The sequence below is a fragment of the Mustela erminea genome, chromosome 4 (genome assembly GCF_009829155.1).
Source record: "Mustela erminea isolate mMusErm1 chromosome 4, mMusErm1.Pri, whole genome shotgun sequence".
NCBI lineage: Eukaryota > Metazoa > Chordata > Mammalia > Carnivora > Mustelidae > Mustela > Mustela erminea.
This window is the reverse complement of record NC_045617.1, coordinates 127,016,081-127,259,132: the sequence shown is the minus strand read 5'-3', so window position 1 is coordinate 127,259,132 and position 243,052 is coordinate 127,016,081. Positions and strand designations below refer to the sequence as shown.

The 243,052-nt window shown below is 41.5% G+C and overlaps 6 protein-coding genes and 3 long non-coding RNA genes across 18 annotated transcripts; 6 read left to right on the top strand and 3 right to left on the bottom strand.

The window, feature by feature from the left end:
- Positions 1-25,756: 25,756 nt before the first annotated feature.
- LOC116589071 (atherin-like) lies at positions 25,757-30,170 on the bottom strand. Of its 2 annotated transcripts, XR_004285171.1 has the most exons (3): positions 28,872-30,170; positions 26,415-26,932; positions 25,757-26,335 (listed from the first exon to the last, which is right to left on the bottom strand). XR_004285171.1 is itself a non-coding variant. In XM_032340962.1 (2 exons), exons 1-2 carry the CDS (start codon positions 29,704-29,706, stop codon positions 26,907-26,909), a joined length of 861 nt encoding a protein of 286 aa, XP_032196853.1. In that variant the 5' UTR covers positions 29,707-30,170; the 3' UTR covers positions 25,757-26,906. The 2 variants fall into 2 exon arrangements, 1 of the variants encoding a protein (XP_032196853.1); XM_032340962.1 differs by having other exon boundaries at positions 25,757-26,932.
- SERPINB9 (serpin family B member 9) lies at positions 29,045-38,856 on the top strand. Of its 4 annotated transcripts, none has more exons than XM_032340959.1 (7): positions 29,045-29,131; positions 31,520-31,697; positions 31,922-32,059; positions 32,420-32,537; positions 34,531-34,673; positions 36,474-36,629; positions 38,070-38,856. In XM_032340959.1, the coding sequence occupies exons 2-7, from the start codon at positions 31,530-31,532 to the stop codon at positions 38,472-38,474; spliced, it is 1,128 nt and encodes a 375-aa protein (XP_032196850.1). In that variant the 5' UTR covers positions 29,045-29,131; positions 31,520-31,529; the 3' UTR covers positions 38,475-38,856. The 4 variants fall into 4 exon arrangements, with proteins under 4 accessions (XP_032196850.1, XP_032196849.1, XP_032196848.1 ...); XM_032340958.1 differs by having other exon boundaries at positions 29,088-29,191; XM_032340957.1 differs by lacking the exon at positions 29,045-29,131 and adding an exon at positions 29,262-29,351.
- Positions 38,857-43,469: 4,613 nt separating this feature from the next.
- LOC116589069 lies at positions 43,470-57,471 on the top strand. Of its 3 annotated transcripts, none has more exons than XR_004285170.1 (4): positions 43,470-44,511; positions 44,800-44,866; positions 52,543-52,702; positions 55,708-57,471. It is a non-coding gene; the product is annotated as an uncharacterized LOC116589069 (long non-coding RNA). The 3 variants fall into 3 exon arrangements; XR_004285168.1 differs by having other exon boundaries at positions 44,745-44,866; XR_004285169.1 differs by lacking the exon at positions 44,800-44,866 and having other exon boundaries at positions 43,470-43,614.
- Positions 57,472-79,638: 22,167 nt separating this feature from the next.
- Positions 79,639-88,623, top strand: SERPINB1 (serpin family B member 1). The gene is made up of 7 exons (XM_032340955.1): positions 79,639-79,803; positions 81,003-81,178; positions 84,049-84,186; positions 84,927-85,044; positions 86,100-86,242; positions 86,341-86,508; positions 86,898-88,623. Exons 2-7 carry the CDS (start codon positions 81,011-81,013, stop codon positions 87,297-87,299), a joined length of 1,137 nt encoding a protein of 378 aa, XP_032196846.1. The 5' UTR covers positions 79,639-79,803; positions 81,003-81,010; the 3' UTR covers positions 87,300-88,623.
- Positions 88,624-115,151: 26,528 nt separating this feature from the next.
- On the bottom strand, positions 115,152-142,801 carry WRNIP1 (WRN helicase interacting protein 1). 2 transcript variants are annotated; one of them, XM_032340953.1, is made up of 7 exons: positions 141,632-142,786; positions 139,277-139,468; positions 137,802-138,043; positions 124,399-124,628; positions 120,252-120,407; positions 119,451-119,530; positions 115,152-118,870 (listed from the first exon to the last, which is right to left on the bottom strand). In XM_032340953.1, the coding sequence occupies exons 1-7, from the start codon at positions 142,451-142,453 to the stop codon at positions 118,595-118,597; spliced, it is 1,998 nt and encodes a 665-aa protein (XP_032196844.1). In that variant the 5' UTR covers positions 142,454-142,786; the 3' UTR covers positions 115,152-118,594. The 2 variants fall into 2 exon arrangements, with proteins under 2 accessions (XP_032196844.1, XP_032196845.1); XM_032340954.1 differs by lacking the exon at positions 119,451-119,530 and having other exon boundaries at positions 118,704-118,870; positions 141,632-142,801.
- Positions 117,190-120,090, top strand: LOC116589067. The gene is made up of 3 exons (XR_004285167.1): positions 117,190-117,267; positions 119,000-119,043; positions 119,922-120,090. It is a non-coding gene; the product is annotated as an uncharacterized LOC116589067 (long non-coding RNA).
- Positions 142,802-162,701: 19,900 nt separating the features above from the next.
- MYLK4 (myosin light chain kinase family member 4) lies at positions 162,702-241,503 on the top strand. 2 transcript variants are annotated; one of them, XM_032340949.1, is made up of 13 exons: positions 162,702-162,918; positions 164,243-164,513; positions 216,991-217,069; positions 220,666-220,771; positions 222,995-223,088; positions 223,165-223,274; positions 224,409-224,550; positions 227,326-227,396; positions 228,197-228,325; positions 229,095-229,247; positions 232,495-232,573; positions 236,565-236,634; positions 239,311-241,503. In XM_032340949.1, exons 1-12 carry the CDS (start codon positions 162,902-162,904, stop codon positions 236,607-236,609), a joined length of 1,296 nt encoding a protein of 431 aa, XP_032196840.1. In that variant the 5' UTR covers positions 162,702-162,901; the 3' UTR covers positions 236,610-236,634; positions 239,311-241,503. The 2 variants fall into 2 exon arrangements, with proteins under 2 accessions (XP_032196840.1, XP_032196841.1); XM_032340950.1 differs by lacking the exons at positions 162,702-162,918; positions 164,243-164,513 and adding exons at positions 217,414-217,862; positions 219,222-219,520 and having other exon boundaries at positions 216,986-217,069.
- LOC116589065 lies at positions 164,443-167,998 on the bottom strand. 2 transcript variants are annotated; one of them, XR_004285165.1, is made up of 3 exons: positions 167,849-167,998; positions 166,201-166,617; positions 164,443-164,499 (listed from the first exon to the last, which is right to left on the bottom strand). It is a non-coding gene; the product is annotated as an uncharacterized LOC116589065 (long non-coding RNA). The 2 variants fall into 2 exon arrangements; XR_004285166.1 differs by having other exon boundaries at positions 166,201-166,352; positions 167,849-167,913.
- Positions 203,864-204,192, top strand: LOC116589064 (60S ribosomal protein L37a-like). The gene has a single exon (XM_032340952.1). The coding sequence runs from the start codon at positions 203,887-203,889 to the stop codon at positions 204,163-204,165; it is 279 nt and encodes a 92-aa protein (XP_032196843.1). The 5' UTR covers positions 203,864-203,886; the 3' UTR covers positions 204,166-204,192.
- Positions 241,504-243,052: the final 1,549 nt, after the last annotated feature.

Here is a 243,052-nt window from a genome sequence, read left to right as displayed (position 1 = left end):
TCCTGCAGGAACAGGAGGACTCATGGTGCCTCTCTCTTCTCTGGTCTGTGGCACATTAGTGAGAGGCCAGGGTGACACAGTTTATGGGGTGCTGGGGGAGCAGGTCTTGGAGACCCCTGCAGAGAGCTCTAGCCCCCCACATGTGGCAAGCACTCCAGAAGCCAGCACAGAGCTGGGAGAGCGTTAGCTCAGACCAGTGACAAACAGGTCCCATTGCCCAGCCCTGTGGCTTTTTCTAGCGCAGCCCACAGTCATAGGGATCTGTGGTCACACATGCATTTAGATGGACAACATCCAGTTTCTCTGAACTCCTTAAGTGGTGACCAGGGGCCAGAGATGATTAGAGAGGTTCTCTTCATGGTGGTGTCATCTAAAACAACTTCGTGAGCTGTAAATACTGATTTTTTTTGTTCTACTGCAAGTATTAGAGAAAAGGTGGCTAAGGTTTCTGTGGCCACTTGTGTTACTTGCTAGAAACGTGATCACTGTGCTCAGCGACTCTCGAGTCTACTGATGTGTGAGGTTCAGTGGGGAGACCTGTGCTGTGTTTTGGGGACAGCTGCAAGGACTTCATCCATGAACTGTGTGGATGCGATCAGAACCTAACTGATGGGATTCGTATTTCCTTTCCATTGCTGATCCACTTTCCCCATCGTGCCCAAGCGGCGGGGAGAGGCTGGGACTGAAGAATTGATACGATGAGTGGCTTGAGAAGAGGAAAGAGGGCTCGAAGGGGTTGCTGGTCGGCGGACTGCTGGTTAGGTGGCTGACATCCCCCTCCCTGTCGCCAGCATTGTCCACTCTGCTGCATGTCAAGTAGCGTAATAGTCGCCAAGCGTCCAGGTTTCAAGGTGTCTGTCTGCCCTTTCTCTGGAGAACTGTCAGATAACATCAATAGTAAATCATAACAAAGAACACCAGTGCTCTTATCTGTTGGAGACCTGTCACACAGAACTTAACCGTGTCAGAAGTCATAGGGCATGTAGAAGACACACACTTGCTGCTCTCAGAGCTCTCCCAGAATGCCTTCACTTAGCTGTCAAGTTGCCTTTGAAGGGTCACTCAACATACAATTTTAGTAAAAGGCACAGTCGCCTGAATAATGCTTCCATGTCTCTTATGAGATTTGTACCAGAAGACATTTCTCTTCTGTCATGCGGTGCTTCTTGTAAGGATCTACAACCTAAAATACCCCAGGGTTTAATTCTAGGAAAGTGTTGGTCTCACCCACTCGTAAATGTTTACTGAACACCTGCTTTGCACTGCGGTGTTTTACCCAGGTGGTTTTACTTGATCCTCAGCAGTGAATAAACCAGGAGGGATCTGAGGCCCCAAAGGTTAAATAACTTGAACAAGTTCTTGCAACCAGCCAAGGAAAGAACCCAGGTCTGAGGTCAGTATTAATACCTCCAAACCTCGCCTTCTGTGGTGCTGCATGGAAACCAGGGTTCCCAACAGGACAGCGATCAGCAAAGCAGCCCAGGAGGGCAGGAACTGTCCCAGCCTCTCACAGGAAGTCTCATTTCTCTGCTTCTATTTTCTCATCTGCAAAAGTGGGGCTGGGACAGTTCCATCCCCGAGAACACATGAAACTGGACCCTGAACCAGGGCCATGGGTGTGGAGCTAGGGCCGGGTGCCACAGCAGGCTCTAGGAATCCCCTGGGATGGCAGCACTCCAGGAGGGGCAGAGGGACACTGGGGAGCCCACGCCTCCCACCCCTCGATTCTGCTGCGGTCCTCAGAGGGGCCTTGAGGCTACGGCATTACTGAGGGTGGAGGCGGCAGACGCCGGAGACAGGCCCCTGAATCCTACCGACCGTATCATCCTGAGCCATAATCCACCTTCCACTGGGTCCTGGTGAGTAGAAGAGCTCCAAGTGATCTACACTCTAACATGTTGAAAATAGGCTCTAGCATTGTAGGTGGGTTTTACTTATTATTTGGAGATATATCTAGTAATTTAAAATTTTTCTACAATGAATGTGTTTTCTTATATAATCAGGAAAATATTATATGGTGGAATTGTGTTTGTATGGTACGTGGGGTCTGTTCTTTCCTTTTTAAAAAGTATAGTCATCATGCTGCAATTATACCCCCCAAAATTAAATTTTTTGAAAAATTCTTAAGATTTAAAAAAATTTATTAGGGAGAGAGAGGTGGGCGGGGAAGGGGCCGAGAGAGAATCCTGAAGCCGGTTCTGCACTGATCATATAGCTGACTAGTGGCTCAATCCCAGGACGTGGAGATCATGACCCGAGTAAACCAAGAATCTGGGGTTCAACTGACTGAGCCACCCAGGTACCCCAAGATTTATTTCTTATACCTGGAAGTTTGACTGTCTTTATGCATTTCAATCACCCCTGCTCCATCCGCCACCTCTGGCAACCACTAATCTCTTTTTTGTATCTATGAATTTGGGGTTTCCCCCGTTTTGTTTTAGATTCTCTACATAAGTGAGATCATAGAATATTTGTCTTTCTCTGTCTGACTTACTTCATTAGCATAGTGCCCTCAAGGTCCTTCCATGTTGTCACAAATGGCTGGATTTCCTTCTTTTTCATGGCTGAATAATATTCCTGTGTGTGTGTGTGTGTGTGACATTTGCTTTATCCATTTAGCCATCAGAGGGTACTTAGGTTGTTTCCATGTCTTGGCTATTGTAAATAACACTGCAATGAGCACAGTGGTGCAGATATCTTTTTGAGAGACTGATTTCATTTACCTTGGATATGTGTCCAGAAGTGGAATTACTGGATGATATGGTTTCACCAATTTACAATCCCTCTGAGTGCACAGGGATTCCCTTTTCTTTACCTTCTTGCCAACACTTGGGATTTCTTATTTTTTTTGAAAGAAGCCATTCTAACAGTTATGAGTTGACATCTCCTTGTGGTTTTGATCTGCATTTCCCTGATGAATAGTGAGGCTGAGCATCTTTTCATGTACCTGTTGGACATCTAGATGTCTTCTTTGGAGATATGTCTGCTTAGTTCCTCTGCCCATTTTTTAAATTGGATTGTTTGCTATTTAGTTGTATGAGCTCTTTATATTTATATAAATCTGTATCAGATGTATAATATGCACATATTTTCCCCCATTTAATAGATTACCCTCTCATACCTTTTCATACTATTCCATAGGAAACCCATTTTTGGTGATGATTTCCTTTACCATCATGGTATGAAAATCTTTTAGTTTGAAGTAGTCCCACTTGTTTGTTCTTGTTTTTGTTGCCCTTGCTTTTGGTGTCAAATCCCAAAAAAAGTCATTGTCAAGACAAGTGTCAAGGAATTCATGCTGTATATTTTCTCCTAGGAGTTTTATGGTTTCATACCTTACATTGCAGCTAATTTAAAAATATTCTTTTTTAGAGGCACTTGGTGGCTCACTCAGTTAAGTGTACAGACGTTGGTTTCAGCTCAGGTGATGATCTCAGGGTCCTGGAATCCAGCCCTGAGTTGGGCTCTACACTCAGGCGATAGTAGGCTTGAAGATTCTCTCCCTCCCTCTTCTTCTGCCCCCCCCCCGTTTCCTCAAGCACTCTCTCTCTCTTTCTCTAAATAAATAAATATTTCTTTTAAAAATCTTTTTTAGAAGTAACATTTCCTTTTCCTCCCCCATTCTTACAGGAAACAGATCAACATGCAGCTGGAATCAGAGTAGAGAACAATTAACACATTTTTTCTGGAAATATAGAATTATTTTTTCAGTACATAAAGCATTTGTAACACTGATACACATCTCTATAACATGAAATATCAAAGTGTATGCTTTATATACTTGCTAGGTATGTGGTGTATCCAAACTGCGACACCTGAAAAGGAAAGAGGTCATGAAAAGAATTGATTATTTTTAGAAATTGATTTACTGACTGCCAACTTGGCTTTTATTAAAGTGGACATAAAAATAATTCTTGTCAAAATGGTCTCTAAAAATATATTTTTTCAAAAGATTAAATATAACATATAAATTAAGGCAAAATTTAAAAAATATATTATCTAAATGTTTATTTTTTTTACTTATTTTTTTAAGAGACTTCATTTTTAAGTAATCTCTATACCTAACCTGGGCTCAAACTCATAACCCCAAGATCAAGAGTCACACACTCCACCAACCATGCCAGCCAGGCATCCCTGATTATTTAAATGTTTTTTAAAAAACCAGACGGGGCACCTGAGTGGCTCCGTGCATTGAAGCCTCTGTCTTCGGCTTGGGTCATGATCCCAGGGTCCTGTCTGGTCGGGTCTCTGCTCAGTGAGGAGCCTGCTTCCTCCTCTCTCTCTCTGCCTGCCTCTCTGCCTACTTGTGACCTCTGTCTGTCAAATAAATAAATAAATAAATAAATAAATAAATATTTTTAAAAATTAAAAAAAAACCAGAATAATTATTCTTGCTACCTATTAATACATTTTTAATTTTCTTCTTTGCTGAATCTGCTGAAATATCACTGGTATTTATCTCTAAAATTTTTTTTCAATATGATCTTATTAAAATGTTTAATGATTTTTCATTCGTTGTATTATTCACAAATTTGAAATTATAGTCATCACCACTTGGCTCCTGACTGTTGACCAGCTCTCGTGGCTTCTTAGGGCCGTGGCCTCTGCAGCCATCCAGAGTCCCTCTCAGAAGAGCTCACAGTTAGTTTAATGCTCTCTTATTATTGTCTTGAACCTCAAAGTTTTGACCAAAATGTCCTTCGTTTTCATTTTGCACCGGATCCTTCAAATTATGTAGCCAGAGCTGCTGTAGACTATGGCTTTTTATTTTTTTAATTGAGCAAACTCTGATTTTTTGAGATGCTGAGGGACCTAGGTAAGCTCAGAACAAATTCTGAAAAATAAAGATCTTCTCAGTTTTATTTTTTTCATATTAAAATTGATAAAGGAAGTTTTCAACCTTTCATACTTGTGGGCCCCGCTCTGGGCTCCCAGGGAAACTATACGTTAACTTTCGCCAGGATCAGAATGACTTAGCACACTTCAAAGCATGGGCTCCATTTCGGCTCATAGCACACAATGTCCATCTGCTTTGTCAGCAAATAACCTAGAAGAAACATTTCAAACTAAAGGTAAGAGTGAAAATCTCCCAAAGTTCCCACACCTCAAAGCATGCAAACTTGCCCATACTAAAACTGTAAGATAAAGTTTGTTATTTTCTGGAATGTCTTATGTCCTGATGATTTGTAACTCTTGATATAACAGCAACAAAAAACCCATGTATAATTCTGGATTACACAATCCTTCAGAGGAGCACTTTCTTCTTTGTGAAGACTGATAACCCTGGGCAGCTGTCCTCACTTGAGTGCGAATAAAACTTTCTTCTTTCTCTTGTTTAAGAAATTTTAAAAGATTTGCTCATTTTTGCATCAACAAAATGTATAAATATTTCAGTGAGAATATTTCCATAACTACTGTCTTTTTGCCTCCACACATAATGTGTTTCTTTTCCAATTACTTGTATAGGACAAAACTTATCAAATGATTTATCTACGTAACCCTTTTTTTTTTTGAGGTTTTCTCCAAATTTATATGCTGCAAATTTTTTGACCTCTGTTTCATCAGATTCTGATATGGAGTATAAATTTATCCAGTTAAAAATAGGAACTGTATCTAAAGATTCTTCCCACCAGCCAAGATATTCCAAAATTTAATTGTAGAATTTCAGAATGAAATCCTGCGTGCTATCGAGCTCATATTATATGCTCCCATGTTTTTGTAGGTACAACTTTGAGATATCTCCCTGTTTGCAAATTATGGGGTCGACCATCAAAATTTAAATTTAAATACTCCACTCTTTGAATATTTTGACCAAACATTTCTTTTTTTTTTTTTTTTTAAGATTTTATTTATTTATTTGACAGAGAGAGATCACAAGTAGGCAGAGAGGCAGGCAGAGAGAGAGGAGGAAGGAGGCTCCCTGCTGAGCAGAGAGCCCGATGTGGGACTCGATCTCAGGACCCTGAGATCATGACCTGAGCCGAAGGCAGCGGCTTAACCCACTGAGCCACCCAGGCGCCCTGACCAAACATTTCTAATTGATTTTGAACGAAGTGCCCTGGCATTTAGAGGACTCGGTTCAAAGTTCAATGACACCATCACTGGACATTTAGGTTAATTTAAAATCATTCTTCGAAAGAGCATATATAACTGTATTCCATGTGCTGATTGGCACAGAGAGGAAAAGCGTGCGCTGCCCAGTAGACATCTGGTTTTGTATTCAACAGTGGCTTCGTCACAAACAGTTTGTTGTTGTGATTATATAAAAAGTATTTGTAAATTTACGCAACTACTTATCATATCTTGCTTGCAAGAATGTTGCAACTTGTTAATGCGGTCCCAATTGTGTGTGTCTCATAACCAACTCCAGGTCATTTCTTCTCCAAAGGTTTTTAATTTAGTAAGAATGTCGTTTTTACACAGTGGTGTGTTCCATCCAAACCTGACTCATATTGTCACTACAGAAATCTTCATGGAGTCACATTTGAACTAAGTTTGTAAAAACATCTGTTCAGAGTACTATTCATTTCTCCTCTGGGAGACACAACTCCCACAAGCTGAAACTTGATTCTAGCCAGGAATTAAAGGAAAACCTTTTTCTCTTTTAAAGAGGTTAAGGGTTTTTTAGGGTTTTTTTTTTTTTTTTTGTTGTTGTTTTTAAAGATTTTATTTTTATTTATTTGACACAGAGAGAGAGATCACAAGTAGGCAGAGAGGCAGGCAGAGAGAAAGGGAAGCAGACTCCCCACTGAGCAGAGAGCCCAATGTGGGACTCAATCCCAGGCCCCTGAGATCATGACCTGAGCCGAAGGCAGAGGCCTAACGCACTGAGCCACCCAGGCGCCCCATTAAACGAAAACCTTAAATAGCTTTTTTATTTGAAGCCTTGATGAAACTGGCTTTGGCAATATGTAATTTTTCTTCTGCTAATGGAGCCAACACATTCAAATATGGCTTTGTTTTTTGGAAATGACAGAAGCTCATTTAGAATGACAATCAGTTGATCAAATGAAAAGTCAGTTGATGAAGTCACGTATGTATGTACCCCCTGCAGCAGGACTCATTAGATCTCGTAGATCTGTGGGAGGAATCTTCCTAAAATAACTACTACCTCCTAGGGGCACCTGGGTAACTCAGTTGGTTAAGTGTTTGACTCTTGATTTTGGCTCAGGTCATGGTCTCAGGGTTGTGAGATTGAACCCTGCATCAGGCTCCATGCTCAGCAGGGAGTCTGCTTGAGATTCTCTCTCTCCTTCCCCCTCCCCCCTTCTCACTTTCTATTTCTCTCTCTCCCAAATAAATAAATGAATCTTTTAAAAAAATTAACTTCTACCCTTCGAAGGAAATGCTGGTATTTTCTTATAGATAACATCTTTGGGTCTTCACATGATTAGAGATCACACTACAATACCCACTATAGTAGAGGGTAAACACAATTTTGTGCACATGACACACACTATTTCTTGAGATGGGAAAACTCAATACTTAATTTTCGATCCCACTGCTTGCCGAAACAATTTACTGCAAAATAAAGAAGTGTCACCACACAATAAGCAAATGTCTGTAGATTTTCATTCCATAATGAATGTTAAAATCACTGTTTCCCGAGAGTTTAGAACTTTTTTCCCCCTATGATCTCTATAGTTGAATTTTTTTATAATACAGCATAACCGGACTGGTCAGCCTCTATTTTCCTGGACATATTGTACATATGTCTGAACTATAAGTTTCCATATTTTCAATTGCCCTTGCCAGATGGTGGCTTCTCATATGCCTTGCAGGAACCACGGCACAACCGAGTGGCAGTTGAAGTACGAAATACTTCTCCCACCCACACTAGGGACCAGAAGAACTTAACTGTCCCTAGCTGCTGTGACTGTGCACACCACCTTGCCAACAGATATACTGTGGCTCTATCAGTAAGTTAGTTCCTCATACAGGCACATCTTGGAGATACTGAGGTTTTGGTTCCAGACTACCATAATAACGTAAACATTGCAATAAAGCAAATCAAATGAATTTTTAAATTTCCCTGTGCATATAAAAGTTATGCGTACACTGTACTGTAGTCTATGAAGTATGCAGTAACAGCATTGTATCTAAAAAATATATACATACCTTAATTTAAACATTCTTTATTCCTAAGGCTGCTAACCATGATCTGAGCTTTGAGTGAATAATCTTTTTGCTGGTGGAGGGTCTTGCCTTCTTCTTGATGGCAGTTGACGGGTCAGGGTGGTGGGTGCTGGGGACCGGGATGCCTGCAGCTGTAGTACCTTAAGATAACAATGAAATTGGCTGCATTGGTTGACTTCCTTTCATGAGCACGTTCTCTGTAGCACCCGATGCCGTTTGATAGCATTTTACCCAAGGAGGATGTCTTTCAAAATTGGAGTTCATCCTCTCAAACCCTGTCACTGCCTTATCAACTAAGGCATGTCACATTCTAAGCCCTCTGTTGTCATCTCATCAGTCTTCACTGGCATCTTCATCTCAAGAAACCATGGTCTTTGCTCCTCTGTAAGAAGCAGCTCTTCATTTAAGTTTGATCCCGAGATGGCCCCAGTGCAGCCGCATCTTCAGGCTCCCCTTCTGATTCTACTTCTCTTGCTGTTTCCCCACATCCGCAGTTTCCTTCCTCCACCAGAGTTCTGAGATCCTCAATGTCATCCATGAGGGTGGGAATCGGTTTCTTTCAAACTTCTGTTCTTGTTGATACTTTGATCTCTTCCCTTGAATCAGGAATGTTCTGAAGGATGTGTAGAATGGTGAATCCATTCCAGAAGGTTTTGTCCAGATCCATCAGAGGAATACTGTCTCTGGCAGCTCTAGGCTTATGAAATCTATTTCTTTCTTGACCTGAAAGTTGAAATGACTTCTTGATCTATAGGCTTCAGAACGGATGTTATGTTAGCAGGTGTGAAAACAACATTCATCAATTTGTACCTCTCCAGCAGAGCTCTTGCGTGGCCAGGCGCATTGTCGATAAGCAGGAATATTTTGAAAGGAGTCATTTATTTTGGAGCACTAAGTCTCAAGAGTGAGCTTTAAATATTCAGTAAACCATGTTCTCAACAGATAGGCTGTCATCCCGGCTTTGTAGTTCCATTTACAGAGCACAGGCAGAGCATAATTCTTAAAGGCCCTGGGACTTCTGGAATGGCAAATGGGCACTGGCTTCAACTTCAAGCCACCAGCTGCCTTAGCCCCTAACAAGAGAGTCAGCCAATCCTTTGAAGCCTTGAAGGCTGGCATCGACTTCTCCTCTCTGGCTGTGAAAGTCCTGGATGGCCTCTTCTTCCAGTAGGAGCCTAGCTGCTTCCCCTACATTGAAAATATGCTGTTTAGGGCCACCACCTTCGTCAGCGACCCTAGCCAGATCTTCTGGATGGTTTGCTGCAGCTTCTCCATCGGCACTGGCTGCTTCACCTTGCTCTCTGAGTGATGAGATGGCTTCTTGCCCGAAAGCTCACGAACCAACCTCCGCGGTTTCAGACCTTCCTCTGCAGCTTCCTCACCTCCCTCAGCCTTCCCAGCATTGAAGAGAGCGAGGGCCTTGGTCGGGCACAGGCTTTGGTTGAAGGGGATGTTGTGGCTGGTTTCATCTTCTTCCAGGCCACTCAGACTTCTCCACACCAGCAGTCGGGCTCTTTCACTTTCTTGTCATTCATGCACTCACTGCAGTAGCTTGTTAAATTTCCTTCAGAATATCTCCTTTGCTTTCACAACTCAGCTGTTCGCCACAAGAGGCCCATCTTGGCTTTCCGCATGTTCTCCTCAGTTAAGCTTAATCATGTCTAGCTTTCGGTTTAAAGTGAGAGATGTGTAACTCTTTTTTTCACTTGAATGGTGATTCCTCGGCCTATCTTGACTACTGTTGTGTCTTGGGGAATAGGAACGTGTGAGAAGAGGGAGAGAGATGGAGTGAAGCCAGACACACACAATTATTAAGTTCTCCTCTCACTCGGGCATGGTTTGTGGTGTCCCCAGACAACATCAAGGATCACTAGGCCTAGATCATCGTCACACATATGACAAAATTTGAAATATTATGAGAATTACCAAAATGTGACGCAGAGACACGAAGTGAGCAAATTCTGTTGGAGACTTACTTGAGGCCGGGCTGCCACAGAACTTCATTCTGTAAGAAAAACAAAAACAAAACCAAAAAAGCCCAAAGATCAAAAACCACAGAATCTGCAAAGCTCAGTAAAGCAAAGTTGCTAAAATAAAACACCATAAAATGAGGTCTTCCTGAGTGATGTGCGTGGAAAGGGAGGGCCTGGAAAGGGTCGGGAAAACAGGAACAGACTCACCAGTTGCCTTTCAGATTTCATCCCATTTTACAGTGAGCGGTGAGAGCTCTATGCATGGCTATGTCAGTTATCAATTTACTGTCTCTGGGCTCTAACTCCAACCTTCACTGACACCCTAAAACCCCAGCTGGTGCAATGTTGGGATTCGTCAGCAGGGGGCTCTAGAGAGACATTCGAGGAGTTGCCTGTAAGAGGGCACTGACTTCCCTGCCAGAAGTCACAGGTCCTCCTGTGGTTCTCAGCTGCAGGGTTGAGAGCAGTCCACCCCGTCCATCTCCATCTGCACTCCCCTGCTTTCCCTCGGGGCAGTGGCCCTTCTGTGGTCACAAAGGCTGCAGCTTCAGCCAACTGTACCCTTACTGGCGGTTTTGCTTCTACAGACCAGCTCTACCCACCAGCAGGAGCAGCTGGCTTCTCTGGGCCAGCTCTGACCCAGGCTGGCTTCATGTGTTCGTGGCAGTCACCCCCCTTCAAGGAGGTCTGAATCTCAGTAGTTCCCCCAGGTCCTTGGTCCTTTCATTGTCTTTCATTGTCCCCTCTCCTCAGCCCTGAGGTAGCAGCTGGCCCTTTGCACCTGCTGCTTCTACTCCCCTGGGAGTCCCATTTCACTCCTTTGCTTATTGAACAATTCTGTAGACTGCCTCTCCCATTCAAAGAACTAAGGTGGTTTTGTCTCTTAAGTGGGCCTTGAATGATGTAACTATGAGTGTCACATAGTGTTGGAAAGACCAAGGCAGAATCTTGATGTACTAAGTGAAGGTCTATCAAACCTCTCCTGGTTTCATGTAGCTATTAGCAAAGATACTTCATTAAAAATGAAAAAGTTGTGACAACTGCCGAACTAAGTGGGACACCAGGAGAGCAGCTATTATTAGGACTATTCCTGACAAATCAGAGTGTGTTAATTATACTACACTATGTTCCATATACTATACTACACCATACTATATGAGGTTTATGTTTCTATTTAATGTCCCACCTGCAAAAGCCCCTCAAAGAGAATGGGCATATTTAGAAGACAAACAGACTGCTCTGATTAATTGTCATGCAACTGAACAACACGGGTTTGAACTGCACGGGTCTATTTCCATGCAATTTTTTCCAATAACTACAGTGCAGTGCTCTACATGTATTTTCCTTATGATTTTCTTAAAACCATTTTCTTTAGCCTGGTTTATTATGAGAATATAGTATACGATACATGTAACAGTCAAAAGATGTGTTAATTGAGTACGTTATCAGGGAGGCTTCTGGTCAACAGGAGGCTATCAGTAGTTAAGTTTGGGGGGAGTCATAAGTTATACACAGATTTTTGGTTGTGCAGGAGGGTGTGTGCCCTGAACCCCATGTTGTTCAGGGGCTGACTCTAACGTGTTCTAAAGAACACCCTTAAAATTAAGAGAAAGAAGAACGGGGCGGTAATAAGCCACTGCTGACGATTACCACGTGGTATCATGTCAGAAACACTTCTGTTTCTCTCACAAGTCCCTTGAAATCTGAAACTTGGCAAAAGTCCTGTGATGTTTTTGAAATTGAGGTCCGCTGGGTTATTCACACATTCCCAGAGCATGAGATGTGCTCCACAACCTTTATTTTTACTGGCATGCTTTCACTTGGGTAGTAATTGACACATTTTAATATGAGCATGTTTTGCATTATCTGCATGACCAGGTGATAACTGAGTACTTTGAATTTAGGATCGTGTTGATACGACCCTGTACCAGCTGCATGGTGGCAGGGGAGTGAAACAGGACAGAAGCAGGTCTTCTGTAAATCATTATTTAACTCTGTCGACTCGCCAAATAACACCCAAGAAGGTTTTATATCAGTGTGAATGGACGGAAGTGGCGGGAAAACTGGAGAGAAGAGAACACACGCGTTAGTGTGGAGGGGCGCACTGAACTCAGCCGGAGTGGCAAAAAAACCGCGGAGGATCATTTTCTAGTTGAAATGTCAGTTTCATTCCAGCGAAGCAGCATCACAGATTACGAACAAGAAGGCTGCGTCTCCACGTCTCTATGTGGTCTGGCTGCTCTCAGGAAGTGAAAACCCCATTCTGTAAGTATTCACACAACCACACCTTAACACTTTGCTACACGCATTCACCATCATTCACCTCCTTCCTCACGGGATGTGTGGGACCCTCTTTGATACTGTCCTGTGACAAGACCACCACTACAGAGTATGGCAGAAAGAGCCAAGAGAAGGAGGTCTATGGACCACAGTGTGGTTTCTTCCACAAACTGTCCGTGGGACCCACAGTGAACCAAAAACCGTCGCCTCGTTCCCTCTCTTCCCCAGGAAAACACGAGGAGCAGTCTGTGTTCTAGGGGTTTTCTAGCTCTGATGGGTCATGCTGCTAGCTTGGCTCTCCTGGGATGAATCAACAGAGGACCGTGCAGCCTTTCCCCCACACCTTCTCGAAACCATGAAAACCTTCAGAGCATATCATGGCCAGAGTGGGAGATGAGGTTGGGGAATTACGAGAGGAGTCCAGCCTGAGAGGGAGTTGGGCGTGTGTCCTTCCTGGGGTCTCTGAAGTCCGGAGCCAAGGCAGTCAGAAAAACCACGCCAAGGAGTGGGGGACTTGGGAAACCACGGAGACTGCAGCTACCAGTTGAAGAGGTGTGAGAAATGAGGTTGGGGTGAAGAAGGCAGAAGGTGAGACTGAGAATAGTGTCTGAGACTCTGAATCATGGACTGGAAACTTCTCTTCAGGCAACAGCACCTCACTGGTGAGTGTGACCTCGTAGTCCCCTGTCTCCACCACATGACGCTCTTCCTCATCTCTCACCTTGGCTGGGTTTGCCTAACCTCATGTCTCACTGCTCGTGGTAGCAGCCTCCCACAATATAGTCGTGATAAGGTACCAGAGGTGTTTTTCTGAAATACAGAAATGGCTGTGCTTTTTGTCACTCCAGAACTTTTGGTGATTTCCCACAATTCATGAGACAAAGGGGAAACTCAGTCTGATGGGTAAGCTAACGTGTCACCTATGACTGGGCCACAGTACCAAGATATTTGGTCAAACACCAGTCTAAATACTGCTGTGAAGATATTTTTAAATATGAGATTAACATTTAAATCAGCAGACTTTGATTACATGCCATATTGGTGGGCCTCATCTCATCAGTTTCCCTTAAGAGAGGGTAACTGAGGTGCCCTGAGAAAGAGGGAATTCTGCCTCCAGATGGCTGCAGCATCGGCTCCTCCCTGGTCTCCAGCCTGCCCACCTGCCCTGCAGATTTTGGACCTGACATCCTCCATAATCACATGCAAAGGACTGAGAATCAGATAACTCTCCCGCAGTGGTCCGTGGTACTCAACCATTGCCCCACTCTGGAATCCATCCCACTGCTTGGGTTCCCACTCAAGCAATTCTCACTTAATTGGTCTGGGGTTCAAAATGGCCATGGGACTTTTTGGAAACAGAAGAGGGCGACAACTTGGAGAGATCTGGGAAAGCTTCCTGGTGGAGGCACTGTTTGAGCTGTATTTTGATAGAGAAGCTAGGGTGCCAGGCGCCCCAGGGGTACATGTAGAGGGATACACATGCAGGATATGCAGGGATTACGAACAGTTTACCACAGCTCAAAAGGAATAACTAAAACTTTAAAAGTCTCACACTCTTTGACAGTTTGGACTTGATCTTTAGGATAAGAGGATGTTATGAAGGATTTTCAACTCAGCTGCAACGTGATCAGATTTGGAATGATTATTAGGGCTTCAGTGTGGCGATCAGGTTGGCATGGGTCCGATGAAGGAGAGAAGAAGTGTGGTTACTTGGCTCTTAACATGGGGGCGACTGGGCATATGTATGAGATGTGAATAACATGACTCCCACAGCGTACAAGGGAGTAAAGCTAGAGGAGAGACGGCAGTGGAACCACTAGGTCCTGGGGAAGAAGGAGGGGCTCTGATTTCCTGGAAACAGAAGGGGCAGAGAGGTGGGAGGTCAAGTAAGGAGAGTTGAGCTGGCCACACTTCCACGTGCCCGAATAAAAAGGCACCCGTGTTTCCAACAAGACCTTCCAGGTGTGGGAGCTGAAACGTTCCCCCAGAGCTCCAGGTAAGCTGGGGGAAAGGAAGGGAGGGAGCGCCCAGGCAGGGCACCTGCAGACAGGGAGGGAGGGAAAGAGGAGAGCCTCGCAGGGGCAGGGGCAGGGTCCGCCCGCGCGCCCCGCAGCGTCATGGGGGTGGGGGGTGTCATGTGAGGGCCCCTCCCCACCCCCACTCTGGCCTGGAGCTGGAGTTGTGGCCTCCAAGGCCCAGGGTCAGGACCCCGAGGCCTGTGCATCTTTCCTCGGTCACGTGGCCCCCGGGCAGGGCTGGGTGGTAGTGACACTGCACAGGATTTGTGGCCTTGAGAGTGGGGCCTGGAGCCACCCTGACCTACCTTTGGCAAATCCGGTCGGCATATCCTCCATATCTGCCAGCCGCTTACTGGTGACCTTGTGTTCTTGCTTTTACCCTGATTACACAAAACAAAACAAAACACTTTAACCTTATCTCCTTCATCAGTCACTTCTTCCCAGCTTGAAAAAAACGCTTCTCCACCAGGCTGCCCTTCTTGTCACATGGCAGGAACTCCGTTAACTCACTCATCCCCGGGGGTGAAGGCCTCCCACGAGGAAGCAGCCACCCTCGGGGCCTCTCCCGTTCTCCTCCCATTTCCCATGCTGGAGTCACAGGCTCCCAGGCACTCCTCCTCCTCCTCTTACTACCTCCAAATACTGGAAAGTCCCCAGACCTCATTGAATTTCTTTCCCTTGTGTCTCCACTGCACCTTCTCAGAAATTTCATCCACTCACACGGAACCTCCTGCAATAGAGAAGCTAAGGGATCCTAACTCTAGAATCACTGCTAGCTCTGAGTCTCCTACCTGTACGCGCAGCAGCCCTAGACTGGCCTTGGAGATCGGTTCAGATGGGAGGTCCCACAGACCTCCCGAGGAATGTTATCAGCTTCCCTGTTCTGAACTGGCTTCCTCAAGCTGCTGTCCCTGGGGTCCTTTGTTCACCCTAAGTGTGCTACAAACTCAGACTAATCCTTGACTTCTCCTGCTCCCTAAGCCTAAGGGACCAGTCACGTGGCCCAGCAATTCTATCTCCTGCATGTCCGACAAAGACGTTTCCTCTGCATCCCAGCGGCTGGTTAGTCTGCGGCTGTGGCCCCTGCCATAGGCTTTCCACTGGCTCTCGCCAGCCCATGGTGGGCCACGTTGTTTTTCTAAGACTCCAAAGTGCTCACACTCCACATTTGTTTAAAACCATGCCTGACTTTCCCAACCAAGTTCAGACCCGTCAGCCTGCTGTGAGGGAGCTGTGGTCACCGAGCTCATGGGCCACAGGCCAGCTGTGCAGTCAGATAGCTCTTCTCCCCTGGGGACTGGGCTTCAGGTGAGGAGCACAGCTTGCATTTTCATCCCCAGAACATGTAAGGAAAGTTCTCCGTAAATGCTCTCTGAATAAACTCACTTATGGCAGTGTGGCTCCCTGGGTTGCAAGGCTCCCGGGAGGCTCCTACATACTGGGAAGCAGAAGACTTGCTTTTGAGATTCTGTCCCTCTTTCTGCCACATCTGAGGACAGTAATTTAATTGCCCCAGGACTTATGTGCTCACCTGTAAAGGGACACGTGGTTTGATGCTAATTAATTGCAATGACTGGAAATCAGACCCCCCGCCCCATGCAGGATACATGACCCTGGGGTACATGGCCCTGGTGCCCACTGTGTTGTTTGTGTGATATTGAAATGAAAGCATTTTTAGATTTTTGCTGGGAGGTCCATATCCATGTTGTTTATTTATCTGAGAGAGAGTGAGCGCCCATGGAGGGGTGCAGAGGGATAGGGAGAGAGAGACTCCCACAGGGCTCGATCCCAGACCCCTGAGATCATGACCTGAGCTGAAACCAAAAGCTGGCCGCTTAATTGACTGAGTCCCCCAGACGCCCCAGAGATCCATGTTGTTTAAGGTTCCAACCTTCTCAGAAGCTTTACTGTTCCAGGGGACCAAGGCACGAAGGAGTGGAAGAACGAGTCATTCTGTTACCTCCGTCCCGCCCTGCTGACATTGGTGTGAGCCGAGACTCGCTGTGGAGGCACACTGCGTGAGTGTGCATGCACACCTGTGTGTCCTGGCTCTGGAGTGGATGATGATGGGAAAGACGGTGCTATTGACCAGCACTTCCTGTGCCTCCATTCCAGCACAGGAAAGGAGGCAAGGGCATGAGATGAAAGAAGAAAAAAGGAGAAACCGGAAGCAGGCCATAACAAGGCAGTCAAAGTGGTTAAAAGCCAAGATTGAGACTGATGGGATATTCAAGTTCATTCTTTGATCTATGCAGACAGGACGATTAGGCACACACACACACACACACACACACACACATTCACCAGCCAAGGTTTATGCCTGCCTCATCTAGATGGCAAAACTAGATGGTCAAGTAGGGTCAAACTCAAATTTTATTTGTGTCTCTGTGCTCTACCTACCTCTCTCCCTCTTTGGGTCTCTTTACTTGGTGGACCCAAGTGCTTCGGAGTTTGAGTAGCTCTTTCTGGCTCTCAGCCATTTCATCCTGAAATGTGTTAAGTGAGGTTATGTGGTCCGGCAGCGGCTGGGAGGAGGAAGCTGGGCACTGCTCTGCAGGGAGCTTGTCCATGGCCAACACACCAGCCTTCCAGAACCTGTAGCCTTCGAGGACAAGCTGTGTAGCTGAAGGCTCCTGGGAGGCATTGTGTTTTGAGGACAGTCAAGGAACTTTAGCATTTAACATGACTTATTATGTGGAGAGTTTGCTGAGCAAACTATACCACTATTGTACTTTCTTGTTGACGTTGTTTGAGACTTAATTAGTACTGGTTTGGGCGGATCTATATTTAGAGTGGCCCTCACAATTTTTTTTTTTTTCAAATGTGAGACGCTCCCTCTTAAACAACTAGTTTCAGAGGAAGCGTCACATAAAACATCTAACCCAGGAGACGCTCATATTAAAATGGTGATTCCCCAACTCCTTAGTCTCCCTCAGCCAGCTCTTCTCTCCCCCAGTCGTGGCCCTATGAAACTCACAAGACTTTGCCTAAGGCTTAATGGAGCACATTTTCAAAAATGCAGAGGAAGCACTTTGCAGGCCCCTAGGAAAGAGGAAGGCAAGAGATCAGATGATAACCCAGCTGCTTGTGAAAATCAGTCTGTGACACTATGAAAGTTCCTCAAAAAATTAAACACAGAGGTACCATATGGCCCAGCAGTTTCACTTCTCGATATTTACCCAAAAGAAATAAAGGCAGGGACTCAGATATTTGTACAACCATGTTCGTAGCAGCACTATTCATAATAGCCAAAGGCAGAAGCAACCCAAGGATTCATAGATGCATGAATGGATGCACTAAATATGATGTCTACAAACTGTGGGATATTAGCCTGAAAAAGGAAGGAACTTCTGACGCATGCCAAAATCTGAATGAGCCTTGAGGATGTCACGCTCAGTGAAATAAGCCAGTTACAAAAGGACAAATGTATGATTCTGCTTTTCTGAGATAACCTAGAATACTCTGATTCAGAGATAGGAGGTAGAAGGGTGGCTTCCAGGGGTTGGGGCGATGGGAGAGGAATCAGGGGTTACTGTTTGATGGGTACAGAGTTCTAGTTTTGCCTAAAGCTTAATGGAGCACATTTTGCGAAATGAAAAGAGCTCTGTGGGCGGACGGTGGTGAGGGTAGTGCAACGGTGTGGGTGTACTCAAGGTCACAGTGCCTCAAATTGCATACTTAACTGTAGGCAAGATGGTAAGCTTCGTTAAGTGTGTTTTACTACAACTGAAAAAAAAATTTTAAACCTCAAATCTATGGACCACGATCCTTGTCTCTAGGTAGAGTTCTCAATAAGTTTGTTGGGCTTATTTTCCATTTTCCAAAACTGGAAACTATAGTTCTTATATGGTTTTAAAAGTTTTGAGCTAGGGACACCTGGGTGGCTCAGTGGGTTAAAGCCGCTGCCTACAGCTCAGGTCATGATCCCAGGGTCTGCTCAGTGGGGAGACTGCTTCCTCCTCTCTCTCTCTGCCTGCCTCTCTGCCTACTTGTAATCTCTGCCTGTCAAATAAATAAATAAAATCTTAAAAAAAAAAAGTTTTGAGCTAAAAATATACATACATGTAAAAAAAAAAAAAGAAAACAGATTACAGGGCTATGGGATTATGGATGACTTGTCCCTTTGTTTTCCAAAATGTTTTCAATTATGACAACAAAGCAGCTGACGGAAACAGGTGCATGGATGAACTTCAATATTGTATTGAGTAGTAGACCACCAAAAACATCTCCTCTTATTAAATAAGGTTTATTGAAACCTTATAATGATTTGTTAAACCTGTAGTAAGGAACGATAACCGGCACTAGCTTTTGGTTCAGCGGTAAAGCTTCTCTTTGAAGGCATGTTTTCCTTCTTTCTAGGCGCGTGGGAATGAACCCGGCTGCCCCTTTCCTGGGTGCGTGAGCAATACAGTTGCAGGAGATAAAGCCCCGGGACCCACAGGAATGTCTCTCGTGCAAAATGCCCGCTGAGTGGGGCTGGGTTTGTTATTGCTGTCCGTGCCATGAGCCCACTGGGCCCCTCCTTGGCCCCGTGTCAGCCACTGTATTGGAAAATGGCATATCTCTTTGGAGCACCCCTGTTTCCAAGTAAAATTAGTCTTTTCTACATTTCTCACGGTTCAGATCAGACTTTTCTCAAGCCAGCTCTCCAGGTCTGGTGAATTCTGCCCAGGTGTTTTCACATGGCACAGTGACCAAACTTTTGTTTGTATTTACATCATTCACCTTATTTATTCACAGAGCATCTTTTACAAATTAGAGACACGCCAGACAGAGGAGCAACGGTGGCGGGAGGCGGGTGGCAGGGGTGGGGTTTGGTTCTGTGATGATTCAGGCTCTGGAATCAAGCTGCCTTCATCCGTCATGACTGCCACTGGCCTCTGGCAGGAGCCCTGACAACACTGACCTCAGCAAGGTACGCGTTCCAGACGATGTGTGTCAAGTGTTCCAGCAGGGCCCGCAGGCAGAAGTTGGCCATTATGGGAAAGGGCACAGGAAGCAGGTCCTGGAGGCTGTCTGCGACCCAGTGGCAGTCCCTTTGCTGATGCTTAGCCATCATGGGCCCAGGCAGCCAGAATTGGCTGCTTTGTGAACAAATCAGTGTCTTTTTTTTTTTTTTTTAAATCACCATATAGTGTATTATTTGTCCCAGGGGTACAGGTCTGTAAATCATCAGGCTTACACATTTCACAGCACTCACCATAGCACATACCCTCCCCAATGTTCATAACCCAGCCACCCTATCCCTACCCCCACCCCTAAAACCACCTACATTCTTTGGCTGATGACCCTGCATCAGTCTGGTCCTTACGTCTGTCCTCCTTTTTCTGATTCTGACCTTTCTGCTTCTCTCTCGTGATTCCATTGAGCCCACCCAGATAATTCAGGAGAATCTCCCATCTCAAGGTCCTGAACTTGATCACATTTGTCAAGTCCCTTTTACCATATAAGGTGACACAGTCACAGGGTTTGAGGATGAGGGCGTGGACGCCTTTGGGGGCCATTATTCTGCTGAACACACCCGGTGTCCACTGGCAGAGGTACAAATGACAAGGTGACTAAAAATGGACTGGATGTGCTTCTGGATTATGCTTTCAATTTCGACTTTCCCCGATGATTCTTTAGGTCATAGACTTGCTTGTGTTGCAAGTGGTACTTTTGCCATTAGCTCATTAAGAATGTGGGGAAAGTCTGGAATTGTGATGTCACCAGCTTTGGTTTTCTTTTCAACATTTCTTTGGCCATTTGGGGGCTTTTCTCAAAAAACAAAAAGATGGCCCACAGAATGGGAGAAGATATTTGCAAATGTCTTATCAGATAAAGGGCTAGGATCTAAGATCTATAAAGAACTTACTAAACTCAACACCCAAACAACAAATAATCCCATCAAGAAATGGGTAGAAGACATCAATAGACATTTCTCCAAAGAAGTCATGGCCAACATGGCCAATAGACACATGAAAAAATGCTCAACCTCGCTCGGCATCAGAGAAATATAAGTCAAAACCACAATGAGATGCCACTTCACACTAGATAGAATGGCTAAAATTAACAAGTCAAGAAAAAAGAGACCTTGGCAAGGATGCAGAGAAAGGGGAACCCTCCTACACTGTTGGTGGGAACGTAAGCTGGTACAGTCACTCTGGGAAACAGTATGGAGGTTCCTCAAAAAGTTGAAAACAGAGCTACCCTATGACCCAGAAATTGCACTATCAGGTATTTATCTAAGAATACAAAAGTGCTGATTCAAAGGAGCACCTTCATCCCAATGTTTATAGCAGCAATATCCACAATAACCAAACTATGGAAAGAGCCCAGATGTCCATCAACAGATGAATGGATAAAAAAGATATATATATATATATGAATATTATTCATCCATCAAAAAATGAAGCCTTGTTAATTGCAATGATGTGGCTGGAACTAGAAGGTATTATGCTAAGCAAAATAACTCAAGCAGAGAAAGACAATTACCATATGATCTCACTCATATGTGGAATTTAAGAAACAAAACAGAGAATCATAAGGGAAGGAAGGAAAAAAGAAAATAAGACAAAATCAGAGAGGGAGACAAATCATAAGAGACCCTTAAATCTAGGAAACAAACTGAGGGTCGCTGGAGGGGAGGTGGGTGGGGGGATGGGGTAACTGGGTGATGGGCATTAAGGAGGACACTTGATGGAATGAGCACTATTGTTATATGCAACCGATGAATCACTGAACTCAGCCTCTGAAACTAATAATACACTATTAATTAATTGAATTTAAATAAAAAGAAATTAAAAAAAAAAGAATGTGGGAGAAAAAGGAGAACTCAGGACATGTGTTTTTCTGGGCCCTGAGCATCTCTTTTGCCCTGGCTACAGTCTTCATAGCAGCAAAAGGAAACACTGCTGCCCAGATGTCCCAGGGGTGCATGCTTGTTACAAAGGAAGAGCAAGGTCATACTTTTTTCCCTGTGATTCCAAACAGCTGATCTTTTCACATCTTCATACCAGCTGATGAAAACCAGTATGGCTCATTGATAGCAGGAGGGGCACCATGGTGATGGAGAAAGGGCAGACATGGGTAGAAAGGTCAGTTGTGTAGGATAGAGAATCTCTGACAGTGTTCATGGGGGGAAATCAAGTGATTAAGTTATTTTATCCAGACAAAAGTATCAGTATATTATAGCAAAATTACATCTTTGATAAATAAGATAAAACTATAACTCTTTATTTAGCTCACAAAAAGGCAAAGGGTTTCATTTTGTTTTATTTTATTTTAAACTTTTGTTAAAAACATATATTCGCAAATGACAATACAGACAAAGGGCTGATATCCAGGATCTATAAAGAACTCCTCAAACTCAACACACACAAAACAAAAAATAATGTCAAAAAATGGGCAGAAGACATGAACAGACACTTCTCCAATGAAGACATACAAATGGCTATTAGACACATGAAAAAATGTTCATCATCACTAGTCATCAGGGAGATTCAAATCAAAACCACATTGAGATACCACCTTACACTAGTTAGAATGGCCAAAATTAACAAGACAGGAAACAACAGGTGTGGGAGAGGATGGAGAAAAGGGAACCCTTTTATGCTGTTGGTGGGAATGCAAGTTGGTGCAGCCACTTTGGAAAACAGTGTGGAGATTCCTTAAGAAATTAAAAATAGAGCTTCCCTATGATCCTGCAATTGCACTACTGGGTATATACCCCAAAGATAGAGATGGAGTGAAAAGAAGGGCCATCTGTACCCCAATGTTCATAGCAGCAATGGCCATAGTCGCCGAACTGTGGAAAGAACCAAGATGCCCTTCAACGGACGAATGATGAGGAAGATGTGGTCCATATACACTATGGTGTATTATGCCTCCATCAGAAGGGATGAATACCCAACTTTTGTATCAACATGGACAGGACTGGAAGAGATTATGCTGAGTGATATAAGTCAAGCAGAGAGAGTCAAGTATCATATGGTTTCGCTTATTTGTGGAGCATAAGAAATAACACAGAGAACATGGGGAGGAGAAGGGAGTAGGGGGAAGTTGGAGGGGAAGATGAACCATGAGAGATCATGGACTCTGAAAAACAATCTGAGGGTTTTAGAGGGGCGGGGGGTGGGAGATTGGGTGAGCCTGGTGGTGGGTATTATGGAGGGCACATACTGCATGGAGCACTGGGGGTGGTGCATAAACAATGAATTCTGGAACACTGAAAAGAAATTTTAAAAATAAAAATAAAAAAACATTTAAAATGGAAAGGGAGTTATCTACATGAATTTTTGTAAATGGATCGTTTTTAGATTGTGGTTATGTATGGTGACAAATACAACACAAGTGAGAGAATTTATGTCTTCTGGAGTTGTTTAGAGGGAACACATAATCTTCCCCAAATACATAATCTAGTGGGTTATGTGTGACCTTCTGTACAAGTGCAGTAGTGGGTAATGCTTTTGGGAAGTAGCCCTTAGCCTCTTTGTGCTTTGGGTTTCTATGACGATCTGGCGAAAGTGTCCCAGAGCATTGTGATATGCAGACATTTTGCATGTAATATCGGGGTTGTATGAACACTCCCCACAGTGCAGCAGTGAACCTCAGTGGGGTCACCCTAAGTTTCCTTCTTCCCATTTACTGGAGATGGAAGACTTTTGGTTGGGGAGGGAGATACAGGAACAACCTTAGTTTCCATTCTGACTTGACATTTAATCACAATCTGGTCTGGAGAACTTCTGTAAAATTGCTAGTGAGACATTTTCGTTTTTATGTCTGCTCTTTCTCATGTTCCCTGAGGCCATGTTAGATTCAATCCCAAAGACCTATCTTTTTCTTTTCTTTCTGCTCCCTGTTATCATACTTTTCTGATAGGAATACATTTGCTACACAAGTTTTCAGCTGGGGGCAATGGTGTCCCCTCGGAAGACCCATGGCAACATCTGGAGTCACTTGGATTGTCATAATGGGGGAAATGCTCCTGGTACCTAGTGGGTAGAGGCCATGAATGCTGCCAGACATCCTAAAATGCACAGAGAGCCCCCACAACCAGGATCACACTACTGACAAAATAGTCTTTCTAAACAAAAATCTTATTGTCAAACTGAGACTTTACTCTGGGTAGCCTCTCCCAAATTCCTAAATCCAGAAAAAGCCTTCCTTAATGCAGTAATTGAAACAAAACCAACTACCATGCAATATATAGGGTGATGTTATGGTAAGAGTCATGAACTGATGGAATGATTCTGACCATCCCATCGGTTAGCTGTGCCAAGCATTCTTCTGTAAGTCAAAAATACATGGTGCCACCCCAAGGAGGTGGCCTGCTCCGAGCTTCAGTCTCCTTGGGGATGATCATGGGTCCTTCTGCTGGCTGGGTCTTCATGGATAAGTCCTGGTCATTCTAGAAAACATCTGATTTTTTATAAATAAATAAAATTAAAAAAAAATAAAAAGGGAGACTTCCCTGCTTCTCCCTCTCTCTCTGCCTGCCTCTCTGCCTGCTTGTGGTCTCTCTATGTCAAATAAATAACTAGTATTAAAAAAAAAATCTCAGGGTCTCAGAATGAGCCCCATGTCATGCTCTGCGCTCAGTGAAGGTCCTGCCAGAGGATTCCCTCTTGCCCTCTCCCCTCCCCCTGCTCTCTCTCAAATAAATAAATAAATAAATCTTTAAAACAAAACAAAACAAAACACTTCTCAATTCTTAATCTATGCTGGGTGGATTTCATGTCCTCTCTGTATCTTTTACTGGGAGGAAGGGAGAAAAAGCCCAAAATGATTTTTGTAGCGAGAGTTCTGTTTTCTCATCCTTGGTCAAACCCAGCTGCTGTCCTTGGTGATAGGATATGGATTGGAGATAAACTGCCTCTGAGTCCTGGAGCCCAGTGACAGCCAGCATGAGTGTGTCGTGCTATCATGCTCTACATTCACTCAGACACTTTGCAATGTGGGTGACAAGGATGCCTGTTGTGTTAAGATTCAAGGCTCTACAATTCTGAGCTCAGAAAACAGTGTTACTGGGTGTTAGGGCTAACTTGAGATACTTTCCTACACTCCCTTTTGAATGGGATGATGGATGGGAGCTATAGGTTGAATTCAACCTTCATGCATATCACTCAAGGATAGAAAAGTTTAAAGTATATTTGAATATATTTTTAAGCCTTAGAGTTACATTTATTTGACAAAATTGGGCAACTCTTCAGGATGAAAGGATCACTCCCTTTGGCCAACAGTATCTTTTCTAGCCAGAACCTTCTCCCCAGAGGACTGAATGTTATTTAACGATCCTCTTAACTTGGAGGAATATTTTTGAATTAGGAGATCCATGGGGGTATTTCTTTATGCAGATTCCCAAAAGAGGAACAAAACCACAACTCCTTCCAAAACTAATACAGAAAGTTTAGGTCTCTCTGTATTTGCTGATCTATTCTTGCTCACCTTGTAGTATTTGATCTGTGGGAACACAAGCACTCTGTACTCAACACCAAGATGTACCAAGGAATATTTAAATGTACCAGCATAAAGATCCATACAGAAGTAAAAACTCTCTTGTCTGTCTCCAAGGGGTTCTTCAAGCTGGATATATTATTTAGGGGGTAAGCTGTGTTCATGTTTCAGTAATCTAATTTTGACTTCTTGTTTTTATGAGGAGACAGAGATAGTATATATGATATTTAAGCAAGCTAAATTTATTTATTTATTTATTAAAGATTTTATTTATTTATTTGACAGAGAGAGAGATCACAAGTAGGCAGAGAGGCAGGCAGAGAGAGAGAGGAGGAAGCAGGCTCCGTGCTGAGCAGAGAGCCCGATATGGGACTCGATCCCAGGATCCTGAGATCATGACCCGAGCCGAAGGCAGCGGCTTAACCCACTGAGCCACCCAGGCGCCCAAGCAAGCTAAATTTAAAACAGGGTATGTAGAGAGGTGCAAACCCAGGACTTGGGACTGCCCTGTGCACAGCCAGGACCTAATGTCATTCTGCTTCGTGAGGACAATACTCATCCGGCATGGTAAGCCCACGGCAATGAGTCTGAGTGTTCGTGGGTTCCAGCCTGAGCTCATTTCTTTCAATCCATCCACTAGACAGCATTCCAGGAGTTTCCGACTTTGGATTATCACAAGTAGTGCTGGATGAAGACCACTGCACGTCTTTTGGTGAACATGTGTATTTCTTTCTTTTTTAAAGCCATCTCTATACCCAAATTGGGTCCCCAACTCAGGATCCCAAGATCAAGAATGAGATGCTCTACTGAGCCAGCCAGGCAGCCCCTTGCGTACGCATTTCTACTGCGTATTCAAAATTGGAACTGCTGGTATGGACGGGTTGATGAAGCTAAGAAGAGACTATGCCAAAAATGTAAGGACATTATTTTTTATTCTGAAGGGAAGGGTTTGTTGAAGGCCCAGTAATTATTGAACAAGAGTCTTGAAAGACAGGGTAGGGATTGATCCAGACAGTGTTTCTCAAACATTAATATGGATACAAATTGTTATAGGCTGAGTTGTTTTCCCCAAAATTCATATATTGAAGTCCTTACCCCCTGTGCTCAGAATGTGACTGTACTTAGAGACAGGGTCTTTAAAGAAGTGATAAAAGTAAAAAAGGAGATCATTAGGGTGGGCCTTCACCTGACATGACTGAGGTCCTTTTAAGAGGAGGACACTTGGACACAGATAGATACAGAGGAAGAGCCATGTGAAGATGCAGAAAGGAGATAGGCATCCACAAGCCAAGGAGAGAGGCCTCAGAAGAAACCAAATCTGTTGACACCTTGATCTTGGATTTCCAGCTTCCAGAATCGCGAGTAAATAGATTTCTGTTGTTTAAGCCACTGGATCTAGGCTCCGTTGTTATGGCTGCCTTAGTAATCTTGCTTAGATACTGTCTCTGTTCAGTAGGTCTGGGTGTCGCCTTCCTGTTTTTATTTCTAACAAGACTGCACATAGTACAGATGCTATTAGTCGGTGGACCACACTTTGAGTAGCAAGAATCTTAAGTACAGGTGAGGAACTTACATCTTTTTCTCTGCCAGGAAGAAAGGGAATCCAGGAGGGCGAAGTAAACTCGTAGGCAGGAGATACAGGATCAATGTGCTAGCAGACTGGCTAGGCACACCCAGAGGCGGTGTGCATGTGTTGGGGTGAGGGAAGGAGGAAGCCCTGAATAATAGTGTTTGCTGGTTCCTGTGGAGTAAACACTCTCACCACGGCTGACTTCTATTACCAAGACTTTGACAACTGACTTGCAAAGTTCTTGGAAGTTTAAGAATGGCCTCTTGCCACAGGTAGGAGCTGCTTCCAGCTCCCCCCTGCCCGGGATGCTGAGGGGGCCTGCCTGATTTCCCGCCTTCTCTCCTGGGACCAGAATGTGCTTCCTTTGTGGGGCCACGGATGAGACCTGTCATGGCTACTTGGAGAAAATGAGGAGAGACTGGGACTAGAGCTGGTGTTCCATGAGTTGTCACTGAAGAGAAGCCCTCACAGGGGAGGAGCAGATGCAAATGGAGGTCACCTCTCTGTTCTTCCTTCCTTCCCTGTGGACACACAGAATGAGTGACAGCTCTTGGGGGACCAGATGCTAACTCCAGGGCAGGTATGTGAGGGCAAACAGGAATTTTGCTGCTGGGGGTCCCTAGGTGGTTCGGTTGATGAAGTGTCTAACTCTTTTGGTTCAGGTCATGATCTCAGGGTCAAGAGATCGAGCCCCATGTCCAGTGGGGGAGTCTGCTTGAGATTCTCTCCTCCTTGCCACCCCTGCTTGTGCTCTTTTGCTTCCCTCCCCCCACAAATAAATAAATAAATCTTTAAAAAGAAGAAGAAGGGTGGGGGAGGAGAAGAAGAAGAAGAAGAAAACCTCTGCTGGTCTCAGTTATTTTCTAGCTGTTTTACTATTGTGTCCCTTGGATAGGGAAAACATGCCAATTTCGGAAGAGTCTTGGTGTGTTTATAAGAAGAAAAGTGTCTGTGCATTGTCTTGGACCAGAACCTACCACCTAGTTGAACAGGGGCTGTGGAGCTGGGAGACAGGAGGGGGATAATAAGTGTGTACATGGGCCCATGATGTTGTCATGTGGATTTTATGATTTAACTCTGCTTTTCCACATGGAAAAAGCACTGACATCTGAGAAGTTCAGATGCCTACTTGTCTGTCAAATAAATAAATTAAATCTTTAAAAAGAGAAAAAAGAAAATGAGCAAAGTACTTGAATTGATTTTTCTCTCACAAAGAGCCAGTAAACACATGACAAAAAAGCAATGCTCAACATCATTAGACATCAGGGAAATATATAACTACAAGCCATAATGAGATAGCACTTCACACCCACTCTGACGGCTAAAATTAAAAAAGAAACTGAAACCCACATACAATGATGATGGTAAAATTGTGCCCCTGCTTTGAAAAATATTTTGACATTTCCTCCAACGGTTAAATATAGACTTATTATATGATTTAACAATTCCACTCCAGGTACAGACTCAAGAGAAACGAAAATATATGTCTACACAAAACTTATATGTGAATGTTCATAGTAGCATTATTCATAACAGACAAGAGGGCAACAACCCAAATGTCTACCAACTGATGAATGAACAATCAAAATGGATATATACGTGTATGCACTCAATATTATTACATTATCAGTCACAAGAAGAAATCAAAGACAGGTAGCTGTTACCTTGAACCACCAAAGATCAACGTTGAGAACACCATGCTAAGTGAAAGAAGGGAGTCACAAAAGACTGTGTCATATATGAATCTACCTACCTGAAATGCCCACAATAGGCAAAACTAGGCAGAATGGATAAATGGTTGCCACGGGCTGGAGGAGGAGGGAATAGATAATAATCGCTAATGGGCACGGAGTTTCTTTTTTAGGTGATACAATGTTCTGAAGTTAGGTGGTGGGGATAGTTGTACAACTATCTAGTATTAGTGTACAACTAATTAACTGTATACTTTTTCTTTTAAAACAAGCGTATTTTAAGGTGTTTTTGTTTTTGTTTTTCAGAGAGAGAGCAGACCTAGACAGAGAGCATTAGCGTGGGTGAGGAGCAGAAGGAGAGCCTGACTGGGGGCTGGATCCCAAGACCCTGAGATCAAGACCTGAGCGCAAGGAAGGCAGACACTTAACCGACTGAGCCACCCAGATGTCCCTGAAATGTATACTTTTAAAGGGTGAATATTATGGTGCATTAAGTGTACTTCAACAAAGCTGCTAAAATGTTTTCTTTTAAAGGGAGGCAGGGTCAGGTGAGTACAGGGGTTAGCCCGTTAAGAGTATGTGCCTCGGTAATTACGGTTAGTTGCCTGGCTTGCCTCCCCCTAATTTAGACTCACAGCCCTTCCCACTCTAACACGGGAGACTGAGAGTAGAAAAGCCAGGACTTCTGCGTTCTTCGCGTCCTGCCCTTGCCCCCATGCCCGGTTTTTGCCTCCACTGATCGCCAGCGCAGCGGCCATAGCCGGATCACCTGCAGTTTGAACGCCTTTGCTTTCTGAATCGGTTTCGGAGGCCTCTGGCGGACCGCGGGCGCCTCCAGCCCTTTTGGTTGCAGGGTCCCCCTCGCGCGGCCCGGCCAGGGAGCGCCTGGGGGTTTGCCGAGCGCCGCCCCCCCGCCCCCGCGCCGCCCCCGCAGAGGCGGAAGCCGAGAGGTGGTCTCGGGCCCTGGGGGCGGGCAGAGGCCTGCGGGTACCAGTCACCGGAGCGGGGACGTGCGGCGCGGCTGTAGAGGTCGGCTTGGGATCCGGCCGGGAGGGCGGCGGCGGGAGGAGCGGCGCGGTGCCGAAGGCGGCAAGTGGGGCGTTCTGGGGCCGGGCGGGGACGGCGGACCGGGAGCACCCCCGCGCTCCGGCAGGGAGACTGGACGCCAGGCCGGGAGCGAAACCGAGCCGACCCGGCCCTCTCCCTGCTGACGCAGACGGAGACCGGCGCTCGGTGGCGCAGCTGCTCGGTGGGTCCGGTGGCGCAGTTGCACGGTGGCGCAGCTGCTCGGTGGCGCCGGCGCGGCTGCGCCGCTCTCCCCGCCGGTGCCTCCCGATCCCCGCTAGCCCCAGCCGCTGGCCCTCCGCGTAGGTCTTCTGTCCGCTCTTCCCACGCCTCTTCCCCGTCGCCCCGCCGCCCTGCAGCCGCATTCCCACCCGCCCTTCTTCCCCACCCCTTCTCTCTCCTCGGGATCCGCGCAATGACATCTCCCTACCTCTCCTCTTTCCTGCTAAAATCCCCAGTGTGCAGCGGCAAATCCAAGCACTTCTCAGCCACCCTAATCCTTTCAGGCATTCCACACTAATTCGTAGAGAACTTCCCATTTCCCGAGCTCTCTTGCTGGCCCTCGCCCCGCAAAGCTTCCAGTCCAGGGGGACCACAGTGGGCCAAGCAGCAATTCGCTGGGGGAGGAAGGGGGTCGGCGGTCGGGCGAAGGGATCCCTGTCTAGGGCGGGCCTTCAGAAGTCTCTGGACGCCAGGATGTTCCAGTGCAGAGGAGGTCTGAGTGCCATTCATCAGCGTAGGAGCACTGAGTTGGATAAACAGTGTTTTCAAAGGCCCAGGGATGATTTGGAGGGAATGAAAGGCGGTCAGGGTGGGTAGAGGCGGAGGCTGGAGCCAGAGGCGGGCAGGTGAAGCGTCAGCCATGTAAACGAAGTGAGCTTAGCTTATTGTAAGGGCCCCGAGGTTTAAGAGGAGGGCTGAAAGGCTCTGCTTTTCTGTCGGAATGGAGTATGTGGGGCGGGGGAAGAGGAGGAGGGTGGCTCTGTTCTGAGGCGGCATTGGGGAAAGGGAGCAGGTGGTCTACACTCGGTGCAGGCTCAAGAGAAATAGAGGGGTGCAAGAGCCATGTAGACAGCAGAAGGCAAGCCTTGGTGATGGGTGTGAGGGGATGAGGGCGGGAGAGAAGTCTGGGAGATCTCCCAGGGTGTGAGACCAGACGTTGCGTGGGTGAGGGTCTCATTTCCACACTCAGTTAATTCCCTGGAGAAGAGTGGCCTGGGGGGTGGGAGCGGTGTTTGGTCACAGACCTGCCTAGTCACATTTATGCTTCTGACCTCTGTAGCTACTCAGATTACTGGCCCATTCTCAGTGGTTTTGCTCTTTCTTGGGCCCTTCTCTGTTCCTCCTGACCTCTCCATTCTGGCGTTCCCCGGGTCTGGGCTTCGCCCTCTCGTGCACAGTTCACTCTAGCAGCTTTTTCTGAGACTAAGGAGTAAAACTCCCAAATCCGTGTTTCTGAGTTAGCTCAAGAATTGTGGAACAAAAACATGCAGTGTCTTCATGTTTAGTTCCGAGGTCCGAGGGTCCTGTGATGCCTAGCCACTGGCTAGCAATGGTGGGGCAGTCTGAGTTGGGTTATGAGATATCCAGAGTTAACTGGCTATGGGGGTGCTGGTGTGGGCGGCCCAACAGGAGAGCACATTGGCTGTCCCCTGGCCCCACCGCGCCAGGGGGACCCTCACAGCCAATTTCATACCCAGCTGTAGCCTCTCTCTCTTCACTTACCAGCATCTCAAACATTTCTCAAGAATCACCTAATGAGAGACTGTGATCTGTTGTGTAACTGAAACTCTCAGGAGTTCTCTCCATAAATGTATGGAAGAAGAGAGTATTATGGAGAAGACTGGGTTTCCCTGGTCTCTGGAGGCTGAGTGCTGTATGTCTGTGCCCGGGAACCATTGCTCTTCATTTCCCCCAAGGCTCTCAAGCCGGTTTGATCTTCTGCCAGTGCGACAGTTAGCTAATTATCTTAAAATTTGGACTTACTTTTTGGAGAGAGCAACAGGAAATGTGTTTTCTTCAACTTAGAATATTTATGAGCTTTTGGGGCACCTGGGTGGCTCAGTGGGTTAAACCCTCTGCCTTCAGCTCAGGTAAAGATCCCCGGGTCCTGGGATCGAGCCCCACATCAGACTCTCTGCTCAGCAGGGAGCCTGCTTCCTCCTCTCTCTCTCTCTCTGCCTGCCTCTCTTGTGATTTCTGTCTGTCAAATAAATAAAATCTTTAAAAAAAGATATTTACGAGCTTTATTATGTAAAAAAAAAGTACAATTCCAAAATTGCCACGTGTGAGGTCAGTAATGTGTGGAGGGTGTGTGTTGAGGCAGCCTTTCTCTTTATTCTCTGGCTTCAGACCCCACATAATGGATGCTCTTTCTGAAGCAAATGGCACCTTTGCCATCCAGCTTTTCAAGATCCTATGTCAAGACAACCCTTCACACAACGTGTTTTATTCTCCTGTGAGCATCTCCTCTGCCCTCGCCATGGTCTTCCTGGGGGCAAAAGGAAACACTGCTGCCCAGATGGCCCAGGTAAGCCTGCTTCTCACCCCGCAGTTGGGACTGCCTTTTCGGTTGTTAGGGTCCATCACCCAGCTTCGTACCTCAGGTTCCAGAACGGCCATAAAGCCTGATGGGAGGGGAGCCGAGTGTGTACACACACCTGTGCTTATTTCTGTCCAGTGGGGCTGCCCGGGGACCAAGACACAAAGGAGAATGCTGGGAGTCTCCTTCACTGAGATTATTTTTCTCAACAGGCGCTCTCATTAAGCACAGAGAAAGACATTCACCAGAATTTCCAGTCACTTCTTGCTGAAGTGAACAAATGTGGCACCCAGTACTTGCTCAGAATAGCCAACAGGCTCTTTGGAGAAAAGACTTGCGAATTCCTCTCGGTAAGTTGAGTCAGCAGAAGGTTTAAAGTTGTAGTCAAAGTATGGAGTTAGAAAGCAAGATCTGGGAGAGCTGAAAATGATGGCAAACATTTTTTAAAAGAAATCATCATTCCATCACTGTGCCTTGAGTTATTTAAAATTGAATTACTTCTCAAATTCATTTAGCCATTTCTTGTTATTCATGGCTTGGTACTTACCTATTTATAAACTCTGATATTTTAGTATTTAGTAGACTAAGATATGACCATTTTTAAGAGATGTATACTCATTTTAATAAAATGTATGTAAGATTCGAATTTTCTTGGAAGTTAAAACTTCTGTTTAGGAAGATAGCCATACTGAATGCTTTTCTCTCCAAAGACCTTTAAGGAATCCTGTCTTCGGTTCTACCATGCCGAGCTGGAGCAGCTTCCCTTTGCCAGTGCTGCAGAACAGTCCAGGGAACACATCAACACTTGGGTCTCCAAAAAGACTGAAGGTCAGAATCACATGTTATTACCTCCGCCTTCGTCCTTCTCCCGCCGCCTTCCCCTCTTTCCCCTGGTTCTCCTTCCCTCCCTCTTCTTCTCCTTGCTTTCCTTGCTGCTCTGATCACACTAGTGTGTGTCAGATGGTCAGAGTCTGCTCACGGGCTGGGCCTCTTGGCATATTTCGACCTTGATGGACTCACAGTGGTTCCGATCAGATGCTCAGGGTTTTCAACCACAGAGACTTAGTTTTGTCCATTCTCCTGGGACCAGAAAGACTGATACAAATGTCCAAAGAAACTCATAAGCCAGGTTTCCAGTTCAATAACTTACCCTGAAATATACTTTCACTTAGCCTGTAATGTTCCCATGTGAACTCATCACCCCCATGGGAAAGAGGCTATTGGTTAAATCTTCTCTGAGACATACACTTAGGCTTCGAAATTCTCTGTGGACCTTCCTTACCACCACCTTTACCCTGACCATTAAGCTTACTTATTCTTAATTCTGTTGCAGCTTTCATGTCTTCTACGTACACTCCCTTACTTAGGTTTGATGAACCTAGATTTGGTAGGCCAATGGCTCTCTCAGGACTTATCAGTTCTACAGACTGAAATCATCCTTTGTTTGGCGTTGAGCCTTATTCATTTCTGTTTTACAGAGTGACACATTCTGATCTTGGTCTGCACGTTCAGTGACGTTTGAACCATTGGGCGCCCTCTGCACCAACTCCACTTAGTACCACTAGAAACACTCCTATTTCTATCAATACATAAGACAACAAAGAACAACAGGTTGCCTTTCCTTACAGAGTTAGCAGTTATTGCTACTATTTCTTCTTGGAATATTCGCCACTTATGGCATCTGGAGGCAGCAAATGAGCAGGGATGCTCTTAGTTCATTGAAAAGGCATCTAGGGGGTGCCTGGGTGGCTCAGTGGGTTAAGCCGCTGCCTTCGGCTCAGGTCATGATCTCAGGGTCGTGGGATCGAGTCTCGCATCGGGCTCTCTGCTCAGCGGGGAGCCTGCTTCCTCCTCTCTCTCTCTCTGCCTACTTGTGATCTCTCTCTGTCAAATAAATAAATAAAATCTTAAAAAAAAAAAAAGAAAAAAAAAGAAAAGGCATCTAGGGAAGAAGGGAGTATCTTTCACTTAAGCACCTTATCTTTTCCAGGAGTGTCTGGTGTTTTGTTTCGAGGATCAAATAGTGAAATCTCTTCCACATGCTTCCAGAAGCTCCTCAAGGCACCCATGCTGCCCGTTTTCAGCTCTTTCCCCTTTGGCTGCCTCTGACATGTGGGCGTAGTTGTGGGCTGTTAACACCAGTTGTACCTTTGATGCATTAAACCGAACACTCCATTTTAGCACTTGAAAGAACCCCAGTCCCTCCCAGCCCATCCCTGCTTGCCTTGTTGTCCTACCTCATGCTGTATTTTACTTTGAGTGATTTAGAAACGTTTCACCATCATCGACCTTGTGGGTGTTCCCACAGCACTGGTGACCTGACCATGAAAACCACTTGTATGTGTTGTTTATTTCTGTACATATGAGTCAAAACTCAGCAAACTTGGAAATGAAAAGACTGTTGTGTTCTTGATTAATAACCAAAGATCTGCCAATAAGCCTTATCACAATTTTTTTCTGTGAAAACCACTTGTATGTGTTTTTCTGTGAAAACCACTTGTATATGTTGTTTATTTCTGTACATATGAGTCAAAACTCAGCAAACTTGGAAATGAAAAGACTGTTGTGTTCTTGATTAATAACCAAAGATCTGCCAATAAGCCTTATCACAATTTTTTCTGTGAAAACCACTTGTATGTGTTTTTCTGTGAAAACCACTTGTATATGTTGTTTATTTCTGTACATATGAGTCAAAACTCAGCAAACTTGGAAATGAAAAGACTGTTGTGTTCTTGATTAATAACCAAAGATCTGCCAATAAGCCTTATCACAATTTTTTCTGTGAAAACCAACTGAATATATTCTCTGCTTTTCCTGGAAGGTAAAATTCGAGAGGTGCTGCCAGGTAACTCAGTCAGTGCAGACACCAGGCTGGTTCTTGTCAGCGCCATCTACTTCAAAGGAAGGTGGGATGAACAGTTCAACAAAAGCTACACAAGGGAAATGCCTTTTAAAATAAACCAGGTGAGAGAAGCTTTCAAAAATTGTGCTAGTTTCATGAAGAAATTGATTGGAAAAAGTTAACTTTGTAAAGACATAAATGATTGGTTAGAAATAATTTTGAAAGCACATTTCTGAATGAAATTTTAAGCTCAGGAGGAGAGCACTGAGAAATAAAAATTATTTGCTGCCTCTGAGTTTTTGCATTTTACTACTGCTCCTAATGCCTCTAATTTTGGCGGCATTCATTACTGCCACCTAGTTTTGGAAACTTCAGATTTCCTCTAAGCCCAAGTTGCTTAACAGAAAAGCAAAAAAAGAAGTGTTAAGGAAGTGTGATATGTGTATGTGTTAGGGGAGTGGAGAGAAGGAGTGAATTTTCTTCAATCAGATAGCTGAAAATTTTAAATAAATATAGACTTGAATTATTTTAATAATTTTTTTTTTTTTTTTTTTTTTTTTTTTTTTTATGGACGCCTGGGTGGCTCAGTTGGTTGAGCAGCTGCCTTCGGCTCAGGTCATGATCCCGGCGTCCTGGGATCGAGTCCCGCGTCGGGCTCCTTGCTCGGCGGGGAGCCTGCTTCTCCCTCTGCCTCTGCCTTCCACTCTGTCTGCCTGTGCTCGCTCTCGCTCGCTCTCTTTCTGACAAATAAATAAATAAATAAATAAAAAATCTTTAGACTTGAATTATTTTAAATTAATCATTGTTAATCATTTATAATCATAAGTTTTTAATATGTTAAAACTAACTGAAAAATATGTTAGTCTTAAGATATAACTTCAGTTCAGGCAGGCATTAAAATAGCTTGCCAAATCTCCAAGCCCCTAAAAAAAAATTGCATTTTAATGCAATTAGGAAACTTGTCCTGTACAGGTAAAACCTTTTTTGGAGGGGGCTATAAGGTGTACTTTCCATAATCAGCCCTCTAGTTACAAAAGGGGGAGGGGAAGAAATTTTTTAGCAATGATTTTAGAAACTGTTTTAATTTTTCTAATAGTTGATCCACATCAACTTTTAAACCTTTAATGAGTATAGTACGGCAGTTAAATTCTGCATGCATATACCTCCTATGTATTTTTAAAAAATCGTTTCCTTGGATTAGAGTATCAAAGCTGGGGCAACTGGATTTAAATACAGGAGGAGACATAGAAATCTTTCTACTTGCTGGCAGACTGCTTCCTGATGGGCTCTCTCCGTAAACCACCAGTCATACTGCTGTGAAACTCTTCAATCTCTTCCTCTTTACCATAAACACTTTTTTTCCAGTTTAAGAGAAATGATTTTCTATTTCATTGTATTTGATTCTATTTGTTTCCTTAGATACATTTGCCAGGCATATTTTTTAAAAAATGTATTTATTTTTTTGATAGAGAGAGAGACAGCTTGAGAGGGAATATGAGCAGGGGGAGCAGGAGAGGAAGAAGCAGGATCCCCGATGAGCAGGGAGCCCAGTGTGGGGCTTGATCCTATGACCCTGGGATCATGACCTGAGCCAAAGGCAGATGCTTAACAACTGAGCCACCCAGGTGCCCCTTTGCTGGGTGTATTTTACAGGAAGAAAATCTGATTTCCTCCTGTGGAGAATGCAGGGTGTCACATTTATTTTGTTGAATAAAACATCTTTTTGCTGAGGCTAGAGCTGTATCTGTTTACCAGACAGAGATGCTCAGAATGATGATGGGAAAGAGTCAGACTTAGCACATGGACGTTGTGTCCATCATGGGTGCTGAAAACACTCCTGGAGTCGATTATAGCTCTTTTGGAAAATTCTGTTGCCTCTTCCAAGAACCTTAATTCCGTGCTCCTCTGTTCCTTCCCAACAGAAGGAACAAAGGCCAGTGCTGATGATGTTTCAGGAGGCTATGTTTAAGCTCGCCTATATTAAAGAGGTGCAGACCCAGATCCTGGAGCTTCCCTACGTGGGTAAGGAGCTGAGCATGATCGTTCTGCTCCCGGACGAGAACGTGGATCTAAGCTCGGTGAGAATCCGGGGGTGTGCCCTTTGTGCCCTTCCTGCTAGAACCCACTCTCCACTTTCAACGTTTATGTTTACCTCTGAAGGCAGTGATGTGGGCCACCAGGCCACAGAGCACGGTATCTGGGCACTCGAGCTCTGGAACCAAACTGTCGTGCAGGACCCCCTGCTCCCCTTATTATCTATGTGATCTTGCCAAATTCCTTACCTCTGTTTTCGCACCTCAAAAACGGGAATGGTGGTAACATCTGTCTGGGAGTTATTATGAGGATAAAGTGGGGGTGGTCCGAGTAGCAAGCTTAGCACATTGTCTGGTACCTAATAAGCCCTGAATGAATGTGATCCATTATTATTATCATAGTCATTGTTGTTAGCATTATTTTATTTATTTTTTAAAGATTTGATTTGAGAGAGAGAGAGAATACAAGCACACAAGAGCAGTTGGGTGGGGCAGAGGCGGAGGGAGAGGGAGAAGTAGACTCCCCACTGAGCAGGGAGCACGATGTGGGGCTCGAGCCCAGGACCCTGGGCTCCTGACTTAAGGCAAAGGCAGACGCTTAACTGACTGAGCCACCCAGGTGCCCCTGTGTTATATATATATATATATATATTTTAAGATTTTATTTATTTATTTCACAGATCACAAGTAGGCAGAGAGGCAGGCAGAGAGAGAGAGGAAGAAGCAGGCTCCCTGCTGAGCAGAGAGCCTGATGCGGGGCTCGATCCCAGGACCCTGGGATCATGACCTGAGCTGAAGGCAGAGGCTTCAACCCACTGAGCCACCCAGGCTCCCTGCCCTGTTTTATATTTTAAATACCTGAAACTCAGGAGAGTAGAGCCAGAAACAGTCCCAAACAGCACTCCCAACTCACTCTGCTTCCTTTCAGCGTGGATCCTCAGTGTGAGTCAGCCATGGCCCAGCAGGTTCTAGGTCCAGGCGCTGAGGGGCACACACAGTGCGCCCATTGTCCTCAGGGTCCTCTGGGAGCAGAGCTGCAGGCATGGGCTTCTCTTTGTCCTTCCCACCTGAGTGCTCTTCAGAATGTACACAGGATTGTGCCTCTTGCAAAAAGCTCCGGCAAGAGCGCTTTGTTTTCCAGTCGTTTTTCTTACCAGCAATGCCTCATCTTCAAAAATAAGCACAGTTAAAAGAAAAGAAAAAAAGACAGTGAAAGTCAGCAGGGCATTGAGCGTTGTCAGGATGGATGTCTCACAGAGAGTGTTGGGTGAGAAGAGGCGCAGCCCTGTCTCTGTGCCTCTGCGCGGCCTCACGTGCTGGGCAGGGGAGCCGTGGCTGGAATAGCACAAGTCCGAGGTCTCACAAATATCTTGGCGCAGAAAGGTGCCCGTGGTCCTGTGTGACCGTCACCACCCATGCCGAAGAGGACGTGTGTGTCCATATGTACAGAGGTATGAGTTTGAATGTCTAATTCTGATCTTTCAGGTGGAAAAAAGTCTCACTTTGGAGAAATTCAGAGCGTGGACCCAGCCAGATCGGATGCAGAGCACAGAGGTGGAAGTTTCCCTTCCGAGATTTCAGCTGGAAGAGGATTATGACATGGCATCCATGCTCCGGGGACTGGGAATGGTTGATGCCTTTCAGGAGGGCGCGGCTGACTTCTCGGCCATGTCAGGAGAGAAAGATCTGTGTCTGTCCCAGTTCCTGCACAAGAGTTTTGTGGAGGTGAATGAGGAAGGCTCGGAGGCCGCAGCCGCGTCAGCCATCGTGGCTGTGGAATGTTGTATGGACCCTGGCCCCACGTTCTGCGCCGACCACCCCTTCCTTTTCTTCATTAGGCACAACGCAGCCAACACTATTCTTTTCTGTGGCAGGTTTTCCTCTCCATAAAGGTGAGCATTTCCCTCTTTCTGTGTCCTCCTGTCCTGCGCCACAGCCCCGGGAAGATGGGCCCGTGAAGCCCAGTGCAAAGGGGAGGGCAGATTCCTCCTGCATCTCTGTCCCGTGCTTGTCCACACCCAGCCGTCCCCATCCTGACCACTCGTCGGCCCCAAGATCATGGGACAAGAGACCTTAATGATTCCCTGTAGTATTTAAAGTACACTCCGAATCCCATAGGATCGAATGTCAGGTTTCCCTGGATGGCCCCAGACTTACTCCCCCCTCATTCCACGTGTAATTCATTCTAGTGACACTGTTCTGCCTTGTACCTCAAATCCTGTTGGCAGACTTGCCTTAGCCTGTTCAGTGGTAATAAATGCTGCTAGCTAGAGCTACTGTTTTATAGTCTGCCTGGTGCCTGGGCTTTTTAGAAAGCCGCTTTAATGCACATTTTTATTTTATCTTGGGTTGACATTCCACGCATCACCGAGCAGGTGGCAAAAAGGACCTCAGGCATTGGAGACAAAGGGGCGGAGTCATGGTGTCTTTGACACCTGGTCTTTCCTACCAGAGTAGCAGAGTAGTTTCTGTGACAGCTAGCTTGGACAAGGTAATGTCCTTACACTTATCTTGTGATCCCTTTGAAGGGATTCCCTTGAAGGGATCTCCTTGCCTGCTGTTCTTCTGTTTTCTCCACCTCCAGCCCTAACAAAAATCCTGCCCAGCTCTTAAAGTTCATTTCTCATGGCGTCTTCTCCAGGGATATTTTCCTTTTCTGCATAAGCGATGTGCATCTTTGAACTCTGAGTGCATACTGAGGGAGGGCAGTTCTCTTATGGAGGTTGCTTTATTTATTAATCATCTGTGTTCTCCAGCTAGACCTTAAATTCCTCAGGGGTGGGATGTATTTCACATGTCTATGTGCCATGTACAATGCAGCGATAAGTAATTTGATCAGAGATGAGCTCTGTAATTTTTAAAGAAGTATTTAGATATCAGTGAATTATTGGGGCCTTTTTTTTTTTAAGATTTTATTTATTCATTTGAAGAGAGAGAGCAGAGAGAGAGCATGAGCAGTGAGGAAGGCAGAGGAAGGGGGAGAAGCAGACTCCCCACTGCGCAAAGAGCCCAAAGTGGGGCTTGATCCCAGGACCCTGAGATCACGACCAAAGCCAAGGGTAGACACTTAACTGTCTGAACCACCCAGGTGGCCCTGTTGGGGTCTTCTTAAAGAATTTGTTATTGAGATGAAATTCACATAGTGTAAAATTAACCACTTTAAAGTGAACAAAGCAGTGGCCTTTAGTATATTAAAACTGTGCTACCACCACTTTTGTCTAGTTCCAAAAACTGTTCATCATCCCAAAGGAAAACCCTGTGCAGTTACTCCCCTTTCTCTCCCATCTAACTCCTGGGAACTGCCAATCTGCTTCCTACCTCTATAGATTTAACGACTCTGGATACTTCATAAAAGTGAGTTATATACTGTATGACCTTTTGTTTCTGGCGTTTCCTCGGGGTCCGATTTCTTCACATCCTTGCCAGCACTTGTTATTTTCCACTCCTATTTTAAAAATATTATGGCCGCTCTAGTGGGTGGGAAGCGAAATCTCATGTGATTTATTTGCATTTTCCTAATGACTAGTAGGGCTGAACATCTTTTCCTGTGTTTCCTGCCCATTTGAATATCTCCTTTGGAGATAAGTCTATTTAAGTCCTTTGTCCATTTTTTCATTGGGTTGTCTTGTATATTTTTTCCCATTATGTAAGTTATATTTTCCCTTTCTTGGTAGTGCCCTCTGATCCACAAAGGTTTTTAATTTCAGTGAACAAAGCAGTGGCCTTTAGTATATTAAAGTTTATCTATTTTAATAGTTTATCTATTTTTTTATCCATTTTTTAATCCAGTTTATCTATATTTTCTTTTGTTACTCAGACTTATGGTTTCATATGTAAGAGTCATTTGCCAAATCCAAAGTCAGGAAATTTTACAACTATTTTCTCCTAAGATGTTTATGATTTTAGCTCTTATATTTAGAATGTTAATCTGTTCTGATATATATGATGTGACATAGGGGTCCAACTTAATTTTTTTAACTGCTTTTGAATTGAAAAAGGATGTTGATAGTAGATAAAAAAGATAATATCTAAACAAGTGATAAGGTGAAAAATTATATAATTGGGGTATATATATATATATATATATATATATATACACACACACACCCCAAATCCATTCCATGAAGGACACCATGATCAGACTAAAAGAAGATATTATAAAAAATCAGTAAGGAATTAACACTAGAGTATACAAAGAAATCCTGCAAATCAAAGAGAATAAGACAGTCAATTAATAATCAGAAAAATACAAATGAAATACTATGAGCTACTGCTCTACATCCATCAGATTGGTGTCAGAAAGTTGAATACTGTGCAGTGTCATCCAGGAAGTAGGGAAATTTAGGAGCACTTGTGGGAACAGGAACATTTGGCCAAGTTAGGAAGCATTCTGGCAGTGAACTCTATTGGTGTCTTCTCTGGGCTCCAGCAGGCTTATTTCTGGGTGTGTGGCCCAGTGATGTCATGGCACAGGCCCACAGAGGCACGGTCAAAAGGGTGTTCACTGCAAGGGTGTTCATTTATGTTGACAATGAGTTGGAAGCTATCTGAGTGTCCCTCTCAGTGGGAATAGATAATGAATACGTGGGCATACTTTGTGATATTATGTAGGAGTTAGAAACTAAAGTGCACAGTAGGTGGACATTAAGTCTTATGGGCAGATGATGTTTAGTAAAAAAAATAAATATATACACACACACACATATACACAATATATATATATATATACACACACATAGTTTAACAACTTACAAGTTTTACTTATGTAAATTAAACATGTTTACAGTATATATTATATAAGAATATATACCTGTTGTATTTCTTTTACTGCTGAGAAACTTTTCATAAATTTTGTTATGATATTTTATTAGTGAACAGGGGTTTTTTATTCCTTTGGTCAAATCTAGGTTTTTCCTTAGTGATTTTGACACTGCTTTCAATTCTTAAAAATACTTTCCCATTGAAGCCAGTTCATCACCTATATTTTCTTCTAAACTGTTATGTTTTTGATAGATTTAACTGTGTAATCCATCTGACATTTGTTTTTGTGTTGTTGACATTCGAGAGAAAATATTATTGTATTTATTTACAAATGGCCAATTTCTCACTTGTAATAATAATTAAATAGTCTGTTTTTCCCAGCGTTCATGTGATTTTTCTCAACTTCATTCTTCAAGGTAAACATCAGAATACTTTTGCAATTCTCAAAATAATGTTTTTAACTTTGGTATTTTTTGGAGGGATTAGTGTGACATTAAACATAAATCCAGGGATAAATTAATCTATTTACAGAATTTAGTCTTGTTTGGGAAGATGTGAGGAGTCTCCATTTATTCAAATACTTTTTTATATATCTTTGTTTCTCTCTATATATATGTATATAGAGAGAGACTGAGTTTTGTTTTTCTTATGGTTATTTTTAATTTTTATTGTGATTGTAATAATTTTATTTTTAAAGATTTTATTTATTTGACAGATCACAAGTAGGCAGAGAGGCAGGCTGGGGGGCCGTGCGTGGGTGGGGGGAGCAGGCTCCCTGCCGAGCAGCCTGATGTGGGGCTCCATCCCAGGACCCTGGGATCATGACCTGAGCAGAAGGCAGAGGCTTAACCCGCTGAGCCACCTGGGCGCCCCTCGTAATAATTTTAAGTGAGGACATTTTTCCCTGGTTATGGGTGACATATAAGTTAACAATTAAAGTTTAATACATACTAAAGAGAAACACTATTTCTCCCTCCTGCTACTAAGTACCTCTGACACCAGTTGTGTAGGTTTTCCACACCAAGCAATTTCTCCACTTCTCAGGGACACCAATTGGGTGCCTTACAATTTTACTCTTTGAATTTTATTTTTTCTGCAACAGGAGAAGAATTTAATTCATTTATATTGTGCAATACTTTGCAGAACATTTCTTTAAATTGTGGAAGGTCTATGTGCAGTTCCTGAAAAGATCATGAAAATGAATTAAGCGAAAAATACAGCTTACAGTCCAATGTGCCTAGCATGATGCACACATTTATATGAATAGACCCTGTATGTCTACATGTAAATTAATGTTTGTGAGTCTCAGAGAAAAGGTTTAAAAGGCTAAGCCTTCACTGCTAACAGAGGTTATCTCTGGGAAAGTTTTGGAGGGGGAATGGGAGGAAAACTTATAGTTTTTACTCTCTCTGTCTCAATGTTATTTAATGCTTCCGCTAGGAAAATCTAATCCTGTGATCTGCACGTAATTCAAAGGAAGAACTCTAGGATATAACCCCATGTGTGATTCTGAGTGACATGGTTTTGAAACTGGAATAAAATCCACATGAATAGTTTTAAAATATTTTATTCTTGGCTTTTAGAAGAAATTTTAATAAGAATGTCAGTCAAATAAGTACCTTCCTCTTTTCATGAATAAGGTTCATTTCTGGCTTTTTAAAAACTGACTTCATATACTTTGCCCCTATATTTCTGAGGGTTATGTGGATGAGGATGGGCAGTTTCACACCGCCTTTAAGACAAAGATTAAACTCCCTCTTAGGGCCAACCAGTATGGAACTGGGTTGTGCTCCCGCCAAATGTACATGGCAATGCCCACACCAACCCACCAGTACCACAGAATGTGATTATGTTGAAACATCGAGCCTTTAAGGAAGTCATTAAACTTAAATGTGGTCAGAAGGGTGTGGTCCTAATCTGACATGATAAGTGTCCTTACAAAAAGAAGAGGGCAGCTGGGTGGCTCAGTCCGTTAAACATCTGCCTTCAGCTCTGGTCATGCTCTCAGTGTCCTGGGATAGAGTCCCACATCAGGCTCCCTGCTCAGCCGGGAGTTTCCTTCTCCCTCTGCCTGCTGCTCCCCCACTTGTGCTCTCTCTGACAGATAGTCTTTTAAAAAGAAGAAGAAGAGATACAAGGACAATCAAGCAGAGAAAAGGCCAGCCATCTGCAAGCCAAGAAGAGGCCTCAGGAGAAACCAGGCCTGCTGACCTCTTGATTTCTGCCTGACTTCCAGCCTCCAGAACTGTGAGAAAGGAATGTCTGCTGTGTAAGCGCCCACCCAGTCTGCCGTATTTTATTATGGCAGTCCCAGTGGGCTAATACAAGACGCTTCCTAATTTTACCCACTCTCCTGTCCATCCTTTGCCTTTCTCCAAGGATAATCCTCAACTCTAGCCTGACTAAATTATTTTTACTTTCCTGACGATTCCATGCTGTCTTTCCTCTTAGGTTTCATGCTTGCCCAGGCTACCTCTAAAGCCTTCCTCCCCACCCCTCCCCTCTCTGCACCTCCCTCAGCCCTAACTCCCCATCGGCAGTTAACACTCACTAATTCTTGTGGGTGAAATACTCTGCCTGTGTGTTTAATTCTCTGAAGCTGAGGCATTTGGTGCACTGAATATAAATGAACTCTTCACCAACCAGCTCCTGGAGGGCAGGCGTGTCCCACAGCTGGACTCCCAGCACTCAGCACCTAGCTACACAATTTACACGAGGCCTAGAGCAAAGGTCTCTTGTTTGAGTTTCAGGACAGGACAACAGAGCATGGATCAGGGACAGGGCCTTTGGGAGTGCAGGGTCTTTTGCCAATGTACAGGTCGAATGCTGCTGAAGCTGGTGCTTCCCGGACAGCCCCAGGCACACCAGGCCGGTAACCTGGAAACGTTGTTCTGCCAGTGATGTGTCCTTGTTTTCTTTAAACATTAAGGAGGGTCTCTCGCCGAAAGTTTCAGGCGAATAGAGCTGGAAGGCGAGGGTAGCTAGGATCTGAAACTCCATGTCTCCAAGGAAGGATGGTTTATTGATGCCCAGACCCCGCGCCACCACCCTGGGACCCCCAGCGTGGGTGGACAGGATGAACTGGTATTACGTATGGGAAATGCCTGGAGTGAGGAGCTGGGATCGGATGCGGTAGAGGGGAGAGCTGCTCCGCGGTGTGGACCAGGTATCCGGGTGTCCAGCCAAGCCCCGGTTCCGCCCTCCTCCCGCCCCGCCCCGCGCCCACCCCGCGCCCACCCCGCGCCCACCCCGCCGCCCCGCCCCCGCCCTAGCCCCGCCCCTCTCAGGCCCCAGCCCCGCCCCTCCCGGCCTCGCCCTGTCCCCCGCACCCCTCCCCCTGTCCACGGCCCACCCCTCCCGGCCCCTCCGAGTTTGATGGGTTCTGTCCCCGCCCTCCAGGCCCGAGCCTCTCCTTCCCTGACTCCCCACTGCCCTCCTCCCCTGCTCCCCTCAGTCACCCGGCGGAGGCCCCATCGCTGGAACCGGAAGAGGAGGGGCAAGAGCGGCAGGACGCTTTAGAGGTGGGGGAGGGGGATCTGTGGGATTGATAGCGCTCTCAGTGGTCGGCTGACTCTTGCGGGTGTCCTTGGAGAGCCCTGGGGTGCTGGGAGAGTCATTCTGGCTTTAGGAGAAGACAGGAAAGGACCACCAGGATCCAGGCATCTCGTGGATTAGAAAACAAGGCTGTTTTGTATAGTAACTAAACAGTTGCACCAGCAGGGACAAGACCTCAGTGTCCATTTTCTTAAGGCCAAGGCTTCTGATTCCAATTCAGAGAGAACTGCAGAGTAGATGCTGAGAAGGATCAGGAGGGCAGGCTCTGAGAGCCAGGATGTTATGTCCTTCTATGAGCACTGATTTTAGATATTGACTGTATAGGACGTGGAATTACTCATTAACTTGGGGAGAAGCCCAATGAGGCTAATCTTTAACAAGCATGCGGCAGTATGGTCTCATTGGTTGTGTTTGGCCAGCATTTATTCTGATTGTCCACTGCCGAGGATATTCTCACTGTAAAGACCTATTTTAGCCAGAACACTCCCATCCAGGTTAAACAGTTTAACCCTTAAACTGTCCCTGCCCCCCCTCCCCGAGGGAACTTACTCAAAACAAGTCCCAGAAACCAGCCCCAGGTAACAAAGCCCAAATACAAGGGTGGGTCAGGCCAGGTGGAGACATCCGATCAGTGGGGGGATGCATACTGTCTCCCTAGTTACCAAGGAGTATGGGTCCCGCCCTCTGGACACCTTTTGGGTGCCAATTCTGACCAAGGTGATAGGCTAATTCAAATATCTACTAGGGTAAATTGTAATTCAATTGGTCAATGTGCAGCTTTCTCTGTGTGTTACAATTTCATTGGCCACCTATGTGTGGCCAGGCCCAACCGCATAGCCTTTGCCCTTAAAAGCTAGTCTATGAAACAGAGAGAGGTTGCCCTCTCTGTAAAAGATGTGGCCCTGGCAGGTTAGTTTGATTCTTGATGCTTGGCACGGAATAAAGCTGTGCTTGACCTTCACTTCATACAATCTCGCTCCTTTAATCACGGACCCATTATTGGGGGACCTAACACTCATCACCACCCTGGGGCCTGCCCTCTGGCAGATGAGCTCTATGACTCCCTCCACCCCAAGGAAGAACCCTCTTTTTGGTCAGTGGGCCCTTCTAGAGGTAAGCCGAAGATGGCAGCCAGGTTTGGGTTCCAAAGAGAGAGCTCTGTGCTCCTTTCAGGCCAGAGCTTGGAGAAGCAGAGCTCCCAGGCAGGCTTCTAGGTCAACAAAGCCGAAATGGAGGCAAGGGCTGGGAGGGACTCAAGACCAGCAAGAATAAGAATTGGGACAGGGTTCTGGACTTACCTAGGGCAAGGAGAGGAGGGCCTTGGCATGACAGGAGGGTCCTCTGGTGTCCACCAAAAGGCCCTTGTCTGGGAGACCTCTGGCTGGGGGCCAAGCAAAACTCTGCCCCTGAGTTGCCTGAAATTTCCTAAGTCAAGATCTGCAGGGCAACGTTTGACCAGGCAAATGTATTAGCAGAGTGCAAAGGCAGCACAGTGGTGAGGCGCCCGAGTTCTGCACCTGGACAGCCGGGCTGTGACCCTTATTGTGCCACTTGCTGACTAGACTCCCTTAAGTGACTGCAGTTCTCCAGCCTGACTGCCTCATCTGCAAGGATGCCTGTCTCAAAGGATTCAGGTGGTATACTTGGGACAATAGGGAACTGACAGTAAGGGCTTGATGAATGTTAGCCTCTGTGCCTGTTTCAAGTTAATCAGGTTGTTCTCTTCCTGAGGAAGGGGGCCATTCGTGGGGGCCCTGCCGTAGGGGACCATCTTCGGACAACCAGAGGCAGCAAAAGGGAGGGTCCTGAGTGGTGGGCTGGCAGGGGAGAAGCGTGATTGGGAGTGAAGGGGCTAAAAGGAAGTGATGATTTAGGTCTGACAGGCGTTCTTCCCTCCTCCCTGTCAGATGGCCTCTGGGAGCTGCCACTGGCATTGCTCCCTCTCTTGGCAAGCTTAACCCCCTGCTTCACTGCTGCCCAGCTTTGCCTGGCCATCACCCTGCTTTGCAGAGTCCTCTGTGTGAGAGGAGAAAAGAGAAGAGGCAGCTTCTCTAGCACCCCCTTGTCCTCCACATCCCTGGGCTGTACAGCAGCCAAGCTTCTCCTCCCCTCCAACTCCTGAACACTCTGCGGGCTCTACTGAGAAGCCACCTGTCTTTGAGGCCAGCAAACTGTTGAACACACAAAATACATTTCTCTCTGTGTTCTGGTTCCAGATCCCCCCACTGCTGTTGCCCTCTCAAGCAAATGGCACCGTTGCTATCCAGATTTTAAAGAAGCTGTGTGTGTGTGTGTGTGTGTGTGTGTGTGTTTTCCTCTCCTGAATGTCTCTTCTGCTTTGGTCATGCTTTTCCTGGGGGCAAGGGGAAACACTGCTGTCCAGATGCCCAGAGGTCTCCACTGCAGATGGAGGAGGAATTGTGTTGTAGTCATTAGAATTATTTGCCAAAAGTTTCTGGGCTTTCTCCCTTTTTGCACTTGGCAGGATTGTTTTCTCTGGCTCCCTTGTGGGGCCGTATGACCCATTCTGGCTACTGGGTTATGTGTAGAAGGGACACACATGGGAATATTAACTGACAGTTTGAGGTCCGCTAGAATTCCTTTTGTTGTTCCAGCATGGCATCAGCAACATTTCAGATGATGGCTCCTCCACTGACTGGGAGCTGCACTGCCCCTGCCCATCTGTAATGGACATACAGCCTGAACATTGAGTGACTCTTGGTTATTCCAAGCCATGGAGATTTGAGGGATTATTTGTTATCACAGTGTAACCAAGCCTATCCTGACTGATACAATCAAACATTGTTTTTTTCCCCACACCTTCATAGAGCTGCACATGAGGACCTCTGCCAGTGCTGTTGGAATGAAAAAGAAAGTGAAAAGTGTAGTAGGACCATGAAGATCTGTGGTTACTTCTTCCTTGGCTCACTTTCCACATAAACCCAGAGATGTTGTTTTGTGGGAAGATCTGGGGCTTGGAGAGAGTCGATCAGCTTTAAAGTCCAGGCTATGCCTCTGATCCATTAAGGAAGCTTTCCTAAGTCATATAACTTTTCTGAACCTTATAAAAGATAATATCAGCTTGGCTTATAGTCACAAAACACAGAACATTTGTAAAGTAATGAAATATGTATGTGAAAGTGCTTTATAAACTGCTAAATAATGTGTATCTAAGCTATAAAAATATTGACTCTGTAATACCCAAAGATTTTTCTAATTCAAAAAACTTCTGTAACTGCATAAGAGTTTATTCAAGAGAACAAATCCAACTTTTACACTGGAAACTCATATTGTACGTGGAGAAAGTGTTGCTTGGACTGAAAAATAGTTCTGAATATGGGCAGAATTATACCCAGACATACAGCTTTATGAGTGTGAGGGCCTCCTGCCTAATTGAAATTGGTGCAGTTTTGAGAGTCCTCTCTCAGGTGTCATCTCTGCTAAGGTGCTCATGTGTCCCAGCTTTTGGATTTGGGAATTCTACTTGGCAAGACTTCCTTGTCCTGCCATTTTGTTTTCCCTCCCCCAGGTGAATAATGTCCTTGTCCCTCCATTACTTTGCAAGTTCCTCTCTGTATATCATGGATTTCTAGAAAGTTAGCACTGGAATGGCCATAGAAACATCTAGCTTAGGGGTTCTTCACACTGGCCACATAGGAAAATCTCCTGGGGAACTATCATCCTATCTAGGCCAGGATATTTTAGTTTTCTTCAGTGTATTCCTTTGCAGTGTTTGAATTTTTATCATAAATGTAGTTTTAACAACCAATATAATTAAATCAATGAAAAGAAAATAATGACATGCACCTTGAAGTTTGCACATAAAATTAGTTCTCCTTGGCCTCCTGGACAAGTGAGGTTGGATGGAACAGTTGTAAAGATAGGTCTATTAAAACAAACATCCCAAGCCTAGCTTCCACTGGGAATTTTTGTTTAGTTATTTTAGGTTGATGCTTCAACATTGGTATTTTTAAAAACCTTTATGTGCTATCAGAGTTGAAACATATAGATCTAATCCAGTGGTTCTCCAGAGTGTGGTCTTGTATAAGCTGCTGGGGTCCAGCCTCAGCAAGTCCAGGGGTCCCCAAAGGATTGACAGTGTTGGCAAGAGGAATGAGAGATCCACTCAACAGGTTGTCTTCAGCAATTGGGCATCTCTAGTTTATTTGATCGGTACACTTCTTATATAGGCACTGTCTATGGTTACTTCAGTACAGAAGGTTTTTTTACAGTAAGTAATGGGAAAAAAAGGAACAAACACAGATTAGTAATAAGTAGCTATATAGAGAGGAAGGGTAATCATTGTTCTTAACCTTTAGTAGTACAACAGGAAAAGATTATATTTAAGGCACACTACATTCCGATGTGGCCATAAAATAGTCAAGGACTTAGTGGTCTGATTACAAGATACAAGTAGGTCCTTGGGGTCCTGTGAAGGCAGAAACATGGTGGTTTTCTTTTTTGTTTGTCTGTTTTTTTTTTTTTTTAAGTTATCTAGTCTTTGTTGCCTGGAGTCTGGAGATAACTGATGATTTTTCTAGGCTTGTTCATGTGGAGCCATGGCTCTGAAGTTTTTATGCTCCCAAGTCTCTAGCCCAGGAGAGTTGGTCATGGGTATCTAGTCTAAGGGAGAGATATCAGGTCAGCAGAGATGGCAGGAGCCGTGCAAACCAGGCCTTAACCCTGAGAGGCTTGACCATCTATCAGGGCCTCAGCGGCCCCCAACAGATCTAGTCCAGTGGTTCTCCAGAGTGTGGTCTTGTATAAGCAACACTGCAATCACCTGGGAATTTGTTAGAAATGTACGTTCTCTTTTAAAAATTTTATTTATTTATTTATTTGAGAGAGAGAGGCAGAACACACATGAACAGGGGTGGGAGCAGAGGGAGAGGGATAAACAGACTCCACACTGAGCGTGGAGCCCAATGCAGGCCTTGATCCCACAACCCTGAGATCATGACCTGAGCCAAAATCAAGAGTCAGACTTTACTGACTGAGCCATCCAGGTGTCCCAAAATGTAAATTCTTGCATACTCCATGCCAGACCTTAGCAATTTTGAGAATGAGGTCCCTCCAAGTGGTGGTAATGTTTGAGAACCACTGATCTAGCCCAACACCTCATGCCACGGGTATTGATGAACCGGAAGTTCAGAGATTAATAAGCAAGTTGATGTCACTTCTAGTTCTAGGCAAGGTGCAGTAACAAGTATTGGACTTGTCCTCCCATTGTAGTTAACCATAAAACTGGACAATATATATGAACTAGCTGCTTTCAGGAATTGAGTGGACAGTGCAAGGCTGTGATCTTTGAAAGATGGGCAACATGTGAGATGGGGTCTATATCTACCTGAGTGCACTTCCTAAACTGTAGCACAAGGAAGAAGAGCCCAAACAGAAAGGAGTAGTCTCACTGGGTAGAATGAACAAGATCAGAGTCTAAGGTTGCTGGAGCAGTTGCAATTGGAGGACATCGTGCCACAGAAAAGGGAGAAACACAGAAAAGTAGCCCCAAGACATGCAGAGGAATTTCCTTGAGTCTAACTAAATAGTGAGCTGCAAGATGAGATGAGATTCTGGGAGATTTGGCAGGGAACAGACAGGGTCCTGAGGGCTGAGCAAAGATTCCAGATTGCATGGTCCTGCAATGCAGTTAGACTGCATGTTAGACTTCTGAACTTTCAGAGTTAAGAAACCCTGCTGAACAACTTGGGCATCTGATTGAGAGTCCAGGAAGCCCAGGCCTTAGGACTAGGGTTAATAAATCCCAAGAATAAGGGCTAGTCTAGGACCTTGCTAATAAAGCTTAATTAACCTCAGCAGCATCAAACTGAGCCACCAAGTAAGAATGAAACTCAACTGTATTTGAAGGAAAGCAACATAACCCACAATGTCCAGCACGGAGTGAAAAATTACTAAGTATATGAAAGTGTAAGTAAATATGACCCATAGCCAGTGGGAAAAAGCAGCAAAAAGAAACACACAAAAATCATGCAAATGTTGAAATTAACAGCCAAAGATGGCAATATAACTGTTATAAAAATGTTAAAAGATTTAAGGAATACATGGCATAATGAATGAACAGATATAAAAACCCAACAGAGAAAACACACACACACACACACACACACACACACACGAGAAAGAAAGTCTAGAATTGAAAAGCCTTAATGGGGATCAGACTTTGCCTTAAAAAAAAACCCAAAAATCAATGAATACATTATGACTTTTACTGCTAAATACTTCAGTATGCATTTATTTTTTTAAAAATACATTTTCCAGGCACCTGGGTGGCTCAGTTGGTTAAGGGTCTGCCTTGGTCCCAGGTCATGATCTCAGGGTCCTGGGATCAAGTCCCATGTCAAGCTCCGTGATCAGCGGGAATCCTGCTTCTCCCTCTCCCTCTGCCCCTCCATCCTGCCTGTGCTCTTTCTCATGCTGTCTCTTTCTCTTTCAAATAAATAAAATCTTAAAGAAAAAGACATTTTCCTTCATAATTAAACACTATATTCATACTTACCAAATGAACAATTATTCACTCATATCTAATCCACATTCAAATTTCCCTATGGTCCTGGAAATATATTCTCTTAAAAAAAGATGTATGCATGTATGTATTTATTTATTTATTCATTTATTTAAGAGAGAGAGAGAGAGATAGTGTGAGAGCAGGAAGAAGGGCAGAGGGAGAGAGAGAATCCTCAAGCAGTCTCCTCGGGGAGTGCAGAGCCCAAAGACATGGTGCTCGGTCCCAGGATCCTGAGATCATAACTGGAGCTGAAATCAAGAGTTGGTCACTCAACCAATTGAGTCACCCAGGCATCCCTGGAAATGTCTTTTATAGCTCTTTTCTTCTCCTGAGAATCCATTCAAGGGTTTGTTATCAAATTTCATTATTATATCTCTTAAAACTCTTTTCATCCAGGACAGCTTCTCTGAACACCTCATCTCCTTCATTTTCCCAAATATTGAGAAAGAAGACATCATTCTTGTGTCATGTCCTGCAAACAAGATTGCTATTGATACTCATCTTAGTTGATTTCAGCTTAAATGGGATTTGGAAAAAAAAAAAGATACACAAAAGAAACATTTTCTGGAACTTTATAACTTTAGCCCCTAAAGCAGCTAGCAATGTCCTACCTACAACATTTCATTTAATCAAATATCACATAGGCTTTGTTCAATGTCCATAAATACAGTTTTATAGTCAATCTTTCCACCTTTTCTTTATATCTTCTCCTTCTCTTATACTGTCATGCATAGAGAGTCTTCTTGGCCCTAAAATTATATAAATATTCACCTATATTTTTCTTAAATATAAGTTTTAATAGTTTTATTTTTTATATTAATAAAGTTTTAATAGTTTTATTTTTTATATTAATCTATTTTGGAATTTATTTTAGACTAAAATATGAGGAACCAAATTTTTAAGCTAATAGGTTTTGTGTTTATTAAATATAGTGACGATATTAGTTAATTTGGTTTTATTGGACAAAGACATGGTAGGAGTCCTCCAAAACACCTCCATCTGTAACTCTGTCTTGAGGAACAAGTCAATGTGCATGGCTAGAGTGTTGAATAAGACCTTTGCCTTCTCCATTGGTCCAATGGTCATGATTGCCTAGTTACACCTGTTTTATTTTAGAATGAGAACAGATGGGGCCCAGGACACATCAGCAGATGGGGTTCTCAGACCCTGTGTAAATGAGTTGCAGACCCAGGTCCTGGAGCTGCCCCATGTCCCTGCGGGGCTGAGCATGGCCATTCTGCTCCCTCCTGTCAGCATCAACGGGGATCTAAATGCTGTGAGTCATTGCTCATTGTGCTCTCTACATCCACTTCTAAAATATACCCTTCCCAGCACCAGTTTAAAAATGGTTTAAAAATTCAGTGTAACAAGTTGTGACAGAGCAAGGACAACTCGTTTTCTGAGATGTTAGGATCCCCTCCTGCTTGGGAGTGGGGGGGGGGAGGGGAAGGGCCTCATTAGTTTGCAAAACTCCAGAGCAAGCCATCCGTACTGAGTGTGACAGGTATGTCGTCCCTGGAGCTGGGCAACCCTGTGGCCTGGCCCTCTGGTGGAGGCTGAAGCATTGTTGAAATGGAACTGTGAGGAACATAGAATTCTGACATGGTCCTGTTGTGCGGGGTTGGAGGGGGTGGTTAACCACATATGAAAGAAAAAGCAAGTCTACACGTAATACAATGTATTACAATGTAATAAATGTAATACATTACTACAATGTAGCACACGATAACTGAATAGGTATAGAGTACTTTAGCAATCTAGAAACCACTTTTGATCCATTTGTGTATTTGATTTTTATAATAGCTCTAGGCCACAGGCAAAACCATTTCATTTTTTGTAAGGTTTTAATTATTTTTTTGACAGAGAGAGAGAGAGACAATGAGATTAGGAACACAAGCAGGGGGAATGGGAGAGGGAGAAGCAGGATTCCCACTGAGCAGGGAGCCCGACATGGGGCTTAATCCCGGGACCCTGGGATCATGACCTGAGCCGAAGGCAGATGCTTAACGACTGAGCCACCTGGACTCCCCACAGTTATCCTCATTTTACAAATGAAGAACTTAGGACAAAAAGGTTTAGGAACTTTTCTTGAGATCGCAGAGTTGGTTGGTGGCAGAGCTGGGACTCAAACTTAACAAGAGAGGAAGATGGAGCTTATTTAAAGAAAACCACAGGCCCCAACGTCATCACTTCGCCTGAGTCCCCAAATCCGGGCTTAATACCTAACTTAGTTATGGTTTCAACCCTCACCAGAAATACTGTCTAATCAGACCAGTCAGAAAATTTTCCATCCAAGGTGAGTCTGGCAAAGGGGTTCTCCCTTCCCAGAGCAGGATGAGCTCGCGTGCTTGATAAGACTCCTTGCTTTTCTCTTGAAGGGGAAGAGATCTTGCCCAGAACCATCTTTATCTTTTGCTAGCACTTTCTTGCCCCACCTTCTTTCTACAAAAACCTTCCATTTTGCAGAACTTCTTAGCGCACCCCTCTACATGCTACATGGGGTGTTACTGATTGATGAATCATTATAGAAGGCCAATTAGAACTTCAAATTTTCTTGTTTGAGTTTTTGTCTTTTGACAATGTTAAACTCAGACTCAAGGAAAAGGCTGGTGGGCTGAACAGAGAGGGCATTCTAAGCCTCATGATGGGCAGGGGCAAAGGTGAGGAGAGAGAATGCTCATCAAATGGTCACAGAAGGGACAGACAGAGAGGAGACAGGGAACAGAGCAGTGAGGGCTGGAGCCATCTTTAATCTGGGCTTAATTCCAGGCCTTTGTTTTCCATCAGTACAATAACATAATTTTGAAGGCTGGAGCACTGTTCAGTTCTGTTTTCCCAGAACCTAAGCTGATTCCTGGCAATTTCATCGAAACTGTGCTATAAATGTTTGTGGTAAAAACAGCGGAAGGCCTGGGTCAAAGAATGATCTGGCAGGCAGCAGCTAGTTGGGTGTTGGGGGAGAGGCAGGGAGGCCTGAACCAGAGGTGGGCATGAAAAAGGGGGACTCCTGACCGGGAGCTTGGCTGGGCTCTGTTTGCTCAAGACGGTGTATTGTATTTTGAGCAGAAAGCTGCCTGCAATCAGCTGGAGTAAATGAAATGAAACCAGACTATTTTTTGCCTACTTGAGTGAGAACTCTCTTTTTCTAACTGAATGGTAAAAGAGAGGGAGGGAGAGTATACAGTTTGGTGTCATTGAATACATCCACCCTGTTGGGTAACCATCACCACCATCCATCCGCAGAACTTTCCCATTTTCCCAAACTGAAACTCATTAAACACTGTGCCCATTGAACACTAACATCCCCTCCCCCCTTCCCCCAGTCCCCAGCAGCCCCCCAATTCCACTTTCATTTCTTCATTCTACTGTTCATATGAATTCAACTACTCCAGGTCCCTCATATAAGTGGAATCATACAGTCTTTGTCCTTTTGTGACTGGCTTTGTTGGCTGAGCATAATGTCCTCAAGGTCGAATCCATGTTGTAGCATCTGTCAGAACTCCTTCCTTTTTAAGCCTGAATAATATTCCGTGGTCTATACACACCATATTTTTTCAGTTATCCTTCTGAGGACACGTGGGGTATGTCCACTTTTTGGCTGGTGTGAATGATACTTCTCTGAACACGGGTGTGCAGATCCCTTTTTGAGTCTGTTTTCAATTTTTTGGGGTACATACACAGAAGTGAAAATCCTGGATCATAGGATAATTGTATATTGAATTTTTTGAGGACCCATCATACTGTTTCTCACAGTGTTGTGCCAATAGCACTCGAAGGCTCCACTTTCTCCACATCACCCAAGAACATTCTTTGAAAAGGCATTTGTGCTCCTCCTTTGCTCATTTTTTCAGTGATCAGGGGTCCCTCCATTTTGACCTGTTGCATACAACTGCACACCTCCCTCCAGGGCCCAGGTGACTGATAGGAGCTGATGTCAGGGTACTTGGGGACTGGTACAGTTTCCAGGCCTTGGCATGCCAGGCAAGAGAGCCCAGGACTGGGAACAGCTTCCTCGAATTTCAACTGTTGACATTATTTTCTAATGTCCAGTCACAGAGATAGATCCACTGAAAAGATGGACAGTACTTTAATTATAAAATTTGAGCTCATGTCCCATAAAAGAAGCCATATAATAATGCCGTATTTATAAATCCTATAGTTAACTTGGGGTAACACCAAATAGCATTGCATTTTTAAAAGCATCCATTTATTAAATACAAAATTTTAAAACATACCATAATGTTAGTATTTCTTAATTTTTTTTTTTTATTAACGCTGGAGACTCAAAAAGTGATACTGGCCTGAGCCTTGTCTGAACCTCCGTGAAGCAGCCTTACCTCATGGACAGAGGACTTTGTGATGCCACAGTCCTGGGTAATTCCACAGGGAACCAGTGCAGACCTGAGTGACTGGCCCACCATCCGGACCCTAGGGCTCGCTCTGCTTTTCTTCCAGGTGAACAGTGAGCTTACACATGTCAAGCTTAAGTGAATGAACAAAGCCAGGAGCAACGGACAACAAAGAAAACTGCACTGTGGGGTCTGTTCTTGGCAGTTGGGGAACTACCAATGCTTTTGATGATCCCAAGCCTGACTTCTCTGGAATCTTGTCCAAGACAGAAGTGTCACTATCTAAGTTTGTGCACAGGTCCTCTGTGGAGGTCAATCAGGGAGGCACAGGAGTGGCTGTTGTGAGCACTGTGGTGGTTGAGGTGGCAAAATGCCCAAACCCGGAAGGTTGAATACAGATTACCCATTCCTTTTCCTCATCTAGTACCACAGAGCAAAGAGCAACCTGCGGAAGGTTCTCCTCTCCCTAAGCCAATTCCTTCGGGTTGCTGTGCTATATTCTTCAGTTTCCCATGACAATAGCCATGCAGTTGACCTCAACCCCACAGCAGAGAGAACACCCTAAGAAGCCCATTTGAAATTCTGAGCTCAGAACTTTATCTGTACACTTAAGGTTTATGCTTATGATTTTCAAAAAACTTCAGAATGTTCTGAGGGTATGTTGGAAATTAGAGGAGCAGAATGAGTTGTAACTTGGGTTTAGAAAGAAAATGCCTATCTTCAAGTTTAGAGGAGGAAATAACTCTTTGCAGTTTTCTGCTCAAGGGGTACATCTCCAGTCCCCTGGATGTCTGTCAGCATTCACACCTTCACCTTTCCTTCCACAAAAGAGCAGGAAGGCACTAGCCTTCCAGTGCTTCAACCCATCTACTTTTTTATCTCAGTAGTGACAACTGTCTGCCCTTCACCTCCAGGATAAAGATCCCCGAGACAGATGCCTCTGTTGTTCCACCCTTTTAAACAGCTTGAAAGTGCACTTAAACATCTCTCCTTCTGAGACATGATGTGGAAAGATAAAAGGGCTGGTACACTTTTTGAGAATACTTTCACCAGGAGAACTCTTAAGAGCTAACAGAACTTCCTGACCTGTTGGTTCACTTGACTGGACTCGAGTCCTCTCTCAGGAGAATGTCCCACGTCCCATGGTATGCCTTGTGTTCCATCCTGGTGGGCAGTGTGGTCATACAGCATTACATTCTCAAGAGGGAAGCCCTTGGTCAAGATTGCTGCTTGGCATTGGTTATCTGTTTGTGTTCTCTTTAAGGCATGGGATTTTCAAACATAGCCATACACAGAATAAGAAATAAGGGAATTTTAGGCTGTCTGGACACCCACATAAGCACAGCTGACTGTAATTTATAAGAAACCACAAAGGTGATTTTACAGGGGGAAGGGAACAGTTTTATTTCTTTGAAGTTTCAGACTTTTATAACTGGACAAGAAATTGTGTGAATTTTTTGGAAATGTCAAAAAATGTAAATGTTACCATCCACACAAACTTTCCAATTTCAACATTAGCTGTAAGTACGCTCACTCCCGAGGTTACTAAGCAGCCTCAGTTATTAGGTAGATTGAAGATAATTAAATGAAACTGGGAAAATCAAGGGGGTTTCATTTGAGGAATTGTAACTAGGCATTGGTTTGAGTAACAAGGGGTCTGAGGGACTTTCTCCATGTCTCTCTTGATTCAAAGTAATATTAAATCTTTTTTTTTTTTTAAGATTTTATTTACTTATTTGACAGAGAGAGATCACAAGTAGGCAGAGGCAGGCAGAGAGAGAGGAGGAAGCAGGCTCCCCGCTGAGCAGAGAGCCCGATGCGGGGCTTGATCCCAGGACCCTGAGACCATGACCTGAGCCGAAGGCAGCGGCTCAACCCACTGAGCCACCCAGGTGCCCCGATTCAAAGTAATATTACTAATGAACAATTAAGTAGGTGGATGGTGGGAACAAGTTTCTCATTGTTGGAGTGAGAGAGTTAAAGCACAGAAACCTGACAAACATTACCTCAGTCAGGTGACCAATGTCAGCATCAAAAGTAATATATCATGCTGAGATAACATGTATCCTTGATATGTTTTGATGAGAATGGTACTCAGAGGTAACTCTGTGATCTTTCTTCTGAAAGCCCATAACCTGTCATCAAAAGGAAAGAAAATCTGAAAAACTGTCATAGGTAAGATAAACCTGATATCTAAATGTGCAGACTAAATATGTTTTTGTTCTGACTGGGATCCGGGAATATAAAAAGAACATTAGGTAAAAACTAAGAAAACATGAATGAATTATGGACTTTAATGATGTATCAGTATTGATTCATTAGTTGTGACAAATGTAAATTAAGGTAAGATGTTAAGGGAAACTATACTATCTCTACAACTTTTCCATAAATCTAAAAAAGGTTTTTTTTTTTTTTAAGGAGAGATTTAAGAGACCTATCAACTACGAACAGTGATACTAGTTCTAGCCAGTGTAATGAGGAAATAAGAAAACAAAGGGCATTTAGATTGTAATAGAATAAAACTGTTTTTTATAGATGATGTGATTATCTATGTAGTAACTCTAAATGAAGCCACAAAACCCTCCTTGAATTAATTAATGAATTCAGTCACTTCAAAGTGAATTACAGTCACTCAAAAGAAAATGAGTATTTAGGTATAAGTGTAGTAAAACATATACAGGATCTATGCATTGAAAATTGCAAAATGCAAATTGCAAAATGCTGATGAAAGAAATCAAAGATGATCTAATATAGACACATACCATGTTCATAACTCATGATAGTAAAAAGAGTCAATTCTCAATGATCTATAGATTTTGGATGATTCCTATCAAGATCCCTTTGTAAACAAGCTTATTTTAAAATCTGTATGGGCAGACAAAGGACAGAATAGATTAAAAAGTTTTGAAAAAGATTAAACTGGGAGGAATTACTTTGCGCAGTATTTAGGTTTATTGTCTAGCTACAGTAATCAGGACAGCATTATAAGTGGGGGGTCAGATACATGGATCAATGGCACAGAATGGAGAACTAGAGAACTCAGAAGTAGACCCACACAAATATGCCCAGATGAGTTTTGACAAATATGAAAGAGCAATTTAAATAAGAACAGACTTTTCAAGAAATGGTGCTGCAACTACCAGACATCCATAGTTAAAAAAAAAGAAAGAAAGAAAAAGAAAAGAACCACCTTGACTTAATTCTCACATCTAATACAAAAGTTAACTCAAATGGATTAGAGACTAGTATGTGAAATGTAAAACTATAAAACTTCTACAAAAAAAAAAAATCTTCAGGACCTAGGGTTAAATGCAGAGTTCTTAGACTTGACACTAAAAGTACAATCCATAAAAGGAAAAAAACTTGGTGAATTGGACTTCACCACAGGTGAAATATTTTTCTTTGCCAGAGAATCTTTGGGGAGAGAATGAAGAGACAAGGTGTAGACTGGGAGAAAATATTTGCAAACTATGTAGGTGACAAATGACTTGTATCTAGGATGTATAAAATCTCACAGCTAAACAAGGAGGTCCAATTAGAAAATGGGAAAAAGTCATGATTAGCATTCCAATGGAGAGGATTAATAGATGGCAAATAAACACATGAAAAGATGTTTGGTATCATTAGCCACTAGGGAAATGCATAAATGCACTAAAATCATAATGTGCTGTTACTCCACACCTATTAAAATGACTAAAACAAAAAGTTGTGGTAACACCAAATGCTGCCAGGATTTGGAGAAACTGGATCACTCAGACCTCATCACTGGTAGGGTACGTACACTCTAGAAATAGTTGGCAGTTTCTTTAAAAGTGAGACCTGTACTTAGTCTATGATCCAGCAACTGTGGTTGGGACATGTCGCTTCCTAATGGCGCACGGGAGAATGAGGCACATGAGTCAGCTGTTGAGAGTGAGTGGGCCTGGGACAACAGCTGAACGGACTGTCACCCCGAACAACTCCTCAGTTCCGTATTTATTAGATGCAAGATAATAACCAACAAGAAGAAGAAGGAGGTTATATTAGTCATAGGTCTTATAGGTAAAAAAGAAGGAATGTGAGTCATATGATGATCACAAGTCTTATAAACAAGGAAGAGGTCCAGCAGCACGAATTTGTTGAGCAAGCACACGTTAAGAGCAGGCTTTCTCTGAGGCAGGGGAGGCAAGAAAAAGGGAAGCAATCATTCCACCCGGAGCAGGCCGGGTGTTCCCAGCTGCTCCCTTCCATGAAGTGGACTGAGTTTGGCCATGAGCAAGCCAGGCATCCCCAGATGCTCGGCTTCAAGGACGTGCATCATCCTCTCCACCAGAGGCCCGCTGCTAGTACAGGTTTTTCTCAAGGTCATCTTTAAGCATGCTTGAGTGACCAATACAACTCCTTGCTGGTTATATTTTAAGCAGTATTATTATTCTGAGGGACGGTTACATTTCTCCCTTTTAGTTTGTGTAGAAGTAGGAAGGTCGATTCTGCAACTTCTCAATCCATTAGTTGTTGGAGGATTTTCATGCACCTCTGAGGACTAAACATAAAAATATTATAGCAATAAAAAAATTATCATTCCACCTATAATGCCAAGACCAGTTTGTCTGATTCAACCGAAAGGGTTTAGATCAAACAGGGTATCATTAATCCTTTAGTGGGAGACTCACTCCTGGAACCGATTGTGATGATGGGCAACTCATGTCCTGAATAGTATCTTGAAGCTGTTTAATATCCAAAGTCAAATTATTGCCATAATGACTGGTGATAGCGAAATCTTGTTCCACAATAGTTCTGATTCGTTATAGGTGTAGGGAGTAATACAGAAGGAAGAAACATTCCCATCGCATAAAAGGTGGAACCTAAGCTTTATATTTTGAAGGTCATCTCCTATGTATATCATGGCTGATTCTGAATCAGAGACTCTTTCATTTGATCTTTGATCTTTGTTGATTCAAAGGCTTGCTAGCATTCTCGTGCCATTTTTGCACAAATTTTGTGGTTTGTATGGTCTGATGCAAGGCCATACCAGCAGTGGTAGCCACTGCAGTAATAGCTGTAATTCCTAAAACAGCTGCTACACGCAGCCCAAGAATCCTTTTTGTTTTGTGGACCCAATCCTTCAAAACTGTTAAAAGTACATGCGTTTTCTGGAAAGCTTTCCCTAACACGGTGGTATTTCACCTGTAACCAGACTCCTATTCTTCTTCTAGCGATGAGAATAATAGAATTGTCTGTGTAAACATTCTCATCCATGCAGGTGAACATTTTACATTTGGGACAGTACATTTCTTTTTTGTTATCATCAAAAGTCATTTTTCTGGTAACAAAAACATAAGTATCTCTAACACAAGCTCTTACCCAGTCTTCTCTCAGGAGGGAAAAGGTGAATGCATAATGATTGGACTGATAAATTCAAGAGCCGTTCCAAACTCTTAGGTGATTTAAAGTGGTGGTGACCTTCCATCATTTTTTTTGTCTTTTATAATAACCAACAAAGGGATAGTGCTGAAAGTCCTTGCCCATGCCAGACCAGAGGCACATTTCCCCAAGTAGAGGTTTGTGGTAAGGTAAGGTGATCAGAAACTTACCATTTTAACTTCCGATGAGAGGAGCAAGATCTCCCAGGGCAACTGGTGACTGCCATGCCCTTAGGGGACCATACAATTCCATAGGGAGTCATTGATAAGGACACTGGGGTGAGAAGGAGACAATCCTCCCACAAGGGGCAAATTCCCTTATTGGACCACATCTGTGTTAATTTGCACACAGAGAGCTGCTGTGCTATAACTAGGACTCCAGTATTCATTGACATGGAATCCTTTAGTAGAAAGTAAATGTAACTGAACTTTAATCAGACTATTATTAATTGGAGAGGCCACCAACCTTCTTTGATCATCAGGGATAAGACAACTGGAATGATTGCCTATATATATGTTGGTCTATTTTGATATCCCAAGGTAAGATTAATGTCTGTGCCCTCTTCTTGGGGCAATAATGGTGATCTACGATTCTATATCCCGGTACCTATTCGGAGGCTTTCAAATAAATTGCTATTATATCTTATCCCCACTCTACTGGACAGAACATGGGAGGATTAGGTATATACACCCAATAAGTAAAGTTACCTATTTGTGTGTAAATATCCAGGAAGGCTTGCGGCTAGCATGATGAGGGCCAGCATAGTACATCAGATGTAGAATAGCAGCAGTTTCAATATGCTGTACAATATACAGTGTATATAAAGAATCAGATAACAAATTAAATGCAGAAGAAACTCTTGAAATAATGTAGTAACTGCCATTAATTCTGATATTTGTGCTGAGAGACCAGTAGTAGATATGATTTTTGAGGTAGGACCATAATAACAAGATTTGCTTTTGACAGGACCACCAAAAAAGTTAAGCAGGGGCATCTGTTATTGGATTTTTAGAGGTAATTTTAGGAAACACAAAAGCCTGGAAATGAAATAGGTAAAGAGGGGTAATGAGATGATGTGCTTTCAGTAAAACCACTGAGGGCAATCGCCAATTTAATTATTCTGGAATGTTATTTCAATTTGTGTTATTTTATTTAAAGGCAGAACAATAACCTTTGGATCATATCCCTGTTATTTGATGAGTTCTTTTTCTTCCCAATTGAATAATGCTACCAATATGGTCTTTTTAGATAGTGAGTGTTTTAACAGTATTATTTGGAAGAAAAACCCATTCTATGATTAGTTCTTCCTGGATAATTAGCCCAGTGGGTGTATGTGGGGTATGAAAAATAAGATCTAAGGGTATTTTAGGTTGGACTCTATCTGTCTGCATTGACTGAATCTGGTTTTCGACAAATTGCAATTCTTTTAAGGCCTCTTTTGATAGGCTATTTAAGTTAGGATCTCCCTTCAGAGAGGCAAATAGATGTTGTAAAGCTTAATTTTAGGTCTTATCCAATTAATGTTTCCCAATGATTTTTGCAAATTATTTAAGGTCATAATCTAATCTCTATGGACTTGAACCTTTTGTGGTTTAATTGAGGTCCTGTCCATAATGAACCCCAAATATGAGAAAGGTGTGGTAGTTTTTATCTCTTCGGGAGCTATAATTAGTTTGTATTTTTTCAAACTGTAATTGAAGTATATTAAATGTGTCCTGCAATTGTACTTTAACAGAGGCTACACATAATATATCATCCATGTAAAGGATAAGATAAATTTGTGGATATTTATCTCTGACTGGCTGTATAACTTTTGTCACATATTCCTGACAGTTAATAGGGTTATTTAATATTTCCTTTGGTAAAACTTTCTATTGATTACCATTTGGCTGGTTCTTTTAAATTTACACTGGGAATAGTGAAAGCAAAATGGAGATAATCTTTCTTAGCAAGTGGTGTAGTATAGGAGCAATCCTGTAAATCTGATAATTACTAGCCATTGGTGTGGAACTAAATTAGGCAAAGGCAATCTGGGTTGGAGAGACACATTGGGTGTATTAGAATTTACCATGCACAGGTCTATTGAAAGTCTCCACCTTTCTGATTTTTTCTTAGTAACAAAGACAGGTGAATTCTAAGGACTGTGAAATTCTTCAATATGCCCTTTTCTTTTATTTTTTAAAAGATTTTATTTTTTTGTCAGAGAGAGAGAGAGCACAAGCACGCAGAGTGGCAGGAAGAGGCAGAGGGAGAAGCAGGCTCCCTGCTGAGCTAAGAGCCGGATGTGGGACTCCATCCAAGGACCCTGGGATCATGACCTAAGCAGAAGGCAGCGGCTTAACCGACTGAGCCACCCAGGTGTCCCAATATGCCCTTTTCTTATCTGTTCCTCAACTAGGGCTCGTAGAGCAAGTATTCTCGCTTGTGTTGCTCCACACAAACAGGTTTGTCACTCTTCCAATTTAGCTTAACGGGTTCCGGAGCAGTGGCCCTCAGTGAAAAATCTGGGAATCCTCCTTAGGGGAAGGTATAACCACAGAGACTCCCCATTAACTTAATAAATCTCGTCCCCAAAGGTTACTAGGCAAGTCTGCAATAATGCCCTTTTGACCTTCAGGTCCTTCACAGACAAGAATGTTAGAGCTCTGATGCACACCGGTAGCCTGTCCTAATCCCGTAATACTACAGTATGGACTACATGGCCATTTTTAATTTTTTTAAATTTTTATTTATTTATTTTTTTAAAGATTTTATTTATTTATTTGACAGACAGAGATCACAAGTAGGCAGAGAGGCAGGAGGAAAGAGAGGAGGAAGCAGACTCCCTGCTGAACATAGAGCCCGATGCGGGGCTTGATCCCAGGACGCTGGGATTATGACCTGAGCCAAAGGCAGAGGCTTAACCCTCTGAGCCACCCAGGTGCTCCGAATGTTGAGTACATGGCCATTTTTTAAAATAGTTTTTTTTCTTTTAAGATTTTATTTATTTATTTGACAGAGATCACAAGTAGGCAGAGAGTCAGGAGGGCGGGCGGGGAGCAGGCTCCCTGTGAGCAGAGAGCCTGATGTGGGGCTGGATCCCAGGACCCTGAGATCATGACCTGAGCAGAAGGCAGCAGCTTAATCCACTGAGCCACCCAGGCGCCCTATATGGCCCATTTTTAGGCCAATGTAATGAGCTTATGATTGAGACATCTGCTCCGGTATCAATTAGACCTGAAAATTCTTTCCTTGTATTTTAACATGGCAAAATCAGTTTATCTAGATAAATTTTTTTTCAGTCAAATATGCCCGTTTTTCCAGCGCTTCCAAACCCATTAAGAGTTTCTTCCCATGTTTTTAAATTGACTCCAGAAATAGGGTAAAAGTAGTAACTGGGCAATGCAGTCCAGTTTCTGAAAACAGGATGGAGCCACTGTAGTTATTATCACTGAAATTTCACCAGTAGAATCCGAATCAATAACACGGGTGTGGACTAATTCTCCCTTTGAGGTGAGGCCAGATCGTCCAAAAAATAACCCAGTGGTTCTTTTCAGTAAAGCGCCAAAAATATTAGTTGGAATTTTAGTGGGAAGCTTGGCAGGCATTAAGAGATGATCTTTGGGAATGGGGGTATCTACTCTGGCACTACCAGGCAGGCATAGTGTGCAGTAAATTTAAAATGGTACATTTGGGGCACCTGGGTGGCTCAGTGGGTTCAAGCCTCTGCCTTCAGCTCAGGTCATGATCTCAGGGTCCTGGGATTGAGTCCCACATCGGGCTCTTTGCTCAGTGGGGAGCCTGCTTCCCACCCCCCCCCCCCCGCCTCTCTGCCTATTTGTGATCTCTCTCTCTGTGTCAAATAAATAGATAAAATCTTTTAAAAAAATAAAATGGTACATTTCTCTGATAGATGGGTGTTACGGGAGAATTGGCCCCCTTGTTTGGGGGGCTAGGGCTTGCCCCAAAGTACATTTCCCTGAAAGGGGGGGATCCATCTTTGTGGAATTTGGAATGACATTGATTTGCCCAGTGATTCCCTTTTTTACATTTGGGACAGAGACCTGGTGGCTTGTGTCTTGCATTTTGCGGAGAGAATTTTCCTTGTTGCCCACACTGAGCTTTAGTATGCCCTGTCTGCCTACAGTTGAAAAGCTGTCCTTCAAATTTTCCTGTGGTCAGAGCAGCCATTAGTTGAGCTAACAAATCAGGTTTATAGGTCTTTGTCCCCATTCTTTGGCATAGCTTAATATAGTCTGTTAATGTTCCCTTGCCTTTAAAGGGTGCAATCAGTTTTTTACAACCAGCCTTGGCATTTTCATATGCCAAAAGCTGAAGAATAGTATCAGCAGCTTTGAGATTATTTCCCTGTCTTTTAACAGCTTCTTGTAATCTCGCAATAAAATCAGTATAGGGCTCTATAGGACCCTGTACTACATTTTGGAAAGAAAAGCAGTTCTCTCCTTGGGATTATACTCTCTCCCAGGCTCTCAATGACAGAACTGCTCAATAGCTTGATCATTCATTAGTACTTGATCTTGTACTCAGACCCATGGCCCATGAGTTGTTCCATGGAAATAAGAACATTAATAGCTCTGTTACGGGCAGCTGCTGTTTCTACATGACCTTGCCACCATGTTTTAAATTATAAAAACTCACGTGAGGATAAGACTGTTTTTGCTAGCAATAACCAATCAATTGGAGTAAGTCGATTGTCTTCTCCGATGCCTTGAATGATCCCCGTTGTATAGGGGGAATTAACTCCATAGTTCTGTACTGCCTGCTTTAATTCGTCAATAACTAGAAGGGAAATGGCTCATGCCTGGCCTCATAGACACCATCAGGGTTGTCGGGATCATATCCTGGAGTGACATGTTTTCTAATAGTAACTGGGAAATTAAAATGTAATTCATCTAGGTCTCCTGCTCACTTTGCTTTAATGAGGTTTTCTGAATGGCTGATAGCATGGATTTTTCATCCTTTTCACTAAATGGCACCTTCTCATAGGGGGTCGTGGCACAGTAGCAATTGTTCCCTCCTTTTGTTTTATTATTGGAGGAGTGGGGAGAGGAAATTCCTCCTTTATATACTCCTTTACAATGACCTTAGCCATTTCTTTTTCCTCCGGGATGGCACGTTCAGATTCCTCTTTTTTAGTTTCTCCTGAACACTCATTATCGCTCTCCGAGTCAGAGGTTTGTAAACGCTCCAGGAACAGAGCGTCCAAGCAGACCATATGTATCGTAATCGGAATTGGCTTTCCTTTAGCATGCAATTTTTTTTAATCTTTTTAAAAGGTTTTATGTATTTATTTGACAGACAGAGATCACAAGAAGGCAGAGAGGCAGGCAGAGAGAGAGGAGGAAGCAGGCTCCCCGCCAGGCAGAGAGCCTGATGCCAGGGCTCGATCCCAGGACCCTGGCATCATGACCTGAGCCGAAGGCAGAGGCTCAACCCACTGAGCCACCCAGGTGCCCCATGAGCAGAAGATATGAACAGACATTTCTCCAAAGAAGACATTCTATTGCCCAGCAGACCCGTGAAATAATGCTCAACATCATTCATCATAAGGGAAATGCAAATTAAAACTACAACGAGATGTCACCTCACACCTGCCAGAATGGCTAAAATAGAAAACACAAGAAACAGTAAGTATTGGAGAAGATGTTCTCCACATCCTCATGCTCTGTTGGTGAGAACGAGAGTGCAGGCTAGTGCAGCCACTGTGGAAAATAGTATGAAGGTTCTTCAACAAATTAAAAATGCTACTAGTAGTAATTGCACTACCCGGTATTTACCCAAAGAATAGAAAGACACTAATTCAAAGGGATACATCTACCCCTATGTTATATATATAGCTGGATATTATTCAGCCATAAAAAAAACAATGAAATCTTGTCATTTGCTACAGCAGGGATGGAACTAGAGAGTATAATGCTAAGCAAAACAAGCCAAACAGACAAAGACAAAAGCCATATGATTTCACTGATATGTAGAACTTAAGAAACAAAACAAATGAAAAAAAAAGGGGGGGAAAAGGAGAGAAAGACAAACCAAGAAACACTTAAGTCTCTAGACTCTTAACTCTGGAGAACACACTGATGGATAACCAAAGCAGAGGTGGGTGGGGGGGATGGGCGAGATAGGGGACGGGGATTAAAGAATACACTCGTCATGATAAGCACTGAGTAATGTATAGAGTTGTTGAATAAGAAATAAAAGCTTTTAAAAATGTCAGCAGTGTGGATGCAGTGTCTTAGAGGAGAGCAATGGACTGGATCACCTAGGGAAGATAATAAAATGAGAAGATGAAAAGTCTAGGAAGAACCAGGAGAGTCAAAGTATAAATATATAGACCCCTGACACCACTGCTTTGCACTACCCTATATTTAGTGATCTTAACACAAAACTACCACGGATAATGAAATCTATCACCAGTAGTGGATACACACACAAGATAAAAGAAAGTATTATGCCAACAAAGATTTTCCAGAATTAAATATGAAATGTAGATTTCAAGTCAGAATCACTGCCATTCTAAGATATATTACAATTAATATTCATGTATCTGTCCTCATGATATTCACTCACCCAGTGTAAGGTCATTCATTCATATGTCATTCATTCACATCTTTTGAGAAGATTACTCTTGGATTAAATACGATATGCCACTGTTTATTTTGTTCTGTATAAAGCAAGTGATTGGAAATAAACTACAAGGTTATATATTTTTAAAAAAATTATTTACATTTTGTGCCTTAATAATAATATATACAAAGAAAGGTGCCAAGCTCATTGAAATATGTTGAGATGCTTGCTAGAGGGCACATAACAATTCCACCAAAATTAACCCAAACTCTGTGCTGAAGTGAATGAAACAGCACAAAAGCCTCAGGCCTGAACTTCTACCTGATCTGTAGGGAAATAAAAGGGATAGTTTAATTCCAGAAAATGTGCTTATGTTCTCATATGTATGAGTTGATAGGTAACTCTACGTTCATTGTAACCTGACTTAATTTGCAAAATAATTTCAAAGTCAGTATCATCGCACATGCAGAGCACGTTATCACAAAGATATCCTTTGGAAGGATGATCATCTTATCTTCTGTTTGTAATTTATTTGAGGATAGTTTACTTCCATATATTTTCTTGTGGTTATCATGTGCTTTACATATTCTTGAACTTTTTGTTGAAATATAAGTTATATGCAGAAAATAATATTCCAAAGCATAGAGTCCAGCGAATTTTTACTTGTTGAAATAACTCATTAAAAAAAAATACTGAGATCAAGTAGTACAACATTAACCACACCACAGAGTCAGCCTTCCAATCATTGCAACTCTTCCTTTCAGCATTATGCTGATTTTGAACATTGTAAGTTAGCTTAGTCTGTTTTGGAACTTTTTATTTCAATGTCATTCTACGGTTTTCACAAATCTGTGGTTGGTTTTCCCCCTAAATATATTACACAGAAATTCCCCTGTTATGTTTTAGTTCAGTTGTAGTGGATTCTCACTGCATCATACCATTGTATTGTATAAATATACCATTTTATAAATATACATTGTATAAATATACATTGTATTTGTCCCTTTTACTGTTGATAGAAGTTTGCATTGTTTCCATTTGGGTCCATTATGAACAGGGATGTTACAAACACTCATTTAATGAAACTATCAGAGGATTTTTATTGGAGACATCACCATTAAGCAACCTGTAATTACAAAGAATTTACAGTAATCCCCTGTGGCACGTGAGAGCTTGCATTATCTTTGGGTGGTAGATTAAGAACCTGAGATTGCCTTTTAGTTTCTCGTTGATTTTTCCTTTGCTGTGCAGAAGTCTCTTATCTTAATAAAGTCCCAATAGTTCATTTTTGCTTTTGTTTCTCTTGCCTCCAGAGCATGTCTAGTAGGAACTTGCTGCTCCAGTGTCAAAGAGGTTGCTGCCTGTGTTCTCCTCTAGGATTTTGAAGTGAGACAGGTCTCACATTTAGGTCTTTCATCCATTTGAATTTATTTTTGTGTATGGTGTAAGAAAGTGGTCCAGTTTCATTTTTCTGCATGCAGCTGTCCAATTTCCCCAAAACTATTTGTTGAAGAGACTGTCTTTTTTCCCCTGGGTATTCCTTCCTGCTTTGTGGAAGATTAGTTGACCATATTGTTGAGGGTCCGTTTTGGGGTTCTCTGTTCTGTTCCATTGATCTATGTCTGTTTTTGTGACAGTACCATACTGTCGTGATGACTATAGCTTTGTAATACAGCTTGTAGTTCAGCATTTTGATACCTCCAGCTTTGGTTTTCTTTCTCAAAATTACTTTGGCTATTTGGAATCTTTATTGGTTCCAAACAAATTTTAGAATTGTTTGTTCCAGCTCTGTGAAAAACACTGGTGCTATTTTGATAGGGATTGTTCTTACACTGTCGGTGGGAATGCAAGCTGGTGCAGCCACTCTGGAAAACAGCATGGAGGTTCCTCAGAAAGTTGAAAATAGAGCTACCCTATGGCCCAGCAGTCGCACTACTGGGTATTTACCCCAAAGATACAAATGTAGTGATCCGAAGGGGCACGTGCACCTCAATGTTTATAGCAGCAATGTCTACAATAGCCAAACTATGGAAAGAGCCCAGTTGTCCACTGACAGATGAATGGATAAAGAAAATGTGGTATATGTATGTGTACACACACACACACACACACACACACACACACACACTGGAATACTACTTAGCCATCAAAAAGACTGAAATCTTGCCATTGGCAGTGACATGAATGGAACTAGAGGGTATTAGACTAAGTGAAATAAGTCATTCCAAGAAAGACAAATACCATATGATTTCACTCATATGCAGAATTTACAAAAGAACAGATGAGCACAGGGGAAAGGAAGGAAAAATAAAATAAGTTGAAAACAGAGAGGGAGCCAAACCATAAGAGACTCTTAACTAGAAAACAAACTGGGGGTTGCTGGAGGGGAAGTGGGTCAGGGGGTGAGGTAACTGGGTGATGGGTATTAAGGAGGGCACTTGATGTAATGAATACTGGGTGTTGTACTTCTACCCCTGAAACTAATAATATATTATATATGTTAACTATATTTAATTTAAATGAAACATTAAGAAATAAAAACAAGAGTAGTGGCCAACTTGCCAGGACACAAGGAAAGTATAGCAGGAAAGGATTTAGGGTCATTACATATTCAATGAGTCCCAGAGATTACAGATGTTAACAATTCTGGTGTCTTTGAGAGGACACAGAGGGACTGAAAATGCTTGGGATGATTTAGGGGGCAGAATTCTAAGATGGCCCCACATTTCCACCCCCTGTATAATCCCTTCCCCTTGAATGATGGTAGGACTTGTGACCATGAGGGATAGGACTCCCACGATTATGCTATTTCAAATGGCAAAGAAGAAGTGATAGTTGAGAAATGTTATTAAGAGCCCTAATAGCTTTCTGTTGAATTAGTCAACAGGAAGAGTCTCTTCCACAGGACTGATTGAATCAGCTGAGCCCTAGCATACAGAGTGTAGGAGTCAGAGAGGAGCTCCTGCTCTTGGGGATTAAAACAGGAAACACTCACTCACAAAAAAAGGTCAGTGGTAGCACTGGTTTACTGAGAAATGGGTAAGAGAGGGGCGCCTGGGTGGCTCAGTGGGTTAAAGCCTCTGCCTTCAGCTCAGGTCATGGTCTCAGGGTCCTGGGATGGAGCCCCGCATCGGGCTCTCTGCTCAGCAGGGAGCCTGCTTCCCTCTCTCTCTCTGCCTGCCTCTCTGCCTACTTGTGATCTCTCTGTCAAATAAATAAATAAAATCTTTAAAAACAAAACAAAACAAAAGAAATGGGTAGGAGAAAGTGCAGGAGAGAGGCCAAGGGAGTAGGGAGGGGGCTACAGGGAGTGGAGCAGGGCTGTACCCCTGACTTATCTATTCCTTGGCCACACCAGCAGAAGTGTTTGAGGCTTTGGGGTTTTCCCCCTCTTCTCTGCTCAGAAGCTAGCCTCTTGTCACCTCTTCTCTCTTCTATATCCTCTGGCTGCCCTTTCAGCTTTGAATTCTCTGCTGCTCTGCCCTGATGACCAGTTCAGCCCTTCTCACCTATGACACCACACACAGCAAACCCACCTCAACACCTGCATAGTCCTTCCCGGCTACAACCCGCCTCCTCTGAAAGTACCCCCTTCTGTTTCTTGACATCGCCGTTTCAGGGTTTCACACACTCTCATCTCCCAACCCAAGCGACTCAACAAGGTGTCTTACCCATCTCTCAGGTTATTTAACAGCGCAGTTTGCTTTGGGCTTTAATCTTCATTCATATATTGAGGCATTTTATTCTTTTAAAAAAAGGTTTATTTATTTATTTATGGGGGCGTATGCAGTGGGGGAGGGGCAGAGGAAGAGAGAGAATCTCAAGCAGATTCCCTGCTGGGCGTGGAGTCCCACACAGGGCCCGATCTCATGACCCTGAGCCAAAACCACGAGTGGGACACTTAACCCACGGAGCCACCCAGGCACCCCCAGGTATTTTTCAACGATATTTACTAAACATCTACCATGCATTAGGTGTTGTTCTGGATACTGTGGATGTGGCAGTGAAAAACGGGGTCAAAGCCCCATTGCTGTGATGGGATAATTTGTTGAGAGAGACGACTCATTCATAAGCAGGATAATTTCTGCTGGAGACAGGTGCTGGAAAGCAAACAAAGACACTTGGAATAAGAACAGAGTCCTCATGGCCAGGGTCAGTCTCAACAGAGGGGGCATCTAGCAAAGGCCAGACTCGAAAGGAATCAGTCACTCCAGGGCCAGATAGTAGCAGGGACAAAGATTTGGAAGAAAGTGGGCCTTCTAATTTGAGATATTAAAAACAAAAAACAACCTTATGAAATGAAGGGGAAAGAGTTGGAGGTGAGGTGAAAGGAAAGCCCTGACTGACATGCATATTTGTAAGAGGAAATTAATTTTCTGGAAACTTCAGGTATCCTAGAAAGGGGACTGATCTTGTTTGAACTACAGGAGGGTTCCCGGTATTTGGACATCAGATCCCTCGGTTATTTTATAATGAAGACATTCAGCCCTCTAGTGGATGAAACTCTGTTATGCAGCTGAAATTTAAACATGGAGTTTGTCCCATTGTTTTTGGCGGAAAGTAAAGGGACTAGAAGAAACTTTGAGGGGTTGTTTTCTCCATTTCTATAACCCCAATCATTAAGCTGCCCAAGATATGAGAATGTAACTGGTGTAGAATTTCCCAAGACTGTCTAGTCACCTGTAGCCACTGGCCAGGGCTAAAATTATTCATTTTCATGAAATTACTGTGTCTCACCTAAAACTCTCACACTGTTTATAGGAAAACATTATTCACAGAGTGATTTCAGTCATTCTTCTTGTTTTAACAAGTTAAAAGTAAATTACTGAAAAAAGTTGAAAAATTATTTAAGTAAATAGCCAGTAATTGTCATATTTCTCTTTCAACTACAGTAAATAATGCTCTTGGTTTACAAAAATAACTTTCTAAGCTTAAAATATTTCCATGCCCATGGAATATTGTACATTTTGTTTATGTCTTGAGGGATTATCTAAGATAAAATATCTTATCTAGAGACCACAACAACATGGAAATAGTTACTCATAAGAACCACATTTAATTTATTTATAAAACAGTATTGTGGGGGCACCTGGGTGGCTCAGTGGTTAAAGCCTCTGCCTTCAGCTCAGGTCATGATCCCAGGGTCCTGGGATCAAGCCTCACATCAGGCTCTCTGCTCAGCAGGGAGCCTGCCTCCTCCTCCTCTCTCTCTCTGCCTGCCTCTCTGCCTACTTCTGATCTGTCTGTCAAATAAATAAAAATCTTTAAAAAAAAATAAAATAAAACAGTATTGTGAGGCATTTAACTCAGCCAAACTTCAACTTAATTAAAAGTATAGCAGTTCACTTAATTACAGTGTCTTAAATTGAATGGCAAAACAATTCAAAATGGCTTTTGAAAAGAGAGGGAGAAAAATCAAGATTTTTATGGGGGTTCTGGATGATCAGTGATCACCTTGTTTTGAAGGTCAAGGCAAATCTAAGTATAGCACCCTCCTACTTTCAAGATGTGGGGCAGGAGGAATAATTCAAGTTCAGCTGGAGGGTCATCCCATGGAGGACTGATATTCTTTATTGTTGGAGGTCAAGCTGGGCTGGGGAGACTTGGTGGGAAGTAATGTTGGCAGTGCCCAACATTAGGGATGAAGAGGAGGTCTTAGGAAGGTCTTAGGAAGAGCTCCCTTCCACCCACTGGCAATGAGTCCTCAGACTAGACTGGGAGGAAGGAGGGTGCCCACAGCATTGGAGACCGTCTGTGTGAACACTGGGGGAAGCTCTCCTTTCCAACCCAAACTAACTAATCAGGGAGTGGATGGGAATGCTCGATCTCCCTTGCATTCTGCATGGAAAAGGCACATGTGGTTTGACAGACTTTGATTCCGTCTCAATGAAGATATCTTTCTTACAATGTCTTCAAGCAGTTTATATCATTTTAAGCATCTGATTTTTTACTTTTCTCAGTTCCTTTTTTAGGATGTCTGTTTGGCTTTGGAGCAATGATTTGGGAGCACTCGGCCTTTCATGCGGTGACTTGGCATGTCAGATGACTTCACTCAATGTTGACAGTCTTCACTGATGAGTCTCCATACTCTTTACAAGAATGGCAAGTTTGCAGATTTGTTTGTACTTAGTCTCCATTCATCCATCAAGTGCACAGCAAGCTCTTTCTCCCTACTTTCTCCCTGGCTTTTATCTGACTGGAAACTTCTGAACAAAATCAAAAGTCTGTTTAAAAAAAAAAAAATTCAGCTACTGCTGCATAGAGCTACCGACGCTGGCAGCCAGCTGAGAGGACAGGGTCTGGCAACACCGCCTGGCGTGTCCCATGGGGACGCACTCCTTACAGCCCTCTGTTGTCAGCGCTGCACCTGTCACAGTGCATTCCAGCAGGGGGCCACGCAGCACAGAGCACAAGGGAGGAATCTCATGGGAGGGCTGTCAAGGGAGGCAGCATTGCTATGGGAATCAGCTCACCTGCTCACGCACCTGCCCAGTACTCCTTTATCTCTGGCTCCTATGTTCTACTCCTCTCTTAATTTAATTTATAATTACAGATGCAGCAGCTTTTCAGGCATTTGGTGCTATGTTAGTCTGTTAGATCACTTGGTATGATTTTACCTCGTTTATCGTAAAATGTACTGCACAGATCATAAGAGTTGTGGAACAACTAATTATAAAGCATGCACTCAAGTAACCCAGCTCAAAATACCAAATACTCTCCCCTCCATGTGACCCCTCCAGATCACAGCCCCCACATTCCCACACTGGTAACAACTCTTCTGACTTTTGCAACCATGTTCTTGCTTCTCTCTAAAATAGCATAGTTTGCTTTAGCTTGACTTTGAGATTGATATAAATGAGATAATATTGAAATGTAGTCGCTAGAATGTGGCTTCTTTTGCTCAACTTATTTTTGGGAATTTCATCCATGTTGCGAACACAGCAATAATTTGCCTCTTTTCATTGCTACACAGTATTCCACTCCACTGAATGGATATATCCCAGTTCACGTATCCAATCTCCTACTATTGATCTTTGCAGTTCACCAATAAAGCTACCTTGAATATTATTTACAAGTCTTTTTTTTAAGAAGATTTTATTTATGAGAGAGAGAGAGAGAGAGAGAGAGAGAGAGAGAGAGAACGTCCACATGTACTAGCAGGGGAATTGGAAGAAGCAGGCTCCTCACTGAGCTGGGAATTCAATCCAGGGTTCAATCCCAGATCTCAGGATCATGACCTGAACCACCCAGTTGCCCCTTTGTACATGTCTTTGATATAAATGTGAACATATTTCTCTAGGAGAGGGAAGAATTGCTGGGCCAACATTCTTAAATAACATTGAACTATTTTCCAAAGGGGTTTTATCAGTTCATAATTCACCCAGGAGCAAGAGAATACTGGTGGCTCTACATCCTTGTCAACACTTGGAATTGTCAGAATTTTAAATTTTTGCCAATGTGAGTACAAAGTATCTCATTAAAATTTGTATTTAACACTTTTTCATACATTATAAACCACTTGGCTTTTCTCTTTTTGAAGTGTTTATTCAGATCATTTGCCTTTTTTAAAGTTTTTAATGTGATTTGTGTAAGTTATATGCGTGCATGCACTGTGATAACCGTCTTTGTCCATCATATGCCATTCAATTCTCATCCAACTGTGTGACTTATGTTTTTAATTCTCTTAATTTGTCTTTGTAATAAACAGAAATTCTTATTTTAAAAGTAGTCAGACTTATTAATTGCTTCTTTTATATTAAATGCTTTCTTTGAAAACTCATGGAAAAATGTCTTACATTTTCTTCTAGAAGTTTAGTTAATTTTACTCTTCACATGGTATTTCATACTCTTAAATATCCATGGAACTGATTTTTTTTTTGGTATAGGGTAAGGTGAGGAATTTTTTTTCTTCTTTCTCATGTTTCCTTTTTTAAGACTTTTATTTTTAAGTAATCTCGACATCCAACATGGGGATCAGATTCAGAATCCTGAGATCGAGTCATATGCTCTATGGACTGAGCCAGCCAGGCAGTCCCAGCTGTCTCTTTACTTTTTGCATTTGGATATTCGATTGTCTCTACCACCTATTAAATATTATATCCTCTCCTCATTGACACCTTGCCACTTCTATCAAATGTCAGTACATGCAAAGCTCTGTTCCTGGACCCTCTATTCTCTTTCATTGACCTGTCATCTCTCCCTGCACCAATACTGGGCTGTTTTAATTATTATAGCTTTATAAGTTCTGAGATATAGTAGAAACATGGCCCCTTGCTTTGTTCTCCTTCAAGAGTGTTTTGATTAATAATAAATAACAACAGCAAAGAAGAGTGTTTTGATCATTTACAACACCATGCAAATTTTATAGTCAGCTTGTGTGCGCGCGCGTACACACACACACACACACACACACACACACACACTTCCTTTGGAATACTGATTAGGATTGGGATTGATTTAAAAACTCAATCAGAAGTAAACAGCCATCTTCACCAATAGTGAGTTCCCCTCATTGAACACGAGATACTGCTTTATTCAGTTAGATTTCTAGAAAAAATTCTCTTAATAATATTTAAAAGCTTTCTGTATAGAGGTTTTTAAAAATATATCTTGCTGGACATATTTCCACTTGCTTGATTTTTTTGAGGCTACTTTAAGTGATATCTTTCTTTTAATTTCATTTTCCATCTGTCACTAGTCAATAGTAATACTGACATTTAGTGACTGTCTTGCTAAATATGCTTGGTAGATTTAAGCAGAGAGCAGAATAAAATGATTAATTGCCCTCATCCTAATGGCCACATATATAGAACACTGCCCCTAATGGATTTCGGATATATCTTTTCTTCTGATGCACAGGAGTATTTACAAAAATTGACCATAATGTGGACCATAAAGCAAATCTGAAAATACTTTTAAAGATGACAATAATAGAGAATTCATGTTCTCTAACCTCAGTGCAATTAACCTCAAAGTCAATAATAAACACAATTATTTCTCAAACACTTATTGGTCCTGCTTGAGATTTTTCTCCTGGGTCTTGTAAATCTGGCTATCGGTCTTTGAAAAATTTATACTGCATCTCCTTTATTGTGCCCCTTGAAGTAGTGGTTGAAGTGTGCTCACATGCAGGAGTAGATGGGAAGGGCTTCTTATCTGGATTCAGAGTTGTGTGTCGCTGGACTTGGGAGAGAGGAAGGGCAGGAGGCTCTCTAGCTCATCTGGGTCCCTTGGGCACAAACTGTGGACACAGTTATGGGGTGGACAGGCTGGATTACATGCCAGCCAGCTTCAAGCTGATTGACCCTGCAGCAGGGGAAAAAGGAGGGACAGAAAAAAGATAATCACTAGCATTCAACATTTTTTGTTGCTACTTTTTAATAATTTTTATTGAAGTATAAAGTATATATATATAAGGTATATATATAAAGTATAATTTTTATTGAAGTATAACATACACGCAAAAAAGCACAGAAATTTTGTGTACAACTCAGCACATTCTCACAATGTGAATACACCTGTGTAACTACCCATGTCAAGAAATGCCACAATATCAGTACCCCAGAGCCCTCCCTACCCCATGCTGCTCCTACTCATGCCCCCTGTGTTTAAAGATGAACCTGGAATACGTTTTTGTCAGTTATGGTAGGACTGCTGACATGGACATGATAGTCCTGAAGGAGGTGTATACTCATAGATCCCTGGAAATAAAAGGCAAACCACACCATGCCAGAACATGCAGGACCTGGGAAGCACCCCAGGCAGAAGGCAAGAGGGCAAAGCGTGGCCCGGAGACTTTACTGGGGTTCTTACAGGAAGGAATGGCAAGACAAGGTAGGTACACTAAGAAAATGTAGGACTGGGAGCTTTAAATAATTTTGCTGGGCTCTGGGATATTCAGGTGGTCTCTAACTATTTGGTGCCTTGCCCTGGGGTGATTTAGGGCAGTGGGAGTACTGGCTTGAGGTGCGAGAGTTTGATGAAAAAGATAGTTGAGAGTATGGTCACGGAACTGGTGGGGTTTGTATACCCAAGTTTCGCTACCACGGGAACCACTCACTATCTCTAGGAATTAGCTAGCTGTGGTAGGGGCAGACACTCCAGGATCAGGTCCCCAAATGCCAGAGCAAACAAGAAAATAGAATCAGTACAGTGCTCCTTCCTCCCCAGAGAGAATGTCTTTCCTGACATCAAATACCCTGAATTAGTTCTGTTTTTGAACTTTCTGTAACTAGAACCAGAATCTTTAGTGTCTGAAGTCTTTTGTTCAACAGTGTATTGGTAACATTCAGACCTGTTGTTGTGTATTGCTGTAGTGTGTTCATTTCCACTGTTGTGTATCATTCTGTTGCAGTAATTTATCTGTTCTTCTGTGGATGGGCATTTAGCTGGTTTCCAGGTCAGGTTTCTTATAAATAACGTTGTCAGAGCCATTCTTGTATGTATCTCCAGGTGCACACCCTCACAAACATTTTCCTTGGGTATAATCCTGGGGTGAAATTGCTGGATCACAGTAGGGTAAGCATGCATTTGAGATCAGTAGATAGGCCAAGCATTATCCAAACTGGCTGTGCCATCACCAGGGTGTGAGGGTATCTCGGTGTGACCTTTGATAGAGGGCCATGCACAGTTTAAAGCCACAAGGACATTCCAATGTTATACAACAGAATACTTTGTCTTGACCGTAGACAGTAAATGTATTGATTTAGGAAATGGTTTCATTTTATATTTGACCCAGGTTACTACTAACTCCAGATAAGCACAAATGTAAAATGTCAGGAGAAAAAAATAAAAATTCAGAACACTTTTCTTTTTTTGGTTTACGTGTTTCAGATTTTAATTTAATTTTTCAGCACAGCTTTGCACTTGACTTTCTCGCAGAAGCTACTGAATTGTTCTCTAGTTTTGTGAGAATTGGTGGAGAGCTTACCAGATTTGATCAAACTGCTTCAACTTAATTGCGATTGGTTTTCCATAAATGTTGATTTCTTTATCCTAGTAAATTGTAAAGCACTCTACAATCCCAGTTATTAAATACTTGCTTTTTAAAATAACTATGGACAGTATTTTTATTAGTCACTACTGTGATCTTTCTTAGTTCCTATCATTATAAACAAGTTCTCACAGTTGAAAGAGATCTCCTAATCTATTCAAACTATATTATCTGTACTAATAAAGCAATAGGATTTTCCTTTGTCCCCTTTACATGGTGATATTAAAAAAAAAAAGCAGGGGAGGAGTTTCATGGATACAGAATTATTTCATACCTTTGGGCGCTATACATTTTGGTGAAATTACATAGCTGGATTTTAAAAGGAGAAACGAATAGACAAAAACCCCACAGAAATAATTATTGCCTTTACTACTCAACCACAGTCCTTCTGTTTTAATAGTACAGGAAGAAAAATTGCTGAGTCCACATTTTACTCTAGTGGGTAAGCAATTCTTCATTGCTCACAGTTGTCAGTTATCATGGTGTGTGGCGTGTGAGTTGACTCAGCTGATGCGGTCATCACCTGTGAAGGAAGTATTGGAGCGGAGCCCACTTTGTACCTGACAGTGACAGCAAGGATGTTGTTTGGACCAGACTTTGTCTTCTCTTATTCTGGAAACCCCTTTTGCGTCCTACACAAGAGGTCCCTACTTTGCTTCCCCCACCAAAAAATAAATAAAACAAATAACCTTCAAGTTTGGAGTATATCATACACAGATGGCATGGCACTCAACGGTGCTAGTCTCTCCTCAAGAGGTGACACTGTAATCATGGTAGTCATTCACATCTTAGTAAGAAATAGCCTATCAGATCCTTGCCAGGGATCTGACTTTGCCTAGAACTCAGAAAGGGGTTGAAAGGGGGACGCTGCGCGGAGCCCACATTCACCTCCCTTCTACAAGGCCAGCCTCCAAGCCCCGACTCCCAGGAAGTCCTCTGGGGGAAGGGCCAAGGCCCTGCCCTACTGCCTGCTCACCGCCTGCCTGGGCGACACTCCCCTTCCGCAGCTATAAGGGCTTCGGACCGTAAGCTTCTTTACCCGGAGCCTGTCCGAACGCGGAGCCGGTAAGGCGGGGCCGGGGAGTCTGGGGAGGTGGGCCGGGCGGAACAGGCCAGCCGGAACTCCATAGGCGCCGAGCCCCGGGTGCCTAGTGATCCCCGCAGCCCCCAGCACCTGCGCGCGGACTGCTCCCTGCGCAGCCCCCCTGCCCTGCGCCGGACGCCGCAGCCCACGCCGTGCGCCCCGCCCCCGGGAGCCCGGATCCCCTAGCGCCGCGCTGGGGCTGCTAGGCCGGCGAGGGCCGAGGTCAGTGCGTGGCGGCTGGAGTCAGTAGGATCCGGGATCGGAATGTTTTTCTTCCTGTTCTCCCTTCTCGCCTGAGCTGTTTGTTGCAGTTTCCTGGCAGCGCGGGCCCGGGGAGCTGCCACAGGAGGAAGAGAAAGGAGGCCAGATCCGTGAGATGATTTATCAGTTAACAGTAATGTAGCTAATTCCTTACCCGCTAGGCGGCCAGCATAGCTGGTGGTTTTCCTGGCCTCTCTGTGGGGACATTAAGGCTCTGAGAGAAGTCAGTGGCTGAGCTGAGACCCAAGGCCAAGTGCCCCTAACTGTTGCAAGAGTGACAGAGAAGATAGCTGTCACCTCCCTGTCCCGCTGCTCTCCCACACCCTGGGACCTGTGTTGTGTTTTTAAGCACTCACATCCAACACTAAGCTATGAGACTTGCGATACTTAACCTGTGGAAGCGTTAGACTAAATCTCAATAATGAGGACAATTATATTTACTTCAGTGGAATTTGCTTTAGTGCGCAGGTAGGTAGTAATGATTTTCTAGTAGACACATTATTGCAGGTAAATATGGACAGTGGATTCATTGCCCAGATGAATCAGGGACTTGAACCAAAGGTGCACAGCAATGTGTATGCTCCTAAACTTAGTAGGCGAGGCTCCGTGTGGGCCCCTCCTCAGCCTGTCTGTGAGGGCAGAGCCCTTTAGGGTGCCCTAGTCCGGGGTCCCTGCTAAATCCCTTGGTGAAATTACATAGCTGGACCCTGCGGGGGTCATCCCCAGTCCCACATGGGTGCATGTGGTAAGTATCTTGCCCTCCTAAAAATAAAGTGAGAAAGAGAAAGTACAAGTTGCAGGGCCTTTCAGGGCATTCCAGGGCGGTTGGCAGCCACAGAGGAGGAGCTGGGAAGATGCGGATTGCCTCATTTGCTGCGGTGGCCGGTGGGCAGCTCGGGCCCTCTGTTCTGTGTTGTAGCCTTCACCATGGAGCAGCTGAGCACAGCCAACACCCATTTCGCCGTGGACCTGTTCCGCGCTTTGAATGAGGACAATCCTACTGGGAACATCTTCATCTCTCCCTTCAGCATTTCATCAGCACTGGCCATGATCTTTCTGGGGACTCGAGGCAATACTGCAGCACAGGTGTCCAAGGTCAGCAGAACCGAACAAAAACAGCCCGCTCTCCCTTGAGTCTCCTTGCTCAGGTCAAGTCTGTACTGAGAGGTGGTGCTTTGGAGCTCTTACAGTGTGTGTGTATGTGTTTGAGATTTTATTTATATATTTGAGACAGAGAGTGTGAAGGGTGGGGGGAGGGCAGAGGGAGAAGCAGACTTGCTGCTGAGCCGGGAGCCTGAGGAGGGGCTCTATCCCAGAGCTGCGGGATCATGACCTGAGCCGAAGGCAGATGCTTAACCGACTGAGCCACTCAGGCACCCCTCTTTTTTTTTTTTTTATTTTAATTGAAGATTTTTGTTTATTTGACAGAGATCACAAGTAGGCAGAGATGCAGACGGGGCGGTGGAGGTGGGGTGAGATGGCGGGGAGCGGGGGGAAGCAGGCTCCCTGCTGAGCAGAGAGCCCGATGCGGGGCTCAATCCCAGGACCCTGGGATCATGACCTGAGCTGAAGTCAGAGGCTTAACCCACTGAGCCACGCAGGCGCCCCATCAGGCACCCCTCCTAACGGTGTGTTTTTAAAACTGTATTTCTGTGTTCAACTATATACTGTGAGGTCAATTTCAGAAGAAGCCCCAAGAACAGTCCATTTGTATGCAGGCTTTCCTTTATGATCAAGTCTTTACAGGGCACCTGCTATGTGCCAGGCACTGTCTTTTATGTGGCTGAGGGCAGGGCAGTGAGGAAGGCTGATGAAAGCCCTGTGGTGTGCCTATTGCATGACGGCTTTTCTGTAAGCCAGAACATCTCTTCCTGGACGAGGATTTTCCATTCTCTGCTTTGCATGTGATGAGCCTGTTTATGTAATGTTACTTTTGAGCATAATGACACATAGGAAATGCTCCACAGTGGAGAAGTTGGCAGTGGTGTCCTTTCGAGAGGACAAAGCAAGTGTGTGATTCGGTGTTGCCTCCGCCTAGCCCTGGGCCTGGCACCAAGTGTGGCTCTGTGGGCTGTGACACAGTGTGCCTTTGTGAGTGGGAGGGCCCCGCAGGGAGGGAGTGGCTGGGGTAGGGGTGGGGGACCAAGCCCTTGAGGGTGTGGCAGGTCCCTCTCTCACTCCCAGGAGGAGAAGCAAATGCCCAACCTTCCTCTTGTCCTTTGTGGGGGTGGAGCCCACTTCCGTGCTGGGTATTCTTTCATTCCAAGAGAGGAACCCTGACTTCCCTTGGAATCTAGGGGAAAGGAGTGCCAAGAGGGAAGGGCTTTCTGACGTACCAGTCATAAAGTACAGGGCGCTGATACTAGGAAAGGTCCAGCCCTGGATTCAAGTTTATGGTCTGTTCCAGCTGCAAAGCCTCTATGACTGTACTTTATGAAGAACCAATCCTCTACATCAGTGCAGATATGAAAGCATTTAAAAATTTTCGAAGCTCTTCTTTTTTTCTTACCCTCTGGTAGTAATTTTTAGTGACTCCCTGAAGGTTAATACCAGCTTCTGTTTTTAAAAAAATTTTACTTATGGGGCGCCTGGGTGGCTCAGTGGGTTAAGCCACTGCCTTTGGCTCAGGTCAATAATCTCAGGGTCCTGGGGTTGAGTCCGCATCAGGCTCTCTGCTCAGCAGGGAGCCTGCTTCCCTCTCTCTCTCTCTGTCTCTGCCTGCCTCTCTGCCTACTTATGATCTCTCTCTCTGTCAAATAAATAAATAAAATCTTAAAAAAAAGATTTTACTTATTTGAGAGAGAGTAAGTGAGAAATACAGAGCAGGAGCAGGAGGAGAAGCAGGAGGAGAGGGGGAAGCAGACTGCCGGCTGAGCAGGGAGCCCGGCCTGGGGCTTGATCCCCGGACTCCAGGATCAAAACCCGAGGCCAAGGGCAGACATTTAACGGACTGAGCCACCCTGGGGCTCCCTGTCAGCTCCTATTTGGAGGCTTTCTTTATGCCTTCAGCGAAGAATAGTTTCAAGGTCCTCCCCACCCCTATTTCCCCTGAAGCAGATTGATTGCAGCAACTATGGAAACATTCCATATCTTGGTGAGGAAGTGGACTTTGTACACTGTTGAGGTTTGTTCCTTGTGTCTTAAAAGCAAAGAACCAGCCCAGGCCTCATAAAACCATAAAAGGACTCTTGATTTGTAACTGATACATGAGGAACTAAACTTTTGCCGAATATTAAGTTTAAAGAAGTTATTTTTAAGTGAGTTACTGATGCTAATAGTATAGTAAAAAAAAAAATTCCCCCTCTGCCTATAGTAACTTTGAGTTCCTACCTGGGTCATGTTTCTTATTTTTTCTGTTTATTTCTGAGAACGTTCAGTGAAATTATATTAGATACAAGATAAGCACATGATTTATTTATGATTTTCTTTGGGACAAAAAGCAGACTTGTATAAACAGTTTATTAACCACTCATACTGTAAAACTAGAATTATAACAAAAAGTAGTATAAAAGTAGTTTATTTTTCTTATTTTTATTTTTTGAAAGATTTTATTTATTTATTTGACAGAGAGAGATCACAAGTAGGCAGAGAGGCAGGCAGAGAGAGAGAGGAAGGGAAGCAGGCTCCCTGCTGAGCAGAGAGCCTGATGCGGGCTCGATCCCACGACCTTGGGATCATGACCTGAGCCGAAGGCAGAGGTTTTAACCCACTGAGCCACCCAGGCGCCCCATAAAAGTAGTTTCTGATGTAATTATTGTATCTCACAAAGCTGTACATTTTGGATTTTCTATTATTTGTTCACCTATGAAAAATTAATAAAATATTGGGCTGCAGATCATGAATAATCAGTAAAAAAAAAAAAATACCAAAACCACATTAATTTAGTTTGGTGGAAGCAAATGCCAAGGAATCACCTTATAATTTAAAATAAGAATGTTATAGAAGGAATGTTTTCTTTATTTTAGACTCTTCATTTTGATATGGTTGAAGAGATTCATTCAAGATTTCAGAGTCTGAATGCTGATATCAACAAACGTGGAGCTTCCTATATCCTGAAACTTGCTAATAGGTTATATGGAGAGAAGACGTACAATTTCCTCCCTGTAAGTACTTTGCACTTCCTGTTCAAAAACTCACTTAGACAAAGCAGACTTTTTTCTAGCATAACCAAGCCATAGAAATGTTTTAAAAGTTTTATAAAAACTCAGAAAAAATGAGACAGAATGAAAACATATGACAGACAGCACTCCCATTAATTGATGGCTTCATTTTATAGTCTTCACAGTGAAAAAGATTGATCCTGGCTGTTTCGCTAAAGCAAGAGTGAATTCCATAATTCTTTTCCAAGGACAATCAGTATTTGCTTATTTATGAAAATGTCAGCCAAATGTTGGAAAAGAATTGGTAAATTTTATGCAACACCAAAACTACTGAACTATACATTAAAAAATAGTTAAGGTGGAAAATTTAGTGTTCTGTGGGTTTTTTTTTAAATTTATTTGACAGACAGAGATCACAAGCAGGCAGAGAGGCAGGCAGAGAGAGAGAGAGGAGGAAGAAGACTCCCCACTGAGCAGGGAGCCCGATACGGGGCTCGATCCCAAACCCTGAGATCTTGACCTGAGTGGAAGGCAGAGACTTTAACCCACTGAGCCACCCAGGTGCCCCAGTTTTTTTTTTTTTTAACCATAATAAAAAAAAAGTATAATGTTAGAATTTTTGTTGTTGTTGTTATAATGCAATTTGTACCTTTAGGACCATTTCTGCTTTAAAGGATTTTAGGAAACTATCTCTGTATGTAGTAGGAGTTATTCATGACATTACCTTTTTTTTTTTTAAACAGGAGTTCCTAGCTTCAACTCAGAAAATGTATGGTGCTGAATTGGCCAGTGTGGATTTTCAGCAAGCCTCTGAGGATTCGAGGAAGGTGATTAATGAGTGGGTCAAAGGGCAGACGGAAGGTAAGAGAGAGGGCAGAATGTCATCACACACGTTCTCATCCTCCTCCAGCTTCCCCACCTGCATGGGATTGCCTCCGCCTTTTTCCTGTTCCCTCATCCTGACCCTGGGAATCCTGGGGTACATCCTGGGCATGAACTCTGCACCACCCAGTTGGACAGTGTTCACACGTAGAAAATTCTTCACAGAGGAAATGTCAGCATGATTTAACTGAAGTAGCTAAATAGATTTTCCCTCGTAAGTTCCCAAAAGTCCATTTTAAAATGAAAACTCACCTTGAATGTAGAATAAAAGGAATAAAAAATTTGAGGGAAATCTAGCCTGGCCCAGATTATTTCATATACACATGGAAAGGAATATGCTCATACTTGTGAGTGAATATTCACAAACCACTGTGGTCATAAATAATTTTGATCCACTTCTTGTCTAAGAAATCAGGGATGGTAGCTGGGACTTTCGAGCACAGCTGTCTCTGACCTAGTCGTGGGAGAAGTCAGGGCACCTGCAGAACACCTGTCTTCCATACAAAGAGTTGTTCAGGGCAGCACTGTCTGTGGTCTAGGGTGGATCCCGTGTTTCAGTGGAGTAACTGCCCTACTTTTTGGATATGTACTAAAAGCTTTTTTTTTTTTTTTTTGCTTTTGCTCTGTGTGTGTGTATGTGTGTGTGTGTGAGAGAGAGAGAGAGAGAGAGAGAGAGAGAGAGAGAGAAGGCTTCTACTTAGAGGATTTGAAAAAGTGGTTTACTAATGCCCCCAAATACTTTTGTTCAGGATATTTTTTTCCTGAAAAAGAATGGTCATTCTTAAAATAAAGCTCATTGTTTACCATATACTCCAGAAAAGGAGAAATGTCCTGTTTTAGCTCATTAGCCCTTTACTTGGATTATTTAAATTAGAAACATGCTGACAGGGCTTTCCTAACTTCATACCACGTGAAAGGAAAATTAAGTACAGAATTTGCTTTTGGATTGCATTTCAGTGCTGATCAATTGTTAGTTCCAATTTGGAATTCTGATAGATGGATTTATTTTTAAAAAGCTAACTGTATCTTTTTAGGGAAGATTCCAGAACTGTTGGCTGCAGGTACGGTTGACAGCATGACTAAACTCGTGCTGGTGAACGCCGTCTATTTCAAAGGCAGCTGGGAGGACGAGTTCCGGAAGGAAGACACTGCGAATGCCCCATTCCGACTGAACAAGGTAAGAGAGAGGTAACTGCCTAAACTTACTCGTGACTCGAAGAGAATGGGGATAAAAATGTGAGTGAGCCGTTCGTTTGTTTGTTTTCAACTCTTCAGAAAGACCAAAAAACTGTGAAAATGATGTATCAGAAGAAGAAACTCCCATTTGGCTACATCCAGGACCTCAAGTGCCGTGTGCTGGAACTGCCTTACCGGGGCAAGGAGCTCAGCATGATTATCCTGTTGCCTGATGACATTGAGGATGGGTCCACGGGTCTCAAGAAGGTAACAGCTCCCAGCTTCACACTTCATGTCTCTTCCGGTTGTATCCACCTGCCTTGTGTGGTAGTGGCCCATGCTTGGTGTGTGCTTAGGGATGGTTCTTTCCTTTCCAGTGCTTTGTCATTCTTTTGTCAAGTGGCTCATGGATGTGACTACTCCAAAGCCCAAAGTTTTCAGCTACATTTTCAGCTATTGTCAGGGAACAGCTCTGTTATATTCTCTCCAGTCCCTGGAAAGAAATGACATCTTCCAAATGGAATCTGTCTGGGGACAAGACATGGAGGAGACTAATTAGCAACTGATATAATGGGTCCGTTCATTTCAATAATGTTTTGCTAGTTTGCTTATGTAAAATTGTTCTCACTTCTTCTTTTTGCCCATTCTCATTCCAGATTGAGGAACAGTTGACTCTGGAAAAACTGCACGAGTGGACCAAAGCTGAGAATCTGGATTGGGTTGAAGTCAACGTCCACTTGCCCAAGTTCAAACTGGAGGAGAGCTATGACCTCAACTCCCACCTAGCCCACCTGGGTATAGAGGATCTCTTTAGTCGCAAGGCTGATCTGTCTGGCATGTCAGGAACCAGGGATCTTTTCATATCAAAAGTTGTCCACAAGTCCTTTGTGGAAGTGAATGAAGAGGGCACAGAGGCGGCGGCCGCTACAGCAGGCATTGCCACCTTTGCCATGCTGATGCACGAGGAGAACTTTGTGGCTGACCATCCATTCATTTTCTTCATTCGGCACAATCCCTCATCTCACATCCTGTTCTTGGGCAGACTTTCTTCCCCTTAGAGACTGGAAATAGGAGGTCAAGCTTAGAGCTTTGTTAGCTGCACTTTTAATGGTGTCAAGTTTCACACATCTTTGCCAATACCACTACCATCCCTAAGCAGATCTTTAATTTCACTTGTAAGTTCAGCTCTTTCCTCTTTACATACACCCATGAACTTTGGCACAGATATCTATTTTCCAATTTTTTTTTTATATTGACAAAGTCCAGTGATTGATTTTGAATGCAAGTTAAAAAAAAAAAAAAGAAAGAAAGAAACGAGATGTGTTAGATTCTTGACAACATAGTAGTCTATGAAGTTGCTATGCTCTTCTGGTAACCAAAGGAAACATGGTAATTCTGTAATTTATTTTACACACAGAATTTTGAAAGCCCAAATCAAGAGACACATATTGTAGAAAGGAAGCTTAAAAACGGATATTCAGTGGAAATATAGGGCCTCAATTAAGGGCCTGGTTTATAAAGACAAAATTGCCTTGGCCAAGATTTCTGATCCCTTATTCTACAAGATTAGTGTTTTTGGTGGTGGTTCTTATTCTTTCAAACTGTTAGAGCCACCAGGCTATCCAGGTCATAGCCTGCCTTCTCCTTTTCATTCTCCTTTATCCTACGTGTTGTGGCATTGGTGTGGGATTACATGGAGTCAAGAAGTAGGTGTCTTATCATAAAAGATGCTAAGAAATGACAGAAAGAATAATATAGTGGGAAACGCTATTAAGCAAAGAGGGGGTGCCAAGATCTCACTTGTTAACTGTTTTCTTGCATGTTTTCTGATGAAGGTTCTTGACTTCAGTCATGTGATACTCGTTTTTGTGGCAATGGGATGGCTTTATGCAGGCTGTGGGGGGATGTGGGGGGTGGACTCTGATTGATATACATGTACTGCTTGGAATGAGGCTTGAAATGCTGCATTTTCTTGTTCCCACAAAACTAGTTGGCTGGTTAATAAATGTTCCTAAGATTCTATAAGCCGGACTCATCTCAGTCCCCTTCTTGTTCTCTTGGATCTTAGACAAGCCAAGAGTAAAACAGGGAGTTCTTGGCCTGAAGGAACTGACGTCCATGATGACAGTCATCAGAATAATAAAAAAAAAAAAAACATTTTGGCAAATCTGTTGTTGGAAAGCTTTCCTTCCTTGTTTTCTTCTTCTGGAAGGAAATAAGGTGAAAACTCTAAAGTCCTTACATTGTCTGGGAAGAGAATAGAACAGAAGCACAATTACAATTACATTCTATTTTGATAAGTCAGGGGTGCATGTTGTATAGTCTAAGGTAACCACTGGAAGAAGAGTGAAAGGGTTTATAACCAAAAAAAAAAAAAAAAAACCAAAGAGAAAAAATAAACTATCCAAAAAGAAGAAAGATGAGAGAAAAGTACATAGAGCAGGCATGAGAAATACCAAGATGGTATATTAAACACCAAATATCTAGGTAACTACTTAACATGCAAATTGGCTAACTGTGCCAGTTAAAAGACAAAGATGTTTAGGCTAGATTGCAAATAATACTATCTGGTGTTTATAGGAAATATGTCTGTAACATAAAAATGGAGTTTAAAAGAAAAGAATGGAGAATATATATGGTACAAATACTGTAGAAATAGGTATAAGCTACAGATATTTTTGGTGGAACATGTTAAGTGGTTCTAGTATTTATACAATAATGTAAATGACCAAGGATATCTGAGACAGTCTTGGAAAAAGAACCAGGTGACAGGACATAATTAAATTGAGACTTCCTCTAACTAATGTCAATGTCCTCTTTTACTCTGAAAATTGAGTCAGTTTGGATAATAACTCATATGGTCATCATAGCTATAACAAACATAGCACTTCAAAGTTGAGAGTGAAGGAAGAAATTTTTCAATCAATTGTTCTGGGATATTTGGGAATGCGTATGGAAAGTAATTCAAGTTGATTCCTGTCTTGAACCTGAACAAATATTCATACCAGCTGGACTTAAACTCTGAGAGCAAAACAATAAAATCTTAGAAGGTCATATACAAATGTATGTTCATGAACTTGTGATTTCTTAACAACACACACACACACAAACAATTTTTTGTTAAATTTATTTCTAGGCATTTGGACATTTTTTATGATAAGCTGGGCCAAGCGAAAATCAAGAACTTCAGTCCTGTATCATGCCCTATTGAGAGTGAAAAGACAAACCTCAGAATAGTTGATGGAGGCCGGTGCCCCAAGGAGGGAACATCTTTGTAGCGGTCTGAGAGCATGTTCCCAAAGGCAGGTTTCTAAATCTTGAGCCTTTCCCTCTTTATCTCCCAGGCTAGAACTCAAAAATTATGATTAAGGTAGCCAGACTTTGTGAAGGTACAGCTTTGGAGAACAGGCTTCCAAACATCTTCAGAGTTTTTATAGGTCAGAAACGCTGTCTTGACTACCCGAAGAAACTGGTAGCCCATCTCCAGGAGGGAAAGAAGGGGAATCTGGTTGGGTACTACCAAAACAAAAGGGCTTTTAACAGCATCCAAAGTCAAATTGCTCAGGCGATTTCTACATTGGTGTTTTTCCTTAAACAGATTACTGTCATGTTCTTGCTATTCTTGATTCTTCCTCACTCAGAAATAAATTATAAGATTGTAACCTAGAACTGTCATGTGCCCATAACTTCTCCCAGTTTAGGTCAGGGAGAGACTCACTCAAACTTCATGAAGAATGACACGGGGCAGCCTCATGTTTCATACGTGTCATTTGTATTAACGCCAACCCCATGAGGTGGGTGTTACCGTCTTTGTTCTACAGACGAGAAGCGGAATGGGGATTGCAGCTCAGAGCTCCGCAGTGCTGAGATCACCGTGATTCATCATGAGCTGAAAGGTCCCCAGAGTGTCACCACCAAGTCTCACCCAGAGGGATGAGAAATGCATTCTAAGTGAGTCTTAGAGAGTCTGTCCTTCAATATTAATGTTACAATTCCACTCTCAGCTGCCAGTCTCAGCCACTGAAAAGGAAACCTTCAGTAATTCTACAATCTCAAATAAACTTGCTCATGGAAAGGAAGAATATAACCTGGGATTGCTAAGAGGCAGGAGGTAAAGGGCATTTCGGTAGAACCTGCTGAGTTACCATTTTTCCATGGCACGAATTCTGCACCCTGTTCACCTCCAATGCCACTGCCAAAAGCTGAGATCACTACAAAAAACGATCTTGTTGGGGACAAAAAATGCTTTGGAAGAGGAATTGGGCATTAAAAAAACAAACAAACAGCTGGGGGCACTGAAGAAGGATGTGTTACACTTTAACCTTGGAGAGGTGGCTGGCTCATAAACGTGGACAGCTCTAAAGCATTTCTTCATCCAAACACTCAGTGTTCTAATTATATAGACTGAACTTGACATCAGGCACTTTACGATCTGAGAAAGATCGAACGGTCAGTAGCTGCGGTGACAGGGGCCAGTCTACGGGGTGTGAAGGGAGTGATGTGGGGTGAATGGATCCATTCAAAATTAGACTGCCAAAGAATAATTTGCAGTGCAAAACCACATGTGTGCATGGAACGAAGGTGATTTTCTCTTCTTTCTTTCTTTCTTTTTTTTAAAGATTTTATTTCTTTATTTGACAGAGATCACAAGTAGGCAGCGAGGCAGGCAGGGAGAGGAGGGGGAAGCAGACTCGGAGCAGAGAGCCGGACGTGGGACTTGATCTCGGAAGGCAGAGGCTTTAACCTACTGAGCCACCCAGGCACCCCTGAAGGTGATTTTCTAGTACACAGGTGGGACAATTGGAAAAAAAAAAGGAGGGGGGCAATGCATAACAAGAACAAGAGGATATTACTGAAAGAGGTTTTCAAAGAGTTCTTGCACAAGCGCTTCCTTCAGTTTGTAACTATGTTACACCAAATCCTTGTAATAAGATATTTTGTTTCAGCAGATAAATGAGTTTATGAATGACTTAAATATTTGGTCGCTGTACAGTATTTTAAAAGGTCAGTTTTCAAAGATAGAATATGCACTGTAAATTTTAGTTTTCTATGCAAAATTTGGTACGTTGCCTGAGATATTTAGGAAACTGGGTAAGATTTTCCTATTTTTAGGTAAACCCAGGTGTTTTCAATCAAGGCAAAATAAGAGATATTAAAATTTTCAATTGCTTTCACATGACATAACTATACTACTATAAGGACTTATATGCTTTTATTTTATTTATTTGTTTATTTGCTTGTTTTAGAGAAAGAGAGTGCAAGTGGAAGGGGTGGGGCAGAGGGACAGGGAGAGAGAGAAAATCCTAAGCAGGTTCCACACTGAGCATGGACAGGGGGCTCAATTTCATGACCCTGATATCATGACCTGAGCTGAAATCAACAGTTGGATGCTTAACTGACTGAGCCACCCGAGCACACCAGGAGTTTTATGCTTTTAAAACTCATAAATTTGTTATTATCACTCATGTCCTACATTACTTGCTGAACTACTTTAAAAAAATTAATATTTTTTAATGATTGTGGATTTTCTTTTAAGCAAAAATATAGTAACTCCAGAAAAAAAAAATTGTTAGCCTAGAACAGGTAAAGTCCTTCATAATCAAAGCTCACCATCTTCCATTGAACCACAACAATGGCATGACATATCTCTTAGGAGTGTTCAAATCGATTTCATTCACTCATTTTTCTAATTAACTTTTATTCTCTGTGTATTATGTGCTAAGCTCTGGAATACGCTCTAAGGATGCAACGATGGACAATGAGCCCAGTGAGGCCCTTGCCCTGAGGTAGCTTATGTTCATGAACTAGTTCATGAACTAGTTCAATAACTCATTTGGTTAACCACCCATTGGATAGCAATGGTACCAATATGGCTGCTGGCACCTTAATCTTGTGCTTTTGCTCATATCTTTCCAAGGAAAGAGTGCCAACATTCTGTGAGGCATTTTCTTCTGCATTATTTGGTAAACTGGTAATTAGTTGGTCTGTACTTACCTTGTTATCAGTGTATGTATGCTGGTATCTATCTACTCCCTCTCCTGGATATACTTATCCCGGGGTGTACTGTCGAAACAGAGCTGTAAATCCCCAAAGCACAGCTAATCTAGGAGCAGACAGATACTCCCCTTGCAAAGGGAAGAATGTGATCAAAGACACAAGGTTAGGGAAACAAAATCAGGATGGTGTGATTGAAGATGAACAAGTAAAGGGAAGAACAAGAGGGATGTGTCCAGGGAGTGGAGAGCCTGGATCATGTAGAGCACTGAAGGCCAGGTGGCCCTGGGGATTTCTATCTTAAGTGCAATTACTCCATTCACCCTAGTAGGTCCCATACCCTGTTTTAGGTACTAAAGACAAAACAAGCTGCAAGACTGTGACAATAGCATAGATTTTTTTTCTTATTTATCAACCTACTGAAGTATAGTTTATAATCACCCGCTTAATGTATGAAGTTCAAGGAATTTTGACAAATGTATATATGCATGAAAGCACTACCCTTATCAATAGATAGAACACTTCTGTCACCCCAGGCATCCACCGATTTTTTTTGATATCACTATAGATAACTTTAGTCTGTTCTAGGATTTGAAATAAATGGAATCCTACAACAGGTGCTTTTTGTCTCTGACTTTTCCCCTGACCTGATCTGGGGATTCATCCATGTTGCTACATGTATTAATTCATTCCCTTTCAAGGCCAACCAGTATTTTATTGTATAGATATACTACAATTTAATTACCCACTCGTTTTTTTTTTAAGATTTTATTTATTTATTTGAGAGAGAGACAGTGAGAGAGAGCATGAGCGAGGAGAAGGTCAGAGAGTGAAGCAGACTCCCCATGGAGCTGGGAGCCTGATGCGGGACTCGATCCCGGGACTCCGGAATCATGACCTGAGCCGAAGGCAGTCGTCCAACCAACTGAGCCACCCAGGCGTCCCATACCCACTCGTTTTTTAATAGATGTAACTAAGGTGGATCTATGCTTATGAAAGCAAGAACAACTCAGCATTAGATAACCTAGTAGTACATGTCGTAATCACTCAATTACTAATTCCAAGAAGAAAACCAATATAAGAAGAAATAGAGAAAAAAAATAAAATGAAATAAGAATAAACAATATAAGAGAAAACCTACAAGAATCACAAAAAAGAAAAACATATATATATATACTTGTTTCAATAAATAGTGGAAAAACATTTAGTAACATTTAACTTGTTAATAAGTTTCTTCTAGAAACCAGCATCATGCTTGGTATTAAAATACTACAAGCATTTCCATTAAAGCAAGACCTCTTATCACATATGGTATTGTACATTTTTCTAGACATTCCGGATAGTGAAATGGCTCAAGAAGGAGAACTAAAATATGAGGATTGGGAAAAGACAAAGAAAATATCTAGAGAATTAGAGAATCAATTCACAAACTATTATAACTTACTAGTTATAATGAGACCAACAGGATAACAAGATTCCAGATGAATTTACAAAAATTAATAGTTCTCTATTTAACATGATAGTAAGTTAGAAATTGTAATAAAAATCCCTTTTACTGAGATGCCTGGGTGGCTCAGTTGGTTAAGCATCTGTCTTTGGCTCCAGTCCTGATCCCGGGTTCTTGGCTTAAGTACTGACCGCCTAGGACTCCTGCTCAGGGGGGAGTCAGCTTCTCCCTCTCTCTCCTGCTCCCCGTCCCTGTGCTTGCTCTCTCTGTCAAATAAAGAAATATAATCCTTAAAAAATTTTTAAAAGATCTCATTTACCTTATCAACAAAATTAGAAAATATCTAGGAATTAATAGAAGTGCAAGAGAAAAAAGGAAACCATGAAACTTGAGTGAAAAACAGGGAAAATGACTTACAGCAACCATATCACAAGACAGAACCAATGTGGTCAGTGCAAGAATTGCCCCAAATTCATCTATAGTTCTAACATAATTCCAATCAAAACCCCAATTTGATAAACTAATTAAAGGTTTTCCTGGAGACGTAAATGAGTAAAACAGGAAAAATTCTTTTAAAAAGAGGGGAAAATGAAAGAAAACTCAAACTATAATAATGTAAGCAGTGTGGCTCTCAGAATCGACAAGTCAATCAACAGAAGAAAACAGAGTGTCTAATGATGAATCTGTGTGAATATGTGGGAGTTTGTTAAATAATTAATGTGGATGGACTAAGTGGGGGTTGGGGCAATCGGCTGACTTTTGGGGGAAAAAAAAATATCTCCACTTCATACCCTGAAGGAATCTCAGGTAGATTAAAGACCGAAACTGAAAAAATAAAGCTATAAATAAAGAAGATAAAGTAATAAAAGTACTGGAATAAAACCTCAGAGAACATATTTAAAATCCTTGAGTGAGAAAGGGCTTCATAAAACAAATGACCAGAGTCATAAAGGAGAGATTTACATATTTCATTTCATAAATTTTTTCTACCTGTAGAAAATATTTGCAACATATATGACCATGGCATAGTAACCCTAAGATATGCGCCATGAGAGGTAGTTGTGTGTCTGGGCGTCAGGGGGAGAGGCTGGGTGGATGACTTCTAAGGTGCCGTTGGCTCGACGGGGATTCTACAGGATTCCAGTCGTAGGAACTGGAAAGCTCCCCAACCAAGGCCCAGATGGAAAGTTCTCTGTCCTCACAGCCCTTCAACAGGTGGAAAATGAGCCAGGTGTGTGTGCTTCTCATGGCCTTAGGTGCTAAGGATTAAAAGGTAACTGAGACAAAATCATTCTTTTGGATGGTGACTGTTTTGGAAGACAAGTATCAGAAGCAAATTATCACAATAAAGCATGGTACAGGACAGAGGCAGGGACTAAGCATTTTCAAAGAAAGAAGTGACTTACTTTGCCAGAGGGGGGCAGAAAGGAAGAGGTGGAGGGGAGTCAGTTAATCCTGGAACCGAGTGTTTTACCCACACATTACCCTTCAGTTCTCTTTTAGATAATATGTTTTGTTGTTGTTTTTCAATCATTGCAACCATCAAATTTCCTAACTAGGGATCACCTTTATTGGACTTTATACAACTTATAAAACTCTTTAAAAAGTCTATATTTTGATAAATGACATGTGCTAAAATCAATGAGTTTTTTTTTTCTTATTTTTTATTTATTTGAAAGAGAGAGAGAAAGGGTGCAAGCAAGAGCAGGGGGGTAGGGGCAAAGGGAGAGGGAGAAGCAGACTCTCCTCTGAGCAGGGAGCTCAATGGCAGGACTCCAAGCTCCATCCCAGGACCCTGGGATCATGACCTGAGCCAAAGGCAGACACGTAACCAACATTTTGAATGATCAAATTATCTTGTGAAGAAAGCAACATCCCTTAGGATTGAAGCTCTGTGTTTGGTTTTTATGTGTCCAAGTGATAATAAAGAATTCTCACCCTATTTGTATTTTTCTTTCTCTAGACTGCTCTTTTCTTTTGTATGTCAAGAAAGCCTTATAAATATAAGCAAACTTATCACCCATTAAGCAGGAAAGCTTTTTTTTCTAAGCAGTTAACCAGTTTTGTTACAACAATGAGTACAGTTCTTGGTAAACTTCTTTGCTGGCTACTCTTTAGAAGAAATAAAAGTAAATAAAAATCAACATTGACATGGAAAATCCTGTGAGGAAAAGCCAGATAATCGCTTAATTTATATTGCTAAGAATCACCAATCCAGCAATCAAGTGGCTCATGTAGTAAATTAAAAATGCCAAGGAAAAGAAAAGAAAAGGAAAGGAAAGAAAAGGTGCTTCCCTTCCTCCCATCACCTCTTCCAACCTTGCACCTTGCTGATGGGCACAGCCCTTCCTAGTTCCAATCCGTAACTCTGGGAGAATTTGTTTTGCAATGGTCAACAATGATACCGACATATATCCAACTCTAAAACAAAAGAAGGTAATATTCTCATACTACAAAATGCTTGTGTGACAGGAACTTTTCTAAACTTACCTGTTTGCTTAGAGCTTGTTTAATCCTCTCAACAGTCTGATGAATTTAGGTATAACTAATATCCTTGGCTTACTGATGGCAAAACCAAAGCACAGAGACATGTTGTCAATGTTCAAAAAGAGCCAAGTTTCAACCTAGACAGTATGGCGCCAGAGTGTGTGTGTTCTTAGCCACAGTATTGCATTATAATTCATTCCGTGTCTTGAAGATCATTGCTCAGGTTGATGTATTAATACTCCTGTGAAATGATGTGTTCATGTGCTGTAACAGTGGCCAGTGACCAGGGATGAGTAGAGCAGAATTCTCTGTCAAAGAGTCTTTTCAGGGGCGCCTGGGTAGCTCAGTGGGTTAAAGCCTCTGCCTTCGGCTCAGGTCATGATCCCAGGGTCCTGAGATCAAGCCCCTCTGCTTGGCAGGGAGCCTGCTTCCTCCCCTCTCTCTCTGCCTGCCTCTCTGCCTGCTTGTGATCTCTGTCTGTCAAATAAATAAATAAAATCTTAAAAAAAAAAAAAAGAGTCTTTTCATGGAGGAAAACTACAGAATGAGCACAGCTGCAGAAGACTCCAAGCTTAAAGACCAGGTTCTATTTCAAATGGTAGACTCAAATCGCAAAAGGAGATGGCCATTAATATATCAATCATAGAAGCCACATTCCTCACCTGGGAAGTGAAGAATGCAGTCCCAATGTCTTATAAGTTTCCTTTAAACCTTAACATCCTGCAGTCTTCATGCCTGGTCACAGTCGTGTTTACAAATGAGACTCAGAGACCATATGTTGGTGATCGAACCACCAAGACTTTACCAGGCTTGCAAAACAAGATACTGGGCACAATTTGGGTGCATCATGGGACTGCAGTTCATTGTGCTGAGTAAAAATAGTACATACAGCTGCGGATACAACCATAGAAAAAAGCTACAAAATGTTCCACTTAGCAAGGACCCTACACTCCTCAAACATGCATCACCCCAGGGCCTTATATTTACAGCATGGTTCTTGTTATGGAATGGAATAGGATAGCTGTATGCTTTGGTTCTTTGGAAAAGTGTTTGCTGTAACCCACTCATGACATAGACGTTTTCTAGCTGAGAGATTTATGAGCCATTATTGAAGATTGCTCATGGGTTATTATTGAAGAATGCTCTATCTCTTTCTATCTCTTTGACAACCAAGCATGTTGCCTGGCAACCATTTCCTTGTTGATTTCATATCTCCTCTTATCATTGTTTCTGTAACTTCAGCAAATCTATCCCTATTTTTTTCCCTCCTACACAGAATAAAGTCCCTTTATGTTCCCAAATAACCAGGCAGCAGAAATAGAGTGATAGATCATCAGAGTTTATTATAAGATAAGGGGCTGGGTGTTTCAGTGCTTTAATTGCATCTCAACTTTGGTTTGCATTTGAAGTATTATGGGACAAATTACTGTTGGATTTTAAAAATACAATCTGTGAGGCCTTGGCAGAGCATGCGGTTATATGGGCAGAAAGCAAAGGTGAAAAACTTGAGATTCAGGTTCCTATGTTGTAAAGAATTTGGTCAGAACTGGACTTTCCTGGAGAGCAGGAAGAGCGTGGTACTTAGAACACAAAGCAACGAGGCATGTTCCATTTTTTTTTTTTAAACTTTTTTTTTTTTTTTTTTTTGTTAGAGAGAGTGAGCACAGGCAGACAGAGAGGCAGGCAGAGGCAGAGGGAGAAGCAGGCTTCCTACTGAGCAAGGAGCCGGATGTGGGACTCGATCCCAGAATGCTGGGATCATGACCTGAGCTGAAGGCAGCGGCTCAACCAACTGAGCCACCCAAGCGTCCCCTGTTCCCTTTTTTAATGTAAGAACAGAGGAAGATTCTTAAATCGTTGTAATTCAAACTTGGAAAACACTTAGCACTCACTGTACCCGAAACCAGGCTGGTGGAAGCCAAGTAGAAACGCCGATAGTCTACAGCTGTTCCCTGAGGATTCCAGCTCCTCTGCTCCAAAGACTTCGCTTATCTTCTGATTAATGCCTGAAATTCCGTGACTAAGCTATCATTTCTGTTACTGTGAACATTTAAGTCCTCTTTATAGTAAAAATGCTTACTTAAGGAGTAATTGATCAATTCGGGGCATCTGGGTGGCTCTGTGGGTTAAAGCCTCTGCCTTCGGCTCAGGTCACTATCTCAGGGTCCTGGGATTGAGCCCCGCGTTGGGCTCTCTGCTTGGCAAGGAGACTGCTTCCTCCTTTCTCTCTGCCTGCCTCTCTGCCTACTTGTGGTCTCTGTCAAATTAAAAAAAAAAATTGATTAATGCATAATAAAGAAACAATGTAATTCACCATATTATCAGATTAAAAACAATACTAACTTTGTGATCATCTCAACAGATACAGAAAAAACATTTAAAATTAAATATCTTTTTATAATAACACACAACTCTCAGAAAAATAGAAATGGAAGAAAACCTTCAACCTGATAAAGGGCATCTACAAAAACAAAAACAAAAACAAAACCCAAAACCAGTACACCTAATATGCTTAATGGTGAAAGAGTGAATGCTTTCACCCTAACATTGAGAACAAGACAAGGATGCCTGTTTTTAATCACTTCTATTCAATATTTTACCAAAGGTTTTAAGCTATGCAATAAAGCAAGAAAAAGAAATAAAAGCTTCCAAATTAGACATTAAAGATTAAAATGGTCTTTACAGACAATATAACTAACTCTGTAGAAAATCGTAAGGAGTATGCAAAATCTACTTGGAACTAACAGCAAAATTTCAGGGTACAAGGGCAATACACAAAAATCAATTGCATTTCTATATTTGCACATTCAACAATTGAAAATAGAAATTATTTAAAATGCCACTTACAATAACTAATACAAATTACATATGGATAAATTTGACAAAATAAGTGAAAGATCTGTATACTGAAAACTACAAAACAAGGCTCAAAGAAATTAGAGAAAACCAAAAATCAGTTGCGAGACCTACTGTGCTTGGGGATCAGAAGATTCAATATTGCTAACATGTCAATTCTCCCCAGATTGATTTATTGATTCAATACAATCCCAATAAAAACCCAGAAGGCTTCTTTGTTTGAAAAGCTAGACAAAATTTATATTGAGATGCAAAGGACCTAAGATAGCCGAAATAACTTTGAATAAGAAGTACAAAGTTGGAGAATTTAAACTACCTTATTTTAAGATGTAATAAAGCCCCAGTAATAATCAAGAAAATGGGGATATTGAGATCAAAGAGAAAAAATTTTTATTTATATCATATATAAATAAAAAAGTACATATATACATATATGTGTATATGTATATATGTAAATATATGTACATATATATGATATAAATAAAAATGTACATATATACATATATAATGTGTATATATATGTATCTAATACATATAAATAACATTACATGACATATATCATGTTTACATTATACACATATATAAAACAGAATAGAGTCCAAAAATACACACACACACACATAAGATCACTTGACTTTCAACAGACGTGCCAAAGCATTCCATGGGAAAAGTACAATCACTTCAACAAATTATGCTGGAACAATTTGACAATCATATTCAAAGATATGAATCTCAACACTTCTGTCTTTCTTATATATACTTTTCAGCTTTACTGAGATGTAATTGAACATAACGTTGTGTTAAATTTAAAGTATACAATGTGTGGATCTGATACAGTCACATATTGTAAAATGGGATGTTAACCAGGAAAGCTGGTTAACATCTCCACGGCATCACATAATTACCATTTCTCTTTTGAGGTGAGAACCATTAAGACCTAGTCTTAGCAATTTTCAAGTATATTATATAGAATTACTAACTATAATCACCAAGTCATTCATTTGATCCCCGGAAATTATGTATCTTATTACTGGAAGCGAGTATCTTTTAAACAGCGTTTCCCATCCCCCCAAACCCCAGGTCCTGGTAACAACCTCTCTGCTTTCTGTTTCTGTGAGTTGAGCTTTTTTGGGTTCTACATAAAATTGATAAGTTTTTGACTTTCTCGGACTTATTTCACTTAGACTAATGTCCTCAAATTCAATCCATGTTCTCTTAAATGGCAGGATAACTCTTCTTTATCGTGGCTGAATATTATTCCTAGATAGGTAAATAGTCAGATAGAAGATATCTCACATTTTCTTTATCCATTCATCTTTCGACTGACACTTAGGTTGTTTCCATATCTTGGCAATTGTGAATAATTCTACAGTAAACATGGGCATACAGCTATCTCTTCAAGATCCTGTTTTCACTTCCTTTGGATATATACTAAGAAGCAGAATTGCTGGATCATAGGGTAGTTCTATTTTTTATTTTTTTAAGGAAACTCCACACTGTTTTCCAGAGTGGATGCACCAGTTTGCATTCTCATCAACAGTGCGCAAGTGTTCCTTTTTCTCTACATCCTTACTAACACTTGTTACCTCTTGTCTTTTTGATGACAGCCATTCTAACAGGTGTGAGGTGATTATCTCCCGGTTTTGATTTGTATTTCCCTGATGAGTAAGTGATTCAGAGCAGCTTTTCATGAACCTATTTGGCCGTGTGTGTGTGTGTGTGTGTGTGTGTGTGTGTGTGTTTTAAATGTCTACTCAGGGGCACCTGAGTGGCTCAGTGGGTTAAAGCCTCTGCCTTTGGCTCAGGTCATGGTCTCAGGGTCCTGGGATTCAGCCCCCCATCGGGCTCTCTGCTCAACATGGAGCCTGCTTCCCCCCACCCCCCGCCTTCTCTGCCTACCTCTCTGCCTACTTGTGATCCCTGACTGTCAAATAAATAAATAAAATCTTTAAAAAAAAAGTCTACTCAGTTTCCCCACCCATTTTTAAATTAGATTGTGTTTGGTATTGAACTGCTTATGTATTTTTTAAAAAGATTTTGTTTATTTGAAAAAGTGACCCAGGGCTCCACTTGAGTTTTTAAAATATATTTTAATATATTTTTAATATTGTAATATATTATCGTATATTTTAGATATATCAGATATATGGTTTTTCAAACATTGTCTCTCATTCCCCAGGTTGCCTTTCCATTTTGTTGTTTCTTTTTCTGTACAGGCTTTTTACTTCTGTGTAGTTCCACTTATTTTTGCTTTTGTTGCTTGTGCTTTGGTGTCATACCCAGAAAATCTCTGCAGAGGCCAATGTCAAGGAGATTTTCCCCTAAGTTTTCTCCTAGGAGTTTTATGGTTTCAGGTCTTATGTTTAAATGTTCAAATCTATTCTGAGTTGATTTTTGTGAGTGGTGTAAGTTAGGGATCCAATTTCGTTGTTCTGCCTTTGATTACCCAGTTTTCCCAGTACCATTTATTGACTAGACTAGCCTTTTTTCATTGAGTATTCTTGGCTTTCTTGTCAAGTACTAGTTGACTGTATATGCAAGGGCTTGTTTCTGGGCTCTTGATTCTGCTTCATTGGTCTATAGGTCTATTTTTATGCCAGTACCATACTGTTTGGATTATTACATCTTTGTAGTATAATTTGAAATCAGGAAGTGTGATATGTCCATATTTGTTCTTATTTGTCAGGACTACTTTGGCAATTCAGTGTCTTTTGTGGTCCCAAACACATTTTTTTTTCTGTTTTTTTCCCCTATTTCTGTGAAATATGCCATTGGAATATTGAATTTTGATAGCTCCAATGATTAAATCTATGGATGGCTTGGCTAGTATGATCAACCAATTGAACTATATAAATTCTGATCCATGAACATGAATATCTTTCTACTCGTTTGTGTCTCCCATTTTTTTCATTAAAATCCTGTAGTTTTCAGTGTACAGATCTTTCACCTCCTTGATTAAATTTATTCCCAAGTATTTTATTGTTTTTGATGCCACTGTGAGCGGGATTGTTTTCTTTATTTCCTTTTCAGATACTCTGTTGTTAGTGTATAGAAATGCAGCTGGTTTCTGTATATTGATTTTTTATCCTGTAACTTGACTGTTGTCATTGATTAGTTCTAACAGTATTTTGGTTGAGTCTTTAGGATTTTCTCTATATAAGATCATATCACATACAGACAAGGATAATTTTCCTTCTTCTTTTCTGATTTGGATGACTTTTTTTTTTTTTTTCTTGTCTTGTTGCTCTGTCTAGGACTTCCAATAATATGTTGAATACAAATGCTGAGAGTGGGAACCCTTGTCTTGTTCTTGATCTTAGAGGAAGATATTTCAACCTTTCACCATTAAGAATGATGTTAGCTATGGGCTTCCTACATAGTTCTTATTAGTTGAATATCTAAGTGTGTTGAAGATATTGAAGTTGTTGAAATATGTTGAGGTGAAGTTGTGTTCCTTCTATACCCAATTTATTGACTGTCTTTATTATGAAAGGATGCTGTATTTTGTTAAATCCTTTTTTTGCATCTATTGAGATGATCACATGATTTTTTACCTTTGATTCTATTAATGTGGCATATCACATTTATTGATTTGCTAATGTTATCCCTCTTTTATCCCAGACATAAAATCTACCTGGTCATAGTGTATGATCCTTTTACTATGATACTGAATTTGGTTTGCTGATATATTGTTAAGATATTCACATCTATGTTCACCAGAGATATTGGTCTGTAGTTCTCTTTTCTATAATTAAAAAAAAAGATTTTATTTAATTATTTGACAGAAGGAAGTAGCAAGATCACATGGAGGCAGAGCAGCAGAGACAGAGGGAGAAGCAGGCTTGGCACTGAACAGAGAGCCCATGTTGGGCTTGATCTCAGAACCCTGGATCATGACCTGAACTGAAGGCAGACACTAACTGACTGAGCAACCCAGGCACCCCTGTAGGTCTCCTTTCTTATAGTGTTTTTATCAGGCCGTGGTATTAGGGTAATGCTTGCTCATTAAAATGAGTTTGGGAGTGTCCCCTCTTCTTCAATTTTTTGGGAGGAGTTTCAGAAGAATTTGCTTTAATTCTTTAAATATTTGGTAGAACCCAGCAGTGAAAACTTCCAGTCTCATCTGTAGGTGATTGGTCTAAGACAGTGTTTTCCAAGGGCTCCTGGGCCATGGCCAAGAAGGGATGGAGGTGGTTCATGGGCCATTTGAGGGTCTGCAGTAGGGACCAAGGTCTTGCTGCCTATCATTTAACTAACAGATGGGTGGAACTTTTCCTGGTCCCTTGAGTATGGTCCTGGATCCCAAAGCTCCAACAAAGCCACTTTTGTTTGTGAATAGATGCTGATTTTTTGTTGTTCAGAGGGGGACAAAATGAGTGTAGGCTTGTGCTGCTATGATGCTAATGTCACTCCTCTCCTATGTAATTTAAAATTTTTTTAAAAATTTATTTGACAGACAAAGATGACAAGTAGGCAGAGAGGCAGGCAGAGAGAGAGGAAGGAAAGCAGGCTCCTCTGTGGAGCAGAGAGCCCGATGCGGGGCGCGATCCCAGGACCCTGGGATCACGACCTGAGCCGAAAGCAGAGGCTTTAACCAACTGAGCCACCAGGCGCCCCATCTCTGTAATTTTAATATGCAAAATTTAATTACAAACAGAAACACAGACCTGGATGTAAGAGCTTAAAACAAACAAACAAACAAACAAAACAAAACAAAACAAAAAACATCTAGACTACGACATAGGAGCAAATCTTAGTGATATTGCATGACATTGAGTTTGGTAGAGTATCTTTAAAAATACATAAAAAGATCAAATTATAAAAGAAAAAATTAATATACTGGATCTTACCAAAACAAAACAAAGCAGAAAAATACTTGATTTTCAAAAGCAAGCCACAGACCAGGAGAAAATATTTGTAAGATACATATTTGACAAAAGACATAATCTAGAATATATAAGGAATACTTGGCACATAATAATAAGACAAAAATTCAATTTTTTAAAATAAAAGATTTATATAGATACTGTGCCAAGAAGATATGTGATGCCAAAAAGCACATGAAAAGATGTTCAATGTCATTAGTCATTAGGGAAATGCAGATTTAAACCACAATGAGACACAGATGCAGTAGATTGGTTAAGTGAAAAAGATTCATCATACTAAGTATACACTACTGATGGTGACATAAACATCACACCATTCTGGAAAACAATTTCTCAAAAGGTTAAATATGTACCTAACATAGGACCCAGCCTTTACACTTCTAGGTATTTACCAGAAAAGAAAGCACATGTCCACACAAAGAGTATATGCAAAAGTCCATTGCAGTTTTATCTGTAATAATCAAAACCTGAAAACAGCCCAAATGTCAATCAACAAACAGATGAACATACAAGTTGTGGCATATCCATATGACAGAATACTACTCAGCAAAAAAGTATCAAATTATCGATACATTCTGTAAGGTACATGAGTCTCAAAATGACTCTGTTGAATAAAAGAAGCCAGATGAAAATCAAAGCACACTCTGCATGATTCTGTTTCTATAACATTCTAGTAATTGTAAACTGATCAAAAGTGACAGATAGCAAGCAGATCAGTGGTTGCCTGGGGACAGGACTAGGGGTAGGGAGAGAGAGAGATTGCAGAAAGAATGAGGACATTTGGGAGGCAAAGGGATACATTCACTATCTTGATTGTGATGGTGATTTCCCAGGTGTCTATGTGTGTCAAACTCAGCAAATTATACCCTTTATATAAGTGCTGTTTATTGGATGTCAATATAACTCAATAAAGTTGTTTAAAGTCTCTCTCCTACAGCCATTCCTTCTTTCCCACTCCCAGCAACACCACCTATGGTCAGGCCCTTATTATATTTTGCCTGCTCTACAGTTAAACCTTCAGAGTTCTCCCTGTTTAGTACCCTCCAACCAACCCATTCTTTGATGTTAAAAGATAAAAAAAAAAATCAGCTAAGAACCTACCAACTTCTGCTCTAAAATCCCATGACCAACTGACTTAAGGAACAGTAATAACTATGTGCCAAAGACTTGACATACATTATTTAATCCCTACAATAATCTTTTAATGCAAACATTATTACCTTCATTCCTACTTTCAGACAAGTCAAAGGATGTGACTCAGTTCAAATAGCAGCACAGGATAAAAACTGTAAATGTATGTATGGATGTGTGCATCTGCGCAGTATAGAATTTATGTATCAGGGTTCTCAACAGAGATGATTTTGCTCCCCATCCCCAGGGATATGTGGCAATATCTGGACACATTCTTGCTTGTCATGACTCGGGGGAGGTGTTACTGGAATGAAGTAGCGGGAGGCCAGTGAGGCTGCCAAATGTCCCAGTCTGCACAGGACAGCCCCCGCCCCCCGCCACAACAAAGAGTTGTCTGACCCCAAACGTCAATAATGCTGAGGTTGAGAATCCCAGAAGCAGAACTGTGAGTGCCCCTTTCTCTTTCTGGAATGCTGATTTTTACTCTATGTATCTGCTGAAATATACCTTCAAGTCTCCTGTCACCACTCCCTCTGCCACCTGAACCCTTCCCTGGTGATGCCGTGTTCTTGTTATACATCCTCTCTGTTGCTCTTCGTGTGGACCTCCTTTAACACTTACCAGGTGTATCTTGGAATGATTGCTGGTGCCTCGTCTGAAAGCTGCTAATAGACTATAAACGCCTTGAGAGCAAAGACCCACTTCCTGCTTATTTCTTTATATCTTCTTCAGATCATAGTAATTTGGCTAATACATAAAACAGAACCCAGGAAGCACTGTCACACCAAAGATGCTGTACCAGCCCTGTTGGAGTGTGAAGAGGAGAAAGATCAGTTCAGACAGAGACACATCCAGGAGATCAAATCCAACCCAACTTGCCTGTTACTAACAAACTGACTATCAGACACAAAGTATCAACTCTTTTACAGTGATATGTGAAAGTAATTCAATTGCGTGTGTATTTATTCTGCCAGGTTAGCTTTGGAGTTCTCTCACTGACTTTTATATTCCCAACATCCAACCTTTGTTAAATCAGTGAGGGGGGAAATGAATGAATGAATGAGTGAGGGAATGAATGCATACAATCAGGTGCCCGTGTCCAGTGACCAGACAGGGATTTAAATGGAGATGGTACGCTGCTGCCGGGTGGAGCTTCTGAAATGATATTCTGAGCTCCCACTTCTTCCTTTTATGTTCAGTTCAGAGGAAAACTGTCTAGACTGTTCTCCAGCAAACCTGGAACATGCACAGAAACTGGAGAAATGGAATGATGTCATGGGCATTTGTCTAAGTGCACAGAACCTTGCTGGGGTTAACTTGGCCTGTTAAGCACATACTGAAAGGAGTATGTTTCAATAGTAATAGTATGTTTCTCAAGTAAAATTTTCCATAACTACAGCCTGATCTTATTTTTTTTTTAATGTGCTCTATTTTGTTTGCAGGCACAAGTATTATCAAGATGACTAGGGACTGGTGTTTACTAGGTATGTTAATGGGACAGTTATGATTGAACTGATCCATCAAAATTACTGATTTTGATCTTTTCTTTTTCTGCCACAGTCAAATGTCTGTCACATGGGCTGTAGGACCTGTGTTAAATGACTCAGAAGTTCCTTTACAGTCTTATGATGCTATGTGAGACAGCATCAATTATCTATAAGTGATCTATCCTTTTAAAAAAAGATATTTTATTTATTTGAGAGAGAGAGAGAGAGAGAGCGCACAAAAGGGCAGGAGGGAGGAGGGGTAGAGGAAGAAGCAGTCTCTCCGCTGAGCAGGGAACCTGTCACAGGGCTCGAACCCAGGACCCTGAGATCATGACTAGAGCTGAAGGCAGATGCTTAATGACTGAGCCCCCGCAGGCGTCCTTATAAGTGATCTATTCTTAGGGCTGAAACAGAGACTGAAATGCAGCTTGATTTATATGTTCTAACAACACAAGGAAAAGGATCCCCAGAAGTAAATCACAGAGGGGATGTTGGGCACACCTGGCTTCACAGGTCAAAGGGAAAATCATATCTGGACTGGTCCCAGCACATGGAAACAATACTGGCCACTTTTGAAAATACCCAGGAGCAGGAAAAAAAAAAAAAACAAACTTTACTTTCAGAAAGCATGTTACATAAGGGTTTTTCAAGATTGATAACGAAACACCTTCTATATGCCAGGCATGTTCTAGTCATGACTTTGACTTCTCTCTGGCCATAAGATTAAGTGTGTCATTAGCTCATTTATACGAGTGAAGAGACCAAGGTCCAGAGTGTAGGTCTAATGAGCCAGGATTCGAACCAAGCTTGACTCCAAACCCCAGGCTCTCCTCACCACCCCTCTGCACCTCTCAGCAAACAACTGTGGTAACAGGGCATAGGGTAGAGACAGATGGACAGGTCTGGGGCGAAGACGGACAGGTGTAAGAGGAGAGTAGCAGACAACCTTGGCTGCTTTTGATCTCAAAGAATTACAAAGGCCAAGGATGTTCCTACCAGAGTTTGGTAGTTCTTGGAAGACACTTTGCCTCCATTTCAAAATAAAGTTGGAGCTTTTTCAATAGGAAATCCGAAATAGCAAGTTACCAATAAAAATGGGTGTGAGATTTCGAGAGCCGCCCTCGACCTACCCGTCACCCACTGCCTTCTGACAGCGACTGAGTCACAGCTGAGTAAGGCCTCCACTCCTCAGTACCTCCTCCCCAGCCCAGCTCTTGAGCCCAAGGTGTCCGTGAGTCACCAGGTTATAGAAACGCAACCTGAACCGGATGAAAATGAGAGAAAGTGGGGATTACTGGCAGTTTCAACCCCAGAAATGACAGAGGTGTGGCTGCCCTCAGGAACATACTCAACGGGGTTTCCAAGGCTCTGGGCTTGTCCCTTTTCCTGTCTTTCCATGTGTCATTCTGATTTCCTCATACTGAATTTCTTCATAAAGCAGGAAGCCCATTTTCACATCTCTGAGTGTCATGGCCGAGGAAAAATGGGGACTCACCTCTCTGGTCTCTGGGCAGAACCGGGGCCTGGCGGTCAGGCCCTGAAAGTCGGGCACCCAGTGAAGCCAAGTGCACGGAGCTTGGCTCCTGGGCCGGGGCGGGTGTGGAAGCCGTAACCTCTCTTCATGACACATGCTCCAAGCAGAGGAGCAGAATGTCCCCAAAGAAAGCGATGGCTGGTCTGTACACACAAGATTCTAGGTATCCACCGTCACTGCCCAAGAAAACCTCTGCCAGTGTCTTCTGGGCACCGCTAGGGAGAGGGGGCACATGGTTGGAAATCAGGCGGTAGCTATCCATACTGTAACTCCTTACACTCAAGGATTAAAAGCCAATCCAGGATTTTATAGGAATTTTATGTTCAAAATATTATTTACTTACGCACTATCTCACAAGTGTATCCTTACAGATTTATAAATATCTATTTAAAAGTATCTTTCTGATGCTGAAAAGCTGAACGAGGATATTTAAACAAATTTAGATGCAGAGGAGGGGTTCCTTTGAAGAAAGTGAGACTTGAAACCACAGTGGAATCTGATTTTTTAAATAAGATTTATTTATTTACTTTTGGGAGAGAGAGAGAGAGACAGAGAAAGAGAGAATTCTGAAGCAGGCTCCCTGCTGAGCACAGAGCCCAACCCAGGGCTTGATCCCAGGACCCTGAGACCATGACATGAGTAGAAATCAAGAGCTGGCCACTTAACCGACTGAGCCACCCAGCTGCCCCTGGAATCTGATTTTAAAGGAAACACAGGTCCCTCCACTTCTCCAGAACTGCCTGCAGCAACACGGGAAGGATCAGAAGAGGACATCCTGCCTTTGATAAAACTGAGTGATGACTAGAATGTGAGCCGTGGGTTCAAGTGGATGGCTTCTTTGTGTAAATCTGAGCGAACCCTCCCTGCTCCCTCGGGTATAGATTGTCCCCTGGAGGCCTCCAGGGGCGCTGGACACTAGGGACCGAGCCATGGAGGGTGCTGCTTTGGGGAACTTCCCTGCTGGCTGCTTGGGTTGGAGAGGGCAGAGGACGGACGGGAAGAGCTGAGGACACATTCATTCTTGGTTCTAACATGCGGTTCCAGGGACGTGTTTTGGCTCACTCCGTCACTGGGGGCCAATCCCTTCTCTCCCACCCTCACCAGCATAGGGAGCTTCGGGGGGCTTCTGTGACCTAGAGAATGAGCTTGTGGATGAAGGGGGCCAGGTTAAACCATGTCTGCAAAGTTGCCGGACTGGGTTGAGTGTTGAGCTTCTGGGCCTTAGGGCCCGAGAGTCACACCTGGCCTGCCTCCTCTCACCTCCTTTTTTCTCCTCACAGGGACATTTTCTCAATTCACAGATACCACTAATGGCTCCAGCTGGGCTCCCTCTGGTGCTCGGTCCTGCAGACACAGCCAGCCCCATGCCAGCCTCATGGGGCCGGCACGGGCGCTGTCCCAGATGGTTCTTTCCTCTGCCTGGGCCTGCTGGTGTCTTTCCCCCAAATCTAGAAGGAATGGGTGGGCCACAGTAAGTAATAGGGTGAGCTCTAGACATACCAACATCTGAGTGAGGTTCTTACTGTTGAGGGACATCCAGCCTTGGTGTGGCCCAGACATATCCTTCCTGGAAGAGATTTGAGGTTGTGGAAAAGGAGGGATGAGACGAGAGAGGATCTGCCGGGTTTCCGGCCGGTGACTGGGGGTGGGTGTGGGTGGGCGGTGGAGCCATCTGTCCTCTCCTTCTCCCTGCCCTGAGGGCTTCCAGGGCAGCCCTGCATGCTTTCCGGAACTGTGGGAAAACGAGCAAGATATCTGGGTTCTAGGTAGACTGAAAAGGGAAGTCCCCTGGAGGTTCCTGAGAAATTAGAGAAGAATTTGGAGAACCTGATTGGCTATTTGATATTACCTGACTGTTCTAAGTCACAGTCCCTTTCTCTAGTATTATGGGACCAAAGTCTCTGAGAATAACTTAGAACATTGTTTCTTAAAATTTAGCGGGCACAAAAATTAGTTGAGATTTTGTTAAAACACAGACTCCTGGACCTTAGCCTTTCTGCTCACACCCTAAATTTCTCGCATGTTTGTGGGGCTGCTGCTGAGTTCAGGGAACCCCACTTTGAGTAGCGCTGACTAAGAAGACAATGCTCGTTGTCCCGCAGAATCCTACAAGTCTCGTTATCCACTCCAGAGTCAGATGGCACTCCCAGTTCAAGCATGACTTGGGAAAATGTTGGTAAAGATTTCCTAAACATCAAATGTTGTAACAACAGCTGTTCCGCCCCCTGTGCTGCTGGGACACTCGTAGGACAAGAGAAACTAGAAGAGAAGTTCCTGATACGATGCTCAGGTCTCATCTTCCTGAGTTCACACCATCACCAGGTTCTGATTCTGGGAAAGGGAAGGGGGAGGCAGATGGGCAAGGAGAGATTCCGCTCATGTTGCCAAGGGAGACAAGGACAAAGAAGAACAGAAATTCATTCCTACCTGTGGCTGCTCAGGGCCGTTAGGGGAGAGGAAGTGGTTGAGACCGCAGGGTGACTGACAAGGAGCCCAGGAGTTGGGAGTGGGGGCATATTTATCAATTTTCTGGAGTTCCTTCCATTCCTGTGTATTAAGCATGCTGGTGAAAAAACTCTCTCATGGCAATAGATCTCTGAAACTTGCTAATATTTCTTAACACTTTCATCTATAAGTGGACAAAAAAAAAATAGTCCCTCAATTTTAGACTTTATTGACAGTTGATAAAGTACCCACGTGAACTGTGTTGTCTTAATGTCTTGTGTAAGAATTGTCCAAAGTCAAAATGAGCACAGCAGCACTGTTATGCTCACTCTAAAGCTGAGAAAACAGAGGCCCAAAGAATGCATGTGACTTGCCAGAGACTGGACAATGGCTCTGTCTCCAAATCATTTGCCTGCCATTGAAGAATTCTAGAAAGATCTAAAATGTACACTTTGAGTGACTCATCAGCAAAAGAGGGACTTTAAGTGGTTTTATGATGTGGATAACAAGCATGTATCTGCAAACTGCCTGAGTTTTTAGAGATTATTATAACCTACCCTCCTTCAAGAGATAAGGAGACAGAGGTTTAGAGAGGCTGATTGATATTCTGTGATTCCAGAAGTCGTCCAAATGTGTTTTATGAATTACCACCTCAATTGTGTTAGTTTTATAGTTTTATTCTGCCCCACTAAGACGTCACAGAAAGGTCAAGAACACTGACTTTGCAATCAGGTTATTCCTTCAATAAAGATATTGCAAAAGGGACATGGACTCTGTTTTTAGTGCAGAAATGGAAAATTCATACCTTATCCTAAAGGACACCATCCCTTCCAGGCATTTACACAAGCCCAGAAAGCCAGATGCATTGCCCTGAGCTAGGGCAAGTTCATACCCGCACCCTTGGTGACGGGAAGATGCCTCCTCTTGGATATCACCATCTTCTCTAGCAAGAAAGTCAACGAAACAGATGCTTGGCAAAAGCCTGCTAGGAGCCAGCCAGATGTGAGGCTAACACGACCAGCGCTGTGACTGCCCTCAGCAGGGTTTCATCCACCACCCAAAAGACAGACTGTAGGCAGTGTTGGCGGGCGGGTGTGATGTAAGCGGAGGGAGGAGCAGTGGATTCTCACTGGTTGGTTTAGCGAGGACTTCATGTTTTTGATGGCTCTTGGGGCAAGATTTCAAAAATATTAATGGAAGAGATCTACAATTCCAACTCAAAGGCTAGCCGCTTTGGAAAATAATTGTGTGATCGTAGGCTGCCAGTTACATAACTTCCACTCACAGTAAAGCAACACCAGCCCTGTGACTTTGCAGGTTGCCCAAGCAGATGGCCCCATGGATGCTGGTTTCCTCAGAGCTGCTTTTAACCGGGGCACAACCCCACCTGAGGCACAAGGCCCCATCCGCCTGTGCTCACTTCCTATATCCGTGCTCAGTTCTGACTATCTCCATGCTCTTGGCCCAGCGAGAGACTCTCTTATCACAATAACAGTTTCAGCTCGTTGTAATAGTGAGGAGGTGCCCGGCTGAGTAGGGAACCTCCTGGCTACAAGATCAAGTCCATACATCTCGTTCCTCAGGAAGGAGCCAAGTCACAGAAAAAACATGTAGAAGCTCAAAGTTTATCAAGATAGGCAAGAAACACAGCTATCATCTTGCTCCCAAATCCATCTTCCCTCAAGAGTCTCACCAGCCCATGTGGCACCTCCCTGAGAACCGGAATCAGAGGCCCTTTCCTCTGGATTTCAGCTGCCCTGCCCCTGGGCCTGCCAGGTTGGCAGGACGCCCAGCAGCCCTGTTTCCCCACTCACGTGCCGATTTCAAGTGTGGAGAACTTCACCCAGCCACGCCGGCTATATGAAGGAGCTGAGGCAAAAGTGGGAAGGGAGGTGGGCCCAGTTGGCATGGGGACTTTGGACAGGCCTCGTGGCTTCGTAAGGCACTGACTAGAGCAACGAAGTCAAGATAAATGGGTATAGGTTGGGGGAAGACAAACATGGCAATTTTACCCTCAGTCTGAAAAAAGTGTGTTTGCCATTGAAAACCCTCTTTCTAGAGTCTTGATGGCTGGGAATGTGGCATGGTGAGGTGACTGTCCAAGTGTGGTCAGCACGGACCAGCAGCGACAGCTGCTCATTAGAAACAAATCTTAGGGCTCATCGCAGATGGACGGAATTAGAAATTCTAGGGTTTAAACAAGAACAGCAAATGGCTCTTCTGAGGCACACAAGAGTCGAGAAGCTGGCCAGACCACATGGGTTCCAAACCTAGATCTGTCACTCTGGGACTGTCACTTAACCACCCAAAGTCCTCTTTTCCTTCCTTCCTTCCTTTCCTCTCTTCCCTTCCCTTCCTTTCTGATTTCATTTTTATTTGCAAGGGAGAGGGAGCATGATAAGGAGGAGGGTCAGGGGGTGCAGACTCCCCGCTGAGCAGGGAGCCTGATGTGGGGCTCCGTCCCAGGAGCGTGGCATCATGACCTGAACTGAAGGCAGATTCTTAACTGACTGAGCTACTCAGCACCCCCCACCCAACCCCCCAGCACAATGTCCCCTTCTATATTTAAAATAGTTGCAATAACAATAATAGTTCAGATAGTTATTTTGGAAATTGAGATCGTAAACGTAAAAACACTTGGAATAGTGTCCAACACATAGCAGTCGGTACACATGTTTGCAATTATTGACACCAGCCAAAAATAAGTGTCAAGTGTCCTTGGAAGACTGCAACCCTGCACTGCCCCTGAGCTAGTCTCCCTAGCTGAGTGCGGGCCCCTCAGGGAAGGAAATGAAAGAGGATGCCAGTGGCCTGGGCCCAGTTGCTCACGTTGCACGCCCAGAGGAACAGAGCGATGTCCAGCTGGCCCGTGGCAGCCCTGGAAAAGCACAAGTGCCCACAGAGCGACAGGTGAAAGTTCCTGGGCAGTGGGAGCATCTCCTAGACCTCACTCACCTGCAGGATCTAAGGGCCTTCCAAAGACAGCGATGTATCAGCTGAGATCAGAATGAGTGACGCTCCTATCTAGCTCTTTGTGACACCCACCATTGCTCTCAGCAATATGTTGTTTAAATCAGGTGATCCCCGTCCTAATTAGGTAATATTTGCATCCCTATTTTATAGAGGAGAAAAGTGAAAAGGATGAAAACCCAGGTCACAGGGTGGAGAAGTGGCCCCGGGTAGAATTCGAACCCAAGCAGAGAGGACTCTGGGCCACGCTCTTCACCCTGTGTTGCTGGTGGAGGTGCAGAAAGAACCTGGGGTGGGGGCTACTGGGGCAGGAGTGTGGGGGAAGTGGAGCTGGGGAGGAGGTCGGGCTCAGGCCATGGACTTGTTTTCACACCGAGAGCAGAGAAACAGCGCGGCAGGATTGCAAGCACTAGGCAGGAGGCGCTGAGGGCGCGGGATCAGATGGTTGCCTTCCTTCCTTCCCTCCTCACCGGACCGCACAGCCCGGGGCACAGGGGAAGGAACGTGCTGAGGTCCAGGGAAGGCCCCGGGACAGATAGTCCAGGGCTGGCAAGGGACACCAAGGAAGTGGCTCGAGGCCCAGAGAATAGGTTTCTCTGGTGGTTGTTAGATCCCCATTCTGAGGTGCCCACTGTGTCACAGCCTGTGTGGATGGTACAGCTGGTGTCGTGCGGCACAAGGCATGTGTGGCCCCCGGGGGCTCTGTGGGCAGCCATGAAAAGTTAGATGCTAAGAGACTAATTTCGGGATGTGAAAAATCATATGGTGAGGTGAGAAAAAGCAAGCTGTAGAGCAGATGGCGTATGTTCCCAGTTCTCACACATGTGCGCAAACACACACACACATACACACACTGGAAAATACCCAGAGGGCGTCTACTAAAATATTAACACCAATTATCCCTGAGCAAAGATTAAAGTTCATTTTTACAATTTTTTCTCTGTGCCTGTGTATGTTTTTGGTTTGTTTGGTGTTGTTGTCTCTCCTCCTGTATCTTTTTTGCAATGATATCTGGCTACTTTTATAATCAGACAAATAAGTTCTTTTAAAACCCCTTTATTAGTGTATGAGGCTATTAAACAGTGAGCGCACCAGTCCCAGTCCCAGGGGAGCTGGGAGGAAGTACTGAAACATGGGCTCATCTGTCACAGCTGAAGCCTGACTCCTGGTGGACAGAAGTATCATGGACAGACCTCTAGTTGAAGACACATACATAAATAGTTAGGTGAAAGTTTTTTTATTCACTCATTTATCATTCAACAAATTTGTAGTGATCACATTCTAAATGCCAAGCATGATGGGAATATGAAAACAAGTTTAATTAGTGTTTATAAGTCATATTTATAATAAAATTATGTTGCCGCTCCTATTGTTCAACTTTTCTCAATCTCAATAGTATGGCAGTTTCTTCACTCTGGTCCTGTTCCTCAGAGACTAAGGCTGTTACTGAGAATGAGATATTTTTCTTGGTATCTTTTCTGACTACAGTTAGTTGTCCAGAATCTACGAATTTTCATGTACTGTTAACATTGAACCATTTTCCTAGACTCCATTGTTAATTTTTCAAACTATTCTTTCTGGTTCTCAAGGCATATATATAAAATCATGCAGAATTCTCTTTTCAAATACAGAAGTTATCTCTTATTTCAGAGATCTGGCCGTTCTAAGTGTTCATCACTTATTCCTTTAAATCGACTCTCCACCTGTCTTGCGCTGCTTCTTAACCAGGGAAACTTTGGTAAGTTCGGCCAATGGGAGGCACCAGCAAGAGATCAGAGGGCAGGAGAAGGGTTAAGCTATTCATTTTTCTTTCACGTATTTTGTTCCCCTATGTCTGCCAAGAGGTACAGTAGCTGCCGAGCTCTTCCGCTTCTACGTACAGCCACCATCCTGGTCAGAGGGCAGTCCTAGCGTTTCCCCTGAGCTCTCTCCCCTTGCCTCCTCAGGTCTTGAGTTGGAATTGCTTCCTGTGGTTGTAAACTGTAAATAGTTTTATTAAATTTAATATCCAAATATTCATAAAGATGATGGATTAAACCTACATTTAATTTTTTTCTCAAGGACCCCCACTCCCTCCAAAAACTACGGTAATCTTTAAAAGTCATCAGCTGTTAAAATGATAGAAAACAAGTGATAATGGCAACACAACGTTGGAGGTTGTGAAGACAACAGGCAAATGGTAACTGACTTGAGAGATCCTGGTGGGGAAAGGCAAGAACCCACCTGATCCATGTGGCAGATGTCTCAAAAGCTTGGGCAGTGGCAGGTATGCTCTCTTATTCCAGGCGATTGGGGAATCTCTGAACTAGACCCAAAGAGAGTTGGGGGGGGGGTGTTGCTGGCTACTGATTAATATTCAGAGATCAAGGGGACATAGACATACTGATTGCTGTATGATGACTACCTACGTGGCACCCAGAATGCAGGGAGCCAATCTCGACCTACTCAGCGGGAGAAGAGAAGATCTTTAACCAGCTTAAAGATGCGGACTTCAACGATTTCCAACAAATAGCTCAGTAAGGATCGAAGTCCACTCCCACCAAGAGCTCAGAGCTTTCAGTCTGAAAGAGACTGAAACAAACAGAAAATAACATGGAAGAGAGTATGTAGGGAGAAAATTAAAAACAAATATCCTTAGGGAGATAAGATAAGCAGTCATCACACGAATGAGTAAGCAAACACAGGCTACTCCCCCCAAAACAAAGGGGAACATTAGAAGTGAGCTCTTGGAGATTTAAAATGTGATGATGGTAAAAATGAAGGGATGAAAGTAAATTTTCGGAATCTCCCAGGAAGTAGAGCAAAAAGACAAAAGGATGAGAAACAAGGAGGGAAGACAAACATCAGTTCAAGAGGGCCAATCTCAGGGAAAATGGAGGTGAGGAAGTGCACTCTCTCTTCAAGCATATTCCTAATCACACCACTCCTCACCATGCCCGCTCCCACCAATCCTGTCACCTCCTCCACCGGAGCACTGCAAATTCTGATGGCCCTTCTCCTTGCTTTGCCCTGCTTTCCCTCAACAATGCAGCGAGTGCTATCCTTACAAAATGTAAGTGCCACTGTGACACTCCTTTGCTAGAATCATTGAGTAAAAGCCAGTCTTTCCCAGGACTAGGAAGGTGCCACATTAATCCAAACCCCCATCATCTCTTCTCCACTTCCACTACTTCTTCCATCCCAGTTAGACTCACCTCCTCTGTAGCACTGAGCCAGCCAGGCACCTTCCTTCAGGGCCTTTGTACTTGCTGTTCCCTCTGCTTGGAACGCTCTCCCTTATCCTTGAATGGCATAATCATGTCCTCTAATTCTTGACTCAAATACCCTCCTCTTGACGAAGTCTACCTTAGCTACTCCAAATAAAATCTTGACTTCTCCTCACCCTTTCTAGCTCAGTTCCCTGATTATTTCTCTCGTGGCACTCATCATCAGCGGACATATTAAAATATGATTTTTCATACTATCTTTTCCATGAGCACAGGATGTTGTTTTTCCTTAGCTGATGTGTTCCCAAGAGTGCTTAGCATGAGGCAAGTACCCAACACTTAGTAAATGAATAAAGAAACTTTCCCCAAACTGAAAGACATGAATTTCTAGACTGAAAGGATCCACTCAGCACCTGGTAAAATCACTGTGAGCTTTTTAAAAACTAGGATCAAAGAGAGAAGATTCTATCAGCTTGCTGAGGTCACAAATCAGAATGTCTTCAAATTTCTCTATAGCAACATGGGAAAGAGGAAGACAACTGACATGTAATTTCCAACCTAGAATCTATTCCCAAACTATCAGGTAAGTCTGAAGGTAGAATAAAGGTAGAATAAAGGTATTTTTAGACTCTTAACAGCTAGAAGTATTTTGCCTCCCATGCATCCTTGTTCCATAAAGCTCTTAAAGCATGTGGATCCCCTCAGGAGAAAAAGGCAAGCATTGGACCCCACAACTAGAACACGTGAGGCAGGTACAAGGGAGATGCCCAGACACAGGAGGGGAGTTAACACACCAGGCCTGCTGAGTGCGTCACTGTCGCTCCAGCCTGCTCAAACTAGTAAAGCCTATGTTGTACAGAAATGCTGGGATGAGCCGAGACGGCTGGTATACTATGGAGAAAACAGGAATCCTCGTGTAGGAGAAAGGCAGCGGAGTCCCTGGACATCAGCTGTGCAGCGGTTGGACAGAAGGAAGTGCGTTCCTGGAGGGATCACACCAGGTTGGGGGAGAGGGAGAAAGAAACAGAACTGACTGATTACTTGAAGGGACGATTCTTGTGGATGACTATTAAGTAGTTTGGGAAGAATTAGAAACAGCTGCAAAGGAATCAAAGCCGTGTGTGTGTGTGTGTGCGCACACGTGTGTGGTATTTACGCTTAGGAAATCACAAAAGTAAAACAGGAATGCATCATTTAGAAACACGGAGCTGCAAGAAGAAACTGGAGGAAGAAGAAACTACTGGATTCTTTCATAAGCCATTTACAACTCTAGCATATTCCTTTAAAACTTAAAATGGATTTTTACAAAGATCCACAGGCTTATCATTAAGCTTCCAACCTTCTCACCTGCAGGCATTTTTCTTTCACAGTATTTACCTACCAACATGTGAGGGTGACCGATATTGGCAGCTAGGACCCCAGGTGGGAGAGAAGTGAAAGAACTGAAGAGTACTTTGAAATAGTTTTATTGGCTCATAAGACCTTTGCATATAAAAAAAATACCCAAAACACTATGCAGTATTAAATCACAATTACATTTTTTTTACCAATTCAAACTACCCTGAATATACATCTTTTAAAGAAAAAAAAAATCCTACAGAACTGAATTCTGAAATGACATTATGACTTAAATACTATGACAAAATAGATAATTCCTTATAACATTAATTCATTGCACAAAGCTGCCAGATATTTTCATAAGCATAACCGTTGCACAGAGTGCAAATGAACACAATTTCAATGTTACACATTTAGCTGAAGTACGTGTGCCTCCACCTAAGGAACTCTGACATTTCTGGCACAAAATGTTGGTCTCGTTTAACTTCCACGGGCAACTGACTCCACAACTCTGTTACTCTCGCTCTCCTTAAAAAACAGACACATCCCACTGCTATCAGAGCCTACGAGAGTCAGCACCGCCTTTGCTTAAAGAAGTCGACTCCTCTCAATTCCTCCGGCAGGTATTCCTGATCCACAGGCTCACTGTACATGGGATTGTACTTGTAGCCCTTGCCGTAGCCCAAATCCTTCATCAGCCTGGTGGGCGCGTTCCTCAGGTGCAGCGGGACGGGGGGCAGGGGCCCCTGGTGGTTTCGCAGGCATGCTTTGACGTTGTTGTAGGCGCTGTACACCTCAATGGACTTCGGGGCTCTGGCAAAATAGACTACACACTGGGCCAGAAGCACCTAGGACAAAAAGAAAACATTACTGAAGGTGCCAGAAAGTTTCTGTCCTATAGACTATTTTATGACATCCCTACTTAATTTGGAAACGATTCTCACTCTGCTTTTATTATCCTCCTTTTCTACCTACAGCCAAAATAACCAGTTATGATGGAGAGAAGGAATTCCTACAGGAGGTAAGAGGATGAAAAGATTTCTTTTTTTTTTTGTTACAGATAAGAATTTTTATTAAATGATTTTTTTTCTTAAAACCCCAACATATAAAACATAAATATGAAGCTGCTGGTTATGGGTGAACTTAGAGAAACTTCCTGTTCAGCACTTTCAATACTTCTGCCCCAGGAAAGGGCTGAGCACTTCCTTTGAAACCACAACTACAGAAAAGTTTCAAAACATGACCTTGTTTATACGTAAGGTCTCCCCTCTAGAGTGTAAACTTCTAAAAAGGGAGTTGAAAAGCCAAGCAGCTTCTTTGGTGGGCCTGTACATCAAAGGTGATGGCAGGACATATGTTCAAATCCACAAAGGGACATGGCACAAGAGAAAGGAAGTGTTTTGTGAAGAACTGGGCTGATTACTTTACCTCACATTCGGGCATGCCTATAAAATGACAGCCTTGGTAGGCAGCAACTGCTTGTGTTAATGCAGAAGGGTCTGCCAGACCTGTCACACACACGGAAAGACAAAGGAAAGTTTAAGTCATAATGCACACTCCCACCCAGACCTGTCTATGAGCTGATGCGACCAGAGATCACCACTGCCTGTAGATGTTACTGACCAGAAAAATCCCATTTATCAGAACAGATTCTCCTCTGATCTCATTAATTTATTTGAGAAATATTTACTGAGTGGTGTCAAGAATGGTTTCTTCATGGATAAAAACTACATCTAGTAGGAAAAATATGAGAGTGTGAATGACAAACATGAGGGGCTAAGGCCATACAGACAGTCACAAGGACAGACACATTAAAAACAAAACATTTACTATATCAAAGAAATGTTCTCCTAATGTTTTTCATTACATAGTGTCCAGAATCTTCCCTTTTTATTTCAGGAGCTGTCCAATGAAACCTGAACATGACTGCAAAGCATTTAAAACATTTCTTCTATTTCAATACCCATGTTAGGAAAAGCACTACTGAAGAGGAAACAGATAATGATGACTTCTTCAGAATATAACCACTCAAAAGCACATACACGATGCCAAGAAATAAACCAGTCAGTTCCTATTTATCTTCTCTTTTCCTTACCTGTCCACATGGTCTCATGAAATTCCTAGGCTCCAAAGTGGTCAGCATTTCTGAATGCCCCCTTCCCCGGCTCCCGTACATAAAAAGCCACACTCTGGTGAACACCAGAGTCTGGTCCTTCCCAGAACACTCACCTATGTCCTCACTGGCAAACCTCACCAGCCTCCTTGCCACATAGAGCGGGTCCTCTCCTCCTTCAAGCATGCGTGCGAGCCAGTAGAGGGAGGCACTCTGGTCTGAGCCCCGCATGGACTTATGAAGCGCAGAGATGCAGTTGTAATGCTCTTCTCCTAGGTAACACAAAAAGCACGTGCTCGATTATGGGCAGAAGAGGAAATCCACAGAGCCCATAGGAGGGTCATCTAAGCCATAGGTTTGTTCCACTTGGTTGACTTTAAGGAAGCCTGAATAAGGGACTTAGGAAAGCCTGGGGAAAGTGAAGTCTGACTGCTATCCTCAAGCTGCTCAGCAGGAGGAGGCAATGGCACCAGTGCAGGATGCTGGAGACCAGAGGAGCTCCCTCTGGGGTCTGTGGGCTTGTCTCATAACCCGGTCTGCCTCAGCGCAGGAGGCTGCTGGAGTACCTGTGCTGCCCGTGCTGAACACGAGCAGAGGCCTGGGTTGGGGACAAGGAGAGCAGCACATGGAGAGCTGGTTCTCCTGGACCTCCGTGGATTGCCACAATGAGAGGTGGAGGGAACTAACCTGATATTGTTTCCATGTGCCCCCACTGTCACTTTGAGGAAACTGTCCCCGGGCCTGGTTGGAGACATGAGGGTGGAGAGTCAATGACAAGGACAGCTGTTACAGATGGCCCATTTGTTCCTCAGTGTCCTTTCCAGCTGTCTTTCTGGTATCTAAAGGCTGTGGTCGCTTAAATCTGGTACAGGGACATTCATGTGGCAGGATCTCAGAAGGGCTGAAACATGGACTAAGAGCTCTCACCTTGAAAGCACTATAGCCCCCCACTCACCACTTGGGTTTCCCCCCACTTTTCACCCAGGATTCACATGTAAACAAATCAGTGAAATATGCTTTAAAAAAACATAATTAAGAAGAGAATTTTCAGGATTTTCTGACCATCAACTCTTCCCTAAGTTTGAGGAGAGAATAGTCACTTCATAAAAAAGGCAGGGGAATTCTTATTTGCATTAGTCCTTCCAGGGAAGCGCCAAGGTGGACAGAGAATGCATGAACTACTCTGCACAGCATTGGGGCCCCAAGGGCAAGTCCCCCCCAGCTGACCATGCTGGTAGGACCGTCTTTGGCCTTCCTCTGAAGACGCTGGCTTGTCAGGGAGGAAAGACCCAGGAGGCTGACTGTAGGGGCCCAAACACCTCCCATTCAGGCAGAGGGCGGATCAGTGGTTTTTAGTCCAGCCAGCAGATTCCTGTGGACAAATGGACTTGCCATCTATCTCTGGGCTTCCTAGCTAAGTCACATTGTCAAGGAGACTGGGTGGGAAAGGGTTCTGGGTGAAAACCACAAGGTCCTGGCCCCAGTCACAGGCCTGGCCACCTTGCAGATACCTGGGAGATGAAAGAAGCTGTTTCGCACCACTTTCTGTGAAACGTAAATGAGGTGGCAATCAATCTCCCTGACAAACTTGCTCACTGACTCATACCTTTACTGCAGGTCAAAGATGAGAGGCTAATTAACAGGGAAGAGCATGGGCTCTAAAGCCAGGTAGCCTGGATGTGAGCACCAAACTTATGAGCCATGTGACTAAGAACATGTTACTGATCCTCTCTTTGCCTCGGGCAGTTCATTTGTAAAGTGGGGATTAAAGACTACCTGGCTTTTAGGGTTCTGAGTCTTAAATAATGTACACCTGGTATGGAGTAAGCACTACAGAAACATGGAAGTGTTAGATGCTAGCTTCCATTTTTGCTTTGATCATATAAAATTTTTTAACTTAAAATTTCAACATTATTTATGTAGAACCCTGACCTCAATGCAAGGCAGAGAAACTGTGTTCATTTAGAAATTTCTTCACTCTGATACCTAAATATGTGAGCTAGTTAATGGATCCTAGAAGTGGGTAACTATATACTAGAAGACATGAAATAATTAAAATCTTGGGGCTGGGGATTTTGGTCTCACCAGAGTTATAAAAAGACCCAGGAGTATAAGCTAGCAGGTTTCCAGGGCAATGCTTCTATCATCCCTATTTATGGAACACAGCTTGGAAAAGAACAATTCTTTAGGATCTGAACTGTATTTATGAGTATCTACAGATTCACGGTTGTGCTGCTACACTCCAGTGGGGTAGCGGCAGGGCGGGCCACAGTCACAGTAAGTGTAGGACTTGTAGAATGTGTGGGTTCTCAAGGCCTGACACCAGGCAGCCTCCACTGTCCCCAGCTCTTCCACGGGCAGTGCAGGGCTGTAGAGAAAGCGATTCCCACGGCGCATGGCTCCCTTGGATGGAATGTGAGCCTCGAGAAGTAGAAATCCTAGGACTAAACATGTCTGATATCCACTGTGTGCATATGGGTGTCTGTGAGTGTACTCACGTAAGTGTGTGTTACTGTGTGTGAGTGAACATGCTCTAGCGGGAAACTGGTGATGTCAGGCCGGGGCTGGCAAGGAGGCAGCACCGCCAGTGGGGAAGGACGTAGTCCTAGGAACTAGTCTTATACCTGTGATTGAGAATGAGCTTTATCACTTGCTTTGTGAACTAAGGCAAGCTTTTTATCTATAAAATGGAGATACTATTAATAACTACCTCCTAAGGTTATTTTAAGACTTAAAAAAAAGGAACAACATATATAAAATGCTCCAATATTCAATGTTAACTAATGTTATGATAAATGGTACCCTTTTGATTTTTAAACGACAGTCTGATAAAACGTGAAAGAACAGTTCCAGTTCATCTAGTCAAAATGAAGAGTCTCCTTTAGGCCACGTATAAGGGAGAACAATACCTGTTGCTGGAACCCCCCAAAACGATGGAGAACCCAGCATGTGGGAATATTTTTACCTCTTAAAATTTTAAATTTTGTTCATATCCCCCATTCTTGTATTTGGCCAAAAGAAAGCAAAGCTCTGTGTCTAGAACACTTTACTTTTCAGACTTTCCCAGCATCCCATGACATTCAGGAGCACAGACAGCTGGCCACCGGAGATCTTTGGGTTGTGCTAGGAGAAGTCTTGCCGAGAAGCATGTTCACATCAGAGAGGAGACAGGACTGTTTGTTAAATGCCTCTAATGAGTCCCTAACTAATGTGTCCATAGTACTTATTAGTATTCCCATGCACCCAGCTCCCAATCAGCTGAGGCACACTAAGGCTGAAGAGCTTCTGCCACTTGTCCAAAGTCAGTGTTCTGCTCATCAGGAGGTAATGTCCAGAACCCAAAGTCATTCTTAAGCTCCTCCACCCCACTGCTCTAACCAGTAAGACATATTCTCCATCATCAAAAAGCATTTCAGAATATTGTAGACAAGGTGCTGCCTATGTGAGATCTGGAATGTTTAATGATCAGCTTCCATTTCTTGCATTACTTTTAGAGGTATGGGATTCCAGTCACTGCAGATTCTCTATCCAGAATCACAAATACTCAAGCCCCAGAGTCCAGCCTAATCTACCATATGCTAATCTTCACCACCCATCCCTTATATAAAAAGATACAACTGTGCTGTGCTTATGACATTTAATATTGCTGGATCACGGATCTAGTAAGAGTCTATTTTAAATGTTACCTGTAAATGCAGTTCTACAAAAGTACCGGTGTATGCAGAAAAATTGTTTAAAAAAGCTACCACAACCAAAAACATCACATCCAGGTCCACATAAACTTCATTTTTAGTTGGGACTCTAGAAATTATGGACTTTACTTCTCATTAAACTAATAGAACTAAGTCACTTATTGCAAAAGTCTTGTTATTATTGCCATTATAAATGATCACAAAGATTACTGTCAACTGTGAACGTAGGGGCTTTCAAAATGTTTTTATCTTAAAAGGCACTACAGAGAGTAATGGAAAAAATACCTACCTACCTTACAAAGCAGGTCTGAAGCCTGCAATTTTAACACGAAAACTCCTCTCAGTTATCAGGATAGCTTCTGCTCTGTGCCTCTCACAAGAAAGATCAATCAGGAAGCTAGGTCTTTGAACAGGCTCTGAGTTGGAGGTTTAATTCAATTACCAATATGGAGATCCAACTGAGAATGAGGTTCATGTTCTGAACTCAGCTGAAGCCAGAAGTCTAGGATGGGAATGTGTAGATACAACTTATTTCATTAAAGTTCCCCTCTTTTCACTTTCTGTTACTTACCTGCTCGGTCATATAAAATATGAGATCGCTGGAGACCTTCCTTCACATCATTTTCAGTGATCAGAACTCTACTGGGAGAATAGGTTTGCCCACTTTTCTTACAGAACATCTTCCTAGAGCTTAACCTGGCCAGCACTGCCAGCTGTAGTCCATTCAATCCAGCTCGAGCATCCCCATCACTAAGATAAGCCAGAGTGTCTACTGCTTTATCCTCTATGAACACGGACGGCCTGTAACACAAACAGGGTTAGTTACCTCCACTTTCATATCTGACACTTGTTGTTCTGTAGCACCTTTACAGAGCAACTCTCAGCAAGGTCACTAAAAAGCTACTGTAGGTTCAATGCTTCTACCCTTTCTCCCTAACTCATGTTGTCAATATGGTGAAGCATTATCAAGACTGGGAGTCATAAGATTATTTTGAGAGTCCTGAGATTATTCTGCTGTATAAGCACACACCCATAAGCATGCATGAAGGAGGCATGGAAAGATACATGGCTTCTCTGGTTCTATCCTACTAGAGTGAAAACTACAGAAATACTTGGGCTTCATTATAGTATACAGAAAACATACGTCAAACACAGTGCACAACCTGACGAGATAGGTACGCTCAGACCACTTCCCAAACAGGAAAGGGCCAGGATTGCATCATGCAGTTAATGTCCCTCATTTTACAAACAACCTGGGTCCCCAGTTACTCTAGACACACGGGGCCTAGGAGCAAGCCTCTGGGATTTTGGCCTGAGGCATGTTTCCAAGAAGGTATTAATCACATAAAGGCTGTACAGAGTAGTGGAGACGTCACTAGTCTGGGTATCCATTAGAAGACTCTGACAAAACTTGGCTGTAAGACCTGAGATAAGTCACCCACCATCACATTTCCAAATGTGGACCTATTAGGATTGTTCTCAAGTCTAATTCAGCAAACTTTTCTATTTCTAGTCTAGTTAGACAAAATATCTCACACATATAGTTACTTAGAGGTGTCTTACTATTCTTGTCTAGCTGCTAGCTGCACATTCGCAAAGCAAAATATAATTCTTCAGAGTTAAGCTCACCATGTCACTGCCAACCTTCAGCTGAAAATGTCTCTATTAATTAATAAGCTGATTGGGACCGTCCTCATCAGCTACCTAGAAAACAAAGCACAGGCACCAATGGTGTTGGGCCAAGGCAGGGTGGTGAGGGGGATCCCAGCCTGTCTCTGCGTAATTCCATACCATACACCCACCCGCTACTTAGTAGCTTGTTCCGCTTTAGTGAGTAACTTGAACTCACACCAATTTGCTTTTCATTCACTAACAGATTTGTTTCTAACATCTTTCTTTTTTTAAAAAAGATCTTATTTATTTGAGATAGAGAAAGAGCGAGAGCGAGCACAAGAAGGCGGGTAGGGGTGTCAGAGGGAGACAGAGAAACAGACTCCCAGCTGAGCATTAGCCGGACATGGGGCTTGATCCCAGCACCCTGAGATCTTGACCTGAGCTGAAGGCAGAGGCTTAACTGACTGAACCACCCACGTGCCTCTTGTTTCTAACATCTTAAAGACTGCCTCATCCCGCCCCTTATTTACCAAATCAAGACTTCCAGTTTCTCATCTATCACTACACAAAAGGCACCTGTTTTCTCATAGCCGATAATGAATGATTCTCTTATCACACTCCTCCTGACAGCTGCCTCGCCCCGAAAACTATGGTTACAGTTTAGAAGCCCATCCTCCTCCCTTCTTGACCAGATAGATACTCAAAACACACACCAAACCGACATCACTGGCACTATGTAAAGCTGATGAAGCATTTTGCAAACAGATATTGTTTAGCAGATTCTAGATGATTTGGAAGAAAATGAGAGATAACACCTACTCAAGAAAATGTATTAGGAAGAACTAATGTCAGAGGGGGTGCGGTAGCAACCGAAGTGCCTGAAAGGGAAGGGCACTCCGGGGGCTTGGTTACCGTATGTTATCTGAGTTGTGTGCATGCGTGTGCACACATGTATGTGTATGGGGAGGGTGGAAGTGGGTAGAGATGGTGCCTGAACACCTCATTTCAGCTCCAGAACTAATAAAAGCAAAGCCTTCCATCTCCTTGGAAAGCTTCCTAGCAACAAAGACCCTATGGGATCATTTGCAGGAAGAAAAAAGGAGTAAAGTAGGAGACCTAATCAATCCTAACTAAGCCATCACAGGAGTGGGGCCATTTGTTGATCAAATTTGTCATCTCTCCATTCCCACTAAATGTGGAGACCTCAAGAATAGGAATTATGTTTTATTCCTTTTTTATACCCCTAGTGCCTGGGAGAGAATAGGCATTTGATATCTGTACAATGAATAGACTAATTTCAATTCTCCCCACAATCTCAGTGAAATGTTTATTTTTTAATAATTATAACATATGGGAAAACATTAAAAAAACAAAAAGACATCATTTTCTGTGCCACCTAAAGATAACAATAGCTACTGGGTCATTTGTTGAATTTCCTTTCTGATCCAACCAACCATGGAACCATCAACCTTACATCTAATTTTTTTTTTTTTTTAAAAGATTATTTATTTATTTATTTATTTGACAGACAGAGATCACAAGCAGGCAGAGAGGCAGGCAGAGAGAGAGGAGGAAGCAGGCTCCCTGCTGAGCAGAGAGCCCGATGTGGGGCTCGATCCCAGGACTCTGAGATCATGACCTGAGCCGAAGGCAGCGGCTTAACCCACTGAGCCACCCAGGCACCCCAACCTTACATCTAATTTTTAAAACAAAATTCGGATCGTACTATATATAGTTGCATCCTTAACAATTAAATAATATTCAGAACTCTCTGAATATTACTTTTCTAAACAAAGTGTGTATTATATAAAAATTGGAAAATAGACACATAGGGGCAAAAATCACCTACTGCTGTACTTCCTTAATGTCAGTACTTTGGCATATATCCCCTTTCTATGAACTTGTCCACTGTAAGTATTTAGCAGCATGAAGTGCTTTTGGGACAGAAAAAAGACAAGTGTCCTTATACACCCTAGCATTGACTCTATGCCCTCATTTCCGTTGGTCCTCATAAAAAGTCAGTGAGTAGGCTTTAATATCTGAGAGAAGCCAACTAGCAGACCACGCCATAGACTTATAAACAGCACAACGTTTATAAATTTAAGTAAATATAAATTTAAATAAGCCTTTAAGTGGGTATTTTATGGGTCGGAAAATAGAATCTTTCCTTCAGTTTTTAAACTCTTAACCAAGGTATGAATTATTCTATTGTTGTCCTTTTTATCAGGTTTGGAGTCACAGGGAGTGGGAGAGCTGCCACAATAAAACCAGAGCTGAGAGCTTTCACCCAAGTTCCCAATGTTCCATTCTTCCTCCCCCTTGATATGATCCACACTCCAAATTTCAACCCTGTCCAGAATTGAGTATTTTTAAACACAGATGAATCTGTCAGCAACTCTGTTCAAGTAATAAAAGGTGACTGCTGATGGCCCTCACAATCGTCACACAAGCAACTTACCAAATGAAATTTTGCTATTAAGAACACTGTACAGAATGTTCAAAAGGTTATCTATTCTCCAATATATCCTGAACCCAAATTTACACTACGTCGGTTCTGAAAAGTAATAAAATGTGTTAAAATATCTTGAGATCTTAGAAGAGGGAGCACATGAGTGTTCACGCCAACAGCAATAAAATAAGGAATATTATATTGGTATTTGCAAAACCCCTCAGGAAACAGTAACTATTGCACAAATAATCTTGGAAGAGCGCTCCTAGTCCAGAGACATTATTTTGAAATTTAAGCATAAACTATAGAAAATAAAAAATAGATAAAATAAGTGCATTTGAAAAGATCATACTCCCAGTTACTGGATGAAGAAATCAAAGACTTAGTCTTGTTGCTCCAACTGAACAGAAATGCTCTGGTCTTAACAGGAATATGGGAAGCATGCTGTAAAGACAACTTCTTCCTTTCCTTTTTATTTCCAAGGGCCTGAATCCTTCTGCACACTGTTTTTGTGGTGGAGGATACTGGGATTTGGAGAATTCTTTTTATATGGTGAGCTGTTTAAGTTGGAAGAGGAGAAAATAAGTGGAAATGTACTTGTTATTTTATAGCAGAATAAAAAAATATGTATGGCTCAATTAAATTCTCTCTCCATAAATTAAAAAACCATACTCTATGAATCTCTTTCACTAAAGAAAAGGAACACTCCATGGTCAGGGTAACAACTGCTTAACAGTGGTCCTCAACCAAGGATATGTATCAGATTACAGAGAATTATCCTAAAATATAGATGTGTATATCTAATCACAGATTTACTGATACTAAAACCTCCAGGGACAGACTCTGGGTACCTGCAGATCTGACCCTTCCACAATGTGGGGTTAGGGGTAATGACCCCCAACACAGTAAAAAATTCACATAAAATTTCTGACTCCCCTAAAACGTGACGATCAATAGCCTACTATTGACAGAACCTTACCAATAACAAGTCAATTAACACATATTTTGTATGTTACCCCTACTACATGCTATAATCTTAATAAGCTAAAAAAAAGTTATCAAGAAAATAAGAGAATATCCATTTACAGTATTGCTCTGTAAGAAATCTGTGTATAAGTGGACCCAGCCAGTTCCAACCCATGTTGTTCATGGGTCAACTATATTTTCAAAATGTATTCCTGGTAAAATGTGATGTGCAAATGTGGTTAAAAGGTAATACTGCTATAGATGGGAATCTTTTGTTCCTAATCCTTTACAAATTAAAAGTATCGTTCTTAATGAAGAAACACAGAGAAAGAGTCCAATGTTAATCTTTCCCAGTAGCATTTTAACCTGGTTCTAAGTGAAAGCGAGTAACTCGCTTAACTTGGTACCTAGATCCCTTCTCAACTGAGAATAGGCACATCTCCCTTACCTTGCTTTGTTTTATTGCAATTCACAGACATTATTATTATTATTATTTTTTTTACAAATTGAAGGTCAGTGGCAAGCCTGCAGTACGCAAATCTATCAGGGCCATTTTTCCAATAGCATTTGCTCATTTTGTGTCTCTAGGCCATTGTTTTGGTAATTATTTTTTTAAAAAATATTTTATTTATTTATTTGACAGAGAGAGAGATACAGAGAGAAAGGGAACACAAGCAAGGAGAGTGAGAGAGGGAGAAGCAGGCTTCCTGCTCTGCAGGAAGGTGCAGAGGCTCGATCCCAGGAACCTGTGATCATGACCTGAGCCGAAGGCAGAACCTTAACTGACTGAGCCACCCAGGTGCCCTGTTTTGGTAATTCTTGAAACACTCTGAACTTTTCATTATTTGTTATAATGAACTATGATCAGTGATCCTTGATGTTACTATTCTAATTGTTTTGGGGCACCACAAACCACAAAACAGAGAACTCTTATTGACTGACAAATATTTGTGTTCTGATTGCTTTACCAACCAACTATTCCCATCTCGCTCCCCACCCCTGCCTCAGGTTCCTCTATTCCCTGAGATACAACCATATTGAAATCAGGCCAATTAATAACCCTACAGTAGTCTCTCAACATTCAAATGAAAAGAAGAGTTGCATGTCTGGCATTTTAAAAACTGGAAATGATTAAGCTTGGTGAGGAAGGCACAGTGAAAGTCAAGACAGGTGAAAAGCTAAGCCTCTTGCACCGAACAGCCAAGTTAAGAATGCAAAGGAAACTCTCTTCAATTCTGTGAAGGCTGAGAGAAGTGAGGAAGCTGAAGAAGGAAAATCTGAAGCTAGCAGAGGTTGGTTGGTTCCTGAGGTTTAAGGCATGAAGCCATCTCCATGACATCAGGGCACAAGATGAAGCAGCCAGTGCTGATGGAGAAGCTGCAGCAAACCATCCAGAACATCTAGCTAGGGTCACTGACGAAGGAGGCGGCACTGAACAGCGTATTTTCAATGTAAACAAAACCATTTTCTACTAGAAGAGGGTATCATCTAGGACTTTTGTTGCTAGAGAGAAGCCAAAGCCTGCCTTTAAAACCAGGGTGATTTGACTCGCCTGGTAGGAGCCAATGCAGCGGAAGTTGAAGGCAATGGTCCTTTATTCTTTTGAAAATCCCAGGACCCTTAAGAATTACGCTTAATCTACTCTGCCTGTGCTTCATACATGGAAGAACAAAGCCTAGATGACCACATGTCTGTTGACAATTTGGTTTACTGAGTATTTTAAGCCCACTGTGGAGACTTACTGCTCAGAAAAAAAGATTCTTTTCAAAATATTCCTGCTTGTTGACAATGCACCTGGTCTTCCTAAAGTTATGATGGAGATGTATAAAGAGATTAATGCCTGCCAACACAACATCCATTCTGTGACTAATGGATCAAGGAGTCATTTCAACATTTCAGGTCTTATTATTTAAGAAATAAATCCTGTAAGGCTAGAGCCTCTGATGCATCTAGACACAGTCCACTGAAAACCTTCTGGAAAGGATTTACCATTCCAGATGCCATTAAGAACATCTATGATTCATGGGAAGAGATGAAAATATCAACATGAACAGGACACTGGGAGAAGCTGATTCCAGTCCTTGTGGATGACTTTGAGTGGTTTAGGACTTCACTGGGGGAACTGCAGATGTGGTGACAATAACAAGAGAACTAGACTTAAAAGTGGGGTTTAAAGATGTGACTAAATTGCTGCAGCCTTGAGATAAAACTTGAATGCTGAGGAGTTCCTTCTTTTGAGTGAGCAAAGAAAGTGGTTTCCTGAGATGGCACCTACCGGTGAAGAGACCACGAAGACTGTTGAGATGACAACAGAGGATACAGAATATGACATAACTTAGTTGATCAAGCAGTGGCAGGGGGTAAGAGGATGGACTCTAGTTTTGGAAGAAGTTCTACTGTAGGTAAAATGCTATCAGACAGCATCACAAGCTACAGAGAAATTATGAAAAGAACTGATTGTGGCAAACTTCACTGTTGTTTATTTTAACAAGTTTGCCACAGCAACTCAACCTTTAGCAACCACCGCCCTGATCAGTCAGCAGCCATCAATATCAAGGCAAGACGATCCACCAGCAAAAAGATCAAGACTTGCAGACGTTCAAATGATGGTTAGCATTTTTTAACAGTAAAGTTATTTTTAAATTAAGGTATGCACGTTGATTTTTTAGACATAATGCTGTTGCATATTTAACACACTACATTGTAAACCTAATTTTTATATTCACTGGGAAACCAAAAACTCATATGACTCACTTTATTGCAATGGTGGAAAACCAAACCCAAATTATGTCTGAGGTATGCCTGTGGCTAGAAACGTGCCTCAGAATCCAGCCCTCCTACAGTCAAGCTGGGTGGGCTTGAACATACTGTTATACCTTTTTGTGCCTCAGATTTCCTCATCTAATACAAGTAGGTAGGGATACCTATATCGAAGAGAATCATCCTAATTAGCCTCTTCAGCAGCATACTCTCTAGAACTGCAAATCTTCAAGGCAGAGCCCTCAACTCTATTGCTTCCAGGATAACCAGACTAAAAATAATACAAACCAAAACAAAACTATTTTCCCCAAAAAGAAAGAACATCAGCTTCACAGATGATGCCCTGTTTGTGTTTAATCCCATGGCAGCACACATCTTTTCCAATTACACCATACCTTATACCTGGTAGAGAATGGTAGGGTGAACATTGGCCTCCAAAGATGTACCTAAATCCTAGTCCCTGAACCTGTGAATTTAGCCACATTAAGGATTTCAAGATGAGATCACCCTGGATTTAGTGTGAACCTTAATCCTAAATGTTCTCATAGGAGACAGTAAGAGAAAACAGAGGCACAGAGACAGCCATGTGAAGACAGAGGCAGACACTGGAGTGATCCTGCCACAAACCAAGGAATGCCAGAAGCCACCAGAAGCTCCAGCTGCAAATAGAGGGTTCCCTTAAAACCTTCTGCAAGCCAAAATAGCATAAAGTGAAAAGGCAATTAACATTAGTTAATTTACAATGGAGTTTTTTTGTTTGTTTCTTTTTTTTAAGTGTTCCCAGATCTAAAAAGTGACCTCTCTCAGGCTTTTCTGAGATCTTAGGAGACATCTTGCTAACAGGTGCACAAAATAAATTAAGATAAAAAGCATATGCTCACAGACATGGTCCAAAGCTATGGTGGCCTGATTTGAGAGGCTGAATGTAGTTCCCGGGGAAGGAGCTGGGTGGTGGCACTCTACTTGCTAGGTGGTACTGCCTCTTTAAAGGACTCACTGAAAAACAAGTGCAGAATGCTGTTTTTGCTTTTTGCCTTTTCCCCCTCTTTGGTAAGAGGGAAAATCCTCTTCTGATTTCTTTCATGACCTACTAATGTAGGTCTATTGTGAATGTGAAGTGGTATAATGTGGATTTCAAAAAGTAGGGATACCCATAATTTGTGACGGCAGTAACAGGAAACATACAAGATCAATGAGATTGATCGGTGTTTCCAGTTGCCATTATTTTCATTATTTTTTTCATCATTTCCATAACATATGCTTATATACCTCTTTTTCTTTACACCAAACCATTTTTAAGGAGAATTATTAAAATCCACTCTTAACTAAATCCACAACTCATTCTGATCAATACTTTCTATTCTGTGGTCCACTACCTTTCTCTCATTCAGTGTTAGAAAAAGATTATTTATGAAAGGCAGGTAATAATATTAATAATATTAAGTAATAAAACCTAGCCCAACAAACCTACAGCCAGCTTGTGCGGGCTCTCTTCTCCTGGTAATTACAGAAAAGCCCCAGTCTCAGAGTCAAGCCATAGCACCCTCAATTCAGAAGGACAGAGCCATTTTAACTTCGAAGCAACTGTCGGAACTGCCTCATTAGACAGTGACAGGGCAATCATGGCTCCTCACTTTATTCTCCTCATACCCACAAATAAATGCACTGTTATCTAGCTCACAAACAATAGATTCTTTAGGGGGTTTCTGAACACGCATATGTCTTATCTGGAATCTATAATCCTTCAAAGCAGCAAGTTCTCAGAATGACAACACTAGTTCACTTTCTCATCACCAGCAGCACAAGTTCATTGGATGACAGAACATGGATTTTTTCCCCCCTTGTCTACAAAATTAACCCAGGGCACAGAAAACACACTTCACTGTTTGTACCATGTGACCATGGTACTCAGTAAAATACAATAAAACTGCCGATTACCCAAACAGACCAAAAGAACTATGGTATGGATAATTCAACATAAATCACCAGCTTACCTCTATCTTTCTCTTCACAATAAAATCACAATTGAGTACAGAGTATTACACTTTGCAAATGTCTCACTAAAGCTGTGAAGTGGAAAATAGGGGAGTGGGGATGGGGAAGATGCTCTTCTTTGACTCTTCTTCCTTCCTGTTTCCTGCAAGGCAAATATGATGGCTAGAGCTCCAGTAGCCACCTTGGGGCATGAGGTAGAAGCCATGCACTGAAGGTGGTAGAGCAGAAAGATAAGGGTCTGGGTCCCTGATGATACCATGAGGCTGACTAGCAGCTGCATTTTTTATACTTGTCTATCTTCGGACTCTTTAACATGAAAAGGAAAGTTCTATCTTGTTTATGGCAGTTAATTTGATTTTTTTCCCAATATATGCAGCCAAACTGAATCCTAAGTTTGGCTCAAAAACGTTGAATACTCATGGCTTGCTGAAGCTCTTCTCTGCGGAGCATCCTTCTGGTTTTCCTACCTTTCTAAACTTTTGTCTGTCTCCTACACAACAAATGCTGACAGGTCTCCAACTTACTACCCTTACTTCCTGGCTCCATTCAGTTCTCCTCCTCAAACAAATGGACTGTATGTTCTCTGAAGTGCTGGTGGCTTCCAAATCTCAGACTCAAACAACTCTGCTGCTCTCCTGAGTTCTTTATCTAACTGCCTAGCAAACCTCTTCATATGAATCATCCCGAGGCCCTACAAGCTGAATAAGTCCCGAACTGAACTCCACACCTCCTCTGCTCCTCTTCCTCATGCCATTCTTGCCAGAAGTGTAATTATTTGCCTAGTTACCTGGTATGAGAGTCATCTTAGACAATCCTTTTTCCTCCCTCCTCACACCCAGGCCTATCAACCTGACTTTCCAACTTCTCTGAGCAGCTTTGGCTTTTGTTCAAGTCACTTGCATTTGTCACTTATCTTCGGCACCACTGTAACAGCTTCCTAACTGATCTTCCTGATCTCTGGTGAGGGGCAGGGAAGCCCCTCCAACCTACCATCTCTCCAATGCTATTCTCAATCTTCCTAAAATGTAGAGCTGATATGTCACTCTCTTGCTTAAAATCTTTCTATGGTTTCCCATAGCTCTCCACATCACTTACCTTACCTTAGCACACAGGTCTTTCATAATCTGGCTCTGCCTTCCTCCCTGGCTTCACTGCCCACCACTTCCTCATGCCCACTCTTCCACTCAGCTATAATGAGTGGATCATACTATTTATTACCACCTTGACTTTCAGGTGCTATATTCCCTTGCCAAATGAACTTTCCATTTCATCTAGTTAAATTCTGCTTATTCTTCAAAATTCAACTCAGCATCCCCTCATGTATCAGGTGAGATATCTGATTTCACATATTCTAGATGCCTCTTCTCTATCCCCTATTACTCTTTGGTCATAATTCAATCGTAGCACGTCCCTGGAAGCCCACTTACTCACCTTATCTCCTTATCATATACTAAGCTCTCTAAACGGACAGGAATGCACTTTTCAACACTCAGCCAATGCCTGGTATATGTGGGGCCTTCAATTAATGCTCAAGAAATAAATACGGAAAGAAAAATTTAAAAAGAACACTTCTATCTCACTCTTACAAGAATCTGTCATGTACAAACATATACTAGATGAGAATTCACAATTCAAGAAAAACCAACAATGGTCTAGCAATCAGCTCCACTAGTTTCCAGACCAGTACTTGCTCAGCTACTCTCATGCACAGTGGTAGTCTAGATTTCTCCGTAAACTAGGGCACCAAAACACAAGACTACAAATGCACTCAGGGCTTCCCAGAGAAGTAATTATTTGGGGTTTAAAGTCGTTCCTTCCAGCTAGATTAGTGTTACCAAACCCAATTTATGTTCACAAGAATGTATATACATTTGAAGCCAGTCAATAGATGTGGAAGTACAATTTTACCTAAAATTGAAAGAAAACAACACCTGTTTTTAATTCTCCACTGGAGTGGTCAGGTGCTTCAGTTAGGAAATCACTTATAAGAGTTCTTTCTGTGGCCTATGGCATCTCCCAACTTAACTTTCTTTTCAGAATTGCTAACAAGTAAATCAATTAACTAAGCTTAATAATCTTTAATTTCATTGTTTGCTGAGGCAGTAGTATTAAATAAAAAGGTTCTTGACATCCAGGCTGTGAGGCAATCATCCCTTATGCTGGATGATCCAAAAATTAAAAATTAAACTATTTCTCTCAAACTGAAAGTTAGAATTTATTCATTCACAAACCATTTACTAAGCATGTATATACTAGGCACTATGCTGGGAGTATGAACAAGGAGGACAAGTTCTTATCCTCTTAGCCCTCCCAGGAAGGGGAGGGATGGGAATTAGAAAGGAAACAAGTGAATAAAAATAAGCTAAGAATAATAATAAGTGAATAAAAATAATTAATAAAAATAATAATAAAAATAAGTGAATAAAAATAATTAGGATCAACTCCAAATGAGTGATGGTGGAAAAAGCAAACAATCTATTGTACATGGCAGGTTTTCTTTGACTGAAATATAGTTTTAGCAGATTAAGAATCATTGGCTCACTTTTGTATCAGGCTCGCAGTCTCAGTAATAGAGAAATCTTAATTCTTTCACTTATCCTCTCAAATTTTAATATGTATGCAAATGATTCGGAGATCTGGTTAAAATGCGGAAATCCTTTTTAAAATGAGCTCCACGATTCTTCCACTGTCTTTCTCATTTCACCTAATTTTGGCATGGTAGTGATTGGAGAGAAAAAACCTGAGGATATCTGAATAACAATTCCATGAAATCATGACCTGAATGAAATCAATAAAACTACCCTAATTAATAAAAATGCAGAATATGTAGTAGATATATTATGATAACTAGTACACAGAAATAAAAATACACAGAAATATACTAGGATAGTTGTTCCTCTCTCTTTCCATTTTTATCACTTGGTTATATGAGCTTTGTAGTGAAAATGTTGTTTACAGGACAGTTATACTAAATGTGAGGGCTGGCTGTATGTAGCCCCTTTTGACCCCGACAAGTGCCCAGCACACAAAGGGTTCTAAGTATGAATATATTTAACTGATACCAGCAGGTTCTGTGTTTCTTTTAAGCCACGATTTTGATGGCTATGCCATCACAACTCTACCCTAAACTGATGTGACTCCATTGCACCTGGGAGTACTTGGCCATGTTTCAAGGCTTTCATGAGCCACAGCATAATTCCTCCTACATGAGACAGGGGCAAATGGGAGAGGCCAGACACACAGGGAGAGAATTTTGAAACCTAAACCCTGAACCTAAAACTATGTCTTGTACTTTAATCCTCACAGAAGAGTGGCTCCAGAACTTGGCCTCGGGGCAGGCACCAGCAGCTGTGGGGTCCACAGCATGAAGAAGCAGGCATTAGTCTCTCATCACACCAGATTATGTTCCACTGCGTTACTTCAGTTGACATATGAATAAACGATATCTGAAGAATATATTCGAATATAAAGAAAACCTCTAACCCAAGTAAACTAATTGATTACATATAACTTCATATATACTCTGGTATTAATGAACTTACACAGTATTCATGATACAGAAACAGAATGCCAAAAGGAATGAGAGAGCTTTTAATATGTCATTTTCAGGTAAAGTTTCTTTACTTTTACAGAATTGAGCTTGACTTTTAAAATGTGCAAAATACTTTTAAAAAGATTTAAAAATTGTTATGGTAACATTCACATTAATTTATAGTTAATATTTCTAAAAGAGGAGTAAAGTTCAGGAAAAAAAAAATTGGGAATCTGAATATAAATCTCGAGAAAGATTTGTAGGTCAAGCCTATTTGATGAAAGAAAATAATCAGTAAGGCTTCCCATAGTCTTCCAAGTCTTATTTTAAAAAAAAAGTGTGTTAGGAAAAAAAAAAAATCCCTAAGCACAAATGAAAATACCCAAGGACTGAAAAAACACGCAAAACAATGTTAAAGCTTGAAAAATTAGATGCACCCCTTACAGGGCTATAAAATCCATCTTAAAAGAAAGGAAACATTTGCAGAGATACACTTGGTACAATTGAGCACTTTCTTCCACTCCTGTTTTCGTTACTAGATCAACATTTCTTCTCTGTCCCTGCCCTCTCCTTACTGCTGTCCAGCCCTTTCTGGCTCTCTGCCAGGGGATTCTCTGAGAGGTGTGTGCCCCCGGGATACTGCCCACAGTCAACTTACTCTGAACTGCTGTTACTGCTGTGGCTCAGAGGGTCAGTGGGACGGCTGGAGTCTAGGACGTGGATTCCCAGTGAGTTGATTGCTCGCATTAAAATAGTCACCATTGCCTCTACAGGAAGCTTCTCAAGAACAATAACCCGACAGCGGCTTAGGAGAGCAGCATTGACCTGGAAGGAAGGGTTCTCCGTGGTAGCCCCAATCAGAGTGATCGTCCCACATTCCACGTGAGGAAGGAAAGTGTCCTAATCATGGGAGGAAAACAGAAGAAATTGATTCCAGTCAACAACCTGCAGAATCCTATGTAAGTTGGCCATTCCTTCCTTTTCCTAGTTTTGAGTTCAGGAACAACAGCTTTATATTCATTCGACGTGGATGCACTGTTGGGTGAGTGCAACTCACGCTTTTTAAGCCAAAAACACACCTTTTGCAATGTGAATGTCTAAACCTGGCCCCTTGCTGGTACACTAAACCTCAAAGTACAATTCTAATGTAGTTTCAAGATAAATGATTTTTTTACTTAGAAAATTATCTTCTATCCTAAGGCTTCTATCCCAACGGGCAGGTGGTTATTCGAGTTTGAGAAAACACAACATTAGTATTTGTAAAATTTTCCTCTGGAGTACTCGGTCATAACAGCCATTCTTCCTAACAAACTTGGTAAATATGCATTGGTGAATATGTAACCACTGGACATTGTCTTATAGGGAAGAAATGCTAAGATGAGTTAATGGTCTAATGAAACTGAAAGCGATTAACATCCTGTCAGAACTCTGAAGAGTCTATTTAAAAAGAGATTCAGATCAGGAACAAGAGCTTAGTAAGGTTTTATAAAATATTTCTGTCTCTGATTAAAAAGCTTTAACAAAATATATCAGAGAAAAAAGTACTGGAAGAAAAAAGTTAATGTTTATTTACAAAAATACAACAGTGGCTTGACTTTTTTTATACAAATAAACTGTAATTTTACTTTTATCTCAGAAAGCCATTAAATAAGTAGTGGTGATTAGATCTTGTAACATTCACCAGGCTGAAACTCTGAGGTCACAGAAAACGCTCTTTAATTTTAAAAATAAAAAAGTAACACTATACAGGAAAGAACTTTAAAAATATTAAAATAAGGATCTTAAAATCAAGTTAAATTTCTTAAGGACTCTTAATATAGAGATCCAAAAATCTGTAAAAATGAGAAACTTGGTAAGCTGTTTTTCTGATACAGTATAACTCAGGACCATATTAATAATTTCATTTATCAGACAGAAAGCATTTTCTTGTCACCAAAAAACACTAAGAAAAAGTGGGGAAAAGGGCTCAAAGGAGATGGGCTGACAATCTATACCTCTTTATGCACAGAAAATTAATGATAACAGTAATTCTTATATTTGCAATAGTGCTTTATGTTTTTCAAAGTAATCTCACATACTTTATATTCACTGTAATGTTCACAATGACCAAAAGGTAGAAGGAAGTTAATATACCTGCTGAGATTTATTGAACCGATGAATCTCATCAATAAAAAGGATGGTTTTCCTTTTGAAAAAGCTCTTTTCATTTTGAGCTTGTTTTATGACATCTCGCACATCATTTGTCTTGGCATTTGTTGCAGACAATGTCACAAATCTTATGCTATGTTTCTTGCTGTTGTTGGCTATGATGTGAGCCAGAGTGGTCTAGAAAATATGACACAGAGTTTGGAAAGCTGATCAGACACAGAGAGAAAAGCACCCATGGGCACTAACACAAGCAGCATCAGCACTATTTACCAAGCAACTTGAACTCTAAAGAATGCTCAGCAGCACAGATGCAATCCGAAATACCAGAGCACATTTTTAAAAATTAAAAAAAAAAAAAGACAGTTAAAAATAAAACAGGAAAGTAGCTAAACCTTAGGCTAATCCTGACCTTTTCTCCTTTATACCTAACCCTGTTTGATTCCTTTTTTGGGGACTCTAAGATCTTTGGAATCCCCATAAAGAGCGGCTGTCTTGATTTAGCAGAGCCCGAGTGACAGCTGTGACCTCTTCCAGCCAAGAAAGCACTGCTATTGAAGGACTAGTTGTAGAAATGGAGTGCAGAACCACAGAATCACTCAATTCTACAACTGGAGGCTCATAAGTGCAGCTTGGAAAAGGAGTGAGCCTTTGAACTGAAAGACCAATGACAACTACCTAGCATTAACGATGACTGCATACTGCCATCTCTGAATGTCTGCTCTGGAAGTAGATTAAACAATAGCACTTTGACCATGTTAGTAGTTATGAGAAGACAATGGTGGGATCCAAGGAAACCACAGCTTAGTGCCTGGTACGTACCAGGTGTTACATAAAATTGCATATACTGTTATTAATATCATTATTATTCTTCACAGAAAAGTATAATAATAAGAATGAAAATAAAGAAAAAGTGTTTAATGAGGGACAAATTCGATACTGAATGAATGGGAAGGTACATTTTATTTTCTAAAATTTGTAGTGTATCATTAAATTACTGTGGCTGCTGTTTCATCAAATCCCAGCCTATGGGCTTCCACACCACATATGCCTAGGCTTGTGACCACCAACCACGATGCTGAGCAGCCCATCACATCTTCTGCATGGCGTTTTTTATTAGTTCACCCTACTCATTTTCCTCTGGAGGTTTTTCTTGCCATCTAGTCTGCCAACAGCTGATTAGCCATTCTCATGACCTTATGTAAAGATTTCACAAACAATTATTAATAATGCTCTTGCTCAATCTCCTAAATAGGGTAGCAACTAAATCTCCCTCTGGGTAAATTATTTGGGATAGAAGTGAACAATAAGGCACAAAATGAGCCAGATGCATTCCAGGAACCGTAGCAAAGGAAGGTGTGATTAAGTTGGAGACGAAGTCAAAAAGAAAAACTGGGGAAAAAAATCATTAAAGCCCTTGCATACTAACTAAGGAGTGTGAATCACAAAGCTAAGAGGGTTCCTTTACATTCTGATACTGAATTTTGCCTTTCACTCACTGCTGCTCATCCTCCTCTCTCTTCCTGTGGATAGGAAAAAAAAAATCATATATTTAAACACCTCTTAGTCTTCTGTTTTGCTTAACTCTGCCTCTGTTTCTCAAGTGTTCTCCAGTGACACCTTTTCTAGACCCCAATATCTGAACCACCTTCCTCTGGACATAAGCCAATTTCTAACAAGGTACATACAACTGGACATCAAAATGCATTGATGTTTCTTCTCTAAAGCAGAAAGCATAGTGAGGACAGTTATGGAAATGCTAGATAAAACGACTTGGAAAGGGAAAAGAGTTTTCATATTAGACTTGGTAAATAAGTACATTCTCAAGGATAAATAAACACCAGTCTGTTAAAAATAAACCAACAGCTAGAGGGCGGGAAGAGAAACACAATCGAAACAGAAAAATTTTTGATCCCCCCCCCAAGCTAAACCCATATACCTACAAATCGAATATACAAATGTTCCTTTGCAATTTGCAGCATGTCATTTGCTTGAGAATTGGGTTATTAATGGGAGGGTCGAGGCACACCTGGAACACAGAGATAGCTCAAATCTAAGAGTCCAAATATTTTTGCAAACCTATGAATTCGGACATCTTCATTTTGCAAATGACCGGAAAACGCGTCTTACAAATCTGGCGCGGTGTGGCTTTTTCACACCCATCACTAACTCCACCTGTGGACCAGGCGCGGCCCCGGCTCAGACAGTATCTGAGGCCCTGCCCTCAGGCCTCAACATCCAGGGTGGACGCGCGGGTTCTTCGGCGACGGCCTCTGACCGTTAGATCCACGCCCGACCCGTAGAGATCGACACTCGGAACCCTCCTGCAAAGGCGGCACTCACCTTGCCGCAGCCCGGCGGTCCCCACAGGATGAGGGAGGGGATTTCGTTCGTCTCCAGGAGGGACCGGAGCAGCGTCTCCTGCCCCACGGCTCTGCTCTGCCCGATGTAGTCCTGCAGCGTGTCGGGACGCATCTTGTCGGCCAGCGGCTTGCCCTCCAGCATCTGCCGGATCTCCTCCGCCGCCAGCGCCCGGGCGTGCGGGCGGCCCCCACCGCTGGCCCCGAAGGCGGCGGCGTCGGCGGCGTCCGCATCCCAGTGGCCCGGGTCGTCCTCGCCGTCCGCATCGGCGTCCCCGTCGCCATCGCCGTCGCCCACCGCCTCTTCCTCCTCTTGCGCCTCCGCCTCGTCCCAGCTCCGCGGAGACGCGCTGCCCGCCGCCGCGGCCGCGGCCGCCGGCCTCTTTCCCGAGCCCTTCCTCCCGGGACTGCTGGAGCGGGCCACTGGGAAGTCGGGGATGAGGCGGGCGCCGCTGGGCGTGGGCGGCGCGTCGTAGCTCTCCCGGCTCTCGGTCTCGCCGCCGTCGTCGCCCTCCTCGCCCTCGCCCTCGCTGCTCTCCGCCGCCGTCGGGGTGGCCGGCTGCTTCAGCGCCGAGCTCTCGGAGAGCCGCCGCCTCTTGGCGCTGGGCGGCGAGAGCCCCTTGGCCCGCTCGCCGGCGCGGTGCGGCCCGGCCGAGGGCTCCGCGTGCCCCGCGGGGTTAAGCAGCAGACAGCGGTCCAGGTGCGAGTTGATGTGCGCGGCGGGCATCATCTGCTGGCACACGGGGCACTGCACCTGGTGCAGCTGCGACAGGAAGGGGTCGTCTTCCGGCCCGCTCACCTCCATGGTGGCCGCCGCCCTCGCCGGCGCCCGGCGCGGCCGCAGCAGCCCCTGCGCACGCCGAGGGCTCGAGATGCCCGCCGCTAGGCCCCGCGCCGCGCGACCCTCGCTCGGGGAGGCAGCAGGACGCGCGCGGGCCGGGGGAGGGCGCCGCTCATGCCTCACGTCCGGAGCTTCCCGCGTCGGCCCGCCCCCGGCCGGCCGCCGGCGGCGCCTCGCGCGGCGCGTCGGGAAGAGTAGTCCGCAGCCGTTTACCTCAGCCGCCGCTGGTAACGCCTCGCGTGTCGCGTCGGGAAGTGTAGTCCGCGGCGGTTCAACCTAGCCACCGCTGGCATCGCGCCCCTTAGCCTTTCGGGAAATGTAGTGCACACTACCCAGCCCTGGCCTCGGCGCGTCCACTTCCGGCCGGCCCCGAGAGCCACCTTTGTGAGAGGCCGGGAGGCCGGTGGGTTGCGCGTGCGCAGGAGCCGCGGAGGTGAAAACGGCGCACCTCCCGCGCCCTTGCAGGCTGGTGACATCTAGGAGAAGTCCGAGACAACGTGCAGAGATTGCACCTGGGAAAGTGGCTTTTCACACCCAGGGAACTCAGCGGGCGTGTGGGGAAGAGAGGAGGCCCATGGCAGGTTGTTTCTAATTAAAGGAAAATGGGGAAACCCTCAAACCCTGCAGAAGAAAACTGGACAAAGGACCTGAACAAAAGAAAACAATGCAAGCAACTACACGTCTGAAAAAACTGTTTACATCAGAAAACGCAAATAAAGAGAAAATACCCCCACCTCACCCCCTCTTAGCTTTTTGGCCTTTTCACCCAAGGGCTTTTTACTTAACACACTTAGATGCTTGTCTCAGTCTGCTGTTTAATAGTTCAAAAGCAGACTTAATTCTAAATGAGGGGAATCCAAGTCGGGTGTATTTATCCCCATAGCAATAAAATATTAGGGAATCAGTCAAACTTAGCGTTATAGGCAGTAACAGATAATGCCCGCCATAAATGAAAAAACAAATGAAATTTAAAAGTGTGGTATTATACGTCTTCGAATGATAGGATTACTATTGTCTGCAATTTTATTTTCTACTTTTCTGTAAACCTCTCCTTCAAAAATGTAAGGATGCATTATTATTACTATTACTATTATTTTTTGGTAATTTGGAAGAAAATTGAGGGAGAGTGAAGAATGAAAAAACAATGAATTTTAGGAAAGAACGAATTTTTCTAAAAGTTGACAAGAATGATATTTTTATTTAATCTGTACAAGAACATCTCCATGAAACTTATCCCAAAGCAAATGCTGAGGATTTTGTAAGTCTCTTTATTAAGATGATTTTACAAAAGGGGAAAGACTCACAAGGAAGTAGAGTTAGATAAACAATAGTAATCAAAAGCTCAGGTAAAGGAAGCATTGTTTCAGTTGATAACTGGACGTGAAGTGTGTGGCCCAGCCTCCTGGAAGTTGTGAAAAGATGTGAGATGTGGTTTTTTTTCATGATTTTCTGACTAGATATGTCAGGTTCAAAAAGAAAATTAATAGAAAAAATATGTAAAAATGAGATAAAAATCTTTATTCTTTGGTCATCATAATCTGAAATTGTGCAAAAATGAAGGAGCATGACTTTCTATAGCCTTTTACCTATCCCCCAGAGCAACCATTGCAGAACATCACAGAAGCAAGTACTTAGAGAAGAGGTTTGTTAGGGAGAGAAAAAGTCTTTTACCCCTACCCATCTTAAGTTTATTGGTCCCCGTCAATCAAATTTGCAAAAGACAGACTAAAAGAGAAAACAAGTTAAAAAAAAAAAAGAAAGAAAAACATTAACACGTAAAGCACTCATACACATGGAAGTGCTTAGTGATGAGCGTGGGCTTACTACATCTTAACAGAAGAATGATAAATCTGTAGAGGAGTGATAAGACAAAGGAAAAAGCCTGAGTTTCAAGAGTGACAAATTGTGGAAAGGTAAATATATGGGAAACAAATGGAAGATAAGGGCCAGTTAAGTTCGTGATTCCTCTGGTACCAACTGGGGGCTGATAAGGGTCTAGAGCTGTCTCTGGTAACTAACTTCTTTTTAAAAAAGATTTTGTTTTGGGGCGCCTGGGTGGCTCAGTGGGTTAAGCCGCTGCCTTCGGCTCAGGTCATGATCTCAGGGTCCTGGGATCGAGTCCCGCATCGGGCGCTCTGCTCAGCGGGGAGCCTGCTTCCCTCTCTCTCTCTGCCTGCCTCTCCATCTATTTGTGATTTCTCTCTGTCAAATAAATACATAAAATCTAAAAAAAAAAAAAAAGATTTTATTTTATTTTATTTATTTATTTAGTGAGCGCAAGCAGGGGAGGGGGAGAAGGGGAGAGAGAGAAAGAATCTCAAGCAGACTCCATGATGAATGTGGAGCCTGATGTGGGATTTGATCTCACTACCCTGAGATCATGACCTGAACTGAAATCAAGAATCAGATGCTTGACCTGAGTTGAAATCAGAGAGAGTCAGAGGCTTAACAGACTGAGCCACCCAGGCTTCCCCTGGTAATTAACTTCTGTCCTTTCTGGTAGTGAGGGGAGGAGGGATGTCTTTACAAATTTATGTTCTCCTTTTAGGCAAATTGGGGAGAGCAGAGAGCTTTTATTATATCTGCTGCTTCTTAATTGTCTTCAGCTCAAAATACAGTTAGTTGACCCTCAAACAACTGTGGTGTTAGGAGCAGTGATCTCTTCCCAACACTCAGTTGAAAACCCGTATATAACATTTGACTCTCCCCAAAATTAACTACTAATAGCCTGCTGTTGATGGGAAGCTTTACCCATTACATAAGCAGTTGATTAGTACATATTTTATATGTTGTATATGTTATATACTGTGTTTAAAGTAAGGTAGAAAAAAGAAAATGTTATTGAGAAAAATCATATGGAAGAGGAAATCCATTTACAGCACAGCACTGTTTTTATTTTTATTTTTTAGCAATCTTAAATATTTTATTTTTAAGTTTTTATTTAAATTCCAGTTAGTTAACATACAGTATGATATTAGTTTCAAGTGTACAATATAGTGATTCAACACTTCCATATGCCATCCGGCGCTCCTCCGGAAAAGTACCCTGCTTAATCCCCATCACCTATTTAACACTTCGCCCCACCTGCCTCCCCTCTGGTAACCACCAGTTTGTTCAGTTAAGAGGCTGTTTTTGGCTTGCTTTTCTCTCTGTTTTTTTTCCCCTTCGTTTTTTTTTTTGTTGTTTCTTAAATTCCACATATCAGTATTGTTTGTTTGTTTTAGATTTTATTTATTATTTATGTGAGAGAGAGAATGAAAGAGAGAGAGAGAGCGTGAGAGGGGAGAAGGTCAGAGGGAGAAGCAGACTCCCTGCTGAGCAGGGAGCCTGATGTGGGACTCCATCCTGAGACTCCAGGATCATGACCTGAGCTGAAGGCAGTCTCTTAGCCAATTGAGCCAACCAGGTGCCCAGTACTGTTTTGTTTTTTAAGATTTTATTTATTTGATAGAGAGGTCACAACGAGGTAGTGAGGCAGGCAGAGAGAGGCGGGGAAGCAGGCTCCCCTGATCAGAGAGCCTGATGTGGGGGCTCAATCCCAGGACCCTAAGATTATGACCTGAGGCCAAAGGAAGAGGCTTAACCCACTGAGCCAACGAGGTACTCCAACCCAGGACTGTATTTATCGATAAAAATTCATATGTAAATGGACTTACCCAGTTCAAATTGGTGTTGTTTAAGGGTCAATTTTAATCCTTATGCAAAAGTGGTATATTTTGGTGTGGTAAATTCTGGTACTCTTCAGGTTCTAGGACTGTCCTTAAAACAGGCTGTGAAGGAAAATGTTACTAAACATGGGAATGTAATGTACTATATTAATTTAAACTATTATAGAAGTAGAAGGACATATGATCACCCCAACACAAATGAATTATTTTTAAATAATTACAACAAATCAGACAATGGCAAAGTTTCTTGAATGTCTATTCTTTTGGTAAATATAAGACTTAAAATATATTTATTTTTAGAAATAATACATGTTATTATGGAAAATCTACTCAGATCAGCATAGTTTATATTTTAGCAGCTTCTTCAAGTTTTTCAAAATGCATTTTGGGATTACACTGTATATTTACATATAAATGTAATTCTATAGCTGTCTTCATTGTTACCTAATATGTATATATATATATGAGTAAATCAAAAGTATTTATTGTAATGGGAAAGTATTTACATAATATGGAGTAAAAATTAGAATACAAAACTATACAATATTTTCTTTTCAATACATGTGCTTTGCTCATATATATAATATGTAAGAAATAATAAGAAAAAGGGAAAAATATAAAAAGAAAGAAAAATCTTCACATATGTATGTATACGGCATCCATAGTCATATTCATGAATAAAGTTGAGGTATTTGGATATACTGTGAGGCGTTTGACATAGACTTCAGGAATCTGGATTTGAGTTGGCCACAGTGTGACCTTGGGCAAGACACTCAACTTCTCACACTCACTTTCCCAAACTTAAAAGAGGAACAACAGTGCCTACCTCCATGAGGCACTACCTGATCTGCTGTGAGAAGCCAATGACCTTATAAATGTAACGTGTGTAGCATAGTGCCCGACCCAACAATGCCTTTATTTTATTTCTGAACCCTACCTCGTTCTGCCTGAAGTTTGAAGTTTTCTCCACTAGATGGTGATGGTAGAAAAATAAACTGAATCTACCATACTGATTTTTCTAACCAAATTTAATCTTTCTTTTAAAAATCAGCTAAATACAAATAAATTTAAACCATATGATAAGGTTGCAGGAAATGAGACTATTGTAAAGCAGTAAAATCCAGGCTTAAATTTTCTCTTTAAATAACCCACTGATTGTTTTCAACTGGCCCTGCAGTTTACTCTTAGCCGCCTAACTATCTTCTTTGTCCTCCTTCCCCAGAGTCAGTTTGGGAATGATGTACTCGGTGAGTAACTCAAATAAGCCCTGTGGTCAAGTATTATTGAACCTCCAGATATCATCTTGCTGCCTCATATTTATACCCCAGTTATGTTGGACATTTTGAGTCCATTTAATCCCTGACATCTTTAGTCACCATCTTAGAAGTGAGCCCTATGATTATCTGTTCTCCTTTTGGCTTTGTGATTCCTCTCCCTAACCTAACCTCTTGTTCCTTTCTTTCCTGATGTTCCCCTGTATCTTCTGGAATCTATGCCACATTTTTTATTCAGTTTATTCTAATAGGTTGTGTACATTTTCTTGATATTATAATAATGTCTTCTGAGTGTTCTATTTTCTTATTGGTTTTATTGGTATAAAAGAAATTCATTGACTTTTTATTAATTTATTTCTTATTTGGCTTTTTTAGAACTCTTTTATTGGTTTTAAATGATTTTCTATTGATATACTATAAAAATAATGTATCTGAACTTTGTCCCTGGTTCCTGACTCAGAGCTTCAGAAACCATTGGACTCTCCGAGTGACAGTAGAGTATTATGCCAATCAGGTTGCCTCTGATAGGTTCTTAACATAGCCTCAAAAAGGTGGTTGGTCACCAGAAAGACCACCCACACAATTAGAACTTCATACCAACCTGGGGGTGAGAGGGACATTAAAGATTGAGTTTAATCACTTGGCTAGTGATCTAATTAAGCATGCCTACATAATGAAACTCCAGTGAAAACTTTGGATACCAAGGCCCAGTTGAGCTTCTTTATGCTTGGTTGGTGAGCATACTGATGGGCAGAGAAAGGAATGAGCCTTGTCTCCAAGGAGAGGGCATGGAAGCTCTGCATCTGGTACCCTCCCAGACATCGCATTCTGTGTATTCCTTGCTAAAAAAATTGTAATTGTATGTAGAGTGCTTTCAGTGAATTCTGTGATTTGTTCTAGTGAATTATCCAAAAATGAGAGGGTCATGAGAACCCCTCACGAGTGCAGCTGGCCCCTCAGACTTGAGGATGGTGTGGGGGCAGTCTTGTGGAGGACTTTTCCCTTAGCCTGTGGTGTCTGATACTAATCCTGGTTAGTTGGTGTCAGAATTGAATTAATTACAGGACACCGAGCAGGCAGTGTCAAAGAATTGTTGTCAGAACTCTTGCCTTTTCCTTTTCAGTGCATTTATCTATTATTTTGTTTTCTTTTTGAATTGTGTTAACCTGTACTAGGTATTATTAAATTGTTGGAGAGAGCAGGTCTCTTAATATTCTAAAGTGAAATTTGAAGTGGTGTAGATAAAATTTTAATTCAATCCCTGATTAAAAAAAAACATTTTTAGTATAATAGTAAAATAGGAGAAAGATGTCTTCTTAAGGTAATTATTTTTTTTGGCCACAAACTAGCAGCCATTGTTATATTTCATGGCAATACCACTAAAGATAATCATTATATTTTCACACATATGCATCTTACTTTCTTGCCCTAGAGTTTCCTTCTAGTCCTTTGCTATGTCTGGATTACTATTTACTCTTCAGTTTAGGTAAGTCCTGCTTACCTGCCTCTAGGCTGCTTTGGCACCCTTTCCCATATGCTCTGGTGCCTTTTGACACCTTGTCTATTCTTGATCATGGATATCTTCATAGGATTATACCTGTCCATTTACAGGTCTATTTGCACTCCTGCCTCCACTTCCATCATAGGATAGAGTTTGTCACCTTGCTTGCGCAGGGCCAGACCACAGGCCTGCCATGTAGTGGACACTAGGAATGTACTTGAATGGAATCCATGAAGAAAAGCAATCAAGCAGACTTCAAGTACAGACTTAACACTTTTCTCCTAAGGTTCACATCTGGAGCATTCTATTTCTTCGTAAAAGTCATCTGACTGGGTTTTCATTTATGGAAAGGCTTGGTAAAGACTTACTGCTGACACAGAGGTATTTAGACAACATTCCATAAAGAAAAAAAGATATCTTTTTTTTCCCCCATCAGGTGAGAGTAAGGTGGTCATCTAGGACAATGGAGAATTGACCCTGGGAAGTCAGACTGAGTTGCTTTGGGGAGACATGGATTTTAACTGAAGGTGGCAGAAGATGTAGAGGGCTTACCATGACATCTGTTTCTTTCTTGCCAATCAAACTGCATTTGAAAACTCATGTTGAGAGGGCTGAAGACCAGAAGATGAACAAACTGTGAGAAACTGGATGTTCTGGGTGTAAATGGTGCTGCTTTGGGAGCTAGAAGACCCAGCAGCACTGAGTTGGAGAGGAGGCCATATTCTCTCGCTCTGCTCTGGCTCCTGAGCACTTGTGGACAGCACCTGTGGAGAGCAGCCCCGGAACAGAGGTTGATGTTTGCACCGTGGACACCATGAGCTGCAACAGTCAGACTTCTTCGAGGAGGCTCTTGAGCATTGACCTTCACTTTGTATAGAGCCCTGCAGACATGACATGATGACTGCAGCCCACAGAATAGTTGGTAATACAAATGAAGCAGCTCTTTGAGGAATTTCCAGAAATAAGTTAGGGATACATTGGGAGCTGCTAGGTGACTGGTTGTTAGAGTGAGGCATTGCGAAGGAGAATCTTAGACACCTTTTTAAAAAAGGCATTTAAAATTAATGTGAAGGTCACAAATGATCTTGTCAAAAACCGAATAAACAAAAGAGAAAAATGAACTTTGGCTTCTACCTTACACCACAGGCAAGAATTAATTCAAGATGGATCACAGACCTTGATGTAAAAGCTAAAAGTATAAAGTTTCTACAATAAAATGTAGAAGAGTATCTTCATGACTTTGGGGCAATGGTTTTTTGGGAAAACACAAACAGCATTAGTTATTAAAAATATAGGTATATATAAATTGGACTTCATCAGAATTTAAAAATACCTGCTCTTCAAAAGATATCTTTAGGAAAATAAAAACACACACAATAGACTGAGAGAAAATATTTCAATACCTTTGTCTACATTGGACTTACATCCAGAATATATAAAGAATAATTGCAATTCAGTAATAAAGCAGAATGGGGAAAAGGTATAAAATATTATTTCATGAAGGAGATACACGAATAGCCAAAAACCACAGGAAACATGTACAGGGAGATGCAGATTAAAAGTACAATGAGGGGTACCTGAGTTCACTCAGTTAAGCATCTGCCTTTGGGTCAGGTCATGATTTCAGGGTCGTGGTATTAAGCTCCATGTCAGGCTCCCTGCTCTGTGGGGAGTCTGCTTTTCCCTCTCCCCCATTCCCCCAACTTGTTCTCTCTCTCTCTTCAATAAATAAAATCTTAAAAAGAAAAACAATGAAATTCCACTACATTCCTGCTAGAATGACTGGAAAGAAAAAAATGACTGACAATATTAAACATTGGAAGATAAGAAACAGTTGGTGCTCTAACTCATTGCTCATACACCAAATTGGTATAACCATTTTGGAAAATCATTTAGCAATTTTCTTAAAAAGTGAAACATACCCTTGCTGCATAACCCAGTGATTCTATTCCTAAGGAAGTTATCCAAGAGAAATGAAAACATGTCTACAACATCCAACACAACATCACTTGTATGCAAATGGTTATAGTAGATTTATTCATAATAACCCCAAACTGGAAACATTCCGAAAGCCCATCAACAGATGAATGGAAAAACAAATTTTGGATTGGTCATACAATGCAATTCTACTCAGTAAAAAATAAACTGCCAATATATACTGCAAGATAAATAAATCTCAGAAGCATTATGTTGAATGAAAGAAACCAGACACAAAAGAGTCTATTTTGTATGATTCTAATTATGTGACATTCTAGATTAGGCAGAACTAATCTCTAGTGTAAAAACTCGTGTCAGTGGCTATCTGGGGCAGAAGGGTGGGCATTATTGATGGTGACAGAGTATTAGGGATTTGGCGAGGTAGCGATAGCAATATGGTGTGTATTGATTGAGGAAATGGTTACATAGTTATATATATTTATAAAAATATCAAACTGAAAAAAACCCCACATCAAACTCTACCCTTAAAATGAGTGCAGTTTATTATCTGCACTCATTTTTTATCTAAACAATATTGATTTTTAAAGATACAGTGAGGTCCTATTTCATACCCAAGCAAATGATTTAAAATAAAAATGACTAGCAATACCAAATGTCAGTGAGGATGTAGAGCGACAGGAACTTCCATACATTGCTAGTATGTTGCTGGTGGAAGTATAAATGGTGCAAACACTTTGAAAAACTTTTTGTAAAATTAAACGTGCATCTACCCTATGACCTAGCACTTGTACTCCTAAGTGTTTACGCAAGAGAGATGAAAACATGTCTACAAAAATTTTGTTGAATAATGTTTATAGAAGCTTTATTCTTAACAGCAAAAACCCCCAAACCAAACCAAAACAAGAAAACACCTGGAAACAATGTAAATCAGTAGGTGAAGGGATCAACTGTGGTCTATTCCCACAGTGAAATACTGCCTTGCAATATAACAGGATGAATTGTGTATGTATGCAACAACATGAAAGATTTACACAAATATTAAGTGGAAGAAGACAAACACAAAATAGCATAGATTATGATTTTTTTAAAAAGATTTTATTTATTTATTTGACAGACAGAGATCACTGGTAGGCAGAGAGGCAGGCAGAAAGAGAGAGAGAGGAGGAAGCAGGCTCCCTGCTGAGCAGAGAGCCCAATGTGGGGCTCGATCCCAGGATCCTGGGATCATGACCTGAGCCGAAGGCAGAGGCCTTAACCCACTGAGCCACCCAGGCGCCCCAGATTATTATTTTTTAATAGGAAGTTCAAGAAAAGGTAAGAGCAGGAGAAATATATTGTTTGAAATTAGAAGGATGGGGGCACCTGGTGGCTTAGTAAGTTAAGCATCTGAGTCTTGATTTTGGCTCAAGTCATGATCTTTGAGTTGTGAGATCAAGCCCTGCATCAGCTCCACACTCAGCAGGGAATCTGCTTGGGATTCTCTCTCCCTCTCCCTCTGCCTCCCAACCCCTTAAAATAAATAAATAAATCTTAAAAAAAAAAAAAAGGAAATAGAAGATGGTTGTCTCTGGGTTAATTGATTGAAAGGGGGCATAATGGAAATGTTCTATATCCTGATTGGTTTCTTGGTTTTTGGGTATACACATCTCTCAAAACCCACAGTATAGTATTTTAGACTTCCACATTTCACCATAAGCAAATTTTATCTTGATTAAAAAAAATGAATGTGAGGGGCTTTCATTTTTTTTAAATTAATTTATTTATTTTCAGCAGAACAGTATTCATTATTTTTTCACCACACCCAGTGCTCCATGCAAGGGGCTTTCATTTTTAATAATGGCAGCTGGGAAATTCAGTTGGAAACAACTGAAGATGCTGGTAAAATATTTTAAAAATATTTAAAGTATCAAAGGCCTGATAAAATAAACAAAACTTCAAGGGAAGTCCAAATCCAGAAACAAGAGGGACCTGCACAGGAAAGTTCTTACCCTGCGGGATTCAGCAATTCTGTCAGATGTGGGCTTGGGTTTTGGTGGCCTTATGGGATGAGGAGGACAGTAGTCCAGCTTGGGGTCTACCCAGGTCGAGGGGTCTACTATACCTTCCTGTGCTAAGCTGGTACACCCAAAGGGCAATACCCTGATGGTAAGAGTGAGCTGGAAGTAAACCCAAAGCCACAACTGCTCCTGTGAGATCATGGGAAAGGTTGCTTTGGCACTGAGCGATATGTTAAGAGTGCCTATCTTTGATCAGTGTGGCTACAGGCTCAGCTCTGCGTGATTTTGTAGTCTGGCCTTGCAGTTTCCTGAATTGAGCCTCAAGACAAAAATTTGTTAGGTCCTGAATTTCTGAGAAGTGCTCCCAGTATTTGGCAGAGGGACAGGAAGACCCTCTATACAGAAAGAAACACATTTTGGATAACCCATTAGTCAAGAATTCAGAATGGAAATAAGAACATATTTTGAGGGGCATCTGTGTGACTCAGTTGATTAAGTGGCTGCCTTCAACTCAGGTCGTGATCCCAGGATCCTGAGATCCAGCCTGCTGGGCGGGGAGCCTGCTTCTCCTCCCTCTGCCTGCCGCTCTGCCTACTTGTGATCTCTCTCTAACTCTCTGTCAAATAAATAAATAAAATCTTAAAAGCAGAACATGTTTTAAGTTCAATGATACAAAAATACTACATTTCAAAACCCGAGAGATGTACTTAAAACAATAGAGATAAATTTAAAATTGTAACATTAATGCATGTGTTATAACAGAAAGAAGGCTGAAAACCCCATAAGGACTTTTTGAAAAGGAAAAACTATAGGCTAATCTTACTCAAGAAATATAGATGGAGAAATGTCAAAAACAAAATATTAACACATCTCATTAAGTAATATGTGAAAGATAGTAGGGAATAACAAGTTGAGTTTTTCTAGAAACTCAAGGTTGATTTTACACTAAAAGATTCAATAACGTAATTAACCACATTAATGGATCTATATTGGTGTATACATTGAAAATATACATCATGCATGCGCAACAATTTCATACAAGTCCCAAGCTGAAAAGAGCCAAAAGATTCATCAATAGTAGGGTACAAGCATAAATTTTATAATATTTATAGAACGAAATATTGCATGATAATGAAAAATGACAGAGACAACTATGCCCAATAATATGATGAATCAAAGACAGATTTAACAGAAAAACAAGATAAAAAATAATGCAAATAGTATGAATACATCTACACACACACAAATCCAAAGCTGGCAAAACAAAACTGTATATTGGGACACCTGTGTGGCTCAGTGGGTAGAGCCTCTGCCTTTGGCTCAGGTCATGATCTCGGGGTCCTGGGACTGATCCCTGCACCGGGCTCTCTGCTCAGTGGGGAGCCTGCTTCCCCCCACCCCCCGCCTGCTGCTCTGCCTACTTGTGATTTCTTTCTCTCTGTCAAATAGATGGATAAAATCTTAAACAAACAAAAAACCCCCTGTATATCTAGTGTGCACATATAAGTGGTAAAACTACAAAGAAAATCAAAGAAATTGTTATAAGATTTCAAATTAGTGGTTAATTTAAGGGGGAGGACAAGGGAATGGGATTTTGGGGTGCTGGCAGTATTCTAGTAGCTTTATGGGTGTTTCTAATTATTTCTTAGCTGTACATACAGTTGTATGTCCTTTCTAAATATGTATATTCCAATGAAAGAAAAATACATTTTGAGTTAGCATGACTGCATTTTGCAGCCATAGACTGGTGAGGCCCTGATGTACAGTAACAGTAAGTGATCTTGCACTGTCGTTAAGAAAATTGAGGTACTTAGGAGTATTTTTCCTTCTTAGAATTTGGGCTTTATGTTTTTCAATTGATACCTTTTATTTTTTATAAAAATACTACCAATGTATATATTGGTAATATTATATTACCAATGAAAATAACCATGTAGGCTGACATTTATCAAGTCCCTCTGATGCATTAGCCATTCTTATCTCCTTTCTTATATTTAAATGACCATATAAGGTAAATGTTGTCTTCATTTAAGAGATGAAAAAAGCCTAGGCTCAGGAAAATGGAGCAACTTTGCTGACCTCAGACAACAAGCAATCCTCAAATGCATGCCTAAATGTTTCCAAAGCCCATGCTTTATCCACTAGGCTAGTCTCCTTAGTATGGCATTTATGATTTTAATGGCATTTTTTCAGATTAAGAGGAAAATACATGTTTATTTTAGAAAAACTGATAATTCTTGAAAAGAACAAACCATAATTTCCATCTCTACTCTAGAGTTACCCATTGTTAATATTTGGTGTAGCAACCTTATCCATTTTCCTAACAGTGTATCTATCTGATTACCATTCATCTATATATTTACTGTGTATCTTTTTTTAGTCAAATTTGGAATCTTATTGCATACACTATTCTATAACCTGTCCCTTTCCTCCTAACTACCACAGCCATCTTTTCTCATGTTGTTAAACATTCTTTTACATGGGACTTAATGGAAGCCTAATTTTCTTTTTTCTAGAAGTACCATATCCATTCAACCATCTTGAACTTAGGTTCTCTTACAGGGTTTTAAATATAATAAATAATGTCATTGTGGATGACTTCAAATATAATATTTTGTGTGTAACTCTACTTGGGGAGAGGCAAAATTTTTAGGAATGCACTTGAGAGTCAAAAGGTATGTCTGAATTGCCTTTCATAAAGATTAGAACAATTTACATTCCAACGAGAAGTATATGAGAGTGTCCCTTGCCCTATGCCCACCCAAGCTTCATTTACACTGAGAGTATTTCCGTATAAGGCCACTCTACCAGCTCCTATGGTCCTTTCTGTGTAATGCCTTTTTGCCAGTTCCTATGGTCCTTCTGTAAACCCCCCAAAAATCAATGCTTTCAAGTATATAGCATAAAACCTAAGAACATACTGTGATTACATAAAGCCAGATGTATCATCTACGTAAAAATACCACTTTTACCTTTATCAGGGAATAACACATTTCTTAAAGTAGGTAAAGTATTCACCCATCTCCTCATCAGCCACTAATACCCTCTCTACTGCAGTGTTTTTCCCCTTGGAAAATTTCTCCCCTGAACCTTACCCTCTTGGGAAGAGCAGGCCAACATTTGGTCAGAAGAGCGTGACTTGGGCTTTGCACTTCTGTAATTTCATGCCTTGTTACTATCATAAGCTTCTTCTAGCTCCTGAAATTCACTTCTAATTTAGAAGGCAGAAAAGCATTCCCAAGAATGTAAACGTAAATATACCCTTCCTCCAATTCCCAAAACTAAGGAAAAGATGATTTACGCTGTAGAATGGAATTTTTAAAAATTTGGTAGTGAACACTTTTAGACTTTGCTCCCTTGGTTGAAGTAGGTAGTCACAGAGAAGCACGGATTTTACCGTATAGCAAGCATTTTATTATGTTTTTTATTTTTTATTTTTTTATTTTTTTATTTTTTTAAAGATTTTATTTATTTATCAGAGAGAGACGGGGGAGAGAGCGAGCACAGGCAGACAGAATGGCAGGCAGAGGCAGAGGGAGAAGCAGGCTCCCTGCCGAGCAAGGAGCCTGATGTGGGACTTGATCCCAGGACGCTGGGATCATGACCTGAGCCGAAGGCAGCTGCTTAACCAACTGAGCCACCCAGGCGTCCCTGTTTTTTATTTTTATGGGAGGGAGATATGTATAAAGCATGGGGGAAGGAGAAGAAAGAATCCTATGGTGTTAGGTTAGAATTAGAAATTTACAAGTATGAACTCATGATTTAAAAAAAAAAAAAAAAACTATATTTCTTAGTTTTGTCCATGAAGGAGCTAGAAGCAATGACACACTAGTAACAAAGAACACTCCTATTACCCTTGTCTTAATTTTTAAATACCATTCTTCTCTAAAAGGAACCAGGGCTCCTTTGAGAAATGGCAGATTCTAGAAATAGAGCTGGAAAGGTACAATGTGAGCTATGAACATCTTGTTATGCCATAAAAGTAAGGAAGTACTCAATAAATAATGGCGGTATGTCAAAAGTGCACAGGAGCATGCTCAAAAGTGCTCCCATGGATCAAATCTAGAAGAAATTGAGCATCAAAATGAATAATATAGGGAATGCATATTCATTTTTAAAAATCCACCAGTTCGTGGTGATACTAAAAAGCAAAGGAGGCCAGGATGTCCCCGTGCTGGCCTCCTTTCTTTTACAGATGAATACCCGTTAATAAATGGAGAAGAAATGATACAATTAGAAAATCATCGCTTTGAGTGCTGTGAAATGTGTAAGCCTGTTGATCCACAGATCTGTACCCCTGGGGCAAATAATACATTATGTTAATAAAAAAAATAAATACAAAAGGAGAGAAAAAAAAAGAAAATCACCGCTTAAGAATGGCTCTGGTAATAATTGATTCAGGCAAGAATAGATACTAAAATCATAGGGTGATAGATTGTTGGGGAAGGGGATATCCATAAATTCACAGAGCTGCTTATTAATTCCAAAAAGTAAAAGGATAACTTTACATTGGAAAACTTAATCAGATCATCAAATTTCACATGACTGATCATACTACAAGCTACACCATGTACCACCTCTTGTGACATTTGGAAAGACACAATATCAGTTACATGGTTTTCATACCCAATGGTTTGCTCAGTTCTAAACATGAAGAAACAAGGAGACAATTCAAATTGAGAGATATTTTGTGAAAATATAGGTCTGGAGTCTCCAACACTATCAATGTCATGAAGATGACTGGGTTATTGTTCCCCAAATATGTAAAAGTAGACTAAAAAGACATGCCAACTAAGTGTGCTGTGTGATTTGTGTTTGGATCCTGTTAGGTGGGAAAGTTATCTTTATTCTCAGGAGATATAAACTAATGTATTTAGGGATAAAGTTTCATGAGGTCTGTGACTTACTCTCAGAGAAGACAGCAAATATAGGAAACGTTAACGTTTGGTGAATCTATGTAAAGGGTATATGCATAGTCATTGTTCTATCCAAGTAAATTCTCTGTAGGTTTTAAGTTTAAGAAATAAATCAGAGGACGGATGCCTGCGTGGTTCAGGTGGTTGAGAGCGGGACTTTTGGTTTCATCTCTCAGGTCAGGATCTCAGGGTCTTGAGATCAAGCCCCATGTGACCTCTGCATTCAGCGGGGAGTCAGCTTGGGAATCTCTCCCTCTACCCTTTCCTGGCGCCTGCCTACATGTGCTCCCTCTATATATAAAACAAATTAAAAAATCTTTAAAAAAAGAAAAAAGTCAGAGGAAAGGAAAAATATTTAACAAAAATTATATGAAAGTCATATGAGCTTTGGAAATTTATTTATGTACAATATTTATACAATGTTCTGTCTTCCAACTAAATATTACATGTATTGTTTAAGCCATAGTATATTTACTCAGTGACATGTATTTACATTTTATAAGAAAGTAAAAAAGGATATAACTAGTCAAACAAATTGTTCAACCATTATAGAAGTAATGAACTAGAACATTATTTAATTTTTCTGAAGATTAATTTTTAAATGGTCCCATCTATATTTTTATCTGCTTTTTTTTAAACCCTCCTGTTTTTATTTTCATTTTTTAATTACACAGAATTTAGCTACTTACAAAAAGTCACTTGGGAATAATAAGGGTCTAATGTAAATACAACTGTACTTTCTGCAGAATCATTATCCTTGCTCTGAGAAGAAATGTCTCTGTCTCTGAGAAGAAAATGAGATAGAATTTAGTTTTAAGTTGCCACTAATTTTTCTATTAGTTACAAATCATGCACTATGTAGTGTTCATACCAGAAGAAAACAGTGAGAGTCTTGACTTTCCCCCACTCACTGTTTTCTTCTCCTTTTCTTTGGCCCCAGATGACCCAACAAGTAACAGGTATAATTTATGTCTCCTTGGATCCCAGCCTTGGTCACCTGGAAAAGCTGTCCATAAATGTTCAGTAGAGCTTTGTTCCTTTGTTTTCTTTTAACAAGCTTACTCTTTGTCTATCATATTATTAGGTTTTCTTTTTTCTTAATTACATTATTGAAGTATAATTTACATATGAAATTCACTTACTCTAAGTATACAATTCAACAATGTTTTAGGAAACTGAATGAGTTGCACACTTATCACAAAAGAACAGTTTTTTTAAAAAAAATTTATTTATTTATTAGACAGAGATCACAACTAGGCAGAGAGGCAGGCAGAGAAAGAGAGAGGGAGGCAGGTTCCCTGCTGAGCAGGGAGCCTGATGCGGGGCTCGATCCCAGGACCCTGAGACCATGACCTGAGCAGAAGGCAGAGGTTTATTAACCCACTGAGCCACCCAGGTGCCCCACAGAACAGTTTTTTTTTTAACATTTCCACCACCTCAATAAGATTTTATTTACAGTTAATCCCTGTTCCTGCTCTCAGCCCCAGGAAACCACGAATCTACTTTTTGTGTCTGTGGATTTGCCTTTTATGGACATTTCAAACAAATGGAACTCTTTAATATGTGGTCTTTATTTCTGGCTTTTTTCACCTAGCACAATGTTTTTTTAATCCAAGTTGTAGCAGGGCTCAGTACTTCTTTCCTTTTTATTATTGAGCAGTATTCCATTTGAATGGACACATCACATTCTCTCTTTCTTTTTACCAAACCAATGATGGACATTTATGGTGTTGCCAATTTTTGGCTCTTGTGAATAACTCTGCCAAGAACATCCATGTGCCAAGCTCTGAGTGTTCATGTTTTCATTTCTCTTGGGTAAGATACCTAGAAAAAAAATTGTTAGGTCACACAGGAAATAACTTTTTAAGAAACTGCCAAGCTGTTTTCCAAAACCTGTACCATTTTACATTCCCATGAACATACATGATGAGGGTTCCAGTCACTCCACGTCCTCGCCATTTACTCTTGTCTGTCTTGTTAATTACAGCTCTTCAAGTGGGTGTAAGAGGCTATTTCATTGTGATTTAATTTACATCTTCCCTAATGACTGACTTTGAACAATTTTTCTTGTGCTTTGTAACCACTTGTTTATGTCTCTTCTTTGCTGAGATGTCCTTAAAATCTGTTGTCCCTTTTAAAAATTAGGTCGTTATTATATTGCTGATCTGTAAGAGTTGGTTATATTATTTAGGACACAAATCCTTTATTAAATGTATAACTTCATTGTATTTTCTCCAGGTCTGTAGCTTGTCTTTTCATTTTCCTATGCTGCCATTTGAAGAGCAAATTTTGAATTTCTGTGAAGAGCAATTTATAAGTTTTTGCTTTTATGGCTCATTTTAGCAGTGATTTTTGAAAGGAAGAAAATTCAATAGTTATGTGGATATCAGGGATGTCTTTGATTTGCATTTTGGTACTTGTGAAGATTGCTCCACTTTTGTGAATAAATGTTCGAGAGGTTTGCTCTTCTGGAAATATTCAGAATGCTGTGTCCAAAAAGAAATTATAAGCACTATTCAGCTTTGTTTGAATGCCAACCAGCACATGGTCCTTGGCCATCCATGCTTTTATGGCTTTTTTGACATTACAGTCTCTTGTTAATTAGTGAAAATGTCCCCTGAAATGAACTGCAATTCCCATGGCTTTGTGGAATGTGGTTTTTCTGAAGTTAGTACTTAAAAAAAAAAAAAAAGGATTTGTATCTTCATAATATCAGGGATATCCAGGAAAAGTATCACCGAGTCTATTTATGCCTCATTGTCAACTTTTCCAAGTATAGGAGCATCTTTAAGACATTCCAATTATTTTGGGGGTATGGACTTAGGATGCTGAGGCTATGTAGACAGATCATAATGGACATGCATATGTTATATAGTTTTTTGTTTTGTTTTGTTTTGTTTGGTGGTCAAGTATTGTACCAGGCTGCTTGTCCTCTGTGCTATCAGAAGCTGAAAATAATACGACATAGCAGGAACTGGACTGTCATCTAATTTTAGAAGACAAGTAGCACAGATTGTTTTAATTGAGTTTTCCTTTTTTATGATAGACATAATTTAAAAGCTTCTCTCTAGTTATTAATCAACAAATATCTATCAAATACATATTGTGCATAGAACTATCTACATATGATGACTTCCAAATTTATATCTCCAATCTGGACTTCTTCCCTGAAGTCGAGATTTCCATTTCACAACCTATTCAACTTAAATGTCCAATGGACCTGTCAAAAGCTGAGCTCCTGATCATCCACCCCCAAAATTGTCCCCCCCGCCATGCCCTTCTCCATCTTAGTTAATGTCTACTCTGACCTTCAAATGCTCAGGAAAAAAATGGAAAAGTCATCCTTGTCTATCATCTTCCTTTCCCACCCCAGATCCAATCCATCACGAATTCTGGTGGCTTTAAATGGAATGAAAATTCCTAGATGAGATTCTGACACAGAAAAGGGACATTGGGGAAAACCTCATTAACTCTGAATGAAACATGCAGTTTCATATCAGCATTGGTTCATTAATTGTGACAGGTGTCGGATGTTAACAATAGGGGAAATTGCGTATACAAGAGGGCATGTGGAATCTCTCCGTGCTATCTTTTCACTTTTCACCTTTTCTGTAGATCTCAAACTACCCTAAAATAAAACAACTTATTAAAAGAAAAAGCAAAGGAGCAGATCTTGCTGTTTTCTGGTTCATTGGAGCCTGTATCTGGTTTGCTGGACTGAGAGGATGGCAGATTTGATCCTATATGGATGGTCTGGATGGAAGTTATGGTCAAATCAGCAGAAGGCCATACACGTTGCCTTTGGGCAGGGGATTTGTCATTTTATCACTTTATCACTTTTTTTTCGCGATTTAACTATTGCAAAATTGGTAACTTCAAATTAGTTCACTCTTTTCGTAACAGTTTGTTAAATAATTTACCTTTAGCAAATACCTAGTTTTGTTTAGTTACTCCTCCTAAAGAACAAAGTTCTCTAATCCTAGAAAAACACCTAAAGTTTTCCTTTTTAAAGGTTTTGCTACAATTCCTTATATGCTACTCAAAATGGAAATGTATTTTTATATTATATGGAGCACAATGATCTGAGTTAAGAATAAGAAATTTTTTTCTTTTGGAAAAACAAGAGAACTCTAGAGGCTGGTGTTGGTGTGGGGAGTGCAGGGGTTAGCTAAGGCTCCAAAGAGGAAGATGATTTCTGGATCTTGAAGAATTGTATGATTGTCTGTATTATGAGCTCGGGTAGTTGAGGTTTTATGCCACTTAACTAAATCCAGAGATATGCTCCTGGATCATGTAGGTGGGATCATGTAGGTGGGCTGGATCATGCAGGTGGGTTGTTTGCCCTAGATTCCCTCTTCTTAACCTGTGACAGACAATAGGGGGTAAAGTCACAGTGTTCTTTGTAAGGAGAATTTATGAAAATTCATTCTTGTTTTTGCAACTCTGTGGATGCCTAAACAGTTGACCTTTCCTAGAGCTGGAAACAGTTGGAGATATGGCAAATCAATTTAAGCACTGAGAAAACCAAAACTTGCTGTGTTTTCAAAAGATGTCTCCTATTCCAGTTATGTATGTTCTTTGTGTCACATGGGCAAATAAAGGTGGCTGTAGGATTCTCACACCCAGAATCCTCTTGGCTGGGAATGAGCACTTAAATCATCATGAGTCTAAAAGGGGCATGAGAGCAGGGCATCTGATCGCCAAAGCAAATGGTCCTTGGTAATTCTGAGAGTATTGCCACACTGATGAGAAGAAAAGGTGAAGGTGATATTTCATCCACTGTTCCCAGTACATCCTCTCCTTACCTGACCTCTGAAATGGAGCCATTGGCCTTGAAAAGCCTGGTGTCTAAAATTAATGTTCTTCCCCTTCTGACTAAGAAGGCAACAGCTGAGCAACATGAGATCAAGGACCATATTAGTTTAAACAGGGGCTCAAAGTGGCATTTGAGAGAGAGGATACTTCCTTTCAGAGTAGACACTTGTCTTTTCAGAAGACTTACACCAACTGAGAGTAAAGACTTTTACCAGAGAATTGCGTAGTCATCTTGAACTCTGCAAAACTTCCTTTTGTCTGCCAGAAATTGTACTCTGCACTTGGAGTGGTCCAGACCCTAGGATGTCCTCCTATACATGGTAATTACTGTATTTTAAGTAATTGTTATAACCTCTTGCATCTCCTCTTTCCATATTGCCTTAAACAACAGGTTGTACCAAACTTCAGGTAGAGCTTAGCATTTATTATTTCTTTGCAAAATTATTATATCTTGGACCTGTTTTCTTTTTAATATGTTAGTTTTTATGTGGCTTCCTGATTCAACCTGAGTACCATCTACAGCTACTTATTGTATATAAGTCATAGTTTGCCTTAGAAATAGCCATGCATCTGCCTCCTTATTTTAATAATTTTTTTTTCAGGGCAATTTGAAGGAATGCTAGTATTGATCTATAATGTATTGTAGAGAACTCTGGTTGGTACTACTTACATTTCAGAGTGTTTGAAGTAAGGTCTTTGTGTCTAAGAAGAATTTCACAGAGCATTGGATTTTTAATAATTTGGAACTCAAGGTATATATGAATTTTACTATCTGAGTTCAGAGAATGAAATATGAAGTTTTGTGGAGATAATTGCAGGTGATTTTAAATTTGAGAAAAAGCTGGAAGTAATTTTCAGAAAACGGCCAGCAGGGGGCCTCAGCAGTCAGCGGTGAGAACCAGCTGCGAATTCCAACCAATCTCTCCCCAAACCCCCATACATCAAGTATGTGGACACATACTGTGTGTAGATCTCTAGTATCAGAGCGGTATTATGTGTATTAATTAATTTGTAATGAAATTATTTCAAGGAAAGCACAACGATTTGCATTCCTTGATACCTAGCAGTTAATGACAATGCGAAGAAAACTATCTAGGTATCTTATCTGTGTGAGAAGGCTGTAAGGAAACTTCATTTTTAAAATAAGCAGTTCTGGTGTAAACAGAGAAGAGCTCTGGAATTGAGACATCTGGTGGAGATCACTCCCCAGATGGACAAAAGTCCTCCAGGGAAAGGATGAGAGACCCCCTCACACAAGAAGAAGCCCTTCCCGCCGGAATGGGAGGAGGGAAATCTGCAATCCCAGTTAGCCCCAAAGAAATTTTATATTCTATATTTAAATTGGTCACTTGATATAAATCTTATTTTATATAATGAGGGACACAGTCACCCAGGGAAACTGAAGGTTGCCTTTTACTGTTCGCTTTTGTAGGAAAAGGTGGGGGGAAAACCTTTTTTTTTTCTTTCAAAGTTCCAGCATTTGAAACTTGATATTAACATTGGCATTTCTCTTCCTAATTTTGGATCTTCTTTTCAGTTTAAATAGAAGGGACTTCAAAATTCTCACTGGTCATTTTCTTCAAAAGTCCAATATGTAAGTGATGAGAATTTTGTTTCCTTTTTTTTTTTTTTTTTTTTAAACAGTCAAGAGGAAGGCACGCTCAAAGCTCATGATTGCGTCTTAATTTACAAATCAGAGACAGAGGGAGATGAAAACCACACTCCAGACAGTAACTTAATCGGACTTACCACCAAGATGTTAAAAGTGAAGAGGCTGGAAGAAATCAACACATGTTATAATAGTAACGAACTGGAGAAAATGGCCTTCTTCCACTGCATGGAAAAGGTTGAGAAAGTGAAATGTTTTCTGGAAGAAAGTTCTAGTGAACAGGACACAAGATCTGGAAAGAATGAGGTAATTATGTGGTAAATTAGTCTTGTAAAAAGTATCAGTTCTACTTTATCTATTTTTTACATGAATCAGTAAATGTAGCCATTTAACAGACTAGTCAAATTCTATTTTTGTCGCTTGTGTGAAGAATTAAGGAAATTTTATGGTTAAAACATTTTTCGTTGCGTTTCCCTGAGGATTACGTGTTGTAGATTATACACCTGAGGTTGGCAAGCAGATGCCTTTGAATGTGCATCTTTACCAGCAGGCTTCTCTTCATTGTGGTTAGTGGCTTAGACGTTATGAATGAGAACTTCTGGAAGCACACATTTCTTGAGCAGGATCAATTACAAGGATGGATCTGGGTGTGAAATTCAGAGAAGCACTATGAGGGGCACAATTGCTCTGTAGAAGAGTTTCTAATTTTCTCAAGACTTTGAGTTCCTCACAGATTGGGTGGCATAACTGTTGACAGTGACAGTCAGTGACGGGGACAAGCAAACCTTCCCTGAAGGCTATGCCTGGGTCCTCAGATGTGCACAATGAGGTCCTGAGCCTGATTCTGACTACTTGATCTTTGGCAAGTTCCTAACCTCAGCCAAGATGCTGCCTCATCAGAATAATGGGTTGATGACTGTTGAGGAAGCTAAGTGTGATAATGTATATAAAGCACTTAGCACAGTGTCTGTCATCATGATAAGCATTTGAGAAATGTCATCCAGCAGCAGTCTCCTCTCCTCTCTTGGCTCAGTCAGTCCCACTCATGGATCCCTGGAAGTGCAGTTCCTGGCCCGCCCAGGGTTGGCCTCACAGCATGGTGCGTGTGCCTTTCTTCTAGCATATGCTATTGTTTTGAATGTCTGTCACCTTTCTCTCAACAGTGCTCTTCAAGGTCAAGACCTTGAATCACTTGTGCTAGGACTTTCCTGGTAACTAGCACAGAAGAGGTCCCCAAAATGTCTGTGGAATGAACAGATCTGTGGAAGTGAATTCTGCATTCTGGCTGAAGGCTAGGAATGAATATTTTAGATCAGAACAGGTGGTTCTTATAGGTAGGATTGGGAAACATCCTTTGTCCAACTACTGTTCTTAAGAGCACTGTTCAGATAGGGAGGGCATTTCTAACTGTGTCACGGACAATGAAGCAGGGCCATTAAGTAACTAGGGCAGAAAAGTCTTCTCACTGTCAGTGAGTATGAATGATAAAATGTGCTGGAGAAAAGAAATGAGTTGGGTTGAAACTTAGGTCTCTTGAGAAAAGAAATTTCCATGGACTAAATGTAAGTCCCATATGAAGGACTTCCTCCTTAGGGCTGTTTTGATGCAAAATGAATAAACAGAAGGCTTCCTTTTTCTGTTCATTAATTTCTCTAGGACAGAGAAGACAAAACAATCTTATTGGATAACTTTGAAATAACCAGCTACTGGTAATAGTTTATATGAATTCGATTATTTTTCTAGAACTGTTTTTCTCTGGGTTCTGTGGTGTAATTTTTAGAAATAAGAATTATCTTTGAAGAGTGAGGGGGGTGCTAAACTGGAACAGAAATGTTTTAAGGAAGAATTGTTTTCATGATAAACTGCTTCAGGATATTTGAAATCAAATGATCGGGGCATTAAATATTTTAGGATATTTTTGAGGAAGAGCTTGAGAATGTTGCTCCTCAGAAAGGAGCGTCCTTAGCACTTGGTCTGATGTCCTGCATCTCACCTGGGCTTCCTGGCCTCAATCCTGCAGTCAACGCCACGCAGAAGGTGGAAAGGAGTGGCTGGAAGCTCCATAGGTCCCATTCAGCTTCTTCTTTGTTAATGGCGAAGGGCCCAGAGATGTCAGCAATAAATTTCCCTGCTCTCTCTCTGGCCCTTTGGCAGTGGGATGGAACCTGAAGGGGAGACACAGAGCTCTTCTTTCTGTGGCTGCCAAGGTCATAGTCCTGGAGGCCCTGGCCGGCCCAGTCAGTGGGTGCCAGGATAGGCAGCGGGCCCTGGCCGTGGGTGGGTGGAGAAGGGCTTGCCAGCAGCTCAGATGTCTGCAGGTCTGCAGACAGAGCTACACTGACATGTCTCCATCTTCTGCTGGGGCCACAGTAAATCTTTACAATATCAGTTGTCACTCTTCAGGGATGGTCTAAAAAAAAATGCTTGCCATAATGTACCATCAGTGAAGAAAATTTATTCTCCTTTCTCTTTTTATTCCTTCTCTTTTTGAGAAGATTAGCATTGCTAATCACAGTAGAAAATGTCACTGTGATGCACTGGAAATAATTTACTCTGAATTTCGAATACTCTAGTGATGTGGAAGCTTTGTTTGGAAGGCGTGAAGTACAATTTCTTTCTGGAAAGGTCTTTGCTCCCTAGTCCAGGCTGGTTTCGCTCAGATTCCTTTATTTCCCCCTTATCTTAACCAAGTTTTTCTATTTCACTTACTTCTCCTCCACTAGATTAATTTTAACTATCTTTTTTCTTTTCCTCTACTTTATTTTTTGTTGAATTCGTCAAATGCCACATATTTTACTTTTCTCCTATGGTTTGCTTACTTTCTTTTTCTACTTCCCTTTTTATTCTGTTTTCTAGTGACTTTTCTCGTTGCATTATTTCTAGAGGATGGTTCAAAATCAACTAAATAATGCAGAACTTTTAAAAAGTTTATAGCAGAGATGCCATAACAAACAAGGTCTAAACCTACATAATATGGTGTTGAAATAAAGTAAAACACAAAAAAATTAATCTGCTCCATACAAGGGATGAGCTCAGTAGCGAATGTTATATTATACTGTTATATTATATTATATGATACTATTAACTCATAGATGGTAAATGACTCTCATAACTGTAATTAGCATCATTTTTGTAGAATCAAGTCCAAGTTTTCTTCTTTGGTTAGTTTCTTATTACCTAGATGAATAGCCCCTTGCTATACTTGTCTTAGATATAACTTACTGTTTAATACACAAACTTCTCTTGGATATAATTTACTGTTGAATACACATACACACACACACACACACACACACACACGTGCGTGCACACACTTGTTTAATAAAAGACAAAAGGGCCAGACAAGCAGGGTTCTAATCTCCCAATTGGTTCTGTCCGCCTCCCTTTGCCTACTCCCGCTTATGAAACATATATCTACTTTCTATGCCCAAGGTTATCTATGTTTCCCTCCTTGTCCTTTGCTCTCCCTCCCACCTGCCGCCTTTCTGTAGAACCCTGTTCCCATCCTCCATCTGAAAGGCACGGTCCCAGCCAGGGGAGTGAGGCAGAGCTGTGGAGGTAGAAATAAGGATGACTCTACCAGAGGCAGCATCTTAAATGCCTGCTACAAAGGCTCCAAAGGCCAAACAAAAAATATTTACCGACAGGATGTGAATAGCACTGAGTGGGTTGGAGCAAAGCGTGGATCTCCCTATGTTGATTGCAGTTGGTGTGCTTAATAGCAGATGGCATTTCCTGACTAACCACTGTGAAATTATACCACCAGCGGTGCTCAGAATGACTGACGTGGATATCAAAATACCACAGCCGAGGGCGGACGTTTTGTGATTTTTAAAATTGCTTTTCCCCACCCGCATCTCTTTGCTCCTTTGCTCCGAAGGGCAGGAGAACGGAGAACGCTCCCTGGCGGTGGCCCAGCCAGTGGGCCAGAGGCCCGTTTCTGTGGTGTTAATCGTCCTTGAACTGGGGACAAGTGCATTCGAGTGGGTGTACCTTGTCACCGACGTGTCTGTCTCTGCCTCTACACCTGTTTCAGATCTGTCATGCAGGCCATCCTATTTTTCCTTTTCAAGAGGCAGATTGTCTGTCGATCGTGTAGCTGGAAACACAGATCGCAGGGCCCCGCGAGAACCCTCTGCCATCGGGCAACGCCTGCTCCTCAGGAACAGGCATGTAAACAAGCGTGTGCTTGAGAACGTGCTCGTCGTGCTAGATCAGGCAAGGGAAGGAGCATATAAGCCAAGTGGCTTCCATAGCCGCTCCCCGAGAATGGACTTAGCACTTAGAAGAAAAGACATCTGGATTGTAGGTAGCGCGTGTCTTATCTCGTCTTCCTTACTCTGGCGTGTGTTCCAGTCCGTGATGACACGGGGAGGCCACAGACAGGCTCCTGCTCTGGAGGAGACGCAGGTAGTAACATCGCTTTTCACTAAGATTCATTTTACTGTTCTATTTACTGTGCTATTTCCAACCAGGGAGCGGTGCTTGCCAAAGGAGACGGAATGCATGCCCCGTCTTAATCCTTGCCTAAGACTACCGCCTTCGGAGGGGTTGGGATAATAATAGTGGCATGTGGCACATTTCAACATTCCACACACTTGCACCAACTTTCGGGGAACCTCAAAGCAGCCGTTCCTGCTGCATGTTCAAGTCGGTGAGCTATTTTTGTTTTCAGAGCTAAATAATGTCAATGGCTCTCCATTCCCATACTACACATATGACTTAATTATGAAAATAAAATGACACGAGAGCAAAACTCTGTCCCCTTTATCATGTCTATGGTGAAAGCAGCACATGAAGGGTGGCCACCCCCCCTGCGGGACCCCACTTGCCCAGCCTATATGCTCTTTCTTTGGAACCTTGCCAGATAATGCCTCTCACGTGATGCCGCAGCTATTCCAGGAATGGAATTCAGTCAGGAGAATAGCCCAATTCTGAAAGAAGAGAAATAATTCAGATTCTAAGGATTTTAGCACCTCCCAAGAGAGGGTATTTGCGTCTGGGAAAACAGCTCTTTCCACAAATTTAATTCTTTTATCAATTAGCATAAGATACATTATTTTAATGACAGTATAAAACTGTTTGGAAGAGACTACAGAAACAAGCCTGGTTCCCAGGAAGGGGATGTTCAGCAATGTCCCTCCACTTTTCCTGATCACCATCTACTCTCTGTACAGAGCTTTTAGGTTTTTCTCCCCCTAGTGAAACTCCTCCCATTAAATCTTTTTTTTTTTAATATTTTATTTATTTATTTGACAGAGACAGAGAGAAAGAGAGAGAGAGATCTCAAGTAGGCAGAAAGGCAGGCGGAGGTGGGGCGGGGGAAGCAGGCTCCCCACTGAGCAGAGATCCTGATGCGGGGCTCAATCTAAGGACCCTGAGATCATGACCTGGGTTGAAGGCAGAGGCTTAACCCACTGAGCTACCCAGGAGCACCCCCTCCCATGAAATCTTAACACCACCGATATACAGTATACCTGCTTACGTATTACAGGTATGTCTGTGCTTTATACTTAAAAGGAATACTTTTTTTCCACCCCACCTAAAGAAACAATTTTACCCCTTTGGGGGGTGATACTGTCCTTGTTGAGAATGCATGATTTATAGTTAAAAAAATTTCTTCAGGGGAGTTGGGCATATATCCCTGTCCCTATACGTGCATGTAGATGGCTTCTTTATATTTACTCAACAAGGAACTGCCCCCTCAGCATCCTGATGGTGTTGGAGGACTGAGAGCTCCAGGCATTGGACTTTCATAACAGCTCCCTTTCCAGGGAACCCTGACACAGTCAGTATTTCGGGGACCGTTAAGTTCACTTTCAGAGGAATTGCCAAACCTTGGAATGGTTTATTATCTGATCTATCTTTGTTGAGGACAAGGTAAAAGAGATGGGAGAAAGATAGATAGGCAGGAACAGACTTCTTCTTCTTTTTTTTTTTTTTTAGTGAGAGCATAAAACATTCTAAGTCTCTTTGGGTCTGACCTATTGTCGCCATTAGGTCTGTGTTTTCAGACTCGGTCAGTGTTGTCCAAGCATTACTCATTTTTGGCTGCTTAACACATCTCCTATGGGAAATACCATGAGGGTTTTCATCTTCTATATGGGAAAAAATGAGTTATTCACCCAAGCTCTCAGAATGTAGCCTTCTTACTATTTCCCAATGACAAGGTCAGCAAGATATATGTGCTAATTGGGAATGTTGTGGGAATGTATTTCAAGGAGTTTTTGCAACTTTTTAGTTGTAAAGAAAATGTCTCTTAAGTTAGATTTTTATAACGTATCTTACTGCTTTTCTCTCCCCATTGCTAATGGTTATTTAGAAATATGGATAACCTATTGTCTTAGAAATATCTAAAAGCACAGAAGTTTTAGGAACTGCCTTTTCCAAAGGCATCAGGAGATCATACTTGTGATGTTAGTGTACTCTGTATCCATAGGACATAAAACATAGCATTGGCATACAGGTATAGGGATATCCATAGAACATAAAGGAGTTGAAAGATTTTTCTAATACATTGGGTACAAATGCTTGCCTATGTAAAGCTCTGGGTGTCCTAAACCAAACACACAGAGGAGTCATATTGTTTGTGTCATTTCAGGTTCTCAGAATAATTAAAATGATAAGAGTTTTATGTTATTCAGTGTAATATGAGAAAAAAACTTATTTTCTTTAAAAGTTAAAGCAATATAATAAAAAATATAAATATTGCAAATCAAGTCTTTTCTCTTAAGTAAGAGCATGCTTAACATACTTGCTAATGAAATTCCCCTCAAACATTAGAGTTGGGAAAGCATGTTGAGCTCTTAGGGTTTCTCAGACTTCAGGTTTTCAGTCCACCTTCATGGGTTTCGCTACTTCAACCCTTATCGATTACTATTTTCACATATCAAGTCATTTAAAAAATTTTAGTGAAAGCAACAGCAGAGTGAAATCATGGTTTTGATATGTTTATTCTAGATTTTCAAAGACATAATAACACACACATACACTTTTAAAAATGGTTTATTAGTGTACAATCTAAAATCACCCCAAATCCCTAATGATGAGGTGATCTCACATTAGCCTCTGGACCCCTAGACTCAGGAGGCTAGTTCCGGTTTTTTGCCTTGTGCTACTTGGTACTTTCAAATCTATTTCTCATTTTCTGCTCACTGTGTAGTGACAATAAAAAAGACCAGGGAAACTTGTGATAAACAGATAGCCTTGGAGAGCAGAGAAATTCAAAGTGTTCCTTCAAGACAGTGGGTACACAGAAAACTGATAATAGGTAAAGTCTACGTAGCGCTTCTTACACGCCTAGACCCGTGTTCTCCCTATTGTTGCTCTTTAGGTCCCACCAGAAGGCAGAGCTGAGACAAAAGCATGTGGGTAGATGGTTTGTTTTTGGAATTCACCTCAACAAGGATGAGTAGGGGCCTGGGGAGTGTGAAGTAAAGAAGGAAAGAAGCCCCAACAAGCTCACATTGCGAGGCTCAGCACTGCTGCATAGGATGACCTCAGAGCTGTCCACCCAGATGACTGAGGCGGGCAACAGTGATGCATTGGGTCATCGCCACTGGTCAAGAGCCGTCCCATCCATCGGGTGACTAATCCCCTGGCCCTTTCAGTTGCATATAGGTGACTGTCGGTTCCCAGGGGCATCCCATGCACTTCAACCTCATTTACAACTTTGACTTCGGGAAGAGCGCCTGATTTGCTAGTCCCTTGATTTGGTAGGAATAACGTGCTCCTTTGGATCCCAGCACAAGCCTGAAGCATAATCCATGGCTCATGGGCTTCGTCCACTTGGGGGTTCTGAGGAGCCCAGGTCAGTGTGGCATTTCCATAACAAATGGGACACTAAAGACCTGTGCTCTAGCAAGGAAGATGTGACTCAGAGATTAGGGACCTAGACACATAGGAGCCTTGGTGGTCAGCTCATCCAAATTCTTCTTTGAAAGGCGGACTCAAAGCCCAAAAGGGGTAAATTGGACTTGACCAAGATTCATTACACGGAGAGACTATTCTCAGCTAAAAGCAGAATTACCATCCTAACTGTGTTTTTTCCAAGTCGCTCTTTACAAAAAACAGAAGTTTCATCAGAGCCAGACTTTTTCACGGAAGGGGTGGGCAGCTCTTTCCATGGTGGCTGTGAAGGCTCCGTGTTGGCCATGTCCCATGTGAACACAGCGACACAGGTATCCCAGGCAGGTGCTGGCTCAGCCGGCCCGGAGCAGGGCAGCTTTTCGAGTCCTGCAGGCCTGCCTCGAAGGATGGCTGGCCATCAGCCAGGCCCACTGGCATCTTGCCTTGGCGCCACCTCTTTCTAGGCAGGAGCATCCTGCTTCTTAACTTTCCCGTGCCTCAGGCTCTTCCTCTATGAACAGTTCCCACAAGGCTTCAACTCAGAAGCTGGGCACCAGAGCAGCAAGGTGCCCAGTTAGAAGGCTCAGGTGGTAAGAGAGCAGGTTGAATGCTGCTGTCAGTGGCGGGGTGTCAGGAAATTCTAAAGCAAGGTAGTGGCCTGGCTGGAATGAGGGGCATGTGAGCCCAGCCTCTCCATTTGTCTACCTGATCTTTAGCTTCTAGCATTGGCATTCCAAATGTAAACAGTGAACAAGGTTGTAAGCTTTCCCTGTTCTATTTAGTATACGGTTTGGGGTTTATCTGAACTAATTGGGGTGAGGGATAAGTATAAAAATGAATTACAGAGATAATATTTTAATTCATAAATGTATTTTTTCTTGTGTCCTTGAGAAATGACTCTACCTTCTGTGCAATATAAATTTTTTATAATAGCATTTCCCCGCATCCACCCATATGGTCCTCTTTAAAAAAAAAAAATCTATTTATTTTAGAGAGAGAGAGAGCAGGGGGAGGGGCAAAGGGAGAAGGAGAGAGAGAGAGAGAGAGAGAGAGAGAGAATCTCAAGCAGATTCCCTGTTGAGCAGGGAGCCCCATGCAGGACTTGATCTTATGACCCTGAGATCAGATCAGATCAGATCAAGAGACAGATGCTTAACTGACTGAGTGTCCCAGGAGCCCCCAGCCATACAATTCTACATGGACTTTTGCTCTGCTATTTCTGCAATGCCTAGTGCAGGTATACCCATGGAGTTTTTAACTGCAGAGTTTTGACGGGGCATAATCAACCTCTGACAAGCATTGTGCTATCCCTCTATTCCGAGTATCTGCCATTCCAGGGGTCCCCTTCTAGCTTGGACATCTTTGCTTCTAGCATATATTTGGTCTAGAGGATGGTTTCTGATTCTGAGCTCCCTTGGACACTGGAAGATAAGAGAGGAGGAACTAGCAGGAGCTGAATATTTTATTTGGAGCTTCTAAGTCTCCTAGAATCTGCCAGAGGCCTTTGCACATCCCTGAGTCACTCATGTCCCTTCAGTTCTCTGGAGAGTGCTTCAGATAACATCATAGTGCAGCCCCAGAAAGTGATCATCACCCATTCCAGCCTAAACCCTAAGGAAGGTCTTAGCAACCCTTGGTATTTTCCCAAATTGTCCAAGAAAGAGAAACAGGGGGATGGAACAGGCAAGGGGAACTCATGATGAATCTTGCCTTGTTCAGCACTGTCTTTCACTGGGTCATCATCTGCTAGGCCAGTAGTTCTCCAAGGGACGTCCCTGGACCCCCTGGGGAACCCTAAAACCCTTTGGAGGTCTGCAAGTTCAAAACTATTTTCATAATCATTCAAATTATTGACCTTTTCCACTGCATTGACATTTGCCCTGTTGATGAATAGGCAATGATGGGTAAACTCCTAGCTCCTCAGCACAAAATACGGCAGTGGGACCAAACTGTCCTAGTAATCATAGCATTATTCACCACCAGATGCTCAAAGTTTTTGTTCTGTTTTGTTTTTGAAAGAGCCAGTCTTCCTTAAAAATGTACTTGATGAAACAGGAATGTAAATGTAGTTAATCAGCCCGTATCAAAGTCATTTAGATCTTTGTGTCCATATTCTATATTAATCTACTCAGTAAAGAATTACTGAGTTTTTACTGCGGAAAGACACACTGTTGATTCTCTGGGAATGTCCCATAGTTGTCGCAGGATACGACTCTGGTTTGGAGTGTAGATACCTGGAACTCAAAGACACAAGCAGGGCATCAAAAAGAGGCAGAATCTGATGAAACAAGATTATTTATTTAAAGGGTAAACACAGGATACACATTTAGGTAGAAAATGTCTCTTTCTGTTTAGTCTGAGTTCCCCGTATTAGAGACGTTTTATGTAAGGATCTCCCTTTGGACCCCTTGGCAATCTGTACTTATTTAGAAATTTAAGAATGGATAGTGACCTGTGTTAGGTCCCCATTTTCTTCCCAACCTTCCAGAATAAGCATGTTGAATTAATACGATAATATAGGTAAGTTTCTGAATTCTTAAGGCTGTGTTTGCATTTGACTTTTAGGATTTATGCTTTCAGTTTGGTCTGTTTATTTATTTACTTACTTTATTTAACAAGCACGTTAGTGGCCCTTATTGTGTTCCAGAGCCTGTTCTAAGCAATTTACAAATAAGAACTCACTTAAACTTTGTAAGCACTACCTGATTGGCTCCATGGATAGCACTAATGATTGTAAACACTTATGTTTATTGTGCCCCAGGCACCTGTTAAGAATTTTCATACAGCATCTCAGTTAATCCTCAGTGGTCCAATGCATTTGTATAATTATTACATTATATTATATATAATATAATATATATTATATATATAATATTATATTATATATTATATATAATATTATGATATATTATAAAATAATAAAATTATTTTATAGATAAGTGAGGCTTAATGACATCAGGCACTTGCCCAGAGTTATACCGCTATGTATCATGATATCTGCTGAATGTGTTAGCTTGCCCAAAAACATGAAAAGGAAAATTACATTTATTTGAAGAAAATTTAACTGGAATTTTTTTTTAATTAAATGTGAAATATTTGAAAACAAATGGTCTCTGATGAATTTTCCAAAGACAGTTTGTATTATCTTCACATTATCTGAAATGTAGCTTCCTTTTGGTGAATAGCTTGCTTGTTTGTTCTATTTCTCTATGCAAACAGAGCCAGAGCCGCTAGATTGAAAGCGGTCCAGTTTCTTTGGCGTGACAAAGTGAGGCTGTGTTCTGGAAATGTGAAGTAACAGTGACCTCTAGCGGGAAGAAGTTGCAAAAGTTAACTGTGGCTGGGCAGTGATGTCACATCACTTCAGGCTAATCCTGATCGTAGGGACTGTGTGTCCTGTGGCTGCAGCCATCGGTGGGTGTTGGTCCATGAACACAGCAGAAGCCAGGCGAGAATAGATTGGAACTAATGCTTCTCTCAAACACATAATAAAGCTGGCAAATGATAAGCTAAATCGACTTATTTTATTGTAACAATACAGTACATCACATACAAAATATGTGTTAATTGGCTGTTTTACATGGTTGGTAAAGCTTCTGGTTAACAGGAAGCTGCTGGTAGTTAAGTTTTGGGGGAGTCAAACGTTATATGTGGATTTTCAACAATGCAGTTCAAGGGTCCACTGTGTATGACACAGAGAAAAATTTAGTAACATCGGCTTAATAGAACATGAGAGAAGGAAGAGCCGATTATTTTATTGGACACATGTTACTGAACATGCCACAGGACCAGGCAACGGGTGGCTCATAAAGCCTGACACAGAGACAGTTAACAAAGAGTTATGAACTCCCAAATTATAACAGTTACTATCACCAGTATGACTAAAGGCGCAGGAGACTCTACTGATGTCCTCTCCAGCACCTTCATCTCTTGATATTTCAAATGGTGAATGATAAGGCCCAACTTACCTACCTGTTGGGTACCACAAGAGAAGTTGCATTCTCTACCTCTCGACTCCCCGACCCTGTTCCCTGAAAACCACCCCTGGGCCCAAGCTCAGGAGGGCACACACAGTTTACTAAGAGAGCTGTACATTACTGGGGGTACAGGGAAGAATGGAAACTTACTAGGCATAATATCTAACTCTTAAACTTATCCACCAGAAGATAATGATCTCTAATTGAAGCCTATCAGTCTATTTCCAGTTATTCTATTTTAATACTGTATGTTTGTATGCTCATATCATCTTATGTGGGGTTATTAATATTATTTCCCAACAGATAACATTGGAAATTCTCAATGCATATTACAATATTAAAAGCTCCGAGAGGTCCTCTGTTAAAACAACAGAACCATTTTACCCAGGCCATGGGAAGCATTCAACAAATGTTAGCTGATATCTGAAACATTATTGGCATTCTACTTTATCCTAGAGCTTTCAAAATTTATCTAACCACTGAACTCTTCTGTTTCCTGACTCATCTTCACGTCTCAGGATGCCCTAGATGCACCTTGGGGAATGCTGGTTTAGAGAGATCCGTTATTGACTCTGGTATCGAATAGCCCCAGATACACATCCCCGTGGGGCCCCTTACCCCTGTGTGACCTTAGCCATTTAACCTGAATCTCTATCCCTAGTTCATCATAATGGGTGAGAATGGCCATCTTGCAGAATAATTGGGAGAGTTAAATTAGCTAATATATCTGTTAACAAGTGGCTTGGTGCCTGGCACAGAGATGTGACCCCAAATTTAATATCTGTTCCCACTTCTTTATTTTCATCATACCTTACCTCATTCTTTCTCCTCTCCTATACCTTTTGAAATCCTTCCTGTCCTTCAAGGTTAGATTCAAATCACACCACCATTGATTCTAATCTGACAGCCCATCTCACCCTGCCCACCAAGTTTTCCTTGACTACATCATTTTAAGTATACCATTTAAATAACATGTGCCATTGGTGTGGATAGTTTTTGTGTCCTTTCTGGTAATAATTTTTTCACAGGTTGGGTCTCTGCTCCTAAAAAGCTGGGACTCCTTCTCTGTGGGGAATCACTCTCTGGATTTCTTTTATCCTTCTTAGCAACTGTGTTGGGCATGTCCATTTTCATTTGTGCTCTACTTATTACCAATACATTTTAGGAACAATTTCATATTTTAAGTCTTTGAAGTGAATTATTAATACGCTTATGTCAAATATTTAAACAAAGCAATGAGTAGAATTCCAAGTAGCAGAATATTTGGAATGATATTGGTGTTGGACATTTCCCCCCAAAGTTCCAAGAGGATGTGCTTGAATAAAATTTTAATCATTTCTAGACTGCCAGAATCAGTTTTGAGAGATTGGTATGATCTGATATACTCCAGCATTCTTCATTTACCCACAGATCAGTGTGTCTGCAATAAGAGAGCATCCATAGTTCTGGGTGTTTCCTGCCTCCTTCCTCTTTCTCTCAAGTCAAAATCTGCCTATCAGCTTGTACCCTGAAATGACTCTAATAAAATTGAGTGAAAATTATTTATAATTATATCTAAGGGGCACTGCATGGATTCTAAAGTCCCTTTTGAAATTAATTATCCAATAAAGAGTAAATTAATTTGAACATAGTTTTTATTTTTTTGTTCCTCTTATATATTCTGATCCTTAACGGTTGCTGTTTATGTGCGATGAAGATGGTCATCCACTACAGATCAGAATCTCATTGTTCAAAGCATGGTCTGTGACTTATCAGCATCTCCTGGGAACTTGTTAGAAATACAGACTCTTAGGTCGCACCCAGATCTACTAAATAGGAATGCATTTTAATAAGTCCCCTAGATGATTCATATGCATATTAAAGTCTGAGAAGCACTAGAATATTCGTTACTCCTAGAACTGAAAAACAAAGGGCCAAAGTTTACTGCAAAAAATTGTTAAAAGGAAAATAAACATTTCCAACTGCACTTATGAATATATGCTTACCTATGTAATATATTTGTATATTACATGTATACATGCACATATATATTCAGGCCATAAATGTCTACATGTGTTTCCTCCAAGGGGTCTCTCTGGCTGCTTCTTGGGAACCAGGCAATATCCCTTCTTGAACATTTTATGAGAATATTTTCCTTGATAAAATAAATATGTCTAATAATAGTTCTTTCCATAAGATTTCCCAGGCAGACAAAATACAAAGCTTGCATTCTGGCCAGTGAGACTAGCTGGGAGAGAGAACCTGTGAAGTGTCAGGAATGGCCTGCTCTCTCTGTGAGAGGTTCACACAGTGTGAGGTTCACACTGGTCCTCTCAGCCATGGGTGCCGGCATCAAGTTCCTTGCTCATTTGAGAGTTTGCAGCCCTCTGATGAGACTGTGCGTCATGGAAATCCCTTGGTCTGCTCTTGTTCGCAAAGCAACAGGTGGTTTAATTGAAAGCCACGTATGTGCTGAGTAAAGGACTAATCCCTGCGATTCTATCTGGTCTCTGAATTTCTTCTTGTGCTGGTGCTTCCTAGCACGTAAGCATGAGCATGTGTGGTGTGGAGCCGCTGGACCCATCGCATTCCACTGGCACCGGTTTTGGGACGGCTTTTGATTCAGAAGCTCTCAGGGTCAAGTGGAAAGATCACTGGTGTCTGGAGTTTGTGGGTCCTTCTGGCCTTTGCCACTCACATTAGATAAGTGACCTTGACTATGTTATGTAACTCTCCAAGAGTTTATCTGGGAGGAGAAACACGTTGGAAGGTAGCATGTCTCAGATGCTCTTGAACATGGGGATCACCTAGGAGGCTTGGGGAGTGCACAGATCCCCAGTCCCCCAAGAGCCACTGATGAAGAATCTCCTGGAGTGGAGCTTGGGAATCTGTTTCTAATCACCCTTCAGGGGATTCTTATGGGAAGTGTGGTTAGCGCTGTTCTAGGGAAACCATTTGACTGACGTCCTGCTCACTTCCCTTCTATCCCTAATCTTATTCATATCAGCTGATTCCGACTGGCAACTGAGAAGGTGATGTTGTGTCATTGCTGGGGGTTTGTTAGACTATAAAAATATATGAAACTTTAGGGGTATCTGCATGGCTCAGTGAGTTGAGCCTCTGCCTTTGGCTCAGGTCATGATCTCAGGGTCCGGGGAGCCCCACATCCACCCTCTGCTCAGCAGGGAGCCTGCTTCCTCTCTCTGCCTCCCTCTCTACCTACTTGTGATCTCTTTCTCTTGGTCAAATAAATAAATAAATAAAATCTTTTTAAAAATATGTGAAACTTTGAAATATCTGGCCTGAGGACTCATCATCCCTACCTCTTACTGTGAAGTTAGTCTTGTGACCACTTCAATTTTCTTGTCTATAGAATAAGCTGGTCATAATACACACGAATGAGGTGATTTTTGTTCTGAGTTAATGCTATATAACTGTCAGCTGTTATTATAGAACTTCTTGAGCCTCCCATTGCTTGTTTGGTTTCTGGGGATTATGAATTCATGGAAAATTGTGGGAAACTATAGTTTTTACATATATATTTCCATTTCCACCATAACTCTTCTTTCCTTGCATCAGTTGCGTCAAGACTAAAATGAGAAATGTTTTGTAGGATTAGAAATTTGGTTCTCTCATACCCAGTGACAGAAGAGAGTGCTGGCTTCCTCACAGTTGTGTAGAAGATACACTAGGTAGTTAAGGTAGCCTACAAAAGAGGATTTATCCAGGATAAAACCAACAGATTAACAATAATCCAATAAGAAGAAAGATATAGTACAAAGGTTTAAAGAAGATTTGAGGACCATTTTGCACGATGTGCAGGCAGGTAGGAAAGTCTGTTCCTGTCTGAATCATTATAATAAAGTAAGCCTTCCTTGAATGTATTTGAGACACTGGATGAAATACAACCCCGGTATTCTTAGCCCTCAACATAGCCACAAATAGATTAGGAGAGCATTTGGGGACAGAGGGTCAAGGAAGGTTTTCAATGAAAGAATGTTTGGGAGGAACAGCCAAGGTCAGGCGGAGTGAAGCCTAAACCTTCTTCAGTGTGAGGTCACACTCAGCAGAAATGAAGCACAGTCCAGTCCCTTTGGCCCTTCCTGCAAAACCCTCTAGATTTTCAGTTTTATGGCATTGGCAATAAAGATTCCACTAACTTCCCGGAATGCTGACTCCACCTCCTCCCAAGACTCCAGCAGCTTCAAGGGTCATGGCCTGGCACAGAATGGCATTCCTGGGGTCACTGCAGAGTTGGCCACTAAGCTCTGTCAAGACCAAGGTCCAGCTCAGGTGGATCCTAGCTGTGTGTGTAAGCCCAGGTGGGAACTACTGTCACCAGAAATGCAAGGAACTACACTGTTCAGCTCAGGCCAGCTGGAAAAGATTTATGAAATGCTTCTTAAGTGCCCAGATACCCGCTAGGCTCTATAGAGGAGGCCAAAGAAATGGGATTTACAGTGCCCGTCACAATTAGCTGTTGGACCTAGGTCAGTTCCTGTAGCTTGCTGAGCAGGTATTTGAAATATGGGGTTAATAACGCTGCTGTCATGCGGGCTACTATGCAGAATACATAGACACTGTGTATAAAGCCCTTAGCATTCTGCCTGATACACACCGAGCACTCAGTAAATGGGAGCTCACGTTAATATTATTGTTACTGTTACTCAAGAGGCTTATCATTTAGTCAAGGTTGAAATGTCTGATTATATGAATCAGGAGGAAAACCAAGCTGGGCAAATTCAAGCATGGTTCTTAGGGGCTGTAATTCTCCAAGCGCAGCTGGCAGGAGGGTCCAGGCTGATCTCCTGTGGGACAGACCCACAGACCTTGGCTGTTTGGGGCTTTCTCTCCTCCCACCTGGGTTTATGCAGAAATGGAGTCACCTGCAGGACAACCTTACTACCATGTAGAAGGGAGCACTCATGGACATCTATTGTTATGATCACCCTCTCCTTGCTGCCTCTTTCCCTTCTATACTGACCCCCTTATGTCTCCAATCTCGGAGCCTTATCTCTAAGTCCTTTTGAAATAAAAGATAAACCAGATAAAATGGGCCCATGAAACTGGAATCGTGGTTTGGAGTTCATTCGTTTTGCCAGTCCTCGCTGGACACCCCCATGCGTGGATGTTGGGTGGGTGGTGAATAGGTGTGGATGCAGCTGTGAGTGAAAGAAACTGTCTCCCCTCTGCCCCCATCACCCCCCAGAGAAGTCGGGCCATTGAAAAGAGGGCTGAGGGAGAAGAGGAGCCCAGAGGCTGGGGGACCGGGCCTTGCCTGCAGGTAACTTGCCTCTTTGAGCAGATGGTGCTTCAGTTCACCTCCACAGACTGAATAAGAATGGACAGAGCTGGGCAGCATACAGGAGGTGCTCAATAAAGGCGAACTGAATAGGTGGACTAAAGAGGAGGCACAGCAGAGGGAGATGGTGGGGAAGGGCTGAGTACCCCTCCAGACCTGCCTGACCGGAGTCTGGGGAGAGAGGCGCTGGCTCCGGAGTACAGATAGCAAAGGGAAGCCTGTTTCCTTGCATTTGACAGCTCTGATTTCCTGCTAATACTCCTACCATTATTTTGTCGCCCCTAAAAGTCAATTCTGGCAATTCCAGGGCTCATTTCTGGGACTTCTTAGAAATGAAATTATACTTGGTGCCATTTCCCTTCCTTCTGAAATTACTATTGCTGTATTTTTAGTATGTTTTAGGGGAGTAAAAAGCATTACTTACCTCTAGTTTTCCATATAACCACTTCTGATGACTACTCCTTTTAAATACCTCTTCTTTTTTTCCAGGCCATCCAGCCTGAATTAACTTTTCTTTAAGAAAAGGCCTTTCGTGGTTTATAAATTTTAATGCAAGATGCTAACTGCCAGGATATTTTTGGACCCCAACCGGGGATTTGACCAGCCTCCCTTAACAGATGAAACGAGGCAAGCCTGTATGCACCTGGACACAGGGGCCCTTTCATCGTTCACTTTCAAAGTCATGACACCTCCTGGTTTTAACCTCAGGACGTCAGGAATTTTCTTTTAAAACCTGTTTCCTGGAAATAGGTCTTTGCTGTGCTAATGGATAATTTTTCACTTCATATTTTTTAAGGTGCATAAATTCTATTTTTTTCCTCTTGCAAACACACACACACACACACACACACACACACACACACACACCAGGGTATGGAGGAGCATGGTAAGAGTCTCCTCTGTATTAAATAGTACAGACCATCCCTGTCCTGGATTTTAAATATTTCATTAGCAACAAGGGATTCTTACACTGCCCTATTCATTCCCTGTTCCCCTCGGACACTGGACTGATTATTTTGATTAAAAGTGCTGAGTAAGAGAATGTGGGCTGAAAATTAGCCTCTTAAGCAAACGCCAGAGCCTTTAACCACATAAGGACCTGCTCCTCTGGCTATTTAGAGTTCTTGGTTCAATGCTGTAATTAAGGAAAACTGATTTTTTGAGACTTGCCCCCTCTCAGTGTTTCCTTAGTCTTTCTCCCCCTGTGCTGGACAATTCTGATACAGAGTCACTTTAAGCTGGGAAAGTACCTTTGTGCAACATTTTGAAAAGAGTTCCCTCTAAGGCAGTAGACTTGCAGGAACATCCTTCTATATGTCTCATGGGCTGAAGTCTTGGTCAGCTAACATCACTTATGGGAGAAGAAAAAGGCATCTGTTCCTTAGGCTTAGCTGCGGGAACACACTGGCTTACCGTCCATTTGCCTCCTGGAAGAGCAGCCTTGTGTGGTGTGTGACCCACATACTGAATGTGCACGTCCGGCTGGAACCAGATCTTGCTCTTAGTCTGCTCTCCATTCATTCTTGTTGAACTGCTAAGAGTTCATCCTTAAGAATGTAAATAATGCATTTGCGAAAGCTTAGTGGGTTTCCTGGGAAGGCAGTGCTTTAGGGAGAAGAAAAGCTAGCGTTTGCCAAATGCATCTCCATCTGGATGGAGGCAAAAAGTTGTCTTGGGCCCAGTGGTCCTGCTGGGAGAAATTGCTTGAGTAACCCTTCTGGGTTATGTAAATAAGAAAATCACAGAAACCACTGCCTCCAAGATAGGTTTCAACAGGCTCCTTTGTAGTTGGGCAAAAACTCCTCTCCCAATGGTCTTGGTGGGTGAATGCTGAAAAATGCCCCTAAGGGGGAGCTCCTAGAAAGAAACAAAATGAGACCTTCGCTTTTCTCCCCGAAGTTATTAAAACACATCTGATGAAGATGAAAGTCTCCAGTCTGGAAAGGGTCCAAGAAGGCCTAAAGAGAAACTCCCCTTGGGGGGGGTCTGGCCCACTGCTATAGGGCAGGGTTGCCAAATAAAGCTTAGGACCCCCAATGAAATCTGAATTTCAGATAAACCGTGCATCATTTTTAGTGTAAGTCTGTTCATGGAATATTTGAGATGTACATATATATCTTAAAGTTACTCATTGCTTATCTGAAATTCAAATTTCTCTGGGTTTCCTGTAGTTTTATTTGCACAGCAATGGGGCATGGCTCACAAATAAGGCTGCCTAGCATGTGTTTGTGCCTGGGGCTGGTTGCTAAAGCCCCAGAACCTTGGGTGTGATTGTGGACTGAATACCTGACAGAGGAGCTTAGCTTGAAACTCCCAAAGGCTGGGTGTTATCAAACTCTTTTTTTTTTTTTTTAAGATTTTTTAAATCTTTATTTGACAAAGAAAGAGCACAAGCAGGGGGAGCAGCAGAGCTAGAGGGAGAAGCAGGCTCCCTGCTGAGCAGGGGCTGGATCCCAGGACCCTGAGATTATGACTGGAGCCCAAAGAGGACACCTAACCAACTGAGCCACCCAGGTGCCCCCAAACTCTTTTATTTTTAAGCTCTTTCTTCAAACATTACATGATTAGGTAGGTAAAAGACTGAAATGGCCCTTCCAGATGGCTTGGTTGTATAGCAAACAGGCAGGTTTCATTGTATCCCCTTTGTCTTATATCTGAAAAACTCCTTAAAACAAATAGGAAGAAACAAAGCATGCTGCTCCGGGACCAGAGGGGACCGGACGGGATGGTACTCCCCCACCCCCTGCCCCCGCCACTCTCTGATGCTACTTGTCAAGATTTTGTGGCACCTGGGTTCCCTTTAAAAATTGAATTAGCCGCTCTACAAGTTACTACGCACATTGCCTTGGATTCATTACTTCACTCTTCTATGCTTCGGCTTTCCTGGGTGTGGAATGGAAGAAAAGTGAGCAAGATTGCGGTGGCTTAAATAAGAGCAGGGCCAAGCCATTGTGAAGTCCTCAGTAAATGCTAGCTAATAATAGTAATAATTACAAGAAGAATAAGTAGGAAAAGGAGAATTTAGGAACCAATCAGGCTACTCTTTTTTTTTTTTTTTTTAAATTTCTGAGCTCTACCCCCTCTACCCCAGACCCATAAAATTAAAATTTCTGATCCTTATATTTAGGTACAACCCCTAGTAATTCGTAGGTATTCTAAACTTTTGAAAACCCTGCTTTTTTTTTTTTTTTTGTCTTTAAAAGGATGCCTGTCTGTGGGCGGCTTCCCACCTGCTTTTGGGGGAGATTGTGTCCTTGAGACTCTGGAGGAGAAGGGGAGCTTTCTAGTGCCTTCCTGTCACCAGCTCGGGGGCAGTGTCTTCTCCTGGCATGCCCCCACTCTTCTCAATTTCCATTTTACCTCGAAAACCCCTGTGGGGCTTCCCTGTACCTTGCTCTTTCCTTGTGTCCAGACTCTTAGATTAATAGAATCCCAAGTTTTTGTGTTTGAGGCAGAAGATTGGATCCACTGTATTTTGTTTTAAAGAGTAGTAGTAATTGACTTCAATTTTGTTAATGGAGCCAGTTCTTTAAGATTAATAAAGATTGCCAAAGAGACCAGAAACAGCCAGTTCTCCAGGCCTTTGGGGTTCCACCCATCTGCCTGTGTCTACACTCTCTGAAACCACACAGTAGACTTGACTAGCGCCACTTTTCAGGTAACAGTATCTGACACATATTTATAATTCCAAAGTATTATATACCACAAAATTGGTCTTTCCTGCTGTAAGATAATAATCCAGTCTTAAGATATTTACATAGAAATTTGTTTCAGCTTGAGTTATCATTTGGTTAATTATATAGGAAAGAAAAGCCAAGGGTGTGAGGGCTGCTTTTGGTCTGGGGTTGCTTTGAGGCACTTCTGCTTTTCCCTCTGCTTTCTCATCTCTTGTAATGGCCTTACAACTCTGGGCAGGGCTTTTGTGTCTTCTAAGCTGGAGTGAGGAATTTTTTCAATGGCTAGGAGAGTGCACCAAGGATGGAATTTACTTAAGCAGACACCTAACACTGAGATCTGGTTTCATGAAAACCACTCACCTGCAGTCTCCAAACACTTCCAACTATTTCCTGGCAAAGGGCTATGGCTTTGTGTGCACAGAGCACCTTCCTTCCTCTCACCTCCTACATCTTCTCTGCTTTTTATTACATCTGTCTGTAACTTGAAACATTGTACTTTTTTGCAATTCTATAGTTGCAGAGTCTCAGTACCACTTTTGGACCTGAACAAGCATTACACGTTTTCTAAATACGTTGGAGATGTTGATTGTTTTTTAGTCTTTTTAGAAATGCCTTAGTGCCTCTCAACTCCATGAGACATTTGATAGTAGGTACAACTGATAAGGAGAGAAGTCAGCCAAGAGAAAAGAGCCCAGCACCAATGGCCACTACTTGCTCCTTGGTAAACTCAATGTTAGTGTCTTTGAAGATGAGACCAGGAATGCGGACCTTGGTATATAAGAATGGACCTTCCAAACACCGAGGTCTTTCCACATTGGAACATGACCGTGAAGCCATGAGTTTGTAGCCGGACAACTATTTGTCAGGGTTTTAAATGAGACACGTTCACATGCCTCTCCAGACTATAGGATTCATCGATTTAAAAAAACATATATATATTGAATGTATATATATGAGATTATTTTGAAAAGTGCTCTGCATGTCAAGATTTAATTCAAAAGATGCTAAGTCTAGCATCCTACTTAGCTACACAATATATTTTTAATTTTAATATAGTTTTAGTAAGCTTGAGTTATTTGTGACATGAGCTTGAACTTAAAACATTATGTTTCTTAATAGAATATGAGAATTCTCCATGAGGATTTCCCTGTCAATCTTAATCATCATCAAGACATTAACTAATTTTTCATTTGTCTGCTGCTGTGCTACATGCAGTGTTTAGAAAGACTACATTGTGCTCTAATATGTTACGCCATCATGATGAAATGGATTCCCTGAAGATCTCCAGTAAATAATGAACTGTGGAGTAGATTCGAATGTCTTGGATTATTCCACAACTGGCCATAAAGGTCTAAAGGATGAATTTCTGTAGTGTGAGTTTACTTGGCAAAAGAAAAAAGAGGTTCTCTTCTTTCCTCCACAATTTCCCTTATGGCTCTCAGTGACCCTTCTCACTTTCGTTTCTCAGCACAGGGTGACTAAGATCTTTAGATGCCTTTCCGCTTGGCTGCTCCTCAGCTGGTTCAAAGTTGGAAAACCCCTTCACAGCTCCTATAGATTTGAACCCTCTGGGATTCCTGTTGTTTTTCCTTAACAAATCCCTAATCCAGAGCAACCCCCCACTGGACCCTCAGGAGCAAGAACGTTAGGATGATGGTGGCTAAGCAGCTGCCAGAATGTCCTTTATGTGTCTACCTCACTAGCACAGGTGCTAAGTGAAAAGGAGAAACATCATTCTTGGTTACAGTGGAGACTAAAGGAGGACAACGTAATCTTTAAGGGCCAGTGTAAAGAATATCAGGAACAGTCCATAGAACTTTGCGTAGAAGAGCCCAGAAAGAGATAGGTTCCCCTGAAAACTAGCAACCTAATGAAAAGTGTCTGTCTAGCCAGATATGACTGGAGCCAGAGTTACCTACAACCCCAAAAGTTCTACCTGAGTGCTTACTGAGGATGCGAAAAGCCCCAACTTTATTAGGTGTTTTGACTAAGCCATAAATGAAGAGGAAATTTGGAGAAAGGATTCTAAATGAAAGAAGAAATGCAAACCCTAAGGTGTCAGTGAGAAAGAAAACCTCAAGATAGCCTAGTGTGAGGGCAGTCATCCAGTTTTACTGAGAGAGCTTTGAATCTTTTGTACTTTTGACTGTTTGAATGCTGAATTGCTTGAGCAAATTTATTTCACTGTAAACTTTAAAATACACTCTTTTTGATGCTGCACAGGGATGAGAAGGCTTACCTTTAAAATCTTAGTCACCTTAATAGTTATTAGACAACACAAAACTTATTTTTTTAATTAGAGAAGTAACAATATGAGAAGTTCATATATCATTGAAAAAATGTGAATTAGTAAATGTAAAAGTGAATTATTAAGGTGATATAACAAGGGCTCAAACTGTCTTGCCAAAATTGGGGCAGCCCACTCATAATTAAAATATTTTACATATAAGACACATAAAATGGTTTTACATAAAAATCTTCATATTTTCATATAATTTTTAAAATATTCATTATACATTCACATAATTTAAAGAGTCATAAAGTTCTATAAATTTTTGGTGATAAACAGTGGTCCCTACCTTTATTCCCCCTTATCAGAGGCAAGTATTTTCATTTGTTTTATCTGATTCTTTTGTTATTTACCTGTCTAAATAACATGCATGTGTTGTTTTACCATTTCATATTTAGGCTTCTTTAATTGAATGCTGTAGAAAGAAAGATAAGAATTAAGTCTCTTTCATCTCCCGCCTCTACCACACACACACACCCCTTTGATATCCTGCCTACTCTCCTCATTCTCCCAACATAATTGTAATTTTTGGTTAAATAAATTTTCAGTGTTTCAATTATGCTGTTTTTGAAAATTCTATACATGACTGAGAGCAATGTAGAATTTCACTGTGTATTTTCATTTCTTGCTCAGCCTTTTCTTTTCCCTGGAGTTAATAGTTGCTTTGATTTTAAAAATTTGTTTATTAAAAAAATTGTCATTAATTCCAAACAAAACTATTCACTGCCTAAATCTTTTCTACAAAATTTCAGATATATTAGGTATCCTATCGACTTTACATTCTTGAAGGAATTTCTCCCAGACTGCTGATCAATCTGAACTTTAATTCGTTCTATGCTGGTTGCCACCTAGGCCTGAAGCACAGTTGATATTCTAGGATTTCTACTCCCGCTCGGTGTAGAGAGATCCTGTCTACTATATTGGGTATCTTCTGGTAGATATCCTTTGTTTTTCTTTCTCATTTTACTCCTTTGTTTAGATAAAACACATCTTCTAGTAGTTTCCTGGGAAGTGATGGAGAGATATAATATTTTGAGAACTTATTTTACATATGTACTTGAATAATGGTTTATCTGGTGTATAATTCCAGACTGGAAATAATTTCTTCTCGGGATTTGGAAGGCATTGTAACTCGTCTTCTAGCTTTCATGTTACAACGAAAAAGTCCCATAAGTTCAGAATTCGGATCCTTTGTATGTGGCATATATTTTTCTCTTTTCGCTCTAGCAGCTGTGACAGACCCTCTATTTTTTCCTGAAATTTGGAAATTTCATAATGATAGGCCTTGTGCAGTTGTTTCATCCATTGTGAAGGATGTTGCTGGGCTCTTACATCTTTCAAGCTGGGAAATTTTCTTGGAAAATCTCATATTTCCTTGTTCTTGAGCTTCTAGTATTTGAATATTGGGTCTCTTAGTCTAGTCTTCTAAATTTCTTATCTTGTCACTTCATTTTTATTTCCTATATCATGCTCTGCTTTCAATGAGACTTCTATATTGTGGAAGTTTTCTACTATCATAGTATTAATTTCCAAGAATATTTTTGAATTCTCTGAGTGGTTCTTTTTTAATGAATCCTGTTCTTGTTACATAGATTTAATACATTTTCCTATTTCTCTGAGGGTGGTGATGAGTTTTTCAAAAAGCTTTCTTTTCTACACATAATCTCTGTTTTCTCCAATTGCTTTGTTTTATTAGTTTTAAATCTCTGTTTTTCATGTTAGGGCAGGGATCCCAAAATTTGTCTGCATATTAGAGTCACCTAGGAAATTTGAAAAAAAGTCCAAACTCTTGGCCACATGCCAGACAACAATTTTTGGGAATAGGACTTAAAGATAAGCACATGTGAAGGTTTCCATGTAAGGTTATGGGGTTTGTGGGACAATTTAAGTTCTCAGTGTTTTCCTCTTTTGTCTTAAGATTCAGCTCTCCTGCATATGCCCAGTTGATTACCACTTATTCATCTGCCTCCAGCTTCCAAAAGTCGATTACTGTCATCTCCTTTCATTTTTTTTTTTTTTTTTTTTTACTGTGTGTTTGTGTTTTTGTCACTTTACAAATCCCTTTACTATTATTTTAAGGGGGTTCAAAGAAGGAGCAGAGTGTGGAGTTAGGAAAATTTTGAATCCGAAAGTTCCTATTGGTACATTTACAAATATATCAGCTGTGATTTCACGTCACATAACTTATTCAAAAAAGGCTATTAGGTCAAAAAACAACCCCAGTTTTCATTAAATATGAGAGCATATTAACACAATATTCTCACAGTAAAACCTCATGTAGTCCAACTTTGCTAACCTATCATTAATGATAACGGAATTGGTTAAAGTTTAACTTTGTTCAGCTTGGCAGGACAGGATTTGCTTAAGAAAAACTACTTTTGTTCTACTTGGCAGAGGGAGGATTTGATTAAAAAAATTAGTGTAAACAAGATTCTAGATTAGCAACCTAGGTGAGAGAGAAAACATTCAGGGATATTATTAGAACTTACACATAGAAAGACAAACTAGTTCTTCTGATTACAAACGCTACTTGTCGATGTGAATCTGATATGGCATGTACTTGAACCATACTTTATTAGCTATTAATTTGTATTATAGAATTAAAAGACCTGGATTAAATTTGCACTTCTTTTTCAACAAATTTCATACTTTTTTTTTAATAGACTTCTCAGGTACCTGAACTTGGAATTGTTAAGAACTTACTCTAATGAAAATAACAGAAAGACAAACTGTGAAATATAACATGTCATTTATAATTAATAAATCACTAAACACAGGCAAGAAATTCAAGGGCTATAAAATGCCATGCATTTTCACAGTCAATTAATACTAAATTATTTGGCACATTCAATTCTGTAGCTGGGTGGGAAAAATTACTATGTTTAATTCCTTTCAAATTCACAATTTTACCTGTGAAACAGTGGCCCTCTTTTCACACTCTAAGGGACTATTATAAAAGATGGGGAAATTGTGCCTCAGCCTTCCATTTCACAGGAATGTTGTTTGTTCTGCTTCTTTTTAATACTACCCATTGCTCTTTTCTTTCCACAGCCCATTCTTTCGTTCTTTCCTCCTGCCCTACCTTCCTTCCCTCTTCCCTCCTTCTGTCCTTCTGTCCTTCCTTCCTCTGTCATTCTTCACTGATAAACACTCAATGTGCTAATCTTTATGCATAAAATTGGAGTGTTTTCTGCCATGTGGATGGATGTGATTCAAAGAAATAACCCAAGATTTAGCTGCACTTCCTGCTCTTTGAAGAGTCTTCTTTGTGAAGAGTGCTGGCTTTCCCTAAGAAGCCCCAAGAATTTTGCTTAAAATTAGCTCCCCATTTCTGCTCACTCCCTGTTTGTATGATGGGTCTGCAATAGCAGTCCAAAGCGATGCCAGTGGAATGGTGGAAAGAGGACCCCACCGTGAATCTAGAGAACTGGACTTACAAAGTCACTTAGGGATCTAATGAGATTAGTGACTTCCAGCCTTATTAATGTAAAAGAAAAAAGGCTCACAGACTCCCTTACAATAGCAGCCATACTTCTGTTATTTCCTGTTGCGAAAATACGTGACTGAAAGCTATTTTTATTCAGCAGTTCTTTCAAGTAAGTCTGAATTTTACTAACCACACCAGTATAAACAAACATTTGAACAATAGTCCCACATTCAGTTTGTGCTATTATTTAGCCAGTATATCACTTAGAAATTTTATGTAGCTTCTAGACAGAGAGCTCTAGCTATGGTGGAATAAACACATACAGATTTAGACCCTCACAATAAAGAAGGCCAGAGGTGTTGGCTTATAGCCAAAGTCTCTGAAATTCTCTGGCCTTTTCTGCATGGTCCCAAGGTGGTTGCTGGAGCTCCTGCCACAATCTCTGCTTTTCTTAGAGCCTGAAGAAGGAGGGGCAATGGAGGGAAAACAAAAATCTTTAAAGCTTTTTATTCTTTTATGCTTATATCTCCATAGCTACCCCATTTGCCAAGGAGGTTGAAAGAATGTAGCACATTATGCAGTAGCTCAGGTATCTGTTAGAAGGGAAGATGGGAGAAGGATGTTGGATAGGCAATCCATGACACAGGCTCTGGACAATGCTTAGGGTACGTATGGAATCATGGGCAATACAGGGGGTTCTCAGTGTATGGGTTGGAGACCACAGGGTAGATGTTTAGGACTTCTTCCATCTTTAACACTCTCTGATACTGTGACATCTTGGTGTGCTGAGTTTAAGGCATTTCTCAGAGGAGGCAGCAGGTAGTGAAAAGAGCACTGAATGCAGAATTAAGTTGTGGCTACGAATTCTAACTATCAGCCAGGAACTTGGGCAAATTGTGTAACTTCTCAGAAGCTCAATTCTTCCCCTACAAGAAGGAAATCAGAATGCTTTCCCAGAGGCTCCCTGTGAGGATTGAGTGAGACTTTGCACAGTGTCAAACACGTAGTGCCCACTCTACGTGACTTTGAGTTGAGGAGTGTAAGGTCATGGTCTAAACTCAGATCTGGGGACGACCAGGGGAATGTGATGATGTGCTGGACTTTGCCGTGAATCCCACTCGGTGGTGCTGAGGCATACCCGTCACAAGGCCATTTCTCAATACCCAACAGTGTGTTGCAAATGACTCGACCCCAGAAGCAGGTGTCAATTGGATTGCAGAGGTGTGAGGCCTGCTCCATCCTGCGTGTCTGTGCTCTGGAGGTCTGTGTCGGTATCTGCTTTATATTTCAGGATTTTCATTTCTTATACTAGTTCATTTACAGATGTTTGATCAGGTGTGAACTTCTACCAAGAAGACTATAAAAAAGCAATTTAACAAGTGAGTCTGAAATACCATATGAAGGGTCAGACTTTACACAAATTACGTACTGGACTTTAAAAATGAACAAAGTTGCTCTTTCTTTTTCATTTCCTTGAGACGCTCCTGGAAGGAAAGTTCAGGAGTTCAAACTGCCTGTTTTGGGCTGCTGTCCAGGCAGCCACCTCGCCTTGCCCTTTCTCACACTGTTCTCTTTCCCTGAAATGTCCCTTTCCTTCTATTCACTGGCAAAAATGGATTTATCTTTTAGGGCCTGGCTCAAGCAACGTCTTCACTTCAAAGCCTTTGATAACCCTGGACCGAGGCAAAAGAAATCTCTCTTTGTCCTATGCTGGTGTACTACCTATCTCGCATCTTTCCCATAATAACATTAGGAGTTTCGGGAGAACTTCCCATGTGCCTGACACTGTCCTTAGTGCTTTACATATGTTCATTCAGTGCTCATAAAAACATGATAAGGTAGGAGCTCTGATTATCTATGGTAGGAGCTATGCTTATCATTAGCTGTGATTATCCTATTGTGGATGAAAATTGAGGCACAGAAAGGTTCAGTAGTTTTCCCAAAATCACAGAGCTAGAAAATGGCCAACTTAGAATTTGAATCCAAAGTTCTTAAACAATTACAGCACATGCATAATTATTTAATTATTTGTTAATGTGCTTATTAGATTCTCTTACTAGATTATAAAGAATCCTCAGGGGCTCTGTCTTATTTCTCTGAGCATATCCAACATTATTTCTTGAAAAAAATATATATAGTGTATGTATATATATGTATATGTATATATGTACATACATATGTGTATATGTATTTATCTTGAATATATATATTCAAAATATGTATATGTATATGTATATATGTATATATACACACATTGTGTGTGTGTATATATTATCTATATTTATTGATATATCTATATATCTATATCTATATCTAAAATAGATAATATATATGGGCCTGGGTTAGCAAATTCAGACTGTACAGAAAACTTTATTTTATTTTTTTAAAAAGATTTTTTGTTTATTTGACAGACAGAGATCACAAGTAGGCAGAGAGGCAGGCAGAGAGAGAGAGGGGGAAGCAGGCTCCCTGTGAAGCAGAAAGCCCAATGCAGGGCTTGATGCGGGGCTTGATCCCAGGATCCTGGGATCATGATCTGAGCCAAAGGCAGAGGCTTTAACCCATTGAGCCACTCAGGCGTCCCATGTACAGAAAACTTTAAAAGTGGACAGAGATTACTCTGTGGTCCCAATTCAAGTTTCTCTCTTCACAGTAAACACTGTTAATCATTTCTTGTGATTTCTTTCTGAAGTTTTTATGTACATTTCAGTATATATGCAAAGGCTTTAAAGGATTTATCCCAATAGGATCACACTTACACACATTCTGATCCTTGCTAGTATTTGATAGTCTATTTTCAACCTAAAAAGTAAAAGAAAAACCAAAGAAGAGATGATTCATGTTTTGATTATGATCCCTTGAAAACTTCACCTCCACCAGCTTCAATATATATTAAAACTCCACCGACCTAGGGTCCATAAAAATTGTTGTCATTTAAAATTGTTGATCATGGTACTAAATCCTGTTTTTAAAATGTTCTAACCACAAGTTAGTAACCTCAAATTCTTTAGGGAAGAGGAAAAGAAATAAGGGAAGAGATAATTATCTAGCTTAACCAATGCACTTATCAACAGTGCATATGCAGAATCTTTCATTTTTGTTATTCTTGTGCATTTACAAAGAAGTATTTATTGGAGGTTTTTTCAGGAAAAGGAACTGGGGAAAAGAGAGCTTTGAGTGTGGTGTGAAGACTCAAAAATTCACAGTGGCAGCAGTCTTAAGAACCTGGCTGGTGGGTGTGTAACAAACCATGGGTTCCTGCCTAGCAGAGAAAAGGTTCCATAAATCTTGGATTTTCCAAAGAACTTTAGTTTCACACATGCTCTGAGTTCTTCTACTGTGCAAACATTTCATCTCCTTCTCTGGCAGGGAAAACACCTTCATTTTCCATATGGTGCAAATATGTACCTCTTTCAGAAATGGAAAGAGAACAAGTATTTCTGCAAAGGTGAACCGGAGACAAACAGGTATTTGTTTGTGATTTTGATCCTCACCTACAGACTGGACACCTGAAGCAGGACCAGCTCATTCTTGAAAGTCAGCAGAAAGCTTTGACTCAGATGCCCTTTAGGGATGTACTCCTTTTCGTCTTAGCAGATAAAATCTTCTGTGCTCAGCCTTTCACGTAGCCAGGAAACCTTAACATGGCACTTTTCTCTGTCCACAATTGTCTGGTTAGCCTACTTTCTCTCCAGAAAGTCCCCCAAAACAAAACATATATTAGCTTCGATGACTTAAAAAATTATGGCAAAATATAGTTTAAAATAGACCATCTTAACTATCTTTACATGTACAGCTCTGTGGCTTCAAAGAATATTTACACTGCTGGGCTATCGTCACCACCATCCATCTCTAGAACTTTCTCATCTTGCAAAACTAAAGCTTTGTACCCATTGAATACTAACTCCCCATTCTCTCCTCCAGATCCTGGTAAACATCCTTCTGTTTTCTGTTTCTATGAATTTGACTCTCTTAGGTACCTTGTTTATGTGGAATCATACACTATTTGTTTGCAGGGGGCTTATTTCACTGTGCATGTTTTCAGAGTCCATCCATATTGTGGCCTGTGTCAGAACTTCCTTCCTTTCTAAGGCTCTATGTATATACCACACTTTGTTTATCCATTCACCTGTCAATAGATCCTTTAGTTGTTTCCTCCTTTTGGCTATTATGAATAATGCTGTGAACACGAATATACAGATGGTTCTTTGCTTTTAGTTATTTTGGTATAAACCCAGAAATGGAATTGCTGGATCATATGGCAATGCTATGTTTGTTTGTTTATATATGTATGTATTTTTGTTTTTCGCTGCTATATCATTCCACAGTAGCTGCACCATTTTACATTTCCACCAACAGTGCTCAAGGGTTCCAATTTCTCCACATCCTCACCGACACTGTTTTTTGTTTTTTTCTTTGTTTTTGTTTTTGATAGTAGCCATCCTGATGGGTAGCATCTCATGGTGGTTTTGGTTTTTGTTACTTTTCACTAAAAAAGAAATTCATTCTTCCTTCTGGGTTCAAGTGGGAGTGGCCATGACTTATTTGTGTTTTGAAGACGAATAAAAAACACAAAGTTCTCGACTGAATGGTAGCTCAGGGCACATTGGCCAGCCTATCCTTGGTCCTAAATATGGAATACGACCTTTAAATGGTACTGGCTGGGAAACTCTGCACCACCTGGCCATCCGTGCTGGTCCTTAATGACCTCCCCAGGGGATTTCTGACAGTTAAGCGTGTCCTGACTCTTGGGGTGGGGAACTCCCCCTCTCTCACGTAATACCAGTGGCGGCTTTGTGTGAACTCTTATGTAAGAGGGAGACTGTTCTTCCAAGCATCAGGGTCATGCTTGGACACCTTCTATTTCAGCAATGGTGACAGTCTAGATGTAGAGATGCACAGAAATGTCTCCTTTGCCAGTAAAGAGAGGATTCAGAGCAAACACCATTTGTGCAGACACTTGAGAATGCTTGTTTGTGGAAGACTAAATCGTAGTGTTTAAGTTGTTTTTCTTTTTCCAAAAACACTTCCACATTTGTCCCCATATCTTAGCCGCCTAGTAATCTTTGGATCTAGTAGAAAGTATGTCCATTTGGCAGAGAAAAATATAGTCTTTGAGATATGAAATGCCTTCCTCAGGGGCACACAGCTGGTAAGCAGAAATAGAACTAGAACCCAGGATGCTGGGTTCAATTTTGTTGGAGATGATCCCACCTGGGAGTTAACATTTTATAGGTTTGAAGAGCCTGTTTTCTCCAGGACTTTTTATGACTTGAAGCACAGTGCCCTGCCGAGCAGTGCAGAACAGCTTGTATCTGGCCCTTTCACCATAAAGTCTTAGTGTGAAAGGAGTAGGACTCTGACTCCTTGAAGATAGGCATCCCTCACAGGGCCTTCTTCACCTCAATACTCCTAACCCTTAGAAATTTGGTTTGGTTAATCTTGCTTTAATTAAATTTAGAAACCACTGCTTATGACTTTCATGATCATTAAAATCAACTTCTCAAAATATGAGTGTTATAGACTATTGAATATTCTAGGTTTTTATTGTTAATACTTTGCTTAGCTCAAGTCAGAGATCGCTTGAAATTTTGTATCACTGATGATATTCTCTGAATAATTGGTGGTTTCCTACTAGGTTTTAAAAGGCCCGAGGTAGACACCCAGGCCTGGGCAGAGCTCATCAGGCTATTTGCAAACATGCAAGCCTCTGCATAAATGGTCCATCCTCTGGAATTTGCTAACTTGAGACCTATGAGACCTGCGTGTCAGAGAGAGCACATGGGTACTTAAGAACACAGCCGGTGAACACCACTGATAGACAAAAGGGAACCAGCTGGGACTTATGGCTTCTCTCCACAGAGGTCATCCATCAGCTCAGGTGGCCCCTGATGAATAAGAGCCCCAGAACATGATGAAGCTGTTGTTACTGGGAGGGTAGTACCAGTGCTTGAGGGGTTTAGATTACGATGAGTATTAGTGGGAACACGGTGACCGTTTCTTTAAATAAACCACTTAACAGTAGTCTTTCTTCTGCTTTAAAACTAAAGCTGAGAAAAAACTTACTTCAAGGGCAGACTCTGATATGTGCTCTAAAACATATTCCCCTGCATAATGTATAACTATTATTTTTATTATTTATATCAGTGTAGAAGTACCTTTGGAGGGAAGAGCATTAGTGACGGTAGGAAACAAATATTACTGTATCTTGCTCTCGGGAGTGAAATCCTCAGCATCTACTTTAAAATTACAGACCTTAAAATGTGTCTTATTTTTTTGTTTAACCAAATATACCCAACTTTAAGCATTACTGAAAAACTGTTTTTAATTAGTGGATTCTATTACATGCCAAACGCTGCCTCAGATGCCATTCCAAACCATCCTGACACCTCATAGAACCTCAAATAATGCCGTCCCGTTAAAGCTTATTCATGTACCATCCCACGGGGCTGACACACCACAGAAGAACTCATGGAAAACACCAGAAAATTTTCTTCTTGTGCCATACTAAAACACAGTTTGAAAATAAAAAGGGACTCTTCTGCTCATTTTATCTCATCCTTACTGAGACATTTGCAAGAGAATTTAATGAAAAATTGGAAACTAACTGGTAGTTAAGAATATTTAGTATATAGCACCATCTGGGAGTGAAAGTAGGGGTTTGCTAACATATCAACACTAACAAAAAATTGTAGCTTGCATTCATCAAGAAAATGTCATGCTAAACTCATCCCTTTTCTCCTGGGATGTGGGAATGCCATGACTTAGATTGATTTCTGCAATTGAAATCTATGTCTAGTGGGAAATTCAGAGACATATAAACTGGATAACAGAAGGTTGAAATTGTAAGTAATTAAAACACAAGACTCAATGTGTATTAATGAATGGATTGATAGGAATCTAGAGCTGTGGTTTTCAGTATGTGCTCTGCTACAGCATGCATGGAAGATGACGGTTGCTATCCTTAGACTTGTATACATGGGTGCGGGCAGGGCTGTGCATAGCGCAGCAGACTGGCCACAGGTCCACTCCATTTGTCTCACTCAAGAAAAAAACACCTGGCAGGGCACCTAGGTGGCTCAGTTGGTTAAGTGTCTGCCCTCAGTTCAACTCATGATCTCAGGGTCCTGGGATCAAGTCCCACTTCGGGCTCCTTGCTAAGTGGGGAGCCTACTTCTCTCTCTGCCTGTCACTTCCCCTTCTTGTGTTCTCTCTCCCTGTCAAATAAATAAATAAAATCTTAAACAAACATACCTAGAGATGAGTTAGTGCAAGTTATAGTATTATGAAAAATCAACATACCACTCTGATTTGGAAAAGAAAATAAAAGGCTTACAGATTTCCATACCTTGTGCATTGTTAGTAACAAACTATTTGTGATGCTGTGAGATATCAGCTGTGATATTGCAGTACTATAAAATACTCAGCCCTTTGTCCCTTGATCTCACCCTGTTCAACATTTTAAAACCAACTTTAAAAAATACTAAAAAGTGTGCTTTGAATCTCCTAAGGAACCACATGGCTTGAGAGCTTCTAACACTACCAAAAATGAAAGTGGAGAGCAGGAGGGAGGCATCATTCAACACTGGAACTAGCTTTCAGCCCCGGAAAACCTATAGATGAAGGAAGCTTTAATCCAATATCTAAAAAATTTATTTTTAATAAGGTACCTTTGATAACTCTATTTAAAGAGTTGTTTTCCTATAAGTCATGTTCCAAATGGACTTTTCTTAAAAGAAATAATGATGAGAATGTCAATGTGATCAATTACTATCTAGGTAATTATTTTTTAAAAGGTGTTTCTTATTTTAATGGAATATATGTGCAAGTATGAAAGATTTTATTTATTGTCAAATCTTAGCATGTCCTCAACACACACTGATAGTTTGGTGAATGAATCTCTGGTTCCCCAGACCTGAAAGAGGAGTCTGAATGTGGTGACAGAATTCACTTTCCACTAAGACGAACTTTGCAAATTCAAGGGATAGCACCCTAGCAAGCTAACCCTAACGCACTTGTTCCCAACCCTTGACTGCTCATTAGAGTCACATAGGTTGCCAGAGAAAATATACAAGGCACCAGTTAAAATAAAACGTCAGATAAACAATCAATAATTTTTTTAGTATAAGAATATTGTATGGACCATAGTTATGCTAAAAAATGTATTTGTTTTTTATTGAAATTTAAATTTAACTGAGCATCTTATGCTTTCATTTGCTAAATCTGAGAGCTATAAGCCTTGAGAAAATACCAAAGTGTGGGCTCCACTCCACAATTGTGGATACAATTGGTCTGAATGAAGACTCCAGGATTGGTGTTTTTCAAAGACTCTCCAGGTGATTCTATCATGCAGCTAGGACTGGAGGGTCATTGCCCTGTCATGAATGTTTTGACTTTGAACGTTGTTCCATGACTTCCGAGTGTAAGCTTAACCTCCTTTTCAAGGGATCTCTTGCCTTAGTTTCCCACAACCACCATCAGTGAGCTGTGGATCCACAGGCTTCGTGTAAAGTGAGAACCACTAGGCAGCCTTGACCTCTCTGACATTCCTTAGATGGGGGGCTTTTATTTTAGGAATTTCTCACTATTCAAATATTTGGGAAATGAAATGTTTCTGTGCAGATACTGGGCTCCTTTTGGTATCTCAAACCCTTGCATGAAGCTTAAGCTGATCCAGGCCTCAACATAGTTCACATGTGTGGCTTACCATTGTGGGTTCCCTGAATCCTCATAATGAGCCTGTTATACCTGAAGCCCTACACCAAAATACTCCATCTCCTGAGGATGTACCAGATACTAGGATTAGGCTCTGCTGGTCCCTGTTTAAATTTTTTTTTTAAAGATTTTATTTATTTATTTGATAGAGATTACAAGTAGTCAGAGAGGCAGGCAGGGAGAAAGGAGGAAGCAGGCTCCCCACTGAGCAGAGAGCCCGATGCGGGGATCGATCCCAGGACCCTGAGATCATGACCTGAGCCGAAGGCAGAGGCTTTAACCCACTGAGCCACCCAGGTGCCCCCCTCTCCCCCATTTAAATTTTTGATGGTGTGTGCAAGAGCTGAGTCTAGACCTCAAACCTAGGTTGTCTTTTAGAGGCTGGAGCTGTATCATTAGACCTGAAATCAGTACATAGTTCATTAATAACCATGGGCAGACCTTTCAAAATGTAGTCTTCTTGATTGGAATTCACAGCAATGTTTCTCTGGATTCCCATTTGTTCCGCTTTGTTCATTTGTTGGATTCCTGTCACCATTCAAGGGCTCAAATATTGGAGTTTGCCATGGCTTTGGATTCTAAGATAGGTGAGCTTATTTTATGAACTATGCACAGTGGGAGGATGGAGGGTTCTAGCCCATGGCCCAGATCTGGCCTTGTCTTGCACTGAGTGGGACCTGACGCTTCACTAGAAGATTAACAAATAGGAGACAAGTATCATTGCGCTATTGACAGAAACTGGAACAGGAAGGCAAGCCAATGTGGGGTATCAAATTGTTAAGTTTTAGTTTAGATATTCAGAGTTCAAAATTCTTATACCACGTCCAGATATTAAGATCTAGTAATCGCTGGGATTATGGGAATAAGACAGTTTTAAGATCATTTGTATGGAGTTGAGTGAAAGAATTGGTGAATTCTTCAAGAGGAATAAATCTTAGATCAATGTTCATAGATGTCAACTATACCGGTAAATGAAAAGACCGATAGAGTGTTATGATGACCAAAATAAGAAGAAATGTCACACAGCTATCAGTTTCTGATGATGCATGAATAATTAGTACCACTAACAGGATAAGGTCTAAGCAGAAGAAATCAAGGGATCTTTTAAGAGAACAGGAACCACCAGAAATCTGATAGGTACATGGCTTACCAAGAGATGTTAAAGTTTTAAGATATTTTTAAAAGTGTCATATCAGAGTTGCTCATTTAGAAAGAAACCAGATAGTGTTTGCAGGGTGATGTGCTAGGTAGGAAAATACACTGAGGTGTTGAAGCCAGAAGGTGAACCCAGGCCTTCCTATAATATAAAGACTTCAGCATTGAGGGAGTCATGTAAGGAGGAAACCAGAACTTGTAGGTGTGAGTTGGAGTACAAAGTCACAAGCCAAAAGATTAAGTGGACTGGAACATATAGTCCTGGTAGAAACAGAACAACAACCCTGGTGAGAAGCTGAGAGCTCTCAGAATCTCTCAGTGTGTTAGGAGGAATCTCTCAGTGTGCGACTTATCCCCGCACTCCCTCAGTCTAATACGACTAATGGCTTAAATCAAAGAAAATATATTTTTTGATATTGGATAATTCCTTCTGTTTTGTTAGCAGAGGAAATGGAAAAGTGAGCCATGATTTTTTTTTTCCCCACAGCCAAAGTTTATGGCAGTGAAACCTATATTATATGGCAACTTTGTGAAGCTGAACTTTGATAAGTAGAGGTCAACTCTTTCATATCCTCTGAAAAGTGATCCGTAAAAGCATTGAAGGAGAATGTACCAAAATACAATGCTTCAAGACAAATTTTTTAAAAGTGGAACTTTCATCAAAGAATATCAATCATATGCACACAGTTCTATTATTTCTAAGCACAAGGATACAAATATATTTATATACTCACTGTCAGCTTTTTCAGGTTCTAGTTTGGAGCTAGTATTCTTTGACTGGAACTTGAGCTTAGAAAGGGAACTTATTTTAACATTATTAGTTATTAAAATGAAACATTATTTAGATATTAGGTTGGGGGTAATTCTGTTAAAATTCTTATTTTTAAATTTTAATAATGATATTAGGTCATCTAAGGGGAAAGGTTATGTATAGTCTGCAGACATTAATTTGGTTAAATCAGTATTGATGGGGCAATATTTAATAAAAATATGGATGATTGTGAAATGTATGTGAATGGTATGCTGTTTCATTAAAATATATATCCACATTATATAATATACTAGCCCTACTTATTTAATCATTTAAAAAAAAAAGATTTTAGGATTTTGAGTTGAGGAATTTTTGCAGCTGGAGTCTCCATTTTATAGAATATGGATTTTCATAGGAGTTGTAATTCTCCTCTGGTTAACTCTCTTTAAAATTCTAAAGAAAAACTGCATTTGACTTGACATTTATTGTAACAACTTTCAGTAGAGAAAATTTTGTGGCAATTCTAATTATAAGAATTCATAAAATGTACTTAACACTATTATAACATCTACCTAGAACTTACTTATTTTTAAATAACACTACTTCTCTATTAGATGGGAAAAGTTGGTGCCAATAGAGTAATTCTGTGGGAGTGAACAGAAAATGAACAACAGCAAAGTAATAGTATGTGAAGAAGTTCAGAGTTGACCGATATTGCTAGTAAGTTATATATATATGTGTGTGTGTAAATGTATTCCACCAGTAATGAGGTCAGTTTGAAAAATATATTGCTTATAGCTGAATTAAATCAAAATGAAACATTTTACAATAATTGTTAAATGCCAAATTGAACTGATCTCATTAAATGTGAAATTCAAGTATATTTAGACTATTGCCTAAATTTTAATACATGAACATAATGAGATATGACCAGAATAGTTGGAAATAGTTACTTCTTTTTTTCCTTTTAACAGTTTCTCATTTCACAGTTTAGATTTATTTTCTGGAATTTGATGAGATAGCTTGGTGCATGAGTATGAAGTATGTAGACCCTTTCAGTCAATGGAGGAGGAGCACACACATGTATTGGTCTATGCTGTCTTATACAAGTATTTTGCTCATAATAGTTACTTAAGACTGTAGCTTTGAGTGTAAGTCAGTGTTCACAAAGAAGAGAAAGTTCATTAAGCACGTTGAGAGAGGTGCAGCTGCATGTAGTAAACACAGATGGAGTACACTTTTATGAAGGCTCCTAACTGAAAACAGACTTTAATCCTGTTCCTGGAGTACCCACAATTGAACTTTCCCATCAGTGATTGTGCATTTCTGCTGCAGAGACCAGCTGTCACCTCATCATAGGCATGTATTTATGTCTTGCTCTCTGGGTGTAGTCTAGCATAATCCCCAGGAGGGTAGAAGTGCAAGTCTGCAATTGTTTTTTGCTTCCTATGGAAATACATGGCATGCATGATAGTGCGCTCCTCTCACCTCACAGAGAGTTCCAAGTGGGGCTCTTCACAAGCCAAGGAAAATAAGCCAGCCACTCCCCATTCTCAGGGGATGTCTAGCCTAAGGCTAAAGATTCTCTTCAGATAGTTACTGCAGGTGCTAATAGAGTTTTCTTAATCCTGTCCATCATTATGTCTTATTTGAGAAGGATTTGTTTATCCTCCAAACAAAAATAGACACTTTAAAGCTTACTTGACCTGTGTACTTCCTACAATAGTAACCCAGTACCAAAATATATTTTAATGCTTATGCTTATGCCTATACCTAACACAATCTATAGCCCCTACTTTTTTTAAACGTCATAAAAAACTGACATATAATAACAAATGAAAGGCCAAGAACGATGTGTACATTCAAAACTGTATTGTGGTGGGTGGATTTTTAACGAGAAGAAATAAAGGTCGAGATTGTATGCCACAATGTCCTATTATGTTTTTAAGGATGAAGGTGCTGTGGGAAAAATGACCAGTAGTATCAACAGCCTTCCTCTCAGCAGGAACACGTTAAACATGGTTAAATTCTATACTTAGGTGAAATTGGATAGAAGCTGATTTCTCATCTCCAGTTGAGCTGATTGGGCTACGTTCTGTCAATCTTTTAAAAGAGAAATCTAGTTTATTTAGGAATAACAGAGGAATTGCCATTCAGGACAAGCAAACTAAGGCAACCACTTGCCTATGAGAACAAAAAGGAAAGTGTCCATTTATAAAGAAAAGGAAGAATTTGAAGGTGTTGTTTTGAACAAAAGTTCATTGGAGAAAGAGAAGTTTGAAGTGGTGGCAGCTTCTCATTGGTTGCAGGCACTGGAACTAGTGGTGGCCTGTCATTCGCTCTAGGTTGGGCAGGGGGAGGAATTCTCCCTTTTTCTTGCTGGATTTTGGAAGCTGTGACAGGTGCCATGAGCATGAGAATTACCCCCTTCATGGCCTCCTGGCTCCAATTTTGTATTAAGTTTCCTTAACACATTTTCACATTTCCCCCATTTGAAAGATTGCTGATCAAGAATTGGATCATTTAGCTCTCAGGGCTCAGACCTAGTTTGAGGCGACATGGCTAAACGCACCAAGAAGGTCGGAATCGTGGGCAAATATGGGACCCGTTATGGTGCCTCCCTCAGGAAGATGGTGAAGAAGATTGAGATAAGCCAGCACGCCAAGTACACTTGCTCCTTCTGTGGCAAAACCAAGATGAAAAGACGAGCTGTGGGGATCTGGCATTGTGGCTCCTGCATGAAAACCGTCACTGGTGGCGCCTGGACCTACAACACCACTTCTGCTGTCACAGTAAAGTCTGCCATCAGAAGACTGAAGGAGTTGAAAGACCAGTAGAAGAGCCGCCGTTTGAAACATTGCTAGCCTATAATAAATGGGTTAATTTATGTAACAAAATTAAAAAAAAAAAAGAATTGGATCATTTAGTCCTCGGTACCAGGAAGGACCTTTTCTGTGAGTACTGGGATACTAAGGAAAGCACTACATAAATCGATCATGAAAAAAATTTGCTCTCAGTAGTGATGGAGGTAAATAAAGTGAAGGTTGGGAAAAATAGAATGGTGGGGGTTGTTTATGGCTTGGAAGTCCCAGACGAGCTATTTGGTTTCTTCACAGGTAAAAATAAGAATGTCGCAGGTACTGATACAGGGGATAAGGTGGCCCTGGCCCTTACCGTTTTATTATAGGCTTAAATGTCTTGAAGGGCCTCTTTATTTACAGATATTGATTAATTATGGGGAGAGGTTTTGGGGGATCTATTTGTATCTTAATAAGAGATGCACTGTATATTCTGACAATATCAGTTGAGGATTTACCCAGAAGGGTGGTAGCTGATCCTACAGGGACAAATGATTAGCATCCTTGGAATTAGCTCTAGGGGCGATTAGAGACATAGCAAATAAAAGATGTTGAGTGTCCTGAGATTTACCTAGTGGGTAATTTTGGTTGCTGCTGTGAAATTCTAGAATCATTTCCCTCTTTCAGGAGAAAGAACTTCCAGCATGATATTTTCCTAGGAAATCTTGACCCAATAAACCAACAGCGGTGGAAGAACTAAGGAGAAAAGGATGGGTATCTCCTAGAGCGCCTAAGCAGAAGCGGATCATTAGACATATCAACCTGTTATGGTTTATTAGAGACTTTCACTCTTTGAACTATTTAGGATGCTGAGGCAGGGGATGTTTAATGGTAGTGGGTTTGAACTCTGGAGTGTAGCTCCGGTGCCAATCAGGAGAGAGAGAGAGACTCATTTCCAGTCTGGAGCGTGGTTTCTCCAAGCACATTCCAAGTACAGAGAACAAAGGAGGAGAGTGTCCTTTCATGGAGGAGAGGAGGAAGTTGGAAGAGGTTGTTTAGAACAGAATTTCACTGGTGCAGAAATGAGAGTTCGTAGTGGTGGTGGCTTCTCACTGGCTGTAGGTGTTGGAAGTGAAGGGTCCTCTCATTGGCTGCAGTTTAGGGCAGTTACCAGGGTTGATAGGAAATCTTCCTTCTTCCTATGGAACTAAGCAAGCTACAATGAGTAGCATGTGTGTGGCCATCCCAGCATGGCTTCCCCTGTCCAGTTTTGAGTTAGATTTCCTTAACTCATTTCACAATGCTCTTTAAGATCTCTCTAGATTCAAATGGATTTTATGATTTAGTAGGTTTTTGAATTCCTTGTCTTGTTTTGAACTCTTAGAATATTGTGGATTTTGGGGAGTACATTGTGTGGTTGAGAATACAAAAGAATACAAAAGTTATGTATCTGACCCACTGGACTGTGAAGCAAACTCCTTCCCTTCCTTTAATTTCTCTCTAAAACCTCATTTAAATTTGTGATGTTAAATCTAAGGTGATTTTTTCAGGCTCCTTCCTGTTCTGCCATGAACCAACATGAAAAGTAAATAGCTGATTTCCACAACATCAAAAAGGTTACCTTTTGCTTTGTTTTGCCTTTGTCTATTGAAGTAGCAATCTCTTGGCTTTGAGAATAAGGACATTGTTCTTCTCAGAATCAGCAAATGAAGCTCTCTGCCATAGCTGCCTAAGACCATGAATTTGGAAAGGAACCTGAGCAGCATGTTTTACAAACTCAACCCCACCTCACCGGTCACTACCTCTGAACAGCGCTTGAGAAGACACAGCAGGAGAATTCTGAAGAACTCAGAGACTACTCCCATCTCCTGGTAGCAAGGAGCAAATCAGAAACTTTGCTGATAAAATCTGGAGAACTCCTTTGGTGTTGACAGGGCTTAAAGTGGTTGAAGCAAAGCCCTCACCTGCTGAGAAATGGAGACCTAAATAAATAGCACAAACCAAACAAGCATGATTTTTTTTCTATGATCTGCCATAAAGACACTTTTACTTAGGCCTTACTTCGATAAATCATCCCCATAAATAGATGCCAAGAGACGAGATCCATAGAAAAGCACCGAGCAGCAGATTCTTGCCAGCGTGGGAAGCTTCTGAGCGTGCTCTGTAAGTGTGCCAAGATTTATTCTTGATTCTGTGGCATCACAGAACTTGAGCGCTAAAGGGATGTTGGAGTAATGGATATGATGTCTGACTTAATCACCATTAGAAATATGGTAAATGGCTTTGGCAGGAAAATGCAGAGCCATTTATTTAGCATCTATTTTAATGTTGAGTTAGGTGCTCTCCAAAGAAGCGTAATCAGACACTTCAGAGGAGATAGGTACTGCTTGTCTCCTTCATAATCGTAACAAAGTGAAATGTGGCAATAACAATATCTAACCTCTTCTCATTTTATTACCAAAAGTATCCTTTAAGCAGCTCTTGGGGTACCTGGCTGGTTCAGACAGTGGAGTGTGCGACTCTTGACCTCGAGGTTGTAAGTCTCAGCCCCAAGTTGGGTGTAAGGATGACTTAAAAATAATAAAATCTTCTAAAAAATATATTCATTAAGTGTTTCTCTATGTTAGTGTATTATTGAATGTTAAAGTTATGGTTGATATAGGTATATGAATAATAGATCTTAAATATATGCATTAAACAAATGAATGTTTACAGGACATGTTCTGATTTTTATGAGGTCTAAGACATTTGCTGGGAAGGTGGTCAAATGATACATTAGTTCAATAACCCACACTCAGGGTGGACTCTCAGATGTGAATTGGTAACACAAGCCTTTAAGTTCTTGCACAGGTCTGAGAAGACTATGAGCTTTCTCCTAGAAGTTCAGGCCAACAAATTTCTCTGCATGAAAGAGGGAACTTCTGGGTGCCACAGGAGACTAAGGACAAGACAGTCAAGCCTGAAACCAGATATAATAAAGGGTGTGCTACAGCACCCCTTCTGAAAACTTTACACAGCTGGTTGAGATGCTCAGTAAATACTGCCCCACATCAGCCCTGACCCCTATTTTCTACTCAGTCTGTGTTTATCTGTCGAATGCCGTGTGAGATGCTAGAAATACCAAGATATGCAGGCAGAGTCAGGTGTGAAAACAAATAATGCCAACACAGTATGATAAATACGTGATGGATGTATCATCAATAAATGTGGAAGAAAGAGTGACTTCTCTTCTGGGCAGAAGGATGTGGAACCAGAGTGTTTAAGGAAGAATTCACAAAGGGAAACTTCTTGAGGTAGGGTCTTGAATAATGAGTAAGAGTTTCTACACTTTCTGGAAGTATGATCCCTGGAGCACTTACAACAGAACCATTTCCAAATCTTGTGAAAAATGTTCTTGCGCTGCAGCCCAGACCTACTGATTAGGAATCTTTGGGGCAGGAGATAAACTTTGGGCCACTATCCCAGTGTCTAAGGTGGGCAAAGGTATTGCTGATAGAAACTCTCCTACCTCTTTACTCCCCTGCACTGCTTTCTCCTTGAGTGTCAAGGCACACTTTCCAATTCCTATGAATAATTAACTTCTAGGAACAGCACAGATAATATTAAAAGCTTTTATTCCAATATTAAAAATTATACAGCCATAAGCCTACTCTTGTGGCCAGGTGCACTCATACTATATTCATGTTTGCTGATGCAGAACTGAATTTCATAGCTGGGAGTCTGCAGTCACTCATCTTTCAGAGTAGACTGCACTGGATGGTCCCCATGCACATAGACGTCCCAGCCATGCCAGATACTGACCTTCAAGGTTTCGGATCTTAGGAGGGTCCTGAGGGTGGTTAGGTCGTGAGTTGTTTGGGAGGGCTCAGGACATCCTCCAGAATGGAAGTGCTTCCCTATTTGTATAACTGGTAGAGTACCAGAATACCAGCTGAATATTCTCCTGTGTGTACATAATAAAACAAAAGAATGAGATAAGAACACGGAGAGTTCACTAAGGTGTTCAGAATGTGCTCCATAAATTGAGCCTTTAAGTCTATCTTAGGAGTGAAAGCACAGACAGATGGTATCAGACGTTATGTACACTCTGTGTACTGTAAAATTTTTGTTTCATCAGAACTGGGTTAAATAAAATTTCTTTTGCTCCTGATAATCACCTTTATAGCAACCAAGTTATAGCACTTGGGTTAACAATCCTAACTGTATTCTTTGCATTTTTGAACTGATCAGAATATATTACTGATTTTCTCTAGAGTTTACCATTGGCACAGTTTCCTTGTACCTTAGGTCAGGTTGTTGTAACAAAATACCATAGACCGAGTGGCTTGCACAGCAATTTCTTTCTCACAGTTCTAGAGGCTGGAAGACTGAGGTCAGGGTGCCAAGGGTGGTCTGATTCTGATAAGAATCCTTTTCCTGTCTTGCAGACAGTTGCATTATCTCTGTATCCTCCCACGGCAGAGAGAGATAGAGGAAGGACCAGGTTTCCTTCTTATAAAAACACTAATTTCACCAGAGAGTCTACCCTCATGACATCATCTATACCTAATTACCACTTAAAGGTCCCACCTTCTTATATTGGAAGTTTAATTGGGAGTTTGGGCTTCAATATATGAATTTTGGCAGGACACAAACATTCGGCCCATTGCAGAACCTTTACCCCTTAGTGTTTCTTTTCTATGAGACCTGAGTTTGGCAGAGACCCTAGAAATTAGGTACATCAGGTCTCACTCACACACTCTTCTGAGTCCTTGCTAGGACTCCTTGGGTCAGTGTCAAAATTCTGGGCATTCTTCAAAGCTCACTGATATTCCACACAGTTCTGGACTTCTACTGGCCATTGCCCTCAAGGGCAGCCAACATCCAGACCAGCGGAACATTTGTTAGCTCCTTCCTGCTTTCTCCACAGTCCTCCCTCTGAGCTTAACCAAATGTGATGATGGCTTTTTATGGACAGAAGACAGATTCAAATAAATACAAGCAGCCGTGACAAATATCTTGTGAAATATTTCTTAGCACAAAGTCATTATGGATGTTATCTGGATCAATGTTTTCAACATTGTAATGTGCATGGGAATCACCTGGGAATAGTTAAAAGGCAGATTCTGACTGGATAAGTGAAGGGAGGGGCTGAGAGGCTCTGCGGGTCCCAGGTCACTGTCGTCCCCAGACCTACTTTGAGTAGAAGGGACTAGATAATGAAAGGTTTGGGGATAGTCATGACTGATTGTTTCTATCTACTGAGTTTGGATTATATATTCCAAAAACTATATAACTTTTTAAGAGCTTTAAGAGACTTTTTAAGAGCTTTGCAACTTCTCATTATTTTTTCAGAGATAGCTTTTTAAAGCTACTTTGTAGTGTGCTTGCAAAATTTGCTGTGCAGGGTAAGATATGGAAAGACAAACCATAATGAGGTTAGATATTTTGCTTGATAAATCTAAGTTCAAATCTCAGAACCTCCTTAACAACCCGTGGGACCACACATCACCTCACCTGAGGAAACACTGAGTTCCCCAGGAGCCTCTGCCAGCAGACGCGACTTCCACGAGCCAGCCTGTGGTGAGAGGCTGGACCAAAATGCTGATTGCTTACTCAGAGCAGGAGACAGGAGATGGAGTGATAAAAGTGAACCTAAAATAAAAATTAAAAAGCACACTGAGAACACTATGTGAAATGAATGCTTGTAAAACTGTCTGCGGCAGGAAGAAATAGAAGAGTTTTATTAGGTGATGAAAAAACACTGTATACTTCATGTGAAAACATTCCAAGGTTGGGTCTTATGTAGTATAAAAGAAGAATCTTACTAAGTAAGACTCAATTTAATCAGAGGAACATCAAAGAGCTATAATCCCATTTATACCTGCATTTGAAATTGGTTGTTCTCTCCTCTCTGTCTCTCTCTCTCTCACACACACACAACACACCACATTGCAATTCCTTAATAATCTTGATGCGTTGTTTTTGAAGTGCTCAGGTGCTTGTTTTTCTGGTGGCAGAATCCCAAGAGGGCAGAGCAAGCCACCATTTATGGTTTTCAGATACACTTTTGTGTAAAGGGCTATAAATAATTCTACACCGCGTGAAGTGGTGTTTCTCCACTTAAGTGGAGTCAGGCTGCCTTCTGCTCACCTCCGTTTTGGTAGAGGAGCTAAATCACTTTCAGTTAATTGAGCTTTGACCAGGAAGCAAGGCAGAGGATTTCAGGTGTGGTTAGAAATGCTGGTTTTTTTTTTATTGGCTTGCCTTCCTTGGATGTCCTTGAGATCACTTTTGAAGAGGAGGTTTTGTGGTCTCTGGGCCAGTCTACCTGAGGCTCATTTCCATACATGTGTCCCTGGGTGGCCAGCAAGGAAGAGGCAGTGGTTTGCTGGATAATCCATCCTAGAGAGGATCAAATACCCTTGCTGGTGGTTGAGAGGAACTCGGGATTTGGAGAAATACCACGTCTCCAGTGTTATTACTGTCATTCAAAACTATGGTACAGCAGCCTGGATGGTAAGAAGGACTCAGGGAAGAAACCCCACCTCGACAAAACAACCCAGAGTGAGGGGAGCTGAGAACACAGAGACAGTGGCTCCCAACCCTTGCAGTACCTTAGAATTGGGGTGTGTATGTGTGGTTGTGGGGCAGAGGGTGGGGTGGATATTAGAAAAAACAGTAGTGTCCAGCCGCACCCCCTCTTTAGGGGTGGAACCCGTGCATTAAATATTGTCAAACGCCTGCCCCCCACCCCTAGTTTTGACCTGTTTAGAACAAAGGAGGGTTTGGGCCTGGAAGGTGGGGTATAGCGTGTGTGGCCAACAGAAGTCACGTGGGTAGTTGGGGAAAAAGGAGCAGTTAGAGTCAGAGGGCTCAGCATTTTCTGGTGGGGAGGGCAGGAGAAGAGATGATGAGAAGGATATAAAATAATATGAGTTCATTTATAAGATGTTTTGGGTAAGCTTATCCCTTGGGCATAAGATGAGGGAAAAACACAATCTATATGATCAAAGTACCTGACGTGACTAAATATTTAGGTGACGATTCTTAACTTGTTCTGCTTCTTCTAAAATCGGCAAAGGCCGGCTGGTTAGAAGAATAGAGGCGAGCCTATGGTTTTAATGACTTGTACCTCTCATCCACAGCCTGGCCTGGCCCTTGGGATGGTGGGGCAGATATTAGGGGTCTGCTACCCCTAACCCGTCAGTCTTCACACATCGCATCAGGACTGAACATATGGTCTGCATGATCTTGGCCATAACAAGGGCTTATTGGAATAAGAAAACCTGAAAGTGTATTTAAATTAAGAAAAGTCTGTAGTCAATGAGGAATAACCCGATACAGTGCATTTGACCAGCGCTGTTCCCTACTCAGTCTTTCCTGCTCGAGGAGACAGTTAAATGTGGTAGTACACTCTTTTTATTTTTTTTAAATAATTGTGTTCAATACATCTTAAAGTTGAATAAAAGTAAAATTACCACGTATCTTCACTTGACAGGTGGTCTAATTAGACTCTCCTGAACCAGCCTTTAATTTCCGGTCTTTTGCTTTCTGAATGAAGCACTGCCCATGTAACAGTGAATGCATCAAAAGGCTTTAATTTTCCTGCAGGGTTATTTTCTCAGGTGACTGATTATCCTTGATGTTCTTCTCAGCAGCAGGGGAGGGTCTGCTTACTGAGTTTTGAGGCCAGGGTGAACACTTTCCTTCCTGGATTTGGTCCGTTCGATCCTGTCTTGCCTTATTCTATGCCAGTCCCCATGGACCATGAAACCGGTTATGCTTTGTGAACATTCCTTTCATCAGCCCGGGGACTTTAGGGAGTCTTCTCACTTAGGGCAAGAATTTGAGTGTGCCCTGAAGATGAAAAGAAATAGATTTACTTTACAAAGAATTTCTAAAATTATCTTTTTTACTCAAGCAAGTAAATGTAGTTTTGATATTCTGAAAATTCCTCTTTTTGTATTTCTTTTATTTTATTGTATTTCTTTTATTTGTATTCCATTTTTTTTCTCTTCCTCACGATGAGCCCAAAGTTTAACAGTCATTATACATTGTTATCATTTTGTTTTTGTATTTCTAGGTATTAGGTTAAAATTACCAAAAGGTGTTCATCTTGGCGTCTCCACAGCAGTGATAATGACAAGCCCTCAGCTCGGGCTGTGCAGTTAGTATAGTCATGTTCCATTGTGATGGTAAGAAAACAGTTTTCTGTAGCAATCATAATCCCCAAATGCAGGGCCGAGGATATAACTTACCATCAGTTAAGTGATGCAAAGGATATGAGCATCAGTGACAGGGATACATTTCGGATGGTGCTGGGAGAGTGGGGCTTTTCAGTGACACAGCCTGATTAAAGAGTATTGTCAGTTATCATATGGATTCACTCGTATGTGGAACATAAAGAATAGAGCAGAGGACCACAGGGGGAGGGAAGGTAAACTGAATGGGAAGAAATCAGAGGGGGAGATAAACCATGAGAGACTCTGGACTCTGGGAACCAAACTGAAGGTCACAGAAGGGAGTGGGGCGGAGGGATGCGGTGACCGGGTGATGGGTATTAAGGAGGGTACGTGTGGTGATGGTATTGGGTGTTATATGCAACTAATGAATCACTGAACATTCCATCAAAAACGAATCTTGTATTCTATGCCGGCTAATTGCACATAAAAAAGTAAAAATTAATAAATAAATAAATACTCTAAAAAAAAAAAAAAAAAGGACATTGTCAGAATGAGGATACCCGTCCTGCAGGCACTTCTTTCCTTTACTATACACGGGTTCACCAAGCATATTCATCATGTGGTGCTGGGGAAACAAATGTGAAGACAAGGGTCCATATCCCACGTGGGGGACAGGCATGTCAAGTGGCCATAGAATACCCAGAAGATGATCACTGCTTTGAGGGCGTCCAGAGGAGGCAGTAGCTGTTTGCCTTTCTGTTCTTTAAAAGTTTAAATCCACTTTAAGATGGATTTCTAAGGTTGGTTTGTATTGAATGGAAAGGAGAGGGATGAGGCAAAGTGGTTCAACAGAACTAATTTTCCTTTTGGTTGTTCTACCACGTTGAGGAGAAACAGAGTTGTCGTGTAGTACTGGGACAGACTTGTGGTCTGCGGTGGGAGTGAACTCCACAGTGGGTAGGTGGACACAGGCTTCCGGATGGATGTTGTCTTCCTCAGTAGCTCTTGTTTCCATGGCAGTCAGTGAAACTGCCTGGAGACCAGAGTATAAGATGCATACAATTGGTCTAAATGTCAAAATAGTCATTAAGCAATGAATCTTGACCTCTTACAAGCAATTTGCAAGAAATGAGCTCATTGTTCAAATTATGTACTTGCCCTTGAACCTGCTGATTAGAATAATTCTTCTCTAAAGCACATTATTTCAGAAAATCATAATGTAAGAAATGGTGTTATTTGAAAGAAGTCCTCAAATTATTTTGATTTTGCACTGCTATCAGTAAAATGCATTTAAGTAAATCCCAACGTTTATTCAGAAATATGCACATTGATAAACAATATGTGTATATTTATTTTTATAAATAAATTTAGCATATGACAGAAACTTATAAATTATATACCTGTCCAATTTTATTCATACATGTTTTAAAACATATATAAAATGTAAATTTTAAAAGAATAGAAAACAAATAGAAATGAGTTCTAACATGTCTTTTATACAACCTGAAAACTACTTTGGAAACACTCCCCACTCAGGACTCCAGTCAAGAAAACTGTACAGAGTGAAGAGAACAGAACTTGTTTTAAATACTTGGGCATTTGGGTCTCCTTTCTTCTGTATGTCATTCTAAATGCATCAATGGATTATTAAAAAAGCAATGAATAATTGGTCATAAAAGGAATCCATATGCAAATATAGAAGTATTTATTAAGGGAAGGAATAATGAGTGAATTTGAGTGCACTGAGGCGCTCACACTCATCTCCGTCATCAGTGTGATTTTAGCAAAGGAACTTAGTTTCTGACATGACTTTTATTTATTAACAGAAGAGGACAGTAATCCTTACAGGAACATCATGCTTAACATGGTAAAATGGGTAGAAAATATGTTCATCTTTGGACAAGATATATCTAAAGACTTGTGCTTCCTATTTTATCATCTTCTTCAGACAACATGAAAACCCTCTTCATACTGAAGTTGCTGTTCAGAAGCAGGAAAGGAGAAATACAGCTTCTGTTTTTTGGAAACTCAATTCAAATTTCCTCTAGATGTCAGTATTACATAGAGAAATAAAAATACAATGACCTGTGGCAATGAATAAAGACCTCCTTACATTATTTAAGTGGTAAAACATATGTGATATATAATTGACAAAGAAAAAAACCAGCCTCTTTTGGAAGCTGGTTTCTTATATTCTTCAGAATCGACAGCTTCTCCTGTTGGTCAGCTCCAATTGCTCTACCGTAAGAATGTTCACAAAACTCCTAAAACGTTGCCACTAGTACCTGGATGACCTTAGAGGCAAAGGCTCATCAATTTGGCACTCCATGGAGTCTTACCTCCAAATTCTCCATTTTACCTATTTTGATGAACTGAAATTGATTGATACATACCTGTTTTCTTTATCAAGTCTACCTATGTTCACCTTATCCAGAATAAATCCAGAAGCACAAAGCCTACCCCCCAAGAATTTTCATTTCAAAAAAGAAACACTGAAAAACAAAATTTTACAGTATCTTAAACACAATTTGTTAGACTCTCTTATTTGGCTAATTTGACTTGTTTTCAAAGTTGGACTTGAATTCTCTCTCTCTCTTGTCTTTCTTCTATGTTAATTCTAATTGTTTGGTAAATATTTATTGCTTCACTCTACTAACTTGTTTCCATTTTATACCCTTCTCTCTCTCTCTTTCTCTCTTTTTTTTAGATTCTTATTTATTTATTTGACAGAGTGAGAGAGAGATCACAAGTAGGCAGAGCAGCAAGCAGGCAGAGAGAGGGGGAAGCAGGCAAAGACAAAAGGACTCTAAGCTTCCTGCTGAGATTAGAGTCCTATGTGGGGCTCTATCTCAGGACCCCGAGATCATGACCTAAGCGGAAGGCAGCGGCTCAACCCACTGAGCCACCCAGGCGCCCCTATACCCTTCTCTCTTAATCTTCCTTCTTATCTCCTGTGATACTGGCTGTGCGATAGATACTCAGTAAATACTAACAGCACACCTTCCCTGTAATCTATTTTTTTTTTCCTGAGTGACAGTACAGTGTAATAGTTAAAAGCACAAAATGAAGAAGACAGCTGACTAATAATCCTGGCTCGACCATTTCTGAACTGCATAATCCTTGGAATTTACCTGATTTCATTATAAAATGTGGCTAATAATATCTATCCCAAAGGGTTCACCTTTGGGTTCACAAAGGGTTGCTATGAGGATCAACTGACATGCTTAGAAATGTGCCCGGTATGTAGATAGTGCTTAGTGTGTATTAGCCACATCAACATTGACATCATCACCACCATCACCCTCTTCCTCATCTTCATCACCACCACCAGCATCATCACTGTCACCACCACCATCATCAACATCACCACCACCTCCATCATTATCACCACCATTGTCATCATCATCACCATCATCACCACCATCATCACTATATCATAGTCACTGGGCTAAGTGCCAGAGATTCAGAGATGAACCAGTCTTCTTGCCCATTTAAGCAAGGCCTACAGGCTAGTGGGAAATTAATGGAAAAAATATTTAAAAGTGTTGTCGGTGATGCTGGGGTGGGTGGATATCCTGCACACAGAGGGAAGAGCAGCTGGCTTTGCCTGAAGGACTTGAAGAACATTTGTCCTGCACTTTTACTTAGAAGAGGAAGTTACAAACTCTGAGGATATAATCTCTAATTCGGTTTTCCACAGATTTACTAAACCTACCACCTTTGTGTTTCAATGTCTCTATCTGAAAAAGGGAAATGCTCTGAAGCTATGAGACTGCCCCTTGGATTATTAAAAGTACATCAGCAGTCTGTCTTGATGCCCCTGAGCTGCACTTACATGGAGTTTCATGCTTGCAAGTCACGCTAAGGCAGATTTTACTCTCTCTTCAAAGAAAATAAACTGATTCTTTGGACATCCACACAATTTAATTAATTTATAGTGCAAAACTTTGGAATTTATGGTAACTTGGGTGGATTGGTCTAATGTTTATATTTTATGTGGTATTTAAGAAAAGTTGGCTAAGCCAATTCAGAGAAGCCAGAACTATGAAAAGGATGTTTATCTGCCTAGGAAAAGGGTCATCTGTTCTAAGCCATGTGAAAGCTCATTTACAGTGGCTTACTTTAGTCTCCTACTTTTTGGCTTACAAAATCTTAGTCACATAGATCCTCTCATTTTTATCTGATTTATATGTGAACCATATCAAGACAATATAACCAGAGGTCAGAGGTGACGATACATTATCAATATCCTTTAATCCATTCATGAAGATGGGCCTTCTTTTACAAACAATGCCAGAGTTTAACAGAATTTCTTTTAGAGCAATGAGTTCATTTGTTTTCAAATATTGTAGTCTATACAGTTTCATCAATTCAGACTGTCCCCTAACTTACTATTAATTCTAGTGTTTTGTTTTTTTGGTTTTTTTGAATCATGCAATACAGTGGTTTTCAATCTGGGATGATTTTACCCCCAGGGGACACTTAGCAATTTCTGGAGACATTTTGGATATTAGAACTGGGAGGGAAGTTACCACTGTTTTCTGGTGGGTAGAAGACAGAGATGCTACAAAATGTTCTATAATGCTCATGACATTTTCCACAACAAAGAATTACCCACACCATGTGTCAGTAGTGCTGAGGTTGAGAAACACTGATGTAATTAATAAGTGACTTCAATTATTCAATTGTGTATCCACAGGCTAAGGAGAAGTCATGGTCACAGCTTGGCCTGAAGGAAACAGCCCCTGTCAAAGACAAAAGGACATCGGCCCTCACAGGTAACATCTTTAGAAGACTAGAGATTTATGCATAAAAAAAGCTCTGGTATAAAAGTCCTGTTGTCATTGTTCTTATTCAGAAGGAATTACGTGTTCATAAAGCCCTGTGTTGGGAGAAGCGCTGTTTGAATAACTTTATTTGATTGGCTTTGGGTCCTACTAGTTACAAACTAAAAACTCTTTGGGAACCCAAATGTCAGTCAGTTGGTCATGTTCACATCTACTTTGCTTTTCCAAAGCGTATATCTTCTGATAAAGAGAAACCTGAATAGAAATGCCATTATGTGAAGCTGAAATTATACTGATCACATGCGTCCTCCATTAAAATATTTTGTGGCTTTTAGAGAGATCTTCCCAGAAGAATCAGCCCTCCTCTGAGAAAGAAAAGGTTAATAAACTCAATGAGAAAAATTCTGAGAAGACCAATGCCTCTTTAGTTCAGAGAAGTTTTGCCACGTCTCATACCGAAAGACCACAAGACAAGGTAGAAGATTTTGCTCTAAGAAGTTCCATAGAGCCAGGAGAAAATAAAGACACAAGAGACATTTCAAGCACACAGAGACTGAGCAGACAAGAAAACAGTAGTGCTGGAAATGATAAGCAAGCCATTGTGGATAAAAATGAACGTCCAGGGTTCAAAGGAGAGAAAACTGGGCTTCATTCTAAGGAAGAGACTAGTGGAAAAGACGTTGAGATGAAAGGAGGATCAGCAATTGCAAACGAAACAGTGTGGACAAGTGTCCAGATAAAAGCAGTGTGTTGGTAAAACTCACAGGGATCCGTTCTGGGAAAGGTAGGCTTTAAACCATTGCTCGCCTACAGCTGATGTCTTTGGTAGACTTATGTGCCGTTGCAATTTAAGGCCATACCAAAAGGAGAACTGAAGTGAGTTTTTAAAGCAACGGTTTAGAAACTAGTTTCCCAGCGGGTGTGGGTTTCTCTTGGCCCTGTTTCTTGCCATTACTTTTTTTCTTCTTGCCTGTGATATTTTCAGGCATTTTTACTGTTTTCTTCTACTAACTGATAAAGATATTTTTAAAAATATTTTATTTATTTATTTGACAGACAGAGATCACAAGTAGGCAGAGAGGCAGGCAGAGAGAGAGGGGGAAGCAAGCTCCCTGCTGACCAGAGAGCCTGATGTGGGGCTCGATCCCAGGACCCTGGGATCATGACCTGAGCCGAAGGTAGAGGCTTTAACCCACTGAGCCACCCAGGCGCCCCGAATCAATATTTTTTAAGAGATTAAGACGTTCTTATTTTTAGCAATATAAAGCACATCCTTCCTAAGATCAAGAATTGAATAATGAGATCAGATTTATCCATAAGTTAAGAAACTAATTCTTAACTTATGCCTGATAAATTGGCTATTTTCCAAGGTTATTGTAAGGATTGAGCAAGAAGTAGATTATAGAAGGACTCTTCCTCAACTGCAAAGTTTCACATATAAGTTCAGGTAATTATGTAGCCAATCACAATCAATTACTCTATATTGTGATGGGCCACAGAATGTATCTGGAACAGAGTATCCAAATACCTGTGTGTTTTTTAGGGAATTAAGATATAATTTTTATTTCACTTATAAATAATGTATTTGAAAGCTAATCATGGCGAAGCCTAATTTTTAAAGAATTAAACGTAAAAACCAATATTTATTATGAATGTCTATCACTGCGAGGATGTGCTTAGTAAGGTAAGGAGCTGTTAAAAAACTGAAGTTAGTTCAATTCTTTCATCGATGAAGGTTTACTCTCCCTGCTGTTTATATTCAGAGAGATGATTACTTCCCTTAGTATACTTAATTTAGTCATCTGTCTCTTCTATAAGAAAACGAAGTGAAAAAAATGAAGTTCGAATTATCTAGGTATCATAAAATGACTCCTTTGGTAAAGATTCCGTGGAATAACTTGGGGGTCATAATGAGGTCATCAGGGGAGTCCCTGGGATCCAAGTCATCTACACCTGTTCTTGGGCTCCTTCATTTGACGGGGAAACATACTGCTCCATTTCATCTCAAATGCCGAACCAGCCCACGCTATCATGAAGCTTCACCAAACCACCATGTTCAGCAAGCTTTAGCGCTAAGACCTTTGACCGGCTGAAAGTTATCTCCTTGAAACGTTGAGAGCTGCAGCTGGATTTTATTTTCCAGGTGTATCAGCAATGTAAAAGCCATTTCCTCATCCCGAATCCTGGAAAACTCAGCACTAGTGCCCACTTTCCAGAACGCTGAGGAAGCAGAACCCACTGGCAGCAGCAAGCGGAGGGTGATGGAGGAGTGCTTCACCAAAGAGGACAACAAAAAGTGCAGAATAGATGTAGCGAGCCCAGGTGAAGGACACGCATTTAGGACACAGGAAACTGGACAAGCCCAGGGGGGCTTACAAGGCAAACCCCTGGAGTCCACTGGAACTAAGATCTCCAGACAGCAAGATCTGGTGGCTCTACTGGGTAGGAAATGGCTTTTGTTTCAGTCTTTTAGAACTTCTTAATCTTTTCCAGCAAACATTTCCAACTGAATTCCACCTAGCCTAACAGCCTGAAGGAGGCACAATGCCAACTGATGCCATTGGTGTATGTAAAAAAATCACCCTTCCCCCCCTTTTTTTGTCTGAAGAGATGAATGCCACCAAGAGAATTCTTGCATGACTTCTTTCGTTTTCAGCATATTTATGGTGTAAGAGATGAATGGCTATATCAAATTAGATTCCCGGAGACTTCTAGTATCTGAATTTTTAAAAATATTAGCACTTGGCAGAGTTCCTAGCACAAGATAAGTGCTCCAGAATTACACGTTGAATACATTTAAATAAGTTCTGAAACCAAAGTTATTATCAACTCACCTCCCCTTGTATCCTTGTATGCATGTAAGAAGCTGAATGCAATAGATGCTTAGATATGGAATAAATGGGGAAATGAATAGGCTCACAGAAAGCAAACCATGGAAAAATTAAAAGAACGCTGGAAGAATATTACCGAGTTTGTGCTTTAGAACTGATCATGTCGTGGACTAGAGTTAGAACACTTCGACTTGAGGGTGGGAAGCAGGAGAAATTTGAGAGCTGTAGCATATGTACTTAGCCAGTTTTATTGGTGGTTTTATTTCCAGACAGGAAAATTTCATCTTTGTGCCTTAAAAGTGTCTTAAATAAAGTCTAAAATATTTTGGAAAGTAATATAGAATAATAGCCAACATTTCAATGACATGAAGAATCTCTTCATCTTTCTTTCTTTGTTTTAATTAAAATAATGGACCTTATCAGTGTTTTTTTTTTTTAATGGATCAAACAATTTCTTATCTTTGAACTTACATGGTTTCGGGCTTAGGAGAATTATCTGTATGGACTGTACTGGGATTAGAGCTTTTCAACTATTGTGGCATTTCTAAAAGTTGTTCTGAAGATGGTACAAACCATAGTTTTGTGGTCCTGACATTCTTTCTGAAAGATGTCAGGTGTCACTTTTATGTCTTACAGACCATAATATGCAATAAAAACATACATTCCCTCGATCACTAGCCACAAAATACGGCCCAGTTTGGGTGCCAGAAAGAGGTCTGTTTCACAAATGGCCCTTCTCTTCCTCTCACCATCTAGATGATGTCCCGGCTCCTCCCGCCCCGTTTAATCACCGTATCGTGACAGCCAAACAAGCAGCCATCAACAGTTTTTATACTGTGAGCAGAACGGAAATTTTAGGAGGGTAAGTAATGCTCAATTTTAACATGCTTTCAACAAAGGAAGAGAGTTTTCAAAGAGGCAGATCCTGAGGATTGCGTAAATGTTTGCCAGCCTTGACCCGAGAACCAGAAACATCATAAAGAAGCATTTTAAGAGATTGCAAGCATTTCTGAAAATCGTCACTGATGTCAGAAATGTTGATGTGGTGACAGTGACTGAAGTCCACATTTATTATCTGCTTTGCTTCCCATGTTGTAATGTCTGAAAGTGGGAGAAGCCCTAGTGAGTCACCAGGAGGCTTAGAAGCTGTTCAAAACTTGAAAATGGAGATACAAAATGTAGAAATGAGTGAACACTGTGTATTTATTGTGGCATGTGTTAAATCTTTTTTTTTTTTTTACCATTATTGTTGGTTTTCCATCTATGTCGTTACGGTATTAATTGCTATTATGTGTTTTGAGTGATTGCTTCAGTCACCGAAGAATTTTTTTGAAGGATGTCTAAATGTACACTTTCCCCTTGAAGGAGGAAAAGTACAGTCCATCAGACCGAATTTATTAGTAGGGGATATTCCTTCCTCTTCTACAATAGTCACAATCCTCCTTTGATATCTTGTAATTTAATGTCTAAATTGTAAAGTTTGCTACTGTCAGCATATCTATGTGAAATAGCAAAAGGAAGCAGAATGTTTATACTGCTATACACAAAAGTTACTTACCAACACATGGAAAATACGCATAGAAACTACAGGGCATGTTTCTGTATTTGGTCATTGGTGGGGGGTCATCCCTACTGTGAAGTTCCTTCTTTCTCTTCTGGCTCCATATTTCGTGTCCTCCACCATGGGGAACCACCTGAATGCTTCACTCCTCAGCCTGCTGATGATAGAGAACTGCCCTTGAGACTATGAGGAAGGGCAGACAGACAAATGGGAACTCTGAAACATGAATAGGTGCCCTGGGAGTCTTTAGTATTACTGTACGTAGAGGCCCATTCGGGTCACGAGGGACTTCAGTGGTAACCCAGCAATTGTCTCGGAAGGAGAATAGTTATTTGCTGAAGATGCTTTGAGACAATTCCAAGGGCATTTTCTTTCCTTCTTTTTTTTTTTTTTTTTAAGATGTATTTATTTTAGAGAGAGAGAGAGAGTGAGCACAAGCAGGGGGAGAGGAAGAGGGAGAGGGAGAAGCAGGCTCCCTGATGAGCAGGGTACCTGATGAGATCATGACCTGAGCCGAAATCAAGAGGGCGATGCTTCACCCACTGAGCCATCTGTGGCACTCCCAGGGCATTATCTTCATCAGTAGTCACAGGTGAGGTTCCTGGGCTGTGTTCATGTGGTCCACTAAAGAGACTAGATCTGGAATGGTAGTTGGAATTCAGGTCCTTCTTTGGCTTCTGTTTACAGGAATGTCATTCTCTGAGACCCATCTGTTTTTGCACAGATGTAGCTGAGTTGAGTGGGACGTAGTGGTGGTCACCACACTGCCTCTGTCAGTTGTTGCCATCATCCTCACCTCTGCAGTCCTCCAGATGTGGTGGGCCTTCAGGTCACAATGTTGCTCAGGAAGCTTCCCCTTCGACCCACACCATGATAGCCACATTGCACAAGCAGGCACCTGTGTTCTGTTTTACTAAATCAGGAATCAAAGAAAGAAGTCGTATTTTAAAATTGTTCATGACTGTGCATTTCGATATGTGATTACATGTGTAAGAAGCTGTCCTTCAAAGTATATATAAATTTATATCCAAGCTAAATTGTCAAAAAATCTCATGGGTGATTATATTATATGTATTTTTATTATGTGTATCCATGTGCAATATTGCTATTACTTTATTTATATGCAGTTTCCAAAATAATTTTATATGGCTGACCTACACCCTGTATTGTTCATACGCTTACAAAGCCTAGCTTATTCCACTCATATGTATTCAGAAAGCTTCTCTTTTTTCCTATAACAAGTTCTCAAATTTTAGGCTGCATGTGAATCGCCTAAGGAGCCCTGAAAATGCAGATTCTGGGGACTTACCCTGGATTCTTGCCTTAGTAGGTCTGGGGAAGGGCCGGGAAACCCCTCAGCCCGTGACAGAGAGACCACACTTTAATATTATTTTAGAAGCTTATTGGCTATAGTAGATACACTTAACAGGTTTGTTCACTCAAACCCCGAAAGAGAAATGCCCCGACAGCTGCATCTTCCACTGGGGCGCACCTCACGAGGCACCACGTCCTCTTCTTCCACAGGGGGCGTTTTGGCCAGGTTCACAAGTGTGAAGAGAAAGCAACAGGTCTGAAGCTGGCGGCCAAGATCATCAAGACCAGAAGCACGAGGGATAAGGTAAAGACCGTGTCACGTGGATCTCTCCTTGTCATCATCATCTTCACTTCGCTAAAACATCTGTCCTTCTTCTCAGGATGAAGTGAAGAATGAGATCAACATCATGAACCAGCTGGATCACGTGAACCTCATTCAGCTCTACGATGCCTTTGAGTCAAAGAATGACATCGTCCTGGTCATGGAGTAGTACGTGTTCTACCGGCCCCCAGCCCCTCCCCTGCACAGCTACGTGCAGACCCCATGATTACGCAGCCGTAGCTCTGTCTTGCTTTGGAAGTTGCTAGATCTGTGCTTAGTGCACTTCTGATTCTGACTGGCATGTACCAGACAACTGCATCGGTTTCAGAAGGAAAATTACGTAGGAATCCACATCTCCATGTGTGACTTTACTGAGAAGTAGAATAACCTCATAGACATAGCTTTAGATCTAAGCTATAAAACTGTCAAATAGCCAGCCTAAAGGTTATTATGGTTAACCTGAAGGAAAGTGATTTTGAACTACACTTTATTTTCAGCCTAATCTTTAATACAAAGTTCACATCAAATTCTTAGTAATTGGGACTAAGAGACTTGCAACTAGGTTTCATTTTTGTAAAAATTTAGTAAGCAGTTAGAGGGTGAGTAGTTCTCAGTAACGCTGATTCAATATTGTGATTCAGTTCATTCTTTCCTCCGCTTGGGGTTTTGTTTATCATTGCGCAATGGGAGTTTGGGTAATAAAATGTCTAGCATCAGAAGCACACAGGAGTGGATTAAAGCCTCTGCCTTTGGCTTAGGTCATGATCCCAGGGTGCTGGGATCAAGCCCTGTATCAAGCTCTCTTCTCAGCAGGGAGCCTGCTTCCTCCTCTCTCTGTCTGCCTCTGCCTACTTGTGATCTCTGTCTGTCAAATAAATAAATAAAATCTTTAAAAAAAAAAAGCACATAGGAGCTCTTTAACACTGAAAGTCTGAGGAGACCCCATTTGACCTTTGCTTGGTATTTGGGATTCCTCTCCCTGCCTTCGTAAGGTCCTCTTTATCTTTTGTATATGTTAAATATACATATATGTTTGTATATGTTTGTAAATGGCAGATGTGGACTCACTTCAGAGCTGCAGGCACTGGATGATGGGGACCTTGAGGCTTTCCCATTGTGAAATTGATGGTAGCATTAAAGGGCCTCAGCTCAGCATCATCTATCTGAGATAGTGATGGAGGTACAGAAGTCACACACACCTGCTGGAGGAGTTAGGGGAGCTTAAACACCCAGCTGCTATACAGAAATAGCTGTGTTCAGGAAGGAGTCATACTCAGGACTTCACACCTCTTCCTTCTGCAGTGTGGATGGAGGGGAGCTGTTTGATCGCATCATCGATGACAACTACAATCTGACCGAGTTTGATTCCATCCTGTTCATCAAGCAGATATGTGAGGGCATAAGACACATGCATCAGATGTACATTCTCCACTTGGATCTGAAGGTAAAGCGTGCTGTTTGGAATGAAGCCCCTTCCACTCTCCCCTCCTGTAGATCAGTGGGTCCCATCAGATACTATTTGCCAGCTTGGGAAATTTATGCTGTCATGAGGTACATATTTGGAAATTAAAGAAAACCTGGATTCTTAGCGTCATCTTCCTAATCCCAGCTTTCATCACCCCCTAATATTTGCACATCTCTACCTTCAGGGACAACTATTCAGATTCTTGTAACTTCCCTGTGACAGAAATCCACGTGGGAGATCCTTTCCCTAAAAGATTAGGATTAAAACCACCACCAGCACCAGCACCAGCACCAGCACCATGGGGGTCATTGCTGTGTTCCTCTCATTTTTAGAATAAGTAGGTAGGAGGATTTTAGCTAACTCAGAATTCCCTAGTGGTAGCCAAGTTTTCCCACTCTCCAAGCATCCTTAGTAGTCTCCAACTCTTTTAGGAGGCTCTGGACTTTAGGGATTTGTTTTTCTGTGGTCATGCTAGAGCAGTGAGTAGATACCTATGGCAGAATGGAGTATAGGACAGCCAGAAGGGCAGTGCTGAAATGCTGAGGAGCTGGGAAGGGTGGTGGAAGTGGGGCTGGCACCACATTGGATGGACATGGTGGAGAACCTATATAAGCAGCGGGGAGCCAAGCCACCTGCCTTTCTCATCTAATTTAATGACCCTTCCCTTTTGATCTCTCTCCCATTATGAAGTGCCTAGAATTGGACTATAAATGGTTAGAACTAAGGAAAGACCCAGGCTCAGTAACTCTGATCAGCTCTAATATTGGGGTTAAATATCATAAATTGCCTCTTCTTGTGTGGCACAATCATTTTCTCATTTCCCTGTTTGCACAGCATGACCGTAAGATAAAATATATATTCTCTAAAACATACCATCAGTTGCAAGTCTTAGGGGATTATAGAGCTAAATAAATTTAACTTCCTTAAATTGGTTTCCATGGTCTACTCTTCTTGTAACTTAGCTTCCCTCACTGTTTTGATTTATGTGTGCTACCTCTCCCATTCACAGGGCAGGAGGAAGTGGTGTATGAAAGACAAAGTCAGAGGTTGAAAATCATTAGCAAAGCGCTGGCTTCAAACTGAGTTTGATAATATGTGTTTCCATGGAGCATTTTCCTTGAGTGTAGATACTCTGCAGATATCCCTAAAGGGATTTGATTGGCAACTATAACTAGGACCTGACCTGTCATAAGTCAAAAAGCTCAGTATGTGGCTTCATAACATTGATTGAAGACTTGCAATGGGCAATTTTAGTTATGGCTTGAAGGCAAAGATAATAGTAAAGGCGACAGCTGGATGGGTCATTAAGGACCACTCATCCCTTACAGAAATCTCCTTGGAAGAAAAAGGGCCAAAAATATTAAGAGTGCTTATCACCATTGGAGGGGAGATTATAGGTGACTTAAAAATGAAAAATGGTCTCCTTTATATTTTTCTGGGTTTTGCAAATCTTATTCAATGAACATGCTTTTCTTTAATAGTTAGAAAAAAATTAACTTTTTGAAGTGCCTTCAAAGCATAAACACATTTTTATATCATAGTATTCTTTGACAATTGGACAACTTTATTCATATTGATCAGTTATTTAAGCTTGAAACCAAATGTTCTTATAGAGTGTCCACTTCATCATTAATAGCTTTTATTCATGGACACCAATTTTAGAGATATTTTAGAGATATTTTAGAAAAGGACTTCCAAAGACATCATGTCAACCAAATGGTCCATTGAATGTTGATCAAGTGCTTCTTAGTTTCTGATCTCATTTGAACCTCCTTTCCACCAAGACAGGAAGAGAGGGAATAGCTGTGATCCCACCTATAGGATGGGACATGGGATCCTGGGCATTCAGCAACTTGGCTAATGTGCCCCAGCTCTTAGGCATGAGTTGGGACTAGAACTTGAGAGTTCCAAGCAATTCTTTGAAAATTCTTTTTTATGGATGACCTAGACTTTAAATCAAATTCCCTGTTTTTCTCAGACCTCAGTTTTTCTGACCTGACAAATACAAGCATCCTTATAAGACACTCCATAAACACCAAGTTGCAATTCTAATATCCATGTTTTCTCCCTCTTCAGCCCCCTAGACTGTCACCTTGACGGAGAGCAAAGACTTAACCAGAGTCAAACTCAAGAGAACACTTAGTCAAGGGTTTGGGCACTGAGAACAAACTCAGCAAAACTTCGGAATTGCTGAGAATGAGGAATGAATGAGGGGGAAGTCTTCCTTTTACACATGACTTTCCCATAGACTGAGCGCAAAGGGAAAATCTGGAGGTCAGGAGCGTTCACGTTATATTGCATACTCAGTGTGGTTGTTTAAATGAATCAGGCTATTTCTCCTGGAACTCATAAATCTTCAGGAAAGATATTCCTCCAAGAAGGGGAAATTCGTACTTAATAATTTTAGAGGGGCAGAGTCAAGTCCGAGACAGCCTCCACCAGTCCATTTGGAAGGTACTGAAGCAGGCTCCTTGTCTTTCTTCCCTCAAAGAGGCCTCTGCTTGAACTCACACATTATGGTAAACTGCAGAACCAGGGAGAGAGACAGGCAGGGTAATGCAAGGTTGGCAGGGTACCCACAACCTCATCCACCACAAAATTAAAGGAGAAAATACCCACACAGACAAGCCAGACCCAAAGTGAAAGGCCTGATATGTTTTTCCTGAGCATTGCTGTATTTTTAGTTGTGGTTCAAGGACAATTTGAGTGAATGATGGTTGTTTTCATTGCTAATGTGTCTCTTTCTCCTGGCAGCCTGAGAATATCCTGTGTGTGAATCGGGATGCTAAACAAATAAAAATTATTGATTTTGGATTGGCCAGAAGGTATGTGTATTTGGACATAGGTATATGAATGGAGGTAGTGAGCATGTTGGTGCTCTTTCTTTGCAAAGATAAATCTGATACACTTCTTGGTTTTAGACTCTCATTTAGAATTAACTTGACAAAAATTATATCCCAGACTTACCTTGCTGACTTTGGAATTGGAATGTTTAGAGGTTTCTACAGTGTATCAAGAAAAAAAAATAAGAAAACTTAAAATCTGATACAGTGAAAGTTATTAAATTTGAAGACATTAATTTAGAATTTGTAAGTTTGTCTTAGTCTTCTTATTTGTTCCATCCGTAAAGAGAAGATTTACTTTTAAAAAAATGAATATGAGATTGCAAAGGGTTCTGGTTCCTATAAGCTTTTTAAGTGAATAGAGTTTATATGTGGACTTCAGTCCATTAATGGTGAATATAAAATGGATGCAAATAATTGCATTTCACTTACGCATTAAGATGGCCATACTCAAGCCATTGGTATGTCAAGGATTGTATCAGTTTTCCTTTTGTTGTGTTCTAGATTTCAGGTGTTCTAACTATTTTTACCAGCTTTCCCCACCACTGTTTCAGGTTATTAAGGTTTTCCAGTATGAATTATGACTCTTAAACTCCTGGAACTTTTAAAAACAAGTTTTAAACACTATTTCCTAAATACACGGTTTCTTTTAAAGCCTGTGTATTTAAAGTTTGCTGCGTGGCTGAAGTTATTTTGTCTTATAGACAGCATCTTTTCAGTTTCTAAGACTGTTGCTGTTTGATTGACCCTCTCATCCCTCCACTTTGTCTCCCAAATTCCAGGTACAAACCCAGAGAGAAGCTGAAGGTGAACTTTGGAACTCCGGAATTTCTTGCCCCTGAAGTTGTGAACTATGATTTTGTTTCCTTTCCCACTGACATGTGGAGTGTGGGTGTCATTGCCTATATGCTGTAAGCAGGTCTCCAGTCTCTCTGACACTTACACACAGGCATCAATTTAGGTCTTTTAACAGATAAACAACACCGTGCCATGCTGAGTCACTTTCTGGGCTCTGTGAATCCTGTGGGTGAAAGGAGTAAATTCTTTCCCTGCTCATCACCTGAAAAGTAAATGTATGTCTACTTGTAATTGTGTTAACTCTTAGGACAATACCTCATGTAATAAAAGTAATTAAAAAGCAACTCGGGGGGGGGGAGGGGGATTGGGAGAAGGGGGGTGAGGTTATGGACATCGGGGAGGGTATGTGCTTTGGTGAGTGCTGTGAAGTGTGTAAACCTGACGATTCACAGACCTGTACCCCTGGGGATAAAAATATATGTTTATAAAAAACAAAAAATTAAAAAAAAAAAGCAACTTGGGTCCTGATCTCCTAAATGATGAAGGTTAGCCTTACCGCTCAGGGGTGACCCTTTGGTGTTTGCCATCTGAGTGTGTGGCAGACTTCAGCAGCTGTAAAGGCTTTAAAAATGAGGTTGTGCTCTCCTTAGAGATTTCATATTTCAGGGTGGCTGCTGGTGTTTCTGCAGGTGTTTCTTTAGGGGCCAGGGTGGAGGAGTGAAGCGTTTTCCTGATTGCAGAAACATATGATAAAATTATGCTTAATTATTAGGTTATTTGCCTTCTCTCAATTTTAAACAACAGAGCCAAGAAAAAGCAACCTCTCTGTAAAGGGTTTGAAGCTATTTAAACAAGACTCACTCTGGTTCCTCTGTCTTACAGACTGAGTGGTTTGTCTCCCTTCCTGGGGGACAATGATGCTGAGACCCTGAGCAACATCCTGGCCTGCAGGTGGGACTTAGAGGATGAAGAATTTCAGGACATCTCAGAGGAGGCCAGGGAGTTTATCTCCAAGCTTCTGATTAAGGAGAAGAGGTAACCCAAGTTGGTTCTGGGCTTTAGAAGAAGGAGGGAGAGTAGGGAAGCATAGGCTACCATAATACATGGAAATAACTCCCAAGTTCTCTTTGTGACATCTCTGATGCCTGAGAAAAGTTGTAAGTGGAAGGAGTTTGATGCTCTTGACCTTGCTTACTGAGATCAGGGACTGGTTTGGTCACAAGGCTTGAAAGGGGCTACAAAAGCTTCCCTGCTTCTGCCTTTTGCAATAAGACTCTAGCAATTAGGGGCTCTTGCTGGGCCTCAAAATGAAGGGTTTGGGATAAGTTATTTCCATAACCCCTTTCACATCTACAAAGCACATATCCGGCTCTGTGTAGCTGAATACTTAACTATCATTTCATTTCAGAGCCTGCTGTGGGCCAGACTGTGCCAAGTGCCTTATAGGCTTGTCTTTTAACCCCTATCCATCTCCAAGAGGTGGGAATTATCATTCCTGTTTTATTAATGAGACTTTAAATAGTTTTCCCAAGAGCATATGGCTAGTCAGTGGCAGAACGGAGCATCCAAAATTCAACCTTCCCCTAAGGCTGCCCACTTAACTATTACATATTATGTGGTCTTCTATTTTCTGTCATGCTAAAACCACGTTAATTCAAAATTCAGCAGATGGAGGCGCCTGGGTGGCTCAGTCTGTTAAGCATCTGCCTTTGGCTGAGGTCATGATCTCAGGATGCTGGGATCCAGCCCGCATGGAGCTTCCAGCTCAGTGAGGAGTCTGCTTCTCCCTCTACCCTTCTTCCCTGTTTGTGCATGCGCGTACTCTCTCTCTCTCAAATAAATAAATAAGACCTTAAAGAATTCAGCTAATGAAGAAAAGTGACTTTGAAACAGAGGGGCTTGCATTTTAGAATTACAGGCAGTGAGGGGCTCCTGGGTGGCTCAGTCATTAAGAATTACAGTCAGTGGAAGGATATTGTGATTTAGTAAAAAAACACTGTTTTTCAGGTGGTTTTATATTTAAAATGTAAAATGGTAAACAGTGTTTAAGATTTTCAAGGCCAACCATACTGGCTTCACTGTTTTATTATCTTTATGGCTTTTAAGTTATTAATAAACATGACCATGAACAGATAGGAGGGTGTAATTTGGGGGGAGGGGATTAAAGAAGCAACATGGGTCTGGAGCTATACCTGCACCAAGGAGGTGTTTTATCAATAGTCTTCCAGGAAATGGGTCTGGGGCATTGAATACACATATGTAAAGTCTGACCCTGTCTATAGGTAACCCATGATCTAAGAGAAGAGATAGGTATTTTTTTTTAAAGGATAGAATACAATGCAGTTAATGCAAAGGTAGTCTATCGAAAAGGGTCAGTCAGGACTGCGTCCTAGAGGGTAAGGAGGACTTAGCCAGGCAGGGGGTGTCAGTGTGAGGAGGGGGCACTGTACAGACATGGGTTTTATCTTTCATGGAAAGGCACAACACCTGATATTACCATTATTATTATTATTATTAATATTTATATATCACTGAACAATAGGCAGTGAACAGATGGAAAATGTCAACTCTATCAAATCTTTGGTGGGAGAGATCTACATTTACTGAGAATCTATTAGACAGATATGCTTTTATGTGTTATCTGATTTAATGTTCTGGATTAAATGAAGACACGGAGGCTGATAGCAATCAAGCAGTCACACGGCTAGCCCAGGGCAGAGTCATAGCCATGCTTCGTGGCCTCCAGTGCCATGTCATGCCTGCTCCTTTGGTCTGAGCGATTCACTAATACCTTAGGAGGGATAGCTACACATTTAAGCAGAAAGACAACTGGGCGAGTGTTCACATCAATAGTTGGATGAAACTACAGTCAAAACCTGATACCACTATCATAGAATAAATTTCTGGATGCAAAAATAAACTTGAAACTGTACCAAAATTTTAATTATCTGTACTATGTTATTGTTTATTTTTAATAGTCAGCTTTCAGAAATTTATATTACTATAGTACAGAAATAATAATTTTTGGCACTGTCAGTTATTGGAATGCTTCAGGAGGTCCAATACTGAAAATTTATGATATTCAACAAAATAGCACTTCCAGGTGAGGTTGGTGGAGGTCAAGAGTTTCAAAAAAAATTATATCTGGCTGTTTAAGGTCCTACTAATGGGGATGTTGTCACCAAGTTATTAAACTTTCCTTCATGGATTCAAGTTAAGAGTTACCATCTCTTCAGGTCTTTTACTTAAATGTTCAGTATCTGACGAAGCAATTTTACTGAAGAAATCTACAAACTGGAGCTCCATGCCCATTGGAAACTACTTTCTTGATACTATTTCAGAAGTAGGCTCCAGGCTGTTGCACTCACTTATAGTTTTTATTTTGAAAGGTTATTTGGTTTAAGGTCATAAATGTTAGCACACAAGATAAATTTATAAAACTTGGAATTCGAAAATAATATCATCTTTATAATTCTTTCCCATGTTATTTTAAAATCGTATAAACCTTTGCTGGCTCAAAAGGATATAGTTTCTTTGTAAAGGTATCTAATGAACTCTTTCTCGGTACGTACATTAACCCCTTATCTATTTAAGTCTTCAAAATTTCTTTTTAAAAAATATTTATTTATTTAATTTGGGAGAGAGAGAGAGAGAGAGAGAGAAGAATGTATGGGAGGGGTAAATGGACAGAGAAGGAGAATCCCAAGCAGACTCTGCACTGAATGTGGCAGAGCCTGACGTGTGGCTCAATCTCATGACAGTGAGATCATGACCTGATCATGACCAAGAGGTGGAGCTTAACCAACTGTACCACCCAGACACCCCCAAAATTTCTTAATTCAAAAGTTAGTGATGCATATTATTCAAGAGCTTTAAGAGCTTTAATATGTAAAGTCACTTTTATAATTATCAAGAATCATTGTAGCATTTTGTTTTTGGAATAGTAAGTGTACATTTATTTTTTTCTGCTGATGGATAGACGTTCAATTCATGAAGCTCAAGCATTGCACGAAAAATGGTTACTTGTGTTGGAAAGTGGATGTTCAACTATGAAGAACAATTTTGAATTATTTGCCTCATTTGTCTCACTGCTGTTGTTACCCTGACTAGACTTGATAGTACCCTACAATCATCAATGATAGTTCCAGAGAAGATAGAACTGCCTGTGAATTTGACATTTGGCCATCTGATCTCTCAAATGCAATGGCCAGAGTTGAGGTGAATGACAGATTCAGGCCTCCTTAGTGTGTCTCTGCTAACAGCCTTCCAAATTTCCCTTTAGCTGGAGAATAAGTGCAAGTGAAGCTCTCAAACACCCTTGGCTGTCAGATCACAAGCTCCACTCCAGACTCATCACACAGGTAACGGAGGCTTGTTGCTTTTCCTCTTCTTTTCTACCTGACCTCAGTCTTTTGATGATCAGAGGCTAAAAGCATCTTAGTCTCATATGGGATTCTAATTCCATCTCTCATAGCCTTCCAATTTTGTGCTAATGTTGAACTGCTTAAAATATTTTTATTGAGCAGTTGTGTGAGTTTTTTTTTTTAAATAAATACTTCTTACATGGTTTAGGAGATATTTTCAGCATAACTACTTATTATGTTTATTATTCAATCATTGTACTCATGATATAAATTACATCACTGTACTATGTGCACACACTTATACACATATATAGTCTAGAATATATAAACAAACAATATTTGGGAATATATGGGTTAGTGTACATTCAGGATAAATATGCCTCCCTAAAACAGAACTCAGAATTTTAATGTTTATGGTTACATTGTTCAGTCTTCTCTGAGCACCACAAAGCTGTGAGACTCAGGTTGATCCAGAAAACAACATAAATATATGTGAAGGAGACTCTTACCAAAGACTGAATGAAGATGACCTAAATACTTGTGGGTTTTTTTTTTTTTCAAGTTTCTAATTAAATTCAAGTTAGTTAACATAGAGTGTAATATTAATTTGAGGTGCAGAATTTAGTGATTCATCCCTTACATGCGATACCCAGTGCTCATCACAAGTGCTCTTCTTAATCCCCATCCCTCATCCAGCCCATTCCCCGCCCACCTCCCTCTACTAATCCTCAGTTTGTTCTCTATCCTTAAGATGCAGCTTTCTGGTTTGCCTCTCTCTTTCTTCCTTTTTTCTGAGTATTTGTTGACAATAATTGAGCCCACACTCTGTGTTAACTTCGTACAATAAAATTCCTAATCTACTCTTACTGCCTCAATTGCCACTTATGTTCTTGTAGCCATCTGTCTCTGTAGCACAGATTCTTTTCCTAAGTTTCAGATCCATATATCCCCCTGCATACTTGACATTTCCATTTGGATCTTCTCAGTCCTAAACTGAACTTGTCTTCCCCATCTCCCCTCCTCCTCTACCATCCTCCAAGAATGACCCCCACTGAGTGGCTTAAGCCAGACCCCCTGGGCTTTGCTGTTTCCTTCCTCACCTCCATCCTCCCATCTCGAATTTAATTTATCTCCAAGTTCTGTACATTATTTTCTCTAATTACTTCTAGAATCTGTCTAACCTTCTCCATCCTGTTGGTTATCCTGGCGTATGACACCCCTCATCTGAATTACTGTACAGCCTCCTCTGGACTTTTCCACTCACATCCTATGGCTCATACACATAACACAGAACCAGAAGTGTAACATTTAAGATACTCAACCAAACATTTAGGATGTTTAACTGGCCAAGATATATAGAGAGGCAATAAGCAATATCTGTCCTCAGGCCTCATTGGGGAAAGTCTAACTTGAGCATCAGTTAAGATGGTGGTCATCATGCTCTGGAGCCATATGTGCTTGATACACTTTCATTTCTTCCATCTCTGCTCCCCATCCTTCCTACTCCCCAGGGGTTTAGAGTGGAGCTTTTTCACTGACCAACAAACCTTGGAATGACTGTGTTTCAGGTACTCATTTTTTCCACATCCAGTTCTTATTGAAATTAACTTTACTTCTAAATTCAGCATCAGAACTAAGTTTTATTTGTGTCTGAATATACCTTTCCTTGATAATTGGTACCAATGTCAAGTAAAAATAGACTTTTTACCTAGTTGGTACCTCACCCAGACTACATAAACTGCTTATTAGGGTTACCAACCTATTTTGGGCCAATTTTCCACCAAGGTATTTTTATCCAAGCTTATTGGTGTCCAAATACACTTTGACGTGGCAGGACAATATGGAAACCACTGCAGATAAATAATGACATTATACAGTTTAAAAAGTGCTTAAAATATTTTTAAACCACATAACAACAACAAAAATCACCTTTTTGTTATTCCGTCCAACCGTTGGTACCTAGGTGAATGGACGTTTCAAGAATGATGGGGATTTGGAAAAAAATTTCCATTGTAGAAATCTAGTTAGTTATCATCAAAGTTATAATTATATGGTGCTGTGCCAGGCACTGTTCTAACTGCTTTACAGAAGTTAATTCATTTACTCCACATGCCAATTCTCTGAAACAGGTACTGTTATTCTTCTCATTTAGATGAGGAAACAGAGGACAGAGGTTAAGTACTTGTACAGGATCCGACCAGGTGAAAATGATGGAGCTAGCATCCCAGTGTAGACAGGCAGGCTCTGGAGTCTGAGCAGAACTTCACCACTCTGCTATCCTGCTGGATAATGGGCTTCTGGGCAAAGGGGGCCTGATGATGTTTCCAGAACTCTTTACGTTCTGTACATTTTTGGTGTTACTAAAAGCCAGTATTCAAGCTTAATGTATTTTATTTTTCAAGGAAAAATTAAGGCTAGATTTTTCCAGAAGATTCATTTTTGGAATAATCTTGGTTCCGATACGTTCTATAAAATCAGAATTTAACTTTATGTTGAGAATTTAAGTCTTATCCAAAACTATTTACTATTTAAATCTAACTTTTATTTTTAAAGTCTTTCCAGAACTTTTATTTATCTCTTTTAATTGTTTCATGCTTAAAAGCTCTTACCATTCCTTAACCACTAAGCCTGCCTATAATGTCAGTAAATTTAAGAAGGATTTTTTCCCCCAGGAATTAAAGCCCTGTAGCTCTCTGCCTTCTGTAGTATGCTCTTACATTTCCAACCATCCATATATAACCCATCTTCCATCAGAAACAGCTCTCAGCTGGAGTGGAACAAAGCATTTCCAAATTACAAATCTGTTAGAACTCATCAAACACCTACTGCAGACTTAATAAATGCTTTGGGCCTGAAGGAAGGAAAACTGAACAACTATGACATTGTTTCTTTTTTGCCAGAACTAATAAGTCTATCTTTCCTTTCCATTCCCAGGTTTATGACCTTAGATCATACCCTTTTTCCAATTTACAGAATAAAATACCTTAGAACACGATATTCTACCTCTGTCCATCTCTTCTCTAATTCACCAAATCATTACTTCATTAATGACAACTCTGATCATCTTACTGTATCACCAAAAATTCTTCCACTGTTCCCCATCGTGCACACCAAACACACATACCCAGCAGTCAAGGCCTGCTATGACAAGCCCTGGTCTCAGACATCTAGTCCTGTCTCCGCTACTGCTTCTAGCTTAGTCAAAATCCCTCTGTTTCTGATTCTGAGAGTGATAACAAGGGAAAGTGGGGAACATGCTCAAGTTGGATCCTGAATGTAGGTCAATGTGTCTGTCAGAGGGTCATGAACATTGTGGGCTTTTTTTTTTTTTTTTTGGTAATTCTTTTAATTTTTATTTATTTTTTAAATTTCTTTTCAGTGTTCCAGAATTCATTGTTTATGCACCACACCCAGTGCTCCATGCAATATGTGCCCTCCATAATACCCACCATCAGGCTCACCCAACCTCCTACTCCCTGCCCCTCCAAAACCCTCAGATTGTCTTTCAGAGTCCACAGTCTCTCATGGTTCACCTCCCTCTCTAATTTCCCTCACTCCCTTCTTCTCTCCATCTCCCCAAGTCCTTCATGTTATTTCTTATGCTCCACAAATAAATGAAACCATATGATAATTGACTCTCTCTGCTTGACTTATTTCATTCAGTATAATCTCTTCCAGTCCCATCCATATTGATACAAAAGTTGGGTATTCATCCTCTCTGACAGAGGCATAATACTCCATAATATATATGGACCACATCTTCCATATCCATTTGTACATTGAAGGGCATCTTGGTTCTTTCTACAGTTTGGTGACTGTGGCCATTGCTGCTATGAACAAACAATGTAGGCTTTTAGAACATCTCTCTAAGAGCATTTTCTACTCAGTAGTAAGTCATTAACTCTTCAGGTGTTCTCATAAGTTAGGAATGAAGTGATTAAAAAAAAGTTCTAATCTTTCTCTAAATGTTTTCTGGTTTCCCTAGAAGAAGAAGAATTGTTGCTCTAATGAGAAGAACCTTGTGACCAAATAGCCCATGGAAGGCACCCATTTGAAAGGTTGGTCTTGGATCTTTTCCTAAAGAGATGTTTTTGCAAGCCTTCAGAGAGAACAAGAAATAAGTCAAATATGTGCTACACTGTGGGAAGGAGGGCAGTGTTTCTGCAGAGAGGGAGGGCTCTGATTTTAGACTGCTTTGTGTGCAACATGGATCTGCCATTTTCTAGCAGGAAAAACCCATTTCCTTATTTATGGATTGAGCATAGTCTTACTTCCTATGCTTGTTGAGTGGCTCCAACAAGATAACCCAAGCAAAGCCTGCAGACCAAGGCCTGGCACATAGAAGGTGCTCAATAATTAGCTCAGGAGACTTTAATAGCTGAAGAGGATAGTCTCTGGTTGTCCTTACAATTGTGTGGGATCAGAGGAAGTATTTGTAATTTTTTTGGTTTTCGTATTGTTGGGAAAACCAATCTCAGAGACTCATAGACTACATAACTCCCCCAAAGCTGTGCTGCTAGTACATGGTAGAATGTGACTTCTCAATTGTCTCTGAATTTAAAGCCCATGCTTATTTTTCTTCTCTTGAGTTGCCTTCTGGTATTGGTCCATTCTTGGACCTGGAGTAATCACCACTTCATACAAACTTCATACCACTTCATACAAAGCTTCTACCCTGCTTAGAATTTTGTCAGAAAACATAAGCAATAGTTTTACACATGAACACATTTGATTATATCAATAAGCAAGCTTAATTTATGCTCTGAAGGAAAGCCCTAACACAGTGTACTTATTACAGAGGACTTTTAGGAATCCCAATATTTATATTGTTGTTGAGGGACCATTTACCTTCCAGCAAGTCAGTTCTCTAATTTGGGACAGTAAGTCCATGGCCATTGCTTCAACTCAATTTTAACAAATGTGTAAGGCCTTCCAGTCTGTGTTCTTGCTGCCCACTGGTCTTACTCTTTTATTCTGATTGGTATTTATTCTGGTCTGAAGTTTTGGTTCGTCTGTTTGACTTTATATTCTTGTAAAGTGTTGAATCTTTCATAGAATAAGATCATGCAAAAACAAATCAGTAAATCATAACAAAGTCACAGACCAGAGTTAGAAAGCATTCAGTCCTTGGTGCATGGGTCATTTACTTAGAAATCTGTCACATATCTAGAAATCTATGAAATACCAAAAGAAAATCTTGGGCTTCCTACTTACAAAGACCATTCTCATGTGTCAAAGTAAAGTTTTTGGGAAAGTAGAAGAAAGCTTTACATCTTGTGAAAATGCAGAGAAGGAAAGTACTCTCCATGCTCCGAGGCCTGGGTCACTGGGCTTGCTGAGGTGCAAACCAGCCTTCCCTGTGAGTGGTGGGCACCAGAGTTCGCAGGCGACTCTCCCTCCCAATTTCATCGACAGTGACCATAAACCTCAAGGGTTCACCACAAACTGCATTCCTACCATGAGCACTGGAGTGACTTTTGAGGCCTGGTAGGAATGAATTCATTGGGTGACAGGAGGTTGCATTGCAAGGCAGACCTGTGACCAGGGTCCAGCAGGGAAAGAATGAGGAAGGAATGACAGTGGGAGATGGTAGAGTCCTTCCATGTCACATTGGCGCTTTGACCAATGTGATGGAGGATGGTGGCAGTCCAAGAGGTGGCATTCTACAGAGGACAAAGACATGTGAGCCAGTCACACTGGCGCTTGGATACCGTTTTGGTTGGAATTGCTTGATGGCGACCTTTCTCTGGGCCTGCCTCCAGATAGTCACTTGGGCTGGCTGCCTTCCTCTCCTTAGTCCCTCCAGCTCCAGTTAGCCACAGAAATTCACCTTGGTTGCACTGCAGGTCGGGGAAGAGCTGTTTCAGGCCCATGGGATGTGGGCACTTCCTAGTTTACTTCTTTCCTTTTTTTTTTTCTTTCAAATTAAAATATAAGCTTAATATATTAACTCTGAGTGCAGCCTCATTTGAGAAGGTTTTTTTTTTTTTTTTAATCATTTTTTTATAGTATTTCCTGCCAGGATAAAATGGGGGTTTTGGCAAACTTTGTTAGGAGTAAAACCAACCTTGTGATAATATTGATTTTTAAAATCTGGTGGTTGAAGATTATTCCTGTGGAAAAAGAATGACTTCCAGGCCCTATGAATAAGGCAGGATCCACAATGTAAATTGAGGCATATAAATCTCCAGCAATTTGTTAGAGGTTTTTTGATGTGTTGAGGAAACACTAAAATCAACCCGGTGGCATTTCTCTTTGCGTTTCCATTCCATCTTCTGCCAACCTGTGAAATAAAAATTGAGGATACGTCCTCAGATCCATAGGAGTGATGTAGGCCTGCAAACTGTGTGGGCTCCTGTCACACACAGTCATAATGCAAATGAAAACGTTCCCACACTCGCTTCTTGATGTCACCTTGATGTGGGGTCAAGCTGACAGGACAGACAGTGTGGCAGAAAGCTCGGGAGCTGGCTAGGCTTCATATGAAACAACGCAGCCTTGTCCCTCGATCTTGCAAATAGTACGAAAATATCTTGCATAAACTGAAAAAATAAAAACCCAACCCAGCTCTGGTAAGCAGTGGAATCCTGCAAGGGGTTTCTTTTTTTTCCTTCTCACACGCACACATGCATTATAAAAAATCATGTGTGGTTTTCCTAAGGGGCACAACCAACTAATTACAATTTTAAAAGCCCTGCTGAATTAACAAGAGTCATATTTTGTTTGCTTTGCAGGAAAACTGCTGTGGTTGCTGCTGTGTTGGGAAGATTTTTGGGAAAATCAGCAGTTCTGATGCCTTGACCCCAATGATGACGGGTGGCTATGGGGGCTGGGGGGGTGACGCTGCACTTGAACTTGGAGCACCCAGTTCAGGGGGTGCCTACTGCTGTGGTTCTGGGGGTGTAGACAAGCCCCATGCCCCTTTCCTCACATCCCCACATCCCACGGTAGGACACAATTGGGAAGATGTTTCCTTGACATCTTGAGTTTTCAATGTTTATTTTTTAATTTTAGTTGCTGGGATAAGGGGTACATGATTTCTGCTCTTTCTCCGCTTACTAGAACAATCAGACTGGAGATTTACTGGAGACGTTTAAACCTGGAGGATACCTTGAGAGGGAGAAAACTGCTTCCAGTCCTTAAGCTATCTATGCCTTTCAAAGGGGTGATCATATCACCAGAAGAAAATTATGTCTTTTGCACCTTTGAACACTTGGTTTCTCAGATATATATGAATAAGGCAGGATCCACAATGTATATATATATTTGATTTGGTCTGAAATCAGGTGACTCCAAATGATAAATAATTTGCTTTCTGGAACTTGAGCTGTCTCTGAATCCTAAGGCAAGAGGCATCAGACATCATGTCTTCCATTGGTTCTGAACTTTTCTCCCAGTTCATTGGTTTCTTCCAAATAGCAATTCTACTTTCAAATGAATGGCATGCATTTCACAAGGCACTCTCTGCTCTCTTCTGACTGAGCATTCATGAGATGAAAGGCACTAGTTTTCACCACTGGAGCAAGAGGTGTTTGCTTACGGCTAGTGTTTAGAATTTAGAGTAATGGTAACAGTCCCAAGAGCTTTCCTCACGCTGCTGTTGTCAACGAGAGATGGGCCATGAGGATCCCAATTCCTAGGGACGGCACTTTGCTTCCAGTGTTGAAACTACTTTGACAATAATGCTCAAGTTTCTGGTTAAATTCCAACATTTCTGAAGCCCAGTGATCTCACCCACGCAGAGTCTCACATGGCTCAGCGGTTGTGAAAAAAGAACACTCAGAAGTCAGAGGTGAGGCAAACACTCCTGCTCACTCTTTGGATATGAGAATGATTCCAGTTGGAAGCTTCTTGTTCCTGAGCTCATGTGCCATCTCATTACGGATTTTTAATAACGGAAGTGAGCCCTACCATATATAGCACAGAAAGGCGAGGGCCTCTCGATGGTGAAACGTGTGTGTCATTTCTTGATGAAGAAGAGGCCGTGCAGAGCCACACAGAACTCCTATCACACATCCAGCCTCATGCTTGCCATTCAGCTTCTTAAGCTGTCCTCCTAGTTCCCATTTCCAAAGAATTCCTGTGTTGAGATCAGCTATAAGAATGTGTTTTTAGCTGTAAATGGTTCTAGACTCCAATAGACACCATACACCTTAGCAATGGCTGTATTAGTGAGGTCAGTTTTACCTGGCATTGGCTTTTCTACATCATTGCTCGTATCCACCTAGTGGATCCTTCTAGCATGCCCGTGAATAACTGCATGTGTAATGTTCTTATTCTCATGTGCAAGGTAAAGGGGAGGTAGAGACAGAAGAAAATGTGTAATTTAGTGAAGACCACATGCCAATTTAGTGGTCTTGCTAGCTATAAAACTGACTCCTTTCTAGCTTTGCTCTTGCATTATGATGCATTTCTTTTTTCCTTTGGCCTATGCATTTATTCAAGGTTGGTTTTCTTCTGCTCCTGTTATGTGACTATGCTTAAAATATTTAATTTGGTTTCCTTAAAAAAAAAAATACAAAAAAACAAAACAAAAAAAAACTCAACACAACACAACAAAGCCCTGCGACTGAAGTGTTATATTACTGGGCTATCTTTAGCTGATGGTATTCATCGAGTCTGGAAAAATACAAGCCAGTGCGTGCATTAATATGCAGACCACAGAGAGCTGGCATCTTCTCAAATGCTAAATAAGATGCAAGGGTCTGATTTGAAACCCCTCATGGAAGGGCGTTTTCTGTCCTGGAGGGTGGAATCTACCAGATAGAGCAGGAGGTCTTTTGCATCCAGGTCCCATTCTGACTCACCTTGGCAGAGAAACTTTCACCAGACCCCAAAACATGGGAGAGGCAGCGTAAGCCAACGGAAGGAATGATTTCTTTATCAAATGAATCCACTAAGGACCCTGCAGTCAGTGGGTGTAATTTTTTTTAAAAAAGAGGTTTAGAAAGGAGACTCTACTTTTAAAAAAAAGGATCCCCTTTGAATTCGGAATTTAATTTCCACATTTGGATGGGGAGCCCCCCCCCATGTCAGCAGGGTGCCTTTTATACGAGAGCTGAGGATAGTCTGCATTGCAAAGTTGATGATTACAGTCTCGAGTTACAGCGAAATGGGAGAATTTCAGTCTCCTGCTCATCCTGTTCCCTCCCTCCACACCCAGTGTGGCTGCTCCTGCAAGAACTGGTAACTTGGTAGATTGCCACTCTGATGGGAAAGGGGGCTTTGCACAGCCGAGAAATCAAACCAGATGCAAGCACGGACCAGAGAAGCTGAGTCTGGCAAGACTGGGGCTATTGTGATCAATTTTTCCAAGAAGTCATTAGGATTTGATAGCCTGATTTGCTCCTCCGCCCTCCTAATGGACGTTATGGCTTCAGTTGCTTGCATCAGGCAGTAGCCATTTCTTTGGAAAAAGGCAGAAATTCAGCACGGATGTGGCACTTCCCACTGCCTGGAGAGAAATAAAACTCACAAAGGATTCAAGAAAAAGCATGCCGTCATTTGTCATTTGTAAGATACCAACACTTCCCCAGAACCTGTTGCTATTTAAAAATCAGGGAGAAAAGAGCTCATGCCCCAGTCCATGCCATGAAAACATCTGAAATTGGAGTCTCACCTGAACTACCTTGGGGAAAGATTTCTAGGTTGAAATGGGGTAATTCTCATGTTTGTTTTTAGTCTGACTTGATATTATTTTGCTTTCTTTCCTCAAAAATGTAAATAGGCACGCTGCTATTGTTGTGGCTTACTTTGATGTGAATGTGTTTTGAAGGCTGTGTGAATTATGTATGACATTTTCACCATTTTTATGGAAATTAGCATAGCAAAATTTTTTCTTGTTTTATAATCAAAATATGTATTTGATATCAGGAAATGAGGGTCTTATTTTTTATTTCATTCCTTTTCTCTTCCTTCTGCTCCCACTACCCCTACTTGAGGCATGAGCCAAATGGTGTCAGGTTGCATACATGTACTAGTTCCGTATGGATGATGGGCCAGTTTCGATGAGGAAACCTCATTTGGAAAGTCCCTCTGTGCGAGTGTGACAAGAGGGCAAGGCAGGTGTCTGTTCCTGGGCAATTTCGGCATGGGTGGAGGCTGTGCCCTTGCTGTGGCTCACTTCTCAAAAGCCATGATGCTTCCTACCTTGCTTTTGCTTTATCTTTTCGCTTTCTTTTTTCTTCTTTCTCTTTCTTCAGTTAGAATCAAAGTCCATCTTCTTATCCATCACGGTGCTCCCCTAAAGCCTTTTTGAGGTAAAAATGGTATTTCCAAAAGTCAAGTTGCTTGCTGTCCTAAAGGAAACTTGAAGCTGGACTATTAGATGACTAGATGTTCGAGTCCTGGATGAAGGTGACTTCCTTGTCTAGCATGAAGTCGATGGTTTCTCCCGCTAGAAGTCCTACATATGTCTCCGAGCTCCATTTTAGTCAGGTGTCCTTTCTGTAAGTGATCTTGATGTGGGTAGTTTCA

Excerpts from the sequence above, each read along its gene's own strand:
- LOC116589071 (XM_032340962.1), bottom strand. The coding sequence starts at position 29,706 with ATGGGAAGTTCTCTACGAATTAGTGTGGAATGCCTGAAAGGATTAGGG. Across the intron at positions 26,933-28,871 it reads CAAAGGCGTTCAAACTGCAG|GGAAGGAAGGAAGAACAGAG; the intron begins GTGATCCGGCTA and ends GTGTGTCCACAG.
- SERPINB9 (XM_032340959.1), top strand. The coding sequence starts at position 31,530 with ATGGATGCTCTTTCTGAAGCAAATGGCACCTTTGCCATCCAGCTTTTC. Across the intron at positions 31,698-31,921 it reads CTGCTGCCCAGATGGCCCAG|GCGCTCTCATTAAGCACAGA; the intron begins GTAAGCCTGCTT and ends TTTTCTCAACAG. Across the intron at positions 32,538-34,530 it reads GGTCTCCAAAAAGACTGAAG|GTAAAATTCGAGAGGTGCTG; the intron begins GTCAGAATCACA and ends TTTTCCTGGAAG.
- SERPINB1 (XM_032340955.1), top strand. The coding sequence starts at position 81,011 with ATGGAGCAGCTGAGCACAGCCAACACCCATTTCGCCGTGGACCTGTTC. Across the intron at positions 84,187-84,926 it reads AGACGTACAATTTCCTCCCT|GAGTTCCTAGCTTCAACTCA; the intron begins GTAAGTACTTTG and ends TTTTTTAAACAG. Across the intron at positions 85,045-86,099 it reads GGTCAAAGGGCAGACGGAAG|GGAAGATTCCAGAACTGTTG; the intron begins GTAAGAGAGAGG and ends GTATCTTTTTAG.
- WRNIP1 (XM_032340953.1), bottom strand. The coding sequence starts at position 142,453 with ATGGAGGTGAGCGGGCCGGAAGACGACCCCTTCCTGTCGCAGCTGCAC. Across the intron at positions 120,408-124,398 it reads TATTTTATATGACCGAGCAG|GAGAAGAGCATTACAACTGC; the intron begins GTAAGTAACAGA and ends TGTGTTACCTAG. Across the intron at positions 119,531-120,251 it reads GTTTGCCAGTGAGGACATAG|GTCTGGCAGACCCTTCTGCA; the intron begins GTGAGTGTTCTG and ends TGTGTGTGACAG.
- MYLK4 (XM_032340949.1), top strand. Across the intron at positions 223,089-223,164 it reads CCAGAAGCACGAGGGATAAG|GATGAAGTGAAGAATGAGAT; the intron begins GTAAAGACCGTG and ends CCTTCTTCTCAG. Across the intron at positions 223,275-224,408 it reads ATCGTCCTGGTCATGGAGTA|TGTGGATGGAGGGGAGCTGT; the intron begins GTACGTGTTCTA and ends TTCCTTCTGCAG.
- LOC116589064 (XM_032340952.1), top strand. The coding sequence starts at position 203,887 with ATGGCTAAACGCACCAAGAAGGTCGGAATCGTGGGCAAATATGGGACC.